Source organism: Salvelinus sp. IW2-2015, unplaced genomic scaffold (assembly GCF_002910315.2).
Source record: "Salvelinus sp. IW2-2015 unplaced genomic scaffold, ASM291031v2 Un_scaffold1133, whole genome shotgun sequence".
Taxonomy (NCBI): Eukaryota; Metazoa; Chordata; class Actinopteri; order Salmoniformes; family Salmonidae; genus Salvelinus; species Salvelinus sp. IW2-2015.
In genome coordinates, this window is record NW_019942746.1 from 64,781 (window position 1) to 322,777 (window position 257,997).

General features: G+C 42.2%; 4 protein-coding genes across 12 annotated transcripts; all 4 read left to right on the forward strand.

The window, feature by feature from the left end:
• The first annotated feature begins 29,849 nt into the window (after nucleotides 1-29,849).
• On the forward strand, nucleotides 29,850-117,930 carry LOC112069854 (netrin receptor UNC5D-like). 2 transcript variants are annotated; one of them, XM_024137235.2, is made up of 16 exons: nucleotides 29,850-30,061; nucleotides 44,758-44,901; nucleotides 45,687-45,790; nucleotides 67,127-67,307; nucleotides 71,601-71,768; nucleotides 73,530-73,694; nucleotides 76,850-76,882; nucleotides 78,609-78,794; nucleotides 85,364-85,747; nucleotides 87,744-87,828; nucleotides 101,547-101,718; nucleotides 106,653-106,880; nucleotides 108,418-108,567; nucleotides 110,197-110,361; nucleotides 110,747-110,925; nucleotides 111,678-117,930. In XM_024137235.2, exons 1-16 carry the CDS (start codon nucleotides 29,908-29,910, stop codon nucleotides 111,955-111,957), a joined length of 2,778 nt encoding a protein of 925 aa, XP_023993003.2. In that variant the 5' UTR covers nucleotides 29,850-29,907; the 3' UTR covers nucleotides 111,958-117,930. The 2 variants fall into 2 exon arrangements, with proteins under 2 accessions (XP_023993003.2, XP_070294841.1); XM_070438740.1 differs by lacking the exon at nucleotides 76,850-76,882.
• Nucleotides 117,931-122,815: 4,885 nt separating this feature from the next.
• hdr (hematopoietic death receptor) lies at nucleotides 122,816-140,256 on the forward strand. 4 transcript variants are annotated; one of them, XM_024137226.2, is made up of 10 exons: nucleotides 122,816-123,135; nucleotides 135,498-135,660; nucleotides 135,974-136,102; nucleotides 136,251-136,362; nucleotides 136,522-136,631; nucleotides 136,822-136,908; nucleotides 137,226-137,266; nucleotides 137,496-137,762; nucleotides 139,129-139,162; nucleotides 139,292-140,256. In XM_024137226.2, the coding sequence occupies exons 1-10, from the start codon at nucleotides 123,094-123,096 to the stop codon at nucleotides 139,588-139,590; spliced, it is 1,284 nt and encodes a 427-aa protein (XP_023992994.1). In that variant the 5' UTR covers nucleotides 122,816-123,093; the 3' UTR covers nucleotides 139,591-140,256. The 4 variants fall into 4 exon arrangements, with proteins under 4 accessions (XP_023992994.1, XP_023992997.1, XP_023992996.1 ...); XM_024137229.2 differs by having other exon boundaries at nucleotides 137,496-137,594; XM_024137228.2 differs by having other exon boundaries at nucleotides 136,522-136,613.
• A 17,046-nt stretch (nucleotides 140,257-157,302) lies between these two features.
• On the forward strand, nucleotides 157,303-178,687 carry cyb561a3a (cytochrome b561 family, member A3a). Of its 4 annotated transcripts, XM_024137232.1 has the most exons (7): nucleotides 157,303-157,455; nucleotides 158,864-159,014; nucleotides 159,725-159,932; nucleotides 171,338-171,546; nucleotides 171,733-171,887; nucleotides 176,955-177,123; nucleotides 177,471-178,687. In XM_024137232.1, the coding sequence occupies exons 2-7, from the start codon at nucleotides 158,877-158,879 to the stop codon at nucleotides 177,492-177,494; spliced, it is 903 nt and encodes a 300-aa protein (XP_023993000.1). In that variant the 5' UTR covers nucleotides 157,303-157,455; nucleotides 158,864-158,876; the 3' UTR covers nucleotides 177,495-178,687. The 4 variants fall into 4 exon arrangements, with proteins under 4 accessions (XP_023993000.1, XP_023993001.1, XP_023992999.1 ...); XM_024137233.1 differs by lacking the exon at nucleotides 158,864-159,014; XM_024137231.1 differs by lacking the exons at nucleotides 157,303-157,455; nucleotides 158,864-159,014 and adding an exon at nucleotides 159,355-159,528.
• Nucleotides 178,688-179,991: 1,304 nt separating this feature from the next.
• LOC112069852 (lysyl oxidase homolog 2B-like) lies at nucleotides 179,992-230,030 on the forward strand. 2 transcript variants are annotated; one of them, XM_024137230.2, is made up of 14 exons: nucleotides 179,992-180,157; nucleotides 182,819-183,220; nucleotides 183,595-183,770; nucleotides 205,214-205,425; nucleotides 208,206-208,422; nucleotides 212,762-212,945; nucleotides 214,855-215,006; nucleotides 215,180-215,347; nucleotides 222,774-222,939; nucleotides 225,117-225,357; nucleotides 226,855-226,970; nucleotides 227,258-227,394; nucleotides 227,716-227,827; nucleotides 228,562-230,030. In XM_024137230.2, the coding sequence occupies exons 2-14, from the start codon at nucleotides 182,860-182,862 to the stop codon at nucleotides 228,630-228,632; spliced, it is 2,313 nt and encodes a 770-aa protein (XP_023992998.1). In that variant the 5' UTR covers nucleotides 179,992-180,157; nucleotides 182,819-182,859; the 3' UTR covers nucleotides 228,633-230,030. The 2 variants fall into 2 exon arrangements, with proteins under 2 accessions (XP_023992998.1, XP_070294842.1); XM_070438741.1 differs by lacking the exons at nucleotides 179,992-180,157; nucleotides 182,819-183,220; nucleotides 183,595-183,770 and adding an exon at nucleotides 186,982-187,155.
• The last annotated feature ends 27,967 nt before the right edge of the window (nucleotides 230,031-257,997 follow it).

The following is a 257,997-nucleotide window of genomic DNA, read 5'->3' on the forward strand; positions in this document are numbered from 1 at the left end:
CGCACACGGCTGCGATGTTCTGAGACCCTCCAACCGGCCAGCGAGTTCTGAGGAGCCAACGAGTTTCTTGAGACACAACAGTGCAGCTAGTTCGAGAACGCCAACGCTGAGGCAGCGTGTTCTGAAGCGCCACGCAGAGCGGATGCGACTGGCAAGCCGTGTTTTTTGAGATCGCACTGCTCAGCGAGTCTTTTTTTCTCTGAGCACTCCAACGTGTGCGAGTTCGAGACCGCCAGACACGGCTGCGGAAGTATGCGTGAGAAGACGCCATACACGACAGGCGAGGTTCGAGCTTGGCAGGACGTTCTGAGACCGCCACACGACGCGAGTCTGCTGAGCGCCAGGACACGATCAGCGAGTGTCTGAGACGGGCCAACACGGGCGAGTTTGCGGATACGCCAGAACACGCAGCGAGATCGGAGCGACCAACGCGTGCAGCGGGTCTGGCAGACGCCAACGCAGCAGCGTATCTGGAGACGCCAACGCCGAGGGCAGCGGGTGGGAACCGGCCAACGAGGGCTGGAGGACGCAACACGACCCCAGCAGGTGTCGTGAGACCGGCAACACGAAGCGGAGGTGCTGAGACCGGGCAACACGGACAGCGACGAGACGCCAACACGAAAGCGGATGGAACCCGGCCAGCCTCGCCGCGTTGGCGTCTTCAGAACTCGCTGCCGGGTGCGGCCGTGTTCCTCAGGAACACTGCCGCCAAGGCCGCTCTGGTTGGGCGTCTCAGAAGCTCGCTAGCGTGTTGGCGTCTCAGGAACTCCTGTCTGTAGTTGCGTCTTCAGAACTCGCTGGCAGCGGTGCAGAATTGGCGCTTCAAGAACTCGCTGTCGTGTTGAGCGTTCTCAGAACTCGCAGCCGTGTTGGCGTCTCAGAACTCGGCAGCCGGGTTGGCGTCTCAGAACTCGCAGCCACCGCTTGGCGTCTCAGAACCAGCTGTGCGCGTTGGCGTCTCAGAACACGCTGACCGCATAGGCAGCGGTGTGTCGGAGACGCCAACGTGGCGTGCGAGGTCTGATACGGCCAACACGGGGCGCGGTCTGAGACGGTGCAACACGACAGCGGGAGTTCTGGTCTCAGAACTCGCAGCCACGTTGGCGTCTCAGAACTCGTTGGCGTCTCAGAACTCAGGCGTGGTGTCAATGTCTTTGTTGCCAGTCCCCAAGTCTTCATGTCCAGATGTAACCTGGGCTGCTGGTGCCAGAGCCCTGTAGACTGGTGTCTCTGCGAGGATGCCAGCCCAGTGTACATACACTGTGTTTTGAACTACTCTCCTCTCTTTTGGCTGGCTCTGTTTGCCAGCATATCCTTTCCAATCAGGCTTGAGTTGGCTGGTAATGCTGAGTGTGCAGGAAGCGTGTCTGGGTAAAGCAACGCTCCTTCAGCTCAAGGATCAGAGGCCCACCCCTGTGAAAAGAGAGCTCCATCTCCTATTCTGCCTTTGCCAGGTTTTTTTGGGGGGGGTGGTAGGGGTGGACTTAATAGTGCCCTGGCAACAATTTCAGAATTGTTTGAAACTCTGGCTTTTCTGGCCTTGACATGGAGTTTGGTGCATTGTAGCCAAAGCTGTTTTTTTTTATTTGTGACAGTTATCAACGAGTGTACCTTCCCTTAACTGTCCTACAGGTAATATGTATTCAGTTTTTGAAAAAAAGTGCACATTGTGTGTGATTTACCTTGTGATCATTGAGATATACAGTACATAGATTTTAGTCTGAACTCAGTACAGTACAAACATTTACATGTATTCATGAGAGGTTTGACACATTCTACAGTCATAGGAGGGAAGTAAGGGGGTTGTTGATCTTTCCCATGAAACATAGCAAAAACGAGCAAAAGATGGGTTTAATGTTATTCATGTAACATCAGCAAGATGTGTTATCAAGAAAAATGAGGGCTGGCCTTTTTTAATGAATATGAAGAACTAATTTTCTCTGTAGTAAATCTGTTGGATCCTTAATGAAAATAATGTGTATAAGCTTCAGCCTATTGTTAAAGTCTGTAATTAACTGATTTGTAGTGTTTCTGTAAATATGACTATACTTTTTTCTCTGCTGTAACTGCTATCATGGATGTATATTTTGTTGTAAAGTCAAATSTAGAAAGGAAGGGAGACTGCATTTCTCCATAGATGGTTTTATCCATACAATATTTCATGTTAGTTTATTTCAATCTGTACTATTTAAAGGTAAATGTTCTGTATTAAAAGTATTTGTTTTCATTAGTGAGTGAGGGAGAAACATTTGATTGTATTTTTAATTTAATGGTAGAGTATAGAATTGCAGTTGGAGGTTTCATCACATGCAGGGAGAAAAGTAAATGCCTTTTTGCTTCTAATATCGAGTTGCTGCACAACCCAGGCAGTTAGCAGATTCTCTCTTCTCTGCAAAGTGGAGCAGCGGAGACAAAGAAGAGGAGAGCCAGAGATGATGGTTTGTTTTATTCATCTGATTGTGTGTAGCCAGACGCTGACCACTGTTAGATTGTGTTTGCAGTGAGAGATCTGAACTTGTGAGTGTGTAATTAATTCCCCTGTTGCCCTGACTGCCAACAGAGACGCTGACAGAAAGGAAAGTATGACTCGATAGGTGGTGTGCGATAAGAATGAGTCGCATTCTGTGGGTGCCAGGTTCCCCCAGTAAAAAGCTCTCCAGAAATGAGCAAAGCTCGTGATATTGTGCTATTAAAACCTCTACGAGATCAGTGTCCCCGCTGCGGGACGATTGAGCTAACGCKCGCTAATGTGATTAGCATGACATTTTAAGAACAAGAAAATTTCCCGGGCCATAGACATATCTGATATGGGCAGAAGATGTTTTGTTAATCCAACTGCACTGTCCAATTTACAGTAGCTATTACAGTGAAAAAATACCATRCTATTGTTTGAGGAGAGTGCACATTTATGTACTTAAAATGTATCAATAAACCAATTAGGCACATTTGGGCAGACTTGATACAACATTTTGAAAATTGTGCCTAAACTGCAATAATACATTGTGGCATTTCTCTTGCATTTAAAAGATGATACCAGATCTAATGTGTTATATTCCCCAACATTAATTTCACATTTCCACAAACTTCAAAGTGTTTCCTTTCAAATGGTATCAAAAATATGCATATCCTTGCTTCAGGTCMTGAGCTACAGGCAGTTAGATTTGGGTGTCATTTTAGGCGAAAATTGAAAAAAAGGGTCCGATCTTTTCCTGTTGCAYGGTCGAAGATAGGGCAGGAAAGTGATGGATAATGGAGGGAGAAGATCAGACAGTGATTCCCTCCAACMTGGTCTCAGGAAAATTCTYATTATTTTATATGTAAATCTGTGACATGCCATTTAGTATGAAATGTTGCTTTAAACTGTGTTAGGTTGCATGAATGGAATAGTAGTTATACAATATCATACGAATTAGAAGATGTATAGTACCATACATCTTACCCGGTCGTRCAATAGCATACTAATTTGAAGAAGTAACTTATCATACATCATGGGGGATGTATAGTATTGCACATCTTTATCTGAGACCAGGTTGCTTGTTGCGCAGTAACAAAAAAGGAAAATTACGGGAAATATTTACATTGGCGGTTTGGGGAACTAACATCAAAGGTTAGGAAAACTTAAACRAMATTGGGTTAAGTTTAGAATAAGGCTTATGGGAGGTAGGGGAAGGTTAAAATGCTACTTTCATTTCTGTCACAAGTAACTAAACTAGACCATTTGTATCATACGTCTTGGAGCTGCTCAGAAATACGTAAAGTATATTTCATATTGGTCTGAGACCAGGCTAGCCCCTCAGTGTACTTTGGACCTCTAACTTTCAAATGTAAAATTAGTAGCTACTTCAAACACGGTCCACAGGGCAGAGGCAAAATTGGCAAGACACATTTCTATATACCGGTATGCAGTGTACTGTACAGTATGCACTCTAGGGAGAACCTTGATAGCCAACGTTCTCGCATTACAAGACCACCAGGTCTAGGAAGTATAACGGCGTGGGGCTAAGGATACCTATGGCACATGACGCATACCTTAGTTTCCCTATAAAATATTATAATGTGGATGGAACCTCAACTACCACCTTTCTCAATACTAAACGAGAAAGTACCTCTTGACCTTTTACACATTTTGTTGTGTTATACAGTGGCTTGCGAAAGTATTCACCCCCTTGGCATTTTTCCTATTTTGTTGCCTTACAACCTGGAATTAAATAGATTTTGGAGGTGGTTGTATCATTTGATTTTACACAACATGCCTACCACTTTGAAAATGCAAAATATTTTTTTATTGTGAAACAAGCAAGAATTAAAACAGAAAACAGAAAACTATAACTATTCACCCCCCCAAAGGCAATACTTTGTAGAAACACCTTTTGCAGCAATTACAGCTGCAAGTCTCTTGGGATATGTGCACATCTAAGGCAAAACTGCTCCAGCTCTTTCTAGTTGGATGGGATCTGCTGCTGTATAGCAATCTCTAAGTCATACCACAGATTCTCAATTGGATTGAGGTCTGGGCTTTGACTAGGCCATTCCATGACATTTAAATGTTTCCCCTTAAACCACTTGAAGGTTGCTTTAGCAGTAGGCTTAGGGTCATTGTCCTGCTGGAAGGTGAACCTCCGTCCCAGTCTCAAATATCTGGAAGACGGAAACAGGTTTCCCTGAAGAATTTCGCTGTATTTAGTGCCATCCATCATTCCTTAAATTCTGACCAGTTTCCCAGTCCCTGCCGATGAAAAACATCCCCACAGCATGACGCTGCCACCACCATGCTTCACTGTTGGGATGGTGTTCTCGGGGTGATAAGGTGTTGGGTTTGCGCCAGACATAGCGTTTGACTGGTCCAACGCCGCATCTCCCTCTCTCCACACGGCTTTGGCCCACTCCAGGGCTTTCCCGGTAAGGCACGAGACGAGGGCGGACACCCTCTCACGGCCCGACGGACCCGGGTGGACGGTAGCCAGGTATAGGTCTAATTGAAGCAGGAACCCCTGGCAGTTCGCAGCCTTCCCGTCGTACTCCTGGGGCAAGGATAGACGAATCCCACTGGGACCAGGCGGAAAAGAGGCGCTCAGGGGAGACCCCGGTTGTGCTGGTGGAGGCGCTGGAAGAACTCCCTGTCTCTCCCAGCAGTCCATTGTCTGGACAACGCGGTCCATGGCGGTGCCAAGATGGTGAAGCATTGCTGCATGCTCCTGGACGTGATCCTCCACCCCTATACCCGGGGTACCTGCTCCTGATGACTCCATAGTTTGGGGTCGGTGATTCTGTAAGGGGTGCGAACTGGCGGCAGAGAAGTCAGACGCAGGAGAGCAATAACTGTGTTTCCAACGGCGCAGTTTATTAACAAAAAACCCACCGGAAAACAGACTAGTAAAATAAATGGGTACATAACCCAATGAACACCAGGACAGACGTGCACAAGCACTTACAATAAACAATCACCGACAAGGACATGAGGGGGAACATAGGGTTAAATATACAACATGTAATTGATGGGATTGGAACCARGTGTGATGGAAGACAAGACAAAACCAAAGGAAAATGAAAAGAGGATCAGCGATGGCTAGAAGGTTGGTGACTTCGACCGCCGAATTCCGCCCGAACAAGGAGAGGTASCAACTWCGGCGGAAGTCGTGACATGTGAACCGATACAGTATGCCTATAAAACATGATTTAATGTGAGCCTGAACCTCAACTACAACCTTTTTCAATACGAGACTAGGGAGTAAAAGTTGTGTTTTTTACATTGGATAAAAGTAGAGACTACGAGCTTGAAAATGGTATATCATACACTACAGTTGAAGAACAATGGGAAAGTAATTCTGCTTTGAAAGTTACTTAACTTGTAACCTCACTTTAGAGAAAGTGGCCCTTGAATGTTTTGGTAAACCTACTGGAGACCTCTTCTTAGTCTACACCCATTCAGCATCGTTCACACCCTCTTAAGCCTTAGCGCCACCCATATCTTTAAGGATTAACATGTGTGGCCATGTACTAAACAACCAAAGATTTCAAGGTCGAAGGATGGGTTATACTACAGGTGTGTTCATCAATTCAATCTGGAGTGCCAGACTGCACTCTGGGCATTCGTAAACTCAGAGCGTGGTCAGATTGTCCTTTCGGAAATGTAGTGTTTCGCTCTGGACGCTCTGGCCGAGGAGTAGGGTTCTGACCTAACAGCAGTCAAGCACCCAAGCTAACTGGCTAACGTTGGCTAGCTTGCTAGCTACTTCCAGACACAAATGAGAGAACAGCTCACTCTGACCATTTTACTCGCCCTAGCGGAGCTGGTTAGGCTGCTTTTATGTTAACTCAACGTCAACAGTGAAGAGGCGACTCCGGGATGCTGGCCTTCAAGGCAGAGTTGCAAAGAAAAGACCATATCTCAGACTGGCCAATAAAAACTAAAGATTAAGATGGGAAAAAGAACACAGACACTGGACAGAGGAACTCTGCATAGAAGGCCAGCATCATTGAGTCGCCTCTTCACTGTTGACGTTGAGACTGATGTTTTGCGGGTACTATTTAATGAAGCTGACAGTTGWGTACTTGTGAGGTGTCTGTTTCTCAAACTTTACACTCTAATGTACTTGTCCTCTTGCTCAGTTGTGCACCGGGGCCTCCCACTCCTCTTTCTATTCTGGTTAGAGCCAGTCTGCGCTGTTCTGTGAAGGGAGTAGTACCCAGCGTTGTATGAGGTCTTGAGTTTCTTGGCAATTTCTCGCATTGAATAGCCTTCATTTCTCAGAACAAGAATAGACCGACGAGTTTCTGTCACGATCGTGTGGAGGAGAGACAGACCAAAACGCAGCATGTGGAAAATAAGCCATCTTCTTTTATTTTACTACGAAGATGAACATGAAACGAAACACTATTAAACTATACAAAACCAACAAACGAYCGTGAAGCTATAAACGTAGTGCACACAAACAGGCTACAAACGTTCAACATAGACAATTCCCCACAAACAGATAAAGCCTATGGTTGCCTTAAATATGGCTCCCAATCAGAGACAACAATAACCAGCTGTCTCTAATTGAGACCCAATTCAGGCAACCATAGACTTTCCTAGATACCTACACTCAACCATAGACACAACTAGACTACTATACTAAACATAAACCCAACTACTCTAATAAACCCCCTAAACCTTACAACCACCCTAGACACTACAAAAACCACATACATTCCCCATGTCACACCCTGACCTAACCAAAATAATTAAGAAAACAAAGAATACCAAGGCCAGGGCGTGACAGTTTCAGAAGAAAGTCCTATGTTTCTTGCCATTTTGAGCCTGTAATCGAACCTACAAATGCTGATGCTCCAGATACTCAACTAGTCTAAAGAAGGCCAGTTTTATTGCTTCTTTAATCAGAACAACAGTTTTCAGCTGTGCTAACATAATTTCAAAAGGGTTTTCTAATGATCAATTAGCATTTTAAAATGACAAACTTGGATTAGTTAACACAACGTGCCATTGGAACACAGGAGTGATGGTTGCTGATAATGGGCCTCTGTACACCTATGTAGATATTCCATTAAGAATCTGCCGTTTCCAGCTACAATAGTCATTTACAACATTAACCCTGTCCACTGTATTTCTGATCAATTTGATGTTATTTTAATGGCCCAAAAATGTGCTTTTCTTTAAAAAACAAGGACATTTCTAATTGACCCYAAATGTTTGAACAGTAGTGTACATGAGACAGCAGCCACATTTGATTTGTATTTATTTTATTTTACCTTTATTTAACTCAGTTAATAACAAATTCTTATTTACAATGACGGCCTACCCTGGCCAAACCCTCCCCTAACCCGGACGACTCTGGGCCAATTGTACGCCGCCCTATGGGACTCCCGAACACGGCCGGTTGTTATAGAGCCCGGGATCGAACCCGGGTCTGTAGTGACTTCTCTAGCGCTGCGATTACACACACATTATAACCCAGGCTTTTAAAGTTATGACTGCGTCTCAAATGGCCCCCTATTCCCTATTTAGTGCACTACATTTACGGGCTCTGAACAAAAGTACTGCTCTATATAGGGAATAGGATTCCATTTGGGACACAGGCTCTGTCTCTGAGAAATGTCTGTCATGCTATAAAAATCCCATTCCTGCATCCCAGCATGGCTAAAACTGCTTTAAAAGGCTGTTTCAGTTCAGAAGCAGATGGATCATCACAGCAAGTTGCCGTGACGTATAGTATAAGCTGAACTGGCATGAAGGTCAGAGACAACATCTTCAGGCTCGATGACTCTAAAGTTCTATAGTGGAATGAAGCTCAATGTTTATCTTCTGCTGTAAGGTACTGTATAGAGGACTCGCCACAAGAATAAACCTTTTGACAGTTGATGCAACAAAAAAAAATTCTTGACAGGCTTTAGATTTACCTATGATGGCACTGCGATTGCTCTCTGCTCCTATTGTCTACTTTCTCAATAGCCATTGAGTGATTTAATTCATGTTGATTATGTATGCATACAGTGATGTAATGCACTGTATAAAAAGCTGTGTGCTCTTGACTGTTATCAGGACATGGTTACATACAGTGTTTTACCTCCTTTTGTATTACACCTGCTGTGTAAATAAATGTATGTCTTTAATCACATCCACTCATTCTCAAATCAGTTTTGCTTGGCATACTTCATCTAACAATACACGATCAACAATCAAGTCTGCAATGACCACCCCAGTCTTAGTCCGTAGTCTCTGCCTCACATGATAATGACCACATTCATTTCACATGTTTTTGCATTCTTCACAAAAGCATGCCGTGGTGGCTGGTCATGGATAAGGTCACAGATCACAAGGGAACATACTAGCTGCGCATAGTAATTCAGGCTGTGTGCCAAATGGCACCCTATTCCCTTTATACTGCACTACTATTGACCAGAGCCCTGTGGGTCCTGATCAAAAGTAGTGCACTATAGGGAATAGGTTGCCATTTGGGACACAGAGATAGTGTTGAAAATGAGTTGGTATTCCCAAACATTGCCTCACACCTAACTTGACTCCCAACTCTTCATCTCATGCCTGTGCTGACTGCTGACTCCACACATCCCTGCTGCTGCAAGCATAGACATCAACACAATGTGAAGAGATCAGGGGAACGGACCACTGTGCTCACACTTGGTGTCAGCTTTTCTTTATTTTCCTCCTTTTATCTCTCTCTGTGTCTCTCTCTCTCTTTCTGACTCTTTCTTTCTCTCTCTCTGTGTGTGTGTCTCTCTTTCTCTGTGTGTGTGTCTCTCTCTCTCTGTGTGTGTCTCTCTCTCTCTCTCTCTCTCTCTCCTCTCTCTCTCTCTCTCTCTCTCTCTCTCTCTCTCTCTCTCTCTCTCTCTCTCTCTCTCTCTCTCTCTCTTCTCTCCTCTCTCTTCTCTCTTTTCTCTCTCTCTCTTTCTCTCTCTCTCCTTTCTCTCTCTCTTCTCTCTCTCTCTCTCTCTCTCTTTCTCTCTCTCTCTCTCTCTTCTCTCTCTCTCTCTCTCTCTCTCTCTCTCTCTCTTCTCTCTCTCTCTCTCTCTCTCTCTCGTCTCTCTCTCTCTCTGTCTCTCTGTCCTGTCTCTCTTGATGTCGCTGTCTGTCTGTACAGGATGAGCATTTAGTAGGTAACTTGCAGCTAGCCTCCTGCTTGAAAGAGCATATTTGATTACATCAGTAAATCTGGCTGTAGGGAGGTTGGGGGTGAGCTCCTCACACGTGTCTGGGTGCATCCCAATGCACCCTATCTACATAGTGCACTCCTGCTTTTGGCCCTGGTCAAAAATAGTGCATTATAAGAAGGAATAAGTTGCCATTGGGAAGCAAACTATCTCAGGTTGGGCTGGCTGGGAAAGTACAAAAGAGAGAGAAAGAGAGAGAGCAGGCAAGGTCGGCACATAAACACACACACACACACACACACACATATACACACACTGCCCAGGCCTAATTAGCATTAATCACTTCTCATCTTGTAAATTCTGCCTGCTGCCAATTATCAATGATTATGCCTACTAGCTTCAGGGTAGGTGACAGGGTCAAGCTGGCTGTACACATAACATTCACTCAACAGGATTCAGTGGTAAAAATAATCTAAATTATGCTTGGTGATGGTTGTGAAAATAAAGCCTCCTCCCCAACACTTATTCCAATACCCGTTTGAAAAACCCACCGCCACCTGCTATCAGCTACAATTATCAAATTGTAAATATACTGTAGATGGGTTTCAGCAGCCACAGACATTTGCTATTTAAGATCCAAGAAATGTCTCACAGCACTGTTAATACCATTTGCTGTTAATACCATTGTTTGTATACAGTAGTGAGGGTGTCTGCTATTGGAATCCAAGTGGTTTAGATCCCTAGTGTCCCATATTGGCAATAATATAACCACTTAGCCCTCACCCCATCTATAAGATGTGACAATGGGCCTGTAAGTCCAATAATAAAGGTAGCTACATGCTTAGTAATGGGCTTCTAAGACATTTGCTTATCTGTATCTTAACTGCCGGCTAAGGAGGAGCCATGCGCGACGCTTTTTATCTGGTTAAGACTGCAGTGAACAAAAGAAGCACCATACCCCAGAGGGGATAAGGGGGATTTAAAACTCATTTACATTCTGCAATTGATTCCGCACACCACCCTGTCTGTAATGTCAGTCATTCGCTTCCTTTAGAGGTTTAATTAAATCCCTGACTGAGTTCTGTTCGGATTTCTGATTTGAAGTCAGAATCAATAAGAGCAAAGTGTCCAAAGATTGGACTGTAAATCAATTTCAACAATGCTTCCAGAATCAGAATCATCTTTATTCGCCAAGTGCATTTACACAAGCACATTTACAATATTAACAAGGAGGTCCAATACACCACCCTATAAATTACTGAATTATATAATAATTAATAAGTGTTATGGATCTGCCAGCTGAAAGGCAAATGCCTCATTGCAGGGCATGGGCATTTAACATTTACACATACTTGGTGATATGGTGCTGCATGATAGTCAACATTTAGAGACAGAAAACAGACATAGTAGTTTACACAGTTTACATGCATTATATAGAAACCCAGCTCTATGCCTCTGAGGAGGGAGTCCTCTTCCTTCTCTGCTCTACACACCTTGCTGCTGCTGTAGTGGTGGTGGGTGTCAGAGGAGATATTATCTCTCCAATGGTTAGCTACCTAGCTGCCATCCCTCTCCCCGCTCTTTTGCTCATTCCCCTTTAATCTTGCATTGTTTTAAGATCTCCTATAAGCATGTCCTTTTCCCCTTTTTACACCTTCCTAATATTGACTTTTACCCTCTTTTGCCCTCAGAACAGCCTCAATTCATTGGGCATGGACTCTACAAGGTGTCGAAAGCATTCCACAGTGATGCTGGAGCATGTTGACTCCAATGCTTCCACAGTTGTGTGAAGTTGGCTGGATGTCCTTTGGTGGTGGACCATTCTTGATACACACGGGAAACTGTTGACGGTGAAAAACCCAGCAGCGTTGCAGTTCATGACACACTCAAGCCGGTGCGCTTGGCACCACTACCATACCCCAATAAAAGACACTTAAATCTTTTGACTTGCCCATTCACCCTCTGAATGGCACACATACACAATCCATGTCTGAACTGATTTGATTTGACTTCCTAAAAATCCTTCTTTAACCTGCCTCCCCTTCATCTACACTGACTGAAGTGACATCAATAAGGGATCATAGCTTTTACCTGGATTCACCTGGTAAGTCTGTCATGAAAGATGTTTTGTAAACTCAGTGTATATAGTGTTGTGTTGAAGTTTTTCATACAAATCACTAGGGCTGGTAATTCCAGGACCTCACGATACAATATTATCACGATGCTTACTGTAGTGCCAATACAATATGTATTGTGATTCTCACTATTCTGTATGTAATGTGATTCGATATTGCGATTTGATGTTCTAAACATATTGCTCAACATACAGTGGGGAGAACAAGTATTGTTACACTGCTGATTTTGCAGGTTTTCCTATTTACAAAGCATGTAGAGGTCTGTAATTTTTATCATAGTACACTTCAACTGTGAGAGACGGAATCTAAAACAAAAATCCAGAAAATCACATTGTATGATTTTTAAGTAATTAATATGCATTTTATTATTTGATCAAATATTGATTATAATAACGTCCAAAATATGAACTATCGACCCCCCCCCATCACTGAAGCATACATGAGAGCATCAGCTGTCCTGGACAACTGTGTGATCACGCTCTCTGTAGCCGATGTGAGTAAGACCTTTAAACAGGTTAACATTCACAAGGCCGCAGGCCAGACGGATTACCAGGATGTGAACTCTGAGCATGCGCTGACGAACTGGCAAGTGTCTTTCCTGAAATGTTCAACCTCTCCCTGTCTGAGTCTGTAATACCAACATGTTTTAAGCAGACCACCATATTGCCTGTGCCCAAGAACACTAAGTAACCTGCCTAAATGACTACCGACCCGTAGCACTCACGTCTGTAGCCATGAAGTGCTTTGAAAGGCTGGTCATGCCCACATCAACACCATTATCCAGAAACCCTAGACCCAATCCAATTTGCATACCGCCCCAACAGATCCACAGATGATGCAATCTCTATTGCACTCCACACTGCCCTTTCACACCTGGACAAATGGAACACCTATGTCAGAATGCTATGCAATGACTACAGCTCAGAGTTCAACACCATAGTGCCTTCAAGCTCATCACTAAGCTGAGGACCCTGGACTAAACACCTCCCTCTGCACCTTGATCCTGGACTTCCTGACAGGCCGCCCCCAGGTGGTAAGGGTAGAAACAACACATCCGCACTGCTGATCCTCATCACGGGGGCCCCTCAGGGTGCGTGCTCAGTCCCCTCCTGTACTCCCTGTTCACTCATGACTGCATAGCAGGCACGACTCCAACACCATCATTAAGTTTGCTGATGACACAACAGTGGTACTTGATCACCGACAACAATGAGACAGCCTATAGGAGGAGGTCAGAAACCGACCGTGTGGTGCCAGGACAACAAAAAGGAGATGACTGTGGACTGCATGAAAACAGGACCAACCACACCCCCATCTCATCGACGGGGTTGTAGTGGAGCAGGTGGAAGCTTCAAGTTTCCTTGGTGTCCACATCACCAACAAACTCTCATGGTCCAACCACAAACAAGACAGTCGTGACAAAAACCTGTTCCCCCTCAGGAGACTGAAAAAGATTAGCATGGGTCCTCAGGTCCTCAGGTCCTCAAAGTTTTACATCTGCACCATCGAGAGCATCCTGACTGGTTGCCATCACTGCCTTTTTGTCGACTCTGGATGCTGGCCTTCAAGGCAGAGTTGCAAAGAAAAAGCCATATCTCAGACTGGCAAAAATAATAAAAAATATATATGATGGCAAAGAGCACAGACACTGGACAGAGGAACTCTGCCTAGAGGCCAGAATCATTGGTCGCCTCTTCATTTGACGTTGAGATGTGTTTTCAGGACTATTTAATGAAGCTGCCAGTTGAGACTTGTGAGGCGTCTGTTTCTCAAACTAGGCACTCTAATGTACTGTTCCTCTTCTCAGTTGTGCACCAGGCCTCCCACTTCTCTTCTATTCTGGTTAGAGCCAGTTTGCGCTGTTCTGTGAAGGGAGTAGAACACAGCGTTGTATGAGATCTCAGTTTCTTGGCAATTTCTCGCATGGAATAGCTTTAATTTCTCAGAACAAGAATAGACTGATGAGTTTCAGAAGAAAGTTTCTTTGTTTCTGCCATTTTGAGACTGTAATCGAAACCACAAATGTATGCTCCTCAACTAGTCTAAAGAAGGCCAGTTTTTTGATTCTTTAATCAGAACAACAGTTTCAGCTGTGCTAACATAATTTCAAAATGGTTTTCTAATGACAATGAGCCTTTATAAATGAATTAAACTTGGAATAGCTAACACAACGTTGCAATTGGAACACAAGCAGTGATGGTTGCTGATACTTGGCCTCTGACGCCTATGTAGATATTCCATTAAAAATCAGCTGTTTCCAGCTACAATAGTCATTTACAACATTAACAATGTCTACACTGTATTTCTGACAATTTGATGTTTATTTTAATGGACAATTTTTTTTGCTTTTCTTTAAAAAAACAAGACATTTCAAGTGAACCCCAAACTTTTGAATGGTAGTGTAGCATTACTCAATTACCTCGACTAACCGGTGCCCCCCACATTGACTCTCTACCGGTACCCCCTGTATATAGCCTCATATTGTTATTTTACTGCTGCTTATTTAATTAATTATTTGTTACTTTTATTTCTTATTTTTTACTTATCTATTTTTACTAACACTTATGTACTTTAAAACTGCATTGTTGGTTAAGGCTTGTAAGTAAGCATTTCACTTGTAAGGTCTACACTTTGTGTTCGGCGCACGTGACAAATTAACATTTGATTTCATTTGAATAAAACATGTACATTGTTCCTGTTGCATGAAATGCACATTGTAATCAATCTAAGTGTCTCTACTACATGAATAATGTGTAACGTATTGCGCTCCGAAGCACCATTCAGGGGCATTCTAATATTCCAAGGCTGTAAGACACTTGAGTTGGATGTAAAAGTGGATTTTATTTAATGTTTGAACTTGTATAATGTATGAGCTCATAAAAATGTAAATATATTATATGATAGGAACTCCCAGGTGCCGGTGTATATACGTTAACATTAGTTTCCTCTTATTAGGTTTAGCCTCGGGTACATACAGTGTGTTGTTGTCACGTGCGGAAAACAGCACAGACTTCACACCTTAATCTATCTCTCCACAGACTGAAGTATGTTAGGAATGATCAGCTCATTTTGGCGGAGGTCAAGTAAATATTAGGAAGAGTCCAATACACACTCTATCAATTACTGAATGATATATTAATAAGCATGTTATGGATCTGACAGCTGAAAGGCAAATGCCTCATTACAGTGCATTGGCATTTCACAACTACTATTGAGTCTGTGTGTTGGAGACAACATTGGAATATCAGAAACTGTATTATTGAGTTTCTTTTAGGATTGTTTTAGAAATATTCAGTCGCTAGTGTTTACTGCATGGCTAGTAATCCAGACCATTTGCTTTGATATTTGTTAAAATGCCTGATGAACCATACAGGAGATCATACACAGATTGAATGAGTATAAATCCATAACTGCCATGTTACAGTTTGCTTCTTGGATAAACCTCTGAATGCTTAGACTGTCACTGCAATTCTTAACACATAATGAAATAAAACGCTTTGTTGGAACAGTTGGTTGAAATTGCTGTAAAAAACATCCAGGCTATGATCAGATGAGACTTATCCATCTTTGTTTGTAAGTGCCCAGATTGTGCTGAATTCTGTGACTAAACCTACTACTTTTAAAACATTGGGCTGGCTTAGTAGTCTGTGATGTCGGTATTAAATAAGATGTTCAGAGTCGCCTTCAACTCAGGGTATTATAGCCATTTCCCTGATCCGACATCACCACCTTGTAAATAATCAGGCCGACGACAAGACTTCCTCTCTGGAGATTAATTACCTCACCACCACTGAGCCATGCAGCGATTTTACATCCGACAGTACAAGCGCAGACCGTCTGAGAGAAATGGGCTCAATAGTAAAGAGATAGTGGGGAGAGCGAGATGGAGGGAGGGAAAGAAATAAGCCATTGAAATTACGGTACATTTCCTTTTCTGATTGACAGACGAATTAGTTAGAAATGGAACGCTTTGTCATGCCAGTCAGTTTGTTAATTAGTTCTCGTCTTTCAAGTAAATTACCTGGGAAGGAACTGTGTAATGCCTTTCTATTGTTGATAGAGTGATCAAACTCATCAGCCTCGTCTAGACTCCAACCAACCATTCGGATTAACAATGGAACCTTTTCTCTTGACTCAAGCCATCACCAGACATGAGTTTATAAATCACGTCAGAACAATGCCGATGACTCCATATTAGTCATCATAATTGCCAAGTCATTGTAACTGTGTGGCTTTAAATACCAATGTATTCTTCCCAATGGCACCCTACTACCTATATAGTGCACTACTTTTGACCAAACCCTATGTAAGGCACTAAATTGGGAATGGAGTGCAATCTGGAACGTATGCCAGTTCCTACTTTTTAACATCTGGAGACACAAACATGAATCCAAAACACCCACAAGGTAAACATTGAAGTCATTGTTATACTGTAGTGACTACTATACAATCATATTACTCTTCCATAAACATGCGTTTTGTATTCAATATAAAGACTTGAGACCATGTTTATATCTAAGGAGCTCGTGATATGCTCCCTTTTTAAAGCTGATCATTCAGCAACAAGACGACATACTGCTGAAGATTGTTTCGTTCTCTGAATATGCAAAGCAAGTGCATGCGATCATCGCTAAATTCCAGCGCCAAAATCTATTTAGGTGCGAAACTCAAACAACGGCCAGATTGACTTCAGGCAGTATTTGAGGCATTTAGGAGTGAAGAACACTTGCATGTTTTATTAACATAGACTGAAATGTAAACTGAAAGCAAGATTGATATTTAATAAAGAACTTTGAGTGGAATTCTGATGTTTTCTTCTCCATTTTCCACCCCTTGGCTTTTGCCAGTCATTGATATGATSTCTCAACTTCACCCAAAAATGAGTAGCAGTTGACCAGAAATTGAGCTTTTCAATTAGTTTTCTACGGCTATGTTCATGAATAAACATTCGGTAATTTATATGCGAAWCTAAATGCTAAACTAATCATTGAAGTTATTAATGCATCCCTTTTGCAGGGGAAAGTCTTCATCCTGACAAAGTTTTGTCAGTATCAGGCTTGGATGCCAACATTTCTTTACAGGTGTCAGTGAACGATAACATTGAATCTATTTGTATCATTGAAAATGAAGAAGCTTTAGCTTTAATTGATATTTGCCTTAAGGCCTTATTTTTCTCCTCTCACTTCAAGCCATGGAAGAGACAGCCGTGTTCATTTTCAGTTATAATTGTCTGATCCAATCAGGGTGTTGTCCCCTTCTTTTTTAGGGTAAAATGATCCTCAAACCATTTTTTTTATTTAACATTATCAGGGACTCCCATTGAGACCAAGGACTCTTTTTCAAAGGAGCCCTGCATGAACACAATGTATCAAATGTAGAACATGCAATACTACAAGCAATTTTAAGAAGCAAACACGTTACTCAACAATGCAGTCCTCCAATAAGAATTTAAACTTCCCTAGCCTAGAGGCATCAGAGCATCAAAGGTGCAGAGAGCTCTGCAGATCATTCTATACACGAGTGAAAATTTGACCTAATTATGTGGTGATCGATAGGACCTCTATAGTTAACCCTCACTGTGATCTGGTCTGGTGACTCGTATGTGAACACTACCACTATAATAGGCTGGTACCAGTCTCCTAGGCAGACTCACCAAGTTATGTGAACATTCCACCTCCCTCCCTAGGGATTCTGAAACATGCTAATTTGATGGAACTGTTGATACAGCCCTCCCTCTCTGTGAGGACTTGAAAGGTGAAAATGAGTGGGGGCTAACTAAGCATGGGTGGGTTATGCAGGCTTAAGAGAAGGATCACTTTAAGAGACCAGAAGTAGATGGTGCATCCGCAGACAGGCCTCTGGTGGAAGTATTTATGTTCTTTATTCTCTGCCAGCCTTTCTGGGGATGTGTGCACAGAGGTAGTGTGTCAATAACTGACAGTCTGTCTCAGTCAATCAGCATACCCAGGGGCTCATAGCCTCTGGTGCATGGAGAGGACTCAACAGCACCMCCATAACTGACGGGGCTCCAGATCTATGAACTATAATTACTTTGAGTCAACCTTTCACCGAGCAGGTTTATGGGTTTATTGAGTGTGGCACACACAGCTGTTACTCACCTTTTTAAACGAGTAACAATACATCTAATGCTTTTCAAAGTCTTACAGTAAAGCTGTGTTTGAAAATAATAACACCATCTCATTTACAGAAGAGTTACTGCTCTAATCGGACCATGTAAAGGTGATCTGTAAAGCACTTTGTGACAACTACTGATGTAAAAAGGGCTTTATGCATGCAGTGGATCTGATCCTCCAGGACAGGCCATAAGACAGGCTAGATACTGTTGGGCCCCTTGATACGCCTTCATTTMTGTAAGGACAGCATGACTACAGGACTACAGTCTCTGCTGTTATTCTGTAGGATAATTCTGTGTGGGGGGAGGGGCTGTACTTGCTTGCGCCTCTTTCTTCTCTCTACCCTCTGAAGTTCACACATGGGGCTCAGAGAACAGAACAGTCAGACTCCTTCCTCTCCTTCCTGTGCTCGTCTCGTCCCCTCCCCTCTGACAGCCTTGCAGTCAGAATAGACTGGCACTCCCGGCTTTCAAATGAGTAGGATTCCTGCCGAAGTCCAATAAAGGGTGCTCACCATGTAAAACCTACACTCACACAGCCTAACAGTATTCTTCCTTGCCCTCTCCCTGTCTCCACCCCTGTAAAAAATCCATGAGAAAGTCCCTAGTGTTTTCAGGGTGTGAGAATAAAAGTGTGCGGTTTAAAAGACTGTGGGCCCGGAGGCAGCTGTGAAATAGTAATGTACAACTGAGTAAAGGGAGACAGGCAGCCAGGAGAGTAGTGAATGAGTGGTGCTGCGGTGGCAGTTGTATCTACAGATAGCCCACTTCTGCTGCTGTCCATTTGATTGTGGGACGCTTATTGCTGACAGGAGAGAGGCAAGCTGTCAAACACAAAAGGGTCTCACAGAGAAGCAGAAGTGCTAGTTTGATTCCTTTTTTTCTTTTTACATCAGTTGGCTGTTCAGTAAATGATCCATCTTGGCATAGCCCCGTCCATATTTATCACCCTGTACAAGCTCAGTCCGCTCACTGCACCCCACAGCATTGGAAAGAAAAGTGAACAGAACTTACTAAGGCATACATTATGCAGTTGTGATTGTCATGCCATTGGTATGTGTCAGAGTTGGTTGATTTAAATCTTTATGATTGACAAGGTCCCTGGCTCATTGCCATTGTTCCCCTCGTCCATGAGCACAGCATCTGTGCCACGACAGACACCGCAGACCTCCCCATATAACCACCATGGCATTAATCTGCACTGCCTGCCTTAACGTCCATCCACCATCCAGGCAGCTCCCCACCCGGCACCAACTGGTTGAATCAACGTTTCAATGAAATGAGGTTGAACCAACATGGAATAGACATTGAATTAACGTCTGCGCCCAGTGGGTCTACTCTGCTCAAGGTGAAAGCATTTGCCTGCCGCCTGCCCTCCGCCCAGTGACTGGAAGCCGATAGGAGGAGAGTGAGGACCCTTTAAGAGGCAGTGTAAAAGTGTACAGGCCTAATGAGGAAATAAGTGACTTATTGGCGGCACACTCATTGCCTTCATTAAGCCACATATTAATGACCATCTATCATGAGAGCGAGAGRAAGTGAGACTCTGGGTGCTTTATGGAGCGTGCATTGTCACCTCGTTCCATTTATCTGTTACCTTTGACTGCGGTAAGTGTGTTGGAATTAAGAAGAGGACAAGGATCATAGTTAGCTGTTTGCAGTGGGAAATGGACGTGAACCCTCAAACCAAAAGCATATACAGGGTTCACCAGGCCTTTTGAGTCAAGGCTTCCTGTTAAATTACACCAGATGAAGTACACTGCATGGAGAAGAAGAATTTGTCAGTGCTACATCATTATATCACACCCTGGCCATTAAGTGTCTGCATGGATTTATATTCCACATAATAGTTTGATTAAAAAACATATTTAGACACATTTTTCTGCATTTTAAGTTCTAAGCAAGTCTCAAGTCTTAACCTTTGAGTCTTGAGTCAAGTCCCAAGTAATAATGGGCAAGTCTCAAGTAAAGTCCAAAGTTCCACAGCTCAGGTTGAGTTAAGTCACAAGTCCCTAATTTGGGGTTTCGAGTCCTCAAGTCAATGGTGTTTAATGCCAATTTTAATGCAATTTTTTATTTCCTGTTTTAATTACACTACTAGTACACTACATAATAAACTTGAGTGAAAGATCATGTTAGAAAGTTTTTTTWAATTACTTGTCATGATGTTGGCCTGTTGGGGGAGGTTTATGACCCCATAAATACATTCCCCCCTGTTTCTCTCTCTCTACTCTATAAGAGTTGACTCTTGAAAATCCCTTTGTTAACATAGAGATTCTGGGAACATCAAAAGGTGGGAAACGGAACCATATTTCAGTAATCCAACCAGTTGATAATATGCGTTGGTACTTAATGAATATGATGTCAGATCAGTTGGTGTCTGAGACATGATTACTGATGATAGGACGACATAAACTGTATCTTGGAAAATCTACACATTCTAGTTATCAGATTCACATGGAATTGTTGTGCAATTTAAATGTTTAAATATGAAACTATTTGTGAAAAGATTAAATGTAATTTTAGCTTCTTAATGAGAGAACGGTTTGTCATAAGAACACCACTGCTCACTCAGAGGCCCAAGTGAACAGACATGGGTTGTAAACTATGAAACACGCCGTTCTTTCACCACTATATAAACCCGTTGATGAAAATTCAACTTCCTGTTCCGAGGACGTGAGGACGAAGGTCCTACGTTAAAAGGGCTCAGATAATAACCTAACGAAATTAGCATCGAATTTCAATGTGAAGGTGACGACCWACACGCCGGAAGGATGAATTTCGACTATACCAGCCAGAATATAGCATGAGCTTAAAGTATGGCAACTTGGTATGAACTTTGAACTCTTATTCACTAAAGAAGTGATACCTCCTAGCCGTTGTGTTAGCGCAGAAACTGTAGACGTTGGCTAGGAGAGGACGGACAGAGTACCTGTCTACCACACGACGACGGTACTACCAAGTATCCGTTCTACCACCAGACATTCTTCAAAGGACAACCCGGCCTTCCATCTACGACCAACCGATCGAAGCRCAGCTCAGAGTAAATATTTATTGCATTTTCCTTTTCCAAATGGGCGGTTATTTAGAATGCATAAGATTCTGTATTTACGATAGAGTAGCTGCCCACGGCCCGATAGAGACACAAAATCTTTTTGTTCTTCAGTCTTCCCGCTCTTTCATTCAAAACCCAACCCCCTTTCTTTGTGTAACCAGCCGTCATATCTGTTCCGTCCGCTAGGGACCTTTTCCTTTATGACATCATTTGTAATCAATGTTTGATCCATTGTGTGTAGATGTAATTCTGTGTGATTATTTAGGTATTTAGTAAATAAATAATTAAACTACATTTTGTATTGCTGATTCAACTTGTTAGCCAGGGTTCGTGAAGATAACCAAGAATTTACAACTTTCAGATGAGACTAAATAAGGTGACGATTAAATATTGACTGCTACTGATGTAAAAGATTACTAGGTCTTTAAGAGTTTATTCGGAAGATAACAGCTCTATAAACATTATTTCGTGGTTCCCCGACTTGCTAGTTAATTACATTTACCTGATTAGCTTAATCAGGTAATATTAATTACAGAGAAATTATTTTATAGAGTAGCATGTCATATCACTTAATCCGGCATAGCCAAAGACGCAACATACAAATGGCACCAATGACAATAATTTTGGGCTCTTAGCTTTACAATGCATTGCATTTACAAAATATAAAATTGGCCAACAGTATCACCCATTTGTGAGCGATGGGGCCGCAGTATGATTCCCCCATGGCTGAACACACACTCCACAGGAGCACTTGATACAGGCACTGCCAAGACCCTCATTTCCACTCAGAACAGTGAAGGAAGAGTGTTTCTGTTCATAGCCCTGAACCAAAGGTTGTTCTGTCCTTTGCAAATGTCAAGGTAGTGGCTGAGATGCTGGAGTGCCACATACTTGCCACATATGCTGCAAACAGCCCTGACTCCTCTCCAAGAGAACAGTCCGCAGTGGTGTTTGGATCCACATGTTGCCCAGTCTCTCGCAGAATTACATATATATAGACAGAACAAATATAGACAGAAACAAAAGGTTAATCTTGCTATTAGTAGTTTACTATTTAAATTAAAATGCTGTATAACTTAAATGAATTAGGCTAAGTATTAACTCTATTGGTAAACTTTTTATAATAAAAAGATACACACCTTTCACCATTTATCACCTTGTCCTTAATAGCATCATCCACCAGAACATGATGTTGCAGCCACATCAGGGAAAAGGATGGATCTAGCACACCTGCTTTAAGATAGATACGGCCTGAGAAGGGTGCAATCTCCAGATGGGGTGGCCATCTTGACATTGATGAAGATTCCAATCAATCTCCTCTTCAGTGATGCTTGGAGACTTCAGACCAGGCCAGTGTGGTAGCTTACTTGAGGTTTCTGTGTCTCCAGATGATTGTGCAGGGAAAGAATGCAAGGAACCACTGCACTGATTGTGACAACTTTCTCTCCTTGGGTAATACCTGTGGCTTCTGCAAAAGGCTGAAGAATGTCGCCCAACTCTTTCAGTAGTTTCCACTCTCTCAATTAAAATTKTAATTCCTTATGCCTTACCTCTTCCAGCATCCGACACAACTTCAGATAGCCGCAATGAAGCACTTCTCTCACCTGCCTTGTGCTCACTGCAGCAGGGATTCCCTTCACTCCAAACTCACCTTCAAATGCCTCTTTAAAAGTGGTGCTAGTGTGGAGCAATTAGCTAATCTTGGACGCTTTGGAWAGAGCTGGACGGACAATTTTAGTCCCCTTCAACCCATCCCCACCACTAGCTGTAATTAGGGATGCACGATATAATCTGAGAACATATCGGAATCGGCCAATATTAGCTAAAAATGCCAACATCGGTATTGGCCCGATGTCTAATTTAACGCCGATGTGCAAAACCGATGTCAAAGTTGACGTGCATACCTATATAACGTAGGTACATGAAGTAATGACGCCACGTAAAATTTGCCGCTACACATGCATTCCTAACCAACCCCACAATGTCTGCTGTATGGATTGAGCAGTCAACAAGTTGAGCAGTCATTTGAAAGAGTAAGAACATTTCAGCTAGACAGCTCAAAGGCGAAAGCCATTAATGCCAAGATAATGGAATTCATTGCCCTTGACAATCAACCATTAACTGTCGTCGTAGGTGATGTTGGCTTTCGCGACTGGTTGAGCCCCGGTACATACTACCAAGTGCGCTATTTTTTAGATGTTGGCCTACCTGAGTTACACAGTAATAGCGTCACTTCTATTACCTTCACAACATACTATGGAACTCCATTTTGGTTTTTGCGTGTCAAAAAAGATACATGTCAAAAAACACTCTTTGACAATAACACTATTTGATGCATTAAATAAGCTTTTAATTTGACACGTCAAATAACACAGTTCTATTATAGAATGTTGTGTGTTCTGAATTTGCACGTGCAAGCCAAGCGCCACCACTACTATCAACAGCACTGTCAAAGCTGTACAAAAAAAGTCTGCAAACAAGAAAACACCGGCAACGAACGATGTGTTTACAATACCGCAGTGGTAATAAAGCATTATTTGTTTGACCGCAACTTCTGGGGTAGCTAGCTAGCTTTAGCTTAGTACCTTTTTATTTATTTAAGCTTTATTTAACTACCTAGCTAGCACCAATACAACCAGCCTGAAAACAATGACCAGTGGAAACTGCAGTCATTTTCATTATTCTTAGCAATGATTTAGGAATCCTTGTGAGTAAGTATTAGCTAGGTAGCCACTTGTTGTTCGCCTATTGAAATTGAACTTCAGTTCATGAAAATAAATAGCTAGCCAGTTATATAGCTAGCCAGTTATAAATAGCTAGCCAGTTATAAATAGCTAGCCCTGTTTCCCAAAGCTAAAGTTATAAGCAGCCAGCTAGCTTTATCTGGCTTGTGAGGCTCAACCGGACCGGGTTATGTGTTGTGAAGCTAGCCACAATAAGGATTAGTCACAATAGTGGAATTTGCGGATTGCCTTCAGAAAAAAAGTACCTCTTTGAAAGGGATGCAGAAGGTTAGAATTGGTGGAATCATGCCATATTTAKACTAGATMATGTTAAACAAGGTGGGAATGTGAAGCAACGAAATGGGGTATCAGTCTACTCGGTGACACCCACAAAACACAACTGTGAAGAGTTTATGCAAATATTAGCATTGCAGCTCTTATCGCGGGACTGTGACTGTGTGAAATCACCTCCCCAGTCAGCCTATTGTGTGTATTGACATTCATATTGCACTGTACAGCTTTACCTAAGGACTGGGGATCAATTAAATGGGGTATCAGTCTACACAATACCCAAGATATTTTTTCCAAAAAGTGACGAAAGCTCGTGTTCAACGATGAACAGGGGTATGTTGCAATCCACAATAAGATGTGACATTGTGGAATTGGTGATAGCTTTTTACTGTGGATGGTTTGTGTTGTACAGTTGCACAGAGCATATCTCTATGAATTGGGAGATGTGTGGCTGCTGAGGGTCACAGGTGATCGTCTTCCTCTTCTGGTATTCATCAAAGCTATAAAATACTTATACAATTTAGTAAATTGCTTTATATGATGGAGATTATCAAATTTTCATCTCACCATAATTTTTTGTTGAATTCATGAATGAGCATAACGTTTAGGAAACTGATATAAATCAGTAGGTAATTGTCTGAATTTACAATCTTTTTTATGTTGTAGTAGTAGGCCTACATAGGGATGTTAAACAAAACAACAATCTAAATGTGCTGTCCACTTTGGACACATGGTAAGGGGAGCCATTGCAAGCTATCTAGCTAACGTTACAAGCAAAAATTAAAGCAGGAAGCACCAGTGACTCGGTCTATAAAAAAGTGGTCAGATGAAGCAGATGCTAAATTACAGGACTGTTTTGCTATCACAGACTGGAACATGTCCCGGTATTCTTCCGATGACATTGAGGAATACACCACATCAGTCACTGGCTCTATCAATAAGTGCATTGAGGACGTCGTCCCCACAGTGACTGTACGTACATACCCCAACCAGAAGCCATGGATTACAGGCAACATTCACACTGAGCTAAAGGGTAGAGCTGCCGCTTTCAAGGTGCGGGACTAACCCGGAAGCTTACAAGAAATCCCGCTATGCCCTGCGACGAACCATCAAACAGGCAAAGCGTCAATACAGGGCTAAGATTGAATAATACTACACCGGCTCCGACGCTCSTCGGATGTGATAGGGCTTGCAAACTATTACAGACTACAAAGGGAAGCACAGCCGCGAGCTGCCCAGTGACACGAGCCTACCAGACGAGCTAAATCATTTCTATGCTCGCTTCGAGGCAAGAAACACTCAGGCATGCATGAGAGCATCAGCTGTTCCGGGCGACTGTGTGATCACGCTCTCCGTAGCCGACGTGAGTAAGACCTTTAAACAGGTCAACATACACAAGGCTGCGGGGCCAGACGGATTACCAGGACGTGTGCTCCGGGCATGTGCTGACCAACTGGCAGGTGTCTTCACTGACATTTTCAACATGTCCCTGATTGAGTCTGTAATACCAACATGTTTCAAGCAGACCACCATAGTCCCTGTGCCCAAGAACACTAAGGTAACCTGCCTAAATGACTACAGACCCGTAGCACTCACATCCGTAGCCGTGAAGTGCTTTGAAAGGCTGGTAATGGCTCACATCAATACCATTATCCCAGAAACCCTAGACCCACTCCAATTTGCATACCGCCCAAACAGATCCACAGATGATGCAATCTCTATTGCACTCCACACTGCCCTTTCCCACCTGGACAAATGGAACACCTATGTGAGAATGCTATTCATTGACTACAGCTCAGCGTTCAACACCATAGTACCCTCAAAGCTCATCCTGACCGGTTGCATCACTGCATGGTACGGCAATCGGCCTCCGACCGCAAGGCACTTCAGAGGGTAGTACGTACGGCTCAGTACATCACTGGGGCAAAGCTGCCTGCCATCCAGGACCTCTACACTAGGCGGCGCCTAAGGAAGGCCCTAAAAATTGTCAAAGACCCCAGCCACCCCAGTCATAGACTGTTCTCTCTGCTACCGCATGGCAAGCGGTACCGGAGTGCCAAGTCTAGGACAAAAAGGCTTCTCAACAGTGTTTACCCCCAAGCCATAAGACTCCTGAACAGGTAACCAAGTGGTTACCCGGACTATATGCATTGTGTGCCCCCCCCCCAACCCCTCTTTTACGCTGCTGCTACTCTCTGTTTATCTTATATGCATAGTCACTTTAACTATACGTTCATGTACATACTACCTCAATTGGTCCGACCAACCAGTGCTCCCGCACATTGGCTAACCGGGCTATCTGCATTGTGTCCCACCACCCGCCAACCCTTCTTTTTACGCTACTGCTACTCTGTTCATCATATATGCATAGTCACTTTAACCATACCTACATGTACATACTACCTCAATAAGCCTGACTAACCGGTGTCTGTATTTAGCCTTGCTACTCTTATTTTCAAGTGTCTTTTTACTGTTGTTTTATTTCTTTACTTACACACACACACACACACACACACACACACACACACACCTTTTTTTTCGCACTATTGGTTGTAGCCTGTAAGTAAGCATTTCACTGTAAGGTCTACACCTGTTGTATTCGGCGCATGTGACAAATAAACGTTGATTTGATTTGAGTAAGTTCCATAACATTACCTCATGTTAGCTAGCTAGCTCACACAGCAATAATTCAATTCTTACCTCTCTTTATGGGACTTCATATGTCTGACGAGGTTTTTGCAATTTCATCAATGATTTTGGACCCACATGTTTTACAAGCTGCCGCCATTTTTTCCCCCACCACCACATAGTCTTTGAAACCGAATGCAACGATTTTTGGGAACCGATCCAGATGATGCCATGATGATTACAGACTCAGTCAATGTCTCTTTCAATTGACGAATTAGCGTCAGAGATACTATATATAATGATGAGATAGTCTCCTCCCTTGACATTGGAAGTTGTTGTCCCGAGGGCGGGAAGGCAGGCGGTCTGCTTATCATTCTGCTTATCGCTCTGCATGTCACTGTATTCACATGCGGACAGATTTTGACAGGAGTGGACCCTCTCGCTTCGCCTCTTTTTCTCTGCTAGCGTTGACAGATAGTTTGAGTGACATCGAGAAATGTCCAATTAGAGTCGAGTGTTTGCCCACTCCCACCCACTGGGTGCGCATAGAGAGGTCTGTGGAGCTTGGTTGTCTAATAKCAGAAGGTGATGGGAGAGGAGGTTAGAGAATGAGAGGAGTGTGATGCCTTTTAGGGATGGGGAAATCTAAACAAGTCTCCCGGGTCTTTTCGAGTCGTCGAAGTTGAGTGGCAACATTTGAGTCCACATCTCTGTAAAAGGGGGATTCTTTATACACTTGTCAATGGTGGATGAAAAGGATTATGATAGTTTTGCCATAACTCACCATTCAAAAAAATGACCTGCAAACTAATCTGAGGAGTGAAGATAGGCTTGGTTTGACACAACCACAGACCGAGTAGTTCATTCATACTAGAAAGAGTTTAACTGAGGAAGACTACCCTCTATGAGGACACAGCTTGCAGTATCCATAGACACAACATGTATTTACTTCACAACTTGTTGTGATACATGGATAAAGAGATAAAAGGCTGTGGGGGGATATCACAAGAGTGAATTTGGGGWTTTTCCACTCATGTTCTGTGTAAAAATAGTTAAAGATTTCGTCACATTGTGTTCTCGTTTTTGATGCTAGAAGAAAATGGCTGCCTGAAAAGGAGAAAAGCAAAGGCTTGTAACATAGAAATTAACAATCTGTCTGGAATCTATTTTACAGAGGATGTGTCATTATTGGCCACCCGGTCTTTCAGGTTTGGAGTAAGGAATTAATTATACAGGTTGTATATCCCTTTCCCCCTCAAATCCACCTCCCGTAGCAGAAATAAAATAATTTAATCTTCTTCTGCTTGAAACAATTTTCAATTTGTCACTCAATGATCTGGGAAGATTACGAGTTAGTGTCTCTTTTCTGCTTGCCTGATTCTTTATGTCTCTGTCCGTCCTTCATACSTACATTGTCACTTGTTTTTTAAGGTCCTCTTCTAGGTCTGTTTAGGAAATCTATGGTCAAAAGCATTATGTATTTATGCATTGCGAAAATACATGCTTGGATTCATTCATGTACTCAACAACATAACAATGTGAAAGAAGACTGAAAAATATGAATAGTAAAAAAAAAAAAACAGCAGTGGAAGAAAAAAWATATATATCAAGCTTTTTGAACATGACAGAAMGGAATAGAACAGAATAGTTACATATTTGTTTTGCTGAGAGTTTACTCTTATACTTCAATGCATTAATTTCTTTGTCAAAACTAAGGCAACCTATACATTTGTATTTTTCCATTTATAAAATACCTATTTAGTGCTCAAGGCCTTTATGACTGCAGTCAATAACGACAGAATTGTCTTGGCAAACTGTGCGCGACAAATCGTGAGATTGTTGTCAAAATGACCTTGCAAAATCTCCAAAAGTCCAGGGTAATTTCTGAAAGTATGAACCCTAATCTGGCCTTATGTATTGAGTCCTATACTCCAAAGTTTGGATGTGTGTTTACACTATAATCTGTTTTTTGGTGAGTGCACCATAGCGTTCATTGATTTGTCTGTTAGACATGACCACATTTGTGGGAGGTGGTGGTAGAAAGTGGGGCTGGGTGATTAGATTTCAGTGGACAAAATTGGATTTGATGGTGGGACATAATAGCTTTCATGGGCTTTTACAGTACAGCTCTGAATGGCTTAAACATATTGTCCTTGATGGGATTGAGGTTTAATTCTGGGATTTGCTCAGCGATGACGTCCTGTTCCTCCTTACTGTTCTGGGCCCAGGAGTAGAGGGCTGTCCTGAACTAGAGGCTTCACATGAAGAGTCCAGAACTTTGCCCAAAATGACACCCTATTCCCTTTATAGTCCATAGGACCCTGGTCAAGAGTACTGCACTATAATGGGAATACTGTGAAGGGGATACAATACAGTGCCATTTGGGAATGCATCCAAGATCTGTCTTAAACTAAAATCCCATCTAATATTGTGTAGCCTTGTTGTTAGATCAATGATTCCCTCCCTCTCTATTAAATCTATGAGGTGCTCTATGGTAGAATGACAGTCAAACCTGTGCCAGCTGCTTTCTGAACTGACTTGAAGGAATAACCTGATATGAATTGTGCTAAAGTAGGGACATATTGGGCATTTTGGCATCTTCACAAAGACATTCTTCGCACAAAGAGGAGGGTTTGCGGCAGAGATAAGATGCAGTCAGGCTCAACAGTCACAGTACGGGTAATCAGTCCTCTCCCAATGCCTCTGCTTAGTGGTCTATTCTGATTACATTCATCGACAAATTGCTCTGAAAAGACTGATTTCGACTAGAGTGGAAGAGAATTGCTTAAATTGTTCTCCTTGTATTCTTCTTTTCTGACCATGTTAACTTGTGAAGAATGAGAAACATTGTCACTCCRCAGAGAATTACAGATTTTCAATATGAACATGGGGAGAATAGTGAATCCAAAGTATTGCCTCGGTATGTGAAAGATCAATTGTTCCTATAGACCCCAAGTTAACAGTGACACTTTTTTGCCTCTTTGAGAATTTTTTTTCCAGGCATCATTTAATTCTAAGACACATCATAGAAGAGTAGTTTGAATTACTTTCCTTAAGCTTTTCGCTAACATTTTGAGCTAAACATATCTATCAGCGCTGGGTTTTGTTTTGAATATCAGTCATGGTTACCCAGAAGAACACTGCATTGGTTGCTCTTTGAGGATTTAGGCTGCATATCCGTAAAGCACCTTGTGACAACTGCTGATCTGAAAAAGGGTTAGTTAAATAAATGTATTGGTTAGTTCAATCAATCAATCTGTCTTTCTCTTTGCAGGAGCCACAGGTGCCATCCTGCCAGACTCCCTACCGTCGGTGCCAGGTACCTTGCCTCACTTCATGAAGGAGCCAGAAGATGCCTACATCATCAAGAGCAACCCAATCAAGCTGCTCTGTCGGGCTGTGCCCGCCCTGCAGATCTTCTTCAAGTGTAATGGAGAATGGGTGCACCAGAATGAACATGTGTCCCGGGAGTACATGGATCAGAACACTGGTAAGAATCCATAGAGATCCTATAATCCAAGGGTATTCAAATCCTACCCTGGAGGTCTGGACTGGAGTACTGCTGGTAGTCTGTTACCTCATAATTAATTGCACCTATTGTTTCCCATGTCTGAACCGGTCCCTGATTAGAAGGGAAGAATGAAAAAAAAGCAGTGGAACTGGCTTCTAGGTCCAGAGTTGAATTTGAGGGCTATAATTCCATAGATATGCTATTTTCTGCAGTTCTATGTAATGTAATGTAATATTTACTCTGTGTAAGATGCATCATTTCTATCGCCTCCCAGTCTAACTTCTGCATAGTGAGAGGGAATCTGGATTCACTGTGACCATGTGTGGGATCATGGGCTTGCAATCAGCACTGCATATTTGTTTGGGGAAACTAAATTATGACATTTTGTGATTAAGATAATCTTCGACTTGATACAGTAAGGTACATTTAGCTAACATATTGTTACTACAGATACTTTTCAGTCTATAGGCAGTTGTCTTTTTTTAAGTTTCCAAAGACAGTTAAAGTTAAGCAACAATTAGGCTGATATCCGAAAACATTTAATATATTTTTTACTACATAATTCTATCCGTCATCCGAAACCTGAAAAAAACACTCCAACTTGCCCTCATAATGTCAACAGGTAATTTGTGAAGTTGTGTTGAAATTATCATGTAGTGTGATATAAAGGAGATGGTATGTTCAGCCCAATTAAACCCCATCAGGCTGGTGTCAGAGAGGGACGTGCAGAACAGACTAGGTCTGTGTCACAAATGGCCCCCTATTTCCTATATAGTGCACTACTTTTGACCAGGGTCCATAGTGCATTATGTAGGGAATAGGGTGCAATTTTGAATGCAACCTATAGAGCAGGTTGTGTTGATTAGAAGCCTTCACTTTAGTTCTGTTTCCTGAAGGGCTTTCTGGGAGAACACAACTTATGTGACACCTCGTCTGGAATGTGCTCTGATTAGTGGCTTCTCAAAAGCGGAAGGAGTCTTTCTGGTATTCATGAAGGTCCCTCTGCAGGAAAGCCTGTTTAATTGCTTCTGGGAGTTCATTATTGTGTGATTGCTGTTCTGTGAAATTGTTGTGTGACTGATAATGGGGGAAATGAAAGTCAGAACTTTGATTATTTTTGCTCTGTGTGAGTCAGAAAGTTCATGGGAAATGTATTAGGGAAAAGTTCACTGTTTTGGTTTTATGCTACGTCCAATGGTTGTTAGCAAGAGGCGGGCTAATTCATTTATTTCAGAGATCAGAAAGGAGCATTATCTAACAACAACAACAAGTGAAGTGCCTGATGTTCTGTTTTAAGTGGTAGGAGGGCTGTGAGCAAAAAATATGGTTGAAGTCGGAAGTTTACATAAACCTTAGTCAAATACCTTTCAACTCAGTTTTTCACAATTCCTGACATTTTAATCATAGTAGAAATTCCCTGTCTTAGGTCAGTTATGATCACCACTTTATTTTAAGCATGTAAAATGTCAATAATAGTAGAGAGAATGATTTATTTCAGTTTTTATTTCTTCATCACATTCCCAGTGGGTCAGACGTTAACATACTCAATTAGTATTTGGTAGCATTGCCGTTAAATTGTTTAGCTTGGGTCAAACGTTTYGTGTAGCCTTCCACAAGCTTCCCACAATAAGTTGGGTGAATCTTGGCCCATTCCTCATGACAGAGCTGGTGTAACTGAGTCAGGTTTGCAGGTCTCCTTGCTCACACACGCTTTTTCAGTTCTGCCCTCAAATTTTCTATGGGATTGAGGTCAGAGCTTTGTGGTGGCCACTCCAAATCCTTGACTTTGTTGTCCTTAAGCCATTTTGCCACAACTTTCAAAGAATGCTTGGGGTCATTTTCCATTTGGAAGACCCGTTTGTGACGAAGCTTTAACTTCCTGACTGATGTCTTGAGATGTTGCTTCAATATATCCACATAATTTTTCGTCCTCATGATATCATCTATTTTGTGAAGTGCACCAGTCCCTCCTGCAGCAAAGCACCCCCACAACATGATGCTGCCACCCCCGTGCTTCACGGTTGGGATGGTGTTCTTCGGCTTGCAAGCCTCACCCTTTTTCTCCAAACATAACAATGGTCATTATGGCCAAACAGTTCTATTTTTGATTCATCAGACCAGAGGACATTTCTCCAAAAAGTACGATCTTTGTCCCCATGTGCAGTTGCAAACTGTAGTCTTTTTTATGGTGGTTTTGGTGCAGTGGCTTCGTCCTTGCTGAGTGGCCTTTCAGGTTATGTTGATATAGGACTCGTTTTACTGTGGATGTAGATACTTTTGTACCTGTTTCCTCCAGCATCTTCACAAGGTCCTTTGCTGTTGTTCTGGGATTTATTGCACTTTTCGCACCAAAGTATGTTCATCTCTAGGAGACAGAACGCTTCTCCTTCCTGAGCAGTATGATGGCTGTGTGGTCCCATGGTGTTTATACTTGCTTATTAATATTGTACAGATGAATGTGGTACCTTCAGGCGTTTGGAAATTGCTCCCAAGGATGAACCAGACTTGTGAAGGTCTACAATTTTTTTCTCACGTCTTGGCTGATTTCTTTTGATTTTCCTATGATGTCAAGCAAAGAGGCACTGAGTTTGAAGGTAGGCCTTGAAATACATCCACAGGTACACCTCCAATTGACTTAGGCTAATTGACATCATTTATCAGAAGCTTCTAAAGACATGACATCATTTTCTGGAATTTCCCAAGCTGTTTAAAGGCACAGTCAACTTAGTGTATGGTAACTTCTGACCCACTGGAATTGTGATACAGTGAATTATAAGTGAAATAATCTGTCTGTAAACAATTGTTGGAAAAATTACTTGTGTCATGCACAAAGTAGATGTCTTAACCGACTTGCCAAAACTATAGTTTGTTAACAATACATTTGTGGAGTGGTTGAAAAACAAGTTTTAATGACTCCAACCTAAGTGTTTGTAAACTTCCGACTTCAACTGTATGTTGCTAAATGAGGAATCATTGTCATCAAATTCAATTATTTCTTTTTTTTAATTGGATACCGTGAGCTCCAAACCAAGCACTGTATTTTAATAATTGTGTGTAAATTACCAAAATAATGCGAATGGCACCCATTGCACTGGGATTGGAGGAAAAAGGTTGTTGTAATGAGAGGTTCAAATATATGTATATGTAGAAGGTCTGACAACCTATTGACGAATTAATGTCTGTTAACTCTACAATAAAGTTCCTCACTAAACCCATGGGGTAATTCGTTGTCATGTTAACAGTACCATAATGGCTCGTATTGCTTATTTCATAAGGTTAGAAACTTGATATTATCCTTTTAATTTCATAGTGCCAACGTGTTGTTTTCCTACTGTAAAGGAAGTATGGTCATTGAACCCTGAGTAGGTCAGGTCTGATGTAGGGTTTGAAAGCAGTTTTGTATTCATTAATTCGGTTCATACTTGTTCAGCTCATCTGCATTCTCAAGTGGATAACCGTCTGCTCGTTGAGCTCCCTCCAGACGGAGCCACCGCCTCCCCACATGGTACTTAACCTAACACATTATCTACACTCTCTCACTACGCAATTTCACAGATTCTGATTCAAGAATGCCCGGTGTTAAAAAAGAAAAGTTCATCCTTTTTACCTCGCTCTGCCTTTAAGCTATATCCGGGGAACAATTATAAACTTTTTTACCATCTCCTGCACTTAACCGCCTGCGGTGTTGCCTTGCCTGGGCTGTAAAACCAACGGGTTCTGCATCAGAAGGAGACCCGAGTGGATTTGCAATTAAAAGAGCCTGCCTGAGATTGTCCTGTCCTCACCTCACGCCCCGGCCTGCTGCATAGCCTACTAGCTTTATATCAGCACTAAACTCATAACTACCATTGATAACAACATGCTCAACACTGCTTTGTCCTGCCTTGGTAATGGACAGCCAAATTGTGTATTGGATTAGGCCAAGCTAATCAAAGCAGCAGATCTATGATGAATTGGATGTTATTGATTAGGACATGGGTCTTCAATGCCACCAAGAGCACCATGATGATAACATCTCTTATTTACCAAACAGGCTGATGAATCACAGCCACAGATAAGAGGCGCTACAATGCCCTTGAGTTAACCAGACTGGGAGGAGGGAGGAAAGCTCAGAGGAGAAGAGGAGAGGAGGGGAGGAGGGAAGAAGGAGCGGAATGGAGAGAGGAGAGAGGAATGGGGGAGTGGAGAGCGGAGAGGGCAGGGCAGGGGTGAGGACAGTGGAGGGGAGAAGCTCAGATTTGGTCACAGACTAAAGACAGCCAGTGAGTTGAAGTAGTAAGCTGAGAATGTACTGTCACTAAGTGCTCCTCATGGAACTTTTCCTTTCTATTAACCTTCCTACCTCTTAGGAAAAGCAACTTATCTGGCACAATTTGTCCATGATTAAATGTCTATGGTAATATCAGCAGCAGTGAGAATTCAGTTCAGACTGCACTGGTGTTTTAAACCATGGTATGGAGTGTGTTCACTAGAGATAACCACAGACAGCTGTGCTGAGGCCTCTGGGATGAGGCAGGGTATTGTCAACCTGTCAATAATTTATTTTTTGATAGGGTCAACATGCCTATACATAATTGAACAGCGGAGAGATTACTGGGAAAAGCATGTCACAGTTGCCTCCGATTTACATCGAGTGCTGCAAGCGATAATGTGTTCTTATAGGTTTAAAATTGATAAATGATTGGATTGGCGTGCTCTCTCCATATTTACATGAGCCTTTTGCTTAGTTCCCTATATTAATTCCCTATTTTTGTTAATGGCTTACCACTAAGAGTGGAGAGCATTGTCATCTTGAAGACCTTACTGCCTCAATGAATTGGGGAAATACGCACCAGGTTCCGTGTCAGGGAAATATTGGTCCCCAGGGTGTTTGTTTGGTGGAAACTGGTCCACTCCCTCCCATATGTCTGAGACTAGCGAATCATCACTTGTCTCACAGGGTTACCGTCCCAAATGGCACTCTATTTAGTGCACTACATTTGACCAGGAGCAATAGGGCTCTGCTCAAAAGTAGTGCACTATATAGACAATRGGGTGCTCCCGAGTGGCGCAGCGGTCTAAGGCACTGCATCTCAGTGCAAGAGGTGTCACTACAGTCCCTGGTTTGAATTCAGGCGGTATCACATCCGGCTGTGATTGGGAGTCCCATAGGGCGACGCACAATTGGCCCAGCGTCGGCCGGGTTTGGCCAGGGTAGACCGTCATTGTAAATAAGAATTTGTTCTTAACTGACTTGCCTAGTTAAATAAAGGTTMAATCAAAATAAAGATTTKGGACACCATCACAGGCACTTTGTACTGGAGGAGGGAGGGATCTACAAGGAGGACATATCCTCAATACTGATTAGTTAAAGCAGCCTGTGGAGCTATGTATACAAATTCATTACAAATGAAAAGCTGAAATGTCTTGAGTCAATAAGTGAACATTTGCTTAACAATTCACATAATAAGTTGCATAGACTCACTCTGTGTGCAATACTAGTGTTTAATAACATGATTTTTGAATGACTACCTCTTCGCTGTACTCCGCACATACAATTATCTGTAAGGTCCCTCAGTCGAGAAATTAATTTCAAACAAAGATTAAACTACAAAGACCAGGGAGGTTTTCCAATGCCTCGCAAAAAGGGCACCTATTGGTAGATGGGTAAAAACAAAAAAGCAACCATTGAATATCCCTTTGAGCATGGTGAAGTTATTATTAGGCTTTGGATGGTGTATAATACACCCAGTCACTACAAAGATACAGGCGTCCTTCCTAACTCGGTTGCCGGAGAGGAAGGAAACTGCTCAGGGATTTCACCATGAAGCCAATGGTGACTTTAAAACAGTTACAGAGTTTAATGGCTGTGATAGGAGAAAACTGAGATTGGATCAACAACATTGTAGTTACTCCGCAATACTAACCTAAATGACAGAGGGAAAAGAAGGAAGCCTGTACAGAATAAAAAATATTCCAAAACATGCATCCTGTTTGCAATAAGGTACTGGAGTAAAACGTCAAAACATTTAGAAAATAAATTAACTCTATGTCCTGAATACAAAGTGTTATGTTTGGGGAAAATCCAACACATCACTGAGTATTGTACCACTCTTCATATTTTCAAGCATGGTGGTGGCTGCATSATGTTATRGGTATGCTTGTCATCGGCAAGGACTAGGGAGTTTTTATTGTTGATAGAAAGAAACGGAATAGTGCYAAGCACCGGCAAAATCCTGGAGATAAACCTGGTTCATTCTGCTTTCCAACAGACACTGGGAGATGAATCCACCTTTCAGCAGGRCAATAACCTAAAACACAAGGCCAAATCTACATTGGCATTGCTTACCAAGATGACATTGACTGTTCCAGAGTGGCCTAGTTAAATTTGACTTAAATTTACTTGAAAGTTTATGGCAACAATTTAAAATGGCTGTCTAGAAATGATCAACAACCAACTTTACAGAGCTTGAAGAATTGTTAAAATAATATTGTGCAAATGTTGTACAATCCAGGTCTGCAAAGCTCTTAGAGACTTACCCAGAAAGACACACAGCTGTAATTGCTGTAAAAGGTGATTCATACATGTATTGACTTAGGGGTGTGAGTACTTGTGTAAATKAGATATTTCTGTATTTCATTGACAATAAATGTTCTTTCTAAAACAGGTTTTCACTTTGTCATTATGGGGCATTGTGTGTGATCACATTTTAATTCCGGCTGTAATACAACAAAATGTGGAATAAGTCAAGGGGTATGAATACTTTCTGATGGCACTGTAAGTATTTATGATGTTATGGATGGACTGCTCCTTTGTATTTGTATTTATTAAGTATCCCTGTTGCCAAGGCAGCAGCTACTCTTCCTGGGGTCCAGCAACATTAAGGCATACAATTTAAAATATTACATGACATTACATTTCATAACACTTTTCACAACACATTAAGTGTGTTCCCTCAGGCCACTACTCTACAACCACATATCTACAATACAAGATCCATGTGTATGTGTGTGTAGAGTGCGTATCTTATCATGCGTGTGCCTGTACCTGTGTGTGTCTCTTAACAGTCCCCTCTGTTCCATAAGATGTATATGTATCCGTTTTTTTTAACTGATTCTACTGCTTGCATCAGTTACCTGATGTGGAATAGAGTTCCATGATGCTGTTAAGATCTATGCTTCCCACTACCATCTTTTGTGTTTTTAATTAAGCTAGAAACCTTAGATGCTACATACATTTGTTTTACTTATGAATTAATTATACCCATTGAWTCTTGAAGAATATAACTTATTAACTGTCATACCCCCATCAAAACCCTAAATATAACCTTGTTTTACTCCAATGTTTGTAAACAATGTAAATCTGAACAAACACTTTATGGCCTCAACATGGTTAAAACTATAATTTGATATCATGGATGGTCAGTCCTTACATCCATAGTTCTGTCTATGAATGGTTACATTTGACCAAAACAGAGGCAGGGTGTCTGCTTTGTTATTGTTTAAATTAAAGATTCTAGCTTTAACCTAGTTTAAATCTCCTTCCTTATCAGGTGTAAATAGTCGATATGCTGAAGGGAATCACACACAAATGGGCCCCATATAGACCCATATATTCCATTAGGACTCAATGCCCACGGATTGGAGAAACATCACTGACCTTTCTTGTTGAGTCTGTGCATAGTGAATGTTATCGTTGGTGAGCAGTGAGCAGACAAAGTCGTTGCTGTCTCCTACATAGATTGGAGGCACATGGAGAGTGGCAGGTCCTGGCCGGCCTGGGCACTATGGGGGAAGAGAGGCCTGAGAATAGCAGATAAACAACCCCRGTGGTCACACAGACACACACACCTGCCAGGAAACCCAGCTGCGTCTAATTCCCTGACCATGTTACCTTCCCTCTGCCCTTGTTCACTTCCCTTCATGGAACTCACTGAGACAACTGGGTTGGTGTAAGCAATAGCTCCTCTAGCACTTAGTTTTACACCATATTAGTTTCACATAATATCCAGTCTTGTCAGATCAGTGAAGGAGTGTAAATGAGGGCAGATGGAAGGGAGCACATTTCTTGAATGAGACACAGGAGAGTCCAGGGGAACAACATCATACAGGCAGCATACAGGCAGCAAACAGGCAGCAAACATTCAGTGACACTATGCTTCCACCTCAGCACGGGCCTTAGCCTCACCACACACTCAACCCTCCTATATCAGGAGTGTTGCAATGCTTTTGCCACTCTGTAATGTCCACTAAAGCGAGGATTGATGTTATCTTTGCCCCATGGTTCCTTCGTGACTCCGTTAATGGGGTTGTTAACTGAATGTGCCCAGACAATACAATACACCTCACACACATACCGTACCTGTATATCATAGGCTCCTTAGAGGGGGGAAATACATTTTATTTGGTCTTACCTCAGGTTTCAGCTAGTCCGGTGCCGGTGGGTTGTGTGGTAAATGTCAACTTTTTTTATCACAGAAAAAGGAGCTTTACCTTTTTTGTTTGGATTACTATTCTGTTTTGACTTCCATGTCAGGCAGGACTGGGTGTATTGGGGTCTGTGTTATACAGAGAGGTCTGAAATTATTGACACCCTTGATAAAGATGAGCAAAAATTACTGTATAAAATAAATAATTCAAATACTGAGATATATTGTAATTAAAATACTGAGCTATCCACTGATGTGCGTATCCAGAGTTCTATTTTCATGTCATTTGGACCAAAGCACAGGTTCCAATCCAAGTGCCAACTCAAACTTCATGCGTTTGTTGGACGACTTGAAAATAGAGCTCTTTACCACACACACCTATGAAACCATTCTTCCATCGCCAACAGACAACAGTATGACATTGCTTATTGCTTTCCTTATCTACGCACAGATGGAGACAAAACCCAACATGCAAACTTCTCTTCCAATATTTCCTGTATGGGTGGGTGAGGTTTTAGTCTTTCCCCTATTGCAGTACAATGCCTTTTTTTATAGGTTTACTTACTAATTAGTTCTGCTTATAATGCCATTAGTGGTCTGTGTTTATTTTTCCAGACTTTTGATTTCATTTAAATAGGATATTATTTTGTGAAGATGTATAGAAGAGACTTGGCTCTGTCAGTGTAGTTGGCTGTATAATTAAAGAGTTAAACAGTGAACATTGGGCCTAATTGATGTGGCAGACAAAGGCCTCGTCTGGATATACTGTAGCTGCCTCTCTCTGCAGCGGGAAATAAAAATGGTGCATTGTCAAGTAAATATGTCCCCAAATGCAGGTGAACATTCGGTAATTAAATATTTTGTCTAGTAGATATGTTTGTTAGTGTGTGTGTTTGTGTCTGTGGGCTGAGAATAAAGGGTATATGATTTCGTAATAGATGTTCTGTATTAATTATGTGATAAGTGCCTGTCATTGTTTTAGATAGGCCTTTTTTAGAGCAGTACCTGCCTTTTATGATCATCATTTATTTGTGGTGACATGACTGTGCTAATACGGTTTCTCTCCTCAGCTGAGAGGTGTTTTGTCCTTAATTGCACTCAGTGTTCACATGTACCATAGCTGCCTTGGTAAACTGGGATACTCACTTGCACGCACCTCACACATCCACCCACCCACCTACACACACACAATCAACCTCACTGCAGTAAGTCAGAACTCCTTAAAGTGCAACTGAATGCAAAAAATATAGACTCTGTGGCATTGATATTACTAAAATGTTTATTTAAGTGCCAAAATTAAATAAAAAGTTTAAGTAAGATCATTTGGGTCATAAAGTCTGTATATTCTAAAACAGAGTTTTGTGAGATTTGTTTAACTGAGGTCGCCATGACTTAAATGAGGGTTAGGTTTTGATTCCAATCCTGCCCACACGGGACCACTGCCTGGCACAGTCTAATCATGGCTGGCAGTAATCAAATCATCCTGATCACAGCTGCCCGATGTGCTGCAGTGAAAGCTATCCAATTGCTCACCAGAATCAACCTACAACCCGCCCATTTATTTAGAGACAGTCTGGAGCGCCTCGGATTTATTTCGAAAACAAACGATACAAGATATTGTCGCAAATGTTATGTTGAAAGAATAAGAGTTTTTGTTTTCTAAACGGCTTGGGTTTTCTCCAACTAAAACATCCTCACGCTCGTGAGCTAATCTTGCCATGACACACACAACTTTCATTCAAAGATGGCTACATTTAGAAAGCAGGAAATACATTACGGGCGAAGCATAGGATTCCCTGACCAATCACGTTCACACTGTCAAGAAGGACAAAAAACATTACTGCCTGGATACGATATAGAAAACATAACACACCCATATCAAGCCACACCCCCAAGACACATCTAGTTCTTGTTAATGAGCACTGGAAAAGCGCAGGTGGAATCGTTAAGTTGAGCCCCTCTTTAATGTGGCAGATATTGATGAAGGTTCAAATGATTGCGGTAAGATATGGTCAAATACATCACCATACTTCTCTCTCATTTATGTGATCAACACTTATTGAAAGCAACAAGATTTCCACACACTCATTTTTTAAGCCAACCCTCCCTTGTGAACAACTTGAGCAGGAGGCAGAAAGTCTGGTGTTGACAGAGGCCAGTAACAGGCTCTCTGAGGGTGGGAGGATGTGTTAAAAGGGAATGCTCATTGGAGACATCAACATGCTAGCACACTGTGAAGTAGTGATGGCTAGTGCACTCCAGAGGACCTTTGACTTTGTACTACCCACCACCAAAGAGCCTTCCAGGGGATTCTGGAAGGGAAGTGTAGTTTAGGGCTTCTTTCCAACTGCACCGCAGGGAGACCCAGGGAAGACCCAGACCTGCAGGAGAGTAGGAGGCAGGCATTGATGGGAATTGTAGTGGTTTGAAACACTACAGATAATTGTCTATGTAGAACATATTATGAAGAATAATCAGGTTTGAGCCAATGCAAGCCATGTGCCAGTATACAGATATATCCTTGTTCCAAATCTCACCTGTTTTTTCACGATGATCCAAGCCCTCTGAAATTCAAGTGGGATCCAGCCTCTCCCTATGTCATTCCTGTTGTCCAACTCAATACGCTGAACCATGGCAAGGCAACAGAGCAAGGCCATAGGGAGAGCAGATTAGCCTTGCGTTGTCCCCTCCAACTAGGCTCACACCACCTTAACCTCCATTCTCATTTTTAAAAAGCCAATAGCCATGACTTAAGTCTATATTTCTCTCTCTCTCTATCTCTGTCTCTCTCTCTCTCTGAATAATTCTGCCTTTTGGATGGCTTAGTCACTGGGAGAGCCACTTGGATAAAGAATAAAGCAGAGTGGGGTGGAAGAAATCAGAGGTTTAGTTTAATAAGTCCTGTCAATGGTGTTCCGCCTGTAAACAAATAGGGGTGACAGATGACAGAGTGCCGAAGCTCGGGTCTGTCTCTCAGGCACACCACCTGTCCTGGACGGTTAGTCCTCAAGGAAATGTGCCCCTCAGAGAGACGCCAGAGAGTGCAGGACCTGCCAGCCTCCATTAGCATATTGCTCACAGTGTTTCTTTTTTGGGGGGATTATGTGCAGTCATTAGTCATGATTTTCTCTCCTGTCTCTTCACCCCAACTCTGTCAATTGCCATATCTCTGCAGGGGAATTCTGAATTATGTTTGTCTCACTAAGTGAAGTGCTGGTTGGCGGTAGTGGTGTTTTTTTTGTTCATCTCCAGAGTGGCATGCTCCACGTGTTCCAGTAGAATTCAAATTTGTTTGGAGGATAGCAGGGGACCGAGTTCCAACAACATTTTTGCTGTAAAATCTGTTTGGAGACTAACAGGCAGCTGAGGTTGTTTGTTAACATCATCCATACACTCCTTTCCTCACAGCCTCAACATTATGTAGGCTAGCTGATTTAGTTCTGAGTGGCATGATTGTTCCTATACATACAGCTGACCTTTAAATATGTATCTTGTTCTCTATCTTCAAGCAACAGCATTAATCTAGAGACATGTTCCTGCTGCTATTCAGTGTGGTGTTTAATTATTATGTATTCAAAAGTCTGAAATGCAGTACATGGTGTGCTGGTGTGACTGCCAACGAGCATGTTAGATTAGGCTGCATTTATTGTTGTGTGCAGGAGAGGAAACCCAGAGGAGAGGACGGGGTGCTGAGAAACTAGGGTTATGTCCCAAATGGCACCCTATTGCCTCGTGCACTGTATAGTTCACTGTGTAATAGCCCATACCGCCCTCGTTAAAAGTAGTTCACTGTGTAGGAAATAGGGCGCCATTTGGCACGCAGCCTAGATTGGTATTTTTCTGTCCCAAGCCTCACACGTTACATCTTTTCTCTAATCCTGTGTTTGGGAGGGCTGCAGGCTATGGAGGCTCTGAAAAGGAGGAAAGAAAACACATGACAGGTCCCTAAGCCCATGGCTCAGATTAAAAATGGAAGCCTTTATCAATACAGAACTATATAACAGGTCTGCAAAGATTTCAGCTGGGGAGGTTTATGTTGCGACGCTAAGAGGATTTCATAGGAAGACTCCATTGGTACGGACATGCTTTAATGTGTTTGTTCTAAAAATGTACTGGGTTACATGCCAGGGGTACTCAACTCTTACCCTACGAGGTCCGGAGCCTGCTGGTTTTCTGTTCTACCTGATAATAAATTGAAACCACCTGGTGTTCCAGGTCTAAAGCGGTCCCTGGTTAGAGGGGAACAATGAAAAAATGCAGTGGAACTAGCTTGGAGGTCCAGTTGAGTTTGAGGGGTTTATACTATGTGTTATTATGTCAGGGTAACCTTTATTTATTGATTTATTTACCCCTTTTTTGTGATATCCAATTGGTAGTTACAGTCTTGTCCAATCGCTGCAACTCCTGTACGGACTCTGGAGAGGCAAAGGTCGAGAGCCATGCGTCCTCCGAAACACAACCCTACTAAGCTCCACTGCTTCATGACACACTGCTCACTTAACCCGGAAGCCAACCGCACCAATGTGTCGGAGGAAACACCGTCCAACTGGCGACTGAGTGTAACAGTATATCTTTAGTCCATCCTCTCGCCCCGACCCGGGCGTGAACCAGGGACCCTCTGCACACAGACACAAGTCACCCACGAAGCATCGTTACCCATCGCTCCACAAAAGCCACGGCTCTTGCAGAGCAAGGGGAACCACTACTTCAAGGTCTCAGAGCAAGTGACGTCACCGATTGAAAGGCTATTAGCGCGCACCACCGCTAACTAGCTAGCCATTTCACATCCGTTACACGAGTCAGCGTGCATGCGCACCTGCCCGCCACAGGAGTCGCTAGAGCGCGATGGTATAAGGACATCCCGGCCGACCAAACCCTCTCCTAACTCGGACTACGCTGGGCCAATTGTGTGCTACCTCATGGGTCTCCCCCGACACAGCCCGGGATCGAACCCGGATCTGTAATGACGCCTCTAGCACTGTGATGCAGTGCCTTAGATTGCTGCGCCGCGTTTTCCAACTCCAGTCTTCCAGTACCCCCAACAGTACATATTTGTGTTATGGCCCCAGACAAACACACCTGAATCAAATTGTCAACTAATCATCAAGCCCTTGACAAGTTGAATTGGGTATTTCTGACCAGGGCTACAACAAAAATGTGTGCTGTTGCGGGTACTGGAGGACCGTAGTTGGGAAACACTGCTGTACATATAGTATTATTTTTGAAGCAGGTCTGATGTGAAGCGTGTTAGTGGGGATGATGATGCTCAAGCCGAGGGTGGGGGGCAGAGGAGAGGGTTGGGAAACCCTGCTCTAACCAACTTTTTTTGTTAGCAGTATTAGGCATTACACACAACATAGTGAGTCTTGGAAGGCTGCCTATTTCATCTGTGATGCACTTTCAATATCCAAGCAGAGAGCCAGAGGACAGGGAGGACAGAATCACATTAGGCACTCACTGATTGGGGTAAAGTGTCAGGCCTCTTAAAAGCCTAATGTATTTTTACCACACTATTGATTTGTACTACCAGACAGCTATGTGTATAGTAAATATTTGATCCAGTCCCATCCCACTCTCCCTTAAAGATCTCTCAACAACAGTTAGGACACTCTAAGCACTCTAAGGACTCCAAGGACTGAGCACCAGAGGTCCTGTATATGTTCTCGGTACATTGTTTCTTTCTCCAAAGAACATTTGATCCAGACAGTAACATCACTTACTGGCTGTTTCTTTATTTAAATAACACTTAATCCAGACAGTAACATCACTTACTGGCTGTCTCTTTATTTAAAAAAAAAACACTTGATCCAGACAGTAAAATCACTTACTGGCTGTGTTTTTGTTTAACAACACTTGATTCAGACAGTAACATCACTTACTGGCTGTTTCTTTATTTAAATAACACTTAATCCAGACAGTAACATCACTTACTGGCTGTTTCTTTCTGCAAAGAACATTTGAACCAGATAGTTAAATCACTTACTGGCTGTTTCATTATTTAAATAACACTTGATCCAGACAGTAAAATTACTTCCCGGTTGTTTCTTTATTTAAATAACAGTTGATCCAGACAGTAACATCACTTACTGGCTGTTTCTTTATTTAAATAACACTTGATCCAGACAGTAACATCATTTACTGGCTGTTTCATTATTTAAATAACACTTGATCTAGACAGTAAAATGACTTCCTGGGTGTTTCTTTATTTAAATAACAGTCGATCCAAACAGTAACATCACTTACTGGCTGTTTCTTTCCCCCATGCAGGGCTGAAGGTGCGTGAGGTTTTGATCAACGTGTCCCGTCAACAGGTGGAAGACTTCCACGGCCCAGAGGACTACTGGTGTCTATGTGTGGCCTGGAGCCACCTAGGCACCTCCAAGAGCCGCAAGGCCACGGTCCACATCGCATGTGAGTAGCCTACTACAGTACTGTATCACCCATAGTAGTTTTTCCCAATCCTATAAGGGGTGAACATTTTTGTTTTTGTCCTAGCACTTTATTCTTGATTCAACTAACCAACTAACTAGTTTAATCAGGTGGGTTAATGCTAGAGCAAAACATAAAATGTGCACCCTTTTTGGTCCCCAGGACCAGGATTAGGATACACTGACCCATAGAACTTACGTGGTAAAATAAGGGTTACATTTAAAAAAAATAATGACCTGAAATGATATTCAGGTCAGTTATGCCATTGTGGGTGGACTGGTGTCATTTTGAGTGTCCCGGTGGGTTTACCAGTCAAATTTCCATGGTCAGAGTTTCTATGTCCGTTCTACTCATTATATTTATAAAGCACCTCAGTCTCACATTATAGCTAGTGGCCAAAACTGCACTGCAGGAGTAGATGGATAGATAGCCGACGTGCAACTTAGCAAAAAAATGATCCCCCATGACATATACTTTTAAGTTTAATGGGCATTTTATGTATGAATATGTACTCATCAGCCAGTGTAGTCTATCCTCCAAATAACCTTGGCAACCTGCAGACAGATGGAGCCGGGGAGGCAGGAAGGAAAGGAGACCACCTCCTGGTTCATTCAGACACGTTCCTCACTTCCAAGGTTGATGTCGTGTCCAAACTAAGGGCAGGGTAAGGCAGGGAGAGTCAGTGGCAAGTGGTGTTAGTGATGGGGAGATTGAGGGCAGGCTGGGCATGGGGTGGACTGACAGCAGGGTGTTATCTCCCCACACAGACCTGAGGAAGAACTTTGAGCAGGACCCCCAGGGGAAGGAAGTTCCAATCAAAGGGATGATCGTGCTGCACTGCCGCCCCCCAGAGGGAGTGCCAGCAGCAGAGGTAAGACCCCAGCTTCCCAGCCCTAAACAGTTATGACCCCTCCAACAGTGTGGGAGCCTCTCTGTGCAGGGAAACAGCTTACCTTACACTCCAGGCTGTTGAGAGGCTCTAGAATAGAGCATTTCAACTCGTATGCAGCAAGGGGAAAACTGTCTGCTTTGAACACATATTTATTCCCGACTGTGTTGTGTCAGCGGTAGGCATACACTACACACTGTGATTTTTTTTTATGATGACAGTGTTATTGGATGCACTGTTCAAAATAAATGTGCATACAGTATTATTGAAATGCAGTGTCTAGAGTTAATCAGTATGAACTATAGCTCTGTGGTGCATGTGTGGGTTTGAGTGTATTTTGGCTGTGGGTAACCTGTGAGTTATGAATGATTCAGCGTGGAGAGGATGGTGGGGTGATGCCAGCCTGGTTTGCGTACCAAATGGCACCCTATTCCTCATGTAGTGCACTACTTTCAATCAGAGCCCTATGGGCCCTGGTCAAAGGTAGTGCACTATATGGAATAGGGTTCCATTTGGGATGCAGACCAGGCTGAGAAGAGCCCAGAATCTCCTCTCCAGGCCTTTGTCAACATAAATGAGCAGAGCCAGAAGTGAATACTCTATAACACAGAGCAGGCGTTCACAGCCCAGACCATTCCATTGTACAGTACCCACCTCTTCATGAAATATTGAGATTGCAAGTGTAGTGTGAGGTTTTTGGGAGCCTTTTTTCGGCAGGCTGGCTGAATGTGGGATGGATGCTGCTCCCGTTCCTGCTCGCTCCACTCCCAGCTGTAATGGAATGTGAGTTGGTGTCTTTGATGCACTGTCAACATCCCTCTGGATGAACGTGTTCAGAAACTCCTTCGGTCAGCAATGATGTCGAGGCAAGCTAATAAGTCGCTCGGAATTGGATACATTTTGCATCATTGTGGCTGAGACCACTTATATAAGCCTGTGCCTGGCACTTTGGGAGAGGCTGAGATTGTCTCCTAGCTCGGCTCTCTGGAACATTACTTGCATAAGGGAAACGTGACACTGGAGTTACTGCTCTGCTCTCAACTTGGCTCTCCATCTCACTTCTCTCTCCAAATTCTTTCAGGCACACATTTTCAAGTGAGGCTCTTAAGTGAGTTGCTTTGAAAACCCACTGCATTTGGGCATTTTATTCTCATTCAAATCAGATATCTATGTACATTGCAAATGTGCTGAAGCAAAGAGCAAGTCAATACTCTTAATTTTACGTTTAAGATTAAGTTTCAGAGGTAGTTTTGAATTTTCACTTCATAAGGGGTTTCATTAAAGAATACATCCAACTCCAGTCATTGAGGTAACCAAGCACATTAGGAATAGAAGGAGAAGTATAAAATTCTATATTCCTATACACTACAAGAATAATAATACAGCCTACTCATGCCACTTTTATTTTTGTTTGATCTGCCATCTGTTGGAATTATTTTTAGCATTTTAGCACCGCAGCAGAGGTTAGGGAAGTTAACAAAGTCAAAAAATGTGTGAGAGAATAATTGACTGTGGTTTCCTATTTTTTCATCATAACACATTTACTCTTGTATTAAAGAAGTAATGAATATTTGAATGAGGAGTGTGAATATGGGTTAGATGTATAACGTTTCAAATCATTTGGACTGGAGCCAACATCAGATAACCTTGAATAGGATCATCTGAAAGGAAAGTGAAATGAACAGCCAAACTATAAACCACCACACTTAATTTATGGAAATAAAAGAAAATGTCTTAATGTGAAATGAAACGCATTGAACAGTCTCAGAAATGGGAACCCAGGCCATGACACAAAATACTGAACAATTTCAGGGCTGCGTCCCAAATGGCACCCCATTCCCTAGTGGTACTACTTTTGACCAGGGCCCATGGTACACTACATAGGGTATCATCTGGGACGCACAAGATGATAATTCCAAGTGTTTCAAATGTAATTATTCATAAATGGAGAAATAAAATCACATTTTAAATCACAGAGAAAAGAACACTGGCGTGCTGCTGGGTGATTATTTGTACTACATGCTACCTCCATTACTACTTTTGACTAATTTAGCCAATTGAAGTGAAAAGGAACAAAAAGCACTAAAACAGCTTGTTAAACACTTAGTGCATTTCCATTGTGGCAAACAAATATATTACATTCCACATGTAATTGCCTTCCTTTCCTGTTAGTTTCTTCCAAAATACACAGACTTTACTATTGCCATCAAAGTAATTGTAAATGGGTGATACTATTGATTCACTGTAACTCATTTCAGTGAATATGCTACTTTTTGCTACAAAACCATTCCACATTCAGCCTTATGTGCTCGCTTCGAGGCAAGCAACACTGAACCATGCATGAGAGCACCAGCTGTTCCCGCCCACTTTGATCTTGCTCTCCGATGTCTAAATGACTATCGCCCCGTAGCACTCACATCTGTAGCCATGAAATGCTTTGAAATGCTGGCCATGGCACTCATCAACATCATCCCAGACACCCTGGACCGACTACAATTCACATACCGCCCTAACAGATCCACAGATGACGCAATCTCTATTGCATTCCACACAGCCTTCTCCCACCTGAACAAGAGGAACAACTATGTGAGAATGCTGTTCATTGATTACAGCTGTGTTCAACAACATAGTGCTCTCCAAGCTCATCACTAAACTCAGGACCCTGGGAATAAACACCTCCCTCTGCAACTGGATCTTGGACTACCAAAACATTTCTGCAGAACTGAAGGTCCCCAAGAACACAGCGGCCTCCATCATTCTTAAATGGAAGAACTTTGCAACCACAAAGACTCTTCCTAGAGCTTGCCGCCTGGCTAAACTGAACAATCGGGGTTGAAGGGCTTTGGTCAGGGAGGTGACCAAGAACCCTCTGACAGAGCTCCAGAGTTCCTCTGTGGCGATGGGAGAACCGTACAGAAGAACAACCATTTTTTGCAGCTCTCCACCAATCAGGCCTTTATGGTGGAGTAGCCAGAATGAAGCCACTCCTCAATAAAAGGCACATGACAACCCACTTGGAGTTTGCCAAAAGGCACCGAATGACTCTCTGTGACCATGAGAAACAAGATTCTCTGGTCTGATGAAATCAAGATTGAACTCTTTGGCTTGAATGTAAAGTGTCATGTCTGGAGGAAACCTGGCACCATCCCTCCAGGGAAGCATGGTGCTGATAGCCTCATGCTGTGGGGATGTTTTTCAGTGGCAAGGACTGGGAGACTAGTCAGGATCGAGGGAAAGATGAACGGAGCAAAGTACAGAGAGATCCTTGATGAAAAACTGCTCCAGAGCGCTCAGGACCTCAGGCTGGGTTAAAGTTCACCTTCCAACAGGACAACGATGCTAAGCACACAGCTAATACAATGTAGGAGTGACTTTGGGACAAGCCTCTGAATGTCCTTGAGAGGCCCAGCCAGAGCCCGGACTTGAACACGATCGAACATCTCTGGAGAGACATTAAAATAGCTGTGCAGTGACGCTCTCCATCCAACCTGACAGAGCTTGAGAGGATCTGCAGAGAAGAATGGGAGAAACTCCCCAAATACACAGGTGTGCCAATGTTGTACCCAAGAAGACTTGAGGCTGTAATCGCTGCCAAAGGTGCTTCAACAAAGTACTGAGTAAAGGCTCTGAATACTTATGTAAATGTGATATTTCAGTTTTTTATTTTTAATACATTTGTAAAACTGTCTAAAAAACTATTTTTGCTTTGTCATTATGGGGTATTGTGCGTAGATTAATGAGGGGGAAAAATCATCCATTTTAGAATAAGGCTGTAACGTAACAAAATGTGGAAAAGGTCAAGAGATCTGAATACTTTCCGAATGCACTGTATATACACTACATTACTAAAAGTATGTGGACACCTGCTCGTCGAACATCTAATTCCAAAATCATCGGCATTAATCTGGAGTTGGTCCTCTCTTTGCTGCTATAACAGCCTCCACTGTTCTGAGAAGACTTTCCACTAGACTTTGGAACATTGCTGCAGGGACTTGCTGCCATTCAGCCACGAGCATTAGTGAAGTCGGCACTGATGTTGGGCGATTAGGCCTGGCTCACAGTCACGGTTTCAATTAATCCCAAAGGAGTTCGATGGGGTTGAGGTCCGGGCTCTGTGCAGGCCAGTCAAGTTCTTCCACACCAATCTGAACAAACCATTTCTGTATGGACCTCGCTTTGTGCATGGGGGCATTTTAATGCTGAAACAGGAAAGGGTCTTTGACGAACTGACTTCTTAATAAGGTGGCATTGCGCACTAGCGACTCCTGTGGCGGGCCGGGCGCAGTGCATGCTGACCAGGTCGCCTGGTGTATGGTGTTTCCTCTGACACATTGGTGTGGCTGGCTTCTGGGTTGGATGTGCGTTGTGTCAAGAAGCAGTGCGGCTAGGTTTGGTTGTGTTTCGGAGAACGCATGGCTGTCGACCTTCGCCTCTCCCGAGTCCGTACGGGAGTTGCAGCAATGAGACAAGACTGTAACTACTACCAATTGGTTACCACAGAATTGGGGAGAAAAAAGGGGGTACATTTTTTTTTTTTTTATATATATATTTTTAAATTGTCTATGGAGCAATGTTCCAACAAGTAAGCATGCCTGTGTGCTCGATTACTTTTGTATGTGTGTGTGTGTGTGTGTGTGTGTGTGTGTATGTTATATAGTGGCCATATCTACCTCAATTACCAAGTTATTGTTACTCATTGTGTATTTATTCCTTGTGTTATTATTTTTCTATTCTGTCAACAACAACAAAAATCTCTCTACATTTTTGGGAAGGGCCCGTAAGTAAGCATCTCTGTTAGTCCACACCTGTTGTTTATGAAGCATGTGACAAATACAATTTGATTTGATTATTTGATTTGATTATGTGCCCTCATGCTTCTTTCCAATTCCCTAGCTTTGCTCCCTCTGTTAATTCCGCACAGGTCAGAGCAAGCTCTCCAAGAGAAAATTATGAGTTTCGTTATTAAGCCAAGCAATTACATTCCCCAGTGTGGTCGGGCAGTGCAGTAAAGAGCTCAATTTTCTTTCCTAAGATAAGACAGATCTGGGTGGAATAGTATTGTGGTGCTGCCACGTTGCTCAGGGGAGGAGAGGCGGCATTTGGGAAGCAACAGGAAGGTGGGCTGGCTACACAACCGTGCTTTGTCTTCCCTATCTTTTTTGATTAACCCTCCTGAGTGGCAAACACATTAGCGGTGGAGATAGCTCTGACACAGCCCTCCCCTCCCCTGTCTGCATGTATGTCTGGTTCACACAGATATGAACACACAGAGGCATGCAAAGTTCAAAGGCTTTGATTCGGCTCAATCTGTGTGTGCGTCTTCATGCGTGTGTGGGTGCGTCTTTGTGCGTGTGTGTGTGCGGGTGCGTCTTTGTGCTTGTGTGTGTACATCTCTGTTCGTAAACCTCGGGGTGGATTACTAACACACTTGGCATTGGCTACTGACTCGGTGTTCAGTGGGGCTACATGGCATCTCCCAGTCCCTGGGGCTCATCTGTCATAGTTGTTTAATTCATGTAATTGTCTTGATGAGATACACAGGAATTAAAAAAGTTATCCCACCCACACTGTCACAAGCTCCACCACGTGTATCTATAGGCCTTCCATGGCTCCTCAGCACAGTTGGCTGAAGGGGAGCACTATTAACTCTGTTTGTGTCCCAGATAGCACCCTATTGCCTATGTAATGCACTACTTTTGACTAGGGCCCATAAGGGTCTAGTCAAAAGCAGTGAGCTATATAGGTAAAAGGGTGCCGTTTGAACGCAGCCTGTGATTCCCTCAGAGAATCAGCCATGACACGATGCATCAGCATTTCTATGCTTCTACCTGTTAAGCTATAGTAGGTTCCCAGGATAGTAGGGAAGGGACAAAGACACAGCCATACACTAGAGCCCCTAGAATGTGAGTGTCACCTAGAAAAGAGAGCTGCACACTCTCATGGCTCCAATGCAATACATTTAATCTAACAACATTTTCACAGCTATGCTGCCAATTGTCACCCACCTATAGGTCTCAGATTTGTATCTTTATTCGGCATGATGACAGCTGATCTTCCTGGGGTCCAAAGACATTACAAACATAAGACTTTACAAGATGTTACTGTCACCCACCCATGTCTCAGTGTCCTCTCCGCTCCGCTCCAGGAGATCAGAGGTCCTCCCACGTCCCCACAGACACACATGGCCTCGGCCTGGAACCCGGTTCTCCATCAAGCCTGTGACACTGATGGCCACCTCCTAATTGAAACAAATGTGCCAATTAGGCAATTCATCTCTCACATCCTCCGCCACACACTTACAGGGCTAATTTGTATTTGTCCCCGCCACACTTTCTTTTTTCTTCTCCTTCCGTTTCTGCCGGGTGGATCTTTTCATCATTACCCTAAGGATGTTAGCAGTGGCAGGCGACAGCCCGGTAATGTAGAGCAGGTCCTACAGCTCAGTGAGGGCCGGGCGGATTGTGCCACGCATTAATTGCCTCTTTCAACTCACAAATTTCCCCTGATGAAATTGAAATAAATACATAAAGAGGGAAACACTCCTCTGCCACCGCTACCGCCGGCTCTCTTCCAGGGACAGATTGTTTTAATCATGAAACATTAGAGTCAATCCCCAGTCTTTTCCTCCCCTTATCTTCCTACTTTAGTACATTAACTGCTTGCCTCTGATGTCATCTTACTAAAGGGTATCTTTTAATTGCGCCTTGGAATCTGGAATCCATTGAAGGGGATTTCCAAGTCTTGTTTAAAGTGAAGGGAAACAAGGCTTCAGCTATTCCTAGTTCTCCTGTTTCTAGGTCATAAAGTATGGTACTCATTGACGTCAGATAGGTTGTACATCAGAGTAGATCTGTGGAGGAGAATACAATAGGCCTATCTATGAAATATGATTGTGTGTGTGTATAAATATGTGTGTGCAGTGCAATACACTGTGTGCTAGATATTAGGAACACCTGCTCTTTCCATGATATAGACTGACCATGTGAATCCAGGTGAAGCTATGATCCCTTGTTGATATCACTTGTTAAATCCACTTCAATCAATGTAGATTTGTATTTGAATTTATTATGGATCCCTATTAGCCAAGGCAGAAGCTACTCTTCCTGGGGCAGCAAAATTAAGGCAGTTATACATTTTTAAAACATTGCAATACATTCATAACAGATTTCACAACATATTACGTGTGTGCCCTCAGGCCTCTACTCTTCTACCACATATCTATAACACAAAATCCATGTGCAAATGTGTGTATAGTGCTTATGTTATTGTGTGTTTGTATGCATGTGTCTATTGTCTTGTCTTTGGCATCATTAAACTGAAGACTGTTAGTTTATCAAATCAATTATTACGTGATTAACTAATCAGGTAAATGTAATTAACTAGGAAGTCGGGGCACCAAGGAAAATATTCAGATTACAAAGTTATAATTTTCCTAATATAACTTTCAGATATTTTAATATCTGATCAATTAGTCTTCTAATTAATGAATTATTCTTTACCTCACGTTAGTCTCATTCCAAATGTCGAAAATTGTTGGTTATCTGCATGAACCCAGTCTTCACTATGAGTCATCCATAAATCAATTGTCTCAATCATTTATTTATTAACTAACTAAATAATCACAGAAATGCTCAAACAAACAAACAAAGTAGATATGGTTACAAGGAAATGATAGGAGATGTGCCCTAGTGGGCTAAACCGGCATCGCGGCTTGGTAGACAAAGAGACTGAGAAGGGCGCGAAAGATACTACAAAGTTGATAATTATAACCATTGAAATGCTAATCCTTTGCACATGAACGCTCACTCATTCGGGAATAATTGCAATCAATATATATATATATATATATATATATATATATATATATATATATATTTACGCTCATTGTGTCATCGTGATCTCTGTTGGAAGTTCATTCGCCCCTCTCTGCATCCCTGGATTCTTTGGTTAGAATGGCTACTTCAGAGTAACATTCAGAAATGTTGTTATGGAATAGATGTTTCGGTGGTTGTCGGCCTTCGCATTCAATGGTATAGAATTCCTTGCTGCAGACTAGTAATTAGTATCAATGATTTGCTCTTATTCTGTCGAATCGATAGTCTCAGAGTTTAACCACGTGGTATGGTTAAAAGATTCAGCAATCTACTCAAACCTTAGCCCTCTTGTGGTAATCGAGGTAAGCTGGTCTGGTCTCAAACCTTAGCCCTCTTGTGGTAATCGAGGTAAGCTGGTCTGGTCTCAAACCTTAGCCCTCTCGTGGTAATCGAGGTAAGCTGGTCTGAAAGGAATTCCTTCCTGTGGGGGTTATATTCTTAACAGTAGAAAGGGGCTGTCCCATGACGCCAGATCAATGTCTGTGCTGATGGGGCGGGCCAATGATTTAGTTAAACTTTAAAGGGAATTGGAGTTTCCTTCATTAAACAGTTTAACTTCTCTAGGGTAGGGGGCAGCATTTTCACGTTTGGATGAAAAGCATACCCAAATTCAACTGCCAGTTACTCATCCCCAGGAGATAAGATATGCATATTATTCTAAAACGGTTTGAATCATGTCTGAGTATAACAGAACTTATTTAGCAGGCGAAACCCCAAGGACAAACCATTCAGATTTTTATTTTTTTGAGGTCACTGTCTTTTCAATGAGGTTTCATTGGGAAACCAGATTTCTAAGCGAATTGCTTGCAGTTCCTACGGCTTCCACTAGATGTCAACAGTCTAGAGAAATAGGTTGAGGTTATTGCTTTGTGTAATGAAGAAATACGGCCATCTTGAAGTCGAGGCACTCCAGGTGTCCTGGACATGCGCTTCAATCAAACAGAAGGCATGCTACATATCGTTTTAATCCTGTATTGAACACATATCATCCTGTCTTCAATTTTATCGATTATTAATGTTAAAAAATACCTAAAGTTGTATTACATAAGTAGTTTAACATTTTTGGGCAAAGTTTACAGGTAACCTTTGAGATATTTTGTCGTCATGATTCACAACCAGTGTAGCTATAATTTTGTCTCTTTCATGTGTGATTTAATGAAAGTTTGATTTTATAGTAATTTTCATAGTAATTCATTTTAATTTGGCGCTCTGCATTTTCTCAGGCTTTTTGCCAAGTGATACAGTAGCGTCTTGCCTAAACTCAGATATTTGGATATAAATATGAACTTTACCGAACAAAAAATACATGTATTGTGTAACATGAAGTCCTATGAGTGTCATCTGATGAAGATTATCAAAGGTTAGTGATTAATTTTATYTCTATTYCTGCTTTTTGTTACTGCTCTCTTTAGCTGGAAAAATGSCTGTCTTTTTCTGTGACTTGGCTCATACCTAACATAATCGTTTGGTGTGCTTTCGTCGTAAAACCTTTTTGAAATCRGACACTTTGGCTGGATTTACAACAAGTGTAKCTTTAAAATGGTGTAAAATACTTGTATGTTTGRGGAATTTAAATTATGGGATTTCTGTTGTTTTGAATTTGGCGCCCTGCAGTTTCACTGGCTGTTGACGAGGTGGGACGCTACCGTCCCACATACCCTAGAGAGGTTAAAATCGCATAACATAATTTCACAAATAGTTTCATCTTTACTCATTCAATTTATACAACAATTAGATGCAAGCCTCATAACCGAGACTCTTGTATAAACATAGTTATGCAAATGTGGCTGTATTGTCTCTCATGAGTTTCACAAAATTGTACAAAACGGACCAGTTCGTAGCTGGATTCTTCCCCGACCATGTACACCTTCTCCAAAACATGGACATTGTTCAGTTCTCAAGTTCTGTAATGTGGAAGAGGTTCTTTTGTTCTCCTGTGAACCTCACTCCCTCTCTACTCTGGCCATGAGGAGAGAACTCCTCTAGGAATTTATGACCTGCCTACCAGAGCCTGGGTGTAGGGGGAAGAGAGAGAGGTGGTGAGAGAGAGAGAGGGGGATGGTGCTCGCTGTACCCAAAGAGGGCCACGTCATGACACTATGTTTGTGTTGCTTTACAGTCCCCGCTGTTCCATAAGGTGTATTTTTATCTGTTTTTTAAATCAAATTTTACTGCTGGCATGAGTTACTTGATGTGGAAAAGAGTTTCATGTAGTCATTGCGCTATGTGGTACTGTGCGCCTCCCATAGTCTGTTCTAGACTTGGGGACCTTGCCACCCATTCCTCTTGTGGGGTATGCATGGGAGTCCGAGCTGTGCGCCAGTAGTTCAAACAGGCAGCTCCGTGCATTCAACATGTCAATACCTCTCATAAATAAAAATAGTGATGAAGTCAATCTCTCCTCCACTTTGAGCCAGGAGAGATTGACATGCATATCATTAATGTTAGCTCTCAGTGTACATCCAAGGGCCAGCCATGCTCTGTTCTGAGCCAATTGCAATTTTCCTAAGTCCATTTGTGTTGCACCTGACCACAGGACTGAACAGTAGTCCAGTTCYGACAAAACTAGGGCCTGTTGGACCTGGCTTGCTGATAGTGCTGTTAAGAATGCAGAGCAGCGCTTTATTATAGACAGACTTCTCCCCATCCTAGCTAGTGTTATAAATTGATACAACTTATTTATATATTTTTTACCTTTATTTAATTAGACGAGTCAGTTAAGAACAAATTCGTCTTTACAATGCCGGCCTACACAGGCCAAACCTGGACGACGCTGTGCCAATTGTGCACCGCACTATGGGACTCCCAATCACAGCCAGTTGTGATACAGCCTGGATTCGAACCAGGGTGTCTGTAGTGACGCCTCTAGCACTGAGATGCAGTGCCTTAGACCGCTGCACCAAATATGTTTTAACCATGACAGTTTACAATCCAGGGATACTCCATGCAGTTTAGTCTCCTCAACTTGCTCAATTTCCAGATTATTCATTGCAAGATTGATTTGAGGTTCAGGGATTAGTGAATGATTTGTCCCAATTACATTGCTTAGATTTTTTCTTATTTAGGACTAACTTATTCCTTGCCACCCATTCTGAAACTAATTACTGTCATTTCAGTCGCTGTGGTAGCTGACGAGTGTAGTGTTGAGTCATTTGCATACATGGACACACTGGCTTTATTCAAAGCCTGTCGTTATTAAAGATTGAGAAAGGGGCCTAGACAGCTGCCCTGTGGAATTCCTGAGTCTACCTGGATTTTGTTGTAGAGGCTTCCATTAAAGAATACCCCCTGTTTTCTGTTAGACAGGTAACTCTTTATCCACAATATAGCAGGGGGTGTAAAGCCAGAACACAAGTTTTTACCAGCAACAGACTATGATCTATAATGTCAAAAGCCGCATTGAAGTCTAACAAAACAGCCCCCACAATCTTTTTATCATCAATTTCTCTCAGCCAATCATCAGTCATTTGTGTAAGTGCTGTGCTTGTTGAATGTCCTCACCTACATCAATGCTGAAAGTCTGTTGTCAATTTGTTTACTGTAAAATAGCATAGTATCTGGTCAAACACAATTTTCCCCAAAAGTTTACTAAGGGTTGTTAACAGGCTGATTGGTCGGCTATTTGAGGCAGTTAAGGGGGCTTTACTATTCTTAGGTAGAGGAATAACTTTTGCTTCCCTTCAGGCCTGAGGTTATACACTTTTTATTACACTTAAATTGAAGATGTGGCAATATCGTCCGCTATTATCCTCAGTAATTTTCCATCTTAAGTTTTCAGACACCGGGGGTTTCGCTTTGTCAAGCCCTGATCTGTTTCACTTGTCCTTGTGATTGTCTCCACCCCTCTCCAGGTGTCGCCCATCTTCCCCATTATCCCCTGTGTATTTATACCTGTGTTCTCTGTTTGTCTGTTGCCAGTTTGTCAAGTCAACCAACGTTTTGTCTCAGCTCCTGCTTTTCCCCAGTCTCTCTTTTTCTCGCCCTCCTGGTTTTGACCCTTGCCTGTCCAGACTGAGCTGGAGCCTACGAACGGGCCATGGCTGACCCAGCAGACTTGCACCAGCTCCGCAAGGCCCTCTCCTCCCAAGGAGCTACCATTGGTTAGGCACGAGTAGTTGCTTCGTGGTCTGATGGAAGGGTTCCAGGCCGTGGCCTAACGTCACAACCTATCTTTGGACACATTGCGGGAGCAATTCCGTGGGTTGCCTACTAGGCAGCCTACCACGACGGTATCCTCCCAGCCCCTCAGTAACCCGGCTGGTAGCAGCGCCGTCACACCGGTTTTCCAGGAACCTCGCTTACCTCCCCCAGAGCGCTACAATGGAGATTCCAAAACCTGCCGGGCCTTTCTCTCCCAGTGCTCCCTCGTTTTCGAGCTGCAGCCTTCGTCGTTCCCATCAGACTGCTCGAGGATAGTGTACATCATTACGCTGATGTCCGGGAGGGAACTCGCCTGGGCGGCCAAGGCGTTGTGGGAGCAACAATCCACCATCTGCCTCAGTCTGGAGGTATTTGTGGTGGAGGTGAGAAGTTTTCAAAGCTCCGGTGTCTGGGAGAGAGGCTGCCCAGAGGTTATTCCAGCTTCGGCAGGACTCCTTAAGTGTGGCAGACTATGCAGTGGATTTCCGCACGCTAGCAGCGGAGGGTGCCTGGAGCCCGGAAGCGCTGTCCGACACATTCCTGCATGGAGTATCGGCGGAAGTAAAGGATGAGCTTGCAGCACGGGAACTACCGGTGGAGCTCGACTCACTCATTTGGTTTGACCATCCGGATCGATGGTTGGCTACGGGAACGTAGGAGGGAGAAGAGGTCTGATAGCAGTCCCAATCGCTCACTAAAGGATCCCACCTTGTATCTGATGGACTCTGGAAGTCCCCGGTGTCTATGTCCCCGAGAGGATCTGAGCTTACCCGAGTTGCTCCAAGAGCCTCTAAAGATTGCCGATGTACCTTTCCCGAGCCGATGTAGCTCAGCAGGGCTAGGCTGTCTCCAGCCGAACGCGTATGCAGACTTAACACCCAGCGTTGTCTGTATTGCAGTACTGCCGGTCATTATGTGTCAACCTGTCCCTTAAAGAGACCTAGCTCATTGTTAGGAATGAGTACCCTGGTGGGTCTTAAGGACAATTTAGTTTCTCCCCCTACTCGCCCCCCTCTCCATGCCACCCTGCTGTGGAGCGACCAGTCCAAGTCTCTCCAGATACTCATCGACTCGGGGGCCGATATGAGTCTGATGGACGTTACCCTGGTGTCCGAGCTGGGCATCCCAACTCATCCCCTCTCCATTCCCATGAATGCGCTGGACGGGCGTTCTATAGGCCGGGTCACCCACCATACCACCCCCATCAACCTACGAGTGTCGGGGAACCACAGCGAGACGATCCAAATCCTGCTAAATGAGTCTCTGCAGGTTCCTGTGGTATTGAGATTCTCTTGGCTCCAGCGACACAATCACTCGATTGACTGGTCTACTGGTGCCATCATGGGCTGGAGCCCGTTCTGCCACACTCATTGCCTGAAATCAGCTCTGCCTGCCCCGGGACATCTTCTTGGAAACTTGGAAATTGCCCCAGACCTCTCCACCATTCCCGCGGAGTACCAGGACCTCCGGGAGGGGTTCAGTAAGTAAGTAAGGCCCGGGCCACTTCGCTTCCGCAACCCCGACCGGTGCCCAAGTATGTTAAGTCGGATGCGCTGGCACGATGCTATAGCCTCACGGCTACACTCCCAGAAGCCGAGACCTTTCTCCCTTGCTCCAAGATCATTAAACCCTCTGCTGTTCGCCCTCTGTTGCCCCGTATCCTCTGTATACTTCCTACTTGAAATCAAATCAAATCAAACTTTATTTGTCACATGCGCCAAATACAACAAGTGTAGACCATTCTGTGAAATGCTTACTTACAAGCCCTTATTAACCAACAGTGCAATTCAAGAAGAGTTATGAAAATATTTACCAAACAGACTTAAGTAAAAAATAAGAATAAAAAAGTAACACAATAACAATAACAATAACAAGGCTATATACAGGGGGTACCGAGTCAGTGTGCGGGGGTACAGGCTAGTTGATGTAATTTGTACATGTAGGTAGGGATTGAAGTGACTATGCATAGATAATAAAAAACGAGTTGCAGCAGTGTACAAAAGGGAGGGGGAGGGGGAGCGGGGGCAAATGTAAATAGTCCGGTGGCGATTTTATTAATTGTTCAGCAGTCTTATGGCTTGGGGGTAGAAGTTGTTGAGGAGCCTTTTAGTCCTAGACTTGGTGCTCCGCTATCGCTTGCCGTGTGGGAGCAGAGAAAACAGTCTATAACTTGGGTGACTGGAGTCTCTGACAATTTTATGGGCTTTCCTTTGACACAGCCTATTATATAGGCTCTGGATGGCAGGAAGTTTGGCTCCATGGCTGTATGCCTACCCTCTGTAGCACCTTATGGTCAAATGCCGAGCAGTTGTCATACCAGGCGTTGATGCAACCGGTCAGAATGCTCTCGATAGTGCAGCTGTAGAACGTTTTGAGGATCTGAGGACCCATGCCAAATATTTTCAGTCTCCTGAGAGGGAAAATATTTTGTTGTGCCTTCTTCACGACTGTCTTGGTATGTTTGGACCATAATAGTTCGTTGGTGATGTGGACACCAAGGAACAAGAAACTCTCGACCCGCTCCACTACAGCCCCGTCGATGTTAATGGGAGCCTGTTCGGCCCGCCTTTTCCTGTAGTCCACAATCGGCTCCTTTGTCTTGCTCACATTGGGTGAGAGGTTGTTGTCCTGGCACCACACAGCCAGTTCTCAGGCAGGTTCTCATTATTGTCGGTGATCAGGCCTACCACTGTTGTGTCGTCAGCAAACTTAATGATGGTGTTGGAGTCGTGTTTGGCCAAGCAGTCGTGGGTGAACAGGGAATACAGGAGGGGACCCCTGAGTACACACCCCTGAGGGGCCCCAGTGTTGAGGATCAGCGTGGCAGACGTGTTGTTGCCTACTCTTACCACCTGGGGGTGGCCCGTCAGGAAGTCCAGGATCCAGTTGCAGAGGGAGGTGTTTAGTCCCAGAGTCTTTAGCTTAGTGATGAGCTTAGTGGGCAGTATGGTGTTGAATGCTGAGCTGTGGTTAATGAACAGCATTCTCACATAGGTGCTCCTTTTGTCCAGGTAGGAAAGGGCAGTGTGGAGTGTGATTGAGATTGCATCATCTGTGGATCTGTTGGGGCGGTATGTGAATTGGAGTGGGTCTAGAGTGTCCGGGAGGATGCTGTTGATGTGAGCCATGACCAGCCTTTCAAAGCTCTTTATGGCTATAGATGTGAGTGCTATGGGACGGTAATCATTTAGGCAGGTTACCTTCGCGTCCTTGGGCACAGGGACTCGGTCAGGGAGAGGTTGAAAATGTCAGTGAAGACACTTGACAGTTGGTCAGCGCATGCTTTGAGTACACTTCCTGGTAATCCATCTGGCCCAGCGGCTTTGTGAATTTTGACCTGTTTAACCTCTCTTGGGTACGTGAGACCTTTAGCGTCCCACCTCTTCAACAGCCAGTGGAACTGCTGGGCGCCAAATTAAAATACAGAAATACTCATTATAAAAATTCAGAAAACAAATCATATTTTACATAGGTTTAAAGATGAACTTCTTGTGAATCCAACCACGGTGTCAGATTTAAAAAATGCTTTATGGCGAAAGCATACCTTACGATTATTTGAGAACGTAGCCCAGCAGACAAATCATTACAAACAGTAACCAGCCAAGTAGAAGAGTTACACAAGTCAGAAATAGAGATAAAATTAATCCCTTACCTTTGATCTTCATATGGTTGCACTCAGCAGACATTCATTTACTCAATAAATGTTCCTTTTGTTCGATAAAGTCTCTTTATATCCAAAAACCTCTGTTTTGTTCGCGCGTTTTCTTCAGTAATACACAGGCTCAAACGCAGTCAAAACAGGCAGACAAAAAATCCAAATTGTATCCGTAAAGTTCATAGAAACATGTCAAACGATGTTTATATTCAATCCTCAGGTTGTTTTTAGCCTAAATAATTGATAATATTTCAACCGGACAATAACGTTGTCAATATAAAAGGTAAACAAGAAAGGCACTCTCTCGGTCGTGCGCATGAAAAAGCTCTGTGATACTTTAGGGTCCACTCATTGACTGCTCTTACTTCCTAATTTTTCAGAATACAAGCCTGAAACAATTTCTAAAGACTGTTGACTTCTAGTGGAAGGCATAGGAACTGCAATTTGAGTCCTAAGTCAATGGATACTGTAATGGCATTGAATAGAAAACTACAAAGCAAAAACAAAACTACTTCCCGAATGGATTTTTCTCACAGATACTATTTTAACAGTTTTGGAAACTTTAGAGTGTTTTCTATCCAAATCTACCAGTTATATGCATATAATATCTTCTGGGCCCGAGGAGCAGGCAGTTTAATTTGGGCGTGCTTTTCATCCCAAATTCCGAATGCTGCCCCCTACCCTAGAGAAGTTAAAGATTTTCTTCACATCGGCAACTGAGAGAGTTATCACACAGTCATCCAGAACAGCTGGTACTCTTGTGCATGCTTCAGTGTTGCTTGCCTCGAAGCGAGCACAAAAGGCATTTCGCTCGTCTGGTAGGCTCGCGTCATTGGGCAGCTCGAGTCTGGGTTTCCCTTTGTAGTCTGTAATAGTTTTCAAGCCCTGCCACATCTGACGAGTGTCGGACCCGGTGTAGTATGATTCAATCTTAATCCTGTATTGACGCTTTACTTGTTTGATGGTTCGTCAGAGGGCATAGCGGGATTTCTTATAAGCGTCCGGATTAGTCTCCTGCTCCTTGAAAGCGGCAGCTCTAGCCTTTAGCTCGATGCGGAGGTTGCCTGTAATCTATGGCTTCTGGTTGGGATATGTACGTACGGTCACTGTGGGGATGACGTCGTCGATGCACATATTGAAGAATCCCGAAACACGCCCTGATTTGTTTCACCTGTCCAGTTCGTCTTGTTTGTAAAGTCAACCAGCGTTTTTGTCTCCGCTCCTGCTTTTCTCCAGTCTCCTTGATTTTCGCCCTCCTGGCTTTGACCCTTACCTGTCCCGAATCTGAGCCCGCCTGCCTGACCACTCTGCCTGCCCCTGACCGTGAGCCTGCCTGCCGTCCTGTACCTTTGCCCCTACTCTGGATTCACCTCTTCCACACTTACTTTACAGAATAAAAAATTACAACGTTTGTCTTTCATAACTTGGTTAGATATACAGTACCAGTCAAAAGTTTGGACACACCTACTCATTCAAGAGATGTTCTTTATTTTTACTATTTTCTACATTATTGAATAATAGTGAGCACATCTCAACTATAACACATATGGAATCATGTAGTAACCAAAAAAGTTTTACAATTTTTTTTATATATTTTATATTTTGATTCTGCAAAGTGGACACCCTTTACCTTGATGACAGCTTTGCACACACTTGGCATTCTCTCAACCAGCTTCACCTGAAATGCTTTTCCAATGGTCTTGAAGGAGTTCCCTTATATGCTGAGCACTTGTTGGCTGCTTTTCCTTCACTCTGCGGTCCAACTCATCCAAAACCATCTCTATTGGGTTGAGGTCGGGTGATTGTGGAGGCCAGGTCTTCTGATGCAGCACTCCATCCCTCTCCTTCTTGGTCAAATAGCTCTTACACAGCTTGGAGGTGTGTTGGGTCATTGTCCTGTTGAAAAATAAATGATAGTCCCACTAAGCGCAACCCAGATGGGATGGCATATCGCTGCAGAATGCTGTGATAGCCATGCTGGTTAAGTGTGCCTTGAATTCTCAATAAATCACTAACAGTGTCACCAGCAAAGCACCCCCACACCATCACACCTCCTCCATGCTTCACAGTGGGAACCACACATGCGGAGATCATCCGTTCACCTACTCTGTGTCTCACAAAGACACGGCGGTTGGAACCAGAAATCTCAAATTTGGACTCATCAGACCAAAGGACAGATTTCCACTGGTCTAATGTCCATTGCTCGTGTTTCTTGGCCCAAGCAAGTCTCTTCTTATTATTGGTGCCCTTTAGTAGTGGTTTCTTTGCAGCAATTAGACAATGAAGGCCTGATTCACGCAGTCTCATCTGAACAGTTGATGTTGAGATGTTTATTGTTCTTGAACTCTAAAGCATTTATTTGGGCAGCAATCTGAGGTGCAGTTAACTCTAATGAACTTATCCTCTGCAGCAGAGGTAACTCTGGGTCGTCCTTTCCTGTGGCGGTCCTCATGAGAGCCAGTTTCATCATATCGCTTGATGGTTTTTGCAACTACTCTTGAAGAAACTTTCAAAGATCTTAAAATGTTACGTATTGACTGACCTTCATGTCTTAAAGTAATGATGGACTGTCGTTTCTCTTTGCTTATTTGAGCTGTTCTTGCCATAAAATTGACTTTATTTTATAACCCTAATAGGGTTATCTTGTTGCGTCAGCGTTTGTTGCTGGCATGGCATGCCTAAGTTTGCTAATCATGCCAATTGCAAAAATTATTAAAGCATTTGGCAATATCAGTGAGTTTTTTTTATGAATGAGCCATTTGATTCAATCAATGATAGAGCGGAGTTTGCCCTTTTTCCCAAAACTTAATTTAAGGTGCTCCAAAGCTTTTTCTATCATTCTTTGTCATTTATCTTTGATTAATAGTGTAGTTTATAATAATTTTTATTCAGTTTAGTCACATGACCGGGGACCGTCGCTGGAGGCTCCGGACCGGAGGCCGTCGCTGGAGGCTCCGGACCGGAGGCCGTCGCTGGAGGCTCCGGACCGGAGGCCGTCGCTGGAGGCCTCCGTGCCATGGATCGTCGCTGGAGGCTCCGTGCCATGGATCGTCGCTGGAGGCTCCGTGCCATGGATCGCCGCTGAGGCTTCGTGCCATGGATCGCCGCTGGAGGCTTCGTGCCATGGATCGCGCTGGAGCTTCGTGCCATGGATCGCCGCTGGACGGCTTTTGTGCCATGGATCACCGCTGGAGGCTTCGTGCCATGAATCATCACTGGAGTGAGGAGTCATCTAGGCAGCCTGGTGCGTGGAGATGCCATAGACTCACCAGGCTGGGGAGACATACAGGAGGCCTGGTTCTGGGAACAGGCACAGGACTCACCACGCTGGGGAGACATACAGGAGGCCTGGTTCTGGGAGTGCGCACCGGATACACTGGGCCGTGGAGGCGCACTGGAGGTCTCGAGCGTAGAGCCTGCACAACCCGTCCTGGCTGGATGGTTACCTTCGCCCGGCAAAGGTGGGGCGCTGGCACAGGACGCACTGGGCTGTGCAGATGCACCGGGCTCTGCAGACGCACCGGAGACACAGTGCGCAGAGCCGGCACAGGATATCCTGGGCCGTAGAGACGCACTGGCGGCCAGATGCGCTGAGCCGGCACCATCCGTCCTGGCTGGATGCCCACTCTAGCCCGACCGATGCGGGGACCTGGAATGTAGAGCACCGGGCTGTGAACGCGCACTGGAGACACCGTGCACTCCACTGCATAACACGGTACCTGACCAGTACCATGCTCCCTACGGTAAGCACGAGGAGTTGGCTCAGGTCTCCAACCTGACTCAGCCAATCTCCTCGTGTGCCGCCCCCCCCCCCCAACATTTTTTTGGAGTGGCCTCCCGGTCTTTAGTGCCAGCCGTGACCCTGTGTAATCCTGGGCCCTTTTTTTAGCTGCCTCTGCTTTCCTCGCTGCTTCCACCTGCTCCCAGGGCAGGCGATCCTTCCCCGCCAGGATCTCCTCCCACGTCCAGGATCCTTTCCCATTCAGGATGTCCTCCCATGTCCATTCCTCCTGACCACACTGCTTGGTCTTTTTGTGGTGGGTAGTTCTATCACGGCCGTCGTCGGAAGGAGACCAAGGTGCAACATGGTGAGCGTACATTTTCCTTTATTTATTTGTAAATGTCGCCAACAAAACAAGAAACAAAGAAACAACCGTGAAGCTTAACAGGGCTATAGTGCCACTAACAAAGATAACTACCCACAACTCCCAAAAGGAAAAAGTATGATTCCCAATCAGAGACAAAAATAGACAGCTGTCCCTGATTGAGAACCATACCCGGTCAAAACATAGAAATATAACCCATAGAATGCTCACCCTAATCACACCCTGGCCTAACCAAAATAGAGACTAAAAGTCCTCTCTATGGCCAGGGCGTGACAACGGGATGCCATTTATAACCCCCCACCCTAGCTGGGGTTGACCAATCGTTAATTCTAGTACTCTCATCCTCTCGTCCTCTGCGTTGTGTATTTATCTTCAAAATATTCTTATAATAGGGTCATGATTACTGCATACAATAGCTGTGGGATCAGCAGAGGCATTCAGGGCAGAAAGAGGGACATAAATTAGGTTACTTACATTGTCTTCCAACGACCCTAGGATAATGTACATTTGCTGACGCATTATGACAACTCAGTGACACAATAGTAGGGGTTAAATGAGCTGGACTTGGGTCATTGATAAATCATTGTCTCAATTCAGCCTTATAATAATGTGAAAGGATACAGGATCTCAAATTTTGGTGGAGCCCATCCTCCTTATAATACGAGCTTCCAGAAGGTATCAAATTTCTCAATAAATGTTACATCCACAGAGCTGCAAAAGTAAATGAAGGGGAGGAGACAGGTTAATGACCGATGTTTAAGCCTTCAGACATTTGAGACCTGGATTTTGTATGTGTGCCATTCAGATGTTGAATGGGCAAGACAAAATATATTCACTTGGCTTTGAATGGGGTATAGTGGTAGTAGGTGCCAGGCGATTTCAGTGTATCAAGAACTGCAACGTTGCTGTTTTTTTACGCTTCACAGTTACCTGTGTGTATCAAGAATGGTCCACCACCTAATGGACATCCAGCCAACTTGACACAACTGTGAGAAGTATGTACCAGCATCCCTGTGGAATGCTTTATACACCTTGTAATCCATTTCCTGTCGAATTGAGGGTTAAAAGGGGTGCAACTCAATATTAGGAAGGTGTTTCTAATATTTTGTACAGTGTGTGTGTGCATGTTTTTTGGAGTTTGAAAACACGGCATGTGTTTGCTATATGAAAGCACCCTGTAAATCCATCAACCAGCCCTATTTCACCGCAGTGTGAATATAATTTGCAAAAGCAGCGATGCAGTTCCGTATACCAGGGTAGGAGCATTGGAGCAATAAAGCGTCACTAAGTTTGTAATTCATAATTTGTTTTCCTCTCTGTCTGTGTTGCTGGTAATTGGTTATGGCCCTCTGAACGCCTAATGGCTGCGGTCATGTGGTTGGGTGATCTGATGTGGTTGTATGCTGTAATAAGTCTGTAATAACTCTAACTCTCGCTGACTCTCTCTCTAACTGTTTACCTCTTTTCTATGTCTCTCTCTAAATCTGTCTACTTCTTTTTTATGTCTCTTTCTCTTTCTCTCTCTCTTCTCTCTTGTCGGCAGGTGGAGTGGCTGAAGAACGAGGAGCTGGTGAGCTCCCTGACTGATGACAACATTGACACCCGAGCTGACCACAATCTCATCATTAACGAGGCACGACTGTCCGACTCGGGAAACTACACGTGCCTGGCCAGCAACATCGTGGCCAAAAGACGCAGTTCCACAGCCACTGTGGTTGTTTTCGGTAAGGCTCCGGTCCCAGCCCCAGCCACTAACTGACTGTGTGTGTCTGTTGTCAAGTTTATTTCCTGGACACAGATTAAGCATTGTCCTATCTTAAGAAGATACTCAATCGAACATGCTTTTTAGTCAGGACTGGACTGGGCTTAACCTTTGTCTAGGAAACCAGTCTGTAGTGTTAACAGGGTGCCTCAGATCAATTTTAGTGTTTCATGCCCCCCTCACAAGTGATTAAGAGACCCATCTTAGTGTTTTTGTTAGGAAAGCTTTTTCCCTTTATTTAGATAAATGTATTATTCAAAGAGTCAATTGACTGCCTCCCCTTTGAAATCAATGTGTATTTTATGAAAGGGAATAAGATACTGTGTCTTAATCTCATTTAAAGGAGTGTTGCTTATTAATTACGCATTTGCTAGAGGCCTTGGAGCAATTCGGCAGCTCACAAAATGTTGGTAAAAATGTTCCTCCATGTCCCCACACATACAACTGACAGAGCAAACAAATCAGACCAAAGGGGTTGACTACTCAGTAAAATAACCTCTTGTTCATTCAGATTTAAACTGCCCAACTATGTGAATGGATTAGTCTTACCATTTTTTCTCCTTGATACAAAGTGCTTTGATAATTGAACTGGCAATTAACGTAAGAGTAGTGCACATTTTCCACATTTGATGTACTGTACACAATATGCTCAGGAATCTATTGATGTAACATCATGGAGCATTGCTAATCATTAATACCTCTAAACTGTTGTCTGTATAGTTAACTCTGTAGGAGATTTGATTAACCTGTCTGGCTCCGGGGTTCCGCTAGCGGAACTCCTCCCACATTCCACTGAAAAGGCAGAGCGCGAAATCCCAAAAATATTTTTTAGAAATATTTAACTTTCACACATTAACAAGTCCAATACAGCAAATGAAAGATGCACATCTTGTGAATCCAGCCAACATGTCCGATTTTTAAAATGTTTTACAGCGAAAACACCACGTATATTTATGTTAGCCCCCCACCAAATACAAAAAAGAACAGACATTTTTCACAGCACAGGTAGCATGCACAAAACCAACATAACTAACCAAGATCCAACCAAACTAACCAAGAAACAACTTCATCAGATGACAGTCCTATAACATGTTACACAATAAATCTATGTTTAGTTCGAAAAATTTGCATATTTGAGGTATAAATCAGTTTTACATTGCAGCTACCATCACAGCTACCGTCAAAAATAGCACCGAAGCAGCCAGAGTAATTATAAAGACCAACGTGAAATACCTAAATACTCGTCATAAAACATTTCTGAAAAATCGATTGGGGTACAGCAAATTAAAGACAAACATCTTGTGAATCCAGCCAATATTTCCGATTTTTTTAAGTGTTTTAATAGTAATAATAATATGCATATTGTACGAGCAAGAATTGAGTACGAGGCCGTTTAAATTGGGCGCGATTTTCCCCCAAAGTGAAAACAGCGCCCTCTGTCATTTTCACTTTGGATGAATCGCGTGCCCATAGTGAACTGCCTCCTACTCTGTCCCAGATGCAAATATATGCATATTATTATTACTATTGGATAGAAAACACTCTGAAGTTTCTAAAACTGTTTGAATTATGTCTGTGAGTATAACAGAACTCATATGGCAGGCAAACTTCCAAACAGGAAGTGGAAATTCTGGGGCTGGTTGATGTTAAACTCATCGTGTATTCACATCCCAGTAAGATATGGATCTGTTCGCACTTCCTACGCATTCCACTAGATGTCAACAGTCAGTAGAACGTGGAATGAAGCCTCTAGTGTGATGTGGGGCCGGATGGCAGCTATTTGAGTCAGTGGTCTGGCAGAATGCTAGTTCCTGGTCACCCGCGCTAGTCATGATGTGGCCATGTGTTCCATTACTCTGTAGACAAAAACGAATGCTCTGGTTGGAACGTTATTGGATATATATGATAACAACATCCTGAAGATTGATTCTCTACTTAATTTGACCAGTTTATTCGACCTGGAATATAACTTTTTGAAGTTTTCGTCCGAGTTCGCCATTTGGGTTGCGCGTTATGTTCAGAAAACCACAGGCTCGTTCCGGTCCTGAAAGGCAGAAGAAAATTCCAAAAAGTATCAGATTCAAAAATAATACTAAAAATATTTATAATCATGCAATCACAAGTGAAATATACCAAAACACAGCTTAGCTTGTTGTCAATCCACCTATCGTGTCAGATTTTGAAAATATGCTTTACAGCGAAAGCAATCCAAGCGTTTGTGAGTTTATCAATCACTAGACAAAACAGTAAGAACAGCTAGCCCCAAATTAGCATGGTCACGAAAGTCAGAAAAGCAATAAAATGTATCGCTTACCTTTGATAATCTTCGGATGTTTGCACTCACGAGACTCCCAGTTACACAATAAATTATGTTTTTGTTCGATAAATATTACTTTTATAACCAAAAACCGCCATTTGGTTTGCGCGTTATGTTCAGAAAACCACAGCCTCGTCCCGTTCCTGAAAGGCAGACGAAAATTCCAAAAAGTATCCGTAATGTTCGTAGAAACATGTCAAACGTTTTTTATAATCAATCCTCAGGTTGTTTTTAACATACATAATCAATAATATTTCAACCGGATGGTAAACTATTCAATAAAAGAGACAAAGAAAATGTCGAGCTACCCCTCTCAGGAACTAATCAAAGGACACCTGACTCGTTTTGAAAAATATCGCTCATTTTTCAAAATAAAAGCCTGAAACTATGTCTAAAGCCTGGTCACAGCCTGAGGAAGCCATTGGAAAAGTAATCTGGTTGATACCCCTTTAAATGGAAGAAAGACTGGCCAGGAAACACAGATTCTTAAAAGAAAATATCACTTCCGGGATAGATTTTCTCAGGTTTTCGCCTGCAGAATTAGTTTTGTTATACTCACAGACAATATTTTGACAGTTTTGGAAAATTTGGAGTGTTTTCTATCCTAATCTGTAAATTATATGCATATTCTACGATCTGGGCCTGAGAAATAGTCTGTTTACCTTGGGAACGTTAAGCGTTAAGAACCAGTGTATCTTTAATTATATGTAAAACATGTATCTTTCATCAAAGTTTATGATGAGTATTTCTTTTATTTGACGTGGCTCTCTGTAATTACTCCGGATATTTTGGAGGCATTTCTGAACATGGCGCCAATGTAAACCGAGATTTGTGGATATAAATATGCACATTATCGAACAAAACATAATGTATTGTGTAACATGATGTCCTATGAGTGTCATCTGATGAAGATTATCAAAGGTTAGTGATTACTTTTATCTCTATTTCTGCTTTTGTGTGACTATCTTTGGCTGGGAAAAATGGCTGTGTGTTTTTTGGATTTGGTGGTGATCTTACATAAATATATGTTGTGTTTTCGCTGTAAAACATTTTWAAAAATCGGACACGATGGGTAGATTAACAAGATGTTTATCTTTCATTTGCTGTATTGGACTTGTTAATGTGTGAAAGTTACATATTTCTCTAAAATATTTTTGAATTTCGCGCGCTGCCTTTTCAGCGGAATGTTGTGGGTGTTCCGCTATCGGAACCCCTGGGCTAGAAAGGTTAAAAGGCAAATCAGCAGTTGAAACAATAATAAAGTGTACGCCCACACCACTGTTTCAGTGAAAAGAGGAGGGATGGGGCTGGAGAAATGTAATCATTCTCAAATTCATAGACAGAACTATGGATGCAAAGACTGATCTTCCATGGTATAAAAAGTATCATTATAACCAGCGTGTTTTGAGGCTATGGAGTGTTTGGTTACATTTACTTTGTTTACAAGCATTGGAGTAAAACAAGCTTATATTTTGGGTTCTGATAGGGTATGACAGTTGAACTAAGCTCATGAGAAATGTACAAGTTGTTCGCTGTGGAGATCCTATGACGGTGCCATGTTGAAAGTCTCAGAGCTCTTCAGTAAGATACCAAGAGTGTGCAAGCTGTCATCAAGGCAAAGGGTGGCTACTTTGAATAATCTTAAATATAAAATATATTTTGATTTGTTTAACCCTTTTTTGGTTACTCCATGATTCCATATGTGTTATTTCATAGTTTTGACGTCTTCACTATTATTCTACAATGTAGAAAATAGTAAAAAATAAAGAAACAGTAGGTGTAGGTGTACTGTAAATCAGAAAATGGATGTAGCAACTGCTGATTGCCCTTTTAAATAAAGTTTCCCTCTCTTTATCATTCTCTCTCCCTAACGCACCCCCATATCTCCCTAACTCACCACCATATCTCCCTAACTCACCCACATCTATCTCTCTGTAGTGAATGGTGGTTGGTCGCTGTGGACAGAGTGGTCTCCCTGTAACGTTCCCTGTGGTCGGGGCGTCCAGAAACGCTCCCGTACCTGTACCAACCCTGCCCCGCTTAATGGAGGGGCTTTCTGCGAGGGCATGTCTGTGCAGAAGATCACCTGTAATGCCCTCTGTCCTAGTAAGCTCCTATACCTCTTGAAGTACTGTAGAGCTGGTGAATAGACTTAGCCTTGTTCGACCATCATGATCTTGCGAGATCACATTCAGTTTCTCTACTCACAGAGGTCATTGGGTTTCACCTGGAAAGAATAGACTGGTATCTTCTGGGAATGTCTCCAAGGGTAAAGCCATATGACTTTCAATGATAGTATTTATTTTTTTTAAATAATTTTACCCCCTTTTCTCCCCAATTTTCGTGGTATCCAATTACTAGTAATTACTATCTTGTCTCATCGCTACAACTCCCGTACGGGCTCGGGAGAGACGAAGGTCGAAAGCCATGCGTCCTCCGAARCACAACCCAACCAAGCCGCACTGCTTCTTAACACAGTGCGCCTCCAACCCGGAAGCCAGCCGCACCAATGTGTCGGAGGAAACACCGTGCACCTGGCTCCCTTGGTTAGCGCGCACTGCGCCCGGCCCGCCACGGCCAAACCCTCCCTAACCCGGACGACGCTAGGCCAATTGTGCGTCGCCCCACGGACCTCCCGGTCGCGGCCGGCTGCGACAGAGCGCGAACCCAGAGTCTCTGGTGGCGCAGCTAGCACTGCGATGCAGTGCCCTAGACCACTGCGCCACCCGGGAGGCCTATAGGCTGAAACTTGGCCGCAAGTGGATCTTCCAGCAAGACAATAACCCCTAGCACACATCAAAATTCACCAACAGTTAATTAACCACAAAATCAACATTTTGGGGTTCTCTGTACTTGAACCCCATTGAAAACCTGTGGTTTGAATTGAAGAGAAGCACATACAAAGGATTTTAAGGATCTGGAAAGATTCTGTATGGAAGAATGGTCTAAGATCCCTCCCAATGTGTTCTCCAATCTCATCAAATATTTTTGAAAAGGGCTCAGTGTCGTTGTCCTTGCAGTGGGAGGGTGCTGGAGTATTGAAAATGGGAGATCCAATAATTTTGACCTTTGTAGATCTTTATTTGTATTACTTGTTTAACAAAATATTTTTCCCTGACTATTAGTATAAAATAATATAATTGTACAGTATTTCCATGATTTATTTGAGTCTTTTTTGCTCATCTTTATCGAGGGAACCAATAATATAAATAATTATATTTCTGGACCCCACTGTATGTTGTATGCTGCTGCTGTTATGTGTCTTCCTGTCCCAGAAAATAGTTTGTAATAGTTCTCAGTCTTACTTACCGTAACTGTCTTCAAAAGCCAATCACAAGGGAGAGACTGGATTGGTTAGGGAAGAAGCTATCTGGCGAGAGCACAATATGTATGCACTAACATGGTCAACCCAAACGCACTCTGTATTCTCTGCATCATATAAACACATACATTTGCATTAAATTAGCTGGGAAGAAAACTGTGAAAGAATGAGTGCTTTTAGAACTCATGGAACGCTACRAAATAAATTGCGTCGTTCTCCAGAGATTGTGCATAGAGACCGGTAACGGTCTCCGCAAAACTCTGCCAAGAAATCTCTTTTGGCACCGTATGGTCTACCAATATTAGTTATCTGTGCATGAGAGGTTCCTCCTAGATCAAATGACACAGACGACAGAGGAACATGAGTATAAACATGCACGGCTACATCAAGGGGTTTCATTTCACATTTTGCATGGGGGAAAGAAGAGCGTTCCCATTATGTGAGAAGAACCTGAGGGTTAATGTGGAGTGAATGCGCTCTGAGATGGACCACCGCCTCACCTTCTGTTCTGTCTCTGTGTTCGTGTTCCATTTCCTCATCCACAGTTGATGGTGGCTGGGAGGAGTGGAGCGCGTGGACACTGTGCAGTGTGCAGTGTGAGCGACAGCGTAGGAGGGAGTGCAATGACCCACCACCCAGACACAGGGGCAAGATGTGTGATGGGCCCAGCGACACCACAGAGAACTGCACTGGAGGAATGTGTACCCAGAGTAAGTCCCTTACTCCTTTCTCTTTCCATTCTAGATTGCGGTCCTAACCTTCACTGTCATCTCCATAAGCCATATCTCCATTACACTGATCACAACAGGACCCGTCATTAACACATATGAACAGCTTGCCACACAGGGATTTGTTGGACAAATACACATACTGAAATGAAGTCCACATTGCTAGAGCTCTCAGTGCATAATAACACTATGGTAATCCCTCCTGTAGTGTTCATGCGAAACGTCCCCCTGCATCACGAGAGTGTAGCTATCACTGAAGACATGGAGGGTGCATTCAGTTTTGACCGCAGTTTGGAAGTTCTGACCACAGTTGTCAATACAATGCAGCGTACCGGAGTCGCCTCTTCACTGTTGACGTTGAGACTGGTGTTTTGCGGGTACTATTTAATGAAGCTGCCAGTTGAGGACTTGTGATGCGTTTGTTTCTCAAGCTAGACACTCTAATGTACTTGTCCTCTTGCTCAGTTGAGCACCAATGGTGCCAGGTTTCCTCTAGACGTGACGCTTGGCATTCAGGCCAAAGAGTTCATTCTTGGTCTCATCAGACCAGAAAATAATATTTCTCATGGTCTGAGAGCCTTTAGGTGCCTTTTCGCAAACTCCAAGTGGGCTGTCATGTGCCTTTTAATGAGGAGTGGCTTCCGTCTAGCCACTCTACCATAAAGGCCTGAGTGGTGGAGTGCTGCAGAGATAGTTGTCCTTCTGGAAGGTTCTCCCATCTCCACAGAGGAACTCTAGAGCTCTGTCAGTGTGACCATCGGGTTCTTGGTCACTTCCCTGACCAAGGCCCACGACCGGGAGACCCATGAGGCCGGGCGGCCAGCTCTAGGAAGAGTCTTGGTAGTTACAAACTTCTTCCATTTAAGAATGGAGGCCACTGTGTTCTTTGAGACCTTCAATTCGGCAGATGTTTTGGTACCCTTCCCCAGATCTGTGCCTCGACACAATCCTGTCTCGAAGCTCTACGGCCAATTCCTTCAACCCCATGCCTTGTTTTTTTTCTCTGACATGCACTGTCAACTGTGGGACCTTATATAGACAGGTGTGTGCCTTTCCAAATCATGTCCAATCAATTAAATTTACTACAAGTGGACTCAAATCAAGGATGATCAATGGAAACAGGATGTACCTGAGCTTAATTTCGAGTTTCATAGCAAAGGGGCTGAATACTTATGTAAATAAGGTATTTTTGTTTTTCATGTTTAAGAAATTTGCAAAAATGTCTAGGGAATATTTAATCAATTTCAGAATAAGAATATATTCTGTTAAGTTACAGCCTTATTCTAAAATGTATTAAATCAATAAAAAATCCTCAGCAATCTACACACAATAGCCCATAATGACAAAGCAAAAACAGGTTTTTAGAAATGTTTGCAAATTTCTTACAATTTGCATTGTCTTGGCTTGTCACACTACCTTCCATGTTTGACTCATCTGCCAATATGGATATTCTTCCAAAACTTGATGATCATCCAGGTGCTTCCATGTCCTTTTTGGCAAACTTGAGGAGAATGTCAGACCATCTGTCTGTGATCTCAAGCTGGAGCGCAGCTGTGTCATGCAGCAAGACAATGATCCCAAACACACAATCAACTCTACATGAAAATGACTAAAAAGTTAAAATTAAAATTATAATTGAACTCTTTGGCCTGATATTCTTAGCGTCATGTCTGGAGGAAACCTGGTACCATCCCTACGTTGAAGCATAGCTGTGGCAGCATCATCTTGTGGGGATGTTTTTCAGCGGCAAGGACTGGGAGACTAGTCAGGATCGAGGGAAAGATGAACGGAGCAAAGTACAGAGGGATCCTTGATCAAAACCTGCTCCAGAGCTCTCAGGACATCAGACTGGGGCGACGGATCACCTTCCAACAGGMCAACGACCCTATGCACACAGCCAAGACAACGCAGGAGAGGCTTCGAGACAAGTCTCTGAATGTCCTTGAGTGGCCCAGCAAGAGCCCGGACTTGAACACGATTTAACATCTCTGGAGTGACCTGACAATACCTGTACAGTGGTCGCGGGCCTCCCCGTCCAACCTGACAGAGCTTGAGATCTGCAGAGAAGAATGGGAGAAACTCCCCAAATACAAGAAGACTCGCGGCTGTAATCGCTGCCAAARGTGCTTCAACAAAGTACTGAGTAAAGGGTCTGAATACTTATGTAAATGTGATATTTTATTTTACATTTTTAATACAATTGCAAAAAAAATTAAAAACCTTTTGCTTTGTCATTATGGGGTATTGTGTGTAGATTGATGAGGAAGAAAAAACTATTTAAGCAATTTTAGAATAAGGCTGTAACGTAATAAAATGTGAAAAAGTCAAGGGGTCTGAATGCTTTCCAAATGCACTCTGTATATATACTGTATATACAGTGTCTGTCTCTGTCTGTCTCTGTCTGTCTCTGTCTGTCAATTTGTAAGTCGCTCTGGATAAGAGCGTCTGCTAAATGACTTAAATGTAAAAATGTAAATGTCTGTCTGATGAAAGAAAGAAAGAAAGAAAGAAAGAAAGAAAGAAAGAAAGAAAGAAAGAAAGAAAGAAAGAAAGAAAGAAAGAAAGAAAGAAAGAAAGAAAGAAAGAAAGAAAGAAAGAAAGAAAGAAAGAAAAAGAAAGAGCCAACAGAATGTTTTACAAAGTAGGATTGTTATTTTGGGCTTCTTCGGTACAAAAGAAGCATTGTTAAGCTCCAATTTTCCATTGATAATCATAAATTGTCAAAAATGTTTGACCCTTTTCTTTTCCTCCTTGTGAAGGAGAGAGATGATCATGATCAAAGTATTTTTCAGACCCATTTGCCAATCTCTCCCTTGGCCACTTTTATCCATGTTGATTTGAGTCTGGTAATGATGTCATCATAATCTGGGCAGTCTATCTGTATATCTCAGTGGTAGGGCATCTCCACATGATTGAAAGACGTGCACTAGTAGGATACCTCACTCACACAGGGCTGGCGTTTAATCACCTTGTTCTGTAGTGTCCCAAATGGCAGCCTATTCCCTTTATAGTGCACTACTTTTGTGGTGAAGTAGTGCACCATAAAGGGAATCGGGCGCCATTTGGGACACAGTCAGGGCTGGTGTTTAATCACCTCGTGTCTCTTTCTCCTTTTCACATTCTCTCTGTCTTTGCAGATGGAAAGCTGCTGCATGATGTTAAACCTCAAAGTGAGTCCTTCCTTTCTGCATTTCTTTTATCTTCAACCCCCAACTCTTGACCTAATTTCTGAGGCATAAAATGACCAAATTGTCACTAGATGAAAGTTCAGGGTCCAGAATCAGAGTATTAGCAGTTTTTTTTGTTATGGGCACCTACTTTCTACACCTACCTATTTGGTTAACTTTAATTTACCTGCATTTTACACAGCCATCACACCCATCAAAAAAACTTGTAGTCAGGTTCTGAACAGAATTAGAACCATGTTCTACCATTCCATCACTCAACTGTCCACTCTTCACAAGTGTGACATCACAACGGGCTTTCCTTCTCGGATTGAGCCGAGAGATTGATCTCTTGTGACAACTGAACATGTGCTATATTGTAGGTGATTAATGGAGTGTAATTATTGCAAACAAGCTAATTTGACCAATTTGCAGTGATTCCTCACTTGTATCCTCTGGTGGGTCTCAGATCAGATAATCTCTCCCTCGTGCATATACCGCCTGACACCTGCTGAAATGATTGTCAGGCGGTACCTTGACTGGAGCTGCAGCAGTGTCTGTAATGAGCCTTCATTAGGCTGACAGACAGGCTCACTCACGTAATGTGTGCTTGGGTGGTTGTTGCCTGGGTTTGCAACACATTCTGGGTCAAATCATTGAGTTGAGGACCTCCCGAGTGAAGCAGCGATCTAAGGCACTGCATCGCAGTGCTAGAGACGTCACTACAGATCCGGGTTCGATCCCGGGCTGTGTCGCAGCCGGCAGCGACTGGGAGCCCCATGAGGCGGCCCAGCGTCGTCCGGGTTAGGGCAGGGTTTGGCCGGCTGGGATGTCCTTGTCCCATCGCGCTCTAGCGACTCCTTGTGGTGGCCGGGCGCATGCACGCTGACTTCAGTCGCCAGCTGTATGGTGTTTCCTCCGACACATTGGTGTGGCTGGCTTCTGGGTTAAGCGGGCAGCGTGTCAAGAAGCAGTCTGGCTTGGCAGGGTCGTGTTTCAGAGGACACATGGCTCTCGACCTTCGACGCTCCCGAGTCCGTACGGCAGTTGCAGCGATGGGACAGGACTGTAACTACCATTTGGATATCACTAAAAATGGGTAAAATGTACAAAAACAACTAATTTAACCATTGAGTTCAGAGTTCTAGAACGGGGAGATGAACATTTGGTGAGTGACATAATTTTCATAACGGCGCTCCTTTAAATGAATTTGCCTCGGATCATTTCCTGTCACTATCAGACGGTGACCATTTGGTCATACTATGTAGTTTAGTATGTACCATATATTTATAGGATATAGACTAGTGTGTCTGAAAGCAGTTATACCTCCCTCCGTCTCACTGTTAACAGCTTTATGAATGTCTTGTGTAACAGCGGTGTAGAGGCAAAATTTTCCCATCTAGTCCTGTGTGTGGTGAGAAGAGGAGCATGTCAGTTGAGCAGTTAAAGGGTATGTTGAGATGTACAGCCAGCACACTGCTTTAAAAGGATTCACTCTCCAAAAGCTCCTTAAAACAATGCAAAACCAGTATACTGTAGAATATGTCATCTAATATTTGAGATGCCCAAGAATGTTACCACATTAGAATCACTACCACCACCATTCTCTCATGTCCCTTTTCAATGTCTCTTTACTCTGCCTTAGTTAAGCTTCTTACACATTATTATTTTCGCTAAGCATACATCCAGTGAGACTGTTGTTTCTGTGTGTCTGTCTATGTGTGTGTACCAGGTATGGATGGCTCCAACGACGTGGCTCTTTACTCTGGGCTGGGGGCGGGGATCATAGCTGTGACTGTCCTTGTGGTGGCCGTCATGCTGTACCGGAAAAACCAGAGCGACTACGGCGTTGATGTCATCGATTCGTCCGCGCTCACCGGGGGCTTCCAGTCTTTCAACTTCAAGACCACCAGACAAGGTGAGCTAGCGCTGCCTGTCACTGTATGCCCTGTCTCACACAAGGCCAAACAGCAGGCAGGAGTTTGTCAAGGTTCCTTTAGGAATGCTGCCGCTGCTGGTGATAGATTGCATGTGTTGGCATTGAGGCGGCACGGTGCATTATCCTGCACAGCTGCCTAGGATTTATATTATCATAATCACTGAAATGATCTGTCCTTCTATTTTGATAGACCAGCTACTCTGTTATTGCAGACATAGGTTATCAACTGTTGACGGACACTTCCTGTGACCCCCTGGCTGCAGACCTCACACATTTGACTGTGAAGCAACCAAACCCCCTTCCCTGTCGTCAGATAGCCCCAGCCAAATCCACTGATGGATAAATGTGAAAAGCATGGAATAGTGAACATCAATTCAATTTTTGTTGTGCACAGAAATCATTTCTGTTCATAACAGTGGCTGGGTCTGTGGCTTGTCCCAGGCAGCCTTGCTACATGCATTGATATTACTGTCAGTGACACTTCTGGGTTAGCACAAGTGATAGCCATCACAGCGGCGGGTGATAAATTCTGTCTAGTTGTGACAGCGCTGTGAAAAACCCTGCCGGAGCCATGCACATCCGATGCTCCCAAGGCCTGGGAAGTCATGCATGCACCTCACCACGCGCCAGGGAGGGGGAGGCTGGGGAGCTGGGGGACGGTGCCGGGCTACATCCAGCAGGCCATCAATCCTATTTAAATAGGCCAGGTTTTCAGGAGCTGCCTGCTGTGCCCTCCACCGGCCACCATCACTCCATTCTTCTATTCCCTTCTCCGTCAGCCTGCTAAATGAGCCTCTGAAATATAGCTCATATTCTCTGCTTTCTCATTTCAGCTATGGATTCTTATTTTACAGAGGAAGGGGGGAGACTAACGAATAGCATGTATTTTATTATGCTTGACCTGTTTTTTTTCCAGTTTACCTTATTCCGGTAGATTTTTCATAAGCCCAATAACGTCCGGTTAAACACATTGAGAGAAAAACATAGCTTTACTCATGTGTGTTTTTTTTATGAATCAGTAGCTTGTCATGCCTTGTGATTGCTTTAAAAAGGCCCTTAAAACCTCTCTGGGATAGCGGGACGCTAGCGTCCCAATAGCCTGTTAAAATGTAGAGCGCCAGATTCAAAAAAAAAATCTATGAAATCAAACTTTATTAAATTACACATATAAGATACCAAATTAAAGCTACACTCATTGTGAATCCAGCCAACATGTCAGATTTCAAAAAGGCTTTTCGGCGAAAGCATAAGATGCTATTATCTGATGATAGTACAGAAGCTACACTCTCTTTTTTGACAATTTCAACCATGCCGGCGCTACTCAAAACGCAGAAATAAAATATAAAACATGCATTACCTTTGACGAGATTCTTTTGTTGGCACTCCAATATGTCCCATAAACATCACAAATGGTCCTTTAGTTCGATTAATTCCGTCCATATATATCCAAATTGTCCATTTATTTGGCGCCGTTGTACCAGGAAAAACAGCGYTCAATTTGCGCAAAATCACGACAAAATATCTAAAAAATTACCTCTAAACTTTGCCAAAACATTTCAAAGTACTTTTGTAATACAACTTAAGTTATTTGTAAACGTTAATAATCGATCAAATTGAAGACTGGTCAATCTGTTTTCAATACAGGATATCAACAAACTCATGGTACTTTTCAAGTCTTGCTCAACTCTCAAACATAAACAAACGACGTCACTCCACTTCCGGGTCAATATCTTTCTCTGTTAACTAAGGAAAAACCTTAACCTTTTTCCATACAATGGCGACATCCAGTGGAAGCAGTAGGAACTACGTGTATACTGATTAGAATTCTGGTTTGCCCATAACAAACCATTGAACATACAGGAACTTAAAAAGAAAAAAGTTAGTCCTCAGGGTTTTGACTGCTATATAAGTTCTGTTATACTTACAGATATGATTCAAACAGTTTTAGAAACTTCAGAGTGTTTCCTATCCAAATCTACTAATAATATGCATATCTTATATTCTGGGGATGAGTAGCACGAAGTTGAAATTGCGCACGCTATTTTTCCCTAAGTGAAAACTCTGCACCCTATCCTCATGCTTGAGATCGCTCCTGCCATGACATGGTTTTAGGCAGAGTGGTGAATGAGTCTTTAGGCTTGACCCTGTCTCCCTGCATTACGGCTGGCTGTGAAAGATTTTTAATCAGAGATCCAATTCCAAACATATCCCTCAAGGTATTCAACGTGAGGTCCATTTCATTAACTTCTTTCATCCAACCTCCTCCACAATTCCATTTTGATCCACCATTTTAAAGATCCACACTCAAGCAATAATCTGATTTTTCTCCACTGCACTGACAGAAGAAGAAAAATGCACATGGCTGTTCACATGTCAGGTTGAAAGCTTAAGCAATGTCTACTGAAATGCATTATCTATCTGTCCATGGCTTGTGCAGCTGAATTGTCTTGAGTCCTGTTCTATGTCTACTGCAATCAGTAACAAATCACTATCAATCAGTAACAAAAAATTACTTCTCATTGCTCCACACTGTTCCATTTCTTTATATCAGTTCCGTCAAATATAACATTTCCCATTATATCCTCGGTTTTTGATTGCAGAGCAATAGCTTTTAATATTGTTACATTTTGCACTTTCATCATTTTCAGGCACTGAAAGTTACGAGAAGCAGCACTCAGCTTCAGAATACCCTCTAGTTAGTCTTGCATTGGAAACACCCTGAATACCCTCTAGTTAGTCTTGCATTGGAAACACCCTGAATACACTCTAGTTAGTCTTGGAGTGGAAACACCCTGAATACTCTCGAGTTAGTGTTGCTGTGGAAACACCCTGAATACCCTCTAGTTAGTCTTGCATTGGAAACACCCTGAATACCCTCTAGTTAGTCTTGCAGTGGAAACACCCTGAATACCCTCTAGTTAGTCTTGCAGTGGAAACACCCTGAATACTCTCGAGTTAGTGTTGCTGTGGAAACACCCTGAATACCCTCTAGTTAGTCTTTCAGTGGAAACACCCTGAATACCCTCTAGTTAGTCTTGCCATGGAAAAACTCTGAATACCCTCTAGTTAGTCTTGCAGTGGAAACACCCTGAATACCCTCTAGTTAGTCTTGCTGTGGAAACACCCTGCATACCCTCTAGTTAGTCTTGCTGTGGAAACACCCTGAATACCCTCTAGTTAGTCTTGCAGTGGAAACACCCTGAATAACCCTCTAGTTAGTCTTGCAGGGAAAACACCCTGAATACCCTCTAGTTAGTCGTTGCTGTGGAAACACACCTGAATACCATCTAGTTAGTCTTGCAGTGGAAACACCCTGAATTACCCTCTAGTTTGTCTTGCCGTGGAAACACCCTGAATACCCTCTAGTTAGTCTTGCAGTGGAAACACCCCGAATCCCTCTAGTTAGTCTTGCAGTGGAAACACCCTGAATACCCTCCAGTTAGTCTTGCAGTGGAAACACCCTGCATACCCTCTAGTTAGTCTTGCTGTGGAAACACCCTGAATACCTCCAGTTAGTCTTGCAGTGGAAAAACCCTGCATACCCTCCGTTAGTCTTGCTGTGGAAACACCCTGAATACCCTCTAGTTAGTCTTGCAGTGGAAACACCCTGAATACCCTCTAGTTAGTCTTGCAGTGGAAACACCCTGAATACCCTCAGTTAGTCTTGCGTGGAAACACCCTGAATACCCTCCTAGTTAGTATTGCAGTGGAAACACCCTGAATACCCTCTAGTTAGTTTTGCATGGAAACACTCTGAATACCCTCTAGTTAGTCTTGCCATGGGACACCCTGAATACCCTCTAGTTAGTCTTGCAGTGGAAACACCCTGAATACCCTCCAGTTAGTCTTGCAGTGGAAACACCCTGAATACCCTCCAGTTAGTCTTGCAGTGGAAACACCCTGAAGCACAACACGGATCAAGCCCTCCAGTAATTAACGATTTCCCTAAAAATAAAACAACATTAGCCTCCTGCCTTCCACCCCTCACCAGGCAGCAGCTGGGCAGCAATGACTTTTTGACTGCTGTTATCGTGGCACAGGGAGTCCTGGGGCCCTAATGTCTGGATGTGCCAGATAGCTGCACACAGTGTTTGGCAGTGTGGCCAGGCGTCGAATGGCTGTGGCTGAAGACGCCCCTCCTTGGCCTGTTGAGTCCATGCTGTGAGCTGAAGGACTCCCCTCACTTACAGGACGGTCACCGTCACAGACCCCTCAGCCCATTCCCAGCCACACACACACACACACACTTATGCACAAACACACAGCCCCAGCCGTGTGCTGTGCCCACAGACAGAGAAGCACTGTGTCCTCCAGGAGGGTGACTTTGTGTACAGAGAGGAACTGACTCCAACAGATAGATCATGGAGATCAAGCTGTGTATGCTTGGTAATTACATTTACCTCTGACCAGTGACTATGGCTCAGCCCTGGCCTGGATATCTACAGTTTCTCATGTCCAGGTTATTTACCTGTACTGTAACTCTGAGTTGGTCAACTAGCTTGGCATATTATTCACACTAAAAGCCTATTTTCCATCAGTTCACAGAGAGTGCTCAGTGCACTTGACTTCAACCTATGGGGCTCCTGCAGAGAGAGCTACATTTGAAGTCGGAAGTTTACATACACCTTAGTCAAATACATTTAAACTCACAATTCCTGACATTTAATCCTAGTAAAAATGTCCTGTCTTAGGTCAGTTAGGATCACCACTTTATTTTAAGAATGTGAAATGTCAGAATAATAATAGAGAGAATGATTTATTTCAGCTTTTATTTCTTTCATCACATTCCCAGTGGGTCAGAAGTTTACATACAGTCAATTAGTAACTTGGGTCAAATGTTTCGGCTAGCCTTCCAGAAGCTTCCCACAATAAGTTGGGTGAATTTTGGCCCATTCCTCCTGACATAGCTGGTGTAACTGAGTCAGGTTTGTAGGCCTCCTTGCTCACACACGCTTTTTCAGTTCTGCCCACAAATTCTCTATAGGATTGAGGTCAGGGCTTTGTGATGGACACTCCAATACCTTGACTTTGTTGTCCTTAAGCCATTTTGCCACAACTTTGGAAGTATGCTTGGGGTCATTGTCCATTTGGAAGACCCATTTGCGACCAAGCTTTAACTTCCTGACTGATGACTTGAGATGTTGCTTCAATATATCCACATCATTTTCTTTCCTCGTGGTGCAATCTATTTTGTGAAGTGCACCAGTCCCTCCTGCAGCAAAGCACCCCCACAACATGATGCTGCCACCCCCGTGCTTCACGGTTGAGATGGTGTTCTTCAGCTTGCAAGCATCCCCCTTTTTCCTCCAAACATAACAAAGGTCATTATGGCCAAACAGTTCTATTTTATCAGACCAGAGGACATTTCTCCAAAAAGTACAATCTTTGTCTTCATGTGCAGTTGCAAACCGTAGTCTGGCTTTGTTATGGCGGTTTTGGTGCAGTGGCTTCTTCCTTGCTGAGTGGCCTTTCAGGTTATGTTGATATAGGACTCGTTTTACTGTGGATATAGATACTTTTGTACCTGTTTCCTCCAGAATCTTCACAAGGTCCTTTGCTGTTGTTCTGGGATTGATTTGCACTTTTCGCACCACAGTACGTTCATCTCTAGGAGACAGAGCGCATCTCCTTCCTGAGCGGTATGATGGCTGCGTGGTCCCATGGTGTTTATACTTGCGTACTATTGTTTGTACAGATGAACGTGGTACCTTAAGGCATTTGGAAATTGCTCCCAAGGATGAACCAGACTTGTGGAGGTCTACAAAAAATGTATTGGCTGATTTCTTTTGATTTTCTCATGATGTCAAGCAAAGAGGTACTGAGTTTGAAGGTAGGCCTTGAAATACATCCACAGGTATACCTCCAATTGACTCAAATTATGTCAATTAGCCCAGCAGAAGCTTCTAAAGCCATGACATAATTTTTGGGAATTGTCCAAGCTGTTTAAAGGCACAGTCAACTTAGTGTATGTAAACTTCTGGCCCACTGGAATTGTGATACAGTGAATTATAAGTGAAATAATCTGGCTGTAAACAATTGTTGGGAAAATGACTTGTGTCATGCACAAAGTAGATGTCCTAACCGACTTGCCAAAACTATAGTTTGTTAACAAGAAATTTGTGGAGTGGTTGAAAAACGNTTGGACCTAGACTTGGCGCTCCGGTACCGCTTACCGTGCGGTAGCAGAGAGAACAGTCTATGACTAGGGTGGCTGGAGTCTTTGACAATTTTTAGTGCCTTCCACTGACACCGCCTGGTATAGATTTAAAGGCACAGTCAACTTAGTGTATGTAAACTTCTGACCCACTGGAATTGTGATACAGTGAAATAATCTGTCTGTAATTAATTGTTGGAAAAATTACTTGTGTCAAAGTAGATGTCCTAACTGACTTGCCAAAACTATAGTTTGTTAACAAGAAATTTGTGGAGTGGTTGAAAAACGAGTTTTAATGACTCCAACCTAAGTGTATGTAAACTTCCGACTTCAACTGTAGGTGTTTTAGATTACTGAATGACTATGTGGCTGTGTGCATCTCTCATCTCTCTAGGGAACCCACTGCTTCTCAACTCCTCTCTGCAGCCAGACCTGACAGTGGGTGGGACCTATTCCAGCCCCATCTGCTTCCAGGACTCCATAGACAACAAAGAGCTTTTTGACCCCCTGCCAGACATCAAGGTCAAAGTTCAGAGCTCCTTTATGGTTTCACTAGGTGTGGCCGACCGCGCTGAGTACCATGCTGCCAAAGGCCATCCACCTGAGACCTTCCCCAGGGGGCTGAACCGAGACTACAGCAACAGCACTGTGGAGAGACGGAGCACCAAGACGGGCCTGCTCACCCCCAACGGCCCCCACCTCAACACCACCAAAGATCAGCTGGGAACCACGGGCGTGTTTGGGCATCTGGGCGGCCGGTTGGTGGTGCCAAATACTGGTGAGCTACATGTGTTTAAAGACTCTGAATTACACTTGAAGTTGTGTTTGAAGCAGAATTAAACGGTTGGTGTTGCCAAATACTGGTGAGGTACAGTACATGATTTATAAAGACAGATGGGTTGACTACTTTTTGATTGCTTCTCTCTGATAATAATGTCTCATTATAGCATTTTTTTTCCAGTGCGTCCATTCTAAGAGAAAATTAAGTTCTCAATTTAGCAAAACCATGCACACACGTGACTAATTAAAAGTAAACGTAGGCTTAGTAAATATGTCATGGCTAGTGAAACCAGGGATGCATCCCAAATGGGCACCCGATTCTCTATATAGTGCCCTATGGGCCCTGGTCAAAAGTAGTGCACTATAAAGGGAGTATGGTGCCATTTGAGACGCACACCAGGTTCCTTTAATCTCTCTAGAGTCTAACGCATGTCGCTACAGTACTGTAGGATTCATCCATGTTGTTTCCCAGGTTGGAACAGTACAGCGAGCTAGTATAGATGTTTGTTATTCCTCTACATCAGGGATCATCAACTAGATTCAGCCGTGGGACAATTTTATGTAGACTGCAAAATGACCACAAGAAGCCCAAACAGATATAATATTTCACTAAAACGTAATTATTTCAAACCTTGCTTACGTTTGTATAGGATCACGTCTCTTATGCGTGGGAGTACTTTCTCTTATGCGTGGGAGTACGTGGGAGTACAAAATTAAAATCACTTGGAGCTGATCTGCTGTTGTTTTTACAGTCTTATGTCCAACAATAAAAAATGCAATTAAAATTGGGAACACTGCTATACATTCCCACCAGCTCTCCCAGGCAAACAGGGGTCAGGCCTCTTACCATAGACCCTAACTTCAAGTAGAAGTAGATGAGTTTATGAGGACTGCCACAGCTGTCAGGATCAACAGTTCCATGTGAACTGTAGCTCTGACATCTCTCTCCTGGGCCCTCGTGTGTGTAGGGCCCTCTGTTCCACTGGAGAGGCACAGTGAAATCAGGCTCCTTCAGTCTCCTGGATGTGTGAGTGGAGAGACTCAGAGCAGTCAAGTGGATCACTCACACCTCCAATCTGCAGTACCTTTAACAACGCTCAATGGACGGCCATACATGGCCAACACTTATCACTAACTGCCAGTCTCTTCTTTCAGGGTGGATACATATCCTACACACTCAAGCACAATTGATCACACGCATGAACATGCACACACAGACAACCTTCAATACAATATTAGACATCAGTCTCTCCTGTGGGATGTAAACTGATGATGTTCAAACTTTTCCTATGTGAGATGTGAGTTTATTTATCTTGGCTTCCAATGTTCCCTGTCACGCTGATGATTTAACAGGTCCTGTAGGGCTCCTATACAGCGATCACCAGTAAAATGTCTGACAAGGCGGCAGCTGTTGGTTTAATGAAAGCTAACTAGTTGATTTGCCAGTAGGGAGATGGCAGGCGGGACGACGACGAAACACATCCTTTACTGTTTATAGACAGGCAGGCATTGAATCTCTGTCTATCTCCTAGTCTCCTGCGAACCTTTTTAAGGTTCCAGACAGGATTTTATGCATTGTTTGCGTCTTGTTTTTATGTATGCTCAGATTGTACAAGGTAAATGGCATTGTTTGTAATAGATGAATTGTGCTTTGAAGCTGTGTGGTTGTGTTTATGCGTAATATTATGCGCCTCTGTGCTACGCCACTGCTTATAACTATCCAGCTCAGGGCTCCAGCTATGCATTTGGTTTGCTAACTAAGTGGTTAGATGTCAAGAACAAGCTTCTTGGTTACAGCAGAGACAATCAATCTCCTCCTGGATCAAGATCCCTGTTGCCTAAATTGTTATGGTTGTAAAAATGTAAATAAAGTTTGTTTAAAAAATAAATAAATAGCGCCCCTTGTGTGAATTTCCGGTGTACCCCAGTAAGGTACAGAAACGGTATGAAAATATGGATACTGTAGTTGTTGACCCTGTTGTTGTGTCTTGCAGGAGTCAGCCTGCTGGTACCCCATGGGGCGATCGCTGAGGACCCTTCCTCTGAGATGTTCATGGTCATAAATCAGGGAGAGTCCAGGTGAGAGCACATCTCATGACCGTCTGTCTTTCAGTCCCCATCTATTTTCTCATCTTGCTTCTTTCATCAAATGTACGCTGAGAGTCGGGAAGCAAGTTCAGGGAGTGAATACATTTAATAAATGAACAAAACAAGAAACACAAACAGCGCACCGACATGAAACAGCAACAATGACGGCTGGGGAAGAAACCAAAGGGAGTGACACATAAAGGGCAGGTAATCAAGGAGGTGATGGAGTCCAGGTGAGTGTCATTATGCGCGTAACGCTGGTGACAGGTGTGCGCCCTAACGAGCAGCCTGGTGACCTAGAGGCCGGAGAGGGAGCACACGTGACAACCCATTTCAACCTGCTGAGGTAAAAGCGTAATAAATAACCCAGTGTATCCATTACAATTCTGCATAGCTGAATATTTCTTTAACTAATTTGGACAAATAAAAACCTCCAAATGAAGACTCACAATGGATGTAGTCTTTCCTGCTCAGTATAAACGTTGGTGACCATTCCCACTCTGTGTTTATGGAGGGCTCTGGCAGATGGACCCAGCGAGCACCATAGCCTATCTAGCAGTCTCCACAGGAATCCTTTAGGTGTCAAGATCAGGCTGATCATTTCCACTGTAGCCTCACAGGTGTTATTCCAGCAACAGAGAAAGTTCAGTTCATGTGCAGCAAGCTGGGTTTATTTCCAATGTTTTCTTGATCAATTTAGTCCAACTGACTTCAAGGAAGTAAAGTCCATATACCCAGTAAAGTAGAGACACACACAGACAGTAGGAAGAAAGAATATGGGTTGAGGTGGTGGATGTTTCATCTTGACATACAGTATTATTCATTCCCGTCATGGGCAGGTAATGATCCTGTGATGGACTCCCCTCTCCAGGGGGCCTCTGCTCTGGCTGCTCCTTAGTGGAAGCCCCCTGGGGCTACAGCCTGGTAGCCGTCACCACTCATTCACAGCTCTCCATTCCAACAAAGTGGGGGAAGGAAGAAGTGTGAAACTCCAAGGAAGGGACCTAAAATGGCTGACATTTTGTGGTCTGAGCATTCAAAGACAGCTAAACTCATTGTTTTCAGTATGTTCAGTGCATACCCGATCTGGGTGAAATATTTCAGAGTAGCTATAAGAATTTTAGATTTTCTATTGATTTCAAATATACCTGAAATATACTTTCAAGTACAGATAGGTTCAGGCCTGACAAGTAAATGGTATTTTTTCCACTCCATGTGAACGATTCAGCGTTATACGAGTGAGTCTGTTTACTGTGTAGACATCTCTCCCTGACTGAGGTTTGTGGACTTGTCATCCTGAGAGCTGTCACTCACTATCTATCCTCACCAGCCAGAGGTGCCAGCAGAGAATTGCGTCCTTTCTTCTTTCTAAACCAAACAATCCACAGCCAATAGACTTATCCCAGCCATATAACAGAATTCCATTAAAATATATTTTTCAGGTTGTTATTTTGAACTCTGTCAAAGGTTTGGGGAAAATATTTTTAAGACTGTTGGTTGGTTTTGGTGAAGTTGGAGATATTTCCTTTGCCCTCAATTGTTAGATGAAAGCATTTGTGTTTTTTTAATAGGAAACTTTTAACCTATTAGGGCAGAATCAGCCCAACTTTCTCACCACAGATAGAATTTGAGTTCATGGTGGTAAAAAGCAAAGGCAGTATATAAACATTTCTTCTGTTGTTGTCTGGTCTATTGCAGATCTGTTTATATTTCAAAACCAGAGCCACCTGTTTTATACACCCACATTTCTACAACAACTTGGGAAGTGAATTTAAAGTTCTACATTCTAAATGTTCTTTATTGAAGTTCCGGATGACAGGTGTTTTCCCCTTGTGGTGTGGGAGTACGGTCATGACTGGGGCTGTGCAGTGCATCTAGGTGGTGTGGGAGTACGGGTCATGACTGGGGCTGTGCAGTGCATTCTCAGGTGTGTGGGAGTACCGTCATGACTGGGGCTGTGCAGTGCATCTAGGTGGTGTGGGTACGGTCATGACTGGGGCTGTGCAGTGCATCTAGTGGTGTGGGAGTACGGTCATGACTGGGGCTGTGCAGTGCATCTAGGTGGTGTGGGAGTACGGTCATGACTGGGCTGTGCAGTGCATCTAGGTGGTGTGGGAGTACGGTCATTGACTGGGGCTTGTGCAGTGCATCTAGGTGGTTGGGGTGGAGTACGGTCATGACTGGGGCTGTGCAGTGCATCTAGGTGGTGTGGGAGTACGGTCATGACTGGGGCTGTGCAGTGCATCTTAGGTTGGTGTGGGAGTACGGTCATGACTGGGGCTGTGCAGTGCATCTAGGTGGTGTGGGAGTACGGTCATGACTGGGGCTGTGCAGTGCATCTAGGTGGTGTGGGAGTACGGTCATGACTGGGGCTGTGCAGTCCATCTAGGTGGTGTGGGAGTACGGTCATGGCTGGGGCTGTGCAGTGCATCTCTCCCCCTTGAGGATGACATGACTCCTCCGCCCAGCCACTGTACCTTCTAGGCAGCCTCAACAACACCCCACAGGGACAGACTGTGTCTGTTGTCCAAATGACACCCTATTCCCTTTATAGTGCACTACTTTTGACCAGGGCCCATAGTTACACTATACAGTATAGAGAATAGGGTGCCATTTGGGATGCAGTTTGCCTGTTTATTCTGGCTGTCCTGCTGTTCTCCTAAGCCCCCTCGGGTCATATGGTCATTTGATCAGCAGGTGGGATGTCACTGACTGTCTGGCTGGAGCCATTGGTAATGGCTTTAACATAGCATTCATTTTAATGCCATTAAAAGGCATGTACAAAAAATATCATAAAAAATCAGATCTCGTAGTCTATCATGTACAGCATTCCCCTTTATGTACCAATCTGATGAATGTCCATGTTCTCTGCCCAGGAATATGCGTCACCTTAAGAAATTGACAAAATCCCAGTTGGACAGGCAGGTGGGAGACTACAAGCAAATCAAGGTGAAGCTAATGGAGCATGTTAATGTGTGCATTTATTTAGCCCTGCGCAGCCTCTCCTCTCTCTGTGGCGTTGTGGCCCAATATGCCACTTTGCACAGCTCCCCAGTCCCTGAAGAGAGAGTGATCAGTCACTTTGAATAATGGACCTCATCTAGGGCCAGGGAGGCAGCCGAGCCATACGTAGGTACAGGACCCTTCATGATGATGACAAGTGGAATTGAAAAAGAGGAATGCATCCCAAATAGCACCCTAAATAGTACACTACTTTGACCAGAGCTGGTCAAAATAGTGTACTGTATAGGGAACAGGGTGCAGTTTGGAATGCAGAGAGGTACTTCTGCTTTTTTGTGCTGCTACTGCTGGACTCTTCTCAGTCATAAGTGGTAGGCAGCTACTTAAAACCCAGGTAATCTGCTCCTTGCGTAGCTGCTCTTACTGTTGAATGTGTGATCAGGCTTGTCGCTGTTGCCTGAAGGATAATCAGAGATATCGCTGGCCCATTCCAATCTATGCAGGGCTGCTGGTGATTGAGAGTGAGCAGTGAGCTCTCGTCTGAATAAAAAAGGTACAGGATGACTGTGTGAGGTGGAGGTTGTATTCATAAGCACAGAATATGCAACCATATATTTTATTGCTGTTTATTACTGCATTCTCTAGTAGGGTATTCAGAATATTGTGCTGTTCTATAACATGAGCCAGTAAAATACATATATTATAAAAGGAAAAATATAATGTTTTATCAATAGAAGTCAATAGGACTCATTTAACATGTTTGGAAAGTCTAAGAGGTGTCTGCATTATACAGTGGGATACAATATACACAGTATACCTGTAACGATTCTCGTCCTCTTCGTCTGAGGAGTATGAAGGATCGGACCAATATGCAGCGTGTTAAGTGTCCATAATAGATTTTTAATAAATCAAAATGAACACAGAACAAAAATAACAAAACACGAACAAACAACCGAAACRGTCCCGTATGGTGAAAACACTGAAACAGGAAACAATCACCCACAAAACACAATAGAAAACAGGCTACCTAAATATGGCTCCCAATCAGAGACAACGACTGACACATGCCTCTGATTGAGAACCATACTAGGCCAAACACATAGAAATATAACAGAACAAAACATAGAAAAACAACATAGAATACCCACCCCAACTCACGCCCTGACCAACTAAAATAAAGACATAAAAAAGGAACTAGGGTCAGAACGTGACAATACCAAACATTAAGAACACATTCCTAACATTGAGTACCACCCCCCCACCTCTTTTGCCCTCAGAACAGCCTCAATTCGTTGGGTCATGGACTATACAAGGTGAAAATTGCGTTCCACAGGGATGCTGGCCTATGTTGACTCCAATGCTTCCCACAGTTGTGTCAAGTTGGCTGGATGTCCTTTGGGTGGTGGACCATTCTCGATACACAGGAAACTGTTGGGCATGGAAAAACCCAGCAGCGTTGCAGTTATTGACACAAACCAGTGCACCTGGTACCTACTACCATACCCCGTTCAAAGGCACTTACATCTTTTGTCTTGCCCATTCACCCTCTGAATGGCACACATACACAATCCATGTCTCAGTTGTCTACAGGCTTAAGTATCATTTTTTAACCTGTCTCCTCCCCTTCATCTACATTGATTGAAGTGGAATTAATAAGTGACATCAATAAGGGATCATAGCTTTCCCCTGGTCAATCAATCAAATGTATTTATAAAGCCCTTTTTACATCAGCCGATGTCACTTGTTAAGTGCTATACAGAAACCCAGCCTAAAACCCCAAACAGCAAGCAATGCAGATGCAGAAGCACGGTGGCTAGGAAAAACTCCCTAGAAAGGCCAAAACCTAGGAGGAAACCTAGAGAGGAACCAGGCTCTGAGGTGTGGCCAATCCTCTTCTGGCTGTGCCGGGTGGAGAAAACAGAACATGGCCAAGATGTTCAAACATTCATAGATGACCAGCAGGGTCAAATAATATTAATCACAGTGGTTGTAGAGGGTGCAACAGGTCAGCACCTCAGGAGTAAATGTCAGTTGGCTTTTCATAGCCGAGCAGCAGGTACGGTAGAGAGAGAGAGTCAAAAACAGCAGGTCCGGGACAAGGTAGCACGTCCGATGAACAGGTCAGGGTTCCATAACCGTAGGCAGAACAGTTGAAACTGAAACAGCAGCATGACCAGGTGGACTGGGGACAGCAAGGAGTCATCAGGCCAGGTAGTCCTGAGGCATGGTCCTAGGGCTCAGATTTTACAGATAGAGATAGAGGGAGCATAAGTAAATTCACACAGGACACCGGATAAGACAGGAGAAATACTCCAGAGATAACAGACTCACCCTAGCCACCCGACACAACTATTTCAGCATAATTCCTGGAGGCTGAGACAGGAGACACTGTGGCCCTGTCCAACTATACCCCCAGACAGGGCCAACCAGGCAGGATATAACACCATCCATTTTGCCAAAGCACAGCCCCCACAACACTAGAGGGATATCTTCAACCACCAACTTACTACCTTGAGACAAGGCCGAGTATAGCCCACGAAGATCTCTCCCACGGCACGAACCCGAGGGGGAGACAACCCGGACAGGAAGATCACGTCAGAGACTCAACCCACTCAAGTGACGCACCCCTCCTAGCGACAGCATGGAAGAGCACCAGTAAGCCAGTGACTCATCCCCCGTAATAGGGTTAGAGGCAGGAAATCCCAGTGGAGAGAGGGAAACCAGCCAGGCAGAGACAGCAAGGGTGGTTCGTCGCTCCAGTGCCTTTCTGTTCACCTTCACACCCCTGGGCCAGACTACACTCAAAAATAGGACCTACTGAAGAGATGAGTCTTCAAATAAAGACTTAAAGGTCAAGACCGAGTCTGCGTCTCTCACATGGATAGGCAGACTAATCCATAAAAATGGAGCTCTATCGGAGAAACCCCTGCCTCCAGCTGTTGGCTTAGAAATTCTAGGGACAATTAGGAGGCCTGCCTTTTGTAACCGTAGCGTACATGTAGGTATGTATGGCAGGGCCAAATCAGAAAGATAGATAGGAGCAAGCCCGGTCACAAGACACTTTCTAAGTTAGCAGTAAATCCTTGAAATCAGTCCTAGCCTTAACAGGAAGCAAGTGTAGAGAGGCTAGCACTGGAGAAATATGACCACATTTTGGGGTTCTAGTCAAGATTCTAGCAGCCGTGTTTAGCACTAACTGAAGTTTATTTAGTACTTTATCTGGGTAGCCGGAAAGTACAGCATTGCAGTAGTCTAATCTAGAAGTGACAAAAGCATGGATAAATTTTTCTTCATCACAGAACATTTCTGATTTTACAATGTTACGTAGATGGAAAAAAGCTGTCCTTGAAACAGTTTTGATATGTTCGTCACAAGAGAGATCAGGGTCCAGAGTAACGCCAAGGTCCTTTACAGTTTATTTGAGACGACTGTACAACCATCAACATTAATTGTCAGATCCAACAGAAGATCTCTTTGTTTCTTGGGACATAGAACTAGCATCTCAGTTTTGTCCGAGTTTAAAAGTAAAACATTTCCCGCCATCCACTTCCTTGTGTCTGAAACACAGGCTTCCAGGGAAGAAAATTTTGGGGCTTCACCATGTTTCATCAAAATGTACAGCTGTGTATCATCTGCATAGCAGTGAAAGTTAACATTATGTTTCCAAATTACATCACCAAGAGGTAAAATATATAGTCCATCCACAGAGACAAACTGATATCTTTAAAAAAGATAAGATCTAAACCAGGCCAGAACTTGTCCATGTAGACCAATTTGGGTTTCCAATCTCTCCAAAAGAATGTGGTGATCGATGGTATCAAAAGCAGCACTAAGGTCTATGAACACGAGGACAGATGCAGAGCCTTGGTCTGACGCCATTAAAAGGTAATTTACCACCTTCACGAGTGCAGTCTCAGTGCTATGATGGGGTCTAAAACCAGACTGAATCATTTCATATACATTGTGAGTCTTCAGGAAGGCAGTGAGTTGCTGCGCAACAGCTTTTTCAAAAAGAATTGTGAGGAATGGGAAATTTGATATATGCCGATAGTTTTTAATATTTTCTGGGTCAAGGTTTGGCTTTTTCAAGAGAGGCTTTATTACTGCCACTTTTAGTAAGTTTGGTACACATCCGGTAGATAGGGAGTCGTTTATTATGTTCAACATAGGAGGGTCAAGCACAGGAAGCAGCTCTTTCAGTAGTTTAGTTGGAATAGTGTCCAGAATGCAGCTTGAAGATTTAGAGGCCTTAACTATTTTCATAAATGTGTCAAGAGATATAGTATTAAAAAACATGTGGGTCTCCCTTGATCCTAGGTCCTGGCAGTGTTGTGCAGACTCAGGACAGCTGAGCTTTGGAGAAATATGCAGATTTAAACAGGAGTCCATAATTTGTTTTCTAATGATCATGATCTTTTCGTCAAAGAATTTCATGAATTTACCACTGCTGAAGTGAAAACCATCCTCTCTTGGGGAATGCTGCTTTTTAGTTAGCTTTGCGACAGTATAAAAAATAAATGTTGAATTGTTCTTATTCTCCTCAATTAAATTGGAAAAATAGGATGATCGAGCAGCAGTGAGGGCGTCTTTCCAAGCTAATCGGAAGACTTCCAGTTTGGTGTAGCGCCATTTCCGGGTATTTATTCATACCAGGGAGCTAGTTTCTTACGACAAATGTTTTTGGTTTTTAGGGGTGTGACTGTATCTAGGGTATTACGCAAGGTTAAGTTCCTCAGTTAGGTGGTTAACCCTTTGTTGTACTCTGACGTCCTTTGGTAGGTGGAGGGAGTCTGGAAGGGCATCTAGGAATCTTTGGGTGGTACGAGAATTTATAGGACGGCTTTTGATGATCCTTGGTTGGTACTGAGCAGATTATTTGTTGCGATTGCAAACGTAATAAAGTGGTGGTCCGATAGTCCAGGATTATGAAACATTAAGATCCACAATATTTATTCCACGGTACAAAACTAGGTCCAGAGTATGACTGTGGCAGTGAGTAGGTCCGGAGACATGTTGGACAAAACCCACTGAGTCGATGATAGCTCTGAAAGCCTTTTGGAGTGGGTCTGTGGACTTTTCCATGTGAATATTAAAATCACCAAGAATTTGAATATTATCTGCCATGACTACATGGTCCGATAAGGAACTCAGTGAGGAACGCTGTATATGGCCCAGGAGGCCTGTAAACAGTAGCTATAGATAGGGATTGAGTAGGCTGCATAGATTTCTTGACTAGAAGCTCAAAAGACGAAAACACAGTCATTTTCTTTTTATGTAAATTGAAATTTGGTAACGTAAATGTTAGCAACAACTCCGGCTTTGTGGGATGTGGTGGGGACATGGTCACTAGTGTAACCAAGAGGAGAGGCCTAATTTAACACAGTAAATTCATCAGGCTTAAGCCATGTTTCAGTCAGGCCAATCACGTCAAGATTATGATCAGTGACTAGTTCATTGACTATAACTGCCTTGGAAGTGAAGGATCTAACAATAAGTAGCCCTATTTTGAGATGTGAAATATCACAATCTCTTTCAATAATGACAGGAATGGAGGAGGTCTTTTTTCCAGTGAGATTGCTAAGGCGAACACCTCCATGTTTAGTTTTGCCCAACCTAGATCGAGGCACAGACACGGGGAGGGGGATAGCTGAGCTGACTACACTGACTGTGCTAGTGGCAGACTCCACTAAGCTGGCAGGCTGGCTAACAGCCTGCTGCCTGGCCTGCACCCTATCTCATTGTGGAGCTAGAGGAGTTTGAGCCCTGTCTATGTTCATAGATAAGATGAGAGCACCCCTCCAGCTAGGATGGAGTCATTCACTCCTCAGTAGGCCAGGCTTGGTCCTGTTTTTGGGTGAGTCCCAGAAAGAGGGCCAATTATCTACAAATGCTATCTTTTGAGGGGGGGCAGAAAACAGTTTAACCAGCGATTGAGTTGTGAGACTGCTGTAGAGCTCATCACTTACCCTAACTGGAAGGGGGCCAGAGACAATTACTCGATGCTGACACATCTTTCTAGCTGATTTACACGCTGAAGCTATGTTGCGCTTGGTGACCTCTGATTGTTTCATCCTAACGTCATTGGTACCGAAGTGGATAACAATATCCCTATACGCTCTACACTCGCCAGTTTTGGCCTTAGCCAGCACCATCTTCAGAATAGCCTTAACGTCTGTAGCCATGTTTGATCGCTGGATGATTCTTTTTAAGTCTAATACTGCAGGTAATGGTGTCGCCAATGACTTGGGTTTTCAATTTGTCAGAGCTAATGCTGGGAAAATTCGGCGTCTCAGACCCCGTAACGGGTGGAGGAGAGACCAGAGAAGGCTAGGCCTCTGACTCCGACTCGTTGCTTAATGGGGAGAACCGGTTGAAAGATTCTGTCGGCTGAATGAGCGACACCGGTTGAGCATTCTTACAGAATTTCCTTCCAGAAGCCATGAGATTGTCAGGCTGCCGGTGTTGTGCCGAAAATCTCCCCCCCTTCGCGTTTCTCATTGCTGCGACTTGCTTGCTATATGAGATTTGTCAGTTTAGCCTACATTTCACTGATATTAGTAGCAGAAAGCATTTTTGTATGCAGTTTTTGGTTTGGCTATTTGTTTCAAGTGTATGTGGCTGTTCTTGCTTGTATGCACCCGTGGCAAGATGCCGCCCTGGGCGGCTGCCCATGTCGCCCGTACTTAAATCCGATACATATTTTGTTTTAGTTTATAAATAAATCTCTTTGCCAAAATTCGTCATCTCTCCCATGTCTTATTTGACTAGTATTTTTGGAAGCGTAAGGATAAAAGTTCAGCTATAGTTGTTCTGTGGTTGTTCGGGCGGCAGGTAGCCTAGTGGTTAGAGCGTTGGGCCAGTAACCGAAAGGTTGCTTGATCGAATCACCGAGCTGACAAGGTAAAAATCTGTTGTTCTGCCCCTGAACAAGGCAGTTAACCCACTGTTCCTAGGCCATCATTGTGTGTTCTTAACTGACTTGCCTAGTTAAATAAAATAAAAAAATGTTTATTGCTTGCCAACAAGCTCCCTCCTGTGTTTAATATAACACACATACATGTATTATTAATGTAGGTTGCCTATCCTGATGTGAAGTTTGTTATATAGAAAGTATTTGACTCTGATGTGTGCCACAGAAAGTATTTACCTCTAGCCACAAAATTAAGGAAATTAGAAGGGGGGGGTTCTGGCAGGGGGGAGATTTTCGGCACAACACCGGGACTGTGTGAGGGGATTTATACTACTAACTGTACTTATTTGTGGCACAGACGCTATTTCATCATTTCCTACACTTAAATTACCCTTGCCTAACGATTGCGTCTGAAGCTGGGCTTGCAGCTCAGCTATCCTCACCATAAGGCGATCGTTGTCCTGTACATTATGAGTACAGCGACTGCAATTAGAAGGCATAATGTTAATGTTACTACTTAGCTTTGGCTGGTGGAGGTCCTGTAGAACCATGTCCAGATAAAGCGTCCGGGGTGAAAAAGTTTAGGGAAAAAATTGAAATATAAAACAGTAATTAAAAAGTAAAAACCATAAAGTTGCATGTAAACAAGGCCACAAGTTGTGACAGGAAATGACGTCAGTCCATGTCATGGAAGGAGCAGGTGTTCTTAATGTTTATATACTCACTGTACATTGACAGTGAAAAGTGAACCATCAACGATCCTAACCATTGTTTGGCAGTCCACACTACAGTATGTGTCAATCCTACTGAAATAGTTCACAAAGTCATCTGCCAAAATGTTATTTCCGTCATTGTTTATGCCTCAGGGTATTTGTTTAAAGTAACACAGTGTATGTTGATGCTGTGAACTTTCCACCTTGCTCCCTCGAGGATCTGGATATAGCTTTAATCACTTTTTATTTAGGGGAGGAAATCTAGACAAATCTCAGATCTCTGGTCTGTGATGACTGATATGAGCTTAGAGAGCTTTGCGAAGGCATCTCGCTGCCTTGATCTTACTTGGCCTTTTTAAACCTCTGCCGCCCGCCCACCCACCACCCGCTGCCACACCGGCTACCCCTCCTGGCAACAAAACATTCCCATGCTATTTATTGTCAGACATTTTTTAATGAACACACCATCCTATTTAAAGGTAAATTGTATTCTGACTTTACATTTTGGGTATCTAGCAGGGATGCCAAGAATCAAACACCTGCAGGCGGCTCTTGGTTTCTGTCTGCTTTTTTGTGAATTTGCATGACTGTCCACCACCCTCATTAGTTTTTCCTCATTAATTGCTTTAATTTCATGCAGCACCACCATGAGATGATAAGCACGAGGCTGATGAACATGCAAAGTCAAGGCGGCATCTCTTTATAGAACTATTAGTGCTGCACACTCAAGCCTTTATCATACAGTACATTATCTAAAATACTGTATGTCCCTCTTTTATATAGGGAATACAGTGCCTTTGGAAATTATACAGACCCCTTGACTATTTCCACATGTTGTTATGTTACAGCCTTAATCTACAATTGATTAAAAAGTAAAACAAAGTGAAAACAGGTATTTTGAAAAACAGAAATGCCTTATTTACATAAGTATTCAGACCTTCAGACCCAATTCCGTGTCTCAGACCCTATGAGACACGGAATTGAGCTCAGGTGCATCCTGTTTCCATTGATCATCCTTGATGTTTCTACAACTTGATTGGAGTCCACCTGTGGTAAATTAAATTGATTGGACATGATTTGGAAAGGCCCACACCTGTCTATATAAGGTCCCTCAGTTGACAGTGCATGTCAGAGCAAAATGTGGTCGAAGGAATTGTCCATAGAATTGTCCATAGAGCTCAGAGACAGGATTTGTGTCCAGGCACAGATCTGAGGAATGGTACCAAAAACATTCTGCAGCGTTGAAAGTCCCCAAGAACACTGTGGCCTCCAAACTGGCCAAACTGACCAATTGGGGAAGAACCCGATGGTCACTCTGAGATAGCTCTAGAGTTCCTCTGTGGAGATGGGAGAACCTTCCAGAAGGACAACCATCTCTGCAGAATTCCACGAATCAGGCCTTTATGGTAGAGCGGCCAGACGGAAGCCACTCCTCAGTAAAAGGCACGTGACAGCCTGCTTGGAGTTTGCCAAAAGGCACCTAAAGATTCTCAGACCATGAGGAACAAGATTCTCTGGTCTGACGAGACCAAGATTGAACTCTTTGGTCTGAATTCCAAGCGGCACGTCTGGAGGAAACCTGGCACCATCCCTACGGTGAAGCATGGTGGTGGCAGCATCATGCTGTGGGGATGTTTTTCAGAGGCAGGGACTAGTCAGGATCGAGGCAAAGATGAGGACAACAACCCTAAGCATACAGTCAAGACAAAGCAGGAGTGGCTTCGGGACAAGTCTCTGAATGTCCTTGAGTGGCCCAGCCAGAGCCTGGACTTGAACCCGATCGAACATCTCTGGAGAGACCTGAAAATAACTGTGCAGCAACGCTCCCCATCCAACCTGACAGAGCATGAGACGATCTGCATAGAAGAATAGGAGAAACTCCCCGAATACAGGTGTGCCAAGCTTGTAGCATCATACCCAAGAAGACTCAAGGCTGTAATCGCTGCCAAAGGTGCTTCAACAAAGTACTGAGTAAAGGGTCTGAATACTTATGTAAATGTGAGATTTCTGTTTTTTCTGTTTTAAAAATGTTCAAATATGTAAAAAAAAAAAAAAAAAGTGTTTTGCTTTGTCATTATGGGGTATTGTGTGTAGATTGATGGGGGGGAAACTATTTTAATACATTTTTTGAATAAGGCTGTAATGTAACAAAATGTGGAAAAAGTCAAGGGGTCTGAATATGTTCCGAAGGCATTATTTACAGTTAGGATTCAGTTCTTTGTAGTAACGTACGCTGAACTAAAATATAAAATTTCAAAGATCTTACGGAGTAAGGTATGCATATGTTGGTCATAGTCTGTCTCTTATACACATCTAGATGTGTATAAGAGACAAGGGCAACATCTCCTTCACAAAGAGTTGATCAGGCTGTTGGCCTGTGGAATGTTGTCCCACTCCTCTTCAATGGGTGTGCGAAGTTTCTGGATATTGGCAGGAACTGGAACACACTGTCGTACACGTTGATCCAGAGCATCCCAAACATGTTCAATGGGTGACATGTCTGGTGAGTATGCAGGCCATGGAAGAACTGGTCCTGGGCTGGTGTGGTTACATGTGGTTGTGAGTCCTGTTGGAAGTACTGCCAAATTCTCTAAAATGACGTTGGAGGCTGCTTATGGTAGAGAAATGTACATTAAATTATCTGGCAACAGGCTTGGTGGACATTCCCGCAGTCAGCATGCCAATTGCACGCTACTTCAAACCTTGAGACATCTGTGGCATTGTTGTGTGACAAAACTACACAGTTTAGAGTGGCCTTATATTGTCCCCTGTACAAGGTGCAACTGTGTAATGATCATGCTGTTTAATCAGCTTCTTGATATGCCACACCTGTCAGGTGGATGGATTATCTTGGCAAATGAGAAATGCTCACTAACAGGGATGTAAACAAATTTGTGCACAAAATTTGAGAGAAATACAAACATGGGACCAACACTTTACATGTTGCGTTTTATATTTTTGCTCAGTGTAATAGGTTGTCCATTTAGTAGTACCTTGAATTGTTGCATGTACAAACCCATTAAATGTTTGACCACATTTTATCAAATACATTCTACCTGTATGTAGCTACATTTAGTTGAATAGTATATTTTCACGATTAACAGATGCCAATGTGTATGTTTCAGTGTCCAGACAGAGGAAGGCTTTGAGATCCTGTTAGGACCAGAGGTCACCTATGGCCCTCCAGGCATAGATCTCTCCAGGCCTGTTGCTATGACAATAGCTCACTGTGCTGAGGTGGATGCTGACAACTGGAACGTCCAACTGAAGAGGAAAACACAGGACAACAAATGGGAGGTAAGAGAAGCGCCTTTAAAGGGCAGCTGAAATAAAATAAAAAAACATTATCTGGTTGAAAATGGCCAATGTTGCATCAATATTAGTCAAAAAAATGGATTCTCATGTGTAAAAATGTTCTACAACGTGTACATAGCATCATTTTGGTCAAAGTGTTTTCATTTTAAACATGCCCAGTCATGCCAACTAATATGGGATGGTAACACCTAGGGAAAATGGTAATGCACGGAAAAAAGCTGCGCTGTGGCCCTCTATCCAATCGTACCAGCAGCACTTCCAGACAGTGAGAAAGACCTGCCCATTGCAGCACCTCGGAATTGTTTACATAGGACAAGACGTTGCCAATGGTATGTTGAGAGAACATTTGGCCTCTAATCCCTTTATTGAGGGGCCACTTGCTGATGTGTTTGATAGTGATCTCTCCAGTCTGACATTGTTTTTGGGCTAAATGAGAATTGAGATGATGCTCACTTGCATCCCAACTGTCACTTGTCATTATTTGAACATTCTAAACCCACTCGTGAACATATTGTGTTTGCCGCGACCTGTTTTGTTACATGATCCACTATGGAACATTGCCAGACAGACGCACTCTGGTGATAGATAGTGAGAAAGGTGTAAAAACTATACGGCATCAAAGCACATCGCCAGTGACTTGATAAGAGGATTTATCTAAAGTGGCCTCCCTGCTCATTGACAGGCACAGCCTGCCTGAGAGGAATAACACTGAGAGCGCTGGAGAAAAAAAATTACAATTGCAGGATGTAATAGCAGAGAAGACAAACGGCTTGTGTCTGTCAGACAGGGTAACGACAGGGCAAAAGGCCTCGTTAGACATCGGCAGTATCGATCGGTGGATTCTGGACACGCTGAAATGGGTGTGGACGTGAGGCAATCGGGGAAGAGTCATGGAAATGGCCCCCCCACTGACCTGGACTCACCGTGTGTGTTCCAAATGGCACTCTATTCCCTTATAGTGCACTACTTTTGACTATGGGCCCTGGTCAAAAGTAGTGCACTGTAGTGTACAAAACATTAGGAACACCTTCCTAATATTGAGTTGCACCTCCTTATGCCCTCAGAACAGCCTCAATTGGTTGGGGCATGGACTCAACAAGATGTCGAAAAACTTACACAGGGATGTTGGCCCATGTTGACTCCAATGCTTCCCACAGTCAAGTTGGCTGGATGTCCTTTGGGTGATGGACCATTTTTTTTTTTTTTTTTTTTTTTTTTTGCCCTTTTTCTCCCCAATTTCGTGGTATCCAATTGCCCCATCGCTGCAACTTCTGTACGAACGCGGGATAGGCGAAGGTCGAGAGGCATGCGTCCTCTGAAACACGACCCCGCCAAGCCGCACTGCTTCTTGACACACTGCTTGCTTAACCCGAAAACCAACCGCACCAATGTGTCGGAGGAAACATTGTATAACTGGCAACCATGCACCTGGCCCGCACTGCTTCTTGACACACTGCTTGTTTAACCCGAAAGCCAACCGCACCAATGTGTCGGAGGTAACATTGGATAACTGGCAACCATGCGCCTGGCCCGCCACAGGAATCGCTAGAGCGCAATGGAACAAGGACATCCCGGCTGGCCTAACCCTGCCCTAACCCGGACGACGCTGGGCCAATTGTGCACCTTCTAATGGGTCTCCAGGTCGCTGCCGGCTGCGACACAGCCCGGGATCGAACCCGGATCTGTAGTGATTCCTCTAGCACTGTGATGCAGTGCCTTAGACCCCTGTGCCACTCGGGAGGCCCAGCTGGTGAACTTGATACACACAGGAAACTGTTGAGCGTGGAAAACTCACTCAAACCAGTGCACCTGGCACCTACTACCATACCCCGTTCAAAGGCACTTAAATCGTTTGTCTTGCCCATTCACCTTCCGAATGGTACACATACACAATCCATGTCTCAATTGTCTCAAGGCTTAAATTCTTCTTTAACCTGTCTCCTCCCATTCATCTACACTGATTGAAGTGGATTCAACAGGTGACATCAATAAGGGCACATAGCTTTCACCTGAATTCACCTGGTCAGGCTGTCATGGAAAGAGCAAATGTTCTTAAAATGTTATACACTCAGTGTATAGGGAATAGAGTGCCATTTGGGATGACAGACTGCCGGCCCTGCCTCCTAGACACCTCCCTCTGCTCAGGAATGTTTCACTGAACAGACACGTGAATCAGGCTGCCTGCCACTCACTGGCTTATTCAGTAATTGTTAGACAATGGTTTGTTACCTTCTGTTTTTCTCAGCACTGTCGTTGAGATACTAGGTCCCCCCCTCCACAGTATTTGTTTTTTCCCATGTGAAGTTGCTAGTAGTAGTTGATATATATTTCAGCATTCTTGTTGTTTTTCACAGTATGCACTGTTCACCTTAGGAATGTCTAATACTTCCACGGTGTTGTCTTTTTGAGAAAGACATTTCTACAGTGTTAACCCATATTGTCATTGTTAATCCACAACCCAGAGGCTCTGCAGGAACTACCAGCGCCAGCTCTTTGCATTATTTGTTAATAAGAATGTTTTAGTTTTTTTACAAAACAAGTGTAAGATAAAATATGAAGAGCAAGTCCAGGCAGGCATTAATAGAAGTGTACATCTGACAGTGCTTTGGCAGACTGAACAGAGGGGTCAGAATAATGACTAGTGCAGTTCTGCCCCAGGCTGTTATGTGGTGTCAGTGCTAAGAACAGTGCTTGTTATTTAGAAGACCAACAGTCACTAGATTATCCTCAGTCGGCCCCTACACCCAGTCTGTCCTAAATAATGTTGTTACAACCAATGGAAGTGGGCTGTGTGTAAGGTGTAGCAGTCTTTGCATGTATCACTGGCTTGCTTACCCTGGGCAAGGATACAATGAGACAGCGGCAGGGATCTTTGTCTCAATTAAGGGCTGCCTCCTGACCCCGTCAGTTCATAAATACTTCATGTTTCTCCCTGGCCCTTCTCTAACGGTGTCCCAAATAGCACCCTATTCCCTACATAGTGCACTACTTTTGACCCGACTATGTGGGGGAATAGGGTGCCATTTGGAATATAGCCTATAATCTTTCTCGGATATGCAACATGCATTGCTGCAGATTTCAGACCCTGCAGACAATCTGGAGATTATTCTAGCTAAGATTTGTACTGCTTTGACGTGTTCTTCAAGTGATACACTGTTTTCTCAGACAACACTGAATGAATCTTTTGTGCTTGGCTCGATGTTTGCTTGACCTTGCAAGGGCTTTTTAGAGGTGGCACAGTTATGCTGTTTTTCACTGCTAGATCAACTGGTCAAGTTAATAGTATTTTCTGCCTTAATATACTCTCCCTATTATACTCAAGATGCTACTACAAAGGGAAAAGAGAGAGCCCTGAAGTAGATGCTAAAATGTATATAAGACTTATGTCGCTTTTTACTCTTAGTATTCAAAAGCAAGGTGACCCCTCAGAGGTTTAGAAATAATGAGTCCTTTCATAAAAATCAAGCCAAAGGACATGAAAAGTTTTCATGACCATCATAACTCAAAAAGGCATACAGTAATAGCATTAAATACCGGTTAAAGCCGTGTATGACATTTAATGATATGGTGTATGTGATGTGAGTCATGATTTGAACTCCAGTCAGTCATCTGGGTGGTGGGGTAGCATAGCTCTCTGGTCACATCCCAAATGACACCCTGTACCCTGCATAGTGCACTACTTTTGACCAGGGGCTCTGCTCAAAAGTAGTGCACTATAAAGCTAATAGGATGCTATTTAGGACGCGGCTAGCCCTCTGTCTGCTCTGCTCTGCTAATGACCCTGAGGATGAGCCAGGCGTCTAATTTACGTAGCTCAGCCTTGCGTCTCATTACCCCTCTCTGCAACCAGAGGTTCAACACAACACAGACTAACAACATACAGCAAAATTGGTAGATACTAGCTAACATTCGTTGGTCCTTCTTTGTTTCTCATTTGTGTAAATTACATAGCTTGTTATGTTTCCAATTTTCTGCCAGATTGGCATTCTTTTTTTGTTCTTCTTATAGAAGAGGGGTGGATACTGTAGTCTGGGGTATAATTAAGCAATAAGGCCAGAGGAGGTGTGGTATATGGCCAATATACCATGGCTAAGGGGTGTTCTTAGGCATGGCGCAATATGGTCTGAATACCACAGCTGTATTCAGGGCCCGAACCACCCAGTTTATAATTGATGTTTTAAACTGGGTGGTTCTAGCCCTGAATGCTGATTGGCTGACAGCCGTGGTATATCAGACCGTATACCACGGGTATGACAAAAAATGTATTTTTACTGCTCTAATAACGTTGATAACCAGTTTATAATAGCAATAAGGCACCTCGGGGGTTTGTAGCATATGGCCAATATACCACGACTAAGGGCTGTGTCCAGGCACTCCGCGATGCGTCACGCGTAAGAACAGCCCTTAGCTGTGGTATATTGGCCATATACCACACACCCTCGTGCCTTATTGCTTAATTATAGGCTGCCCAGTAGAAAAATATTGAATCTATTAATTGGCATTTAAAATAAGTGTTTCTCACCTAGGACTACTGCTGTCATGTTCATAAATAAAGCATGTGTGTATTGTTCGTATTGACTGATTGGTGTTCTGAGATATGTTACCATCTCCTAGCTGACGATCACATACTTCAGAGACTACTTATAAGTAGATATTGTTCCCGTTTGAAAACAGCTTTATGCACATTATATTAATTTCCGTTATGTAACTTAGAACCAAACATTGAAATGGTCTCATGATGACACAACACGATAAAAGATGCAGAACAAATACACATACACTACACACACAGCCCACAGAGCATAATTCTAGTATTTATTATCAGTATAATCAAATGTAATGATGCTAAATTAAATTGTCTTATCATCCTCTTTTGCTAAGCGACCTGTGTTGTGTTCTATGTTCTGTGTTTCCAGGAAGTGATGTCAGTGGAGGATGAGTCAACATCTTGTTACTGCCTGATGGACTCCAGTAGCTGCCACCTGCTGCTGGACCAGCCGGGCTCATATGCCCTTGTTGGTGAACCACTCACCCAGGCAGCTGTGAAGAGGCTGAAGCTAGCAGTGTTTGGCAGCATGGGGCCCACCCCCATGGACTACAGCCTCCGAGTCTACTGTGTGGACGACACGCCACACGCCTTTCAGGTGCTATCATTGTTTCTAGTGTTTGTGGGGGGTTGGTTATTTTCATTGATTGCCGTTGGCTTTCCTGTGCAATCATATGAAGCGCAGTATTGATTACAGTGATTTTGCTCAGGCAGTAGAGGATAGAGGACCACAAACATTGATATTTACGCATTAGCCTTCAGATCATTCGGTCATATTGTACTGTATGTGACTCTGAGTAAATTCAAATTCAATAAAGCATGTAAATGTGTGTATCGATATCTTCTCATCTAGCATCAGGGAATTAAACTTCCTCACTTCCCCTGAGACATAGAACAGAACAGGCCTCAGGAGTGACTCAGCTTGTGTTCCTGTGATTTAGCAGAAGTCACTGGCAGCTGGGTTTAAAATGCTTTTTGGATTTGGTTTATGAATCCATCCCCTGCGCAGCCTGCCGAGCAGATGCCAGCCCTCTCTGTCCCCTGGGTCTCTGTCGACTACAATCACACTCACTCTCCTTCATGTTGTTCAAACTCTGGCTATAGACGGACGCAGTAAATCACTGGTCATATCCTTGACCTAGATTAATAGGATGCTCCTGATAATAATATTAAGGATCTCATTTCAGTGAGAGATTTCCTTCTGAATGTAGCTGTTACTCTGGCTTCAGCGGCCATACAATGTTAGGATTGGGCTGGCAAACAACCATCTAGTCTGCATAGGGAATACAGAATCTGTAGATTACACAGTTACAGATTACATAATACAATTTGTCCAAGCAATGATGATCTTAAAGACGGGGGATGGGGAAATGTTGCTGCATTGAATGGGGTGTCGTTTCTCAAGGTCACAGACAATGGCCATGATTTGCCCTTAAAGTGATTGGATGGATATTGAGTATGATTTTTTTTAATAGGAAGCTCTGTGATCTACTGGACAACCATAGAGTTGAGTTCAATGATGTCCAGGATGTAACTGTGTTTAAAGACAAAGGTAGATGGAGGGTACTTCATCCAGCAGGTTCCCTGTTGTCATTGTATTTGTATTATTTGAGAAATTTTCAAGCATGTTTTATGATCACATTGCCAATGTTGGATTGTTTTTAACACCTACCGTGAAGAAGCAATACGCACGCACACAGACATTGTTTTGTGATTGAAATGTCTGAAAAACAGCCACAGAAACTGAGAGCAATGATGCCAGATGAATAACTTCAGCCTCAAATCAAAGAGCCCTTTCATCACTCCAAATTCAATTTGGTGGACGGCTGTTAGCCGATACATGCTCATCCAATGGATTAAATTGAAACTTCAAACTTGTATGGCTCCACATTTGATATAGCTGCTAATGAGAATTGTATTTTTTTATATTCTTTAATGTAATTTAAGGACACTCTTGACTTGAGGATAATGCTCAGGTTTTGACAATGTTTGCGATAGTCGATTTGTGGATCCACCAGAGCAAGAATCAATCACTAAACAGTTGGTTGGCAGTGAACTGGGATGTAAACTGTGGTGATAACTGTCCTATTGATCTGTCTCTCTCTCTGTCTGTCTCTTTATCCATCTGTCCCCAGGGAGTGGTGGCCACAGAGACCTGTAGAGGAGGACAGCTCCTGGAGGAACCCAAGATTCTGCCTTTCAGAGGGAACACCTTCAGCCTCCAGGTCTCCATCCAGGATGTCCCACAGTTTCTATGGAACATTAAACCCTTTACCACGTGTCAGGTAACTGAGACTGTAACTACATACAGATTGAGCACTGAATGATTTCAGATACATTACTGGAAATCTGAGCATGGAAAGATACATGTGTTATTTGTTGCCATATTGTTGACATTTTGGATACAACAAGACTTACTGGAGGTTGTTTACCTTTATTGGTACATGTGTGTGAACACTGGACAGAAATGTAGGTCAGTACTTCCTCTGTAAATATGTTTTCTAATATTGCCTTCAGACAAACAAAGAGGTATAATCGTTTCGCACTCAAAAATGTTGCATAAAGCTTAATTATTCAATGTAATTAGTCAATGTTAATTATTCAAAGCTTAATTATTCAATGCTGCTCATCTGTAGTTCTTTACTAAGGCTGTTTTGAATTCAAGAAAATTGTACCTACACACTGAAGAAGGCTGTAAAGGTGAAACGTCTGTGTACGCTATCCCTGATGCAGTACATTTGTTTTACATTGAATAAGGAAGTAAGCTTTATGCAAAAGAAATTTGAGCACGAACCCATTACACCTCTTCTTTTGTCTGAATTTGTGGATTTACGCACCGGCCAAGCTTCTGGGAGAGCGCAAAGGTTCTCTTTTGATTAGCTAATATTGCCTTCTAACTACCGCTCACTTTAAAATGGTTGTGCTTGTTTTTCCAATAGGCTTTATAATTGCCCCCAAAACAAGTGGGGCGAGGAGTGGGGCGAGGAAGTAGGATGGCGTGCCTCAGACAGACCGTCAGACAGACACTTCCTCTTGGCTTATTTATGAGGATATTTGGAGGGAGACTACCTCTGTGAACCTCCCCCTTTCATAGAGCAGGTGGAGAGTAATGGCTCTCGCCTGCACCATACAGTACATCAAGACAGCTTTTAATGCTAAAAATGACCTGGCCTCTCCACGTACATCATTCCCCTAGCGCACCATTAACTGCTGCATCCATCCCGCATCGTGGAGGATCTGATGATCAAAGCCAAGGGGTTAAGTCCTCTTTAGGCAAAAAGGCTGTTTACATTTTCTTTACTGTACAGTTAGCCATGGTCCCTATCACCATAGGTGAGTCCCATATAGCACACTATTCTCTATATAGTGCATTACTTTTGACCAGAGCTCTATGGGAAGTGCACTATATCAGGGATAGGGTGCCATTTGGGATGCATATCCTTACTGTGAATAGTTTACAGGTCACTTTATTATGCAGAGATGGAAGAAGGGAGCATGCGCGAGGTCAAGGACGTTTCCCTGCCGATGTGCTCACGGCAGAAATTAATTATGTATCAAAGGCAATCATTTTCCCGTTCGTCGTTCCCTCGCTCCCGGATATCGCGTGTAATACTTAGCTCGCGATCGGRCTTCCATTATCAGAATTAAGTGGGATTTGCCCCTCCCCCTACAGTACAAATGCATATTTCCATACACAATGCTATCGTTGCATAATGCTGCGCGACTTCAAACCCCTCAAACATCCTCTTACCACACTACTTTGTCTGCGTATGCATATGAGACCTTCCCATGTGACAGATAGAATAGGAGCTGAGTCATCTTCTGGAGAGGAATAATACTGTAGAAACCCAGATATCTCATCCTGTTTTGCCTCTGTCTTCCTCCTCTCTCACTCCGTCTCTCTCGCCATGCAGGAATTTTCCTTTTCCCAAGTGTGGTGCAGCAACCAGCAGCCCCTGCACTGTGCCTTCTCCCTGGAGAGATACAGCCCCACCACCACCCAGTTCTCCTGCAAGATTAGCGTGAAGCAGGTCAAAGGTCACGAGCAGATTCTGCAGGTCTATACATCCGTGGCAAAGGTGAGCCTGGCTCTCCGTGTGTGGAGGACATTTTTCTCCCACAATCCATACATACAATCTTTATTTAACCTCAGTGAAGTCAGTGTCCTCTGCTGGCTGAACAGCCTGTCCTCAGGGTCTGCAGTGGTTGTCTTTCAAATGGCACTATTCCCTATAGTGCTCTGGTCAAATCTAGTGCACTATATAGGGAATAGGGTGCCATTTGGGATGCATACTGTGTTTCTTTATAAAACAGAGGGCAGATAGAATATATTAATGTGAGCTGACTATTCTTGGTCCTGTGTATCCCAACAGCCCTTTTGTTAAATACAAATGTAATTTAATTATATTTGACAACTGTGACATTGTGTTTTGCCTCTCCCCTTTGTCTGTTTTGCCTTTGTAGAGCAAGAAGGAGTCAGTCCTGTTTTTTATGCAGACAGACTGCACCGTCACCTCACAGACGGGACCCAAGGCCTTCAAAATCCCCCTTTCCATCCACCAGAGGATCTGTGCCACCTTCGACACTGCCAACACTAARGGAAAGGACTGGCAGCTCTTAGCCCAGAAACTCCATCTAGATAGGTGTGTGTCCAAGGCTGTGATCCCAAATAGCACCGTATTCCCTATGTAGTGCACTACTTTTCACCAGGGCCCCATGGCACTAAATAGGGAATAATAGTGTGCCATTTGAGATGCAGACCAGCTGTCCGTCATGTCTCACGGGGTGTTTCAATGATTGCTTGAACAAACAGCAGAAGGTATTTGAGAGACTTTAGTGGTTCCAAATGAGCCTGATCAGCTGTCCTCATTTTATATCTTATCATGTTAAGCTCATTTTAATTGAGTCTGATGGCACATCAATGACTGCATTCACAGAGGGTGATATGCTTTTGGCAGGGAGGGGTAAACCATTGTTTTGTAGTGAAAGTGTGCCCTCCACTGGATCTAATGGATATCTGTAATAGACACATTGCAAGCTGTTAGCGCAAAGCACCCATAAGCCTACAGAGTACATTTGTCATATGCCTACATATTCAGCTCTCACTCGAAATTCACTTCTTCCACACAAATGTTACCTTACAGTTGACTTACTTAGATATTTCAAGATATCCCTGATCATGTCCAGTATGTCTAGTCTTAGAGAAACATTTTCCAGCACAATGTCAGTCATTGATGCTGAGATTAGGAACCAGCACTGTGATGAAACACAGAATTCTATCTCATAGAAGACAAAGATCTATAAACAACTGTTTTTTATAAACAAAAGTGTTGTTCACTTTGCTAAGTGCGCTGTTACCACTTTGTCCACTAATGCGTTTCTCTCCTTCCCCCAGGAACCTGTTGTATTTTGCTAAGCAACAGAGCCCCTCTGCCGTCATACTGAGCCTGTGGGAGGCACGACACCAAGACACTGGTGACCTTGACTCTCTGGCAAGCGCTCTGGAGGAAATTGGCAAGATCCAGTCCAAAAGCACTGTAGCAAAGAGCCATGAGGAACCTGAATCAGACTCGGTACATCATTTTGGAACAGGAAGCCCAGACAACCCAGTGTGTGGAATGGGTGAACTCACCAATCATGAGACGGCTAACTCAGTCCCTGAGTATACTAGCTGACTTGTCTCCTCCTACATAGATCCCAACAAGCCCAGTGTAATGCATATCCATATATGCACATAACGACTGACAGCTAACTCGGTCGTGGATTAAAAGGTCCATAGGATGTCAGTGTGCGAATGGAGTTTGTTGTTCACAGAGCAAAAAACATGACAGGCAAAAATGACCACTGAGAAAGAAAAAAAAATCTGTCATTGCTGTGTGTACTGTAACTTTATCCATCCCTTTCTGATGATGTACTGTACATCTGTTTTGCCTTTCGCCGTTCTATTCCCTCCCTTCTTTTCCTCCTAGTTAATGCTATTCTTAAGTCAGGCTGACCATTTGAGTTTGTTTTCTTATTCTGTTGTTCAGGATATAGAGGACCCTCTACACTGTTAGGACCCACTAATGCTCTTCAAAAAGTGGAAATGCTCGTCACCGTCCCCAGGGTTTGATACTGCCCTCATGTGCATCTGCATTTACAGTGAGTGCATCCCAAATGGCACCCTATGCCCCATCTAGTGCATTACTTTTGAATAGAGCCGTATAGAACCTAGTGAAAAGTAGTGCACTAAATGGGGAATAGGGTGTTCCATTTGGGAAGTATCCCATATCACACCTATACCGTATTCGTTTCTATTTGAATACTTGGTCATCAATTCCAAATAATGTCTCAAATAGGAGAAACCACTCTGAAACAGGTATAAACAGTACAGAGTTTAATAACATGCATTTTACTGTAATGTTCAGATTTTTTTTCTGTATCAGCGTAACATTGTAAAAGAGATCCTGGCGGTACAGTGGTGGGTTGTGTGAGGACAATGTACTGTTAACATGATTCAGGCTGGATCCTTTATCTTTAAAGGAAAACCCCTGACAATGATGGAAATGTCTGTCAGGCTACAGTACTGCAGTGTGTGTTTGTGTGCATGCATGCGTGTGACAGTTGTGGTTTGGCCACCCTGGGAGAAAGAGAAAGCTGGAGGAGCTGTATGATGTCATTTCCTGGCACTATGCCATGTGTATCTCTGCATCTTATCACCCACTTTCAACCATTATTAACACCTGTCACAGAGCTGCTGATCTACCCAACACACAAGGCCCCCAACAGAGGCACAGCACTTCACAACTACACAGGACATGAATGTGGATTAGGGTTTGGGTCAATTCCAATTTAATTTGAAAAAGACAAATAAATTCTTGAATTCACTCATGAAGTGGAGAATTTACATTGAATTAAATTTGAATTTAAAAAGTCTTAAAGTTACAGAATTGAATTTAAATTAGACTGATTTGGAATTGTAAAAACATTTAATCTTTGGAATTGAATTGGGATTCAATATTTTTACATTTCCCAGTTAATGGAATTCATGCACATAGTATAAAAATGGACTGTAGGATTTGTTTTTAATTTTTTCAATCTGTAGTACTATATTGCCAGTATAGCTAGGCTGTCGGAACATTGATGATCAGCATGAAGGAATTTAATTTGAATTTGTGGAAATGTTGTGGATAGTATTGAATTATGAATTGAATTATTGGAATTTACCTAACATTGGAATTCAGAGAAAATGTCTCAATTCAAAGACTGACATGGAATTTGAATTAAATTAAATGGAATTGACAGAAAAAGATAATTGAATGACAATTTAATTTGTAGAATTGACCCCAACCCTGATGTGGATAGAATGTGTAGTAGTATGGGAAGCCTTTCTGGTACAATAAGCAGGCCTGTTTAACATATTGTTGTACTGTATAAGTAAGGAGGGCCCATAGGGCTCTATAGTAAATATGGTGCCATTTGGGGCGCATCTTAAATGCCATAGGAATGCAGTGGCATTACTGGTTTGAACAATAGGCACTGTATTGAACACGTTTAAAATAGATGTCCAGCTAAAAAATGGAACAGGATGGTGTTTCTGTACTTTATTGTATTCCATGTACCCTATAATTCACAGGATGGATTTGTTTATTCCATGTAAATCAAAGGATGGTATTGTTTATTCCATGTAATCTTATGATGCATATTTCTGTTTTTATGTGTTCAATATGATTTAGCATCAACAGGCTTGGATCATGCCTGTTTGTAGTTACTCATGCTTTCATTTGTATTACAATGAGCATAATCACAAGGATTTTAAATGATCTAAATACTTTTAGAAAATTGCGCTCAGAGGTGTCTCACTGCAGTTATATTTTACAAAACGCTCAACTTGTTCATTGTACACCTGTTGCAGTCTCCTCTGAACTACCTAAAATGCTGTTAGCTCATAGTTTGTTATATGCAATTTCATATACAAGAGGATGCATCCAAAATGGAACCCTATTCCCTTTATAGTGCACTACTACAGAGCTCTGGTCAAAAGTAGTGCACTATAGAAGGAAAACGGTGGCTGAAGTGTTGAGCTGTGTCTACTGTGCCCTTATTGATGCATGTTGCTCTCAACAGCAACGATCAGACGAGCTGAATTTTACACACTACCCACTGAGCACAGACATCAATTCATTGTCTATTCCACTTTGGTTCAATGTAATTTCATTGAAATGACGTGGAAACAACGCTTATTCAACCAGTGTGTGCCCAGTGGGTACATGAAACCTACATTGCTTTTTGGTTTCTACATTCGCTATGCTCTCCTAATCAATTGAGCGTTAATCGTTATACAATCCAGCTGGATATAGAATAGATTAGTGAGTGGGTGAGCTTTACGTTTTGAAAATTATAGTTTTTCTTAATTGTTAGCAATTTAATTTCAATTCCCTGTACTAATGTGAGCAAGAGTGGTGAAAAAAACAGAAACAGGTGTGCTGTTGTAGTGCTAAACAGTGGCTAATGTTGCATTAAGAGCATTTGTCTGGAATACAATACATCATAACAACCAAACATAGCATTTAACTATTTTATTTAATGTTGCCTATTGCATACATGCCTAGTCATATCTAAGGTATTAAATGTTGAAGTTAAGTTTTTAAATTTTATTAAGTGGGCCACTGGGTTTTGAACCATACATACATACTCTGTATTATTATTGCTTTGTGTTGTGTCACAGGCTGAAGACTATTGTTGTCACAGGCTGAAGACTATTGTTGTCACAGGCTGAAGACTATTGTTGTCACAGGCTGAAGGGTATTTGTTGTCACAGGCTGAAGGGTATTTGTTGTCACAGGCTGAAGGGTATTTGTTGTCACAGGCTGACAACGATTGTGGTGTCACAGGCTGACGACAATTGTGGTGTCACAGGCTGACGACAATTGTGGTGTCACAGGCTGACGACGATTGTGGTGTCACAGGCTGACGACGATTGTGGTGTCACAGGCTGACGACGATTGTGGTGTCACAGGCTGACGACGACGATTGGTGTGTCACAGGCTGAAGAGTTTACTGTTGGACCCCTGATTTAATGTCCCCTGAGTTGGTAACTATTCCCATTATAGCCCACTGGGCCAAAACTGGTTGAATCCAAAAAATAATCCATGTCATGTCAATCAAAAAATTCAAAGTGAATCAACTTGGAAGTCTGAATGGATTTGAAAAAAGTAATCAATGTAAGGGAATTTAGTATTTTTCACCTAACTTTTAACTTAAAACTTCTAATTGGTCCCAATCCCGGATCCGGGAGCACCCCCCACAGTAAAAAAGCTGACTAGCATAGCCTAGCATAGCGTCACAAGTAAATACTAGCATCTAAATATCATTAAATCACAAGTCCAAGACACCAGATGAAAGATACACATCTTGTGAATCCAGCCATCATTTCTGATTTTAAAAATGTTTTACAGGGAAGACACAATATGTAAATCTATTAGCTAACCACGATAGCAAAAGACACAACTTTTTTTTTCCCACCATTTTTTTCCTGCATAGGTAGCTATCACAATTTCGACCAAATAAAGATATATATAGCCACTAACCAAGAAACAACTTCATCAGATGACAGTCTGATAACATATTTATTGTATAGCATATGTTTTTTTAGAAAAATGTGCATATTTCAGGTATAAATCACAGTTCTACATTGCAGCTGCAATCTGAAATAGTGCCGAAGCAGCCAGAATAATTACAGAGACCAACGTCAAATACCGAAATACTCATCATAAAACATTTCAGAAAAATACACAGCGTACAGCAAATGAAAGACCAACATCTTGTGAATCCAGMCAATATTTCAGATYTTTTAAGTGTTTTACAGCGAAAACACAATTTAGCATTATATTAGCTTACCACAATAGCCGGAAGCACAAGCCGTTTACCAGTAGCAAAGGTTAGCGATCGTAACAATCCAGCAAAAGATATATAATTTTTGACTAACCTTGATACACTTCATCAGATGACAGTCCTGTAACATCATATTACACAATGCATATAGGTTTTGTTCGAAAATGTGCATATTTAGCAGCACAAATCGTGGTTATACAATGTGATTAGTAGCAACATTTCAGGCAATCTGGCCGGCGCCATCTTGGAGAGGCACCTAATCTAATCGATAACTAATCGTAAACTTGACTAAAAAATACAGGTTGGACAGCAAATGAAAGACACATTAGTTCTTAATGCAACTGCTGTGTTAGATTTTTAAAATTAACGTTACTCGACATTCAGCGTGCGTTACAGCGAGACCATGCCTAAATCAATGGCGGACTAATAATTTTACATCTTTCCACAGATATACAAATTAACATCATAAATAGCTCTTACTTTTGGATGATCTTCCATCAGAATCTTGGGCAAGTGGTCCTTTGTCCAGAACAATCGTCTTTTGGTTGAAAGATGTCCTCTACTCCTGTAGAAATTAGCTGCTAACGCCGATGTACCGGAGAGGTGCCCAACTCGTGATAACGCCTGACAAAGAAACTCCAGAAAATCGCAATAAACTGCTATAAACTGCTATAAGTCGGTTTAAATTAACTACCTTATGAAGTCTTTAAGACAAAAAACAAATTAAATCAGAGCCGGAGATATAGAACTGCTAAACCGAAAGCTTTTGAAGACGCCATGCCGGTTTCCCTCCTGCGTCAGCCGCCTCGTCGAAAAGGTCGGTACTTCCGTTCCAAGAGGTTTTATACTCCCCCAGATGGTGCTATCCGCTCCATTCAAAGTCTCACCGCTTACTGACATCTAGGGGAAGGCGTACGCAGTGCATGTAGCCCCATAGCTTATAAGGGAATTTATAAACCGACCCTGGAACAGAGACCTCAATTTCAGAAATCTCACTTCTTGACAGGAAGTGAGCTGCAGAATGAGTTCTGTTTCACTCAGAGAAATAATTCAAACGGTTTTAGAAACTAGAGAGTGTTTTCTATCCAATAGTAATAATAATATGCATATTGTACGAGCAAGAATTGAGTACGAGGCAGTTTAATCTGGGAACGAAAAATCTTCAAAGTGTAAACAGCACCCCCTATTGATTAAATCCAATGACATGGTGAATTTGTTTTTTTCCGTTGAATTCAGGTTAACTCAACCAAATGTAAATTAAAACTAGACTTTGAATGAATGTCTGTGCCCAGTGGGAGTGTACTATGTTTGACCAAGGTCTATAGGCCTCTGGTCAAAACTAGTGCACTATAAAGGGAATAGGGTATCATTTGGGACGCATGCTATAGCTCCACACTGACTTCATCAGGATGGATGTTGCTATGCTCCATTTCACATCACGCATGGCCTTTGGCTTCATATCACTATTCTTGTGCCTTGTTTAACTACTGTAAATGGTGAATGTTGTAAAGTACAGATGGGGCTGAAAAAAAATAAACAAAGCAAAACCATACATTTAAAAAAGTATTAGTTGAAAAAGTATTTAAGATTATATAATTCAATAGGCTGCAGAGCTTTTCTAGTGCTAAACATACTGCATATGTTTGGTATTGCCAGGGTAGCTTTGTGGTATATTGTATCTATATAATTATGGACATTTTGGATGTTTTCTGTACAGTAGAATTTGCAAATGTATATGCAGCCTTTTGGAAATAAATGTACAGCTAAAGTCTCAACTTGAGTATGAGTGAGTTACTGTGCACATTTGACAAAATATATACTTCATACACTGTTATATGATCTACTAGGTCTACTTCACTGTTATGCTGGTCGACTATATATTTCTGAGCTCAATGGTTTCTCATGCTTTTGATTTCTCCTCACTTGTACAATATGGCTTAGATGTCTTCTTCCACTAGCCACTTCATGAATCTACAGTAGCTTGGCCCCAGTTATCCTCTGGATGTACTAAACCTAAAGAATACAGTGGCTGCTCATAGTCTTTAAATATCTTAAAGCCAGCACAGAAAAAGTGCCCTGGCCACCCACTCCCTGCATGCCATGCAATCCTGGGCACACAGGAAGTTAGTGTGCCAAACAGGAGAGTTCACTGCAGAGAACAGTTCTAATGAGAATCATGGGAATAGTTTCTAAGTCTTGCCCTGCGGAAGGTGAGGTCTCAAACTGAATGTCCCAAAGTTCAAGGCCATTTCAACATACACTTTAGGTATGTTCATCTTCTATTGTACATAATGTGTCATTTCTGGAGTCAAGTGTTTGCTTGCTACAGAGGCAGACTAGGCCCAGCACAATCCAAACCAAGGAAACCAAGCAGTCACCTTCAATACAAAGTTCACACTTATCTTCAAATGGGCAGCTCAGGGACCCTTGCCACTCCCTTGAGTCTGTATCCTTATCAAGAAGCACAGAATGCTATAGCAAACAAAGCAGAGTGTCATGAGCGGTCCACACGTCTTTTGATTCTTAGATCAACAGTGCATTCGGAAAGTATTCAGACACCTTGACTTTTTCCACATTTCAAAAAATGTTAACACACGCCTCCGGAGTGGCGCAGCGGTCTAGGACATGGCATCATGGTGCTTGAGGTGTCACTACATACCCGGGTTTGATCCAAGGCTGTGTCACAGCTGGCCGTGACCTTGAAGCGGAAAACAATTGGCCCAGCGTTGTCCGGGTTAGAGGGGGGTTTGGCCGGCTGGGATTTCCTTGTCCCATCGCGCTCTAGCTACTCATTGTGATGGGCCGGGCGCCTGCGAGCTGACTTCGGTCGCCAGCTGAACAGTGTTTCCTCTGACACATTGGTGCAACTGTCTTCTGGGTTAAGTGAGCAGTGTGTCAAGAAGCAGTGCAGTTCGGCAGGAAGCATGGCTCTTGATCTTCGCCTTTCCCGAGTCTGTAGGGGAGTTGTAGCGATGGGAAAAGACTAACGACCAATTGGATATAACGAATAGGGGTAAAAGTACAAATAAAATGTTATAAATTATAGCTACACACAATAGCCCATAATGACAAAGCGAAAACAGCTTTTTAGACATTTTTGCTCATTTATTAAAATAAAAAAAATGATTTACATAAGTATTCAGACCCTTTGCTATGAGACTAAAAATTGAGCTCWGGTGCATCCTGTTTCCATTGATCATCCTTGAGATGTTTCTACAACTTGATTGGAGTCCACCTGTGGTAAATTCAATTGATTGGAGATGAGTTGGAAAGGGCCTCACCTGTCTATATAAGGACCCACAGTGCGTGTCAGAGCAAAAAGCAAGCCATGACGTTGAAGGAATTTTCCGTAGAGTGCCGAGACAGGATTGTGTTGAGGCACAGATCAAAATTGTTTCTGCAGCATTGAAGGTCCCCAAGAACACCGTGGCTGCCATCATTCTTAAATGGAAGAAGTTTGGAACCACCAAGACTCTTCCTAGAGCTGGCCGCCCGCTCCCAACTGAGCAATCGGAGGAGAAGGGCCTTGACCAAGAATCCGATGGTCACTGACAGAGCTCCAGCGTTCCTCTGTTGAGATGGGAGAAACTTCCAGAAGGACAACCATCTCTGCAGCGCTCCACCAATCAGGCTTTAAAAAAATATATGTTTACCTTTATTTAACTAGGCAAGTAAGTTAAGAACAAATTCTTACTTTCAATGACGGCCTAGGAACAGTGGGTTAACTGCCTTGTTCAGGGGCAGAACAACAGATTTCTTGAGAGGATCTGCAGAGGAGAATGGGAGAAACTCCCCAATTACAGGAGTGCCAAGCTTGTAGCGTCATACCCAAGAAGACTCAAGGCTGTAATCGATGCCAAAGGTGCTTCAGCAAAGTACTGAGTAAAGAGTCTGAATACTTATGTACAGTTGAAGTCGGAAGTTGACTTGCACTTAGGTTGGAGTCATTCAAACTCGTTTTTCAACCACTCCACAAATTTCTTGTCAACAAACTATAGTTTTGGCAAGTCGGTTAGGACATCTACTTTGTGCATGACACAAGTAATTTTCCCAACAATTGCTTACAGGCATATTATTTCACTTATAATTCACTGTATCACAATTCCAGTGAGTCATGAGTTTACATACACTAAGTTGACTGTGCCTTTAAACAGCTTGGGAAATTCCAGAAAATGATGTCATGGCTTTAGAAGCTTCTGATAAGCTAATTGACATAATTTGAGTCAATTGGAGGTGTACCTGTGGATCTTTTTCAAGGCCTAGCTTCAAACTCAGTGCCTCTTTGCTTGACATCATGGGAAAATCAAAAGAAATCAGCTAAGACCTCAGAAAAAAAATGTAGACCTCCACAAGTCTGGTTCATCCTTGGGAGCAATTTCCAAATGCCTGAAGGTACCACGTTCATCTGTACAAACAATAGTACGCAAGTATAAACACCATGGGATCACGCAGCCATCATACCCCTCAGGAAGGAGACGTGTTCTGTCTCCTAGAGATGAACGTACTTTGGTGTCAAAAGTACAAATCAATCCCAGAACAACAGCAAAGGACCTTGTGAAGATGCTGGAGGAAACAGGTACAAAAGTATCTATATCCACAGTAAAACGAGTCCTATATCAACATAACCTGAAAGGCCGCTCAGCAAGGAAGAAACCACTGCTCCAAAACCTCCATAAAAAAAGCCAGACTACGGTTTGCAACTGCACATGGGGACAAAGATCATACTTTTTGGAGAAATGTCCTCTGGTCTGATGAAACAAAAGTAGAACTGTTTGGCCATAATGACCATCGTTATGTTTGGAGGAAAAAGGGGGAGGCTTGCAAGCCGAAGAACACCATCCCAACCGTGAAGCACGGGGGTGGCAGCATCATGTTGTGGGGGTGCTTTGCTGCAGGAGGGACTGGTGCACTTCACAAAATAGATGGCATCATGAGGAAAGAAAATGATGTGGATATATTGAAGCAACATCTCAAGACATCAGTCAGGAAGTTAAAGCTTGGTCGCAAATGGGTGTTCCAAATGGACAATGACCCCAAGCATATTTCCAAAGTTGTGGCAAAATGGCTTAAGGACAACAAAATCAAGGTATTGGAGTGGCCATCACAAAGCCCTGACCTCAATCCTATAGACAATCTGTGTACAGAACTGAAAAAGCATGTGCGAGCAAGGAGGCCTACAAACCTGACTCAGTTGCACCAGCTCTGTCAGGACGAATGGGCCAAAATTCACCCAACTTATTGTGGGAAGCTTGTGGAAGGCTTCCCGAAACGTTTGACCCAAGTTAAACAATTTAAAGGCAATGCTACCAAATACTAATTTAGTGTATGTAAACTTCTGACCCACTGGGAATGTGATGAAAGAAATAAAAGCTGAAATAAATCATTCTCTCTACTATTATTCTGACATTTCACATTCTTAAAATAAAGTGGTTATCCTAACTGACAGGGATTTTTTTACTAGGATTAAATGTCAGGAATTGTGAAACTGAGTTGAAATGTATTTAGCTAAGGTGTATGTAGACTTCAACTGCAAATGTAGTATTTCATTTTTTTTTTTTATACATTTGCAAAAATGTAGTAAAAAATAGTTTTGTCATTATGGGGTATTGTGTGTAGATAGATGAGGGGGRAAAAAAACAATTTAATCAATTTTAGAATAAGGCTGTGATGTAACAAAAGTGGAAAAAGTAAAGGGGTCTGAATACTTTCGAATGCACTGTATATGAACAATGGCTTTCTTGCTCTAAGGATTGCCCATTTCTAAAGGAATAGACTATGGATATACTGTTGTAGAATACAGTATGATCTATTAATGCTCATCAAGAAATGGTTTATGACCCGCTGTCTGATCAGTTTCAGGTTATAGCGTTAAATGACCCCATGAACAAGTWGCTAAGGTAACAGGTAAAATTCTCAGCAAAACTAAAAATGCTCTGTACAATATGTGGCTGTGTTGGATTCAGACAGTATAGGCTACTGTATGACAACTGCGGCAGAACGTTTGATGCACCTGTCCATCCTGTATTATTATTTTTAACTTTCATTGTAAATATTAATATTGAATTTGATTTTTGAACTAAATAGGTCAAAAATATACTTAAATTTGATCTAAACCATCCACACATAATTATATCAGTAGACGAGGTTGAACAGGTTAGTGTAGTTTCACAGTTCACTGTTAGGTGTACTAGTTCATGTGTCCCAGCACTCTTATGTGAGTATGAAATTCCTCTCTTTCTGAGCAAATGAGTCCGTTTAACCATCCCCTTCCTGTGACTATATGGCCGTGTCTGCGTGAGAGACTAGAGATACTGTATCTCAACGGAGCAGACAACTGTTGCATAGATAATGTCAAACTGACACCCACAGAAAGAGCGTTTTCCACATTGATAATGTTGTGTGCCTTGTAATCCTAGACGTTTTACAAAGTGGGTTTTCCCCAACTAAAACTGCATTTTTAATGGTATATATATACTCTTTAACTCCCGTGTATGATATATGGAATAAGACATATTCAATAACTCAATCCATATTGTGTTTTCTATTTGCATTTATACTGTAATTAAACATGTATCAAGTTATCCCAAAAAGCATCCTTTAATTCTGTGGATGATAATAATAATAATAATAATAATAATAATAATAATGGAACAAGTATTAGGCATCTAGGCCTATTTGCACTTCATTTTAGATATCTACAGACAAAAAAAAGTGTCTAGGATAGAGGACAAGGTTAAATTGGGATTTACCTAGATAATCTATTGACTAAAAGGGCGTGACGGAGACTGCGCAATCGTCATCTGGAACGTTCTCTCATGAGGAGAGTTGGCTAAAGTTTTGTTCCGCGAGAAAAAAGTATAATATCGGATGCTGGTTCTCTCAACTGGGATGTGTACACCACCGTTGAGTATAGTCGGATAGTGGTTCTCTCAACGGGGATGTCTACGCCACCTTTGAGTATGAGCTATATACATTTGATGGTAAGTTTATTTTATTTCCCTTCACGTGAAACTTGTATCGGTCGGTGGGATCAAATTGACTGGGAACATTGCACAACATCACACACTGCACGTAGCAATGCCATTCACACGCCAATGAAATGATCGATGTTGGCCTAATTTTGATCCAAATATATTCTAAAATAAAAAAAATCTTCAGAATCGATGCGCCATGTGTTCGGCCAGAAAGAATGTCGCGTAAACATGCCAATGGAAAGGCCTCATAAAGGTGTGACATTTTTGTGTGGCGCCGGTTGAAGCCGGTGTAGCCTACTGCTTGACTAAAGGGCCTATCATAGTACCAAACGTGTACACTTATGCACAGCAGTGTTTAATTCTCAGCGCAGCTCAAGCAATTTCTCCAACTGTCAACACATTCAAATGAATAGAGGACGCGTTGGTTGGGAATTTTGGTCTCCGAGCCGCATACTTAGTTCGGCGTCCCATTGTGACATGTCGAGTAAATCATAGTCGCGGCTCTGTGACCACCATACACGGGGAACGCACAGCCAGAATCCACAACTCCCAACCAACGGGTATCCAGGTGGCCGACATTTCCGCTATTCATTTAAGTGTCTTGACAGTTGGAGAAATTGCGATTCCCACGCAGAGATATTTATATATAAGAAATGTCTTGCTGCGTTTTGTAAATGCATATCTAAAAATCTTTTTTAATTTCTGCTTGGCATCAGACAAATGATGTGCTTCAGTTGCACTTCTCCACTTGGATGAGGATACATCAACAGGCATTCTATTAGCAGACAGCGCTCAGACTGATGTGCTCAGACTGATGTGCAGTTACTCTGAACAAAAATATTAACTCCACGTGTAAAGTGTTGGTTTCATGAGCTGAAATAACAGACCTCAGAAATGTTTCATATGCACAAAAAGCTTATTTCTCTTACATTTTTTAGCAGAATTTTGTTTACATCCCTGTTAGTGAGCATAATCCATCCAGTAGGAATGTCCACCAGAGCTGTTGCCAGAGAATTTAATGTTAATTTCTGTACCATAATGTTATTTTAGAGAATTTGGCAGTGTGTTCAACTGGCCTCAACCGCGTCTAACCACTCCAGCCTAGGACCTGTACATCTGGCTTCTTCACCTGTGGGATCGTCTGAGGAGTATTTCTGTCTGTAATAAAGCCATTTTTGGTGAAAAACTCTTTCAGATTGGCTTGGCCTGGCTCCTCAGTGGGTGGACATATGCCTTCCAAAGCCCACCCATGCTGCACCCCTGCCCAGTCATGTGAAATCCATAGATTAGGGCCTAATATATTTATTTCAATTGACTGATTTCCTTATATGAACTGTAACTCGGTAAAATCTTGGAAATTGTTGCATGTTGTGTTTAGATTTTTGTTCAGTATACTTTTTTCTCCAGTACTTTTCTCAGTGTAGCCTACTTTTCTCAGGTAAAATGCAAGATTAACTTCAAGCAAAACATTAGGAAATGTAGCTGGCTACACTTTTTCTATGATAAACATGATGACCATGCATAGTTTTATTTCATTGCAAGCAATATAAAACGCATAAAATGCATTTTGAAATTGCAGATTTCTGAACGCATCTCCTGGAATTAGAAAAGTATAAATGCTGACGGTCCAATATTCTAGAACACTGCTGTACATACTCATACATGTTTTTTAATCTGATATGCACTTGAAGTTGTGCAGTTTGTGTACCTCATGCTTAAATGTTATATATATATATATATATATATATATATAAAATCTACAATGAGGTGGCTGCTTCATATGGTAGTCTATGCCTATATCTTATTTCCCAGGTGTGCACCTGTTGAAAAATGGCAACAACATGCCATTTGATTAGAGTTGAGATTAAAGGATATCTTTTTACAGGGAACAAGGTCGTAGAATATCTACTATGGGGGAAACATGTCATCTTGTGTTCTGTGTAAAATAACTAACCATTATGATCTACTTGTGAAAAGTGATGAATCTGATTACCTACTAAAGTAGCACAGGTCCAGCTCTGGGGCCACAGCTATCATCAAGTCTCGGAAATCCCAGACTTCCCATCGGCCTAGGGAGACTAGTTATCAAGCTTCTCAGAGTAGGTGTGGTGAACTCCCCCTATCCATGCAATCTTATTCATTAAGATCTTAAAAGGGAAAACTGTTTCTAGATCAGCACTCACACTCTGAGAAGTTTGATGTTCAGTGCATTTGGAAAGTATTCAGACCCCTTGACTTTTTCCACATTTTGTTAACACTTTTTCTAAAATTGTTCAGATTGTTTTTTTCCCCTCATCAACCTACTTTTCCCCTCATACCCCATAATGACAAAGCAAAACATGGTATTTAGACAGTTTTTGCTAATTGATTACACATTTTTTATGGAAATATCACATTTACATAAGTATTCAGACCCTTTATTCAGTACTTTGTTGGGGCACCTTTGGTAGCGATTACAGCCTTAAGTCTTCTTGGGTATGATACTACAAGCTTGTCACACCTGTATTTGGGGAGTTTTTCCCCATTCTTCTCTGCAAATCCTCTCAAGCTTTGTCAGGTTGGATGGGGAGTGTCGCTGCACAGCTATTTTCAGGTCTCTTCAGAGATGTTAGATTGGGTTCAAGTCCGGGCTCTGGTTGGGCCACTCAAGGACATTGAGAGACTTGTCTCGAAGCCACTCCTTTGTTGTCTTGGCTGTGTGGTTAGGGTCGTTGTCTTGGCTGTGTGCTTAGGGTCGTTGTCTTGGCTCTGTGCTTAGGGTCGTTGTCTTGGCTCTGTGCTTAGGGTCGTTGTCTTGGCTGTGTGCTTAGGGTCGTTGTCTTGGCTGTGTGCTTAGGGTCATTGTCCGCTCTGGAGCAGGTTGTGATCAAAATTCTCTTCACTTTGCTCTGTTCATCTTTTACCATTTTTCTCATCAATCTACACACAATACCCCATAATGACAAAGTGAAAACAGGTTTTTAGAAATGTTTGCCAAATTTATTAAAAATAAAAGACAGAAATCTTATTTACATAAATATTGAGACCCTTTGATATGGGACTTGAAATTGAGCATAGGTGCATCCTGTTTCCATTGATCATCCTTGAGATGTTTCTACAACTTGATTGGAGTCAACCAGTGCAACGGTTCACTTTCCAACAAGACAACAACCCTAACCACACAGCCAAGACAACGCAGGAGTGGTTTTGGGACAAGTCTCTGAATGTCCTTGAGTGGTCCAGCAAGAGCCCGGATTTGAACCCGATGGAACATCTCTGGASAGACCTGAAAATATCTGTGCAGCGGTGCTCCCCAATCAACCTGACAGAGCACAGAGCTTGAGAGGATCTGCAGAGAAGAATGGGAGAAATTCCCCAAATACAGGTGTGCCAAGCTTGTAGCGTCATACCCAAGAAGACTTGAGACTGTAATTGCTGCCAAAGGTGCCCCAACAAAGTACTGAATAAAGGGTCTGGATACTTATTTAAATGTGATATTTCCAGGGTTTCATTTTGCCAACATTTCTACAAACCTGTTGTTGCAATGTCATTATGGGGTATTGTGTAGATTGAAGGGGGGGGGGTGACAATTTCATACATTTTAGAATCAGGCTGTAACGTAACAAAATGTGGAAAACGGTAAGGGGTCTGAATACTTTCCGAATGTACTGTATACAGCCTCTGGGCTACTACTCAAGCAAATGTGTTTGAAGTTCAAGATGTTTGCATAAGTTGTTATATTGTGCTCTAGGAGGTTGTATATCTCTGACACTACCACATGTGTTATTATCACAAATGTGGGTCAAGTTATTAAGCTTTCATGGTAGGAGAATGTTTCCAATATATGACATTGTTTGTCACTGATCCTATTTGCTCATTTATGAAGGATTTAAATCAGTTGAGGTTGTACTCAAGATTACTTATGCTTATTAGCCTCAATGCCTTCTCAAAAGTAGGCCTATATAGTTTTTGTATTTTATTAGGATCCCCATTAGCAGCTAAAGCAGAAGCTACGGCAATATGAAAAAGTAGCTGTATTTCATTTGAATGCATTCAGTTGTGCAACTGAGTAGGTATCCCCTTTCCTCTTCCTCGGATCCAAACAGATCGAACGTTAGATAATACATAACATGAATGTAGAAGTGGGCCTGCATAACAAGGATGGAACTACATACATTTAAAATAAATAAACCTTATGCCTTAACCTCTCTTGGGTACGTGAGACGTTAGCGTCCCACCTCTTCAACAGCCAGTGGAACTGCTGGGCGCCAAATTCAAATACAGAAATACTAATTATGAAAATTATGAAAACAAAACATATTTTACATAGGTTTAAAGATGAACTTCTTGTGAATCCAACCACGGTGTCAGATCTACCTTACGATTATTTGAGAACATAGCCCAGCAGACAAATCATTACAAACAGTAACCAGCCAAGTAAAAGAGTTACACAAGTCAGAAATTGAGATAAAATTAATCCCTTACCTTTGATGATCTTCATATGGTTGCACTCTGCAGACATTCATTTACTCAAATGTTCCTTTTGTTTGATAAAGTCTCTTTATATCCAAAAACCTCAGTTTTGTTTGCGCGTTTTCTTCAGTAATACACAGGCTCAAACGCAGTCAAAACAGGCAGACAAATCCAAATTGTATCCGAAAAGTTCATAGAAACATGTCAAACGATGATTATATTCAATCCTCAGGTTATTTTTWGCCTAAATAATCAATAATATTTCAACCGGACAATAACATCGTCAATATAAAAGGTAAACAAGAAAGGCACTCTCTCGGTCGTGCGCATGAAAAAGCTRTGTGACACTTTAGGGTCCACTCATTGACTGCTCTTACTTCCTAATTTTTCAGAATACAAGCCTGAAACAATTTCTAAAGACTGTTGACATCTAGTGGAAGGCATAGRAACTGCAATTTGAGTCCTAAGTCAATGGATACTGTAATGGCATTGAATAGAAAACTACAAAACCCCAAAACAAACTACTTCCTGAATGGATTTCTCTCAGGTTTTCACCTGCCAAGTCAGTTCTGTTATACTCACAGACACTATTTTAACAGTTTTGGAAACTTTAGAGTTTTCTATCCAAATCTACCAGTTATATGCATATCATATATTCTGGGCCCGAGAAGCAGGCAGTTTAATTTGGGCATGCTTTTCATCCAAAATTCAGAATGCTGCCCCCTACCATAGAGAAGTTAAAGGCCCAGTGCAGTCAAAAACGTGATTTCCTGTGTTTTATATACACGGAGTATACCAAACATGAGTCACAAATTCCTAATACTGAGTTGCCCCCCCCCCATTTGCCCTCAGAACAGCCTCAATTCACAGGGACATGGGTGGTGGACCATTCCAGATACACACAGGTCACTGTTGAGTTTGAAAAACMCAGCAGCGTTGCAGTTCTTTACATACTCAAACTGGTGCGCCTGGCACCTACTACCCTGTTCAAAGGCACTTACATATTTTGTCTTGCCCATTCACCCTCTGAATGGCACACATACACAATCCATGTCTCAAGCCTTAGAAATCCTTCTTCAACCTGTGTCCTCCCCTTCATCTACACTGGTTTTAAGTGGATTCAAAAAGTGACATCAATAAGGGATCATAGCTTTCACAAGGATTCACCTGGTTAGTCTGTCATGGAAAGGGTAACATCTAATTACGGTCTCCTGGAAACACTGACCAACCCTGTCAATAATTCCTCCCTGGCTTATTCATTCGTTGTCATGTCAAACAACAATATATTCAATGTGCTGCCCACTATATTCCAACTATAGAATTAGAATAATCATTATATTTTGTGATTCCAACAGTTCACCAATTAAATGGGCTTCGATTTTTTTTTTTTGCCCATATCATGCTGCGTGGCACAGTGTGGACATTTCTAATAAAAGTGCAGAAATTGATGATAATGCTGAAAATTATCTTTATTTGGAGTTGGATTGAACAGTATAAATGGAAAAAGCCCCATTTGAAATCACTTATCATTTGTGTTGCCACCCTATGGTCATGAACTACTCATAAAGCATATTTAGAACTTTTATTATCCAAAAACATAAAATATCGTCAAATACCATCAAAAATATTGTGATATGATATTTTGTCCATATTGCCCAGCCGTACTATATGAGGTTGGAATAATATTGTGAAAATGATGATAATGCCCTTTTAGTTTAAGAGCTGTTTGAAAAGACTGCCTGAATTYTCAGCCTGTTTTGGTGGGATGGAGTTTTGGCCTTCCATGGTGCCATCACCAGGCAGTAAATTTAGTTAATAAACCAATAAAAAAGACCGTTCCAAACCTCTCTGCCAATAACAGCTAATTTTCTTCTCATACATTGTAATCCTTTGTTCTACTGCTACAATTGTTTTGTCTAAGCAGGCCCTGATATCCTAATCTCACAGCACCAATGTTCTGTAAACACCAGAGACAATCCCACAACATCAGAACGTCTGAAAGTTTCACACGATACAATAATCATGTGTCCTCTGTTCTTCCGTCTGACGTCAATACTATGAACATTGAAGTCTAGCGACCCTCAACTTTGCACAAAGACACTGGCAGAATCATCAAATCAAAGTTTAATGGTCACATGCACATATTTAGCATATGTTTTTGCTGGTGTAGTGAAATGCTTGTGTTCCTAACTCCAACAGTGCAGTAGTATCTAACAATTCACAACAATACACACATCTAAAAGTGAAAGAATGGAATAAGAAATTGTAAATATTAGATCGAGCAATGTCAGTGGCATTGACTAAAATACAGTAGAATAGAATACAGTATATACATATGAGATGAGTAAAGCAATATGTAAACATTATTAAAGTGACTAGTGTTCCATTATTAAAGTGGCCAGAATCCAAGTCTATGTTTATAGGGCAGCTGCAGGGTTGCGTAACCGGGTGGAAGCCGGCTAGTGATGGCTATTTAACAGTCTGATAGCCTTGAGATAGAAGCTGTTTTTCAGTATCTTGGTCCAAGCTTTCATGCACCTGTACTGACCTCGCATTCTGGATGATAGCGGGGTGAACAGGCCGTGGCAGACTGCAGCACCCTCTGGAGACCCCTGCGGTTGCGGGCGGTGCAGTTGCTGTACCAGGCGGTGATACAGCCMGACAGGATGCTATTATCTACAGAAAGAATACATGCTGACATTCATATACAGTTGAAGTCGGAAGTTTACACACACCTTAGCCAAATACATGTAACTTATGAGCAGGTGGGAAGGTAGCGTCCCACCTGGCCAACTTCCGGTGAAATTCAAACTACAGAATTATAAATATTTAACCTTCATAAAATCACAAGGGTAATACATAAAAATAAAGCTTAACTTCTTGTTAACCTTTCTAGGACACACGTTCCGCTAGCGGAACCCCCCCCTCCCCCCCCAACAATCACGCTGAAAAGGCAGCGCGCGAAATTCAAGTCCATACAGCAAATGAAAGATAAACATCTTGTTAATCTACCCATCGTGCCCGATTTAAAAAATGTTTTACAGCGAAAACACAACATATTTATGTTAGATCACCACCAAATCCAAAAAACACACAGCCATTTTTCCCAGCCAAAGATAGCTTTCACAAAAACCAGAAATGGAGATAAAATGAAATCACTAAGCTTTGAACATCTTCATCAGATGACACTCATATGACATCATGTTACACAATACATTTATGTTTTGTTCGATAATGTGAAGATTTATATCCACAAATCTCGGTTTACATTGGCACCATGTTCAGAAATGCCTCCAAAATATCCGGAGTAATTACAGAGAGCCACGTCAAATAACAGAAATACTCAAATACTAAACTTTGATGAAAGATACATGTTTTACATATAATTAAAGATACACTTTCCTAATGCAACCGCTGTGTCAGATTTTTTTTTTTTACTTCAGTAAAAAGCACACCATGCAATAATCTGAGACGGCGCTCAAATATAAATAACATTTCTCCGCCATGTTGGAGTCAACAGAAATACGAAATTACATCATAAATATTCCCTTACCTTTGATTATCTTCATCAGAATGCAATGCCAGAATCAATTTTCCACAATAAATCGTTTTTTTTGTTCGATAATGTCCATTACTTATGTTAAATTAGCAACTTTAGCTAGCATGTGTAGTACACGTGTCCAAACACTGGCGCAAGTGAAGGCAAACGTCGGACGAAAACTTCAAAAAGTCATATTACAAGTCGAATAAACTGGTCAAACTTAGAAGAGAATCAATCTTCAGGATGTTATCAATATATCCAATAACGTCCCAACCGGAGCATTTCTTCATGTCTGTATAACTAATGGCACACATTGCCATTCCATGACTAGCGTGCGTGACCAGGAACTGGCAATCTGCCAGACCAGTGACTCAAATAGCTCCAATCCGGCCCCACATCACACTAGAGGCTTCATTCTACGTTCTACTGACTGTTGACATCTAGTGGAAGGCGTATGAAGTGCAAACAGATCCATAAATTACAGGGAATTGAATAGGCGATGACTTTCACATYGACCCTTTTCAGAATTCTCACTTCCTGTTTGGAAGTTTGCCTGCCATATGAGTTCTGTTATACTCACAGACATAATTCAAACCGTTTTAGAAACTTCAGAGTTTTCTATCCAATAGTAATAATAATATGCATATATTATTATCTGGGACAGAGTAGGAGGCCGTTCAATTTGGGCACCGATTCATCCAAAGTGAAAATGCTGCCCCCTATCCCTAAAAAGTTAATCCAGCCGCTGTGTCAGATTTCAAAAAGGCGATTATCTGAGGACAGCRCCCCGCATACAAAAGCATGAAAAACATATTTCAACCAGGCAGGTGCACCACAAAAGTCAGAAATAGTGATTCAAGTAAATGCCTTTGATGATCTTCTTCTGTTGGCACTCCAAAAGGTCCCAGATACATCACAAATGGTCATTTTGTTCGATAATGTCCTTTTTTATATCAATAAAAACTCATTTTAGCTGGCGCACTTCAGTCAATAATCCACCCAGTTTCCCTCCATCAAAATGCATACAAAATKAATCCCAAACGTTACTAATAAACTTTTCCAAACAAGTCAAACAACGTTTATAATCAAACCTTAGGTACCCTAATACGTAAATAAACTATAAATTTAAGACGGAGAATCGTTATTGTCTTTACCAAAGAAAAATACCAAAGAACGCGCTGTCTTCCACACGCTTGAAAACACTACAGCCAAAAGGGGAGCCACCTAGAAAAACTACAATTTCTGTCTCATTTTTCCAAAAACCAGCATGAATATCTTTCTAAAGACTGTTGACATCTAGTGGAAGCCCTAGGAACTGCAATCTGGGAGGATTTTGCCTTATAATAGAAGTGACAGCCATTGAAAACAGTGGTAGGCTGAATTTTTTTGGGGGGGAGATGCTTTGTCCTCTGGGTTTTGCCTGCCATATCAGTTCTCTTATACTCACATACATAATGTAAACCGTTTTATAAACTACAGTGTTTTCTATCCAAATCTACCAATTATATGCATGTCCTAGCTTCTGGGCCTAAGTAACAGGCAGTTTACTTTGGGCGCGCTTTTCATCCGGACGTGAAAATACTGCCCCTTACCCAAGAGAGGTTAACTTGGGTCAAACGTTTCGGCTAGCCTTCCACAAGCTTCCAACAATAAGTTGGGTGAATTTTGGCCCATTCCTCCTGACAGAGCTGGTGTAACTGAGTCAGGTTATTAGACCTCCTTGCTCGCACACGCTTTTTCAGTTCTGCCCACACATTTTCTATAGGTTTGAGGTAAGGGCTTTGTGATGGCCACTCCAATACCTTGCCTTTGTTGTCCTTAAGCCATTTTGTCACAAATTTGGAAATATGCTTGGGGTCATTGTGCATTTGGAAGACCCATTTGCGACYAAGCTTTAACTTCCTGACTGATGTCTTGAGATGTTGCTTCAATATATCCACATAATTTTCTTTCCTCATGATGCCATTTATTTTGTGAAGTGCACCAGTCCCTCCTGCAGCAAAGCACCCCCACAACATGATGCTGCCACCCACATGCTTCATGGTTGGGATGGTGTTTTTCGGCTTGCAAGCCTACCCCTTTTTCCTCCGAACATAACGATGGTCATTATGGCCAAACAGTTCTATTTTTGTTTCATCAGACCAGAGGACATTTCTCCAAAAAGTACGATCTTTGTCCCCATGTGCAGTTGCAAACTAGGACTCGTTTTACTATGGCTATAGATACGTGTGTACCTGTTTCCTCCAGCATCTTCACAAGGTCCTTTGCTGTTGTTCTGGGATTGATTTTCACACCAAAGTACGTTCATCTCTAGGAGACAGAACGCGTCTCCTTCCTGAGCGGTATGACGGCTCCGTGGTCCCATGGTGTTTATACTTGCATACTATTGTTTGTACAGATGAACGTGGTACCTTCAGGCATTTGGAAATTGCTCCCAAGGAAGAACCAGACTTGTGGAGGTCTAAAACAAAATATCTGAGGTCTTGGCTGATTTCTTCTGATTTTCCCATGATGTCCAGCAAAGAGGCACTGCGTTTGAAGGTAGGCCTTGAAATACATCCACAGGTCCACCTCCAATTGACTCAAATGATGTCAATTAGCCTATCAGAAGCTTCTAAAGCCATGACATACTTTTCTGGAATTTTCCCAGCTGTTTAAAGGCACAGTCAACTTAGTGTATGTAAACTCATGACCCACTGGAATTGTGATTTAAGTGAAATAATCTGTCTGTAAACAATTGTTGGAAAAATGTATTGTCAGGCACAAAGTAGATGTCCTAATCAACTTGCCAAAACTATAGTTTGTTAACAAAATGTATGGTTTGGTTGAAAAACAAGTTTTAATGACTCCAACCTAAGTGTATGTAAACTTCCGACTTCAACTGTATATGGCTAATATACCACGGCTAAGGGCTGTTCTTATGTACGACGCAAAGCTGAGTGCCTGGATATAGCCCTTAGCTGTGGTATATTGACCATACATCACAAACCGCTTAGGTGCCTTATTGCTATTATAAACTGGTTACCAACATAATTAGAGAAGTAACTACATGTTTTGTCATTTCCATGGTATACGGTCTGATATACCACGGCTGTCAGCCAATCAGGATTCAGGRCTCGAATCACCCAGTTTATAATGCAGTCTAGCTGTCACGTAGCGTCTGGAATGTGCTTCGGTTTTAATTTGTTCAGCAGGTTTGTAGGAAGGCCATAGGTTTGGACATACTTCACTGTAATTTACAGGTGAATACTGGTTGCTAAATTGGGTGTGCCCATGTATCTTGTGACTCAGCGGCAGTTCCAAAGGGATTAGTGGGGAAATTGCAAAACACCGTCCTTATTTGTCTTTCGCTGAGAAATACAGCACACACACAGGCCTAGTTCAACCATATAAAGACCTAGGCTATAGAACATTTCTACCTCATATTTACACTGGCAACATTATTTTTCAGTGATCTTATTAATTCAGCACATGTGTCTGCTTGGAGATTAATTTGAACCCATTGGAACAGTTTCAAAATCATGTTTGTGTAACTACAGAAATGACTAATCATTAGGCTTGCTTCACTTATAGTTGAAGTGACYGGGATAAGAAAGACAGGGTTTAACATATCTTCCATGTTCACTGTGTATGAGGCTGCGTTTAGAGGCATCCCAATTCTGATCTTTTGCCCAATTAATAGCAAGAGATCAGGATTGGGGTGCTTTTAAATGCAGCCTAAAATAACCACGTTCTCAATGACTGGCATCTTGCTGATGTCTCTACACATCACATTAAATGGCATATTAGTAGTCAACCATGTCTCAATATTTAAGTGAGAGATTTATGAGCCATCTCCGATATGGCCGTTGATGGAAATTCCCATTTATTGCTTCCCCTGTTCCRCAGTAGCTGAACTTTGTATTTGTTTTGCTAGAGAGTCAGTGGTGTGATCAGGAATGAAATTATATTGGTCCTGTTATTAAACCTAAGTGTTGAAAACTATGATGTCATTTGAACAAGGAGCTYTGTATGTACAAAAGCTAAGAAATTGCTTTGCTAACAAGGTTTGGATGATCTCCAAAATATTCTGGGATTGTGATTTTGCCCTTCCCTGGTTAGTCATTAATATGGAACCTAGAGGTATTCCTGGTTTTATTGTAAAGTCAATAATGTCATTGTACTGTGTAGACTACACTGTTTCCTGTGCATATGACAAAAAAAAGTTAGATTTGATAATGCCATATTGTGAGATGATCAACAACCAGCTCTACAATGCAGATTTGCTAACCCACTTTGATTACACTTTGCTTGGATGCTATGGGTGTCTAAAGGAAGCAAGGGGACAACTGGATGACAGTGTGTTTTTAATACAAGTTGTTCACCTTTATCTAAGGTTGTCCTCATCTGGGCCATCAACACCATGGCGGCAGCTCTATCTGGCCTTGAGATGACACAGACAGGAGGCAGCGTCAGGAACAGGAAACAGCGGGACATCTCATGCAGGGAAAACCTGGAGTACCCACATGACAACATCTGCTGTTTGAATTGCCCAGCTGGTGAGACAAATGAAGATTTGAGATCCACAGTGTATGCATCCGAAATGGTACCCTATGCTATTCCTTATATAGTGCACTACCTGTGACCAGAGCCCTATGGGCCTTGGTCAAAAGTAGTGTACTATATAGGGAATAGGGTGCTATTTGGGACATWGCCAGTCTGTCACAAGCTGAAATCCATCATGGGAACTACTGAAGCAAGTTTGACCATGTAATGACTCCGGTTATATGGCTACAGTAATGAATATTCAGCTGACCGTCAAGTGTCTGCTTTATGTACAGGTAGACAACTGTTGTTTCTCTATGGCCTCAGGTAAATATGTCAAAGCGTACTGCACGGGTGCCTTGGAGAAAGGAACATGTGAGGACTGTGACCTCGACACATACACTGAGCATGACAACGGACTGCGACAGTGCTTAAAGTGCACTAAGTGTCGCTCAGGTAAATTCTGTTTGAAGATGAAGTTATGCTATTAAAATGAATGACAAAGCGGAGCCGACATCAGCAGTTCTACTCTGTGATGCTTTATAAATGCAGGCCCTGCTCTTTTTGTGTGTTCAACATGCCAAACTCTGTGTTCCTGTCACAGATCAGGTGACCACAAAGACATGCACCATCACTCAGAACACAGAGTGCCAATGTAAACCAGGGTATTTCTGTGCACCTGACCAAGCCTGCGAGGTGTGCAAAAAGTGCTCAAGGTAGGTCCAAAGAATATTTGAGCATACTCACTGATACTTGACAAACTAACTTCCATTAGATTATCATTAAACATTACAAAATGAAGAATGTTCACCTTACACATTCCATATATATTTAAAAAAAAATCTATTTCTGTTGAAACCCTCCTCTTCTCCCAGATGTAAAGACAATGAGGTGAGTGTGAAGAACTGCACCACTACGTTCAACACGGTCTGTGAGACCAGACTGCCCACATCCAGCACCATCTCAGGTAAAACTCCAGGACCAGGTACAGCATACATCACCTTGCTGCATGCTCTGTTGTGTCGTTATTTTTGTAAATGTTATTAATGTTGCATGTATTTGATAATTTACTATTTCTGAATATAAAGGGGCAATCCGGGATTCAAACAGCAAATTGCTAATTTGGAGAACAGCAGAGGGATGTGGTTGTGACAATTTTCTCTTTATTGAAACAGTATTTCTGATTGTGGTGGCAGTACTGGGTATCACTGCTGCACTTGCCGGTGTCTATTGGATGAGGCGAAAGCCCTTTAAAAGGACAGGTAAGGTCATTTTATATAAAATAAATACCTTTGCTTTCAATAGTGAAGGCTCAGGTTGTGTTCCAAATAGCACCCTATTCCATAGCTCAGGTTGTGTTCCAAATGCCACCCTATTCCATATATAGTGCACTACTTTTGGCCAGAGCCCTATATGCCCTGGTCAAAAGTAGTGCACTATAAAGAGAATAGGGTGCCATCCAGAGGGCACATAGCCACAAAGCTTTGAAGCTCACTGCGTCTTAAGGCTGTCAACAGAACAGTCAATATTGTACCTGGATGTAAAGTGCCGTGTCTGAGTCACATTTCCTCTGTTCCAGACACCCAGAATAATCCCAGTGCGATGCTAAAAGTTGTGGTGGTGAGTCAGTCAGTCTCATTCAAATGTTATTTTCACATTCACAGTGTCACTCAATCAGCACTACATATCAAATTTGATTAGTTCTGATAAAATTACTGAGAGATGAGCTGATAAAATTACTGAGAGATGAGCTGATAAAATTACACACATTTTGTGAACATGGCAAACAGCACCATTGAACAGCAAAAAATGTTCCTCATTAGACAACATCATTTTTCATATTTTGCAGGATGATCAAAATAACAGGTCAATTGAGGAGAGGCAGAACAACCAGAATGCTGTGCTGGATGACACACAGCTCTATCCCTTGCTGGAGCAGACCCAGGCGGTGGGTGACAAAGCCTCAGAGGATGAGGACAATGGACTGGGCGACAGCCTCCCCAACACCACCAACTCCTCCCAGTCCAGTCTGTCTGCACTACCCTCAGCCCCCCTCCCCAGATCCTCCCCTCTTCCCAGCCCTTCGGCCAAGAGGCAGCCTGGCACTGCGGCTGGGGTGAGAGCAGCTGCTCTGGTCATGCTCAGGCTAACTTACCTTCCCCTGTCTCCCCCCAAGCTCTTTTCTAACTCCATCCTTATAGTTAATTTAGTACTCATCCTATTCTGGATCTGGTCTTACTTTCTATTCTCTGCTCCATTAACTTACTGTTTGTTGAAAGCCACAGTTGTCTGATGTATGATAGCGTTAGTACACACAATTAATAATTAATCTTACGGTCAAATGGACGCTTAGCCACCATGTCCCATTTTGAAGTAGTGCTACTCCCTTTGCACCATCTTGACGAAGACTTACTAGGTCGGTCACCAGTCTTTTCTAGTGTGCATTTTTAGACATGTTTTTGAAGATTTGCCGAACTATTGCTAACGGCCAAGCCCAAGCACAAACGATGCCTTCAGAAAGTATTCAGACTCTTTGACTTATTCCACATTTTGTTGTGTTACAGCCTGAATTCTAAATGGATTAAATCAATTTTTTCTCTCACCCATCTACACACAATACCCCATAATGACAAAGTGTAAACATGTTTTAGAAATGTTTGCTAATTTATTAAAAATGAAATACAGAAATATCTCATTTACATGAGACACCCCTGAGTCCGATTACAGCTGTAAGTCCTTCTGGGTAAGTCTCTTAAGATATTTCACACCTGGATTTTGCAATATTTGCACATTATTATTTTCAGAATACTTCAAGCTAGCAATAGGTGCCCTTTGTGAAGCATTGGAAAACCTCCCTAGTCTTTGTGGTTGAATCTGTTTGAAATGCACTGCTCAACAGAGGGATCTTACAGATAATTGTATGTGTGGGGTATAGAGATAAGGTAGTCAGTCCCTCAAAAATCATGTTAAACACTTTTATTGCACATGGAGTAAGTCCATGCAACTTATGTGAGTTGAGCACATTTTTATTTCTGAACTTATTTAGGCTTGCAAAGGGGTTGAATGCTTCTTGACTCAAGACATTTCAGCTTTTCTTTTTTAATTAATTTGCACAAAACATGTTTTTAAACATACTTCCACTTTGACATTATAGGGTATTTTGTTTTGGCCAGTGACAAAAAAACGAAGTTTTAATCCATTTTCAATTCAGGCTGTAACACAACCAAATGTGGAAAAAGTCAAGGGGTGTCAATACTTTCTGAAGGCATTGTAAATGTGATTTATAGATGCACATGCAGGGTCAAGGAAGGGACTAAGGGCAGAGACAAGAAGCCCAGAGCTGTTGTAGAGGTCCTTCCCCTACCCTCCGGCATGACCCTCCAAGAGTTAACTTCAGAGCTAGTGCACAGGCCTAATTAAGGAGCCAGACTTATGTTTTAGGATTCATAACTGACCATGTTTCTTTATTTGTATTTATTTAGGAAAATGACCTCATCAAACTGGTTCCTTTGAATGGTGAGAGTATACCCTCTATATTTTATGGTTTTAGACTAGTTAACATAAAATAATATTTATCCTAAGATGATAATACACTATTGAATGGTGGGCTTTGATGTCATGGTCTTGACGCCTTTTTGTTTTCAGGTGATGAGTCCTTGAAGAAAAGTTTTGAACTTTTTGAAGAGCTGGATGTTCACTACCATAACAGATTCTTCAGGCACATCGGACTCTCTGACAACGCTATAAAAAGCACTGTGCACCTTCATCCTGAAGATCGAGTCTATGAACTGTTGAAAGTATGGTTGGAGAAGGTGGGCATGGAAGCTGACATGAATGACCTAATCAAAGCATTACATTATTTTGGCCAAAGGTTATCAGCAGAAAATATTATTTCTAAAGCCATTGAAAATGGTTATTATGAATATGCAGAAAATGAAAAGTGAATGTATGCCTGCTTCTACGGAGTTATGGGGAAAATACAAAAAGTACTTGGATGAGATGTACAGTATGAGTCAGAACTGAGCCGTATGTGTGTCGTTAAATGATCCCAGGTACTTGCTGTGACAGGCCTATTGGCTTGCTGTTAAGTCATTTCCTCTGTACAGTTTCACACAGTGAACTGGTAGGCTATGCACTGGCTAGTGACTAGAGCTGGTGGTGGATGTTTAGAGTAGTGTTTCACAACTTCAGTACCCCTAACGGCACACATTTCTGTTTTAGCCCTGKACTAGCACACCTGATTCAACTTGTCAACTAATCATCAAGCCCTCAATGAGTTGAATCAGGTGAGTTTGTAATGGACTACAGCAAAAAGTTGTGCTTTTGGGGTTACTGGAGGACTGGAGCTGGGAAACACTGCTGTAGGGGAACGGGATCAAATAAACCGGATGTTGTCTATGCTGACGTAGTGCATAGTGATCGAGCCATTATGGAATGCACTGATCAAGGCATGGACTGGCCTGACTGTATTTTAAACACCAGGGCTGCTTCCCAGATGGAACCCTATTACTTTTGACCAGGGCTCTGTTCAAAAGCAATGCACTATATAGGAAATAGGGTGGCATTTGGGAAGTACTCCCAGTGGTGTCTCTTGAAGAATCGGCAATGAATGTAAAACACATATTTACACATGATCAAAAAATATAGGTAATTATGAGATTTAAAAAATATATTTTGGTATTGTAGAGCAAAAATGTATTGGTTGTTTATTTGTATTGATGATGAACCTTGTGTAAAAACGATACTTTTATCTCAATTTGACTTCATCAGGAAATGAAAAGCTGTCACTGTCCACGATATTGCTACAAAGTTCTGTCTTAACACTGATAATGCCAAAGTTCCAGTTGCTCCTTAAGCAAAAAATGTTTTTTTTCTTTAGATTTATTTGAAGGATGTTTCAGTGTAACCAAGTGTTTAAAATGGCATTGACAATTTGGTATTTGTAAATGGGCAATGTTGATCAGGTCATGAGTTCAGAGCAGGTAGTTTCCACTAGGTGGCGCTATCTATGGATTAATCTAGTTTTCTGCTGTCTAATGATGAGCTGCTATTCCCAGCCTGTAGTACTGAACACTGTATTTAGTGATGTAGTACTTAGCATGGCCTTTTTAAAATTTGCTGGAATGAGTTAGGTTAGTCTAATGATTGCAAAAGACAATCTTCTCTCTACATTGTTAGCAATGTTCTTGTCTTCACAGATTGCCTTTCAGGACAGTTTCACTAACATTCAAGTATTTTCTTCACATCTCCTCTGTTACAGTTTACAGAATATTTCCTTGAGTTGAATCCAGCCTTGCCAGTGTCATTTTTAATATAACATTTCACACATGATGTATGTCAATATTTATTATTGTATGTCGCTGTTCTTTACAACTAAATATGGTCTTTTTTTAGATTACATTTTGATGGTAATGCATCAGTTTTGAAATAAATATTGTTCTATTAAAATGTTATGCCCTTTTCTAAATATGTCTAACTAGCACCAAATATCACTCAAATGTACTAAAATGTTTCACGTGGATATCATTCAAGAGTATGCTTTTTGACATCAAAGAGAACATCATGGGTTGTTCTGTTGACATGTTCCGTGATGTCATAATTGTGTGTTATTCCAAAAGGTCATTCTGAATCAATAAATTGTCAGAATAATAATAGATTTATTTTGTATAGGTAGCTCTTTTAATTACATGTTGAATCTCAAATTTGCTTTTAAAAAGGAAAAGAAAACAATTTCACAAAACAAATGTAGGAGGATCTGGTAGTTCTTGGGTGATGGTCATCCACAGCTTTAGTACCTTTCTCAACTTCTTATCTTCTCTTGAGAGGAGGGAGCATAGATGGTACAGCCAGGCAGGGAGGTAGAGACATCTGACAGACGGGCCCCGGAGCTCTTCCTCGGGCACCTTGTCATTTTCGATAGGCACAGCTCCTCCTCCGTAGATCAGTGTCCACTACTGAAATGTAGCACCCACCTGGGTGATGCTTCGGGGGCTGTAAAAGTCCTGGTAAGACCACCACACCTCAACAATAGAAACAGGCCTGGACTCTGCACCTGTACTTGGTGTGAGGATGGCAAACAACACTTAATTTGTCTTAAACCGCTGCACCGCCAGGCAGCTCATCCAGCTGACTGGCATTACATTGTGCAATGCCAGGAGATTAGTGAGCTTCAGGAACCACCAACGCAGAGGCTAGACCATCCCGGAGAGAAAACAGAAATAGGCAGAGTGATGTCTTCTCCGAACAATGATGTGTATTCTCAGAATGTCTTTTCTCAGAACAGTGATGTCTTCTCAGAACAGTTATGTGTCTTCTCAGAACAGTGATATGTTTTATCAGAATAGTCCAGCAGGTGGCAGTGGCACACAGCTCCCTACAGGGAATGACCCTACCGTGTGTCTATAGCTACAGGGAATGTTCCTACCCATGTGTCAGTGGCAACAGGAGAGCACATCCTCCTCACAGAGCAAAACCAAAGCTGTGGAACTGGGGCAAGCCAGCCAAACCACATCTCTAGACCCTCCTGAGTCCATTACACATACGTTCAAAAGGGACTACGTCCTGCGTTTGCGGATGGTTGTTTAAAATGTTTTCCAATTTGTCTGTTTTTGATGTTGGGAGAAGGGGTGGGTTTTCTTCAGATTCTTGGATACTTGTAATCTGCCTTTGTTGTTTGGAATCCCCAGCTTGCCTCATCTTTCCACCAAAATAATAAAAGTGACTGTTCTTCTTCTGCACTTTTAAAGGTGTCATTCTACTCACGTATGTTAGTAATGAGCGGTAATAATTTGAGACTATTATTAGGTTTGGTCTTCTTCATGAGTTGCATCTTCCACCTGTTGGTCTCTACCTTTATATTTATGTAAATTACCGATTTCATCTGTATTCTCTGGTAAGAACCTCATTGGTTTATCATTGTCTTCGACAGTTTTTCCATCTTTATTATCTCCATATGGCTTAGCCAGTAATGTATTTGCTGTTGAGTCAGTAATAGCATTTCCAGGAGCTTGGAGATAAGAAGAATCTGTAACATTATCTTCATTATGAACAAGAATTCTATCTGAATATCTCTTTAAACCTGTACAATGAATCAATCCCCACACATGGAGGCAGCTAAGATGAGTCTACACTGAGTGTACAAAATATTAAGAACACCTTCCTAATATTGAGTTGCATATTCTTGATATGGATCACTCTTGAGAAACACGGGAAACTGTTGAGCGTGAACAACCCAGAGTTGCAGTTCTTGACACAAAACGGTGTGCCTGGCACCAACTACCATACCCCGTTTCAAAGGCACTTAAATATTTTGTCTTGCCTATTCACCCTCTGAATGGCACACACACAATCCATGTCTCAAGGCTTAGAAATCCTCCTTTAACCTCTCCTCCCCTTCATCTACACTGATTGAAGTGGATTTAATAACAAGTTACATCAATAAGGGAGCATAGCTTTCACCTAGATTCACCTGGTCAATCTATGTCAAGGAAAGAAAGGTGTTCATAATGTTTTGTATACTTAATGTATGTCTACTTTGTTCATCATGATCCTTCTCATCCTCAGACGTCTGGTCACACTTTATTTGGATAGTCTGGATAGTCCATCACTATCAACAAACTGTTATCTGTTGATAAGCAACTGCTTGCTAATGTAAACATTTGGGTAAGGTTAGGTTTATAATAAGGGTTAGAGCTAGGGTAAGGATTAAGTTGAGAGTTAGGGCTAGGACTAGGTTTAGTAGATACAGTGGCTTGCGAAAGTATTCACCCCCCTTTGCATTTTTCCTATTTTGTTGCCTTACAACCTGGAATTAAAATAGATTTTTGGGTGGTTTGTATCATTTGATTTACACAACAAGCCTACCACTTTGAAGATGCAAAATATTTTTTATTCTGAAACAAATAAGAAATAAGACAAAACATATCAGAAAACTTGACCATGCATAACTATTCACCCCCCCAAGTCAACACTTTCCAGAGCCACCTTTTGCAGCAATTACAACTGCAAGTCTCTTGAGGTATGTCTCTATAAGCTTGGCACATCTAGCCACTGGAATTTTTGCCCATTCTTCAAGGAAAAACTGCTCCAGCTCCTTCAAGTTGGATGGGTTCCGCTGGTGTACAGCAATCTTTAAGTCATACCACAGATTCTCAATTGGATTGAGGTCTGAGCATTGACTAGGCCATTCCAAGAAATTTAAATGTTTCCCCTTAAACCACTCGAGTGTTGCTTTAGGAGTATGCTTAGGGTCATTGTAATGCTGAAAGGTGAACCTCCGTCCCAGTCTCAGATCTCTGGAAGACTGAAACAGTTTTCCCTCAAGAATTTCCCTGTATTTAGTGCCATCCATCATTCCACCGGTCTAATGTCCATTGCTCGTGTTTCCTGGCCCAAGCAAGTCTCTTCTTCTTATTGGTGTCCTTTAGTAGTGGTTTCTTTTCAGCAATTCGACCATGAAGGCCTGAAGCTGTGTGCCAGAAAAAGAAAGAACTGATCGCAGCCATGAAAGCTGCCAGAGCACGTGAGGACATTGCTTACATCTGCTATGACAGGCTCATTGTCTACCCTCCCTCCCAGAAGCCTGGAAAGGATGAGAGAGCCAAGCTTATGGGTTCGTAGCTTCAACCCCGCAGAACACACACACACACACACACCAATTGATTAATGGACTGCTGAATGTATATTTTTTTCTCTTGCTTTGTTTGCTCTTTTCAGTATTATGTCTATCTCTGATAAGCTTCCCAGGAAAGGGCTGAAAATAGCCCATATTAATATACGTAGCCTTAGAAATAAGGTTAATGAAATMAATAACGTGCTAACACCAGATAACATTCATATATTAGCCATTTCTGAAATTCACTTAGATAATTAATTTGATGATACATCAGTAGTAATACAAGGATATAACATCTATAGAAGAGACAGAAATGATTATGAGGGAGGTGTTGCTGTATATATTCAGAGCCATATCCCTGTAATGCTTGGATAAGATCTTATGTCAAGTGTTATTGAAGTGTTGTGGTTGCAAGTTACCTTGGCACATCTAAAGCTTTTCTTGTGGGGTGTTGCTATAGGCCACAAAGTGCTAAAGTCACACATTTAAATAATATGTGTGAGATGCTTGATACTGTATGTGATGTAAACAGAGAGCTCTACTTTCTTGGGGACCTGAATATTGACTGGTTTTCAAGAGCTTCTTCTCAAGAGCTTCTTCTTACTGTAACCAGTACCTGTAATCTGGCTCAGGTTATTAATCAACCTACCAGGGTGTTTACAAACACTACAGGAACAAGATCATCCACATTTATCGATCACATTTTTACTAATGCTGTAGAACTTTGTTCTAAAGCTGTATCCGTACCCATTGGATGCAGTGATCACAATATAGTGGCTATATCCAGGAAAGCCAAAGATCCAATAGCTGGGCTTAAAATAATGTATACGAGATCATACAGAAGATTTTGCTGTGACTCTTATGTGGATGATGTTAAAAATATTTGTGGTCTGATGTGATTAATGAGGAGCATCCAGATGCTGCACTTAATTAATTTATGAAATTGCTTCTTCCAATTATTGATAAACATGCACCTGTTAAGAAACTGACTGTAAGAACTGTTAAGGCTCCATGGATTGATGAGGTATTGTATGGTTGAAAGAGATGGGGCAAAAGGAGTGACTAATAAGTCTGGCTGCACATCTGACTGGCTTACTTACTACAAATTGATGATGAAATGATGCGACTAAACTCAACAAAAAGAAGAAGAAACTTTATTATGAAGCCAAGATCAATGATGGAAAGAATGATGGAAAAAAACTTTGGAGTACTTTAAATGAAATTCTGGGCAGAAAGACAAATTCAACTCCATCTTTCATCGAATCAGTTTGCCTATTCATCACAAAACCATTTGATGTTGCCTATTATTTTAATGATTATTTCATCGGCAAAGTGGGCAAACTTAGGCATGAACTGCCAACAACGAACAGTGAGCAATTGTATTCCTGCATTAAAAAAACAAGTAATGAAAGAAAAGCATTGCAAGTTTTAATTTTGTAAAGTTAGTGTGGGAGAGGTGGAAAAATTATTGTTATCGATCAATAATGACAAGCCTCCTGGCATTGACAACTTAGATGTAAAGCTACCGAGGATGGTAGCTGACTTTATAGCCACTCCTATCTGTCATATTTTTAATCTGAGCCTAGAGGAAAGTCTTTGTCCTCAGGCCTGGAGGAAAGCTAAAGTAATTCCGCTACTCAAGAGTGGTAAAGCGGCCTTTACTGGTTCTAACAGCAGACCTATAAGCTTGCTGTCAGCTCCTAGCAAACTGTTGGAAAAAATTGTGTTTGACCAAATACAAATAACAGCAGACTTTCAGCATGCTTATAGAGAAGGGCACTCAACATGTACTGCACTGACACAAATGACTGATGATTGGTTGAAAGAAATGGATAATAAGAAGATTGTGGGAGCTGTACTGTTAAATTTCAGTGCAGCCTTTGATATTACTGACCATAACCTGTTGTTGAAAAAACGTATCTGCTATGGCTTTTCAACCTTTGCCATATTGTGGATTCAGAGCTATCTATCTAATAGAACTCAAAGGGTTTTCTTTAATGGAAGCGTCTCTAATGTTAAATATGTAAAGTGTGGTGTACCGCAGGACAGCTCTCTAGGCCCTCTACTCTTTTCTATTGTTACCAATGACCTGCCACTTGCATTAAACAAAGCACGTGTGTCCATGTATGCTGATGATTCAACCATATACGCATCAGCAACCACAACTAATAAAGTCACTGCAACCCTTAACAAAGAGTTGCAGTCTGTTTTGGAATGGGTGGCCAGTAATAAACTGGTCCTGAACATCTCTAACACTAAGAGCATTTGGTACAAATAATTCCTTAAGTGCTAGACCTCAGCTGAATCTGGTTATGAATGGTGTGGCTGTTGAACAAGTTGAGACTAAATTACTTGGCGTTACCTTAGATTGTAAACTGTCAAGTAAAAAAATATAGATGCAATGGTTGTAAAAATGGGGAGAGGTCTAGCAATAAAAAAGAGATGCTCTGCTTTTTTGACACCACACTCCAAAAAACAAGTTCTGCAGGCTCTAGTTTTGTCTAATCTGATTATTGTCCAGTCGTGTGGTCCAGTGCTGCAAGGAAAGACCTAGTTAGGCTGCAGCTGGCCCAGAACAGGGTGGCACATTTGCTCATAATTGTAATCAGAGGCTGATATAAATACTATGCATGAATTGAGGAGAGACTGACTGCATCACTTCTTCTTTTTATAAGAAACATTAATGTGTTGAAAATCCCAAATTGTTTGCATAGTCAACTTACACACAGCTCTATCACACACACCTATGCCACCAGGGGTCTTTTCACAGTCCCCAAATCCAGAACAAATTCAAAAAAGCGTACATTATTATATAGAGCCTGTTAGGATTTATGTTTATGCACTATAGCTTGTTAGCATATTGTTTGAAGATGAATATTGTTTTGTTACACACACACACAAACAATACAGATGGGTGTGTGTGTGTAGGTGTGTAAGGACTGACCAACACAGGCCATAAAAGCTGTGGTCAGTCTGGAGAGGGGAGGGGTGCATCACTCTAGGCCAACCAGGAAGGTTGGGAGACTGATCAGTACCATATTAGGAATTGTTTGAGTGAAGATTCAAGGGGGAGACAAGACGGAGCTAATCTACCCAGCAACCAGATGTGGACAAAGGAAAGGACTCAGGGACTTGGACAAGTCCGGGTGCCCCCAAAGGCGGAGCAAGAGTCCGCGCTCAGCCTCTACTGTGATAGGCCAACAGGCGCGTTGGAACTACGTCATCACGGTATAAGAACAGCTGTTTACGTACTTCCTGCCAGTTCCCTGTTTACCCTGCGCGGTGATACAGCGAACCCGTATATACGAAAATTGCATTTGCCATTCATTGTTTGCGGTAATTAAACATAATTAAAGAAAGTTAGCAGACCTTGCTTTTTATTTATCCTGACACCGGATGTGTTACACGCAGCGTTCACAAGCCCTTATTACATGGAACTTCATTCCATCTCATATTGCTCAAATAAACAGTAAACCTGGTTTCAAAAAACATATAAAGCAACACCTCGCGGCACAACCCCTCTCCCCTATTTGACCTAGATAGTTTGTGTGTATGTATTGACATATAGGCTACGTGGGCCTTAAATTTTTTTTTTATGTAGTTCTGTTCTTGAGCTATTCTTGTCTATTGATGTTTTTTATTATGCCATTCTGTATTATGTTTCATGTTTCGTGTGGACCCCAGGAAGCTTTTGCAACAGCTAATGGGGATCCTAATAAAATACCTATAACAATACGAAAAAATACGAAAAGATACGAAATACCAATTCACGCAGTCTCCTCTGAACAGTTGATGTTGAGATGTGTCTGTTCCTTGAACTCTGTGAAGCATTTATTTGGGCAGCAATCTAACTCTACTGAACTTGTTCTTTGCAGCAGAGGTAACTCTGGGTCTTCCTTTCCCTTGGTGGTCCTCATGAGAGCCAGGTTCATCATAGCGCTTGATGGTTTTTGTGACTGCACTTGAAGAAACTTTCAAAGTTCTTGAAATTTTCCGTGTTGAATGATCTTCATGTCTTAAAGCAATTATGAACTGTCGTTTCTCTTTGCTTATTTGAGCTGTTCTTGGCATAATATGGACTTGGTCTTTTACCAAATAGGGCTTTCTTCTGTATACCACCCCACCTTGTCACATCACAATTGATTGGCTCAAACACATTAAGGAGGAAAGAAATTCCACAAATTAACTTTTAACAAGGCACACCTGTTAATTGAAATGCATCCCAGGTGACTACCTCATGAAGCTGGTTGAGAGAATGCCAAGAGTGTGCAAAGCTGTCATCAAGGCAAAGGGTGGCTACTTTGAAGAATCTAAAAACTAAAATATATTTAGATTTGTTTAACACTTTTTTGGTTACTACATGACTCCATATTTGTTATTTCATAGTTTTGATGTCTTCACTATGATTCTACAATGTAGAAAATAGGAAAAATAAAGAAAATCCCTTGAATGAGTAGGTGTGTCCAAACTTTTGACTGGTATGTGTATGCAACCAACGCAGTGTGTAGCGCAGGAGGGTATGAAATCGGAGTTTTGAAGGCTAACAACAGTAGAAGGCTTTTCAGGACTTCCAGTTGGATTTTGTCATTATTCAAAGGCAGCTTTTCGAATTGAAACTTGTGCTTAATGCAAGGAAAACAAATTATATCGTTTTCTCTTCTCTGAAAGTAAACAGATGGAGTCACTTGCAGATTTTAACTATAAAAGGCCAGCAAATTGATATAGTTACCTCCTATAAGTATCTTGGGATTTGGTTAGAGGAAATGCTACAATTTAAACAATACATTAAGAACTTGACTGAAGTTGAAATTGGGTTTATATTTTAGTAAAAAATCTTGATTTTTTTATCAGTGCTGGATTATGGCAACATTGTCTATATGCAGGCCTCAGCAAGTACCTTTTTTACATTTGCTACATCACTCACCCATGGAGTCACTTGCAGATTTTAACTATAAAAGGCCAGAAAATGTATATGGCCACCTATCAGTTTTGCAACCACAGACTGGAATATATACTGGGATTTTTCCGATGGCATTGAGAAGTACACCACATCAGTCACTGGCTCCGTCACTAAGTGCATCGATGACGTCATCCCCACAGCAACCGTACGTACATACCCCAACCAGAAGCCATGGTTGGGGTATCTACGCATTGTACACATTGAGCTAAAGGGAAGAGCTGCCGCTTTCAAGGAGCTGGACTCGAACCTGGAAGCTTATAAGAAATCCAGCTATGCCTTCCGACGAACCATCAAATAGGCAAAGTGTCAATACAGGACTAAGATTGAATCCTATTACACCGGCTCCGATGCTCGTCGGATGAGGCAGGGCTTGCAAACTATCAGAGACTACAAAAGGAAGCACAGCTGCGAGCTGCCCAGTGACACAAGCCTACCAGACCAGCTAAATTACTTCTATGCGCGCTTCGAGGCAAGCAACACTGAAGCATGCATGAGAGCACCAGCTGTGCCAGATGACTGTGTATTCACTCTGTCCGTAGCCGACGTGAGTAATACATTTAACCTCTCTGGGATATGTGGGACGCTAGCATCCCGCATGGCCAACATCCAGTGAAAATGCAGAGCGCCAAATTCAAATAAATTACTATAAAAATTTAACTTTCATGAAATCACACATGCAATACACAAAATTAAAGCTACACTTGTTGTGAATCCAGCCAACATGTCAGATTTCAAAAAGGCTTTACGACGAAAGCACACCAATCGATTATGTTAGGTCAATACATAGCCACAGAAAAACACAGCCATTTTTCCAGCCAAAGAGAGGAGTCACAAAAAGCATGAATAGAGATAAAATGAATCACTAACCTTTGATGATCTTCATCAGATGACACTCATAGGACTTCATGTTACACAATACATATATGTTTTGTTCGATAAAGTTCATATTTATATCCAAAAATCTCAGTTTACATTGGCGCGTTACGTTCAGTAATGTTTTGCTTCCAAAACATCTGGTGATTTTGCAGAGAGCCAAATCAATTTACAGAAATACTCATTATAAATGTTGATGAAAATACAAGTGTTATGCATGGAACTTTAGATACACTTCTCCTTAATGCAACCGCTGGGTCAGATTTCAAAAAAGCTTTACGGAAAAAGCAAACCAAGCAATAATCTGAGTACGGCGCTCAGAGCCCAAACAAGACAAAAAAGATATCCGCCATATTGTGCAGTCAACAGAAGTCAGAAATAACATTATAAACATTCACTTACCTTTGATGATCAGAATGCACTCCCAGGAATCCCAGTTCCACAATAAATGTTTGTTTTGTTCGATAATGTCCATCATTTATGTCCAAATAACTCAGTTTTGTTCGCCCGTTCAGTACACAATCTAAACTTACGACGCGCGGGCAGGTCCAGGCAAAAGTTCAGGCGAAAAGTCATATTACAGTCCGTAGAAACATGTCAAACGAAGTATACAATCAATCTTTAGGATGTTTTTAACTTAAACCTTCAATAATGTTCAAACTCGAGAATTCCTTTGTCTTCAGAAATGCGATGGAACAGAGCTCGCTCTCAAGTGAACGCGCATGGTCAGCGCATGTTCAGCGCATGGCAGACCCTACTCAATCCCCTCTCATTCGGCCCCACCTCACAGTAGAAGCATCAAACAAGGTTCTAAAGACTGTTGAGACTAGTGGAAGCCTTAGGAAGTGCAACATGACCATTATCCCACTGTATCTTCAATAGGGAATTAGTTGAAAAACAACCAACCTAAGATTTCCCACTTCCTGGTTGGATTTTTTCTCAGGTTTTTGCCTGCCATATGAGTTCTGTTATACTCACAGACATCATTCAAACAGTTTTAGAAACTTCAGAGTGTTTTCTATCCAAATCTACGATTAATATGCATATTCTAGGATTTAGGACAGAGTAGCAGGCCGTTTCCTCTGGGCACCTTTTAATCCAAGCTACTCAATACTGCCCCCCTGTCCAAAGAAGTTAAACAGGTCAACATTCACAAGGCAACAGGGCCAGATGGATTACCAGGACGTGTACTCCGAGCATACGCTGACCAACTGGCAACTGACGCTGACCAAGTGTCTTCACTGACATTGTCAATCTATCCTTGACCGAGTCCGTAAAAACGACATGTTTCAAGCAGACCACCATAGTCCATGTGTCCAAGAACACCAAGGTAATCTACCTAAATGACTACCGACCCGTAGCACTCACATCTGTAACCATGAAGTGCTTTGAAAGGCTGGTCATGGCTCACATCAACACCATTATCCCTGAAACCCTAGAACAGCTCCAATTTTTATACCGCCCCAACAGATCCACAGAAGACGCAATCTATATTCCACTCCAAACTGCCCTTTCCCACCTGGACAAAAGGAACCCTTACGTGAGGATTGACTACAATTCAGCGTTCAACACCATAGTGCCCTCAAAGCTCATCACTAAGCTCAGGATCCTGGGACTAAACACATCCCTCTGCAACTTGATCCTGGACTTCCTGTCGGGCCGCCCCCAGGTGGTAAGAGTAGGTAACAACACATCTGCCACGCTGATCCTCAACACTGGGGCCCCTCAGGGGTGCGTGCTCAGTCCCCTCCTATACTCCCTGTTCACCCATGCCTGCACGGCCAGGCACGACTCCAAAACCATCATTAAGTTTGCCCGACGACACAACAGTGGTAGGCCTGATCACCGACAACGATGAGACAGCCTACAGGGAGGAGGTCAGTGTGGTGCCAGGATAATACCTCTCCCTCAAAGTGATCAAGACAAAGACAAAGGAGATAATTGTGGGCTACAGAAAAAGAAGGGCTGAGCAGGCCCCCATTCTCATCGACAGGGCTGTAGTGGAGCAGGTTGAGAGATTTAAGTTCCTTGGTGTCCACATAACCAACGGACTATCATGGTCCAAACACACCAAGACAGCCGTTTAGAGGGCACGACGACAACACCTATTCCCCCTCAGGAGACTGAAAAGATTTGGCATGGGTCCTCAGAGCCTCAAAAAGTTCTACAGCTGCACCATCAAGAGCATCCTGACTGGTTGCATCACTGCCTGTAATGGCAACTGCTCAGCCTCCGACCGCAAGGCACTACAGAGGGTAGTGCGTACGGCCCAGTACATCACAGGGGCCAAGCTTCCTGCCATCCAGGACCTCTATACCAGGTGGTGTCAGAGGAAGGCCATAAATATTGTCAAAGACTCCAGCCACCCTTGTCATAGACTGTTCTCCCTGCTATCGCACGACAGGTAGTACCGGAGCGCCAATTCTAGGTTCAAATTCTAGGTTCAAAATGCTTCTTAACAGCTTCTACCCCCAAGCCTCCTGAACAGCTAGTGCTCATAACCTCAATTTGTTGATTTTTGACTGTTACTCATTTGTAATTACAATTTAGTGATCTTAGCTTACAATACAAATGTCATGACTGTCCTGATCAGGTCAGGTTACAGGAGACCACAACCCTACAGATTATCTCTCACCCCCAACACAGGAGGAGAGTTCTAGGAGTCTGAAGATGTGGGGTTTTTATGACCCCTCACGCCCATGGTAAATCTTAGGTCACAGACAACATTCCTTTGTCCTCTCACTATGGAGAACCAACCTCAGAACATTAAACATGCAATAAAGGGACTTTGGAACAATGGTTTCCGTCAGCCACAATGGTGGTCATGACAATAGATGGAATATGAAAATGTATGTCATTTTTGTTTTGTTATTAAAGGTTAATAGATGACGTTATTACGAAAACATTGTAACTGTAACAGTTTTCCTAGGATATGTTTGGTGTTTATACATTGTACGTTTTGTGGAAAATGTCCAAAGAGAATGTTTTGGTAAAGATAAAATGTGAAGTTAGTTGTCTAAAATTGGATTTGAGTAAAATCTAAAGCCTCTTAACTTGGTACGCCCAGAGAATTGCCCTAAAGGCGGTTATGCCCACTTCTGACCCGAGGGTATAAGACATGAGAGCTAAGAATGAACAGATCAGACTAAGTGACCCAAGCTGCAGCCAAGGTCTAAAAAGTTAACGAACCCAAAACTCAACCCAAGGTTGAAGACAAAGAAATATTTTTCTACCCATGCTACTGATGAGTAGCTGTGTCTAAGCGGGTGAATTCAAGCCGGACCACCTAACCTCCACTCTCCATCGAATTGTGGCATCTACACTGTTTCATTCCTACGCTGTGAGCCCTGAGCTACAGAGCTGTCTGTCCTCAGAAGACCCCTCCCAGAGCAAGGGCGAGGAATCAGACCAAAATTACACTGACATTGTGAGGACGACCAGAGAGTTGCGGCGGAGAACTAGGTCATTGAGAAGCCTAAAGGACCCACGCGGAGCTTCCCATCTGAGACCTCCCACACGTAATTACATCATTATATTCTGACCCATAAGAGTGGCAGTTCGGGGCAAGGCTCGGGTTAAAATAAGCATAGCTGACAAATGCACCCAAATGTATATTTCTCTCGTGTACTTTCTCTTTTTCTCTCTCTTTTAAATCCCCATTTTGGGTAACACACGCCATAGTGTGTTGGCCCGATATACTAAATTCTAATCAATAGTCTAGACTGTGTTTTTGTGTATGTGTATCTTTTATCATCATTTTAGCTTTCTAGTAAATAAATACTCAACTAAGATTGGTGTGGTACGAACTCATTGGTGAGACCCGGGTCCGTGCAGATTCCCAGACTATGAGACGTTCAGAATGAAATTGTAGAGGAAACTGATTAATTAGCGACTGTTGTAAAATCGATATTCTGATATTCTTTGAGTTAATTTGGGAAATAGAAACTCAATAAATCAAATTTTCCCATGGTGGCTCAGGTTAATGAGTTAATAATTGCTTGATTCATTTAATTACGCAATTAGAAACATTTAATCATTCGATAAGCAACAGTCGTCACATTAACTAATACAACGTCACGACACAATCTACAATCCTTGAGCATGTTTAATTGATGTAAAGCCATGCAGATATCTCTCTATAGATATCATTACTTCCTGTTGCATTGACATAGCAGCCTGCCATTTTCTGCAATTCTTCGATTGAGATGTCTGTAGACCACTCCTCTTCAATCCTGTAAACCCAGTATATGAGGATGTTTCTACGATCATCAGCCACATAAAAGCAGACATTCCCAAAACAGTGGCAATCAAATTATATTTGAACAGGTGATTAACCAAGCAAACAAGGTTCCTTCCTATTGATAAATGCCCCCTACAATCATCCTGACGGAACATGCCATTTGTTGCCCCTTTCTTTTTTTTCTTTTTACCCCAATTTTGTGATATCCAATTGGTAGTCACAGACTTCTCCCATCGCTGCAACTCCCGTACGGACTCGGGAGAGGCGAAGGATGAGAGCCATGTGTCCTCCGAAACACGACCCTGCCAAGCCACACACCAGCCGCACCAATGTGTCGGAGGAAACACCGCAAAGCAGGCGACTGAAGTCAGCTTGCCGGCACCTTGCCTGACACAAGGAGTTGCTAGAGAGCGATGGGACAAGGAAATCCCGGCCGGCCAAACCCTCCCCTAGCCGGGACGACGCTGGGCCAATTGTGTGCCACCTCATGGGTCTCCCGGTCACAGCCGACTGTGACACAGCCTGATATCGAACCCAGGGATGTCGTGCTTTAGACAGCTGCGACACTTGGGAGGCATGTTCCCCCCTTTCTATCCTTCCCATGGAGTTGCATTGGGAAAAAGGTTGCCAGAAACCACTAGCCACTGGAGGTTCATTACACAATTAGCAAGTATTAAACTGTTGCTACTTGCTACCAATTGGATATCACAAAATTGGGGAGAAAAAGGGGTCAAAAGAAAAAAAAGAAACAGACACGCATCTCTCTACTGTATCCCTGAATTATCATTCACTTCTCGACTTTGAATATGAAAATCTGATTAAAACCATGCTGGATCATCACCATAAAACTAGACATGCTTCACTTCTCCACTTCTACTTCGCCTACCCAGATACTGTGCATGTACAGTTGAAGTCGGAAGTTTACATACACCTTAGCCAAATACATTTAAACTCAGTCTTTCACGAATCCTGACATTTAATCCTAGTAAAAATTCCCTGTCTTAGGTCAGTTAGGATCACCACTTTATTTTAAGAATGTGAAATGTCAGAATAATAGTAGAGAGAATGATTTATTTCAGCTTTTATTTCTTTCATCACATTCCCAGTGGGTCAGAAGTTTACATACACTCAATTAGTATTTGGTAGCATTGCCTTTAAATTGTTTATCTTGGGTCAAACGTTTCCGGTAGCCTTCCACAACCTTCCATCAATAAGTTGAGGGAATTTTGGCCCATTCCTCCTGACAGAGCTGGAGTAATAAAGTCAGGTTTGTAGGCCTCCTTGCTTGCACACACTTTTTCAGTTCTGCCCACAAAATATCTATACGATTGAGGTCAGGGCTTTGTGATGGCCACTCCAATACCTGTCTCTTATACACATCTAGATGTGTATAAGAGACAGAGCTTTAACTTCCTGACTGATGTCTTGAGATGTTGCTTTAATATATCCACATCATTTTCTTTCCTCATGATGCCATCTATTTTGTGAAGTGCACCAGTCCCTCTTGCAGCAAAGCACCCCCACAACATGTTGCTGCCACCCCCGTGCTTCAAGGTTGGGATGGTCATTATGGCCAAACAGTTCTATTTTTGTTTCATCAGACCAGAGGACATTTCTCCAAAAAGTACGATCTTTGTCCCCATGTGCAGTTGCAAACTGTAGTCTGGCTTTTTTTTATGGTGGTTTTGGAGCAGTGGCTTCTTCCTTGCTGAGCGGCCTTTCAGGTTATGTCGATATATGACTCGTTTTACTGTGGATATAGATACTTTTGTACCTGTTTCCTCCAGCAGGTCCTTTGCTGTTGTTCTGGGATTGATATGCACTTTTTGCACCAAAGTACATTAATCTCTAGGAGACAGAGCGCGTCTCCTTCCTGAGCAGTTTGACGGCTGCATGGTCCCATGTTGCTTATACTTGCTTACTATTGTTTGAACAGATGGTTCATCCTTGGAAATTGCTCCCAAGGATGAACCAGACTTGTGGAGGTGTAAAAAAAAAAAACACTTCTGAGGTCTTGGCTGATTTCTTTTGATTTTCCCATGATGTCAAGCAAAGAGGCACTGAATTTGAAGGTAGGCCTTGAAATACATCCACAGGTACACCTCCAATTGACTCAAATGATGTCAATTAGCCTATCAGAATCTTCTAAAGCCATGACATCATTTTCTGGAATTTTCCAAGCTGTTTAAAGGCACAGTCAACTTAGTGCATGTAAACTTCTGACCCACTGGAAATATGATACAGTGAGTTATAAGTGAAATAATCTGTCTGTAAACAATTGTTGGGAAAATTACTTGTGTCATGCACAAAGTAGGTGTCCTAACCGACTTGCCAAAACTATAATTTGTTAACAAGAAATTTGTGGAGTGGTTGAAAAACAAGTTTTAATAATGACTCCAACCTAAGTGTATATAAACTTCCGACTTCAACTGTATAGGAGTGGATATAGAGTCAGCTACCATCCTCAGTAGCTTTCCATCTAAGTTGTTAATGCCTGGAGATTTTTCGATATTGATCGATAACAATACTTTTTCACCTCTCCCGTACTAACTTTACAAAATTCAAATTTACAATGTTTTCTTTAATTTTATTCATGAATACACAGGTTCACTGTTCGTTGTTGTCATTTCCTGTCTAAGTTTTCCCACTTTGCCAATGAAGTAATCATTAAAATATTTGGAAATATCAAATGTTTTTATGATGAATGAGCCATCTGATTCGATGAACGATGGAGTTGAATTTGTCTTTCTGCTCATAATTTTATTTAAAGTACTCCAAAGTTTTTTGTTATGATTATTTATATAATTGATCTTGGCTTCATAATACAAGCAACAGTTTTGTTAGCTAGAGAGATTTTCAACAGAAAGGTTCAATGCAACATGGTACTGTTGTTGTTGCCTACTATGGCAGTTCAGGCACACAGTTTATCGTTTGTAGCCTAGAATACATTTCCCATCATGCCTTGCGAGGTCAATAAGGAAATGTGACTCGTAATAAACACCAGCAGCCGTTATAGTGCTGATTGAATATAGTTTATTTCTAAACGTTACAAAATTTGGCAATTATTATAAGTAGTATTTAATTATCTCGATCTAAGCTGATATGGAAGAATCGTAAGATAGGTAGGAAGTGCTTAATTGCTTTAAGTTTTAACTAGCTAACTTACTATAGCTAACGTTATGTTTTTTGTTCAGTTTGTGGCATATGTGGCTTTGACAATTTTTTCCCAGGAATATTTCCCGTTTTTAGTTTTTACCGATATGTGTACTATGATTTATATCATATGTGGCTTGTTGCATGTGTTACATACAATATTCACACTGTATCATACTGTATTCTAAGGTAGGCAATCTCAGGGTGACGGTGCATTGCTAGCTATTATTTTTCCTGTGAGACCTGTTTGATATCCCCAGGGTTAAAAAGCCCTTAGTCTTGTTTAGACATAATCCATGCTCAATGTTTATCTTCATGGTCGGGTGTATTCTGACCCCCCCCAAAAAAAATCCCAGTGCTCTTTAGAAAGTACGGTCTCTCGTCAAAAGTGGGCTTGTTCGACAGTGCAGGCAACTGCTGAATAACTGATTTTCAAATAACCTTGCATCATAAATAACTAGCAAGGTCTACTTATTATTTATAGGTCAGTCGTCACAATTTACCCACAAAGCATCATGGTTGTGATGCCATAGAGATAGATGAAGGACTCTAGTGCCCTAAAGCTTGTGTTAGCATGGGCAGCACCATTGAGGACTTTCACCATTTTGAAGTAATCAACTGGGTGGGATTTCCTATGGGTTAAGAAAGGATCACATGATGTCATCAGGATGGATCAGATAATGAATTATATGCGTGAGGAAACATTCCATAACTGCAGGTGGCAGTAAATCGCCAACCTTGGCTTTATACCTGTTCAAAGTGTGCACTTTTTCAGTTTGTTTGCCAACCACTGATGAATAATAAGACCTGGAGATTGTGTCCAATATGTTCGACCGTTGTTTTCAAGTTAATCGACTCATGATAATGAATTATACCTCGGTCCATTCATGGACTGTCTATATCTGGGTTGAGAGCAGAAACGACGTCATCCAAAAACATGGCAGACATTGGATGAATATAAAATGTTAATATGTTCGGATGTGTGTGATGGGAAAAAAAATAAGCCTCAGCGACGATTATTTTAATAATTCATTGGAAGTTTTGTGCACAAAGGTGATGACCAAAGTTTCTGATTAGGAATTTTCAAATATGACTTCTCTATGTTGCTGTCTATGCAAATTGTCTTTCTGGGCCGGGCGTCAGTTAAACTGCCGTACTGAAGCAAAACTGTAGGAGCAGTCGAAACCGTGCTTCTAGGCCGGAACCCAGGCCCTTGTTGCCAATTTATAGAAATATTAGAAGAAGAAAATAGATTATTTCAAAATGCAGATGGCCTAAATGACGCTGCCCGTGCTCTCACAGACACCACAATGGGACAGATACAATGATGCGATGTCTACCTAACTCAATGTGTGATACGTTACTATTTTCATTTAGGGCACCTGACCAGATGCATGACTATACCCCACCTAACACCTGTTCAACCCCATCTGAGTGCTTACCCCTAAGCCAGTGGAATGAGACAATGGAATGTGGAAGCGAGTTAGCAGTTGACACAATGAAAAAGGAACTGAAATCAAGGGCCATTGTGAGTAGCCTAATGCTGCATTCATAACCAGTGGGAAGGTGGTATTTACCACATACAACTGGGAAGAATCCAGTTGAACGGCCCTCCAACTCTGATGTCACATATTAAGAAAATGGCCTTCAACTGTATTTCGGGCAGTTAAATGCAACAACAAAACATTATTTTAACAATCTATTAATGTTTTTTTGAACACTATAATTTGTTTGCGAGCATGATAGCTGTACTTTTAGTTAATGTTGACGCAGCTTTTTTGCCATTAGCCAATCAACTTTTCTCAATGAGTTCAAAGCATGTGAATGCCTCCAACTCGTATTTACGACTTCACAACTGGTAATTACCACCACCCCACTTGGTTATGAATGCAGCATCATACGTAGGAGCCACATTAAGGTATTTAGACCCAACTGATTTTGGTCAGAAACCATTTAGTGATTTTTCAAGCCACCAGACACAGAAGTGGAACAGAAACCGAATCACACTTGAGCTGTCTTATCTTGCTCATTTTGTGTTGACGGTGAGACAAGATAGTGAGGACAAACTGTATGTATGTTTTTACTGTATAGCCTAGGCTTTTATTATTGTCCATTTCACCTGCTTCACACTTCTCAGAGTGGAGGTTTGTTCCTACTCTGAAAATGTCCAGACTTCTGTAACCATGCAATTCCATTAAATAACTTTCTTTCCATTCTTTTCTTGTGTTCTCAAACTAGCTTGCAGATTGTTCTACCAGGATGAGATCCATTGTGTCTTTCTACTTCTGCTACCTGCTGTGCCTGTGCCTGGGGATTGCCTGTGTGGTGTTTGTGTCCATCTGGAACTCCCAGTGGCGTGGTGGCTTTGCCTGGGATGGCTCGGCCCTTCAGTTTAACTGGCACCCTGTCCTGATGGTCACAGGTCTGGTCGTGCTCTACGGCAATGGTGAGTGGCTCAGGAAGTGCTTTTACTTCCAGTCTTTTGGTGCAGGCAGATGTGTCTCAGTCTTTGAAATGAGAACTTTAGGTTTTTTAATTACAATGACTGTCTCAGGTTTGGATAGTTTGTGTTATGTATGGGGGTTTGTTATGTAGGTGAGTGGCTTTAGTCAGTTGTAGTGAAACTACAATCAAGTGGTTTCACTTTCCCTTGTTGATGCAGATGAATGTGTCTCAGACATTAATTGGAAATAAGAACTGAAAGCATTTAAATCCCAATGAATGATTCATGTTTGGATATATAATGTTATGTAGGATATGAAGATGTTCTGTGCTGGCATATAGAAAGCTAAATAAAGTCACCTTAACTTCCTTCGCTGCTCCCTTCTCGTCTTTCCCTTGCACCGTAGGCATGTCAAGAACTTAACCACGTTGACAGTGTACTGCAGGGATATTCAACTGGAGGCCCGCGGGCCAGATCCGTGCCGTTTATTAATTTAGACTGGCCCTTTGATCAATTCTGAACATGAATAAAAGATCTGCAAAAAAATCCCTGACAAAATCTGACATTCAGTGGCAAAATTTGATTTTTTGCAGTCTAGCCTATGTGGATAATTTTTTCTTCATATGAATTTGGCTCAAGCGTTTGAACAGTTTAATCTACACAATATTATGACCCCATTCCTAAAAGCTACGACTCTCAGGAACAAATACGTGCCTTCTGTTTCCCTCTGATGCTCACAAGGAATCATTAGAAGGGAGCGTGACAGAAAAACATCTAATGACTGGGGGAAATGAATTCAAAGCATACTTCCTTCAGACTGGAATTTGGCATTACCTGATTTGACACATCCTTGTGTTATTTATTGAGCTGTATAGTTTTCAGATCATTTTAAAATGACCTAATTACTTTTAAGAAGCTTTTAATGGTTGTTTAAAAAAATGGTGAGCGTGAGCGTTGTGCCTAGGGCTGTTGCGGTGACCGTATTACCGCCACATTGGCGGTCACGAGTCATGAAGGCCGTCAAATTCCACATGACCATTTAGTCACGGTAATTAGGCTTCTCCAAGCTCTAATGCTGCTGCTGGTCATTAGTAGCCTACCAAACTTGCTAACGGTCTGGTACTCAGCACTCTATCGTCCCTCTAATCAAAATCCCATCAAACACTTCATGAGAGCCCATGAGCTCATTTTGCGCAACATTTCTATAGAGTGATGGCCGTAAATAAAAAGACAAAGATACCATCAGCTTTCTATAGGCTAGGCCTACTATATTTATTTCAAAACTTTCCTAATATTAAGCACATTGCTTCTATTTACAACAGGAGTATATCTTACCTGGCTGGCATAAAAATAAATAATGGGGAAAAGCATCCTCCATTCGCTATTTAAGTGCTTAGATTACATGTATTTTTCGATACAGGTGCATGATAATGGTCCATTCTAAATCAAAACAAATGTCACACATATATTACTTAGTGTATGTGAAGACAAGATTAAATCAAGAATAGCCTGATGGGTGACAATATTAGCCTATCACTGGTGAAGTTATATATTATCACTTGTGAATGATACCCAGCATAAGAAACAAAGCCTTTTTTTCCAACATTTTCTAATCATAGTCGCACACCTCATGTAGCCTAGCCCAGTGGTTCCCAAATGTTTTATAGTCCCATACACCTTCAAACATTCAACCTACAGCTGTGCACCCCCTCTAGCACTAGGGTCAGCGCACTCTCAAATGTTGTTTTTTTGCCATCATTGTAAGCTTGCCACACACACACCATACGATACATTTATTAAACATAAGATTGAGTGTGAGTTTTTGTCACAACCCGGGTCGTGGGAAGTGACAAATAATAATATAATAATAATAAATAATTTTGCTCTTTATTTAACCATCTTACATATAAAACCTTATTTGTTCATCGAAAATTGTGAATAACTCGCCACAGGATAATGAGAAGGGTGTGCTTGAAAGGATGCACATAACTCTGCACACACAGTCTGTGCCTGTATTTAGTTTTCATGCTAGTGAGGGCCGAGAATCCACTCTCACATAGGTACGTGGTTGCAAAGGGCATCAGTGTCTTAATAGCGAGATTTGCCAAGGCAAGAAACTCTGAGCGCTGCCCAATCCAGAAATCTGGCAGTGGCTTCTGATTATATTCAATTTTCACAGAACCGCTTGTTGCAATTTCGATGAGGCTCTCTTGTTCAGATAGCGGTAAGTGGACTGGAGGTAGGCCATGAAAGGGATAACGAATCCAGTTGTTGGTGTCATCAGTTTAGGGAAAGTACCTGCGTAATTGTGCACCCAACTCACTCAGGTGCTTCGCTATATCACATTTGACATTGTCCATAATAGAGGTTGACCGATTAATTGGAATGGCCGATTAATTAGGGCCCGATTTCAAGTTTTCATAACAATCGGAAATCGGTAATTTTGGACGCCGATTTAAAAATATATATTTTTTTACACCTTTATTTAACTAGGCAAGTCAGTTAAGGTCACATTCTTATTTTCAATGACGGCCTAGGAACGGTGGGTTAACTGCCTTGTTCAGGGGCAGAACGACAGATTTTTACCATGTCAGCTCAAGGATTCAATCTTGCAACCTTACAGTTAACTAGTCCAACGCTCTAACCACCTGCCTCACGAGGAGCCCGCCTGTTACGCGAATGCAGTAAGAAGCCAAGGTAAGTTGCTAGCTAGCATTAAACTTATCTTATAAATAACAATCAATCAATCATAATCACTAGTTATAACTACACATGGTTGATGATATTACTAGTTTATCTAGCGTGTCCTGCGTTGCATATAATCAATGCAGTGCCCATTCACGAAAAAGGACTGCCGTTGCTCCAACGTGTACCTAACCATAAACATCAATGCCTTTCTTAAAATCAATACACAGAAGTATATATTTTTAAACCTGCATATTTAGCTAAAAGAAATCCAGGTTAGCAGGCAATATTAACCAGGTGAAATTGTGTCACTTCTCTTGCGTTCATTGTACGCAGAGTCAGGGTATATGCAACAGTTTGGGCCGCCGGGCTCATTGCGAACTAATTTGCCAGAATTTTACCTAATTATGACATAACATTGAAGGTTGTGCAATGTATCAGGAATATTTAGACTTATGGATGCCACCCGTTAGATAAAATACGGAACGGTTCCGTATTTCACTGAAAGAATAAACGTTTTGTTTTTGAGCTGATAGTTTCCGGATTCTACCATATTAATGACCTAAGGCTCGTATTTCTGTGTGTTATTATGTTATAATTAAGTCTATGATTTGATAGAGCAGTCTGACTGAGCGATGGTTGGCACCAGCAGGCTCATAAGCATTCATTCAAACAGCACTTTCGTGCGTTTTGCCAGCAGCTCTTCGCAATGCTTCAAGCATTGCGCTGTTTATGACTTCAAGCCTATCAACTCCCGAGCTTAGGCTGGTGTAACCGATGTGAAATGGCTAGCTAGTTAGCGGGGTGCGCGCTAATAGCGTTTCAAACGTCACTCGCTCTGAGACTTGGAGTAGTTGTTCCCCTTGCTCTGCATGGGTAACGCTGCTTCGAGGGTGGCTGTTGTCGATGTGTTCCTGGTTCGAGCCCAGGTAGCGGCGAGGGGAGGGATGGAAGCTATAATGTTACACTGGCAATACTAAAGTGCCTATAAGAACATCCAATAGTCAAAGGCATATGAAATACAAATGGTATAGAGAGAAATAGTCCTATAATTCCTATAATAACTACAACCTAAAACTTCTTACCTGGGAATATTGAAGACTCATGTTAAAAGGAACCACCAGCTTTCATATGTTCTCATGTTCTGAGCAAGGAACTTAAACGTTAGCTTTCTTACATGGCACATATCGCACTTTTACTTTCTTCTCCAACACTTTGTTTTTGCATTATTTAAACCAAATTGAACATGTTTCATTATTTATTTGAGGCTAAATTGATTTTATTGATGTATTATATTAAGTTAAAAAATAAGTGTTCATTCAGTATTGTTGTAATTGTCATTATTACATAAATTTAAAAAATTGGCCGAGTAATCGGTATCGGCTTTTTTTGGTCCTCCAATAATCGGTATCGGCGTTGAAAAATCATAATCGGTCGACCTCTAGTCCAAACGCTTGAGTTCATTTGCACACAAAAAATCAAAACAATGATGGAAATACCTGTGTGTTGTCCTGTTAATGCAGACAGAGAAGAGCTCCAACTTCTTATCATAGCCTCAATTTTGTCCCGCACATTGAATATAGTTGCGGGAGAGTCCTGTAATCCTAGATTCAGATCATTCAGGTGAGAAAGAACATCACCCAGATCGGCCAGTTGTGAGAGAAACTCGTTATTATGCAAGCGGTGGTCAAAACTTTAAGCTCGTTTTTCAATTCAAAAAAACGTGTCAATACTTTGCCCTTGATAACTAGCGCACTTCTGTATGTTGTAAAAGCGTTACATGGTCGCTGCCCATGTCATTGCATAGTGAAGAAAATACACGAGAGTTCAGGGGCCTTGCTTGAACAATAGTTAACCATTTTCACTGTAGTGTTCAAAATGTCTTTCAAGCTGTCAGGTATTCCCTTGGTAGCAAGAGCCTCTTGGTGGATGCTGCAGTGTACCCAAGTGGCGTCGGGAGCAACTGCTAGCACGTGCGTTGCCACTCCATATAAATCAATTTGTATTTATTGTCACATGCGCCGAAACTACAGGTGTAGACTTTAGAGTGAATATTACTTTAAAAAGCCCTTAACCAACAATGCAGTTTAAAGAAAAATAAGTATTAATAAAAAAATAAAAAAATAATTGAAGAGCAGCAGTAAAATAACATTAGCGAGGCTATATACACAGGGTACTGGTACAGAGTCAATGTGCGGGGGCAAAAGTTAGTAGAGGTAATGAGGTAAAATGTACATGTCGGTAGAGTTAGTGACTATGCATAGATAATAAACAGAGAGTAGCAGCAGTGTGTGGGGGGGGGGGGGCAATGCAATAGTCAGGGTAGCCATTGATTAGCTGTTCAGGAGTCTTATGGCTTGTGGGTAGAAGCTGTTAAGAAGCCTTTTGGACCTAGACTTGGCGCTCCGGCACCGCTTGCCATGCGGTAGCAGAGAGAACGGTCTATGACTAGGGTCTTTGACAATTTTTAGGGCCTTCCTCTGACACCGCCTTGTATAGAGGTCCTGGATGGCGGGAAGCTTGAACCCAGTGATGTACTGGGCCGTATGCTCTACCCTCTGTAGTGCCTTGCGGTCGGAGGCCGAGCAGTTGCCATTCCAGGCAGTGGTGCAACCAATCAGGATGCTCTCGATGGTGCAGCTGTAGAACTTTTTGAGGATCTGAGGACCCATGCCAAATCTTTTCAGACTCCTGAGATTGAATAGTCTTTGTCGTGCCCTCCTCACGACTGTCTTGGTGTGTTTGGACCATGTTAGTTTGTTGGTGATGTGGACGCCAAGGAACTTGAAGCTCTCAACCTGCTCCACTACAGCCCCGCCGATGAGAATGGGGGTGTGCTCGGTCCTCCTTTTCCTGTAGTCCACTCTTTGTCCTGATCATGTTGAGGAAGAGGTTGCTATCGCACTTTTACTTTCTTCTCCAACACTTTGTTTTTGCATTATTTAAACCAAATTGAACATTATTTATTTGAGGCTAAATTGATTTTATTGACAACGATTTTATCGTTGTCGGTGATCAGTTGTGTCATCGGCAAACTTAATTATGGTGTTGGAGTCGTGCCTGACCATGCAGTCATGAGTGAACAGAGCGTACAGGAGGGGACTGAGCACGCACCCCTAAGGGGCCCACATGTTGAGGAACAGTGTGGCGGATGTGTTGTTGCCTACCCTTACCACCTGGGGTCGGCCTGTCAGGACGTCCAGGATCCAGTTGCAGAGGAAGGTGTTTAGTCCCAGGGTCCTGAGCTTAGTGATGAGCTTTGAGGGCACTATGGTGTTAACGCTGAGCTGTAGTCAATGAATAGCATTCTCACATATGTGTTCCTTTTGTCCAGGTGGGAACGGGCAGTGTGGACTGCAATATAGATTGCATCATCTGTGGATCTGTTGAGGCGGTATGCAAATTGGAGTGGGTCTAGGGTTTCTGGGATAATGGTGTTGATGTGAGCCATGACCAGCCTTTCAAAGCACTTCATGGTTACAGACGTGAGTGCTACGGGTCGGTAGTCATTTAGACATGTTACCTTAGTGTTCTTGGGCACAGGGACTATGGTGGGCTGCTTGAAACATGTTGGTATTACAGACTCAGTCAAGGAGAGATTGAAAATGTCAGTGAAGACACTTGCCAGTTGGTCAGCGCATGCTCGGAGTACACATCCTGGTAATCCGTCTGGCCCTGCTCCCTTGTGAATGTTGACCTGTTTAAAGGTATTACTCACGTCGGCTACGGAGATCGTGATCACACAGTCGTCCGGAACAGCTGATGCTCTCATGCATGTTTCAGTGTTGCTCTCCTCGAAGCGCGCAACAAAGTAATTTAGCTCATCTGGTAGGCTTGTGTCACTGGGCAGCTCGCAGCTGTGCTTCCCTTTGTAGTCTGTAAACAGTTTGCCAGCCCTGCCACATCCAATGTGCGTCAGAGCCGGTGTAATACGATTCAATCTTAATCCTGTATTGACACTTTGCCTGTTTGATGGTTCGTCGGAGGGCATAGCGGTATTTATCATAAGCTTCCGAGTTGGAGTCCCACTCCTTGAAAGTGGCAGCTCTACCCTTTAGCTCAGTGCGAATGTTGCCTGTATTCCATGGCTATTTGTTGGGGTATGTACGTACAGTGGGGCAAAAAAGTATTTAGTCAACCACCAATTGTGCAAGTTCTCCCACTTAAAAAGATGAGAGAGGCCTGTAATTTTCATCATAGGTACACTTCAACTATGACAGACAAAATGAGGGGAAAAAATCAAGAAAATCACATTGTAGGATTTTTATTTAATTACTTTGCAAATTATGGTGGAAAATAAGTATTTGGTCAATAACAAAGTTTATCTCAATACTTTGTTAAATACCCTTTGTTGGCAATGACAGAGGTCAAACGTTTTCTGTAAGTCTTCACAAGGTTTCACACACTGTTGCTGGTATTTTGGCCCATTCCTCCATGCAGATCTCCTCTAGAGCAGTTGATGTTTGGGGCTGTTGCTGGGCAACACGGACTTTCAACTCCCTCCAAGATTTTCTGTGGGTGAGATCTGGAGACTGGCTAGGCCACTCCAGGACCTTGAAATGCTTCTTACGAAGCCACTCCTTCGTTGCCCGGGCAGTGTGTTTGGGATCATTGTCATGCTGAAAGACCCAGCCACGTTTCATCTTCTATGCCCTTGCTGATGGAAGGAGGGTTTCACTCAAAATCTCACGATACATGGCCCCATTCATTCTTTCCTTTACACGGATCAGTTGTCCTGGTCCCTTTGCAGAAAAACAGCCCAAAGCATGATGTTTCCACCCCCATGCTTCACAGTAGGTATGGTGTTCTTTGGATGCAACTCAGCATCTTTGTCCTCCAAACATGACGAGTTGAGTTTTTACCAAAAGGTTCTATTTTGGTTTCATCTGACCATATGACATTCTCCCAATCTTCTTCTGGATCATCCAAATGCTCTCTAGCAAACTTCAGACGGGCCTGGACATGTACTGGCTTAAGCAGGGGGACACGTCTGGCACTGCAGGATTTGAGTCCCTGGCGCGTAGTGTGTTACTGATGGTAGGCTTTGTTACTTTGGTCCCAGCTCTCTGCAGGTCATTCACTAGGTCCCCCCGTGTGGTTCTGGGATTTTTGCTCACCGTTCTTGTGATCATTTTGACCCCGGGGTGAGATCTTGCGTGGAGCCCCAGATCGAGGGAGATTATCAGTGGTCTTGTATGTCTTCCATTTCCTAATAATTGCTCCCACAGTTGATTTCTTCAAACCAAGCTGCTTACCTATTGCAGATTCAGTCTTCCCAGCCTGGTGCAGGTCTACAATTTTGTTTCTGGTGTCCTTTGACAGCTCTTTGGTCTTGGCCATAGTGGAGTTTGGAGTGTGACTGTTTGAGGTTGTGGACAGGTCTCTTTTAGACTGATAACAAGTTCAAACAGGTGCCATTAATACAGGTAACGAGTGGGAGGACAGAGGAGCCTCTTAAAGAAGAAGTTACAGGTCTGTGAGAGCCAGACATCTTGCTTGTTTGTAGGTGACCAAATACTTATTTTCCACCATAATTTGCAAATAAATTCATAAAAAATCCTACAATGTGATTTTCTGTTTTTTTCCCTCATTTTGTCTGTCATAGTTGAAGTGTACCTATGATGAAAATTACAGGCCTCTCTCATCTTTTTAAGTGGGAGAACGTGCACAATTGGTGGCTGACTAAATACTTTTTTGCCCCACTGTACACTGTGGGGATGATGTCATCGATGCACTTATTGATGAAGCCAGTGACTGATGTGGTGTACTCCTCAATGCCACCGGAAGAATCCCAGAACATATTCCAGTCTGTGTTTACAAAACAGTCCTGTAGCTTAGTATCTGCGTCATCTGACCACTTCTTTATTGACCTTAGTCACTGGTGCTTACTGCTTTACATTTGCTTGTAAGCAGCATTGTAGACTCGTGAACAGATGTTAGCATGTTCCAGAGATTTCTGTAAGTCTTTAGCTGACACTCTAGGATTCTTCTTAACCTCATTGAGCATTGTGCGCTGTGCTCTTGTAGTCATCTTTGCTGGACGGCCACTCCTAGGGACAGTAGCAACAGGGCTGAAATTTCTCCATTTATAGACAATTTGTCTTACTGTGGACTGACTTTTAGAGATACTTTTGTAACCCTTTACAGCTTTATGCAAGGCAGCAATTCTTAATCTTAGGTCTTCTGTGATCTCTTTTGTTCGAGGCATGGTTCACATCAGGCAATGCTTCTTGTGAATAGCAAACTCAAATTTTGTGAGTCTTTTTTGGGGGGCAGGGCAGCTCTAACCAAAATCTCCAATCTCGTATCATTGATTCGACTCCAGGTTAGTTGACTCCTGATTCCAATTAGCTTTTGGAGAAGTCATTAGCCTAGGTGTTCACATACTTTTTCCAACCTACACTGTGAATGTTAAAATGATGTATTCAATATTGACAAGAAAAATACAATAATTTGTGTGTTATTAGTTTAAGCACACCGTGTTTGACTATTGTTGTGATTTAGATGAAGATCAGATCAAATTTTATGTCAAATTTATGCAGACATCCAGGTAATTCCAAAGGGTTCACATACTTTTTCTTGCCACTGTATATGTGATCGTAGTTCATCTATTTTGTTATCCAATGATTGTACGTTGGCTAATAGGACTGATGGTAAAGGCAGATTATCCAATTGCCGTCGGATCCATACAAGGCACCCCGACCTACGTCCCGATATCTCCGTCTCTTTCTCCTGCGAATGATGGGGATGAGGGCCTTGTTTGGGTGTCTGAAGTAAATCCTTCGCATTCGACTTGTTAAAAAAATCTTCTTCCAGTAGGAGGTGAGTAATCGCTGTCCTGATATCTTGAAGCTCTTTTCGTCATAATAGACGGTGGCAGAAACAGTATGTACAAAATAAGTTAAAAATAATACGAAAAAACACACAATAGCACAATTGGTTAGGAGACAGTAAAACGGCAGCCATCTCCTCCAGCGTGAGTTTCAAGTTTGAGGAAGACATTTTTCACTGTAAAAATGACCTTTATAATATAAGCATTACATGCAGAATTATATTTGCGGTCACTTTTGATAATGGTGTTTTTCACTAATGGAACATTCGCACTTATAGCCTACTACCGTGTGCGTATTGCTGCATGTATAATGTGAAGAAATAACCTCATAGTTTATCAACATTTTAAGCTAAATAGTTTATCAACATTTTAAGCTAAACGTTCTGATCTGTTGCGTCAGCCACATTGCATAAAACGTTTTTTTGATGCTAGTGGTTGTATTAATTTGGGATCCATCTCATCCCACAACTGTCCCAGACTATGTTTGGAATATTTATTTCTCGCACATAATATAATAGGTCGACTTTTGTACGATGGGGATAGTAGATTAATATAGGCTAGTGCTTTTGCTGTTCGTTAGGCCTACTCATCGTGTTGGCTGATGAAAAGTAAATGTGGACATTTCTTCCAATATCTTTCAATATGCACCTCGGAATTGGATAAGGAATTAGCGCAGTTGCATCCCCGATGTGTCTGACTTGTAGCCTGTGAAGACCCGATCACGTGATGGAGAGCCATGTGAGTGAGAGACCTCGGGTTGCGAAGGGCACAACGCTGCACTCCGGGCCGTAAAAGTCATGGATTTTTTTAGAGTGCATTACGGCCAGAAAGGGGATGCCGCCATGAAATTCGATGCATTGTCAAGTGCTTGTCAAATTGTGAATGAGAGACTATTGGAGTGTGTACAGCCTGCGCAAAAAAAAAAAACTAAGCAGAGCTTATCCCTGTCAAGTTACTTTTTTCAAATCATCATTAGAGTCTCATCGTGCAGCCTTACAATGAATAAAACATCTAAACATATAGACCAACGTTTGTAGAACAAGTAAAGTTACATTAATAACTCTAAATGTAGCATATAAGGGGTACCTATATATTTGTTAACCGCTCAACGCAGAATAGCCGCATGTGCGCACTCCCTCAAATATTTATATTTTATTCAGCTTTGTTCAATTGTATTTACTATAAGATAATGAAACCGAATTTTAAGGAAATCTTGTCTTCTAAATGAACTAGTGTAGCCCACAACCATTTGGCTTAGCCACAGCACGACCCAACATAAGGACAACTCAGAGTATGCTATTCTTTTCTTCTGAAATAGACTACTTTTTATTTATTTTTATCATGCCTCTTTAGACCTGTCTAAAATAAATATTGGAATTATTGTGAAGGTGTAGGCTATATTACATGGATTTATTAGACTTTTAAAAATGGCTTGTAGGCTATATTTGGAAGCCCGGAGATCTGAAATGTGTTTACGTTAATTAACTGTCAATTACCGTGTGACCGACAGTTATTTGCTTGACAATCACAGGCTGATGAAATTTCGTGACCGCCACAGCCCTAGTTGTGCTTTTCCTTTTCAATGATTAGTTGGTTGAGCGCCTTCCACTTCTTTCGTAATTACTTTTAGCAACATTACATTTTAAGATAAGTGCTTTATTGGTGTGTGTGTGTTGCTTTTTTATACAGTTCTTCCAAAGAATAATCGCTTATGGAAAATGTCTGGCCCCCCTGCAATTTTAGCCCCTGTAAGAATATAGTTGAATAGCCCTGATGTACTGTATACATGAGAGAAAGACAATTAAAACAAAGCTTCAATTGCAGCTTATATCCAAGTAAAGTGAGTGGTAACCTTTTTAAATGTTTGTGTCTTTACCTGTCTTATCTCTAGGAGCGGTGTTGTACCGCATTCCCCTCACATGGGGGCAGAATAAGCTGCCCTGGAAACTGCTGCATGCTGGTGTCATGCTCCTGGCCCTGCTCTGCTCCATCCTTGGCCTCTGTGCTGTGTTTGACTTCCACAACACCAACAACACTCCCAACCTCTACTCCTTGCACAGCTGGATTGGCATTTGCACTACAGCACTCTTCACCACTCAGGTTTAGTATATCTGCCACTGCCAGCACACAAATTAAAACGGCATTGTCTTAAAAATAATTGTCAGCTCATATTACGCCATATAATGGCCTAAACGTATTATGTCGTACTTGGCATGTATGGTGATTGTTAGAATCATAATGCCACTTTCTATGACTGTGAGATGGTGACATATGTTTTGTTTTCAGTGGGTGATGGGCCTTGCTGGCTTCCTCCTGCCTTGCTCACCCATGTCATTCCGCAAGCTTCTTAAGCCTGCCCATGTGTGGATGGGAGGCTGCATACTGATACTCAGCATTGTGTCCTGCATCTCAGGGATCAACGAGAAGCTCTTCTTTGCACTGTAAGAGACATTGTCTGCATCTCAAATAGCACCCTATTCACTATATACTCTTAGAATAAAGGGTTCGAAAAGGGTTCTTCGGTTGTCCCCATAGGAGAACCCTTTTTGGTTCCACGTAGAACCCTGTTGGGGTCCATGTAGAACCCTCTGTTGAAATGAACATGGAATCCAAAAGGGTTCTACCTGGAACTTAAAAGGGTTATGCTATGGGGACAGCCGAAGAACCCTTTTAGGTTCTAGATAGCTTCTTTTTTTCTAAGAGTGTAGTGCAATACTTTTCACTAGGCCCTATAGGTGAAAAGCAGTACACTAGGGCAGTGTTTCACATTGTTTTTGGAAGCGCTAACATTTCATTCAAGCCTTTGATATGAATCATGTACAGTGCATTCTGAAAGTATTCAGACCCCTTGACTTTTTCCACATTTTGTTACCTTACAGACTTATTCTAAAATTGCTTAAATTACATTTGTTCCTCATCAATCTACACACACAGTAGAAAACAGGTTCTTAGAATGTTTTGCAAGTGTATTAGAAATAAAGAACTGAAATACTTTATTTACATAATTATTCAGACCCTTTGCTATGAGACTTGAAATTGAGCTCAGGTGCATCCTGTTTCCATTGATCATCCTTGAGATGTTTCTACAACCTGATTGGAGTCCACGTGTGGTAAATTCAATTGATTGGACATAATTTGAAAATGCACACACCTGTCTATATAAGGTCCCACAGTTGACAGTTCATGTCAGCGCAAAAACCAAGCCATGTGGTCAAAGGAATTGTCCGTATAGCTCCAAGACAGGATTTTGTCGAGGCACAGATCTGGGGAAGGGTACCAAAAAATGTCTTCAACATTGAAGGTCCCCAAGAACACAGTGGCCTCCATCATTCTTAAATGGAAGAAGTTTGGAACCACCAAGACTCTTCCTTGAGCTGGCCGCCCGGCCAAACTGAGCAATCGGTGGAGAAGGGCCTTGGTCAGGAAGGTGACCAAGAACCCGATGGTCACTGACAGAGCTCCAGAGTTCCTCTGTGGAGATGGGAGAGCCTTCCAGAAGTACAGCCATCTCTGCAGCACTCCACCAATCAGGCCTTTATGGTAAAGTGGCCAGACAGAAGCCACTCTTCAGTAAAAGGCACATGACAGCCCGGTTGGAGTTTGCCAAAAGGCACCTGAAGACTCTCAGACCATGAGAGACAAGATTATCTGGTCTGATGAAACCAAGATTGAACTCTTTGGCCTGAATGCCAAGCGTCACTTCTGGAGGAAACCTGGCACCTTCCCTACGGTGAAGCATGGTGGTGGCAGCATCATTCTGTGGGGATGATTTTCAGAGACTGGGAGACTAGTCAGGATTGAGGGAAAGATTAACAGAGCAAAGTACAGAGAGATCCCTGATTAAATCCTGATCCAGAGCGCTTAGGACCTCAGACTGGGAAGAAGGTTAATCTCCCAACAGGACAACAACCCTAAGCACACAGCCAAGACAATGCAGGAGTGGCTTCGGGGCAAGTCTCTGAATGTCCTTGAGTAGCCCAGCCAGAGCCCGGATTTGAACGAGGTCTAACATCTCTGGAGAGACCTGAAAATACCTGTGCAGCGTCGCTCCCCATCCAACCTGACAGAGCTTGAGAGGATCTGCAGAGATGAATGGGAGAAACTCCCAAAATACAGGTGTGCCAAGCTTGTAGCGTCATACCAAAGAAGACGCAAGGCTGTAATCGGGTCTGAGTAAAGGGTCTGAAGGCTTATGTAAATGTGAAATTTACGTATCTTTTATATACACTGCTCAAAAAAATAAAGGGAACACTTAAACAACACAATGTAACTCCAAGTCAATCACACTTCTATGAAATCAAACTGTCCACTTAGGAAGCAACACTGATTGACAATAAATTTCACATGCTGTTGTGCAAATGGAATAGACAAAAGGTGGAAATTATAGGCAATTAGCAAGACACCCCCCAAAAAGGAGTGATTCTGCAGGTGGTGACCACAAACAACTTCTCAGTTCCTATGCTTCCTGGCTGATGTTTTGGTCACTTTTGAATGCTGACGGTGCTCTCACTCTAGTTGTAGATTGAGACGGGAGGTACGACAACCACACAAGTGGCTCAGTAGATGGGCGGGGTTGGTGGTGAAAACCGAGAGAGTGGAACGTGTGTTGGTAGGGGAGAGGGGGCAGTTCATCCAGGATGGCACATCAATGCGAGCTGTGGCAAAAAGGTTTGCTGTGTCTGTCAGCGTAGTGTCCAGAGCATGGAGGCGCTACCAGGAGACAGGCCAGTACATCAGGAGACGTGGAGGAGGGGCGTTGGAGGGCAACAACCCAGCAGCAGGACCGCTACCTCCGCCTTTGTGCAAGGAGGTGCACTGCCAGAGCCCTGCAAAATGACCTCCAGCAGGCCACAAATGTGCATGTGTCAGCATATGGTCTCACAAAGGGTCTGAGGATCTCACATCTCGGTACCTAATGGCAGTCAGGCTACCCTGGCGAGCACATGGAGGCCTGTGCGGCCCCACAAAGAAAATGCCACCCCACACCAGACTGACCCACCGCCAAACCAGTCATGCTGGAGGATGTTGCAAGCAGCAGAACGTTCTCCACGGCGTCTCCAGACTCTGTCACGTCTGTCACATGTGCTCATGTGCTCAGTGTGACCTGCTTTCATCTGTGAAGAGCACAGGGCGCCAGTGGCGAATTTGCCAATCTTGGTGTTCTCTGGCAAATGCCAAACGTCCTGCACGGTGCTGGGCTGTAAGCACAAACCCCACCTGTGGACGTCGGGCCCCAACCACCCTCATGGAGTCTGTTTCTGACCGTTTGAGCAAACACATGCACATTTGTGGCCTGCTGGAGGTCATTTTGCAGGGCTCTGGCATGCTCCTCCTTGCACAAAGGGAGGTAGTAGCGGTCCTGCTGCTGGGTTGTTGCCCTTCTACGGACTCCTCCACGTCTCCTGATGTACTGGCCTGTCTCCTGGTAACGCCTCCATGCTCGGACACTACGCTGACAGACACAGCAAACCTTTTTGCCACAGCTCGCATTGATGTGCCATCCTGGATGAAATGCACTACCTGAGCCACTTGTGTGGGTTGTAGACTCCGTCTCATGCTACCACTAGAGTGAGAGCACCGCCCGCATTCAAAAGTGACCAAAACATCAGCCAGGAAGCATAGGAACTGAGAAGTGGTTGCGGTCACCACCCTGCAGAATTACTCCTTTTTTGGGGTGTCTTGCTAATTGCCTATAATTTCCACCTTTTGTCTATTCCATTTGCACAACAGCATGTGAAATTTATTGTCAATCAGTGTTGCTTCCTAAGTGGACAGTTTGATTTCCACAGAAGTGTGATTGACTTGGAGTTACATTGTGTTGTTTAAGTGTTCCCTTTATTTTTTTGAGCAGTGTATATAATATATACAGTGGGGCAAAAAAGTATTTAGTCAGCCACCAATTGTGCAATTCTCCCACTTAAAAAGATGAGAGAGGCCTGTCATTTTCATCATAGGTACACTTCAACTATGACAGACAAAATGAGAAAAAAACAACAGAAAATCACATTGTAGGATTTTTTATGAATTTATTTGCAAATTATGGTGGAAAATAAGTATTTGGTCACCTACAAACTAGCAAGATTTCTGGCTCTCACAGACCTGTAACTTCCTCTTTAAGAGGCTCCTTCTGTCCTCTCACTCGTTACCGTATTATAGGCACCTGTTTAAATTGTATCAGTCAGTAAAGATATAAAGAACCTGTCCCACACACTCAAACAGGTCACACTCCAAACTCCACTATGGCCAAGACCAAAGAGCTGTCAAAAGGACACCAGAAACAAAATTGTAGACCCGCACCAGGCTGGGAAGACTGAATCTGCAATAGGTAAGCAGCTTGGTTTGAAGAAATCAACTGTGGGAGCAATAATTAGGAAATGGAAGACATACAAGACACACTGATAATCTCCCTCGATCTGGGCGCCACGCAAGATCTCACCCCGTGGGGCAAAATGATCACAAGAACGGTGAGCAAAAATCCCAGAACCACAGGGGGACCTAGTGAATGACCTGCAGAGAGCTGGGACCAAAGTAACAAAGACTACCATCAGCAAGGGCATTGAAGATGAAACGTGGCTGGGTCTTTCAGCATGACAATGATCCCAAACACACCGCCCAGGCAACGAAGGAGTGGCTTCGTAAGAAGCATTTCAAGTCCTGGAGTGGCCTAGCCAGTCTCCAGATCTCAACTCCATAGAAAATCTTTGGAGGGAGTTGAAAGTCTGTGTTGCCCAGCAACAGCCCAAAACTCACTGCTCTAGAGGAATCTGCATGGAGGAATGGGCCAAAATACCAGCAACAGTGTGTGAAAACCTTGTGAAGACTTACAGAAAACGTTTGACCTCTGTCATTGCCAACAAAGGGTATATAAAAAGTATTGAGATAAACTTTTGTTATTGACCAAATACTTATTTTCCACCATAATTTGCAAATAAATTCATAAAAAATCCTACAATGTGATTTTCTGGATTTTTTTCCTCATTTTTTCTGTCATAGTTGAAGTGTACCTATGATGAAAATTACAGGCCTCTCTCATCTTTTTAAGTGGGAGAACTTGCACAATTGGTGGCTGACTAAATACTTTTTTGCCCCACTGTATATACTATTGCAAAAAATTCTAAAAACCTGTTTTTGCTTTGGCGTTATGGGGTGTTGTGTGTAGGTTGTTGAGGGGAAAAACTATTTAATCCATTTTAGAATATGGCTGTAACGTGACAAAATGTGGAAAAAGTCAACGGGTCTGAATACTTTTCAAAGGCACTGTATGTTAGTGCTAGGGAAAAAACTAACATGTGCACCCCTTTGAATCCCAAGGAACATTATTGAGAAATATTGTACTAGGGAATAGGTTGCCATTTGGGTAACATTTTATATTTTTTTATTGAGTAGGAAACAATGTACTCTTTAAACACATACTTCCATATTATAGGTAAAGACAAAAAGGACATCAACCTGTGTTAGACAATATTATTCAAACTGTATACAAAGTGTTGTGTTGATTCTTTCTTCAGGAAAGGAACCACCAATGGAACAATGCCATATGGCAAGCTGCCACCTGAGGCATTGGTCGCCAACTCGTTAGGAGTCTTGATTGTAGCCTTTGGATTGGTCGTCCTGAAGATTCTGTCCAATCAGAAATGGCAGCGACCAGAGCCTCGAAGTGAAGACCTGGGCTACAGTGTGAGTGCAACAAACCTTCTGATGTCATGTTGCCAAGTCAGATGTCCTGACCGAGTGCAGCACTGAATATGATGTGTAAAAATCAAAACAGATTTGTCCCATACTATGTATGCAGATAGAGCTGTATTATCTTCATAGCTGTTTTTATTTTATTTTTTATAAGTACAGTATTGTGTGTTGTGAGATGGTTATAAACCCTGTTTGGTCTAAAACAAATTCATTATTTGAATGACATCTGAAAATGCTTTTTTATTTTCCAATACTATATTCATACTAGGTGAAAGTGTATTCACAGATGTATTCAACTCCTTTGTGTTTTTAACAAACTTTAATGTTTCCACATGCAGCCACTGCTTCAAGACGACAGCTAATGGAAGAGATGAGGAGGCTTCAAACCTGCTCTCAGCCGCTAACCATACTACGCAAGCTATCCAGAAATGTTATCTGCCCCTGCTGGGTCCAAAGTTGCCTTAAGCAAATAATGAGATGCTGAATGTCCTAGCCACTGTCAGGACCAGAGCCAACCCTGGGCATAAGGGCCCCTGGCCACTTGGGGGTCTGAACTTACTGTTGAGAGTTAATATAGTAAAATACACTAGGTACAATTTCAAAATGTGTTATTGCATCAGCAGTTTTTCTCTTATGTCAGACACTGACAGTCACTGAATTAGCCCATGTCAGCTAAAAATGTTTTGATTGGTAAGTTAGTCTAGCCAGCTATCTAAACCTTGTAGTAATCATGGCCAAATTACTGACTCGGCACGCAGGGCACATGCCAGGGCGCTCACATTGATTTTGTTAGTCATTCTCACTCAGATATCATATTGAAGTGATACTTCGGGATTTCGGCAATGAGGCCCTTTATCTACTTCTCCAGTCAGATGAACTTGTGGATACCATTTGTATGGTTCTGTGTCCAGTATGAGGCAGGCTAGAGGTAGTTTTGCAAGCCAATGCTAACTAGCGTTAGCACAATAACTGGAAGTTTATGGGTATCTGCTGGCATGCTAGCAGATACCAATAGACCTCCAGTCATTGCGCTAACGCTAGTTAGACATTGCAATTGCGCTAGTTAGCAACTTCCTTCAAACCGCACACAGAGACATTAAAATGGTATCAAGAAGTTCATCTGACTCTGGGGAAGTCGATAAAGGGCCTCAGTGTCAAAATTCCAAAGTATCCCTTTAACATGGCATAAGTCAGGGCAAAATGTGTAAAATTGCTGAAAATCAGCTGTAAAACTGCAAATGTTTCTCTGTCCCATGGCAAAATGAGTAGAATTGCATGAAATTTACTTTCAAACGTAAAAATGTTTCTCTCCGCTGTCAAGATGGGACCACGGACATGTTTTGGCTGCGAGATGGAGCCCCCCCCCCCCCAAGCAAATCTTGCTTAGGGCCCCCAAAAGGCTAGTGCTGGCCCTGGTCATGACAGTGTTGTAAGCAATAATATGTGTCCCATCAAGATATAAGTTTTATAAATGTATTAAATAGTAGATTTTACATCGCTGCCTTGTTTCTTTATGAATATAATAATGAATAAAGTATGATATACTCAAAGATAACACGGTATTTCAGCATTTCTTTCTGACTGCCATTCCTGTAATTTAGGCTGTAGTCTCATCATTAAAGCTACAGTCTGGGCTTTTGGAATCTGTTCAATGCTCATTTCAATTCTTTATATTGACCATTCAGTGTTTGGCCACAAACAATATGTTGTGTTCTTATGGGGGTAGAGAAAGCTACAGCTAGGCCTATTTTGCCTGGAGCATACCACCCTGCATCCCACTGCTGGCTTGTTTCTGAAGCTAAGCAGGGTTGGTCCCTGGATGGGAGACCAGATGCTGCTGGAAGTGGTGTTGGAGGGCCAGCAGGAGGCACACTTTCCTTTGGTTTAAAAATATATATATACCAATGCCCCGGGGCAGCGATTGGGGACATTGCCCTGTGTAGGTTGCTGTCTTCGGATGGGTTGTTAAATGGGTGTCCTGACTTTGTGGTCACTAAAGATCCCATGGAACATATCATAAGAGTAGGGGTGTTAACTCTGGTGTCCTGGCTAAATTCCCCATCTGGCACACGTACCATCATGGTCACCTAATCATCCCCAGTTTACAATTGGCTCATTCATCTCCTCTCCCCTGTAACTATTTCCCAGGTTGTAGCTGTAAATGAAAATGTGTTCTCGGTCAATTTACCTTGTTAAATAAAAATTCCAAAGTATTAATTTGATGACGTGAGCTATATGTTTTTCACATGGTGGCAGCAGTATCAAGGATTCAGTGTAGAGAGCAAATATCACACTAAATTGATAGTCGTGCGTAATGCGCAATAGCACATTTGTGTATAGCGGACTACAATACATTTTAGATACAGTAGGCTAGGCTATACAAGAGCAAAATGTTATACAAAGTATGTGGATCTGTTATTTAATTTGGTCCTTGGGTGGGGTGGGATTGGGATGAGGGGATGGTGGTGTATCTTAATTTTGTATGTATTCATGTTTGCTGAGTATTATTACAAAATAAACATTTGATCACAAAAAAAGTATGTGGATCTTTGCTTTCTGAATGTCACAGTGTTACCATACATGTATACACTCAATTCATGACAAGGGTGTGCTTTTTGGTTCTGTGTGCCGAAATTACCAATGTGGCACAAAAGCAAGGTGGTTGTTGAGCTGCACCGGACCCTATTGACCTAGGATCATTTTTGCTGCCCTTCTGCGATGCTATCGCGTCCCCGGTGTTGCTCCAAATCCATAGGAATTCAGGCTATTCCAATTTCAGCGCTCGAGCCATCGATGAGGTCATTTCAGCAGTGGGCGTTACTGGGCAGTTGCACAAGGCGTAATTTGGTCGAAGGCGGTATTGAAATTGCATGTGGGAGTGAAAGTTTAGCGGAGTAAAACATCCGTAAGGCACATAGCAATCTTTCGGGAGTAAAGCGACGATTTTGGGACTTGGGCATGATATTAGACAGCCATCTATAGGCTTCAATAAAGGATCAAGAGGATTTTTAAAAAGTCGTCTGTGGTGAGAACTTTTTTCAAAGTATTTGGAAATAACTTGAAAAGTTTGTTAATGCAACAATTATTTAAGGATATTATTAGAAAAAATGTGTTTGACTTTTTGTCTTTGAGATTGTCATGTAAAATTAGGTGTTTATGCTTTATCCTTATATGCCACACCACATATAACCAAATGCAGTTTGATTTCACGTTGATCTGCTTGAACGGTATGTCTTATTTGTACCAAATTCTTATAGAAGTTTCTATTTGCCTGTAATACTGTAGGATATTACTGAGATGGAATTCACCGCAGTTTGTTTTATATGGTTCCCAAACAAGGATGATGTCATCATTGTGGGATCTCTGATATAAATTATGCCAGGTGTGGATAGTTGTGGGGTTTGTGATATGTTCAGCTTGCAATCATGAAGTCCACAAAAGCAAAACACATTTATCTCCTCCTGTAGTCTACTGCATCTAAACTGTAGTTGAAAACACTGTGCACCCTACAGCCAGGTGTGCTGTAGGGTGCATAGTGTTTTCAACTACAGTTTAGTGCTTCAATGACGATTAGTGCTTTCAATCTCTATAGCCTATAGTAGCTATGTAATTAGGTTGCAGAGAATGTTATATGGCTATATTGTGTATTATTACATGGATGTGCTCTTCTGTCATATACAGGTAATTGCCAAAATAAAGGAAACACTTGACTAAATGGATACATAGTATATTAAAAGCAGGTGCTTCCACACAGGTGTGGTTCCTGAGTTCTATCATGCTAATAGGGTCACATATAAAGATTGTTGCCCATTATTTTGTCTACCATGGCTAGAAGTAGAGATCTCAGTAACTTTGAAAGAGGGGTCTCAAAGGACCATAGGGGGTTTAAAGTGTGTGTGTGTGTGTGTGTGTGTGTGTGTGTGTGTGTGTGTGTGTGTGTGTGTGTGTGTGTGTGTGTGTGTGTGTGTGTGTGTGTGTGTGTGTGTGTGTTAGTCATCAGATCTCAACCCAATTGAACACGCCTGAGACAGCTTTTTCCACATCATTAAAACCCCAAATTATGGAATTTATCATGGAATAATGGTGTGGCATCCCTCCAATAGTTCCAGACACTTGTAGAATCTATACCAAGGCTGTTCTGGCAGCTTGTGGTGGCGCAACACCTTATCAAGACACTTTGGTGTTTCCTTTATTTTTGGCAGTTACCTGTAAAAGAAATGGCATGTGCCAGGAGTTCTCTGACTTGATTCTACTTTACTATCTTGTCCTAGAAGGAACAGTGAAATAACTATTGAAGTTGATGGTTTGGTAACACTTTCTATGAGCTGCATATGTATAATGCATTTATAGAGTTTTTGATCGCCAACCATGCATGATAAGACAGACTTCTTCTATCTAGAATGATCCAGTTCATTCTAAACAGTCTAACGGTCTGAGCAAGATATTAGGAAGGCTCTAACTCTTTGTTCTGACCTGACATCTTGACCCCGGAACCTCCTCCCTTTGACCCAGATGCCCTGCTATCCCTAGTCAGTGGTAGTTATGTGTCTAGCTGTCTCACGGTGAAACATGAGGAGAAAAGACAAGTATGCCATTCTTCTATGTCTCATCATGGAATTAGTGTCTTTCTTTTTTAAAAGCAGTAAAAGAAGCGTTCTAGATTGTTGATAGATGCTGATGTGTTGAGTTTCTCTGCCTGGACATATTGGTTTTTACTTAAGACCAAAGGGAGCCAGAGCTTCCTGAATACCTTGTTTGATTGGCTGTTGCCAGGAGACTTCTGTTTGATCCAAGAGGTCACCATTTCATGGGGTGGTCCATCTTATACTGTTGAATCTTTACCTTATATTTGCTCTAGGAACTTCTTTGTGATTCTGTACTGTCTGCGTTCCACTTTGAGACCCTAAATTAATCTTAGAGTGCTGAAGCAGAATTGAGTTTAAATGAAAGATTGCGGTTCATATATCCTATATTCCAGATCACATGTGTGGATCTTTATCTATGTGGTTTAAAGAAAACATCAGCCTGGGTATGACGCCTATGTGCCGTTGTGGGGAGATACACACCCTGTGGGCTTGATGCCAGCTGTTGGGCTTGATTTTGTAACATCTATGTTTTGTAACTTGTGTAACCAACTGCCACGTTACAGCGAGGGAAAAAGAAAGATGCTGGCAAATAGAAAGATCCAGCAGTTCAATGGCTCAGTGCTTTGTGTGAAATGTTTCAGCAGTCTTAAAAGGAGTTATGCTGTTTGATTAAAACCATCTGTCATACATATCTTTGAATGTAATTGATACTGGTTATAAGACCATAACTTGATTTAGACACTATTGCTCAGGTCTGAGGATAGGCGATGTGATCTACAGATGTACATTTGTGTGTTTAAATGCTCGTTGTTACTGACTCACAAGGCTCCAAAGGGCACCTCGGAGCAGGAGTCAGGACATGCTCTAAATCAGTGTTTTTCTCTGTAACTTCATGCCTCATGATGACATCATGCCACAACTCTGTTCCTCCACTTAATAGTGGCCTCAATCAGTGTCACTGTAATACTTTGAATGTAGGGTACTTCTTTAGCTGAATTCCAAACACCAGTCTCTCAGTAAAAAAACATATGACAAAGTAGCCAAATGATTTTTTTTTTTTTATGAGTAATGTACTTTTCCTACTCTCTACTCTCCCACAGATAATCTCTTCTGTCTACTGTCTGACTTGACAGACACCACCATGCTGGCCCCGTGGTCGCTCCCCTACTGCTTCACCATCCTGCTGGGCCTGTTAAAGCTGTGTCGGGCCCAGTATGAACAACTAGGCTACCCACACGGCTATCCACAGGGCTACCCAGAGCCAGAGCAGGAGCAGTACACTGCCCCGGAGCTGCCACCTGACACACCCAGGATACAGCTGCGTTTGGCGGGGGATAAGCGCAAGCACAACGAGGGGCGCGTGGAGGTTTTCTATGATGGCGAGTGGGGCACGGTCTGTGATGATGACTTCTCTATTCACTCTGCCCAGGTGGTGTGCAGGGAGTTGGGCTACCTGGAGGCCGTCTCCTGGTCTCCGTCCTCTAAATATGGGAAAGGAGAAGGTAAAATGTCTGCTATTACACTTCAACCCATTATGCATGTGTGTAATGATAAGGAAAAGGGGAAATAATTTACTCTATTTTCAGGGATGTTTTTTATTGGCCAATGTTAAGCAATTATCCCAGTGAAGCTTTTACAATACATTCTGACTCATCTTTCACCAAAATGAATAATCCACATCTATAGCAGAGATACGGTAGGGATAAGGGAGTGAGTGTACAACTCAGCAGCAGAATTACTGCCAGTGTCCAGTCACTTTGCCAAATTTGCTTGGCTGTTTGGCCTCGCTAGCTACCACTGGTCAGGTGAAAAAAGATTCCTCCCTACGGAGGTCTTGATGTCTCTACAATGTGTTGAGAATCCTGCTTTTTTTCAGGGCGCATCTGGTTTGACAATGTCCAGTGCACTGGGAAAGAGAAGACCCTGGCACTGTGCATGTCCAACGGGATCGGCGTCTCCGACTGCAAGCACACAGAGGACGTGGGCGTGGTGTGCAGCGATAAAAGGATTCCAGGATTTAAATTCATTAACACCATGGCCAATAATGTGGAGGTAAACAACCTGCCTACTACAAACCCACTACAAACCTACTACAAACCCACTACAAACCCACTACAAACCCATTTTTGATTTACATTTGGTTGAGTTGTCAACTAACGTGAAATCAATGTGAAATGAACCAAAAATGCCACGACGTCATTGGACTTAAGTTAAAAGTTGCGTGAAAAAAAATACAAAATTCTAGGACTAGGCTTAATCTGTGTCCAGGAAATGGCCCTGGAGAGGCTTTGGTTGACATTGTTGTTGACTGAGATTCTTGCACTGCAATGTTCCAGAACATTTGGCTCTTGACTCCTCATCCAAGAAGGCCCTCACAGCTGGTCTTTTTATTATTGAGCTGTTCTGTGCAGAGTGCAGACACACCTTTTGACATAAGTAGTACACGTGGCTTTCGAAAAAAGTGTCAAGCCAAAATCACAATGATGACTTCAAAGTACAGAAGCCCACAATACATTTTTCAGTGAAAGTGAGGCTACCAGAAACAAACTAACTAATCATACCTACTAACTCATACCTCATACCTACTGGGCTCCTAAAGGGTTCATTCAGCACCTCAGAGTGGTATGTCTTATTTAAGTGATAATGCCTGAGAAGCCTGTGTTTGGAGGATATATTGGCACTGGTGTTAAATACAGTTGAAGTCGAAAGTTTACATTCACTTAGGTTGGAGTCATTAAAAGTCGTTTTTCAACCACTCCAAAAATGTATTGTTAACAAACTATAGTTTTGGCAAGTCGGTTAGGACATCTACTTTGTGCAATTTTTCCAACAATTGTTTACAGACAGATTATTTCACTTATAATTCACTGTATTACAATTCCAGTGGGTCAGAGGTTCACATACACTAAGTTGACAGTGCCGTTAAACAGCTTGGAAAATTCCAGAAAAGGATGTCATGGCTTTAGAAGCTTCTTTTAGGCTAAGACCTCAGAAAAAAATTTGTAGACCTCCACATGTCTGGTTCATCTTCGGGAGCAATTTCCAAATGCCTGAAGGTACCACTTTCATCTGTACAAACAATAGTATGCAAGTATAAACACCATGGGACCACGCAGCCGCCATACCGCTCAGGAAGGAGACGCGTTCTGTCTCCTAGAGATGAACGTACTTTGGTGCGAAAAGGGCAAATCAATCCCAGAACAACAGCAAATGACCCTGTGAAGATGCTGGAGGAAACAGGTACAAAAGTATCTATATAGTAAAACAAGTCCTATATCAACATGACCTGAAAGGCCGCTCAGCAAGGAAGAAGCCAATGCTCGAAAACCACTATAAAAATGCCAGACTATGGTTGCAATTGCACATGGGGACAAAGATTGTACTTTTTGGAGAAATGTCCTCTGGTCTGAGGAAACAAAAATAGAACTGTTTGGCCATAATGACCATTGTTATGTTTAGAGGAAAAAGGGGGAGACTTGCAAGCCGAAAAACACCATCCCAACCGTGAAGCACGGGGGTGGCAGCATCATGTTGTGGGGGTTCTTTGCTGCAGGAGGGACTGGTGCACTTCACAAAATAGATGGCATCATGAGGGAGGAAAATTATGTGGATATATTGAAGCAGCATCTCAAGACATCAGTCAGGAAGTTAAAACTTGGTCGCAAATGGGTCTTCCAAATGGACAATGACCCCAAGCACACTTCCAAATTGTGGAATAATGGATTAAGGACAACAAAGTCAAGGTATTGGAGTGGCCATCACAAAGCCCTTACCTCAATCCTATAGAAAATTTGAGGGCAGAACTGAAAAAGTGTGTGTGAGCAAGGATGCCAACAAACCTGACTCAGTTACACCAGCTCTGTCAGGAGGAATGGGCCAAAATTCACCCAACTTATTCTGGGAAGCTTGTGGAAGGCTACCCGGAATGTTTGATCCAAGTTAAACAATTTAAAGGCAATGCTACCAAATACTAATTTAGTATATGTAAACTTCTGACCCACTGGGAATGTGATGAAAGAAATAAAAGCTGAAATAAATAATTCTCTCTACTATTATTCTGACATTTCACATTCTTAAAATAAGGTGGTGGTCCTCACTGACCTAAGACAGGGAATTGTTACTAGGAATAAATGTCAGGAAATGTGAAAAACTGAGTTTAAATGTATTTGGCTAAGGTGTATGTAAACTTCCGACTTCAACTGTATATATGCCTATATGTCCTTAAAACACCGTCTTCGAGGGCATTATCACTTCTATACCGGGTCAATCAAATCAAATCAAATTGTATTAGTCACGTGAAATGCTTACTTACTAGTATTTAACCGACAGTGCAGTTTCAAGAAATATGGATAAGATTAAGAGGTAAAAGTAACAAGTAATTAAAGAGGAGCAGTAAAAAATAACAATACAGGGGGATGCCGGTACAGAGTTAATGTGCGGGTGCACCGATTATTTGAGGTAGTATGTACATGTAGGTAGAGTTAATTAAAGTGACTATGCATAGATGACAACAGAGAATGGCAGTGGTGTGGAGAGGGGGGGCAGTCTATGTGAATAGTCTGAGTGGCCATTTGACTAGATGTTCAGGAGTCTTACTGCTTGGGGGTAGAAGCTGTTTAGAAGCCTCTTGGACCTAGACTTGGCGCTCCAGTACTGCTTGACGTGTGGTAGCAGAGAGAACAGTCTACGACTAGGGTGGCTGGAGTCTTGGACAATTTTCAGGGCCTTCCTCTGACACCGCCTGGTATAGAGGTCCTGGATGGCAGGAAGCTTGGTCCAAGTGATGTACTGGGCCGTTCGCACTACCCTTTGTAGTGCCTTGCGGACGGAGGCCAGGCAGTTGCCATACCAGGCAGTGATGCAACCTGTCAGGATGCTCTCGATGGTGCAGCTGTAGAACTTTTTGAGGATCTGAGGACCCATGCCAAATCTTTTCAGTCTCCTGAGGGGGAATAGGTTTTGTCCTGCCCGCTTCACAACTGTCTTGGTGTGCTTGGACCATGTTAGTTTGTTGGTGATGTGGACATCAAGTAACTTGAAGCTCTCAACCTGCTCCACTGCAGCCCCGTCGATGAGAATGGGGGCGTGCTCGGTCCTCTTTTTCCTGTAGTCCACAATCATCTCCTTTGTCTTGATCACGTTGAGGGAGAGGTTGTTGTCCTGGGACCACACGGCCAGGTCTCTGACCTCCTCCTTATAGGCTGTCTCGTTGTTGTCGGTGATCAGGCCTAACACTGTTGTGTCGTCTGCAAATTTAATGATGGTGTTGGAGGCGTGCCTGGCCGTGCAGACATGAGTGAACAGGGAGTACAGGATGGGGGCTGAGCACGCACCCCTGAGTGGCCCCTGTGTTGAAGATCAGCGTGGCGGATGTGTTGTTACCTACCCTTACCACCTTGGGGCAGCCCGTCAGGAAGTCCAGGATCCAGTTGCAGAGGTAGGTGTTTAGTCCCAGGATCCTTAGCTTATTGATGAGCTTCGATGGCACTATGGTGTTGAACGCTGAGGCTAGTCAATGAATAGCATTCTCACATAGGTGTTCCTTCTGTCCAGGTGGGAAAGGGCATTGTGGAGTGCAATAGAGATGGCATCATCTGTGGATCTGTTGGGTCGGTATGCAAATTGGAGTGGGTCTAGGGTTTCTGGGATGATGGTATTGATGTGAGCCATGACCAGCCTTTCAAAGCACATCATGGCTACAGACGTGAGTGCTACAGGTCGGTAGTCATTTAGGCAGGTTACCTTAGTGTTCTTGGGCACAGGCACTATGGTGGTCTGCTTAAAACATGTTGGTATTACAAACTTGGACAGGGAGAGGTTGAAAGCGTTAGTGAAGACACTTGCTAGTTGGTCAGCGCATGCTCGCAGTACACGTCCTGGTAATCCGTCTGGCCCTGCGGCCTTGTGAATGTTGACCTGTCTTATTCATAGGGCTGCAATCCCGCTACCGGGATCGATATGACAACAGCCAGTGAAAGTGCAGGGCGCCAAATTCAAACAACAGAAATCTCATAATTAAAATTCTTCAAACATATATGTGTCTTATATCATTTTAAAGGTAATCTTGTTGTTAATCCCACCAAAGTGTCCGATTTCAAATATGCTTTTCAGCGAAAGCACTACAAACGATTATGTTAGGTCACCACCAAACTACAATAAGCACAGCCATTTTTCCAGCGAAATATAGCAGTCACAAAAAGCAGAAATAGAGATAAAATTAATCACTAACCTTTGATTATCTTCATCAGATGACACTCATAGGACTTCATGTTACACAATACATGCATGTTTTGTTTGATAAAGTTCATATTTATATAAAAAAATCTGAGTTTACATTGGCGCGTTACATTCATTAGTTCCAAAAACATCAAGTGATTTTGCATAGCCACATCGTTTCAACAGAAATACTCATCATAAATGTAGATGATAATACAAGTTATACACATGTAATTATAGAAATACCTCTCCTTAATGCAACCGCTGTGTCAGATTTCAAAAAAACTTTACGGAAAAAGCAACCCATGCAATAATCTGAGACGGCGCTCAGAAATATATTAAAATTAGCCGCCATTTTGGAGTCAATAGAAACCAGAAAATACATGATAAATGTTTCCTTACCTTTGATGAACTTCATCAGAATGCAGTCCTAGGAATCCCAGGTCCACAATACATGCTTGATTTGTTCGATAATGTCCGTTATTTATGTCCAATTACCAACTTTGGTTAGCGCGTTTGGTAAACAAGTCACAAATCGCGTCCACTATAACGTGACGAAATGTCCAAAAGTTCCGTAACAGTCAGTAGAAACATGTCAAACGATGTACTGAATCAATCTTTAGAATTTTGTTAACATACATCTTGAATAACGTTCCATCCGGAGAATTAGATTGACTTCAGATGAGCGGTGGAACGGAGGTCCTCCTCATGTGAACGCGCATGGTGAAAGCATGGTCAGCTTGTGGCAGTGGTGACTAATTCCTGTCTCCTTCGGCCCCCCTTCACATTAGAGTCATCAGACAAAGTTCTATTGACTGTTGACATCTAGTGGAAGCCGTAGGAAGTGAAAACTCATCCATATGTTGCTGTAATTTCAATGAGATCTTGGTTAAAAATCTGCCACCCCCAGAAAAAATCCAAACAGGAAGTGGAACTTCTCAGGTTTTTGCCTGCCATATGAGTTCTGTTATACTCACAGACATAATTCAAACAGTTTTAGAAACTTCAGAGTGTTTTCTATCCAATACTAATAATAATATGCAAATATTAGCAACCATGACTGAGGAGCAGGCCGTTTGCTCTGGGCACCTCTGTGCACCTTTCATCCAAGCTACTCAATACTGCCCCTGCAGCCATAAGAAGTTATGGTCTTACTTACATCGGCTGCGGAGAGCGTGATCACACAGTCTTCCGGTACTGCTGGTGCTCTCATGCATGTTTCAGTGTTATTTGCCTCAAAGCGAGCATAGAAGTAGTTTAGCTCATCCGATAGGCTCGTGTCACTGGGCAACTCTCGGCTGTGCTTCCTTTTGTAGTCTGTAATGGTTTGCAGTTACCAACATATTTAGATAATGATTGACATATTTATTTTTATATATATTATTTTTATGAATTTATTCATACTGTTTCATCCTTTCTCAAGATATAGTCCTGAAACAAATCTAGGCTTGCTTCCCAACCAGCTGGTCGTTCGTTCTATTGGTTCGGTTGCCAGAGACGGGACCCAGTCGTTCAGTCTTTTTGTTCTGTATCAATGGACGTTCTAAATGTTCCATTGCCATCTGTCTGGCAACGTTAATATCCCTTGCTTGCTAGGTAGCCAACTATGGCTGACTTACAGTCACGTCAAACAGTGCAGCCGGAATAACAACAGGAGCTGCATTTGTTTAAGCTGTTTTCTAGTGACATTTATTTGGATACATCCATAACAATGAGATATTGAGGCACGATTTCACCTGGCATAGAAATGTGCTCTCTCGTCAGGACACTGTTTTTCAGTGGATCTAGCTAACAACACAGCTAACACAATCACTTCAAACTGAAGTTGGAAAGACTGCAAACTAGCCGGACTTTCGTTTTTACCTTTTTTCAATTGACATTTCTTTGTATATATCCATAAAAATTATGCCAGCTGATTCATAATTTCGACTGGCTGAGAAACTCTGCCTGCCTCTCTCCCTCGTCACGACTCCCGACCCCTACAAGTTCATTCCTATGGGACAGTTGGAGATCGAATTTGAGTATTGAAACAATGTTGCAAATGTCGGACAGACAGACAGCAAGGTTTATACAAATCTCCACTGTTGAAAACTAAATGTTAGTCTAAAAGAAATGGGAGATAATGTTTAGGTGCTTTTTATAGTGGAGATGAAGTTTATAACTTCCCTGCCTGGGCTGATGAGACAGTGGATTGCGCAGTCAGATGGAACAGTGTAAAAAGGGCATTATAATGTCATAGATTTAGCCGTTGGTAACTTGTGGAATAGACACTAGCTGGAATGCACTTTTAACCAATCAGCATTCAGGATTACACCTACCCTTTGTATAAATGCCTGCAGCTAATTGCCACCAAAGGCAGAGTGTTATGTGTTGTTCCGCTCACTCACTGCAGGCCCTCAAGAGTTCACATTCCAATTTTATGAGTTAGTGCAGAACAGCACTCTCCAGGAGAGTCAGCTCAAATTATGTCTCGATTTGACTCCAGCGATGACTGACACCTCCAAATTCAAGGTTTACATGTATCCCTCTGGTGGTCGAGTTGACCTATTTTAAGAAATTACATTGGTTTGTGGAGAAAAAGTTTGATAGGCTGCTGAGGAATTTGTTACAGGAAATAATCACTGCCCCCTTGTGAGGTTAACTTAGGGCTAACGTGTGCCAGCTTATCTGATGGGACCAACTACAATGTAGCATTTTATCACGTGACACTATGTCAATGATATTAATTGGCTGATTCCTAAACTTAACCTTGAACTGAAACTTTTTTAGTTTCCGCAAGTATGGCCCCACCAGGACTGGGTGTTTCAGGGTGATTCTGGGTTACTTGGTTGACAGCCCACACCAGAGGTGCAACTTTCACTGGGGACAGGGGGAACATTCTTAAATTGCAATTTTGTCCCTGCCCCGTTTTTCATTGGAATGTGATAAATAACGAGGCAACGGTGTGCTTTAGGACCATGCGGACGCCTCCGAGTGGTCGGGTAGACTGTTTGGAGTGTTTATCCAAATGGATAAAAAAAAAAAAGATATATACACAGTACCAGTCAAACGTTTGGACACCTATTTTTACTATTTTCTACATTGTGTCAAATTATATTTTACATTTTAGATTCGTCAAAGTAGCCACCCTTTGCCTTGATGACAGCTTTGCACACGTTTGACATTCTCTCAACCAGCTTCACCTGGAATGCTTTTCTCACAGTCTTGAAGCAGTTCCCACATATGCTGAGCACTTGTTGGCTGCTTTTCCTTCACTCTGCTGTCCAACTCATACCAAACCATCTCAATTGGGTTGAGGTCGAGGGATTGTGGAGGCCAGGTCATCTGATGCAGCACTCCATCACTCTCCTTCTTGGTCAAATAGCCATTACACAGCCTGGAGGTATGTTGGGTCATTGTCCAGTTGAAAAACAAATGATCCTCCCACTAAGTCCAAACCAGATGGGATGGCGTATTGCTGCAGCGTAATGCTGTGGTAGCAATGCTGGTTAAGTGTGCTTTGAATTCTAAATAAATCACAGACAGTGTCAGCAACAAAGCACCATCACACCTCCTCCTCCATGCTTCACGGTGGGAACCACACATGCGGAGATCATCCATTCACCTACTCCGCGTTTCACAAAGACGCTGCGGGTAGAAGCAAAAATCTCAAACTTGGACTCATCAGACCAAAGGACAGATTTCCACTGGTCTAATATCAGTTGCTTGTGTTTCTTGGCCCAAGCAAGTCTCTTCTTCTTATTGGTGTCCTTAAGTAATGGTTTCTTTGCAGCAATTAAACCATGAAGGCTTGATTCACGCAGTCTCCTCTGAACAGTTGATCTTGAGATGTGTCTGTTACTCGAACTCTGTGAAGCATTTATTTGGGCTTCAATTTCTGATGCTGGTAACTCTAATGAACTTATCCTCTGTATCAGAGTGAACTCTGGGTCTTCCTTTCCTGTGGTTGTCCTCATGTGAGCCAGTTTCATCATAGCGCTGGATGGTTCTTGCGACTGCACTTGAAGAATCTTTAAAAGTTCTTGAAATGTTCCGTATTGACTGACCTTCATATCTTCAAGTAATTATGCACTATCATTAATCTTTGCATATTTGAGTTGTTCTTGGCATAATATGGACTTGGTCATTTACCAAATAGGGCTATCTTCCGTTTACCAACCCTACCTTGTCGCAAGACGACTGATTGGCTCAAACGCATTAAGAAGGAAAGAAATTCTACAAATTAACAAGGCACATCTGTTAATTGAAATGCATTCCAGGTGTCTACCTCATGAAGATGGTTGAGAGAATGCCAAGAGTGTGCAAAGCTGTCATCAAGGCAAAGGGGTGGCTACTTTGATGAATCTCAAAAACAAAATTAAGACTTTTTTTTTGACTTTTTTGGTTTTTAAGACTTTTTTGGTTCCTACATGATTCCATATGTGTTATTTCATAGTTTTGATGTCTTCACTATTATTCTACTATGTATAAAATAGTAAAAATATAGAAAAAACGTTGAATGAGTAGGTGTGTCCAAACTTTTGATTGGTACTGTATATATATATTTATACACTGCTCAAAAAAATAAAGGGAACACTTAAACAACACAATGTAACTCCAAGTCAATCACACTTCTATGAAATCAAACTGTCCACTTAGGAAGCAACACTGATTGACAATAGATTTCACATGCTGTTGTGCAAATGGAATAGACAAAAGGTGGAAATTATAGGCAATTAGCAAGACACCTCCAAAAAAGGAGTGATTCTGCAGGTGGTGACCACAGACCACTTCTCAGTTCCTATGCTTCCTGGCTGATGTTTTGGTCACTTTTGAATGCTGGCGGTGCTCTCACTCTAGTGGTAGCATGAGACGGAGTCTACAACCCACACAAGTGGCTCAGGTAGTGCAGTTCATCCAGGATGGCACATCAATGCGAGCTGTGGCAAAAAGGTTTGCTGTGTCTGTCAGCGTAGGCCCTGTCTCTTATACACATCTAGATGTGTATAAGAGACAGGACCGCTACCTCCGCCTTTGTGCAAGGAGGTGCACTGCCAGAGCCCTGCAAAATGACCTCCAGCAGGCCACAAATGTGCATATGTCAGCATATGGTCTCACAAGGGGTCTGAGGATCTCATCTCGGTACCTAACGGCAGTCAGGCTACCTCTGGCGAGCACATGGAGGGCTGTGCGGCCCCACAAAGAAATGCCACCCCACACCATGACTGACCCACCGCCAAACCGGTCATGCTGGAGGATGTTGCAGGCAGCAGAACATTCTCCACGGCGTCTCCAGACTCTGTCACGTCTGTCACATGTGCTCATGTGCTCAGTGTGAACCTGCTTTCATCTGTGAAGAGCACAGGGCGCCAGTGGCGAATTTGCCAATCTTGGTGTTCTCTGGCAAATGCCAAACGTCCTGCACGGTGCTGGGCTGTAAGCACAACCCCCACCTGTGGACGTCGGGCCCTCATACCACCCTCATGGAGTCTGTTTCTGACCGTTTGAGCAGACACATGCACATTTGTGGCCTGCTGGAGGTCATTTTGCAGGGCTCTGGCAGTGCACCTCCTTGCACAAAGGCGGAGGTAGCGGTCCTGCTGCTGGGTTGTTGCCCTCCTACGGCCTCCTCCACGTCTCCTGATGTACTGGCCTGTCTCCTGGTAGCGCCTCCATGCTCTGGACACTACGCTGACAGACACAGCAAACCTTTTTGCCACAGCTCGTGGCCATCCTGGATGTGCCATCCTGGATGAACTGCACTACCTGAGCCACTTGTGTGGGTTGTAGACTCCGTCTCATACTACCACTAGAGTGAGAGCACCGCCAGGATTCAAAAGTGACCAAAACATCAGCCAGGAAGCATAGGAACTGAGAAGTTGTCTGTGGTCACCACCTGCAGAATCACTACTTTTTTGGGGGTGTCTTGCTAATTGCCTATAATTTCCACCTTTTGTCTATTCCATTTGCACAACAGCATGTGAAATTTATTGTCAATCAGTGTTGCTTCCTAAGTGGACAGTTTGATTTCACAGAAGTGTGATTGACTTGGAGTTACATTGTGTTGTTTAAGTGTTCCCTTTATTTTTTTGAGCAGTGTATATTATGTCCCCCACACTTCTAAAACCAAAGTTGCGCCCCTTGCCCACACCATAGCTGAACATCCTCAATTACATCCTCAATAAGGACTTTTCTTTTCAGAGAAGTGACCGTACACAGTTTACAAGTTTGAGTCAAATTCCAATGCTATTCAACTCCTGTAATGGGACAAGATGAGGAAGAATGGCTCCAGTTCACTTCCTCTGGTGAGGTTTATAAAGACAAAAGGTAGAGATTATAATGCTCCAAAGAGCTGCGCTGTAGAGGTCCAGACATCTGGAGTCCGCCTTCAGCCCTTTGTGATGTCTCAAGCTGTGATATTCACTGAGAGAATATCAGGCTCATCTTTTCCATTCACTGAGATGTGGGGCACGCCGGGTTAGCTCCACACAGAAGCAATGTAAAACACAGCCAGGCTGAGGCAAAGCCCTCCACACACACGTTATGTTCCAAATGACACCCTATTCCCTATGTAGTGCACTATTTTTGACCAGTTCTCATAGGGTTCTGATAAAAAGTAGTGCACTGAGTATTGAATAGGCTGACATTTGAGCGCAGGCACAGACTTAATGGAGACTTCACTTTAACTTATCATCTGGAAACAGTCATTTGATGGTGGTGGTGACTCACAGCTTCAGATTGAGGTTACACTTGGTTTTATCCCAAATCGCACCCTATTGCCTTTATAGTGCACTACTTTTGATCAGGGCCCATCAAAAGTAGTGTCATATAGAGGGAATAGGGTGCCACTTGGGACGGACACTGTATAATGTTAGGCATGACGACAGACTAGTGTGATACTGTGGTGGGGGGTGATGAGAGGTATGGGGACTCAAAGTAGGTGCTTGGGGTGAGAACATTTCTGCCTACATTTTAGAGACATTTTAGAGACTGTTTCCCTTTCATTGTGGGACACTTGCGATGACTTCAGGGTAATTGCTGGCCAGTCGACCACAAAGGAACCACAAAGGAAATGTTTCAAAGACTTAGGACTTATTGTTGAAACCTGAAGCTTGCATGCATGTGTCACCTACCTTTGGCTTCTTAGAACATTTTTGACCGATTCCCCTGTGAATACCTTGTTGTTAGTACACTTGCATTCTTTCTAAGTTTCTGTTTCAAGTAACCAAGGTTAACTATAACTCTGGAAAATACCCATAGCATTTGAACTGAGCAAGAATTTTCTTTGTGGGCCGTGCAGTTTATAGGTTTGTATGGATTGCAGTTTTAGTGGCATTGTGTCTCAGTCATCTGCACTTTAAAACAACAGTAAAGGACATCCAGTGCTCTTCTGAGAAGTTACCGTGTGCTTTCCATTAAGACTGTTATTATATAAATATAAATGTTCTGTTCCTCATGTGTTTATCACACACACATTCTTTTCAGTCATGTCCTTAAGGTTGTTTGGCATAGAGCATCTTAAGATTAGTGCCCAGAGTTTTTCCTAGTTAGGTCATGAAAAGGTCAGGAGCAACATCTTGCCCTCTCTATTATCCTTAGTAATATCCTCCCACATCATTTCAGCTTGTAAATAGAGGTGGCTGTATAGACATGATTTAGAAGTGAGGTTTGTGTGGTTGTCTGACCTGTGATCAAGCACATGCATTCGGGTACATTCTGCTCTAACCAACTTTCAACATTGAGCATTCCTCAGTGTTTATGCAGGTCATTCTTGGCTAACCAGCGAGCAGCTTTTATCAATGCAGACTTTATGTAGACACCAATGTGTTCCATTGCAGGAGAATTTCAGGAGGAAATATTTGAGATTTATTAATCTCTCTGCATCCTCGGTGAGGAACAAACAGCATACTGTGGGCTCTTAGAAATGATACAGAACACATCTTGAAATAAGTTTATTCTTTGGTTCAAATTTGTGGACTCAATATTGAACATCTGTTGTTGAAACATCCATGTAAATACATCACCATAAAGGTGGTTCATTGAGGTTTATTAAAGTGATATAAAGTAAAGTAAGGTTTAATGGTGCTTCATCATAAAGGACTGGGGCACAGTACTCTTTTTTTGAAAAGTTTAGATGAAAAGATCTTTACTGTAGTTAGTTGATTTATGTGATAACACACCTTGAAACAAAGCCTTGCCCAACTTTGATGTATGTACCTTCATTAGTTTTCACTCTTTTGTTTTGGAGGAATGTCCTATCATCCTGTTATATGAGCTGGGGCTGGGAAACTGGGAGTCTAGGGGGAGGCAGGGGTACTGTGCCAGAGCAGGTCTCTCCCCTTGTCTCTGGCTTTAAGTCTGTCTGTCTGTCGGTCTCTCTCTTTTTCTTTCACTGTCTCTCTCTCTCTCTCTCTCTCACACACACACACACACACACACACACACACACACACACACACACACACACACACACACACACATTATTTTATCTTCCTCCTCTCAGTTTTTCCCCTTAGGCTTATAGATGGAATCCGCTGTAGAGGGAAATAGCGCCACTGGCCGCCCCACCACAGTTGTTATTGTTTTTGTTGCCAAGCGTCACACAGCATGGTACATACTGCGCTTTTCTATCATGCGTGCAATGATGTCAGAGCGGAAAACTTCTGTGTTGTAAAATCGCAAATGGACGTGACTGCTTCACCATTAAGCATTCCAGCTTTAAGGTCAAACCATCCATGTTCTCCTCTATACTCTAGCCTTGTCATCATAGTCGGGTTCTATAAAGTGCAATGTAAAGCCTAATGGGAAAGGCACCATGAACTTGACTAATGTGGGGTTGAAAAAGTAATTTGATTTAATTTGAACAATTTAATTAACTTCTCACATAACTGATAGATTGTTTTCTGGTCATGTCACAACTGCAGATATAAGTCCACACCCTGCAGGGGACTACATTCCTACATTATAACTCAACTGAATAGCATGTTTATTTTACCCTCCTGAAATACAGATTATATTATAAAGCACTCAGTCTCTAACAACGCGTTGCTAGGGAAATCAAGCCTCGGCAGAAGTGGTTTTTACAGTCATTGTGTGAGTTGGTGCCAGTTTGGCACAAACCATGAACTTCTGTGTCTCTAATTTATACATGCCACAGAATGATAGTTAGGGAGATTTTCTGCCGAGTTAAACTAGTTTTTCCGAAACTTAAATTCAACTAAAAAGAATAATAGCCTTCTTTCTTTTAATAGACAAATACGTTAAACTGTAGTTTTTCAGGATTTGTGAAGGTGTTGTGGAACATCTGTATCCACTTTGTCAAAAGGCTCTTTTAATGGCTTCTAAAGAGCAGAAACAAGTGGAACAGAGACATGAGGTACATGACATCATTCACTGCCACACTATAAACACTGTTTCAGGAAAGAGATAATCATCCATTTGTGTTGTGGCTCAAATAATTATCAGCACCCAAACAGTGCTGGCCTGGTGAGCACAGCACATGTGATATCGAAACACAAGCTCAGGGAGGGAGTGGTCACTCTGTGGCAAACATGATATCAACAAACATCTCAGCAAACTTTATCCCAGGAAGTAACTTCTGCAAAATATTGTTGTGATGTTCTAGAAATGATTAGGTACAGACGCCAGTTCAATGACTATTTTTATTTGATTTACATTTGGTTGAGTGAGTTGTCAACTAACGTGAATTTAATATGAAATCAACAAAAAAATTGACAATGACAATGGATTTAGTTTAAAAGTTGTGTGAAAAAATAACGATGATGACTTTTTGCAAATCCAATCAGTTTTCCACGTTGTTTCAACGTCAGCACATTTCATATTTTTTTTTAAATGAGGTGAAAACAACGTTGATGATACATCCATTTTTCCCCCATTGGTTTGTTCTCTCACTTGGAATTTCTATGTAACCCAGTTTGACTACTAGGATCTATGGGGATTTCTGTTAGAAGTGAATGTAGTTCATGATTTCTATTGGAACCATATGCTGTAGGCTCCGTGGGCGTTGTTATTGCTGGCATTAGTACTGTGTTCTAGTAGAGGTTTGAGGTCACATTCTGGCCTGAGATGATGAGAAGTATGTTCATTAAAGTCGACACACTAAGTCACACCATTGTCAAATGCTCCAAGCTGGCATCCACGTCATAAAGAGTATTGCGCCTGAGTACTGTCAGTGCAAGTGACACTTGAAATATGACTTATGCATTTATTTTTAGTCATGTTTCATTGCAATGTCTTCTTGGTTTCAGCTGGTTTTGATATACATATTTTTGTTAATTTCTCAAGGGTAGCATCATTTGTTCATTTTAGAACTAATTCCCAGAACTCACTTTCTAGTGTATGATTCTGGGAATGGACTATTGTAGCCTACATAATAAACCTCACACATACGGAATCATGAATGTTAGCCATTGTGGGGATATTTTTGCTTTCCAGCTGGACCATGGCAGATTCTTCAGTCCTGTGGTCTATACATAGATAGCTCATTGTTTGACATCAGAAAATACGTTGACAGGCTCAACTTCAAATACAAGCCCGGAGGGTAAGAATGACCCACTGACTCCGGTCTCATTCCAAGGGACCTCTTTTAACTTGTTTAGCTGAATGACATAATCTCTTCACCTACCAATAGTAGGCCTACAAATGCACTGCATTGACTTCATGGAGTAGTCAGGGGCAGAAAGGTTATATTTTATGGACATAAACGTGTAGATATTCCTGTCTCATTAACATTCAAATTAAACATCAGTATATAGATATATAGCCATCATGGATGACCTAATTGATTCTGGATGACAGCAACAATGACGTAATGCTGTTCCACTGTCTCAGTGTTTTCCATAAGAAGGTATCGGTTTACCACTTGTACCTATGTCTCCTTCTGGAGAAGTGGTCTCAGAGTGATTCAGGGCTTAGTTGAGACAGACAGAGGGCCCACCAGCTTCCTCTCCTCTGCTTCTCTCTCTACCTCCTCAAAGATGCATCCCACTAATGGCTTTTCCATCTTCTGCACCTTCCTCCCCCTGCTGCCAATTTCTGGAAACCCCTTCCCCAGAGTGCATAGAAACAAGCCACATATGTTAGAAGTATCTCACCGGCTGCTGCTGTGTTTCTACTTTTCTACCACACCACCGTTGCAATCAACAGACATTTATTTTCTAGTCATTTGAACTAGGCATCGATGCACGTGTAGTCCTGAACTCTAAACAGGAAATAAATAATTAGAAAGGGTTGGATGCCAAGTGGAAAGGAGGGAATGGGGAGGTTGGTTTGCCATGTGAATTTAAGTTGGTGAAACAAGTTCACTCCTCTATTTCACATTAAAAGGGGGGTTTTCAGAATAATATTTTGAATACTGACTGGGTTCTTTCTGTATAAGTCTTTTAGGTTTAACTACAGCAGAGTGACTATTTCATCTGTACAAGTACATCATGTACAGTGGCTTGAGAAAGTATTCACCCCCCTTGGCATTTTTCCTATTTTGTTGCCTTACAACCTGGAATTAATATAGATTTTTGGGGGGTTTGTATCATTTGATTTACACAACATGCCTAGCAATTTGAAGATGCAAAATAGTTTTWATTGTGAAACAAACAAGACATAAGACAAAAAAACAGAAAACGTGAGCGTGCATAACTATTCACCCCCCTAAAGTCAATACTTTGTAGAGCCACCTTTTGCAGCAATTACAACTGGAAGTCTCTTGGGGTATGCCTCTATAATCTTGGCACATCTAGCCACTGGGATTTTTGCCCATTCTTCAAGGAAAAACTGCTCCAGTTTCTTCAAGTTGGATGGTTTCCGCTGGTGTACAGCAATCTTTAAGTCATACCACAGATTCTCAATTGGATTGAGGTCTGGGCTTTGACTAGGCCATTCCAAGACATTTAAATGTGTCCCCTTAAACCCCTCGAGTGTTGCTTTAGTAGTATGCTTAGGGTCATTGTCCTGCTGGAAGGTGAACCACTGTACCAGTCTCAAATCTCTGGAAGACTGAAACAGGTTTCCCTCAAGAATTTCCCTGTATTTAGTGCCATCCATCATTCCTTCAATTCTGACCAGTTTCCCAGTCCCTGCCGATGAAAAACATTCCCACAGCATGATGCTACCACCACCATGCTTTACTGTGGGGATGGTGTTCTCGGGGGGATGAGAGGTGTTGGGTTTGCGCCAGACATAGCGTTTTCCTTGATGGCCAAAACGCTACATTTTAGTCTCATCTGACCAGAGTACCTTCTTCCATATGTTGGTCAGTCTCCCAAATGCCTTTTGGCGAACACCAAACGTGTTTGATWATTTTTTTCTTTAACTTCCAGTGAAATTGCAGAGCGCGATATTCAAACTACAGAATTATAAATATTTAACTTTCATAAAATCACAAGTGTAATACATCAGAATAAAGCTTAACTTCTTGTTAATCCAGCCGCTGTGTCAGATTTCAAAATGTCTTTATAGCGAAAGCACACCATGCGAATATCTGAGGACAGCGCCCCGCATACAAAAGCATGAAAAACATATTTAAACCAGGCCGGTGTGCAACGAAAGTCAAAAATAGCGATATAATAAATGCCTTACCTTTGATGATCTTCTTCTTTTGGCAGTCCAAAAGGTCCCAGATACATCAGAAATGGTCCTTTTGTTCAATAATGTCCTTCTTTATATCCATAAAAACTCAGTTTAGCTGGTGCGCTTCAGTCAATAATCCACCCAGTTTCCCTCCATCAAAATGCATACAAAATGAATCCAAAACGTTACTAATAAACTTTTCCAAACAAGTCAAACAATGTTGATAATCAAACCTTAGGTACCCTAATACGTAAATAAACGATAAAATTTAAGACGGAGAATCGTTATTGTCTTTACCGGAGAAAAATACCAAAGAACGCGCTCTCTTCCACGCGCTTGGAAACACTACAGCCAAAATGAGAGCCATCTAGAAAAATGACAATTTCTGGCTCATTTTTCCTAAAACCAGCATGAAACTATTTCTAAAGACTGTTGACATCTAGTGGAAGCCCTAGGAACTGCAATCTGGGAGGGTTTTGCCTTATAATAAAAGTGACAGCCATTGAAAACAGTGGTAGGCTGAATTCTTTTTTGGGGGGGTGGTTTGTCCTCGGGGTTTCGCCTGCCATATCAGTTTTGTTATACTCACAGACATAATTTTAACAGTTTTAGAAACGTTAGAGTGTTTTCTATCAAAATMTACCATTATATGCATATCCTAGCTTCTGGGTCTGTGTAACAGGCAGTTTACTTTGGGCACGCTTTTCATCCGGACGTGAAAATATTGCCCCCTACCCAAGAGTGGCTTTTTTTCTGGCCACTCTCACGTAAAGCCCAGCTCTGTGGAGTGTACGGCTTAAAGTGGTCCTATGGATGGATACTCCAATCTCCGCTGTGGAGTTTTGCAGCTCCTTCAGGGTTATCTTTGGTCTCTTTGTTGCCTCTCTGATTAATGCCCTCCTTGCCTGGTCCGTGAGTTTTGGTGGGCGGCCCTCTCTTGGCAGGTTTGTTGTGGTGCCATATTCTTTCCATTTTTTAATAATGGATTTAATGGTGCTCTGTGGGATGTTCAAAGTTTCTGATATGTTTTTATAACTCAACCCTGATCTGTACTTCTCCACAACTTTGTCCCTGACCTGTTTGGAGAGTTCCTTGGTCTTCATGGTGCCTCTTGCTTGGTGGTGCCCCTTGCTTGGTGGTGTTTGCAGACTCTGGGGCCTTTCAGAACAGGTGTACATATACTGAGATTATATACTCTCACCATTACAATAACAGGGGAGGTTAGCATTTTGATGGGGGTGGGGAATGGTATTTGTGCATCTATAACTTTCTTGCTCATCATTATTCACGATTCATTCAGGATTATCCATAATCATGGTAGCATGCAGATTTATGTAGAAGTGTTTAGAAACATTCTATTTTTATTTACAATAAAAGTGACTCCAAAATGACAATACATTATTTACCATACATTTTTATTGGAGACAAAATAATGTGAAACACAACCAAAACAAACAGCAAATGCATCCAACAAATGTGTAGAGTCATAAGCTTGATGTAGTCATTGCATGCTATGAATGTGGGACCAAATACTTAACTGTTTACTACTTTAATACACATATAAGTGAATTTGTCCCAATACTTTTGCTCCCCTAAAATGGAGAGGGGGGGACTATGTACAAAAAGTGCTATAATTTCAAAAGGTTCACACAGTATGGATGAATTAAAGCTGACACTCTGCATTTTAACTTGATTTCAAATCCACACTTTTGGAGTAGAGAGCCAAAAGAAGAACAAATGCTTAACTGTCCCAATAATTACAGAGTGAACTGTAATTCATATCATATGCCTAAAAGTACTCTAGAGCTCTTTTTATTTGCAAACAATTTAGATGGATCGCCCCGTCCTGCGCCTAGGGGTCCCCCCACCCGGTTGCCTGACCCTGCTGAGACGCCAGTTACCATCAGATCCTGCTCAGATGAGGCATGACAAATAATTACCTTAATAATTACCTTCGTGTACATTATATTATCCAAGAATATAATCAATGGTTCAATAATTGAAATAACCATTATTCCCAGATCCCAGATCCCAGACTGTAGCTTACCCATCAACTCAAGATGGAACTTTGTATCCATTCACTGGTTGTTATAACATACTGTAAAACTCCCCAGAGCTCTGTAGACTGCTCTTCCCTGACTGGCTAACCCTGCTGGGACACCTGTCACTATTTGATCATGGTAAGGCATGATGAGCATACTGTTGTGTAGCAACTGTGCACCATGACAGTGAAGTCTGTAGAGATGTTTATACCGTGTCAGTGTGTAAAGTAGGGAATTATCTATGGAAACTGACCAATAATGTTACATTGTATATTGAAAAAAAATCACATTGTGCTGTCAAAAAACTTCAGAATATCAGTCTTCAATCGTTTGGCCGCTGGTTTCATCGTTTGATTCAGGTCTAGACTAGTGTAATTGTTGCAAAAAGAATAGCTAAAGTTAGTGAGCTAGCTGACTAGCTCGCTAACGTTAGCCAACTTCTGGCTAGCGCTAATGGTTTGTCAACTGGCGAAAACTAGCCAAGTTAATTTATTTCTGTTGAAACAGGACAAAACACAGTCTACAAAACATTTCCATACACCTGTTGTATTCGGCGCATGTGACAAATAAAATGTGATTTGTTAGATTCTGCTACCTGAGAGAAATCTAGAGGCTAGAGCTGAACTGGCTGTGGTAGCTACTAGCTAGCTAGCTAGTTCATTCACTTCAGACAGAACTTCAGTTGAGAGGGGATGAAACATGTARGTAATGCATTAGCTAACATTTCATATCAGTTACACTACAAACTCAACATTGTGAATAAATACTTTTCTTCCCCTGTTAAGTTATTAAACAGCAGTTACCTTGTCAGCTACATCAATTAAATAAAGAGTAGCCAGTTTCTGCTCTGCTTGCTTTTACAACTCTGAGAAAAAGCACAACACACACAGACAACAGCCGCCTCTGCTCGCATGCTCTGTGGTGTCCGCATGGTCCTAAGACCAGGTGGTGATACCGCCAAACAGCCTACCTAACCTCTCTGAGGCGTCCGAATGATCCTAAAGCACACAATGCCGCTTTTTGTATCACAGTGCATTGATAAAACTGGGGGAGCCAAAAATGCAATTTCAGAATGTGGGGGGAATCATGTCCCTCCCGTCCCCAGGGAAACTTGTGCCCCTGGTTTTGGAGGAGGTGATAAGTAAAATGCATGTGTGTTGATTGCAAAGACCCTGCTTTGCAGCCAGGTCTACATTTTGGGGATCTTGCTCTGAATGGTATTTTTCCACCATTAAGAATAAGATGAACACATTGTTGCTGAAAGACCCTGTTATGATGTAAGAAACACGCAACTGTAACACACCCAGTTTCATTTGGTCTTTATTGTGCAGACTTTTTATCAAAGTACACTACAGTATTCTACTAGAGAGTATTCTACAGACAAGGTCACTATCACCACAGTTCTCTAAATGATCATGTCCCAGGGTTTGAACCCCCCCAGATAGCTCAACACGCTGGATCTCATCCTTCCACTCGATGGTTAATGCGGTCATCTGCGGGAAGAAATTGTTAAGGAAGAGCAGACTGAACATTTACAGTTTCTCTGTGGTTCRCTTTTATCCTTAGGACTGATGTATGATGCCATTTCAGGAAAACCTTCCTTTTCATTATTGAACGTTTGGAGGTCTAACTGTCTCTGTCCCAAATGGCAYGCTAATCCCTATATAATGCACAATTTTTGGTTCAGAGCCCTATGGTCTATAGGGTGCAATTTGAGACAAAGCCATTGACTTCAGGTCTGACAGGACAGGACAGGGGCTGGGTTTGATATATGTCTCAGCCAGCCCATCAGCCAACCCATCTGCTGAGACAAGCAAATATCCATCCGTCAGTTCTCATCTTGCCTCCTCTCTTCTCCCATGGCCTGCACTGTCACGTAGCACAGGAATGTGGGCTGGGTCTTTAGGAGAGAGTCTGTTTGTTCAAACCCCATCAGGCTTCACAGAGGAAGGTCTCCACATTACTTTTTGACAAAGACAGACATGTAGACAGATGGATAGACTCATTGCCTTTGAAATGATATGGTATTGATCAGGTAATGCTTTCAGGAGATGAGATAACAGCCCAGGCAAGTCAGTATGTCAATTCCACCACAGACGGTTCAGCAAGTTCAACAATATTCTTGTGATATTACAGTAAATTAAGTATCTTTGGTGGAGAGCCGCCATTGAATTTTCACGACTAGGATCAAAAAGTAAATCTTGCATAATGCTCCGAAAGTGTTTAATAGGCCAACTTTTGATCCTAAACTGGATCTTCGTCACCTACCAGCATCTGTCCAGTGACACCCTTTAAAACATGACTAGAAAGTGTTGTATGAGTTGCCATGGCCACTCCTTTGATATCCTTGTTCAAAAGCCAAGCAGTTGCAGCACAGCTGGGTCTGGCCTGTGATTCACTAGGTGATAGGATTGTAAAAATGTTTGGGTAAGCTGGAGAGGCTTTACAAGGGAATGCAGTCTTGTGGGGTTCGTGCCGGAGGGTGAGTGCCTTACATTCATTATATGGCTATATAACAAGGGCAAACTGTCAAATGCAGACACATTTGGAGCGATTATTTCCAGAGAAATAACTAAGAGAGCAGTGAGGAAGAGAGGACCATAGAGGACTGCAGAGGAAGAGACGACTTGGCCTATTCATGTGAAATGAATCATACCACATTTTTATTCACAGAGTTTAAACATTCAAGTGGAGGATGTGCGTATCCGGGCCATTCTGTCGTCGTACCGCAAGCGCATCCCTGTGACAGAGGGCTACGTGGAGGTGAAGGACGGGGGGAAATGGAAGCAGATCTGTGATGCGGAGTGGACAAAGCACAACAGCAGAGTTATCTGTGGCATGTTCGGTTTCCCCGGAGAAAGGAAGTACAATGCCAGAGTCTACAAGTGAGTGAGGGATGGGACTTTGTTTAACTGAATCCTCTTGGTCCTCATTGGGAATTAAGGCCACAATGAGCTCCTGCCATTCTTCGATGAAAGGGATGAGAGTGTAGAAAGGAATACTATATGTGTCTCTATGGATGGGCAGTGGCAGCAGCAGGTTCCATTTTACTGCAGTGTTATGGAGCAGGACTACTGTAAACATAAGTAAGTAAGCCATGTCCAAGCCAGAATGGCACATAGGGCAGGAGTCTATCTCCTGTTTCTGTAGCGTGAGGCAGCTGGATGTACAAGTACACCCCCTGGACAGGACACTACTGTACATCAGAGGAGGCTGGTAGGAGTAACTATAGGAGGATGGGCTCATTSTAATGGCTGGAATGGAACAAATGGAATCGTATTAAACACATCAAACATATGGAAACCACATGCTTGACTTCCATTTAATCCATTCCAGCCAATACAATGATCCCTTCCTCCTATAGCTCCTCCCACCAGCCTCCTCTGCTGTACATATTCGTATTATGTCAACTTGTTTGGTTTGGTCAGGCACAGCCCTTTATTCATCTTCAGATGTATTAAGCTTGGGGAGGCCATGTACCATGGACAGTTACTCTCCCAGGCCCAGGGCAACAAGCCGTTGACAGACCCATACCTTATCTCAGTCAAGATTCATTCTTGGTACACATTACACGGAAACCTTGACTCTTAAACTCTGGAGAGGGATGTCAACTCAGAGTTCTCCCATTGTGAAAATTGTGAACCCATGTGATTACTTTTTAACCCCACTATGCTACTGAAAGTTCAGGCTGTTATTCAACAGACTGACAACTCACCAGAACTTTGAGCTTCTTACCCTACGGTGGTGGAAAAATCTTTTAGATCTTTGCTGTTTGACTTATATATTACATACAGAACATATTTGCCCTAATACAGAGCAATAATGCTGAATTATACAGAAACTTTCTGTATTCTGCTTCACATCAAACACTCTCATAGAACTTAAGTAACCCCTCCCCCCTTCGTATGTATATATCCAGGATCAGTGCATTCCTTAAAGTAGTTGTAACGGGGTACTGACTGGGCTGGGGAAGGATCTAACTCTTATTTACACGTGGAAACCTGCAGAGTAATAGCCAGCAGTTAATTAATCACTTCAAACCTGAGACCTCATCTCTAGCTCTGAAGCCATCCTTGAATTGACTGTCTCATTCAGGGTAGAGAGTGAGAGAAGTTTCCTCTGCTTAGGTAACCACAGTACAGCAGCACCCTACTTTCCATCTACGTGACTGCCGGCATGCAACCGCTTGAAACTTATGAAACGTGCAGAATGTGTTTTTATAGTCTGCTGTTTGGTCCAGGCGGCGGCAGACAGCCAAGGTCTACAGTTCTTTCATAATCCAAACTTGGTCTCTGTTCAAATGCCTCTGTATGCCCGCTTAGCATATTCCAAATTATTTGGAGAGCATAGGATTTAGTAGACTTTTCAATGGTTTATGTGTGTGCTGTGGTATGTATAATTTCAAAGTAAATGGGAGCACATTTTTCAAAGTAAATGGGAGCACGCGCAAACTTTCAAGCTGATGAAAAGTAACAATAGATCACGGTTCCAATTGCTAATGTGACTTATGTAATATGTTTTGAGTTTACAGCTCCTACCGCCAGTCCATGTTCAGTTTTTACTTGGTTGAACCTTCACAGCTGCTGCTTGAACACATTTGAACGGATCAAGATGCTTTTTTCCCTGAGTTCTATTTATCCATCCTTCACTCACAACTTCTGTATGTCCCGCCGCAGACTCAGAGGCTTAGAACACAGGCTTTGGATGGGTTCCGGACAGTGATCAGCAATGTTCTTTTATCCAGGTTCCAAATGGAAAACAAATGCTGTGTGTGTGTCTCCTCCCGTCCTCTTTAATCTGCTTWCATGTACACCTCTAAGACATGTGATGAAGAGACAGGACAAGGACAGGCTGTGCCGCCCTAAACGTTCATTAAACACTTTGGTTGGCTCACCATTGAAAAGTAAAGGAATTAATTAACATCCCTGCATGCCTGGAAGACCTCAATTACCTCACCTGTTGTTCACATCACAGACTAAACAGGCACACCTGTAGCCTAATACTGAACCCTTTGTTATCGGACTAGCGCTGTTATTTTTATTTTTTATTTTATTTAACCTTTATTTAACCATGTAGGCCAGTTGAGAACAAGTTCTCATTTACAACTGCGACCTGGCCAAGATAAAGCAAAGCAGTGCGACACAAACAACAACACAGAGTTACACATGGAATAAACAAACATACAGTCAATTACACAATAGAAAAGTCTATATACAGTGTGTGCAAATGAGGTAAGATTAGGGAGGTAAGGCAATAAATAGGCCATAGTGGCGAAATAATTACAATATAGCAATTAAACACTGGAGTGATAGATGTGCAGAAGATGAGTGTGCAAGTAGAGATAATGGGGTGCAAAGGAGCAAAATAAATAAAATAAATAACAGTATGGAGATGAGGTAGTTGGATGGGCTATTTACAGATGGGCTATGTACAGGTGCAGTGATTTGTGAGCTGCTCTGACAGCTGGTGCTTAAAGTTAGAGAGAGAGATATGAGTCTTTAGCAGTATTTAGCAACTAGCTGACTACATACAGTTAATGCTGTAGTGTAGTATGTACAGTAGGTGTTAGGGAAAACGGAATAGCAGCCTTGTGTAAATATTAAATGAAATGTCTGTCTAAAATGTGTTATTATTTGACTACTTTATGTTTTCCCTGTGTTCTCAGGATGTTTGCTCGCAGGAGAAAGCCCAATTATTGGGACTACTCTGTCAACTGCACTGGAAATGAGGCGCACCTGTCAAGCTGCAAGCTGGGCCATGCTGTGGCAGCGAAGGCCAACAGCACATGTGGAGGGGGCACGCCTGTGGTTGTCAGCTGTGTGCCAGGAAGAGCCTTCTCCCCAACCCCCATGACTGGCTTCAGGAAGGCCTTCAGGCAGGAGGTAGGCACCATGCACTCACTAAACCAATGCATTCTGTCCATAGAAATATAATCAATTGAGCAGATATAGCCAGACCTATTGGCTTCAATGGGGATGCATGTTCTAGTGATTCTATTTCTATGATTCTGTCACCCTCTTTGGAATTGGACTGATTTATGTTGTGCCACTGCCTGGTTATGGCAAATAAAACATAGGTAGGGAAAATACAGTACCAGTCAAAAGTTTGGACACACCTACTCATTCAAGGGTTTTTCTTTTCTTTTTACTATTTTCTACATTGTAGAATAATAGTGAAGACATCAAAACTATGAAATATAACATATGGAATCATGTAGTAACCAAAAAACCAAATAGTAGCCACCCTTTGCCTTGATGACAGCTTTGCACACTCTTGGCATTCTCTCAACCAGCTTCATGAGGTAATCACCTGGAATGCATTTCAATTAACAGGTGTGCCTTGTTAAAAGTTAATTTGTGGAATTTCTTAACTTCTTAATGCATTTGAGCCAATCACTTGTGTTGTGACAAGGTATGGGTGGTATACAGAAGATAGTCCTATTTGGTAAAAGACCAAGTCCATATTATGGCAAGAACGGCTCAAATAAGCAAAGAGAAACGACAGTCCATAATTACTTTAAGACATGAAGGTCAGTCAATCCGGAAAAGTTCAAGTTCAAGTTTCTTCAAGTGCAGTCGCAAAAACCATCAAGCGCTATGATGAAACTGGCTCTCATGAGGACCGCCACAGGAAAGGAAGACCCAGAGTTCCCTGTGCTGCAGAGGATAAATTCATTAGAGTTATCAGCCTCAGAAATTGCAGCCCAAATAAATGCTTCATAGAGTTCAAGTAACAGACACATCTCAACATCAGCTGTTCAGAGGAGACTGAGTGAATCAGGCCTTCATGGTCAAATTGCAGCGAAGAAACCACTACTAAAGGACACCAATAAGAAGAAGAGACTTGCTTGGGCAAAGAAACATGAGCAATGGACATTAAACCGGTGGAAATCTGTCCTTTGGTCTGATGAGTCCAAATTTGAGATTTTTGGTACCACCCGCCATGGCTTTGTGAGACTCAGAGTAGGTTAACGGATGATCTCCACATCTGTGGTTCCCACCGTGAAGCATGGAGGAGGAGGTGTGGGGGTGTTTTTCTGGTGACACTGTTAGTGATTTATTTAGAATTCAAGGCACACTTACAGTGGGGAGAACAAGTATTTGATACACTGCCGATTTTGCAGGTTTTCCTACTTACAAAGCATGTAGAGGTCTGTAATTTTTTTAATCATAAGTACACTTCAACCGTGAGAGAATAAAATGCAAATGAATTACTTAAAAATCATACAATGTGATTTTCTGGATTTTTGTTTTAGATTCCGTCTCACAGTTGAAGTSTACCTATGATAGAAATTACAGACCTCTACATGCTTTGTAAGTAGGAAAACCTGCAAAATTGGCAGTGTATCAAATACTTGTTCTCCCCACTGTAATTGATGAAGATCTGCATCAGATGACCTGGCCTCCACAATCACCTGGCCTCAACCCAATTGAGATGGTTTGACATGAGTTGGACCACAGAATGAAGAACAAGCAGCCAACAAGTGCTCAGCATATGTGGGAACTCCTTCAAACCTGTTGGAAAAGCATTCCAGGTGAAGCTGGTTGAGAGAATGCCAAGAGTGTGCAAAGCTGTCATCAAGGCAAAGGGTGGCAACTTTGAAGAATCAAAATATAAAATATATTTTGATTTGTTTACCACTTTTTTGGTTACTAATGTTACATGATTCCATATGTGTTATTTTGATGTCTTTACTATTTTTCTACAATGTAGAAAATAGTAAAAATAAAGAAAACCCCTTTAATGGGTACGTGTGTCCAAACTGTTGACTGGTACTGTAGCTGTGGGGGTTTAACTACATACTGTCAAACTGATTGGGCTATTTTATCTCTGATCTGATGAATCCTGTGGGAGATTGATAGACAATGGGGTTTTCTGAGATGCGTTAGTGTTTCTCTGACACTCGATGCTGTGTGAAGCCTATCTGCAGATGTTTTGAATGTTTGCTGTCAAGTGATTCATCATGGACTCAGGATCTGTGGGTAGTAGATAATTCATGCTCGTCCATGAAAACATCTTGTGGGAATCCACGCTAACAGATATTTCCTCTGGCGGTGATCTAATCCTTTACTTCACCCTCTCTCTCTCTCCTTTTTCTTACTATTTCATCACGCCTCTACTCTTCATTTCACCTCTCTCTTCTAATTTCACCCTCTCTCTTCTATTTCACCCTCTCTCTTCTATTTCCACCCTCTCTCTCTCTCTTCTATTTCACCCTCTCTCTCTCTCTTCTATTTCACCTCTCTCTTCTCTTCTTTTCACCCTCTCGTCTCTCTCTCTCTCTCTCTCTCTCTCTCTCTCTCTCTCTCTCTCTCTCTCTCTCTCTCTCTCTCTCTCTCTCTCTCTCTCTCTCTCTCTCTCTCTCTCTCTCTCTCTCTCTCCTCTCTCTCTCTCTCTCTCTCTCTCTCTCTCTCTCTTCTCTCTCTCTCTCTTCTCTCTTTTACCCACTTTCTCCAACCACCATTTTACCTCTCTCTCTGTCTCTTTCCTCTATTTCCACCCTTTCTCCACCTCTATTTTGCACAGCAAGGGTGTAGTGTAGGGCCTGCCTGCTCCCTGCTTTCTTCAACAGTGAAGAGAGCAGGACTTAGGATCGTTGCCTTCTGGCACACGCTCGCAAAGAAAAGACCTATCTCAAGAGTACTGGGTCGAATAAAAACAGAAATGATTAAAATTGGGCAATTGGAGACAAGTTCATGGATCACGTAACCAGAGGAATCTTTTGCTAGGTAAGGCCAGCAGATATCGTCTCCGGATAGCGTCGTTCTTTGACGGTGAGGAGGACTGAGTGTTTTGGGTTACGTATTTAATGTAAGCTGGCCAGTTGAGACTTGTGAGCGTCTGTTTTCTCAAAGGACTAGACAGCTGCTAAATGTTTACTATGTCACTCTGTGCTCGGTTGTGCACCGGCCTCCCACTCCTCTTTCTATTCTGGTTAGAGCCAGTTTGCGCTGTTCTGTGAAGGGAGTAGAACACAGCGTTGTATGAGATCTTCAGTTTCTTGGCAATTTCTCGCATGGAATAGCTTTCATTTCTCAGAACAAGAATAGACTGATGATTTTCAGAAGAAAGGTCTTTGTGTCTGGCCGTTTTGAGCCTGTAATCGAACCCACAAATGCTGATGCTCCAGATACTCAATTGCTTCTTTAATCAGATCAACAGTTTTCAGCTGTGCTAACATAATTGCAAAAGGGTTTTCTAATGACCAATTAGCCTTTTAAAATTATAAACTTGGATTAGCTAACACAACGTCCCGTTGAAACACAGGAGGAATGGTTGCTGATAATGGTCCTCTGTACGCCTATGTAGATATTCCATAAAAAAACAGACGTTTCCAGCTACAATAGTCATTTACGACATTAACAATGTCTACATTGTATTTCTGATCAATTTTATGTTATTTTAATGGACAAAAACAAGGACATTTCTAAGTAACCCCAAACCTTTGAACGGTAGTGTATATTTCAGAATGACATTCCTGTCCTTGCTTGGGTTCAGATTGTGTCAATCCCCTTTTCTAAAACCTTTTTCAACTGCCACAGTTTCACCTAAGAAATATTTAGTCGTAAAACAAATACTTACCCAAATACTTACTGCTTTTGGATATGTACACATTTTATGATGGTTTTGGTATTTTTTAAATTTAATTTTAGATACCTATTTAGAATATTCTTGCACTGGGAATAAATATATGTTATAGTTTTCTTTTTTGGAATAGGAACACAAACCACAAAGCAGAGCCAATCCTAAACTGCATGAAAACACCTGTGCATTGCTGTTAGTAATTACAAATCCGCATAAATAAGATACAGTTATGCTACTCATGTATCCCCTTGTTAAATTAAACACTTCCAATTTGCCAAAACCATTAATGGGAGTAACATTTACCTGCTGTGTAAATGTGAAGCCACCCAGTCTGTAGCCTCACAGTCTTCACTCCACCCTTGTAGCTTCTCTGAACGTCTTGGAAAGAGCCAACTCAAAACAGAGTTTTGTAACTCTTTATGGATGGCCCCCTCTAGTTATATATTAGTTATATATTTCTCCGGCTCAAGAGTCATTAAGTAAGTAAGTAAGGCATAATTACCTGACCCTCTATTGTCTTGAAAACCCACCTATTGTCTTTCATGTTTCATTATGAGTTAATGCAACATAATAGCTTGCTTTGAGTGTTCGAATAACTCAGCCTTACTATGAGTGATCTCTGTCTTGTTCCTGCAGCAACCGTTGGTGCGTCTGCGAGGTGGCGCCATCGTAGGGGAAGGTCGTGTGGAGGTGCTGAAGAATGGCGAGTGGGGAACCATCTGTGATGATAACTGGAGCCTGCTGTCAGCCACAGTGGTGTGTCGAGAACTGGGCTTCGGGAGTGCCAAGGAGGCCCTGTCTGGTGGTCGGCTTGGACAGGGTAGGGATTAGAACTCAGTCCTACTTATAACAACAGTGCCATTCACAATACTACATCTGGACAAGTACATGATGGGCAGGCCAACATATTGGTCAGTCTTGCAGTTGACTTGGCTGAAGATGAAGTTGACTATTTGAATATTTCATCTGTGTAGAAGGCCTTGGATAGATTAACAAGATACACATTTCTTATTACAGAAGTAATCAAAATCGGACTGACTGAGGTCAAGGAGGTTTTTCTGGTCTCTTCTTTTCGAGCAGTAGTATGAGAAATATTGGGTTTGATTCACAGTTATCAATCAACAGTCAATCAAGAAACATGGGCATAACTGCACAAAGCTTGAGTACCAATAGGATAACCACTTGAATTCCTGAAATATAAAGAAAAATGAACATGAACAGCTCAGTTGTGTAGTGTTGAGCTACATCTGCGCACCAAATCTTACAAAGGGAACATGTCCAAAAGTCTGTAATACTATCCCTTCTTTGCGGACTCTTTAAGCCCCACAGTAATTCACCTTGACTTGAACAATAGGAACTCCCCTGGAGGACCGGAACTGGCTGGGATATTGAAATGTAATATATTCATAAAGCTTCACAGAGTAGGAGTGTTGATTTAGGATCAGTTTGGCTTTTGAGATCATAATGACTACGATAACATGGAAAAGGGGGACCTGTTCCTAGATCAGCATTCCTACTCTGACGCTTTCTGAATAAAGGCCCAGAGTCACAGTGAGACGAACAATGCAAGCCCATACTTGCTATATTCCAGTACTGTAATTGGAAGGCTGTATTGGAGAGAAATACTATATTTACAGAGTACATAATGTATCAACTCCCTTATCAGTTTGGAAGGCCTCGCCTTCCCCTCGAGGGACATGGGCCATGCCCGAAAGAGGACCTGCACTTTATTGACCAGTTTCCCTAATTATGGGGTGCATTCCTGTAAGTCCTGGTTTGTGGGTGTGACTGTAAAATGTCCTCTAACTCACAGTGTTACCTACGGGGATATTGGTTTCCATGGTGTTTCTTCTTTTACTGTATGAGCCAAATGGAGGGCTTAACCAATAACTGAGGCACAGAGGCATGTACCCCCCCCCCCCCCTCATATATGTATCACTGACTCTCTTCTAGTCAAAACTATGTAGTCAGCAGATCTGCATGTAGGTTACAGTCACTGTGTGTTTAAATAATTTACCTGTTTTGAGTGAGATTGAAGTGTCTGATGTGCTGAAGTAGATGGTATATTTTCTTGTTACTGTGTTTCTCATAATATACCCCTATAACAGGGTTGAAAAGAATTGCACACTGCTGTTTTCCAAATAGGTACAGCTATTAATCGTTTCATCTTCAAACTAGTCCACCCAGGCGTGAGACTGGAAAGGAGTAGTAAATTCCAGGATAATGGCACATTATGGAACATGGAAACAGCAGACAGAGGCTGTCTCAAATGGCACCCTATTCCCCCACGTAATGCACTACTTTTGACCAGAGCACTATGTTGCGTCTGGTCAAAAGTAGTGCACTGTATAGGGTGCCTTTTTGGGACGCAGATAGCAAGAATTCTGGACTGGTTGTTCCTTTTGGAAAAATCATAATTTCCAACATGATTTACTGTCAAGGAGGAAAGAACACTGTCCCCGTAACTAAGGCTTCCAGGAAAATAAGTCACAGATAGAAGTTCTATCATGGAACACAAATAAAAACATAATGTAACGAGGTTGTGAACTGACACACTGAATCTCTGACTTAGGTTTTCTATGGTTCCATTTATTCCCTGTTAACATGCTCCATTATGAATTAGGCAGATGAATGTAATTAGACAGAATGTGCTAAATGTGTTGTAAATGCAACCTAACCCTACTCGGCCCAGCTCTTACCAGTATTCTTCCTCTGTTCCTGTTTCCCAGGTATGGGCCCAGTCCATATGAATGAGGTGAAGTGCTCTGGGTTTGAGAAGTCCGTCACAGAGTGTTTCTTCAACAAGGAGTCTTTGGGCTGTAGCCATGAGGAAGATGCAGCCGTCACGTGTAACGTCCCAGCCATGGGCTTCCAGGAGAGGGTGAGTGCTCAACTTGATAAACCATAAATCATCAACAATAAACATTATTCTTCTTTTTTTTGTCTCAAAGTCATTGGTTGATGAATAATGATGTAGAATCTTATAGTATTCCTATTGCTCCATGTGTGATAGTAGCTAAAGATCTCTCCCGTGTTGTGTCTCTATCTGTGCAGCTGCGTCTGAGTGGGGGGCGTAACCCATACGAGGGGCGCGTGGAGGCGTTGGTGGAGGGGAACGGCTCCTTGGTGTGGGGCACGGTGTGCAGTGATGGCTGGGGAACCATGGAGGCTATGGTGGTATGCAGACAGCTAGGCCTGGGCTTCGCCAGTAATGCCTTCCAGGTGAGAAACATTTATTTCTTTATTTAACCGTTATTTATACAGGTAAGTCAATTAAGAACAAATTCCTGCTTTGATGACTTGTCCAAACATGCAGCAGGTCTCTCAGACAGTTACAGGACAGTTACACATTCATATTTAATTAATGGATGGAATAGGAGGCCTCTCTTACGTGTATGATCTACAGACATACAGGTTGTAGCAGGCAAAACAATGACTGCTGTTTACAGTGCGTAAAAGTTTGGGCCCTAAGGGAAAAAAGGTTAATGTGTTTCTATCCTATTCCAGACTATGACATAACAGAGGTGGAAGTGGTAATTCAGGGGTGAAGTATCTTGGAGTGTTACAGGCAGAGGGTAGATAAGATTACTGTTCTTAGAAGGGCTAGTTCCAGAACTGTGTGTCAAAATAAGATCACTCAACTACCCACCAGACACAGAATCAAATAAAAATCTGCTTTGATTAAGTGCAAAATGCTCCCGTGTTGTTCGTTATAGTCTCGTATAATTAGAGGAATCATTGATACTTTAATGATGTTCCTTGGCTCCTTGATGTTTTATTGACACCACCAACCTCACAAACTGTACCGACTGCTCTGAGCAGAGTCACATCAGACTGGGAAGATATTGAAGTGTGGGTCTTCACTCTGTGAAAGGTGTGTTTTTAGTAGTTTGGTTGGAATTAGATTTTGGAATTTAAAAAATTCTGTGTACTGACAATTATAATCGCCAAGGAGGTAATATTTATGGCTGTTGTGAGTCTAAACTTTTCCATGATCTTTTTTACGTCATTGCCATTCCAAATTAGGGCCTCCAGTCAGTGCTGTAAATCTAAATGTGTTAGTGTGTGTCTGTGTGTGTCTGTAGTTGCCTGGGGTGAAATATACAGTAACTCTCACTGATGTAGGACTGGGAACTCTTTATGTGAACTGTTTCTGTAAACTGTTTCCACCTGCAAAGCAGTAAGGAGACCTTCCAGTCAGACAGAAGAGTATTTGTTGGAGCAAATGGATTTTACAAGACTGCTTGATAACAGTAATAGTTGGTTTGGAAAATATCTGTAAACCTTGGAGTAGTAGAAATTAAATCGCTTTCAAACCAGAGATTTATGAGTGGAAATTGCAATGTTGGGATAATGTGTTATTGTAGGCTGTCTAGTTTACCTCGAAGCAGAGGAATGACTACTGAATAACAACATAATAAAACAGCTTAATATGAATACATTTAAAGCTTATCTATTTCATAGAGTGTAGGTTGTTTTAATATTTGTGATGGCTACACTACAAGGACATCTATGGGCAGGGGTGTCATGCACCCAAAATATCTGAGGGTGCACAAAGTACGTGAGGATGGCTGGGGGGGGGGGGGGGGGGGGGGGGGGGGGGGGGCTAGGCCCCCCATAGGGAAGATGGACAATTTATAATTTTTCAGCTTTAGTTGGCACTTTAGAGCTATAACCATTATGCTTGATTCCAAATATATATATTTCTGCATATCTAAGCATACATCTTGAGCTGGCTGTATCTTCCTGACTGGTGATTCTTTTTTTTATTAAAGAAACTAAATATGATTCTATGCCTCTGGGGAAAAGATTGAAAGGAATGTGAGTCTTATTCAGTACATTTAATTATTGCTTGCTTTTCTAAAGTCTACCAACCATGCCAGCAGGCATGCCAGCTAAGATAATTAGACAAGCTAGCTACTCTAACTTGATGATAGTCTGAAATGGCTTCTTGGTAGCTAGTTATGAGGTAGTAGTGACACAGCTGATAGTGACTCTACTACCTTATTGGGAACCTAACTGGGCTAGCTAAAGCCAAATTCATAATTGCTAGGTTGCTAGTAGTATTACAGAGAAACAACATCAACGAAATACAGGCTCAAAATGGCCAGAAACAAAGAACTTTCTTCTGAAACTCATCAGTCTATTATTGTACTGAGAAATGAAGGCTATTCCATGCGAGAAATTGCCAAGAAACTGAAGATCTCGTACAACGCTAACCAGAAATAGAAAGATTGGGAGGCCCCGGTGCACAACTGCACAAGAGGACAAGTACATTAGAGTGTCTAGTTTGAGAAACAGACACCTCACAAGTCCTCAACTGGCAGCTTCATTAAATAGTACCTGCAAAACACCAATCTCAACATCAACAGTGAAGAGGTGACTCCGGGATGCTGACCTTCTATATATACAGTACTAGTCAAAAGTTTGGACACACCTACTCATCCCAGAGTTTTTCTTTATTTTTTACTATTTTATACATTGTAGAATAATAGTGAAGACTACAAAACTATGAAATAACACATATGGAATCATGTAGGAACCAAAAAAGTGTTAAACTAATCAAAATATATATTATATTTGAGATTCTTCAAAGTAGCCACCATTTGCCTTGATGGCAGCTTTGCACACTCTTGGTATTCTCTCAACCAGCTTAATGAATTAGTCACCTGGAATGCATTTCAATTAACAGGTGCGCCTTGTTAAAAGTTAATTTGTGGGATTAACTTCTTAATGTGTTTGAGCCAATCAGTTGTGTTGTGACAAAGTATACATAAGATAGCCCTATTTGGTAAAAGACCAAGTCCATATTATGGCAAGAACAGCTCAAATATGTGAAGAGAAACGACATGTCCATCATTACCTGAAGACATGAAGGTCAGTCAATGCTGAACATTTCAAGAACTTTGAAAGTTTCTTCAAGTACAGTCGCAAAAACCATCAAGTGCTATGATGAAACTGGCTCTCATGAGGACCGCCACAGGAAAGGAAGMCCCAGAGTTACCTCTGCTGCAGAGGATAAGTTCATTAGAGTTAACTGCACCTCAGATTTCAAGCCAAATAAATGCTTCAAGTAACAGACACATTTCAACATCAACTGTTCAGAGGAGACTGTGTGAATCAGGGCTTCGTGGTATAATTGCTGCAAAGAAACCACTACTAAAGGTGACTAATAATAAGAAGAGACTTTCTTGGGCCAAGAAACATGAGCAATGGACAATAGACCGGTGGAAATCTGTCCTTTGGCCTGATAAGTCCAGATCTGCGATTTTTGGTTTCAACCGCTATGTCTTTGTGAGACGCAGAGTAGGTGAACAGATGATATCTGCATGTATGGTTCCAACCGTGAAGCGTGGAGGAGGAGTTGTGATGGTGTGGGTGTGCTTTGCTGGTGACACTGTCTGTGATTTATTTAGAATTCAAGGCACACTTAACCAGCATGGCTACCACAGCATTTTGTAGCGTTATGCCATCCAATCTAGTTTGCGTTTAGTGGGACTATCATTTGTTTTTCAATATTTTTTTTAAACTTTTACCCCTTTTCTCCCCAATTTCGTGGTATCCAATTGGTAGTTACATTCCTGTCTCATCGTGGCAACTCCCGTACGGACTCGGGAGAGGCGAAGGTCGAGAGCCATGCGTCCTCCGAAACACGACCCAACCAAGCCGCACTGCTTCTTGACACAATGCCTGCTTAACCCGGAAGCCAATCACACCAATGTGTCGGAGGAAACACCGTACACCTGGCGACTTTGTCAGAGTGCATGCGCCTGGCCCGCCACAGGAGTTTCTAGAGCGTGATGGGACAAGGACATCCCTGCCGGCCAAACCCTCCCCTAACCCGAACAACGCTGGGCCAAATGTGCGCCGCCCCATGGGTCTCCCAGGCACGGCCGGCTGCGACAGAACCTGGACTCGAATCAGGATCTCTAGTGGCACAGCTAGCAGTACCTTAGACCACTGTGCCACTCGGGATGCCCCATAATTTGTTTTTCAAAAGGACAATGACTCAAAGCACACCTCCAGGCTGTGTAAGAGCTATTTGACCATGAAGGAGAGTGATGGAGTGCTACCTCCCCAATCACCCGACCTCAACCCAAATGAGCTGGTTTGGTATGAGTTGGACCGCAGAGTGAAGGAAAAGCAGCCAACAAGTGCTCAGCATATGTGGGAACTCCTTCAAGACTGTTGGAAAAGCATTCCAGGTGAAGCTGGTTGAGAGAATGCCAAGAGTGTGCAAAGCTGTCATCAAGGCTGTTACGGCTGTCCTCGCTGACAGAAGGTGTGGACCAAAACGCAGAGTGGTTAGTGTTCATTCTTTTAATGAAAGTCAACAAAACACTTCAAAATACAAAAAACAACCAACGTGACAAAACCGAAACCGTCCTGTGTGGCAACAAAACCTCCACAGGAACAAACACCCACAAAACACAAGTGAAACCCTGGCTGCCTAAGTATGATTCTCAATCAGGGACAACGATTGACAGCTGTCTCTGATTGAGAATCATACCAGGCCGAACACAAAATCCCAACATAGAAAATCAACCATAGACAACCCACCCAACTCACGCCCTGACCAACTAAAATAAATACAAAACAAAGGAAAACAGGTCAGGAACGTGACAAAGGCAAAGGGTGGCAACTTTGAAGAATCAAAATATAAAATATATTTTGGTTTGTTTAACACTTTTTTGGTTTCTACATGATTCCATATGTGTTATTTCATAGTGTTGATGTCTTCACTGTTATTCTATAATGTAGAAAATAGTAAAAATAAAGCAAAACCATTGAATGAGTAGGTGTGTCCAAACTTTTGACTAGTACTGTATATACTGAACAATGATATAAATGCAACATGCAGCAATTTCAAATATTTGACTGAGTTACAGTTCATATAAGGGAATCCGGTCAATTTAAATACATTCATTAGGACCTGATCTATTGATTTCACATGATTGGGAATACAGATATGCGTCTGTTGGTCAGAGATACCTTTAGAAATATTGGCCTCACAATGGGCCTCAGGATCTTGTCATAGTATCTCTGTGCATTCAAATTGTCATCAATATAAGGAAATTGTGTTCGTTGTCCGTAGCTTATGCCTGCCCATACCATAACCCCACCACCACCATGGGGCACTCTTCGCAAATAGCTCACCCACTCGACGCCATACACGTGGTCTGCGGTTGTGAAGCCGGTTGGACGTACTGCCAAATTCTCTGAAACAACATTGGAGGCGGCTTATGGTAGAGAAATGAACATGCAATTATCTGGCAACAGCTCTGGTGGACATTCCTGCAGTCAACATGCCAATTGCACACTCCCTCAAAACTTGAGACTGTCGCATTGTGTTGTGTGACAAAACTGCACATTTGTGCTGGGGCCTTTTATTGTCTCCAGSACAAGGTGCACCTGTGTAATTATCATGCTGTTTAATCAGCTTCTTGATATGCCCCACCTCTCAGGTGGATGGATTATCTTGGCAAAGGAGAAATGCTCACTAACCGGGATGTAAACTAATTTGTGCACACAATTTGAGAGAAATACGTCTGTTGTGCATATGAACATTTTCTGGGATCTTTCATTTCAGCTCATGAAACATGGGACCAACACATGTTGCGTGTATATTTTTTGTTTAGTGTATAAGGGATCATAGCTTTCACCAGGATTTACCTGGTCAGTCATGGAAGGATCAGGTGTCCTTCATTTTTAGTACACTCAGTATAATAATATATATATAATATAAACAGTATCAATTAAACAGGACATCTGTGCCCCCGATGGGCATGACGCCTCTGTCTGAGGGACAAAATAAAGTAATAGTGACACTACTAAATATAGCTAGAGAGATAATGAACAGGCTACCCCCTCTTGTGGTTAGTAGAAAAATAGTTTTGCTTATATTTGTTGCTATTCCCATTGAATCCATTGTGAATGTGAATCCTACCAGTACATTGTTCTAACCCCATTATACAGTGCATTCTGAAAATATTCATACCCCTTCCCTTTTTCCACATTTTGTTACGTTACAGCCTTATTCTAAAATGGATTCAATAGTTTTTCCCCCCTCATCAATCTACACACAATATCCCATAATGACGAAGCAAAAACAGCTTTTTAGAAATGTCTGCAAATGTATATAAAAAATTTGAATTAATTAAATATCACATTTACATAAATATTCAGACTCCTTATTGAAGCACCTTTGGCAGCGATTACAGCTGCGAGACGTCTTGGGTATGGCGCTACAAGCTTGGCACACCTGTATTTGGAGTTTCTCCCATTCTTCTCTGCAGATCCTCTCAAGCTCTGTCAGGTTGGATCGGGAGCGTCGCTGCACAGCTTTTTTCAGGTCTCTCCAGAGATGTTCGATCTGGTTCTAGTCCGGGCTCTGGCTGGGCCACTTAAGGACATTCAGAGACTTGTCCCGAAGCCACTCCTGCTTTGTCTTCGCTGTGTGCTTAGGGTTGTTGTCCTGTTGGAAGGTAAAACTTCGCCCCAGTCTGAGGTCCTGAGCACTCTGGAGCAGGTTTTCATCAAGGATCTCTCTGTACTTTGCTCCGTTCATCTTCCCCAGACCCTGCCGCTGAAAAACATCCTCACAGCATGATGTTCACCGTAGGGATGGTGCTTCACCGTAAAGATGGTGCCAGGTTTCTTCCAGACGTGACACTTGGCATTCAGTCCAAAGAGTTCAATCTTGATTTCTGCAGACCAGAGAATCTTGGTCTGAGAGTCCTTTAGGTGCCTTTTGACAAACTCCAAGCGGGCTGTCATGTGCCTTTTACTGAGGAGTGGCTTCTGTCTGGCCACTCTACCATAAAGGCCTGATTGGTGGAGTGCTGCAGGGATAGCTGTCCTTCTGGAAGGTTCTCCCATCTCCACAGAGGAACCCTGGAGCTCTGTCAGGGTGACTATCGGGTTGTTGGTCACCTCCCTGACCAAGGACATTCTCCTCCAATTTTTCAGTTTGGACGGTCGGTCAGTTCTAGGAAGATTCTTGGTGGTTCCAAACTTCTTCCATTTAAGAATGATGGATGCCACTGTGTTCTTGGGGACCTTCAATGCTGCAGAAATGTTTTGGTACCCTTCCCCTTTTTCTCTACACGATCCTGTCTACGGAGAATTCCTTCGACCTCATGTCTTGGTTTTTGCTTTGACATGCACTGTCAACTTTGTGACCTTATATAGACAGGTGTGTGCCTTTCCAAATCATGGCCAATCAATTGGATTTACCACAGGTGGACTCCAATCAAGTTGTAGAAACATCTCAAGGATGATCAATGGAAACAGGATGCACCTGAGCTCAATTTTGAGTCTCACAGCAAAGGGTCTGAATACTTATGTAAATAAGGTATTTCTGTTTTTTATACATTTACAAAAATGTCCAAAAACCTGTTTTTCGCTTTCATTAAGTGGTATTGTGTGTAGATTGATAAGAAAAAACATTTAATTTAATACATTTTAGAGTTAGGCTGTAATGTAACAACATTTGGAAAAAGTCAAGGGGTCTGAATACTTTCTGAAGGCACTGTATAATGATAAAATGTAATAATACAATTGCATAACAAACACATAACCTAGGACAAATTCTCTGTCTGATAAAAAACATCCCTGATCTCTGTCATGTTGTGTCCCTGTCCTTTAGGAGACATGGTACTGGCCTGGAGAGGTGAGTGCTGACCCTGTGGTGATGAGTGGGGTGAGATGTTCTGGCACGGAGATGTCCCTATCCCAATGCCTGCACCACGGAGCTCACGTCACCTGTCCTAAAGGAGGAGGACGCAACGCCGCCGGAGTCTCCTGCTCAGAGAGTAAGGGACTTGTTACACTAACAAAATATGTGAAGGAATATCTACCTTTCTTCAACATCAGATTCACTACTATCTTTATAATTAGCCTTTGATGTGGTGTGGCCAAAACCTCATTCATGCTGCATAAGAGCACTCCTATTGCCTTTCCCTCTCAGTAGTCAACCAGTACTAGATGCCTTGAAGCTTTCCCTCTCAGTAGTCTACCAGTACTAGATGCCTTGCAGCTTTCCCTGTCAGTAGTCTACCAGTACTAGATGCCTTGCATGCTTTCCTGTCAGTAGTCAACCAGTAATAGATGCCTTGCAGCTTTCCCTCTCAGTAGTCTCCAGTACTAGATGCCTTGCAGCTTTCCCTGTCAGTAGTCACCAGTACTAGATGCCTTGCAGCTTTCCCTCTCAGTAGTCTCACCAGTAATAGATGCCTTGCAGCTTTCCCTGTCAGTAGTCTACCAGTACAGATGCCTTGCAGCTCCCTGTCAGTAGTATACCAGTACTAGATGCCTTGCAGCTTTCCCTGTCAGTAGTCTACCAGTACTAGATGCCTTGCAGCTTTCCTGTCCCAGTAGTCTACCAGTACTAGATGCCTTGCAGCTTTCCCTGTCAGTAGTCTACCAGTACTAATGCCTTGCAGCTTCCTTCTCAGTAGTCTAACAGTAATAGTTGCCTTAGAGCTTCCCTCTCAGTAGTCTACCAGTTCTGGATGCCTTGCAGCTTTCCCTGTCAGTAGTCTACCAGTACTAGATGCCTTGCAGCTTTCCCTGTCAGTAGTCTACCAGTATAGATGCCTTGCAGCTTCCCTCTTCAGTAGTCTACCAGTACTAGATGCCTTGCAGCTTTTCCCTGTCAGTAGTCTACAGTACTAGATGCCCTGCAGCTTTCCCTCTCAGTAGTCTACCAGTACTAGATGCCTTGCAGCTTTCCCTGTCAGTAGTCTACCAGTACTAGATGCCCTGCAGCTTTCCCTGTCAGTAGTCTACCAGTACTATATGGCCTTGCAGCTTTCCCTCTCAGTAGTTCTACCAGTACTAGATTCCTTGCAGCTTTCCCTGTCAGTAGTCAACCAGTACTAGATGCCTTGCAGCTTTCCCTGTCAGTAGTCTACCAGTACTAGATGCCTTGCAGCTTTCCCTCTCAGTAGTCTACCAGTACTAAGATGCCTTGCACTTTCCCTGTCAGTAGTCTACCAGTACTAGATGCCTTGCAGCTTTTCCCTGTCAGTAGTCTACCAGTAATAGATGCCTTGCAGCTTTCCCTGTCAGTAGTCTACCAGTACTAGATGCCCTGCAGCTTCCCTCTCAGTAGTCTACCAGTACTAGATGCCTTGCAGCTTTCCCTGTCAGTAGTCTACCAGTACTAAGATGCCCTGCAGCTTCCCTCTCAGTAGTCTACCAGTACTAGATGCCTTGCAGCTTTCCCTGTCAGTAGTCTACCAGTACTAGATGCCTTGCAGCTTTTCCTGTCAGTAGTCTACCAGTAATAGATGCCTTGCAGCTTTCCCTGTCAGTAGTCTACCAGTACTAGATGCCCTGCAGCTTTCCCTCTCAGTAGTCTACCAGTACTAGATGCCTGCAGCTTTCCCTGTCAGTAGTCTACCAGTACTAGATGCCTTGCAGCTTTCCCTGTCAGTAGTCTACCAGTACTAGATGCCCTGCAGCTTCCCTCTCAGTAGTCTACCAGTACTAGATGCCTTGCAGCTTTCCCTGTCAGTAGTCTACCAGTACTAGATGCCCTGCAGCTTTCCCTCTCAGTAGTCTACCAGTACTAGATGCCCTGCAGCTTTCCCTCTCAGTAAGTCTACCAGTACTAGATGCCCTGCAGCTTTCCCTCTCAGTAGTCTACCAGTACTAGAATGCCTTGCAGCTTTCCCTGTCAGATAGTTCTACAGTACTAGATGCCTTGCAGCTTTCCCTGTTCAGTAGTCTACCAGTACTAGATGCCTTGCAGCTTTCCCTGTCAGTAGTCTACCAGTACTATATGCCCTGCAGCTTTCCCTGTCAGTAGTCTACCAGTACTATATGCCTTGCATTGAATGCTGATAATAATGGTTGAATACCAAAACATGAATTTGTCTGTCCTGGCCTTTTTATAACATAATAACTATAATAACTGTAACATTGTAATGATGAAGTATGCTCACATTTTTAACCACTGTCTCTCTCTCCCTGCTCTCCCCCTCAGCGGCCCCTGACCTGGTCCTGAACCCCCAGGTAGTGGAGCAGACCACCTATATGGAGGACAGGCCCATGTTCATGCTGCAGTGTGCTTATGAAGAGAACTGCCTATCCACCACCTCCAGCAAGACCCCTGCCAACTCCTACCGCCGCCTGCTGCGCTTCTCCTCCCAGATCCACAACAACGGACAGTCAGACTTCAGACCCAAGGCTGGACGCCACTCCTGGGTGTGGCATGACTGCCATAGGCAAGTTGCTCCATGGCCCTTCCTGTTTGTTTGTGAAATTRAAAGATATGCTTTGTTCACACAGCATGTTGTTAGCCCAGGGCTATGCGCAATGTTATCCAGGCTAGAATTTTATTATTTGTTTAATATGGTGATATACACTCAGTTTACAGTTTATTAGGTACACCCATCTAGTACCGGGTCGGACCCCCCTTTTTTCTCCAGAACAGACAYAATTCTTTAGGGCATGGACTCTACAAGGTGTCGGAAATGTTTGTTGCTCAATTGGTATCAAGGGACTTAAAGCGTTCCAGGAAAACATTCCCCACACTTGTACCGTGGACTCCAGGTAGGATGGATCCATGGACTCATGCTACTTGCACCAAATCCTGACTCAACAGGAACTGGGATTCATCGGACCAGGCAATGTTTTTCCACTCATCAATTTTCCAGTGTTGGTGATCGCGTGCCCACTTGAGCCGCTTCTTGTTTTTAGCTGATAGGAGTGTAACCCGGTGTGGTCATCTGCTGCAATAGCCCATCTGTGACAAGCATCGACGAGTTGTGCATTCCGAGATGCCGTTCTGCACACCACTGTTGTACTGCGCTGTTATTTGTCTGTTTGTGGCCCGCCTGTTAGCTTGCACGAATCTTGCCATTCTCATTGGACCTCTCTCATGCAACGAGCTGTTGTCTCCCGCAGGACTGCCGCTGACCGGATGTTTTTTGTTTGTTGCACCATTCTCTGTAAACGCTAGACAATGTCCTGTGTGAAAATCCCGGGAGACCACCCGTTTCTGAGATACTGGATCCGGCACGCCTGGCATCAATGATCATACCACTCTTAAAGTCACTTAGATCACTTGTTTTGCCCGTTCTATCGTTTAATCACACAGTAACTGAATGCCTCGATGCCTGTCTGCTTGCTTGGCCTCGATGCCTGTCTGCTTGCTTTATAAAGCAAGCCACGGCTACGTGACTCACTGTCTGTAGGAGCGATCCATTTTCGTGAACTGGGTGGTGTACCTAATAAACTGGTCACTGAGTGTATTTTACCTCATAGTTGTGTCGGTCACCATGACTACCTAGTTGTCTTTTTATAGGTGACTGACGTTAAGGGAACGTTCTACTGAACTCTCTAGATAACTCCATTCTTGAGCCATTTTCCATTTCCATACATTCTCTGTCCTGTAATTGGCCACGGACCGAAACGTCTCAGATGTTTTCTGTCAAGGCATTGGGTGAACTAAGCAAAGTCGGCAGCTTCACACAGTCACCAGTTTTACACAAATAAAACCCTCAGTGCCTGTGGGATTATGCATATAATCTGAATCGCTAAACATATACAATTTTGAAAGCAAATGTTTATTATGGGTTTCTGYCATAGTGCCATATGTTTCAACAGTCTCTAGCTCTGGTATAAAAACATATCTGCTTCAGAGAGAATATAATAGACTCTACAATAGATGGCAGATCTATTTATAAATGAAGTGTCTCTCTCTTTCTCGCTGTGCCCAGGCACTACCACAGCATGGAGGTATTCACCCACTATGACCTGCTCAGCCTCAACGGCACCAAGGTGGCAGAGGGACACAAGGCAAGCTTCTGTCTGGAGGACACTGACTGTGAAGAGGGTAAGAGCCTGGATAAGTAAATGTGTGTCCCAAATGGCACCCTATCCCTTACATAGAGCCCATAAGGCCCTGGTCAAAAGTAGTCCACTCTATAATGAATAGGGTTCCATTTGGGACACAGACAGACTAGCTACGTATACTATCTTGTCTACCTAGTGTTCCTCACTCCTTGCATAGCACATATATAATACAGCCTGAGCAATAGCTCAACATGCTCTTTCACTCACAAAAGATTCTGTGCCAATGTATGTACTTTGATTAACTTTGATTTATTGTCATCTTGACAGGTATTGAGAAAAGATACGAGTGTGCCAACTTTGGAGAGCAAGGCATCACTGTTGGCTGCTGGGATACGTACAGACATGATATTGACTGCCAGTGGATTGACATCACAGACATCAAGCCCGGAGATTACATATTCCAGGTAAATTACCTTTCTTCTTACGTAAGGTCTTTCCAGTGAAGGAGTGCGTCCTAAATGACACCCTATTGCCTATATATCCCAGGGCCCATAAGGCTCTGGTCAAAAGTAGTGCCATTAGGGACGCAACCAAGGTCATTCCTCTACACTATTAGGTCTAATAAAGTGAATTAATTAATTTTATTGGACAAATGTAAAATGCATATAGAGTTTTTTCATTCAACTGAGCAAAAAATACAACCCTAACCCTAACTATGATTATCAATRTTAATTTCCATTCTTTGTGTTGGATAATGATTCACAGCATTTTGCTCTCTCCAACAGGTTTTTATTAACCCTAACTATGAGGTGCCTGAGTCCGACTACTCCAACAACTTAATGAAGTGTAGATGTAGATACGACGGCCACCGTATATGGATGTACAGCTGTCATAATGGTAAGACAATGGAGTGCCGCAATTTGTGTGACTGTTTTACCTCAGAAATTCTGTGTTACTGCATTGTTCCGCAACCACTTTCATAAATGAAAGTTGGATGTTTGCAGACCTCACAAGTAGACTAATGTTAAGATGTATAGATCCAGCCATTCATTTGTGCAGGAGGTATATACAGTTGCTGGATGTTAAAGGGCAAGTTCATATTCATTATCTCCAGCACCAAACCAGTGTCTACATATGTGAAAATGGTGTTGTAGAACAAAATAAGTTCTACCAGATGACATCATCAAAAGTTACAACATGTGAGTGATTTTCAAACACTATGAGATTCGCAGTGACTTGGGGAGCAGTAAAATACCCTCCCTCTGGCTAGAAACTTGTTGAAAGTTTTGAAAATCACTGCTTTTCGTACTTTTAATCCTACCCTATGATGTCACAGACAAGCATTTTTTTGGACCAATCTTCTTATAATTTTACTACAGATCATAGAAATACACCCTTTTCACATATTTAGACACTGGTTTGGTACTGGAGATAATTAATGAGGTTGAAAAGTGGCGTAGTTGCCCTTAAAAAACTGATGTCATGGGACTTGGTTTCATCTTGACATTACACTATTTAAGTAATCGAAAAAACGTCTGACAAACTTTGATTTGAAAGTGTAAAGCGTTGAGCCGTTTTTTAAATGTTGAATTGTAACAATGTGTGACCATTTGTCCCTTTCCTGTGTTCAGGTGGATCATTAAGCACTGAGACTGAGGAGTCCTTCCCTGGGCTACTGAACAACCAGGTGACCCACAGGTAAAAGGATGGAAGAGAAGATCAGAGCAACCATCACCACCACAGAGAAACTGCCAAAATGTCCCCAACCACTAGACTATATGCTATATGGACAAGCTGCCCACCGGCCGCTGCCCACCTCTTTCAGACGTTCCCTCTCCTTCCTAGGCAGATAATTTGATGTATCCTTCTGTCATCTCAAATTTAATCCCCTCTCATTAGTTTATCCCAAAAGCAGGCAGCTTCTCCCAGCTCTCTGGTTGAGATCAAGAAGGGACTGATGCAGTTTCTCACACCCCTGGGTTAGAGACATGAAATATACATTCCCAACTCTCCCCGCTAGAGGTGATGATGAGACCAAATAGCATCTTATTCCCTATATAGTGCACTATTGGGTGCTGTGTAAATTCTCTGATGTACAGTAATGAAAGTGAATCCTGCTGCACTTTCTTATTTTTTTAATGATAAAACATTCAAAGGTCAAATGTCATTTCTGCAGAGGTTGGATATCTCTGACAAATAAATATTTCTTGAACTATGAACAAAGACATATTTGGGAATACTACAGACTTCGTTGATCATTATCTATTAATAGATTTGTATGGCTTTATAAAGTAAGGGCCTCATATAGGCTACTCTCTAAGTAGCTTAATAAAGATGAGTATTGAGGACACAGTATAGTACAATGCAATACAATAGGATCCAATAACTAACTGCCAGTAAGTGCGGTGTTGTTGTGAAGTGTTTAACAAACAGATGTCCTGTGATGTAGTAATTTCACCTGTCTTCTATTTTCTTTTTCTTTGGAAATTTAGACATCATTATTTTGAAGTACAAGGTTGTTACCCTCACCAATCTTTCAGTCTGTGGTATAGATTTCTATGGTCAACACGCTCTATCTTTAAGTTATTCTGTCATGTTTCCCATTCTGACATCTGTATTCAACCCCAGTACCCATCCCAAGTGCCTGAGAAGTTCCTTAGTCTACTCCACGCCACAACAGTAGTGGCGGTAGTACGGTAGTTAAAATGGAGGGATACAACTAATGCCCCTCAGTGCCTTATATTGAGAGAAATAAAGTCTTTATTTTATTTTCTCATGCATATGTTTCTTTTCAACATTCACGAACAATCTCATATTTTCAAGCAAACATCATATTAGTAACTTATTGTTGTATAAGTCAGGGATTTTAATTGCATTTTTTCCCTTTTTCCTTTCAGTTTTTTTGTACAATAATGTGTGTCTCATTATTGTATTGTACTTAAATAATGGTGCTACCAAACTGTCATCCTCTGTTTTATGAGGGTACAGTACAGTGACAGCTGAATGGCTACAGTTTGTTATGCTAACTGTATACTTGAATGGAGTGTAAAAATCCATAATGTCCTTTGTTTGATAACTATATTAAAGCAAACAAATCTAAGTTGTTGGTTGGATATTCAGATATTTGGTCATTTAGCAGATGCTGTTATCCAGAGGAATTTACAGGAGCAATGGGGGTTAAGTGCTTTGCTCAAGGGCACAGACAGATTTTTTACCTAGTCGGCTCAGGTATTCGAACCAGTTACCTTTCTGTTACTGGCTCAGCGCTCTTAACTGCTATCTGCCACCCAGATATAAATTATGCCTAATGCCACCATCCTCATGATCACACGCTGTGCTGATTTCCTCAGTCCTTGAATTTGCTGCCATCTTCTGGTTGTTTTACTTTAGGGTAGTGATTTGGCAATGTACCGTAAAGCAGTAGTCTACTACAGTTTGGTATATACAGAGATAGAGAGGACTAATGTGGCCTTTTGGCCACTAGAGGCTTCTATCAWTCTCAATGATGATATATGATCTCCACCCTCTGGTCATTTATAGTCATTACAGTYTGTTCTTCACTGCTCTGTTGACTTTAATATAATTTCTACAGTATGACCAAGGGATGTCCTTTAACATCTGAATTCTGAATTACTTCAACGGGAGTGACTTTGTTTTAGTGTGGCATCAGCAACATTCTCACAACTATTTTAACTCTTTCATTTATGCTTCCTTGCCATTTGTTAGAGAGTTATGTGCGCATTGTGMCACACCTAAAGAGGAGAGGAATACAGTTATATTACACGCTGTCATAGTCCATAAAGCAAATGACAGAATGAGTTTGACGTACTACAAAAGTTCTGGACTTTCTGCAGCAAGCTACTCCAAATGACAAGCCTTGTAGGAGCATGGTATGCATTTCGTTTGGAGCTGTTCACTGGGTGACTGCTTTCAGGGAAAACTAGAGAGAGATGGACGTCCCGTTGACATTGGTCGGAGTAAATCCAGGCCTCATTACTCTTTGTTAGGACTGTCTCCTGTGCAAATGTAAGCAGCCCTGCATTACTCGGGTCTAGTAAGGTTTATCTCCAGCACCCCCAGGAACAGGGCTGTTAACCTGACAAGCTGCTTCACAGTTTTCTTAAGACAAATGCTCCAGGTCTCAAGCATAGGTTTGTGCCCCAAATGGCACCCTATTCCCTATATAATTAACTACTTTTGACTAGAGCTCCATGGGCCCTGGTCAAAAGCCTTGTGCACTAAAAAGGGAATAGGGTGCCATTTGGGATGCAGCTATAGATACAGAATTTAGCCCCAGCCATGCATAGCCTACTACCATGGAAGATGTGATTCATCCAGGACCATAAACTCCACACCTATCACCCTTTGACTGTTTTAGTTTTTAGTATTCAAGTGTTTGTCTAATCCCCTTCCAACTACCAAGACCACCCATTCCCCTGATATACTGTAGTCCACATAGACACACACATCCAACAAGACACATAGACTAACCACACTCCTCACACGGCTGAGGGTCTTGTTTTGTGGCCGGGGAGGGAAGACCACCTACTATGCTGTGCCACCAGGAGGGGAATGTCACGGGTAACTTGAGACTGAGTTCAGTGGCTAACAACAGACATTCGTTTGACTAGACATGCTTGGGCAAGAGAAAATCTCCTTCTACTCTATGAGGTAACAAAGAGCTGCATTCATGCGATTAAAGGTTGAAGGGAGATCGAATTATGTTTGAGGCATGGCTGAATAGAGGATGTGCGAGCTAAAACCAGAGGGGATATGGTTCAGCAGTCTCTTTCTCTGGCTCGGCTTGGGAGAGGACAGGGAACCAGAACAGGTGATGGGCTCTTATTTCTCTTAGTCAAGAGTTACCACAGAGCTCATGGGAAAGTGCTGTGTTTGCGTCCCAAATTGCACCCTATTCCCTATGTAGTGCACTACTTTTGACCGGAGCCGTAGCTGTGTCCCTTTGTCAAATCTTACTAGAATCTCTCTCCACCTCCTTAGTTATACCCAGAATGACTTTTCTGTGAATGTTTAGTTTAACAGAGAGAAATACTACTGTTTTCAGTTAGATTTATTAGTGCTGGTGCTCTTCCATAACTCTTGTGGACAAGAGAAAATATTCCCTGGAACTGAAAACATCTCTCTGGAAAGTCCTAATGTTTTTCCAACCCTTGGTTGCAACTTTTCCTCTCTAAATTACACTCTGACCAGACATCAGTACACACACAGTCTGTGTGAAACCAGTGTTAGTCCATCTATGCTATTAGTGTATGGATGAAGAGGAGGGCTGATCTCAGACCAATATCCTATCCCAAAATCTATTTAACGACGTGATGTCAATTTACAGATAACATTTCTATTACAGATTACAGTTTGTGTAAGGTTTGTTTTCTTTAAGTGAAAAAAGTCCAGATGAACTTCTGCAGCATCCAGGTGTAGAAGATGTACACGTTTGATTTATGGTGATACAATTCACAAGTTAAGAAACAGTTTGCATTTCAACGTAAAAAAATATCATATAAAAGGTATAGTAATTTATCAAACACAACAGAAAAGTTAAAAAGGAAAAATGAAATACATTTTCATGTTGGTCAACATTGTCATTTTAAGAATACAATTAAATTATATTTGCAATAAATGAGGATAGTTCATGTGAATGACTTAGTTATATCTTTCTTTCATTATTACCTACCCTCAAAAAATTGCATAAAATCTATAGTTAAAGAATTTTGTAGTGTTAGATTATCAATAATATAGCACTAACAGAGAAACGTTGAGATTTCAGTCTGACTAAATAACCTCAGCATTTAACATTCTATAGGAATTGCTATGAAATGGATGTAGTTCCACTGAGCAATGTCATATTCAATCGTCCTACGGTGATTGCATCTCTATATCATTAGCAAAAATATTATCAATCTAATGTCCATCTTTCATACACTTGATCAATACAAGAACAAAGAAATCAAGAMGTTGGGGATGTTAACAATCATCTTAGGTTTTTTACTTGCTTGCTGTCAAGTTTATAGAGTAAAGTGAGCACAAATTAGGATCATCTAAATAAGATGGATGCTAGGATAGTATGCTAAGCACAGGAGGCTGGTGAGGGGAGGATGGCTCATAATAATGGCTGGAATGGAGTGAATGGAATGGTATCAAACACATGGAAACCATGCTTGATACCATTCTATGAATTATGTTCCAGCCATTACTATGAGCCCATCCTCCCCAATTAAGGTGCCACCTGTGATGCTAAGATGCACCTGCCCTGAACCCACTGAACTGACTGAGGCAATCTGCACAGCAACTACAGGCATTGGAGACAACACTTCTGAGCCTAACGCTGAGGGAATCAAATGTGCATACATAGCCTACCCACACACAAGTCAATTAATGCATGGCAAACTGAACATCAGTCACAAAACAAACACTATGCATGGCACAGGTACATTTGACAAAATAACCATCTGAGCATTGACGCAGCATGGAAGTAGAATGCATGAATACAGAGAGAGAAAATACCTTTTAGAGGATTAGGAGTCAGGGGACGTATTACAAAAAACATCCTAATTGTCATATTCTAGTTGATCTTATTTCACTTTAGGACATCATTTAAGATTTTGTTCTGTACTACGGCCCCAGCATAATACAGGATACTGTACATGATAGGAAACTGAGTTTAAAACTAGAGGAGTAGGAGTAAGGGGATGCTTTACAGAAACATCCTAATTGTCAAATCCCATTTTCTCTCACTTTAAGATGAGATTTAAATGTTGTTCTGTACTATGTCCCCAGCATCATTTACTGTAGCTGAGTTAGTAAAGTGGAGTATAGAACAGTGCAAGGGAGAAGAGTACAGGGGAGATTGTAGAGACACCGTAGTCAGAATGGGAGCCAGGAGGGCTGGTATGATGTTCAGCTGGCTGAAGGTTCAGGGGGTCCTCAGTCTGGAGGTGTGGAGGTGGACCCACCCACCCAAGACCAGGTGATGCTGTGACAGAACCAGATGAAACCAGCCCCGGCCTCCTCAGAGCTCCAGTCCAGACAGCCTGGGATCTGCTAAATGTAAGAAAAGCTCAGTGAAACAAAAGCCCCCTAAACAGCAGGTAGTGAAACTTTTCTATCTTTTTGGGGATCTGTCAAACAAATGTCAGTTAGCTAGCTACTCTCATCTCTATGGCTCTAATCACACACTATTGACTTCACCATCACACAACTACACCTCACACATCACCGTGCTCAACCACTATTTATTACCTCACTCTATTATACCATTTTTTTATGCGACCTGTTCAAGATAAAACAAAGCAGTGCGACAAAAACAACAACACAGAGTTACACATAAACAAACGTACAGTCAATWACACAATAGAAAAAATCTATGTACAGTGTGTGCAAATGTAGAATAGTAGGGAGGTAAGGCAATAAACAGGCCATAGAGGTGAAATAATTTCAATTTAGCATTAACACTGGAGTGATAGATGTGTAGATGATGATGTGCAAGTAGAGATACTGAGGTGCAAAAGGGAAAAATAAATGTTGGTTATATCAAAGCCATTCGTTTTTTTTAAAGCTGTTCTGGGAAAAATCCTCAACTATCAAGTATTTCATTACATGTATCTTCATTTTACATACCATATTCACATCTGACAGCTTTCTAAAGAGATCAGCATGTTGGCAGGTTGACACCAGGAAAACACCCAGGGCATTGGTCTTTTTCCTAGACAATACTGTGGTGGAACAGGAGAAGCAGCATGTGGAAATAGACATGGCACGGTCGTCTGTTAATGACACATTTTTCAACCATTAACTGATCAACGTCTGTTTTCCTACACTGCGGTCTGGAGCAATTACGCCAGAGGACCGTTCATCACACACTTCCCCCCGAACTGTGAAATTTCACGGCAGGTCCACTGAGGGCCTTCTGCTCTGCTAGAGAAGCAGGAACGAGTATGCAGCAGAGCAGCGGGACGACACTATTGCAACACTGTCCAGTGGGCATAAAAGACTGTATGACTGAAACAGCACAAACACATTCCCTTTGCTAAGAGTGGTTTATACTTTCTATGAATTTCTAATGAAAATAATAATCTGTGTATGCACTTTGTTCCACCAGGACCAGGGCTGCACCAGCACCCGATGAACAAATAGGGCTATGTGGTCTTGTATGGCTCAGTTGGTAAGGCATGGTGCTTGAAAAGCCAGGATTGTGGGTTAGAGCCACCCATACGTATGGATTAAAGCGTCTGCTAAATGGCCTGTTTCCCGTGTGTAACAAAATGTGTAAAAAGTAAAGGGGTCTGAATACTTTCCGAAAGCACTGTTTACTGTATGTTCTTCAGCCGATCCATTAAAAACAATGGCTCTCTCTACAGGCAGAAAATTCACAGAGACAGTTTGGGTTAGGCCTGACTGAGTGTTGAAAAACACTAAGTTGAGACGTTGTCATTAAGAGTTAGTAAACCTTTCACAGCATGACACTTGTTGATGAAAATGGGTTGGGATCTCAATGGAAAAATTATGTTTTTTGTGATATGCAATAACTTACACAAGCTGTAAAGATGTGCTTGAGTGAGGTAAATAGATTCAAGACATGATTTTTAGTGCTCTTGAAAATCTTGGGACAAAAACACTGTGCTGTCAGAGTGGCTGTAATACTGTCATATGATTCCACCAATATAAAACAGAGTAGATGGGAACTGCACAGCAGGAGAGTAAATACAAATTGCTCTGGAGCAATGACATGGTCTCAAAGATTTTCTGGATTTAGTTACAGCATGGGGTGAACGAGGAAAAATATAATGTCAGTCTTGGAAAGCAAGACCAGCCATATTTCAATTCAATAACATGCCACATATTTCTATCCTTCATTAGATTACAGAAATTGCTCTCACGCAGTCTCACTACTCACAGATACTTTTAGATTTCTCCCATTGAGCAGTTTTTGATGGTATTCGATTGCTACAGAGTAATTTGGTACGCAGTACAGAAAGACYATGAGGACAGGCATATTGGCAATTCTATGCACAATGAATAATTTTAAGAATTTCCACAGAAAATAGTACAAAAACACATTTACTTGAAGAACAGTGCAGATGCAAAGTTTGGTAACAGAGTGAAGGCACAATTTTCATCTGCACTGTTCTTCAAGTATTGTGTTTTTTATAAAAAAATGTCAGTGTAAATTGTTAAAAGTAGTCCTTGTGCATAGAGTTGTATGGTTTATTTAAGTTTGCAATCATTGTTTTTTTGTTTGACAAACATTTTAAAGTGAAGAATCTGAGTCTCAGCATCCCTCTATTACCCGTAGAATTGCCCATATGGAATCTGTTGTACACATCCCGTGTGGCATGACTGTGTCTTGAGTGACATAATTCAATCTTAAATTGTAATGGTTAAATGATAAATCAATATCATTTTTGCAATTCCTTTTCCTAAATAGGTGACAAAATTCAAACTGAAATGCCCAAAAATTTCATTTCCATGGTACTATCCAGTACAACACATACATTTCTCATGTTTGCCATTTCATTTCCTTGTTGTGACACCATGAATTGTGACAAAAAGAAAATGAATTCTCAACTGCAATTGAAAATGATTTTCCATACTCTGTGTGGTTTAAGACTGTCCAAATTCGAATGATCAATCAAATTAGATAAATCAATCGCAATGCTTCATTTTGCTATTTTGTTTCCTCATTGCTCCTCTGCGTTTGACCTGTCAATTATACACGGTGGGCTGGGTTTTGGTAACGTGAGGCAGAAGAGGTTGCCTGGTCTTGCTAGCTATGCTCAGACAGAAATACTCTTAATTTCTAAAGTATTTATGGATCAGTGACAGAGAAGCGAAGCTGTACTATATACTGAACAACTCACTATACACACTGAGTGTACAAAACATATTTCCATGAGATAGACCGACCAGGTGAATCCAGGTGAAAGCAATGATCCCTTATTGATGTCACTTATTAAATCCACTTCAATCAGTGTAGATGAAGGGGAGGAGACATGGATTGTGACAATTGAGACATGGATTGTGTGTGTGCCATTCAGAGGGTGAATGGGCAAAACAAAAGATTTAAGTGCCTTTGAACAGGATATTATAGTAGGTGCCAGGCGCACCGGTGTGTGGCAAGAACTGCAACGTTGCTGGGTTTTTCACGCTCAATTGTTTCCCGTGTGTATCAAGAATGGTCAACCACCCAAATGACATCCAGCCAACTTGATAGAACTGTGGGAAGCATTGGGGTCAACATGTGCCAGTATCCCTGTGGAACGCTTTCGACACCTTGTATTGTTCATGCCCCGAGGAATTGAGTGTTTTGAGGGCAAAAAGGGGTGCAACTCAATTTTAGGAAGGCATAATTGAGTCTGTCAAACAAGTAAGCCTACCTCTTATGTCTTAGTGTTCCAACAAAGCCTTGTTAGTAAATTTGCCAATTTAACTTTCAGCACCAGGCGCTGTCCATATTGATTTTAGAAATAGCGATCCACACACGATTGGTGGCTGCAACTCAACTCGTCTTTTTGGTTATTTATCCAATTATATTCCTTTCTCTTTTTTTATCATAGATATATTCCCAATATTATTATAATAATTCTGTTTTCACATGTGTGTTTCACATAATTTATTAAGCTGTTGGTGCTTGCTTCTACTTATAAATAATGTGACCGCTGTAGGTTGATATTCTTGTTTCCTAATGTTATTCCTTTACAATTTTCTGAGTCCTCGTGTGTGTAACTCAAATGTGTGTTTKGGTCTGGATTGGGAAGGTGTGAAATCTATCAACGAGAGAATGAAGCCAAATCAATCTTATAAATTCTCTTCAGTATATGTGCTGTCACTCCTCGTATGCAGACCCATGAGCCACCGCAGCCCCTCATGATGAGATCCACTTTTTTTGAGGGTCCAACCCCATCAACGATGCCCATGAAGGGGAGGAGTGTATACTGTAAATACACACACATCATTTTTATTTAAAAAAAAACTTGTGGAACAGAACTTGTGGGACTCACGGTCAAGCGAAATTCTACAATATATTACTTGTGCACAGTACGCTCTGAAGAGGAAACAATTATATGCAGCCTAACATCGCTCCCAAATGGCACAGATGTGCAAATGTTTTTATTCACTCAATCKACACACAATACCCCATAATGACAAAGAAAAAAATGATTTAGAAATGTTTACTAATATATAAAAAATAAAAAATGATATCACATTTACATAAATGTTCAGACCCTTTCCCCAGTACTTTGTTGAAGCACTTTTGGCAGCGATTACATTCGAGTCTTCAGGACGCTACAAGCTTGGCACACCTGTATTTGGGGAGTTTCTCCCATTCTTCTCTGCAGATCCTCTCAAGCTCTGTCAGGTTGGATGGGGAGCGTCGCTGCACAGCTTTTTTCAGGTCTCTCCAGAGATGTTTGATCGGGTTCATGTCCGGGCTCTGGCTGGGCCACTCAAGCACATTCAGAGACTTGTACCGGAGCCACTCCTGCGTTGTCTTGGATGTGTGCTTAGGGTCGTTGGCCTGTTGGAAGGTGAACCTTCACCCCAGTCTGAGGTCCTGAGCGCTCTGGAGCAGGCTTTCATCAAGGATCTCTCTGTACTTTTCTCCGGTCATCTTTGCCTTAATCCTGACTTGTCTCCCAGTCCCTGCCGCTAAAAAACATCCCCACAGCATGATGCTGCCACCACCATGCTTCACCATAGGGATGGTGCCAGGTTTCCTCCAGATGTGATGCTTGGCATTCAGGCCAAAKAAATCAATTTTGGTTTCATCAGACAAGAGAATCTCATGGTCTGAGAGTCCTTTAGGTGCCTTTTGGCTAAATCCAAGCGGACTGTCATGTGCGTTTTACAGAGGAGTGGCTTCCGTCTGTCTGGTGGAATGCTGCGAGATGGTTGTCCTTCTGGAAGATTCTCCCATCTCCACAGAGGAACTCTAGAGCTCTGTCAGAGTGACCATCAGGTTCTTGGTTACCTCCCTGACCAATGCCCTTCTCCCCCGATTGCTCAGTTTGGCAGGGTTAGGAAGAGTATTGGTGGTTCCAAACTTCTTCCATTTCAAAATGATGGAAGCCACTGTGTTCTTGTGGACCTTCAATGCTGCAGAAATGTTTTGGTACCCTTCCCCCGATCTGTGCCTCGACACAATCCTGTCTCGGCGCTTTACGGACAATTCTTTCGACCTCATGGCGTGGTTTTTGCTCAGACATGCATGGCCAACTGTGGGACCTTATATAGACAGGTGTGTGCCTTTCCAAATCATGTCCAATCAATTTAATTTACCACAGGTGGACTCCAATCAAGTTGTGGACACATCTCAAGGATGATCAATGGAAACAGGATGCATCTGAGCTCAATTTCGAGTCTCATAGCAAAGGGGCTGAATACTTATGTAAATAAGCTATTTCAGTTTTTTATTTTTAGTAAAATTGCAAACATTTCTAAAAACCTGTTTTTCCTTTGTCATTATGGGGTATTGTGTGTAGATTGCTGAGAATGTTTTTTTTATTCCATTTTAGAATAAGGCTGTAACGTAACTTGATTTGGATCTCTTTTAGTCCCCATTTGGACTAATCTTCCAAGAGCCCTTAAACATTAAAATACAATTTATAATACGAACACGTTTCCACATATAACACACTATTACAAACATACATAATATACTAACATAATGACCCAATAAATACTCAATCTAAAAAAAGATTGATTCTTCATCTACTATAGTCCCACAACATTTCTATGTATTATATTTAAATCATTTTAAAATAATGTTTAAATGTATATATTGAAAGGTTTCTGGTTTGCTCAGTTAATTTATTCAATTTCTTTATTGCTCTAAATCAAAATGTTCTTTTGCCTATTTCTCTTTTGTGTCTGGACAATGCATAGATGGTGGACAATCTATTCCTAGTATTTACGGAATGTCTGTCTCTTACCAACTGAATACCGTTGTGAATAGAACTTGGCCGTTTTAAATTATGTATATTATGAAATAAAATAAGCATGTTCCTTTCAATTATCTTATCGATTGATGACCAACCAAGAACATTGCGCATGACTGCAACAGAAGAACCATATCTCCACCTTAAAACAATCCTTGCTGCTTTATTCTGTGCATTCTGCAGCCTCCTAACTTCACTTGATGATGCATTTCCCCAGACCACAGAACAGTAGTTCACCTGACTCTCAATTAATGCTTGTGTTATTTGCTGAAGAATTTCCCCTTGTAAATATTTAGCTATCCTTCTGATTATGCATGCTGTTTTAATATATATATTTTTACATAGATTAGTTATTTGAGACGACCATGATAAGCAGTTGTCTATCTGCACTCCCAATATTTTGGTTTCTGCCACTTCTTCAATTTGTACTCCTCCCATACTTAATTGTATCCCATGCTGTTTTGGCCTTTTCCTAGTGGAACAGACCAACATAACTTTGGTTTTCTTGGTGTTTAAAACAAGTTTGTTTTGGCAAACCCACTCCCTAATATACTCCAAATCTCCTTGTAAAGCTTGCTGTACCCGTTGAACCGATTGTCTTGCTGCATAAATTGTAGTATCATCTGCAAATATAGTAGCTTGAGTTTCAGCTAAGGCATAGGGAAGGTCGTTGGTATATATTAAATAGAGAAGTGGCCCAAGGCAGCTGCCCTGCGGTATTCCACAGTTTAACACATGAGGGGAAGAAAATGAACCATTGATATAGGTGGACTGTTTCCTGTCAGTTAGATATGACTGTACCCAATTCAATGCTACMTCCTTAAAACCATAATGCATTCATTTTGTCAAAATTATTTCATGATCCACTAAATCAAATGCTGCACTGAAATCTAAAAATAGTACACCCACAAACTTGCCATTATCCATAGCATTGAGCCACTGGTCAGTCATGTCAACCAATGCAGTGGTAGTGGAATGGTGTTTGCGATAAGCATGCTGATTGGCTGTAATCAGATCATTATTTTCCATGTACTCCCATATTTGTCTACTCACAATACCCTCCAATATCTTACTGAGTGTAGGGAGTAGACTAATTGGTCGACTATTGGCAGGAGTAATGGGTTCTTTGCAGTCTTTCGGAATAGGACACAGTTTCGCATGCTTCCATACATTTGCAAACATCCCCTTTTCCAGTGACCAATTAAATATGTATCTCAGTGGAACTGCAATCTGGGGAGCAGCAAAGCGAAGCAAAAAATTGTCCATAAGATCATAACCTGTAGATTTACCATCAGGTAATGACTTCAATAGGTTTAACACCTCCTCCACTGACACCGTTTGCAGACTAAAAGAGCAGATCTTGTTGCTCATAATATGATCATCAATCCATTGGACAAAGGCTTGTTTGGAAGAATGTATATTTACATTGTTGCTCAGTAAATACATTTTCTTTGTAAAAAAATCTGCAAAATGATTGGCAATATCAACTGGTTTTGTTATTATTCTCCCGTCAACCTCCACACTAGATGGGCATGATGAGATAGATGTACCAAGTAAGCACTTAACTGTGTTCCATACCTTTTTACAATCATTTTTACAATCAATAAAAGCATTGTTGTAAAATAACTTTTTTTTCTTTTGATTCAATTTAACTGCATAATTACGTAATGTTCTATAATTCTGTTCATCAATTTCTAATTTTGACTKGGCTGCTAAGACTTTTGCCATATTTATTTGAGAAAAAGCCTCACCCAGTTCATCATCAATCCATGGAGATGGACGAGCACCAACTGTACTCTTTCTTATAGGGGCATGATGGTCCATTACCTCAGTGAGCAAATCAATAAAACATTCTGTAGCATGATTTAAATCATCCTCTAGATAAATCAGCTCCCAGGGTACAGCAGCCAATCATTGAGAAATAACTCATGATTAAATGTTTAAAGATTTMTCTTAACCACAATCCTAGGGGGTTTCTTTGGAACCTTGGTGTTCATGGTTATGGTCACAATATTATGGTCTGTCCAGCCCACTGGCATTGATCTGGCTTTTAAGCATTGCAATGGTATATTACAGAAAATCAGATAAATGCATGTGTCTGAATGATGACCCAACTTAATTGATGATCTAGTAGTATCATTAACCATTTGTTTCAAACCAGAGTTCTTGGCATATCTCATMAATTTTGTTCTATTCGAATTATTGTGATCCTTCCAATTTATATTAAAATCACCCAAGATAAATACATCTCTGTTGCTATCTGTGGCCTGGTCAAACCCAGTACATAAGTTATCCAGATAGGACACCTTAGAGCTAGGAGGTCTATACACACATCCTACCAATATGGGTGCCTGGTGAGGCAGATGTACCTGAGCCCATAGTGCTTCTACTTGACATACATTAAGGTCATCCCTTCTCTTAAAAGGTATATGATTCTGAATATACAGTGCTACACCCCCACCATTCCTATTCCTGTCGCTTCTCAGTAGACTATATCTATGAATGTTAATTTGCCCATCATTAACAGATGCATCTAAATGTGTTTTGGTCAAAGCCAAAATATGAATATTATTTATGTTTATTTATTTATTTTATTTATGACCAAGTTAAAAACCTAATGTATTTTGTTAGGAAGACTACATACATTAACCTGAGCTATATGCAGCCCTTTCCTCATCAAGTGGAGATCAATAGAGCACGTATTCATTATAGTTGAAGTTGTCATGATACACTACAACACACAAACTCACATTTGAACATTAAATTAAAATAGCCAGGGAGTTACTCCAGAGTCCCGATACAATTGCCCGTTGATATAGAGTTTATCCATTACCATGGAAACGCGTTGATTCAGGCAACGCTTTTCTTTCATGATGGGATATAGTTTTTTTCTCCTTTCATTGATCTCGGTGGGGAAGTGATCATTCATTCCAAAATCAGTGTTTCTGAGTTCTCTGCCCATGTTCTTCGTCATTTCCTTTTGCTTAAATTTGTCGAAACATGCAATAGCCCGTGGCCTATTTCCAGAGGCCTTACCTATTCTATGGACTCTGGAGAAAGTGACATTACTAAATGTGGAAAAAGTCAAAGGGTCTGAATACTTTCACAAGGCACTGTATATATGTAATGTATTAATTGAATGGTGAGCCCTTCAGAAAAAAATACATTTAAATCGTGTTTTCATTTAAAAAATTCCACCCTGCTCCATGTATTTCCTTTAAAATGTGGCTCCCAGTGTGCCTTTACTTCCAGGCAATTATGACGCATCTGGTAGCTCCTTCTCTGTATCAAAGATTTGTTTATAACAAACCAAGATAGACAGACCAAAGCCTGACGCTTCCAATGGGAAAAAATGTGTCACAGTGGGCAGAACAAGCAAGTAGGGAGGCAGAGCCAAGCACGAGCTAGTGAGATCCTACTGGCGCATTCTATCATGTATTTTCATATTTCTATTAGGGAACGCCTACTCTGTGAAGTGAGCATATGCAATAACTAAATTTGCCCTTGCACTCCTTCTAAAGAACGCAATTGTTTTTTTACTTTGGAAAGGGTAAAATCCACAAAACKTAGTCCACTCTGTTAGTAACATATTCTACTTTTGGGAACAGAAAACTGTATTGAGATCAAATGTTTAATTGATGTGAAAATTAGCACGTCTGTCAAAATCCATCTCGCTCCATATTCTCCCACCTCCGGCAACTGGGCTTCCTCTCATCACCATATTTGGTAGAGTAGAAACGCCAACCGGATGCTTCACACTCATACATCTGGTGAAAAATCTGGCTCATTGTTCTGTGTCTGGATGCTCCTTGGCTAATAGCAAGCTATCTAACCTATCGGTAGCTAGCTACCTATAATAGCCAAATTAACTAGCTATTAGTGTCTCCCGTGTCCCCTTCACTGAGCTTTATAGTCTCCTCCCACACAGTCTTTGCACGCACGGTCTGTTCTTCTTCTTCTGTGGGGTTTCACACTGGCTGTTGTTGCCGGGACAGCCAAAAAAGTGACTGTTGCCAGCAACACAGGCAACCTCTTCCGCCTCACGTTACCGAAACGCCACCCAGTGTTCGATTGACAATCAACACAGGTTGAACGAGGAAAATAGGAAACTAAATGGCATATTAAACATTTAATTGATTATTTTAATATTGACAGTCTTAAACCACAGAGTAGGGAAAATATATTATTGATATAACTATTCATGCAATCACAACAGGGAAATGAAATGGCAAACATGAGAAAGTATTTGTCATTTAAGCATTTACATTTAATTTTTAAATGTGTCAGTGTTGTACTGGATAATACAATTATAAGGTGCCTCACTAGGACGAGGTAGGTGCAAGAGTCAGGACCAGGAGCGCACTGAGGTCCAAATAGTAAAATGTTTTTTTGGAAGTCCAAAACACAACAAAACTGGAAACGGGAAACAAACAGGAAACAAACCCAACAAAGGCGCCCAACAAAACAGGAATTCGAAGTGACAACGGGAGGGAAAAAAACAATCTACTCCTAAACAAATCACAATGGCACAAACGACCGTGAGAATAGCCTGTGGCGCAATCTAGCACCAAACAAACACAAAAATGATCCCGCACAAAATAACGGCAGGGAACGAGGTTAATAAACCCACAGAAATTAACTCATTAGAACACAGGTGTAAGAAACAGACAGACCCAAACGAAAAAGAGAAATGGATCGGTGGTAGCTAGTAGGCCGGCGACGACGACCACTGAGCACCCCCGAACAGGGGAAGGAGCCACCTTTGGTGGAAGTCGTGACAACCATGGAAATTAAATATCAAACAAAATTAACAGACTCTATGCGTACTCAATCATGAAAATGATCATGCGATTTCTTCTTTTGCATTACAATTACAATTTTGTCACAGAAAATGCATACACATTTAGGAAAAGGAATTGCCAACATGATATTGATTTGTGATTTTCCCATTTAATTTCCAATTGAGTTTGGGCAGCTAAATGCTTCCATAGAAACTCACCACAGTACTGTAGATGTTATCTGTCCAGGCTCCTGTCTTCAAAGATGGTTACTTATGTTCAGTTAAAGTACAATGTTTAAAGGCAATGCAAAATTCCTCTATAAATGTACATCAACAGACACATATTGCTATGAGTAAAGCACTTGGGCAGCAATAGTCAAGACTTCATATCAGATATTAGAAAATGCAGACATCTAATTTGTTTGGGTGTATTGAGAGGGCATGGAGGGAAAACAGGGCAGGTGTGACATTTCTCCACTCTGCTATCCCTGCCGCTCCCAGGCCAAAATCAGACGCTCTGCAGTGCTGGAGAAATAATCCAGGAGGTCTCCATAAAGCCAAGGTCTATTTCAGAAATGACACCCTATCCTATAGTTCACTACTTTCGACCAGATTCTATGGAGCTCTGGTCAAAAGTAGTGCACTATATAGGGATTAGGGTTCCATTTAGGATGCAGATTGAAATCATACAAGAGGAGGAGGTCCTCAGCTGCAAACAATTTCAGTCATATTTCACTGCCTGCCCCAGCCCTCTGTACAAATAATTTGGATGTTGAGTCAGTCACTTAGGCTGCACCTCACACACTTGGAGAACAGAGACGGTTTCTGCACCCTATGATTTAATGCAGATGAAATGGATTAAATATAACTTTTATCTGGTGTTATTACAGGGTACCACTAGGTTTCCTGTGAGCTGTCCAGACTCCTGGTTTCCATTTACAGGCTGGCAGGAAGGGGTTCTGGAGGGGAGCATACCACACAGTGCTCTGGGGATGTATCCCAAATGGCACCCTATTCCTTATGGGGCTCTGGTCAAAAGTAGTGCACTGTAAAGAGAATAGGGTGCTATTTGAGATGCACCCGTGGTAATACCACATAACCACTCGGTCGCACATCGGCAGCAGGTCACTGTGAAACTTCATTGTTCTAGCTAGCACTGCACAGCACATCAATATGGAGCTAGCCCAGCCCCGACTTTAATATCTAATATCAGGCTGCATCACGCAACTCATTGTGCTGTTATTGTAATACAAGCAGCTTGTATTTCTGTGTTTACATCTGCAAGGTAAACCATTTCTGACAGACTTGTGTCTCTCTCAACCTTGACCTAATCCCCTCATGTTCTAAGTGGACTGGAAGGAGGTTCATGGCTAGAAGGTACTGTATCAAGCTTTTGTCAGACTTGACTTTTTGGAGCAGGTTTAGGAGAACTTACACAGCAGGTTAGGTTAAATATCAGAGCAGGTTAGGAGAATCAGATTAAGGTTAGGAAAAGGGTTAGGGTTAGCTAAAATGCAAARAATACATAATAATAATCAACTTATGATGTACAATTTGTCAAATTTACTGTAGTTAATCTTTTGGGTGTGCTCAGTAGAGAAGTCATTTCAAATCATTAATCTTGGCTTCTATCTTTATGAGCCCTCATAAAATATAAAATCAAGCCAATGGTTCAAATCATCCCATATCAAACCTGTCTGGTCGAATAGAAATCCAGATGAGATTGGAACACCAATGACACACTTATTCCTGTACATAGTGTACTATAACTTTTCTATGGTACCAGATTCATATAAATCACTTTGTCAAATGTCGATTTACATCCAAGCCGCATAGATGCTCTCCATTAAGACTCCTTTTCCGTCTATGAAAACAGTGATGGATGATTTCACAAAGTCTCTGTCACTTTATTTTCATTAGGGGGCGATACAGTCTCTAATATCATGAGCCTTATTGGGCCTTTTTGGGATGTAGGCTGTACTCTGTAGGCCTATGCAACCAGCTATCTGATAGGTCATAAAGGAGTCTTAATGTTGGGACATGCCTAACAATATATTACCAATATACGAGAGCCCATGGGTTGCTTCCTAATAATCTCACCTTTCTCCCAAAGTGTGCACTTGTTCACTTCATGGATTTGAAAGAAAATGACTGGCATATGGACATTCCCTCTAGCTAGCCCAGGGCTCCAAACTAACATTTTCACCTGGTTTTCAGTTGGTGGCACCAGCCCATGATTTGGTTAAACCAAAAAATAAATGCGGTGTGACAATAGAAAAGAATCAGTAGTTCAGTTGGTAGAGCACGGTGCTTGCAACGCCAGGATAGTGGGTTAGATTTCTGGGACCATCCAAACATAAAATGTAGGCACGCAATGACTAAGTCGCTTTGGATAAAAGCATCTGCTAAATGGTATATTATTACTATAGTCTTATAAAGTCATTCACTGTGCTTTATTAAAAAGTGTAATAGACTACCGAGATGGTATTTAATAAATAAGGTATTGTTGTATTTTACTGTTAAAATAGGGCCCTAGAATTTTCCAATTTTAAAAACAATGTTTAATAGAGATGAATTTCCCTGCATCTTTATGTGATCTAATATCATAGGCCAATTTATTTGGGGCTAATTCACCACCTGAGAAAGTGGAAACTTCAAACACAGTAGCTAGATCACTAACTCTAAATGTAATACCCACTGCTAGTAGCCATGGATTACATGTAATGTTCCAAAAAAAACATTGAAGTTGTATCCTACTGCCCAATGCAATGGCCAATGCGTATTTCATGTGCTCGTGCATCTCAACGCCATATCAAATATCTTCTTTGTAAAATAGTTGCTTCTGACCTCAAAATTTTGAGTTGTGAAATACAATGTATACCTACAGAAATCTGAGAACCTCCTCTCTCCAACCGTTGTTATACAATCAGAATACTTTGTTTTTTCCCGGAGCATTTTTTTTCGTGGGGCAGCAGGCCCCATCGAAACAGGTACAGGGGCAGGCAGGCACACACTTTCATTATACCAATCTAAAACTTTTATATTTGTTGGGTGTAGTAAACGAGTGCACACTTCAGGAGGATGGAGAGATTATTGGGACGTAACACATATCCCTTATTGGGGTCCCATTACATGCGAAGGACTGGCCAAGAGGAATAGCATTTATCCTCCTAAATTACAATGATCTATTTTCCCACTAGGATTTCCTTTAGGCACATGACCAAGTCTCCACATTATTTCCAGGTAGGATGATGTTAACATGTAAGCCCCTTTATGACTCCCACGAGGAGTCTGAATCAATGGATCACAGGAATAAATCAAATCCTATATGGTTGTCTGTGCCAACTGGTAGAGCTGGATCTGAGAAAGGCATTTGTGTAGTAATAGTATACTGTAAGTTGCTCTGGATAAGTGTGTCTGCTAAATTACTAAAGAGGTACATTTTAAATCACATTTAAAATTAGATCGTCTATATCTGCTTGTATGGGCTCTACTGTTAGAGCTGCACTGCTCGCTGCATTTTAACTGACTGTACATCATAAAGGTGATTATATTAATATCAATGCCTGACATCTCATTTTCCCTTCACTGTACTGGTTTGGGTTCCTCCCTCCTAATTCAGACTTACTAAATTGCAACATGAAGATAAAACCATTGATCAAATTTCTTGATTGGTTACATGACAGCAATAAAGACCTTCAGTGTGGGAACAAAATACCCTTTAATTTCAAGCAATTTCTATGAGGGGGGCTTTCTTTCCAACTCCAAAATAGGGCTGCTGATTAGCATAAAATCTATTAAGTCTGTTTGTCCTCAATCTAAATTTGATAACTTCAAAGCATTTTTTAAAGTACATTGGCTCTACTTGGTGGAGCTTTGTAGTCAGCATACATTAAGTTGCATGCAGGGTTGCAGAATTCTGTTTTGTGTCTCAAAATTCCCAGGTTTTCCAGAAATCCTTGAAGGATTCCACATTTCCTTCTCATTCCCTCCTGATTCATGGAATCTTTTTGTTGTTGTTGTCATTTAGCTGACACTCTTATCCAGACCGACTTACAGTAGTCAGTGCATACATTCATACTTTTTTTTGTACTTCCAATCTCGATATCTGGAAACCTGGGAATCTGGGGAAAGTTACCATATTTTGCAACCCAAGTTGTGTGGATAGGTGAGGGTCTCCCACCCTCTTGTACTGTGTCTCCATACAGAGGAAGATGGTGTAAGCTGTGAGGCAGGCCAGACAGCCCTCCAGATACGACGAGCCTCCCAGCATCTCTGCCAAAGCATACAGGTTGTTCAATGTCCTCACAGTTTCATCAAACACCAACCACAATTGAAAAAAAGTTGTTTCTCAAATAGCACCCTATTCATAATGTAGTGCACTACTTTTGACCAGCTAGTAGTTAGTAGTGCACTGTACTGTACCTTTTGTTACGTTACAGCCTTAATCTAAAATGTATTCAAGTTTTTTTTCCCTCATCAACCTACACACAATACGCCATACCGACAAAGTAAAAACAGGTTTTTAGACATTTTTGCAAAAAAAAGAGAAGGAAATRTTATATTTACGTAAGTATTCAGACCCTTTATTCAGTACTTTGTTGAAGCACCTTTGGCAGTGATTAGAGCCTCGAGTCTTCTTGGGTATGACGCTACAAGCTTGGCACACCTGTATTTGGGGAGTTTCTCTCATTCTTCTCTGCAGAGCCTCTCAAGCTCTGTTAGGTTGGATGGGGAGTGTCACTGCACAGCTATTTTCAGGTCTCTCCAGAGATGTTAGATCGGCTTCAAGTCCGGGATATGGCTGGGCCGCTCAAGGACTTTCAGAGACTTGTCCCGAAGCAACTCCTGCATTGTCTTGGCTGTGTGCTAAGGTTCATGGTCCTGTTGGAAGGTGAACCCTCGCCCCAGTCTGAGGTTCTGAGCACTCTGGAGCAGGTTTTCATCAAGGATCTATCTATACTTTGCGCCGTTCATCCTTCCCTCAATCCTAACTAGTCTCCCAGTCCCTGCCTCTGAAAAACATCTCCACAGCATGATGCTGCCACCACCATGCTTCACAGTAGGGATGGTGCCAGGTTTCCTCCAGACGTGACACTTGGCATTCAGAGCAAAGAGTTCAATATTGGTTTCATCAGACCAGAGAATGTTGCTTCTCATGGTCTGAGAGTCTTTAGGTGCCTTTTGGCAGACTCCAAGCGGGCTGTCATGTGCCTTTTACTGAGGAGTGACTTCCGTCTGGCCACTCTACCATAAAGGCCTTATTGGTGGAGTGCTGCAGGGATAGTTGTCCTTCTGGAAGAATCTCCCATCTACACAGAGGAACTCTGGAGCTCTATCAGAGTGACCATCATGTTCTTGGTTACCTCTCTGACCAAGGCCCTTCTCCCCCGATTGCTCAGTTTGGCAGGGAGGCCAGCTCTAGGAAGAGTATTGGCGATTCCATACTTCTTCCTTTTAAGAATGGAGGCCACTGTGTTCTTGGAGAACCTTCAATGCTGCAGAAAGTTTTTAGTACCCTTCCCCAGATCTGTGCCTCGACACAATCTTGTCTCAGAGCTCTACAGGCAATTCCTTTGACCTCATGGCTTAGTTTTTCTCTGATATGCACTGTCAACTGTGGGACCTTATATAGACAGGCGTGTGCCTTTCCAAATCATGTCCAATCGATTGAATTTACCTCAGGTGGACTCCAATCAAGTTGTAGAAACATCTCAATGGAAACAGGATCACCTGATCTCAATTTTGAGTCTCATAGCAAAGGGTTTGAATAATATGTAAATAAGGTATTTCTGTTGTTTCTTGTTAATACAGTTGCAAATTTCTACATTTAAAAAATATATTTAAAAACTGTTTTTGCTTTGTCATTATGAGGTATTCTGTGTAGTTTGGTGAGGGAAAAAAAGTATTTTATCCATTTTACAATAAGGCTGTAACGTAACAAAATGTGGAAAAAGTCAAAGGGTCTACTTTCCGAAGGCACTGTATAGGGAGCCATTTGGGAAGCAACCCATCCCATGTTAAATCAAAATCTGTACCCTTGAAGATGATACATATGTTGAGCTCTAAGGGAAGGCAATCAAGCTAGTAACCAAGTGATGTATTTTTCTATTTTAAATGATGAAATGGAGTTTTAGATATCTAACAAATGGCAAGTACAATTTTTCCATTATTTTCATCCTTGGGATAAATGAGTCGCTTGATTCCCAGAATCTATTGAATCAGAGAATGCTGCAATCCCTCTACACTATTGGCCAAGCCTCCCAAAATAATTAGGATGCCTTGGCCTTGTGCTCACCACATGTTTTCACTTCATACCCCTGCAGGACACACCAAAACCTCTAGTGTCGAATCTCTCCTTAGAGACTAGCATTGTAAAAAAAACGTTCCCAAGGTTTCCATCAAACCAGTGATGATAGGTGTTGCTGATATGAGAGATGCAATGTGGCTCTGACAGAGTTCAAGCAATCCCACTCCCTAATTACGTACAGAGTGGAAATAAGGGGTGGCTAACATTAACTCATCATGCCAGGTTAGGCCAAGGGGTGTTGGACCACCGGAAGTAGTGAAGACTGTCGGTGCGAGTCTCCAATCTGGTCTCCTGAGCAGGCCCATTGAAGAGACTGAGGTTGCGTCCCAAATAGCACCCTAACGCCTATATTGTTGTAACGGCTTTCCTCCTCTTCAGACGAGGAGTATGAAGGATCGGACCAATACGCAGCGTGGTAAGTGTCCATGATATTTTAATATAACTAAACACGACAAAATACAAAAATAACAAAGTGAATGACAACTAAAACCGAAACAAACACAAAAACAGGAAACAACTACCCACAACCCATAGTGGGAAAACAGGCTACCTAAGTATGATTCTCAATCAGAGACAACGATCGACAGCTGCCTCTGATTGAGAACCATACCAGGCCAAACACAGAAATACAACAACATAGAAAAAGAACATAGACTGCCCACCCCAACTCACGCCCTGACCAAACTAAAATAGAGACATAAAAAAGGAACTAAGGTCAGGACGTGACAATTGTGCACTAGGGCTACAGGATTAATAGAATTCAGATCGAAATTGCTATACTGACATGTGCAATAGCCATTTCGCAAGAGGCTGCGATTTTCTCATTTTTTTGACACACGCCTATCCCTGTTAATTAGGGATAGGCGTCCCATCAACGGGACAGTTGTAAATCCTGCAGCGCCGTTTGTCACGATTGCAGATTTTAGAGAAAAAGCAAATGTCGGTTCATATAAGTGTCTCATATCGGCTGAACGCTTAAATTCTTGTTAATGTAACTGCACTGTCCAATTTACAGTAGCTATTACTGAAAACAAATGCCATGCTATTGTTTGAGGAGAGCTCCTAACATCAAAACACTTTTTACACCGCGATAGGTTTGATAAATTCACCTCTGAAGGTGAAATGTATACTTACATTCTGAAATTTTGCTCTGATTTATCATCCAAGGGGTCCCAGAGATAACATGAAAAATCGTTTTGTTAGTTAAAATCCTTTTTCATATCCTAAAAAGGTCCATATAGCATGCATGATCGATTTTGCATTTCCACTCGTTCAATTTGCAAAGAAAGGAATCTGTGAAAATCTAACCCTAAACGTTGTTTCAACTAGTCAAATCACGTTCGTATGTATTCCTCAGAGATCCTAGAACGTAACCAGACTTCACTATATCATTAGGGGTGTAGCATATCCTATAGAACACCATATTTGGTCAGAGAGCGACGCCTTCATAGCACACCGATGACGCGGGCGGTCTTCACTTGATTGACTGTAACTTTGTCAAATAAGCACCAATCGGGGTCAAACAATGATAGCTAGATAGCCAAGAGCTGGGCTTTACGGGAACCCCGTATCTGTCACAAAATGTTGTTGCTAACCTTGTGCGACAGCAAGCCTTTTCCTTTTGGACAAAAATTATAAGAATATGGAGAGTTATGAAGTTATGAAAACTGGGTGTTTTGCAAATGTTGAACTTATAATATGGCTACTAATACTGGAAAGCTAAATCAAAGTCCAAGTATACAGATTTGACAATATTCTTGCAAAAAAAATGTAATGTGAATGTAAATGTCTCCTTCACGATTTGCCCAAATGTACCTGGGAGTACCTGGGAGACTAAATGGCATGTAGTTTGCTCATACTTCAAGTTATCCGTCTGACACTTTGGACATACACTGCTGCCATCTTGTGGACACCATCGGACTTACAACCAGAGTGATGGCTAGAGTTGGGGCCTTTCTGTTGCATTTCAAATATGGTGTAGGAAAATGTTGTGTTGTTTTTTTCTTTGTATTTTCTTCTACCAAATCTATTGTTTTATATTCTACATTCAATTCACATTTCCACAAACTTCAAAGTGTTTCCTTTCAAATGGTACCAAGAATATGCATACCCTTGCTTCAGAGCCTGAGCTACAGGCAGTTAGATTTGGGTATGTCATTTTAGGCGAAAATTGAAAAAAGGGGGCTATTTTAAATTTATACCAGGGTCCAATGTGGCTCAGATGGTAGACCATGGCACTTGCAATGCCAGGGTTGTGGGTTTGATTCCCACAGGGGACCAGTATGAAAAATATGAAAATCTATGTGCTCACTACTGTAAATCACTCAGGATAAGAGTGTCTGATAAATGAAAATACAACAAAAACTATACGGTACCTCCTCCAATGAGATGTGCTAGACTCTGTTCATTCACTCTTTACATGCACAGAGGAAGCAGACCAATCACAAGCAAGCTCTCTCACTCTTTGCATAGCATGCACATGCTGGTCAATCACAAGCATCCCTGCTTAGAGCCCGCCGTTAGATGCTGGTGGGGAGAGGCTATACGGACACGCCTGCAGGCGAGTGTAGAAATGAATTCGGTCCTGATAAGCCCTTGCTGCCCTTCCCAGCTAGTTTATGCTGGCTAGCTGGCAACAGCATGGTGCTCGTTGAAACTTGCACAAGAATGTGATGTTTATTTTTCGATGAGGGAGAAATAACTTGTAGTATTGATCACCATCTGGATTTGGTCACCATCTCCAAATTGTTCCATCCCACTTGATTTTATTTTTAGTAGGAAAGCAGCCTTCACGAAAAATAACTTGTAATATTGGTAGTAACCATCTGTTGTCACCGTGATACAGTCTACACTGCTCAATGTGGAGAGTTTGCGCTGCAAGCCAACAACACTACAACACTGGGCAGTGTCCTTTGCTCCCACTGGCAGCACTAAGGAAAGGGAAGTAGCAGTGTAGCCAACATCAGGCCAGGGTGACAGCTAAAGAACATTTATTGCAGTGATTTTCACCGAAAATGTACAACTACGACATTGACGTCAAACGTAAAAATGTTGTAACGCGATGAAGATGGAGCTGCAGTGGATAGCTGCCGTCTTATGGGCTACTGGCCATTTTGTGTCTTTTTTTTACACTGATCTTAACTTTTGTTTTACATAATATTTCTACCCTCATTTCCTATAACCAAAAAAACAGCTTCTGAACATCAAAACAGCGATCACTAACCTTGATTTGGATTAAGATTTTGATTTCAACGAGTCGGAAGCTCTGGACGTACTGCTCCATCCGGACCAGGCCTGTCAAGACCAAACCACAGCTTTGGGTAAGGTTAAGGGGGAGGTTTGTGTCTCTTTGTTATCAGCTTGTGCATGATTTCTAATGTTAAGGAAGTATTGAGGTTTTGGAATACCACATGATAAGCTGCAGACCATACTATTTATCAAGAGAGTTATCCTTGATTACACTCCTAGTGGCCGGTGATTTTAAAGCAGGGAAACTGAAATTCGTTTTAGGAGGTGACAAAACTCTAGATCACGATTACTCCACACACAAAAACTCATAGAAAGCTCTCCCTCGCCCTCCATTTGTCAAATCTGACCATAACTCTATCCTCCCGATTTCTGCTTACAAGCAAAACTCAAACAGGAAGTACCAGTGACGCTCTACACAGAAGTGATCTAATGAAGCCAATGCTAAGCTACAGGACTGTTTTGCTAGTGGACTGGAATATGTTCCGTGATTCATCTGATAGCATTAAGGAGTTTAACACATCAATCACGAGCTTCATTAATAAATGCATGGTGACAGTACGTACATATCCCAACCAGAAGCCATGGATTATAGGCACCATCCACACTGAGCTAAAGGCTAGAGCTGCTGCTTTCAAGGTAGTGGGACACTAATCTGGACACTTATAAGAAATCCCACTACGACCTCCAACGATCCATCAAAAAGTCAAAACAGGACTAAGATTGAATCCTACTATGCCGGCTCTGATGGTCAACGGATGTGGCAGGGCATGCAAACTTTCACAGATTACAAAACGAAACCCAGCCGCAAGCTTCCCAGTGACGTGAGCCTACCAGATGAGCTAAATGCCTTCTATGCTCACTTCGAGGAAAGCAACACTGAACCATGCATGAGAGCACCAGCTGTTCCGGATGATTGTTTGATCTCATTCCTCGTAGCCGATGTGAGTAAGGCCTTTAAAAAGGGTTAACATTCACAAGACCGCAGACCACCATAGTCTTTGTGCTCAAGAACGCCAAGGTAACCTGTCTAAATGACTATCACCCTGTATCACTCAGATCTGTAGCCATGAAATGCTTGGAAAGGCTGGTCATGGCTCACATCAACACCATCATCCCAGGGCCATCCCAATTCGAAATCTGCCCCAACAGATCCACATATGACGCAATCTCTAATGCACTCCACACTGCCCTATCCCACCTGGACAAGAGGAACACCTATGTGAGAATGCTGTTCATTGTTCAACACCATAGTGGCCTCCAAGCTCATCGCTTAGCTCAGGAACCTGGGACTGAACACCTCCCTCTGCAACTGGATCCTGGACTTCCTGACAGGCCACCCCCTGGTGGTAAGGGTAGGCAACAACAGATCCGCCACGCTGATCCTCAACACCGAGGCCCCTCAGGAGTGTGTGCTTAGTCTCCTCCTGTACTCCCTGTTCACACACGACTGCGTGGCTGCAGTCAACTCCAACACCATCATTAAGTTTGCTGATGACACGATGGTAGTTGGCCTGATCACAGACAACGATAGGGAGGAGATCAGTGACCTGGCAATGTGGTGCCAGGAAAACAACTTACCCCTCAATTTCAGCAAGACAAAGGAGATGATCATGGACTACGGGAAACGGAGGGACAAGCACTCCCTCATCCACATCCACGGGGCTGTAGTGGAGCGGGTCGAAGTTCCTAGGTGTCCACATCACTAAGGATTTATCATGGTGCACACACACCAACACAGTCATGTAGAAGGCACGACCACCCCTCTTCCCCCTAAGGAGGCTGAAAAGATTTGTCATGGGCCCTCAGATCCTCAAAAMGTTATACAGCTGCACCATTGAGAGCATCTTAAATGGCTGCATCAAATCAAATCAAATTTTATTTGTCACATGCACCAAATACAACAGGTGTAGACCTTACAGTGAAATGCTTACTTACAAGCCCTTAACCAACAATGCTGTTTTAAGAAAATACTAACAAAAAAAGTAAGAGATAAGAAGATAAGAAACAAATTATTAAAGAGCAGCAGTAAATAACAATAGCGTCGCTATATACAGAGGGTACCGGTACAGAGCCAATGTGCGGGGGCACCGGTGTCGAGGTAATTGAGGTAATATGTACATGTAGGTATAGTTATTAAAGTGACGATGCATAGATACTAACAGAGAGTAGCAGCAGCATAGAAGGGTGGGGGGGGGGGGGGGGGCAATGCAAATAGTCTGGGTGCCATTTGATTAGATGTTTCAGGAGTCTTATGGCTTGGGGTAGAAGCTGTTTACGTAAGCGTCTTGCTGACTAGACTCGGTGCTCCGGTACCGCTTGCCGTGCGGTATCAGAGAGAACAGTCTATGACTAGGGTGGCTGGAGTATTTTACCATTTTTAGAGCCTTCCTCTGACACCGCCTGGTATAGAGGTCCTGGATGGCAGGAAGCTTGGCCCCAGTGATGTACTGGGCCGTACACACTACCCTCTGTAGTCCCTTGCGGTCGGAGGCCGAGCAGTTGCCATACCAGGCAGTGATGCAACCTGTCAGGATGCTCTCGATGGTAACCGCTTGGTATCAGATTGCAAGGCGCTACAGAGGGTAGTATGGATGGCCCAGTACATTACTGGAGCCGAGCTCCCTGCCATCCAGGACCTCTATACCAGGYGGTTTCAGAGGAAAGCCCTAAAATGGTCAAAGACTCCAGACTGCTAAATATTCAGTTAAATAGTTAACCAAATAGCTACCCGGACTATCTGCATTGACATTTTTTGCACTAACTGCTATTACTTTTTATTATCTATCCTGCTGCCTATCACTTTTTCCCTACTGTACCTACATGTMCATATCTACTTCAATTACCTCGTACCCCTGCACATCAACTCGGTACTTACCCCATGTATATACAGTAGCCAAGTTATCATTACTCATTGTGTATTTATTCCTTGTGTTATTCTTTTTCAATTATTTATGTATTTTTCTCTTTGCATTGTTGGCATTTCATTGTTAGTCTACACCTATTTTATAATAAAATATTAGTAATACTTAGTTAAAAATGGAATGATTAGGTTTTTTATTTATTTATTTATTTATTTCACCTTTATTTAACCAGGTAGGCAAATTGAGAACACGTTCTCATTTACAATTGCGACCTGGCCAAGATAAAGCAAAGCAGTTCGACACATACAACAACATATAGTTACACATGGAGTAAAACAAACATACAGTCAATAATACAGTGAAAAATAAGTCTATATACAATGTGAGCAAGTGAGGTGAGATAAGGGAGGTGAAGGCAAACAAAATATATAAATCATAATATAAAAAAGGGCCCAAATGGGTTGGGGGCGAGGGTAAATACAATATAGAAGTAAAAAAAGTAGAGTAGAGATTAGTAGAGATGAAAAGTAGTGATAGAAATGAATGGGTGAAAGGAGAAAAGTAAATAACTAACTACAGTAGGTAAAGAGGTAGTTTGTTTGGGCTACTTATAGCTGGGCTATGTAATCGGTGCAGTAATCTATGAGCTGCTCTGACTGGTGCTTAAGCTAGTGAGGGACGATAAGGTGTTTCAGTTTCAGAGATTTTGTAGTTGATTCCAGTCATTGGCAGCAGAGAACGAAAAGGAGGGCGCCAAGAAGAATTGGGTTTTGGGGGTGACACAGAGAGATTAAAACTGCTTGGAGCTGGTGACCAGGTACGAGTGCTGCTGATGTGACCAGCGGAGCTGAGATATAAGGGGGGATCTTATAAGCAGGGTCTTGGTAGCAGTAACCCTGGAGCAGTTGGGGTTT

Bases quoted from the DNA above. Each gene is read 5' to 3' on its own strand.
- hdr (XM_024137226.2), top strand. From the start codon at position 123,094: ATGTCTACGCCACCTTTGAGTATGAGCTATATACATTTGATG. The intron at 135,661-135,973 runs GTGAGACAAATG...CTATGGCCTCAG, and splicing joins CTGTTTGAATTGCCCAGCTG to GTAAATATGTCAAAGCGTAC. The intron at 136,632-136,821 runs GTACAGCATACA...TTATTGAAACAG, and splicing joins AGGTAAAACTCCAGGACCAG to TATTTCTGATTGTGGTGGCA.
- cyb561a3a (XM_024137231.1), top strand. From the start codon at position 159,370: ATGAATGCAGCATCATACGTAGGAGCCACATTAAGGTATTTAGACCCA. The intron at 159,529-159,724 runs GTGAGACAAGAT...TTCTCAAACTAG, and splicing joins TTGCTCATTTTGTGTTGACG to CTTGCAGATTGTTCTACCAG. The intron at 159,933-171,337 runs GTGAGTGGCTCA...TCTTATCTCTAG, and splicing joins GGTCGTGCTCTACGGCAATG to GAGCGGTGTTGTACCGCATT.
- LOC112069852 (XM_024137230.2), top strand. From the start codon at position 182,860: ATGCTGGCCCCGTGGTCGCTCCCCTACTGCTTCACCATCCTGCTGGGC. The intron at 208,423-212,761 runs GTAGGCACCATG...TTGTTCCTGCAG, and splicing joins GGAAGGCCTTCAGGCAGGAG to CAACCGTTGGTGCGTCTGCG. The intron at 215,007-215,179 runs GTGAGTGCTCAA...CTATCTGTGCAG, and splicing joins CCATGGGCTTCCAGGAGAGG to CTGCGTCTGAGTGGGGGGCG.